General features: G+C 33.1%; 5 protein-coding genes and 1 long non-coding RNA gene across 11 annotated transcripts; 3 read left to right on the forward strand and 3 right to left on the reverse strand.

The window, feature by feature from the left end:
- Window positions 1-1,197: 1,197 nt before the first annotated feature.
- Window positions 1,198-46,058, reverse strand: LOC124364181 (cystathionine gamma-lyase-like). The gene is made up of 9 exons (XM_046819469.1): window positions 45,901-46,058; window positions 36,502-36,660; window positions 35,242-35,429; window positions 29,145-29,244; window positions 27,888-28,022; window positions 20,611-20,746; window positions 7,833-7,985; window positions 4,500-4,674; window positions 1,198-1,969 (listed from the first exon to the last, which is right to left on the reverse strand). Exons 2-9 carry the CDS (start codon window positions 36,658-36,660, stop codon window positions 1,813-1,815), a joined length of 1,203 nt encoding a protein of 400 aa, XP_046675425.1. The 5' UTR covers window positions 45,901-46,058; the 3' UTR covers window positions 1,198-1,812.
- Window positions 5,895-7,820, reverse strand: LOC124364197. The gene is made up of 2 exons (XR_006922586.1): window positions 7,648-7,820; window positions 5,895-6,402 (listed from the first exon to the last, which is right to left on the reverse strand). It is a non-coding gene; the product is annotated as an uncharacterized LOC124364197 (long non-coding RNA).
- Window positions 46,059-58,165: 12,107 nt separating the features above from the next.
- On the forward strand, window positions 58,166-110,153 carry LOC124364169 (neprilysin-2-like). 2 transcript variants are annotated; one of them, XM_046819449.1, is made up of 14 exons: window positions 58,166-58,376; window positions 66,373-66,426; window positions 73,468-73,574; window positions 73,710-73,848; window positions 76,432-76,637; window positions 78,374-78,550; window positions 79,745-79,959; window positions 91,604-91,759; window positions 94,563-94,706; window positions 95,851-95,947; window positions 99,789-99,957; window positions 107,793-107,911; window positions 108,902-109,033; window positions 109,736-110,153. In XM_046819449.1, exons 1-14 carry the CDS (start codon window positions 58,322-58,324, stop codon window positions 110,066-110,068), a joined length of 2,103 nt encoding a protein of 700 aa, XP_046675405.1. In that variant the 5' UTR covers window positions 58,166-58,321; the 3' UTR covers window positions 110,069-110,153. The 2 variants fall into 2 exon arrangements, with proteins under 2 accessions (XP_046675405.1, XP_046675412.1); XM_046819456.1 differs by lacking the exon at window positions 66,373-66,426.
- Window positions 110,154-113,091: 2,938 nt separating this feature from the next.
- On the reverse strand, window positions 113,092-199,129 carry LOC124364201 (nuclear pore complex protein Nup160). Of its 2 annotated transcripts, none has more exons than XM_046819512.1 (24): window positions 198,879-199,129; window positions 197,377-197,473; window positions 196,802-197,009; window positions 192,844-192,940; window positions 191,106-191,289; window positions 182,928-183,103; window positions 180,087-180,247; window positions 179,270-179,521; window positions 178,615-178,757; window positions 175,773-175,945; window positions 170,957-171,108; window positions 167,003-167,096; window positions 166,041-166,119; window positions 163,891-164,124; window positions 161,819-161,925; window positions 156,755-156,855; window positions 155,428-155,523; window positions 150,020-150,320; window positions 145,457-145,596; window positions 136,938-137,025; window positions 129,019-129,201; window positions 121,895-122,061; window positions 118,356-118,565; window positions 113,092-113,301 (listed from the first exon to the last, which is right to left on the reverse strand). In XM_046819512.1, exons 1-24 carry the CDS (start codon window positions 198,958-198,960, stop codon window positions 113,212-113,214), a joined length of 3,615 nt encoding a protein of 1,204 aa, XP_046675468.1. In that variant the 5' UTR covers window positions 198,961-199,129; the 3' UTR covers window positions 113,092-113,211. The 2 variants fall into 2 exon arrangements, with proteins under 2 accessions (XP_046675468.1, XP_046675458.1); XM_046819502.1 differs by having other exon boundaries at window positions 166,041-166,155.
- Window positions 199,130-199,322: 193 nt separating this feature from the next.
- LOC124364207 lies at window positions 199,323-203,257 on the forward strand. The gene is made up of 2 exons (XM_046819522.1): window positions 199,323-199,775; window positions 201,862-203,257. The coding sequence occupies exons 1-2, from the start codon at window positions 199,604-199,606 to the stop codon at window positions 202,677-202,679; spliced, it is 990 nt and encodes a 329-aa protein (XP_046675478.1). The 5' UTR covers window positions 199,323-199,603; the 3' UTR covers window positions 202,680-203,257.
- A 6,465-nt stretch (window positions 203,258-209,722) lies between these two features.
- LOC124364215 (guanine nucleotide-binding protein subunit beta-like protein 1) lies at window positions 209,723-225,265 on the forward strand. 4 transcript variants are annotated; one of them, XM_046819544.1, is made up of 4 exons: window positions 209,779-209,807; window positions 218,032-218,122; window positions 222,525-222,675; window positions 224,436-225,265. In XM_046819544.1, the coding sequence occupies exons 3-4, from the start codon at window positions 222,529-222,531 to the stop codon at window positions 225,231-225,233; spliced, it is 945 nt and encodes a 314-aa protein (XP_046675500.1). In that variant the 5' UTR covers window positions 209,779-209,807; window positions 218,032-218,122; window positions 222,525-222,528; the 3' UTR covers window positions 225,234-225,265. The 4 variants fall into 4 exon arrangements, with proteins under 4 accessions (XP_046675491.1, XP_046675500.1, XP_046675516.1 ...); XM_046819535.1 differs by lacking the exon at window positions 218,032-218,122 and having other exon boundaries at window positions 209,723-209,807; XM_046819560.1 differs by lacking the exons at window positions 209,779-209,807; window positions 218,032-218,122 and adding an exon at window positions 209,921-210,026.
- The last annotated feature ends 19,824 nt before the right edge of the window (window positions 225,266-245,089 follow it).

A 245,089-nucleotide genomic window follows, 5' to 3' on the forward strand; every position in this document is an offset into this window, starting at 1 on the left:
AAGAATGATGGTTAACTACAGATTGAATACACCATAGTATTACAGCTTTATTTACTACCTTCTTGATTATGAAAGCATTGACTAAAGTTGTTGGTTATGAAAGTCTATTACTATTGTGACAGGATTAAAGAGTCTCTAAAGTTTCTCCTGAGAAAGAGCTGGCTGTTACTGATTCCTGTGAAACTGGAGTAGCTCAACATTCACATTTGGACAAAATTGGGAGAGTAGTTGCTTTGTGTGTTTCTTAAAATTGTTATGTGCTTTTTCTCTTACTATGGCTCACCAAAGCAGTCCCTTCCATATTTAAAACCGTAAATATATTATTGCACACCATGAATTTAGCTGAATAAACATTGTTTTTCACTGGTTTTACCCAGTTAAATTCTGAAGTCCATAAAACTTGAAATTTTGATTATACTTTTACACCCATTATCCCTGAATTTTTTTTTCATTTTACCAACGATTTTGACTATTTTAATTAAATTTAAAAATTGTCAACCTAACAGTCTCTAAGTGTTCACAACAAAGATTTTAGTTCAACGTTTCCAACACAATTATTTATTTTTTAAACACACACGGCAATTATACTTCATTCCAGATAGTTCAATTTGTGTAAGCATCCATCTTGTTATCTTCACACCTTTATTAAGTACAGTAAGTCTTTCATTTCATTCATTACTTGTTCAATTCAGCTGAGCCATTTTTATAAAGATGAACAAAAAGAGAACAAATAAATATGTAACATAATAAACACTTACCTTGTTTATACAGTTCACTTTGCACAACAAAACAGCTCTACTCACAACACTAGTCCAATGCAAACTACTGACTGCCATACACAACTACAAAGGGCTAAACTGGCGGGTCGACGCGATGTCACGACACAACCTGTTGGTGATTGTCCTTGAAGTGTCAACTCACCTCTCAATCATCTACCCTCTCTTTCATGTAGACAGCGCTGTCCAATATCCTTGAATCCTTATCACAAAAATCAGTTTAGACGTACTTTGTTTATTTTAAAATTTTACACATTTTGCCCAAATTTCATGTACATATCTCACATTTTTCCACAGAATCTACATAGTTACGTCCCACTGAAGGCCAACTACCTGCACTGCTTTAGATAAGAGAGGAAATTGGGTTATTTTCCTTTTAGAACTCCCCTCTTTTAAAGGAGAGAATAAATGTAATTCATAATTAACAATAACATTTCATTTATTTGGTAAGATAAATTATAATTAAGAGTAAAATAGACTTTATGAGAAAACAATCCAGATCAAACAAAAACTTAATTAACGAGACCACTAGAGTATTTTAATTCTACATCCAAAGGATTAAAACCATAAATAATTATTTTCAACATATATATACCTCAGTTTAAAAGCAACAAAGACTAAACATAAATCCAATTTTATAAAATGTTTCTACTTAGTACATTCAAATTTCAATTCCAAGATTCAATGTATTATCACTAAATACTTGACTAGTTACCAAGTTATGCTAAATTTATTTGCATCTCAGATCACAAAAGAATACTGTAGTATACTGTCTCTGTGTTGAATTTGTAAAAAGGAGTAATAAAGTGTGTTTTCCTGCATCACATTTTTAGCAGATCTTATAAAATGGTATATTGTAATTTTATACTAAATCTAACTAATCAGCTCAATTTCTAACTCTGCTTCTGCTAACTCTTCTCTTAGAAAATATCACAGAAACACATGAAAGATGAACACAATGAATCTGCCTGTGCCCAGATTGGTCGTAGTGTTTTGTAACAGGAATGTGTATTATGTTGTACCAGTTTAGTGTTGATTATTTCTCATTGCTCCTCATAGACTTCAATGCCTGATCAAGATCACTTATCAGATCTTCCACAGACTCCAGTCCTACTGAGAGACGAACAAGGTTACTTGTGATTCCGAGTTTCTTCCGTACGTCTTCAGGGACTGAGGCGTGAGTCATCAGTTCCCTATAATTACACAGAAATCTTAATCGTAAACTGAAGTAAAATCAGTCTCAATTATTGGTTTAAACAATACTTTTAGAGATGTTGGGTAGCAGCACCAATATTGACAGTTATAGGATGTTTTAAATAAATAGTAGAACTCTATAGATTTTCAAAAGATCATATTCCATTGTGTATCTAGCAACAATCAAAAGCAGGTGTATTCCTAAGTACTAAAATCTTTTAAGATCTATTTAGATGTATTATTTGTATAAAGTGCTATATGGTATTCTAATTACTATTTACAATAAGTATGTAACAAAAAGGGAAAGCTTTAATTTAAATTTATATTTAATTGTGGTTCACAGAGCCTTTATAATTGTAAGAATTTTATGGTAATGCCAAGAAGAAGTTTCCTGTTATTAACATTAATAATCATGAAAAACAGTACAAGACTGTCTGAGGTGATTATCCCTTTGAGTGCCACAGCGTCGCTAATTTTGACGTTTCGTATTTCGATATTTTATATAGTACAAGATTATTTTGGCCAAATAATCAGATGGCTGTATTCAATAGGTTCCAAACTATCAATAAATACGAGTTTTGTGTTGTTTCTCTACTATTTTATCTGTGAAACTTATGTTGTTTGGGTACTTATCAAGAAGCCACTATTTTTGGACGAGTTTTCCTTATCGGGGACAAAATAAATTACACTATTAAAAACAACTGACTTTATTTAACCTATTTTGAAATTTACAAGTTATTACGACAATCAATTCAATCAAAAACTATAAGAACCACGTTTCATTATTCGAAAATGTCAAGTCATTCGTATGTCTATTTGGAGATGATTTGGAAATAGGAAGTATGACTCATCGAGTATTTTTCGATTCAGTATGGAAGAAGGATCGTATAATGAAGTTTATTTTGATCTCTGATAAGGAAAACTCGTCCAAAAATAGTGGGCTGTGATAATACCAAAGTACCTGTGCGATGATTCTGTCTTCCAGTCACGCGACGTAGCGGACGAGTACCGTGTTTTGCGTAACGGCCTTTCTTGTTGTTTATGTGCCGATAACCAAACATTTGAGTAAATACAAAATAAAATAGTAACTTATACAGTATTTTACTGTATTTCTTTACATAAGTAATGTATTATTTGAGTTGTGTTCAAGCGAAAAACGTGAATTTTCAGTGTAAATATTATTAGGGTTATTATTTAGTAAATGTAAACTTTTATGTAAATATGTTAGCAAGTATTTGTTTCTAAATGTACTAATCATATTTATTTGTGTTGTATTAATGTTTTATTAGATTTATTGGAAAAACTACATCATTACTAGTAATTTCTAAACTCTGACAAATGAAGTACAGTTTATAAAATGTCGGTACCGGGCAGCATTTTGTTAATACATATAATGCCATGTTTTTAAAATTCTAGAATAAGATATTACACATGGGTTTTATTTAGAATCATATGGCCTTTATCATGGTATAAAGAAAAAAAATCTTTAAAATACCGTATACACACAAATTAGGTCGAAACTTAACTTTTTATACAAAAGTAAAAAACTTTTTTTATAAATACTGAAATTTTTATATTTTTATAAATCAAATTTTATTTATAACAATATGTATCATATTCTGCATTTAATAAGAAAAAAACAATAACAAAATGATGGAAATCTGTTTGGTAGTTATTTTACAACAGCTTTTTTCCCAAAAGCTTACAAATATGCGAAAAACAGCGTGGCACTTTATGCATATGCCTTCGGAAAATACCCGTGGCACTCAAAGGGTTAAAGAAGAAAATTTGATAAATAAATTACAATAGGATGTGTGAGGGCTTTCCTTACACCTCTGGACCGTATAAACGTGTTTATATCATTTAAACAGTTTAATTTAATTGACTAATTTACTTGTACAAAGAAAAAGATACAAACATAAAACAAGAAGTACTAAAAAAGACAAATTATTTTGATTATGCTTCCAAGACATTTCCTTCTGTTCGCAGCAAAGGAAAAGAGATAACCACATTTTTAAACAATGAAAGAAGAATGACAAAAATTCATTCTTAATTGTGAAAACAATGTTAAAACATATTTAAAACAATATTCAAATTTTAAATTCATAACCTATATTTTTGAAATTGGTTAAGAAAGTATAAAACATATATATTTTATATTTTATGTAGTTTTTATGTAGTATGAATTGGTTAGAATGCACTGATTAACTTGATCATTAATGAAAATATTTGCTGTCATAAAAGAAAAAAATGTTTTCAGTTACCATATTCTTTTTAGCATTATCTAGTTTTATACATTCAACTTGAATTTTTTGTAAATTAAAATTATGATCTTATACAATATTTTAGTTTAATAGATAACAGATAATTCAAGTTTATGAGTAAAGGTATAAGCAAAGCATGGGTATACTTATTCCCATAGATGTTCAACATGACTATCTTAGCTGGCATTGGAGTGTGAAGAAATTTCTGAATTTAGATTCAAAGATATAAACAAAGATAGCATTTAACAAGTGAAAGTATACTCACGGATGATCGACAAGACTCTCGTAACCACCTAAACTCTCTGCGAGTGTGATGACCTTGAGAGCCTTGAGGAACGCTGTGGTCTCAGCCAAGCCTCCCTTAATATAGAAGGACAGCATCCCACTGCAGCCGGACCAGATACGTTTAGCTACCTCGTGTTGGGGATGAGATCGCAGACCTGCAAGAATACAGGTACATATATCAATACAACTTGTAGTACAACTTATAGTATGGTATTAGAATAAACTATAGAGAAGTAAAGATATCATTGGTCTTGATTATTATAATAGAAAAAACACTGTTCAATATTTATGAAGTTTTAAATCTACCAAAAATTGTAAGTGCCTTGGTTTTACTGATTATTATTGGCCCTATCCATTGCTTAGCCAACCTTCCATCACAAGACCAGGTTGTTTGTGAGAGATGGAAGGAACCTGGGTCGCTAAAATCACACAACTGCAGACCTGGGCTAGCGATGGTATCATAAAATTCTGTCCTTGACCTCAGTACTGTTTATGGGTACATTCTACTTGTTTGTGAGAGATGGAAGGAACCTGGGTCGCTAAAATCACACAACTGCAGACCTGGGCTAGCGATGGTATCATAAAATCCTGTCCTTGACCTCAGTACTGTTTATAGGTACATTCTACTTGTTTGTGAGAGATGAAAGGAACCTGGGTCGCTAAAATCACACAACTGCAGACCTGGGCTAGCGATGGTATCATAAAATCCTGTCCTTGACCTCAGTACTGTTTATAGGTACATTCTACTTGTTTGTGAGAGATGGAAGGAACCTGGGTCGCTAAAATCACACAACTGCAGACCTGGGCTAGCGATGGTATCATAAAATCCTGTCCTTGACCTCAGTACTGTTTATAGGTACATTCTACTTGTTTGTGAGAGATGGAAGGAACCTGGGTCGCTAAAATCACACAACTGCAGACCTGGGCTAGCGATGGTATCATAAAATCCTGTCCTTGACCTCAGTACTGTTTATAGGTACATTCTACTTGTTTGTGAGAGATGGAAGGAACCTGGGTCGCTAAAATCACACAACTGCAGACCTGGGCTAGCGATGGTATCATAAAATCCTGTCCTTGACCTCAGTACTGTTTATGGGTACATTCTACTTGTTTGTGAGAGATGGAAGGAACCTGGGTCGCTAAAATCACACAACTGCAGACCTGGGCTAGCGATGGTATCATAAAATCCTGTCCTTGACCCCAGTACTGTTTATGGGTACATTCTACTTGTTTGTGAGAGATGGAAGGAACCTGGGTCGCTAAAATCACACAACTGCAGACCTGGGCTAGCGATGGTATCATAAAATCCTGTCCTTGACCTCAGTACTGTTTATAGGTACATTCTACTTGTTTGTATAAATTATTCTTCTCTAGATCAGACTCATGCATGTGCATTACGCCAGACTAGTGACAGGCTGGAAAGAATATTATGCTCTCATTTTTCATAACAACCTACAATAGTTTCAAACAGCCTGGCATGTTACTTTGAACAAGCCCACATGATTTCCTCAAGAACAGGAAGTAAGGAGAGTTGCTGAAAGATAAAATTCCTCCTATACTGTATTTTCTTTCTATTTTGAATTGATTGTGACAGAATCTTGCGAAGATATTTTTCTACCAATTTAAACTGTTTCATTACAACGTGACAAAATACTGTTTTTACACCTGTATGAGCTATCTTAGAGTAATACAAACCAACCAAAGTCATAAAAGAATAATTATATGACATTATCAAACAAGAATAATTAAATAATATACCTTTATTCCGTTGGGCAATAATTTGATGCATACAAGATTTGTAAAAACAACAACATTGGCTTGTATATAAATGACCTATTGTATATTGATCTGATCTAAATAAATACAAGTTATTACATTAATACCTTTGTTGATTTCAAGAAAGCCTATGATTCCATTCATAGAATATCACTATTAAAAATACTGAGACATTTTGGACTTCACCCCAAATTAATTAAATTAATAGAACTAACATTAACTAATACAAAGTCTAAAATAAAGTTTAGAGGAGAACTTTCAGAACCATTTCAGATAAAGACTGGCTTAAGACAAGGTGATGGATTATCACCGCTTCTTTTTAACTGTGCATTAGAGTACGTCATGAGGGAATGGGAAAGAAATAACCAAAAAAAACATAAAGATTGGATATCAAAGGGACAACATTAATCTGAACTGTCTGGGGTTTGCTGATGACTTAGCTCTTTTGGCCAATGACATTCAGGAAACAAAACAGCAAATTAAATCTTTACAAGATATAGCTCAGAAAATTGGTTTAAAGATATCGTTTGAAAAAACAGAAGTTTTATTAACGCAGCCTCCACTTGCAAATAAAATAAGGTTGGACAACCACAATATAAAAATTGTGCAGAAATTTAAATACTTAGGAGAAGTAATCACTTATAACCTGAATGAAAAACCATCTTGGCAAAGTAAAATAGACAAACTAACTAAGATTAAACATGCTACTAAGAATACGTATAATAAAAAATGTCTTTCAATAAATACAAAATTAAGACACTACAAAACAGTTGCTCTGCCACAAATTACATACGCAAGTGAAACAATATTTAAAACAACCAATACTATTGCAATAGATAAGGTTCTTAAGATGGAGAGAAGAATAGTCACAACTTGCTTAAACAAAAACTATCAAGTAGACGGAGTTTGGAGACTAGCTTCCAATGAAACAGTCTACAAAAATATAGAACCCATTACAAGTATAATTAAAAAGAAACGAATATCATTCCTGGGGCATTTGTTAAGAACACCTGAAAATAGAATTAGCAGGAAAATAGTAGAAAAACTGTGGTATAGTAAAAGTGACATTAAATGGATCACAGAATTAAAAGAAGATATGAGAGAGTTACAAATTACAGTAGAGGATTTAAAACACAAGACAAACACATTGAAGATATTGAATGACAAATACTCTACACTACAGCTGAAAAGAAACAAACAACGAATAGGAAGAGTGGTTCCGGAGGAGGAAAGGAAATTACGCTCGGAAAGGATGAAGAAATATTGGGTGGATAAAAGAAGAAAGACTAGAAAATATAAAGTGACTAAAGTGGTCCAATGTAGGCCATAAAATTATAAATAAAAATAAATACCTTTGTAAACTTACTGTTGCTATATACTCTCATGAATGATTGGCAGGTTATAACGTAAAGTTTACAGTGCTTATTTACAGACTCTAAAAGTTCCTTTGTACAAATACAGGAAGTAAGTAAATCAATCATTATTCGGTCACCTACAACTTAACAGTAATTATTTATTTGAATAACAGCCTTCGTACCTGGATGCAAGACTACCTCAACTAAAGGATGAGACTCCAAGAATTCTGCAACAGCCAAGGAACTCTTCATGTGTTGGTCCATCCTGATCTTGAGGGTCTTGAGACTTCGTAAGACCAGATAACAATCAAATGGGGATGGCACGATACCGGTGGCTACAACAGCATAATAATAATAAAGTAGTGGAAAACATAGCAGTTAAAGTCATCTCTTTTTAATGCAATGAATTAAAGGTCATAAGGCAACTCAAACTATTACTGTATCACTTAAGATGCTTTATGAATAATTATAATCCTTACAAGGTTTTCATGTATTTTGTTGAATTTACATAGCATAGGCATTAACACGTTCACTGCAGGTCTACACTGAGGGATGATAACTATTCTCATGAGACAGTGAGCACCCAAGTGTGTCAGTTGCAGTATATGTGTTAAATCACGTACTATAACTGTCTAGCTATGATAAATGTTGTTAACACCTTCACTGCGATCTATACAGTGATGATAACTATACTCATGAGACAGTGAGTACCCAAGTGTGTCAGTTGCAGTATATGTGTTAAATCACGTACTATAACTGTCTAGCTATGATAAATGTTGTTAACACCTTCACTGCTGATCTATACAGTGATGATAACTATACTCATGAGACAGTGAGCACCTAAGTGTGTCAGTTGCAGTATATGTGTTAAATCACGTACTATAACTGTCTAGCTATGATAAATGTTGTTAACACCTTCACTGCTGATCTATACAGTGATGATAACTATATTCATAAGAAATTTAGCGCTCAAGGAGGTCTGCCGCAGTTAACGTGTTAAGTTAACCCTTTTACTGCCGACGTCCGACATATCAGACGTCGGCATTTTTGCCGAGAACGCCAACGTCCGATATGTCGGACGTCTGTTTTTTTTATCGTTACTGGCTACTGTTATGTTCAAATGCCGAAATATTCGGTATTTTGGTTGTTTAGGAGCAAAGGATAATGAAAGAAGCCATTTGAAGAACTTTGGATTTCTATTTTCGTCGTCTTTGACTAGAATTGACGAACTACCTAGACAGCTGTCAAAACCAGTTGATCGGGTTATGTTACTGAAATCTTCGTTCATTGTTGTTGTTTACAATGTTAACGAAAGTTTTTTGAAGTGTTACTTTTGTTGATTAAGGATAAAATGAGTAAAAGAGTTACATCTAACTCTCCTGTGAGTGAGGGAACAATAATTAAGTGCAAGACGAACTGAGTGACGATTTCCTTCAGAATTTGTCAGATTCAGATGCCGAGAACGAATCTGATATTATTGTTAGGGCTATTGATGACAATCAAAGTGATGTGGATGACACTGATGACGATCCTGACTGTATCTTACCATCAGATAATGAGGAGTTATTAGATAGTGAGGGGGATGTGGCACAGATAAGTTTACCTTCAATTTCCACTGGTAGTTGATATATATATATATATATATATATATATATATCAACTTATTCCTTACCATTTAGCATATATATCTTTTAATATCTGAAAAATATGATGGACAAGGACAAATACCGATGCATCATTTAGTAAGTTTACTACAGTCGGAGGGTTCAATCATTTTACTAAGGTTGCGTAAGAGGGCATAAAAACAGGTTATAAATCCTGGCTGAGAAATAAAAACAATGTTTTTGTGCTATTGCTTATGAATAGCTTTCAAACAAATGCCCTTTATTTTCTTACTCTAAATAGTTTAATATTTTGCTGTGTAATTTGGTATGTTAATACAATAAAATTGCAATAAAAAAATAATTTTTCTTTTTACTTCTGATGAGATTTAAAATTTTTTACAACAATTCCTTGGAGTATAACACAAACTGACAAAGCTTAAGCTTCGGTTGCCTTTTTTCTATTCTTAAATGTATATAGCCATATAATTTCTGTTTACTGAGAAAATTACTGTTTATGTAGATCTGTACTTTTGAACATAATTTACATTAAATTGTATTAGCAAAGAATATGTGTCAGTAAACCATAGACAGGGTGTCCAGCAAAGTGGCTTGAAGAATAATTTTTTCTAATATTCTATTACCGGTAAAATCAACAGTTTGTTTAAAGTTAGTTCTATTTATAAATAAGACATAAGACATAAGATATTTTATTGCCGTTGATCATATATACAATGAAATAGGCATTGTCAATACACTTTTAGTATAAAACATACTAATATAGAAACAAACTAATCATTGAAAACCACAAAACAGATTTAAGAGACTCAAAAACATTTACCTTACAGTTGTAAAATAAATATATAGTTTAAAATTAAAACCCAATGATTTAAAACTGAATATTTGACATCCATATTTAAAAACTCGTCAATTGAATAAAATGGATTATCTAAAAGCCACAAATAAAATTTTCTTTTTAAATTACTTATGGGAGTAACATGAGCAATTTCTGGAAGCTTGTTAAAAAATCTTACACAATTTACCATATGGGATGTTCCAAATTTGGCCAGTCGATGTTGAGGATGTCAAGCTTATTTTTATTTCTGGTGTTGTGTGTATGAAATTGATTTCTAATGAAAAAGTTTCTGAGGTTAGCTTTAGTGTATAATATAATATGTAAATGTAGAGATTAATAATGGTAGGTATTTGTAATTGTATAAAATAGGCAATTTGCAATGAATCTAATGGTGCAGCATGACAAATGGTTCTAATAACCTTTTTTTTTGGATTATTAACAGATCTGACACTGCTACAGAATGGCCCCATAATATCAAGCCATAAGCAATATGTGATTGGAATAATCCAAAATACGCTGTCCTAAGGTACTCATTAGATATTATAGATCTTAATTTCCAAAACAGAAAAGCAACTCTCGAAAGTTTTTTGCTTAATCCGTTAACATCATCATTCCAACTCAATTTCGTGTCAATGCAAATTCCCAGTAAATTAACAGATTGGTGTTCGTTTTGAGAAAGGCTAAGCAATATGTTTTGCGTTTTACTTTCATTGCAGAGAAGTTTTATTTGTTGTGAACCATTTCTGAGCATTACTTTGAGCTGCAGTCATTGTAGCCTTTAAACTTTCCAGATTATTATGACAGGAGAACAGAGTTGAATCGTCAGCATAGATGACAGAATTCACACCAACATTTTTTGATAAATCGTTAATTATCACAAGGAAAAAGAAGGGTCCAAGGACAGAACCTTGAGGAACGCCTAAGGAAACATCTATTAGTGATGATTGTGTCCCCCTTAAACTTACATACTGTCTACGATTTATTAGATACGACTCAATAATTTTCATAGACTTTGAAGATATTCCATAAAAGTCTAATTTAAGTTAAAATACTATTTAATGGAACACAATCAAATGCTTTACTTAAATCTAATAGAGAAAGAGAAACTGACTGCTTATTTCAAATGCCTGCAATGCCCTCACGAACTACTTTTGGTTACTGCAGCAACTGTTTGAACGGCCTGTCCTGAATCCAAATTGAGATTCAGAAAGGAGGTTATTTTTTTCAAATAATTACTAAGTTGATTATACATTATGGATTCAAATGACTTTGGAAAAAGTAGGGACAACTGAGACTGGGCGATAATTTTGAGGAAGACTTTTATCCCCTTTTTTGAAAATTGGTGTGATCTTAGATATCTTTAACATATTTGAAAAGTAACCCCATTCTAAACATTTGTTTATTATGAAAGAAAGCGGCTCCTTAATTAAACCAATTGTTTTTTTTTCAATAAATGATTAGAAATCCAATAAACATCAGAACTTTTAGAATTTGAGAATTTAGAAACTATTTTTTGTACATCTTCTGAATTAATATTTGTCCAATTAAAAGAATTTGGATTGATCAGTCTACTTCCTAGTAAATCATAAATGTTAGTGTGTTAGTGTCTGGAATTTGACTTGCCAATTCATCAACAGAATGTTTAAAAATGATAATTTAATTGTTCAGGGTCAAGTGTGATGTCTCTAGTAGAATTTGGAGAGTGTTCTTGAGATATAACCTCCCAAGCTGCCTTGCACTTATTTTGTGCTTGGTCTATGTACTTTTCACAGGCTATTTTTTTGGCAGAGGTTAGATGTGCCCTATAGCTTTTTTACAAAAGAGATATGCATTGTGAGCTAACTCAGTATGCTCTGATCCATTCCTCAACATGTTTTTATAAATATTATATAAACTTAACATATAATCTCTTTCCTGAGCAAGTTCACAATTGTACCATTTTATTTTTATTTTTTCTACAGTGTAGTTTACTATACCTCGTTTTTTACTAATTAATGGTGAGCAAAAATGCCATAGATTAATATAGTGGCTAAAAAAACTGTCCAAAACATTGTTTGAAACATTTATCTTTCCTAATTTAAAATCAGTGATCATATTCCACTTTTCTTTCTTCAATTCCTCCAATAAAAAATTCAATATTGTCTACACTTTGAGAACGAAAGAATGTTTTTAGAAATTTTTGTTTTTTGATGTACAATTTAAGCCTAGGTCAACATATTTTTAAACTGATTACAAGTGGAATATGATCTGCAAAGTGGCCATCTACAGAGTTTACAGTATACAAATCCTTAGGAGAAAATTTACCAATATATTATCTATGCAAGAGTTAGCTCTTGTTGGTGCCAAATAAGTACAGTAAATGTTGAGTGATCTTAATAAGTTTAGAAATCGAATCGAATTTTGGTTACTAGTTTGCAACATCTCCATATTAAAATCTCCACAGATAATAACTTTTGTGTCTTTAGATATAATTTTCTTTATGGCCAATTCAAATTTTTCAAAAAAACGTATTAATGTTACCTTGAGGTGACCTGTAAAGAGAAATAACAAACAAATTCTGCAAAATTAATTTTACACAACTTAAACTCAATATCCATTTCCAAACAATACTCATTCATTTCAATCACTCCAACTTCAGTACCCAGCTTTACTAAAATTCCTGACCCTCCATTTTTGAAAAATTTTCTACAAAAAAAACTAACTGGAACATAACCTTGAGGTGTATATATATCCACCTGTTCTGAAGTGAGCCAGTGTTCGGACAGACTGATCACCTCAATGTCATGCTCCTTACAGAAGCTTTCTAATTCTAGTAATTTGTTTCTCACACACTGTAATATTTACCTGAAGAATTTTTAATTTAATTTGACGTTTTAATGTTACTAGCATAACATTTGTCATTCCCTACATTCCTAAAAAAACCTATTGAACTAGCTAAACTTACGGTACTATTCACATTTGAATTATTTACAAAGGAAAACACAATGTTCTGGATCGTTCCCTACACCAACAGTGTGTACTCTCAGTTCATCACTCATGCAACAAAGATTTGTAATAGAAGTTCACCGAGCAAGACTCCTGCAGACTGATGAGAAGACTCAGAAGCAGTGAAAATGGCAGAAGGACGGTGGACTGTGGATGTTGCAGAAGGGGTATAAGTGACATCAGTAGCTTTTGATTGGTCCATCTGCTGAGCTTCCTCTACTGGCCTTGGTGTTGAAAACAGTTTTCTCAGGGTCTCTACAAACTCACTATGGTGAGCCCATTCCACAGTTCTCTTTGTGCTGTCTGGTCATAAGAAATTACGTATATTGTGGCTCCCCGTTGAGCGTTGAAACTGCAGAATATTTTGTGCAAAGTGTTGCGGTCGGTTAAAAATAAAGTAAGTGTCAAAATAGAGTCAGAAATACTGATAAAAATACAATAATAACTTTAAAAAGTAAGTAAGAAACAAATATTTACAAAGTTACAAAATTAGTTAAAAAATAATGATAGGTCTGTATGATGTGCAATATATTGGGGTGTTCGGAATTTAAAACCCAAACCCAGAAAGTATTACGATTACATGACAGGGTGTCTACTACTGACGACTTTTAATGACTTTGTGACATTTTAAGGAAAAAATTTGTGACCTTTTTTGACAATCATTACAAAAGTAATGTACAAAAAGCAACATCTCTAAAAAGCAATATTTTAGGGGATATTTAGCTAATTAAACTGAAATATATTTGGATAGATTGAAGAAACCCTTTTTACATCAATAATCTTTTCTTATTGTGTGAGAATAGTATTCAGCTGCCCAAGTAATTTTGACTAGCAAAATCAAGACATATACGAACTGAAAGGAGCATATTAATGACAAAAAATTCTAATTTGTTAATTATATAATCCATGTATGCTTTTTTCATATACAAAATGTTTTAGTGATTGATATACTGCCAATCAGCTGGAGTCCGTGAATAGCTGGATACACAGCAGACTCGCGTTGATGTGTATATACGAGAGGTATGCAAAAAGTAAGTTTCCATTAATTATGAAAAAGTTAAAAAGACTCAAAAAATAACTGAAACACATTTATTCAACTTTTTACATCATACCTTATTTTTCTACATAGTTACCATCCCTTTCTAAGCACTCTTGGTATCTAGGAAGTAGTTTTTTTATTCCAGCATCACAAAATTCACCCGCCTAATTTTTAAGCCAAGTATCCACCTCATTTTGAAGGTCATCGCTGTTGGCAAATCGCCGACTGCCAAGGTATCTTTTCAGCTCCGGAAACAGATGAAAATCGCTAGGCGCAAGATCTGGTGAGTATGGAGGATGACCAAAAACATCCCACTTAAATTTCCTCAAAAGTTCCATTGTTGCACGAGCAGCGTGTGGTCGGGCGTTATCTTGAATAAGCAGAACCGTGCGCGACAAAAGTCCGCGCCGTTTATTCTGTATTGCCCGCCGAAGTCTGGTGAGAACTTCACAATACCTTTCTGCATTTATGGTTTCGCCACGAGGAAGATAGTCAATCAATAACACTCCACGGCAGTCCCAAAAAACTGTAGCCATTACCTTTCCTGCCGACTCAAAAACTTTGGCTTTTTGAGGAGCTGCCTCTCCTTTTTTTTGCCACACCATACTCTGGCGTTTGGTCTCTGGAGTTGAGTGGTGAATCCATGTTTCATCACCAGTGACTATTCTACTGAAAAGGTTTTCATCTTCATCGTCAAACAATCGCAAGAAAGACTGGGCAGCAGCCATTCGTTGTTGTTTATGGGCATTGCTCAATAAGCGAGGCACCCATCTTGCACACACTTTTGCAAGCTGAAGATCTTCTGTCATGATATTGTGCACAGATGACCGGCTAACTTCAACACTTGACGGCAGTTTATCCATAATTTCATCGAGAGTCACTCGCTTATCATTGTCAATAACTGCTCGTACAGCATTAATGACGTCAGGTTGCCGAGAATTGGCCGGTCGGCCACTAAGCTCATCGTCATGAACATTTTCTCTTCCTTCCAAAAACATTGCACGCCAACGACGGACCATCTGAACGGACATAACATGTTCACCATACACTTGACACAACTGACGATGAATTTCAACGGCAATTTCGTTTTTGGCGGTCAAGAAACGAATAACACTACGGACTTCGCAACTGGCGGCAGAACGCAGTGGAGTCTCCATGATGTTTGGGCAGCAACTGACTGAGAAGCGTGACAATGGGCCAGTGACCGGCGCACCTGTTTCCAACCGAACCGCGCTACATATCCCCGCCCACAGCTGCACGCTGTGTTACGTACGCGTCTTTTTACAGAACAGGGAAACTTACTTTTTGGATACCCCTCGTATATATACAGATCTTCAAGCACAATATTGTTTAATTGACTAGGATAATTCGTTAATTAGGTTATTTATCTATGTTTTTTTTTATAAACAAAGAACAACAATATCAAGTTTTGCGATCAGTTATTTGCATAATGCTGATCGACTGTCGTCCAGGAATAAATGAAGCAAACTCGCACGATCTGCGAATGTAAATCTAAACTATACTAACCGCAAGCAAAATACTATTTTAAAAACACAGACAATTCATTACAATAAAAAGATTATCTATTTACGATTTTTCATACAAGAAATACATCAAAAATGTGTTTGCGATGGGTAATTTGTATGCTAATGTTCAGCTGATAATTAATGACACGAAGAGTCTTCACAGATTCTATGTTCAATCCTGTCAATCGATTTTTCGAACCTTAATCTTTGTTGAAGGTACTGTAGATTAGAGATTTTGTTTTGACATATCATTACTTATTATCACAATGCCATCAAACTGATATTTTAAACAGAAAATTTCAGTGACAAAGTTTCAGCATGCGTGAAATTTTAGGGAATTTCCGTGAATCCTCATTAAAATCCGTAACTTTTCCAGGACTCCTATGATTGATAGACACCCTACAAGAATAACTGGACAATTGTCCTGGTCAATCGTGAAAATCACTGACTATCCATGACTTTCTCCATACTGTTAACAAAGTGTACAAATACTGTAGTGTTATGAATGCATGATATTTTTCAGTAATTTTGTTCAGGTCTAAACTTAACCCTTTCGGAACTCATTAACCCTAGAACTGACAATCTTATATGAACCTTATATGCGGTTTATTTGTTCTTCCAGAATTGGCATCACCGCATATGCGGTCCATTTGCACATTTTTGTTTTTGCGGTTTGTAAACGCGTAATTATTCACAATCACGTTTTATCTCGTGTAATTGTTAAGAAGAAGAACCAATCTACATATTAATATTGGTTATGTTGGTCTTTGTTGGGGTCTCTATCTACGTTCATCACAAAGCTGACGACAACAGCTGTAGCACTTGTTACACAACATTATTGTTTTCATTGTTGTCGATCAGTTGTTGCCAGGTATTTTGTACTGGTTATGTTTGTTTTGTTTTCATACTATAGTGTGTTATACAAAATTTTTTGTTCAATTGAACAATATGTGTAAATACAAGTATTAACAATATATATAGACTATCTATATCTATTGTAAATACTAATAAATACTTGTGAGTCCAAAAAAAAATGTTTTATATTATAATATTTAGCTGTTCTGTTTGATTCTGAATGGAGTTATGCATGATATATTAATTTAGGGTCTTACATGCAGGTGTTGGGAATTATTAGTTTGTACTCCCTAATAAAAGGAAAATAATCGGGTACGGGTTTTTATAAGTATAATAAGTACTATAAGTATAATTTTATGTAAATAAAAGTGCAACAAACTATATATTTCTGAAATCAGCATAACAAGCAAAATGTATATCTGAAATTTCTAGCTTGATAAACAGGAAATTTGCTAGCCTACAGAATATTTTAGTAAAAATATTTTTGACTTTTTTTTTAAGTAAACTAGTTTTTATTGTTTTTTTAAAACTTATCTTAACTTTTTTAAGGTATATCTATATTCTGTCATCTTTCCTGAAAATAGTTATGTATAATATGTTACATTTGGAGTATGATATTTGGTACAAATACAGTACTTGTTTTAAAAAAAACCATTACACAACAGTCTAAAATACTGTGGCATTTGAGAAACAGGCATTGCCAGTTCTAGGGTTAAAATGTAAAAATTTTTCTCTCTGGTTGTATTTAAATGTTTAGTTTAAGTACAGCGTTGTTATTATGCACACTTTTTATTATGAATAAATAAGTTGATGCATGATTTTTACATGAAAACAATGTTTTTTTACACTATAATATTTTTACTTAATAATTAAATACATTAAAAACAACAAGTAAAATCCCAAGTTTAATGTATATTTTTAAGTTAAAATAATAAGGTGCATCAAATCATATTTGTTTTATTAAATATGTGTATCTTAACTTATATCTTTGTTTTGTAATGTTATTTCAATTCCAATAAGCTGTAAAAAATCAAATTTATACAAATTGCTATTGTTAGATATCTAGGTCTAGATCAGATGGATGAGGCAAATCGATCTCTTCGTTACTGGATGTTAAATCATCATCTAGTACATCACTAATGTCATTAATTTGTAATTCACTTTTATTTGCAGCCATCAAAAATGTAAATAATACTACATGAATAATTCATGGTTTTTTTAACACTATAAGCCAGCAACTGAATCCAAAGTAACAAAATGTACGCATTTTCATGTGAAAATAAGGGCAAAAACTGATTATATTATTTAATTATGTATTTACAATAGATTAAGAACTACAACAAACTTGTATTACGACGAAAACAACAATAAACGTACAAAGAATCTGATTCTCCACTACTCAACTAGTTTGTTTATATCAGCAGACAATTCACTCAGTTGGAACTTTTGTTGCTCGTCAACAATCCAGTAAATATACTGCAAAAAAGTCTACAATATTGTTTCAAATAGTTCAAACTATTCCTGAGAGGTAGCAGCACAATGCAGAGCCAGAAGAACCTGCCGACCTAATCTCATACGTCAACAAAATATGACGTATTTGCCAGCCATGCAGTGTCTATGATTATGTCCACTATAAATAAACCGCTCGCAAAGAAACCTGCGCAGAAGCAAATTTCTGAACAGTACCGCGCAGGAGGAGCCTCCTCCGGTTTTTTTAACACTGCAGCTACTTTACCTGCTCTATAACTATATTATATTTTTGTGTGAAGACCTATACAAGTGTTGCAGTGTTTAAGCGTAAAATATTAATTATATTAACCCTAGAACTGGCAATGGTGTCACTCTGTACTGGCGGCTCTATTTTATCAGCCTCGCACACGTTTCTTATAATGTGTCACATTTCATAACTGTTAGTCCAAATATAAACTATTATAATATAATATAATAACATATTATGTCAATGTATTCACAACTATATGGGGAGCATTATAATAACAATATATTATTGTTTCCATGGAAACATATTTTTGTTTTTTTTTTTTACAAAATGTAAGAAAAATATTTTTTGGACATTATTGTTGTAAATATTCCGTTGTGTAACTGCTTAGCAATAAGCTTTACATGAAAACTACATGTATAACTTATTCAAAATTTTGTCCTGATTCCAAAAATATATAATTATTGTAACATTTACCTCAAAACATACGTGTTACAGGGCTTTGTATGAAAAAGCACACGTATTTACTTATTTTCAAAAATGCGTAGATTTCTAAATAAATATTATTGTTCGTGGGTAAACATAATCTCATGAGTGCATTTATACTTGTATAAGTGTGACAGATAAAACAAAAATAAAATAAATACATTTTAATCTTACCTTATTTACATATGTACAATATATATGTAAATAAGCTCTCTAAGATCATTTGATCGGTCTCTAAAGTTTTCACCTATACTGAACAACTAAAACTATAACCTAAGAAAGCTAAAAAATCAATAATAACAACACTAAAACACTATAAAATACAATTTCCACAAATACTTTTGGTTTCGTAACCTCAAACACAAAACCCGGCACTTGTTTACAGTTTCACAACAATGTGGTTGACCCGTACTATGTTCACGTCAGTTGTCCATAGAGAACGATGTTTTACGCTAAACAAAGAAGACAATAATCGAAGTAAGAACAGTAAATCAGTACTATAGTTAATGCTCTTCCAGGATATATCAAATAAAAATCATTTATATAACCTTAATTGCCTAAAATTTCAATAACTGTACATGTCTACTTTGGCGACGAATATTCGTCCTTGCCAAATCGGACGGGCCTTTGGCGACGAAAATTCGTTTCATACCAGCTGGAGGGTAATATCAATTCAAACGGGTCAGTCAAGTGAACGAGTAATCCGGATCAGAGTGTTTCAAAAGACCCGCTCACCTCGAATGTTTTGTTCACTTTTTTCTGCCCACTAAATAAATTTGATATTTTTTTCAAATCAGATATATTATTTTTAATGACCATTAAAATTTAAAATATTATTATTAAGTTTATTTAAAACCCTTATCCATGAAAAATAGCTTAACATCTTATGGAACTAACTAAAACTATAGAGTTTATGTGTTAGGTTACACTAGGTTCCCAAAATTGTTCAGTCTTGACTTTTGTTCGCTGCTGACCGATTAAGAATAAACCATAATCATATAACTCAACGAGGGGAGTAGGAAGTCTGGGTATTATTATGAAAAGTGGTGGGAAGCTAACTGATTGGATATAAAATATCTTGTTATTTATAAAAGTAAATTATTTTCAAACAAGCAATGTGTCTGTTTAATTTTTAATAATTTATTAAAAACATTTGTAAGGAAATACCCCTACTTATGATAAATCAAAGGCATATCAATCAACCAAGTCCATTGATTATAAGTATTAACATTTAAAATATTTAGTAACGTATCTGGTAACATACAGTTACATTTTTTTAATCAGTTTTAATAGATATATTTACACATATTATAATCCTGAAACAATACATTTATTGTTATATATCTATACATTTACTATACAATATGCTGTTTCTTCCTCTATTCTAACACTTTTTTAGAAGCAGATCCTTTCGTTCACTCGGTTATTACATTCAATCGTCCATTTTGTTCAGTTAACATGATGACCGGTATAATACGCTCTAGCGCGAAGGCTCAGTAACTCTGTACTGACCGGTTCAATTAAACGAATCGCAGCAGTGAACGAGACCGACTGAGCCGGATCAATCAGATGATCCAATAGAGTGAATGCCGAGCAGTGGTGGGGATACAGGGAGAGGGCAGCATCACAGCGTCAGAGGGGAATTTACCCCAACCTGCGTGAAGTCAAATCACCCAGGGTCTCTTTGTAAGCAGTTTACCTATAGTAGAACTACAGCATTATGGGCAGTGCCCATGTTTCGTTCTCATTCGGAACGGGTTAATACACTTGTTTTAAAAGATCTAAAAACTATGACATTTATAAAAAAGTGACATTAATTGGATTCATAACAACTTAAAGACTATAAGGATTTCTTGATTCTTGAAAAAATTTTCTTGATTTATGATGCCACTTACCATTCTGATTAAATTTGAGACGATTGTAGAGATCATCGTTATTGAGCGTGATGGCCCCCATGACTACATCCGAGTGACCATTGATGTACTTGGTAACTGAATACAAGACGATATCAGCCCCCAGTGCCAGCGGTTTCTGGTAAATAACATTATCTTTTAAGATAGTTTCCAGATCACTTAGAATAGCAAGAGAAATCAATTTTTAAATTATCCTTATGTTGTCATGTAAAGCCATTGATAATTGAGACGAAAGATGTTGTGTACGCAGAGATTTAGTACATACATAACCCTGAATTTCTATCACCATAATTAAACAGAAAATATAGTAGTAAATCTAGATGTGGTCAAAGGGACATTTATTTTAAACATTAATTTGAAATATCCTATTACTAACTCAAGTGCCTAAAAAAAAAAAAACAAGATTTCATTCAACTTACATTTTTCTTAAGATTGTGATATGTGGCTCATAACATTGAAAATGGTTTTCATTTTTAACATCTTCTTTCAAAAGTCATCCCATCACTAATTGATTCTAGGACCAGAATAAATAAACAACCAAGCCAACAAGAAAAATGAACAGTCTAGATTGTTGATCTTAGTTCTTAAATTTCCATTACCGTTTCAGCTCCCAAATCTCTTTTCTTAGAAAAAAATTGAAGTGACAAAGAAGAGATACAAAACTTTCCATAGTTGTTATTAACTCAACTGAACTCCAATTTTCATCCATGATTATGTACCAAAACAGAAACTCATCAGGAATACAATGGAAGTACCAAAACAGCCTTAGAGTCAACAAACACTAGGTTTATTCTCTTCTGAGAGCAAATGCAGCACCATCTATCTTGCCAATTCTTTTCACAACCAATTGTTAATGCAAAATTGAACACGCTGTACAGTACCTAATGTACCCAAGTCTGTAGCCTCAACTATTTCACACACTTTGATTTTTCAGTCACTTAAAACTATATCATGGATTTTGTCAATCATTTCAACAGTTCACTTTCACTGGAATGTTGCTCATCTTTTGTAGATGGACGACAACATTTGGACTCATTTACCAGTTCTAGTAGTAAATGCAGAGGCAGATGTATTGTGAACTTCATCAAACTCAACTATGGAAACCATAGAAAAACAGAAATGTTTAATCTCTCCTCAAAATTCACGTTTTTCAATTTTTTCAATAAACAAAAGATTGTTGAAACCACAAGACAGATATAACTGAACCTCTGAACAAGTCTAGTAAAAGATAATGGTAACTAATGACACATGTTTCTTTGCTACTAGCAGTGTTGGTTTCTATAAAGACTTATTAAAGAACCCTCATACAAGGTCTAGCTTTACAAAATAATATACTGTCAATACACCTTATTAATTCCAGGACTTATCAAATAAAATAAGGGAGAGAATCAGTACAGTACAAAGTCAACAGTACTGCCAAAAAGTGCTAGTCACAGACTAGTAACTAAACCAAGTTTGAACCTGCACTACTCCTAACTTATTTCTGTCTGTCTGTCCACATGATATCTCGAGAACGAACTGATTTATACAGACATGAAGTTTTGCATGAAGGTTCATTTTTATATAAGTAGCGAGTTGAATTTGACTGAGTGTTAACATTATGGGTAACCATGATGGCAATGAGGAAAACACAGAAAATAAATATGCAAACAAACTGAACACAATCATATGACATTTAAACATGTGAAATAGTAACACAGTCTAACATTCGTTTCTCAAGAATTAAAAATACTTCAAATTTTCAATGTAATCTCAGCAAAGCCCATTACACAAAACGTGGTGTGGGTAGTCATACCATGTTAATATTAGTCTGTATTTAATTGTAGAACCCTTGTTAAAACCGTTAAAAAATTATGAAATTGTATTGAGGTGAGAGGTAAGCTTAACCCTTTGATGCCGGCGGTATTTGATGTGCGCTGTGCCTGAGTGGCGGTGCATGCGAGACCTGCCTGCCCTCGCTGGGCGGCGAGATTTCACTCAAATCTCACGTCCCATGCATCATTCTAGTTATTTGTCTCTAACTTTCTTATTTTTTATTCAATTGGTTCAAAGTAAAGATTTAATTTTGTAAAACTAAATTACCTTGTTTTTGAGTTAATCTTACGAATTTTCCGACAATTAATATATGTGTTTTACATTAATTTAGTTTGAAAAACTTGTGTTTCATTACATTTTAAACGTGTTTTGTGGTAAAAAAAAAACCCAGAATGAAGCTGTTTTCAAATAATTATCATTGAAATTAGTTTTATAATCAGTATACAGCTTATGTTAGATTTTAATTAGAAAATAAACATTTTCTTTGGGATAAGAATACACCAAAAATCATGTAATGGATTGTGTTTTGGGATCGTGTTTGGTTACCAATACGTTTTTATAGTTACAAATAGTATTGAGTAGAGTTCAGTAAATTAAAGTCTTTTACACAGATTGAAATAGTTTCGAGTATGATTTTCAAGTCTTTTTAATAATGTAGGATCGTGTGATACCTTTGAAAGCAAGGATCCAAACACAATCCTACGTCACAACCACTGCAGTAGATAGTGGATCTCTTTCTCTTCCGGCTTTACGGAACACTACACAGCGTCGTCGAGTGTTGGATTGTTTTGGCCAGTGATTACTATTTGTAGCATAAAGCCTAGTATGGTAGGACTCTGAACAATTCGCTCAGTGGGACTAAAATGGAGAATAAGTCCTTGGACAAGCTTTAGTCGAAAGTCACTAAGAGGCTTCTTTTTCCATTTTCAGGTTTGTAGAGAATATAGCTGTTCAATACAGTGGTATCAAAAAAAATTAAAGAATAGTTTCTTTGCAAGTAAACGTTTCAAAACAAAGTCAACAATTTTGATTTGTTTTTTGTGAAAAATACCTTTTAAGAAACAAACAAAAAACATTTGGCATGAAAAGGTTAGTTCGTTTAGGAGATACAAAATAAAGAACAAAGCACCACAGCGCGGGACAGCAGGTGTCCCGCTCGCTACTCAGCCACCCAAGTATGCCGGATCAGACGCTGTCCTGTGCGCTACTCGGCCACTCATCACGAGTGGGACAGACGCTGTCCCGGCCGACTTCAAAGTGTTAAAATACACTTACTCTTACTATCATGTAAGAGTAATCTAAGTACTTACACAGACTTTACAGACTGTGTTTCCAACGAAAAACTTATAACGACATATAATGATAAAATTAACCCTTTCAGTGCCAACGTCCGACTACACGGACGTACATAAAATGTGCAAGAAGAGCCAGCGTCCGACTACAAGGACACATGTAAATTGTGCAAGAAGAGCCAGCGTCCGACTACACGGACGTGTTTTAAAATATTCGTAAAAAATACAAAAAATATCTAAACAATCCAAATGTTGTTATAATTGTATTTATAAAGATATAAACTAATAAAAAACATTCAGTTGAATGTATTTCCATTACATTAGTGTTATAAATAAAACAAAATACAAGTGGCTGTGAACGTCGCTAGTCTGAGTCAGCTGTTGTTTACTAACCAACTACGCAGTTTCGCCGATTTCGCCGAGCTAACTTGTTGTTGTTTCGTTTATTGTTGTAAAATGTTTACAAAATGAAGCGTATTGCATCACCTCTTAGTGAAAACACTGTACGGAGAGTGTTAGAAGACGATAGTAATGTTGTTGTGAGTGATAGTGAAACGGAGAGTGTTTAGCAAGATGGGTACTTTGGGATTATACCGACCACACCCAGACATGAATCGTTATTTGACATTTTGCTTCTACTGATTACTAGATTAGCTTAGAACAATATTTCGTCAATATAAAACAGGAATTGTCTTATCACAAACCCCTCCCCATCCTCAGACAGGGTCAAAGTCGAGCGGTCTAGTAGATAACGTAATTGCAGAGTCTCGACGCCCGATCAGCTGGTGCGTCGCTTTGTTGTACTTCCGTGTTTTACCCCTACATTTCTCCAAACACAAAAATTCTACAAAAACAAACATTACCAAACAAAAACTAAACTCTTTATTGAAAAAAATACACACAAATTTGTTTTTATTCTTCATCACACTCCGCCACCCAAAATGCGAGTGCGTCCGGCCGAAGGTGCTGCCGAAGCCCGCACTGATGTCAACAAAAGAAAAACATCCCTCGAGATAGTACCTATCAGTAAAATATCAAATTCTAGAGGGGCTGATCAGAAATATAAATTGAATTGTAATGGAAAGGCAATTATGTACCGTGCAAAAAGCTTAAATAATCATGTGATATGCCGCTCGGCCTGCCGTAATCGGGATTCTCGAGAAAGATAAGATAACAGCGACAACAATACCGATCACAATACCTGGAAATGCTTGTTGATAAATGGAATGTTAGTTCTGTTACTCAATTACATCGTTTTATAACGTTCTAAGTTCATTGAAAAATGTTTAAGCGTTGGGGGCAAATAACGGAATCTGACCCCATTAACAATTGATAATCGTTGTAAGTTTGTAATTTTGTAATTAAAGAGTTGTTTTTTCGTTCTATAATGTTTATTTCTATAAATTTATATTTTTGTGTTCTTCATACTGGTGTGGACGGTATAATCCCGAAGTACCGCAAGATGTGCAAAAAATCCAAATACGCGTTATTTTTTTAAAACAATGGTAAAACCTTTATTTTTGAAGATAGATGTAAAAATGTTTTGTGTATGTGTTCAAAAGTATGTGGAGGTTCAAATACATACTCAATTTATGGAACAAGGACTTTTTTACTGGCCTTATATTTACACCAAACTGAAAAATTCATCATAAAATTTTATGTCAGTAAAAGTTTTTCTGGTTTTATACTTGTAATGTATGTTGTAGTAAATTTATTTTTCAGTATTAATTTAAAGCACATTGTTTAGAGCAAAACAAAACAAAAAGTAACAATTTTCATCAATAAATAACAAAACTGTGACAGTTTTTGCAAACTGCTGAAAAATTGGCAATTATAGCCTGGCTCTTCTTGCATGAGCATATGGCACTATGCCTGGCATTTCTTCCACGCGCACTAGGGAGAATGTCTGGCACTGAAAGGGTTAAATTAGTTTGATTTTTGTATAAGCTTTTTATTATAAACATTTTCCATAGCAACAATAACTTTATTACAAACCACCTTATTTTATTACTGTGTGTCAGAATTTTCCTGTACAAATATTTAATAAACGTTAGAACAGCAGTTTTTATATTTAGAAGATATATATAAAATGAAAATTATTAATTTCACAGATGTATTACTTTACAAAATTGTGCGCCACTCTTATGCCAGGGAGAAAACTACATTAGTCACCTTGTCAGAATTATGACTAAAATAAAAATGAAACTGTTCGTGTGTAACAGCATCACTCACAAACGGCTGGACGGATTCGCCTAATTTTTTTTTTAATTTGTTCGTCTTGATCTGTAGAAGGTTATAGGATACTTTTTATCCCTTTCCCGATTCAGGATTCCGCCCCACTGGTTACAGAAATACCCGTAAGAAATGCATTGCAGCAAACATATGTTATTAAGTGAAAGAGTCTTTTCAAATTTTTAATCAGCTGTTCTTTGTAAACATATATAATGCAACAAAAAATTGTTGTTATTTTTGACAGTAACTAAGTAAACATAAATATTTTTGACGTTTCTATGTAAACAAACATTTTTTGACATTTACAACGTGTCACAAATGTCAAATTTTTGATAAACGTGATTTGATATCTTTTTTACAATTTCTAGCTGTTACCTGCAGCCAATTGCGCATAATTGCTTTTACTAAGTAATATAAGGACTTCGGTTCTAAAGATTGCGTGCGAAGTCGCGGGTAACAGCTAGTTATGACTAAAACAGAAGTTAAATGAAATAGTTTTCTTCAGTACCCTATGAAGAGGCTTTAAAAACATTCTGAAGAACTAATAGCTCTGTGAAAATTAATAATAATTTATCCAAGATTATATGATTTTTGTTTATTTTCAACTTAATAACGAGGTTTTAAAGGTACAATTTATTCATACTGTATTCAGTTTTGTGTTAAACATCTGAATTATTAAGTATTTTTTAAATTGATTTGTTATGACATGATTTATTTTACGTAATATACATTTGTACTTTTACTATCCAAATTTGAATTTATTCCATTACTTGTGGTTTTTGTGATTTTTATATTAGTGTATTATAATTACAATACATGAAAACTAGATATAACAAGCTTCCGCCAAACAGAACAGAGGCCGAGGGTTCAGTGTCAGTTGCCTTGCCAGTTTCCTGGATTTTTAATCGTTTACAAATGGTGCAAAATAACTTCATATAAAAAAAGTTTTAAATAAAAAATTATTCATGTTTAAATATAAACCTTTACCTCACCAAAAAAAATCAAAGTTCCTCACTTATTACATTATTTATGTTTGTAATGGTGTTCAAAACATATCAGTTTTTATTCACCTAAATAAATTAGAAGAAATATTTTAATGTTGAAAAACTATAGTCATAACCACCAATTTTTTCAGTTCAAGACTATAAAAATTAGAAATTTTTTGATCAGTAATAAATGCATCAGTGCAGGTTGATTGAATATGTTTGTGTAAAGGCTCATTCAACCTGCCCACCCGAGTAGTCCACCAATTCTTGTGATGGAAACTGACTTTTTAAACAACACAGCAACTCAATCCAGAAATTGACACGTGACGCTGCCTCGTCACACGTGACATTAACAGGTGCAAAACTACTGAGGAGCCCTTCTGTATCCTGTTCTGAAAACACAATATACTACCTTTAGCTTTCGTCTCCTGTATGTACTTCTGATACTTGCCACACCTATGGGGCGGGTTGGTTGACAACAGAATCTTTTCTGGATGGCGTGCCCCCTTAATACAACCAAAACAAAGTACGAAATCTCACATTTATTCACCAATACTGTTTTCACTTACCAATTTCTTTTTATTGAAATAAGTTATTTTGATAACATTTAATATTTAAAATGGATTTTGGAATAGTATGTGTAAAGAATAACCTTACAACCAAATAAGACAGCGAGACTAAAACACCAGTACTACTCTCCAGTTTGCTCATTGATAATAAATCAGACTAGTTAGCAAGATTTCCAGTGTCTTTGAGTATTCAAATCCAGTATTAGTTTGGCGTTTCACAACCCAAAACTATTTACTAATACTATTTATCATAAATAATAAAATTCTTTTTCGATTTACACCTTAAAATTAATATTGATATAATGGTGAATGATGTAATATTCAATTTGCACCTATCATAAAGAAAAGTTTAGTGAAAGAAGTACCTGATAGTAAGATGTGAGGAAAGTGTTGTCAACCAAAAATATAATGTCTTTGTTTTGGGCTTTGACAAGGCTAACCAGCCGGGGAATGTCAAAGATCTTCATCAACGGGTTAGTTGGACTTTCCATCCAGATCATCTATAATCCAAAGTCACTATCAATAAATGTGATAGGAACACAAGACAAACAATTATGCCAATTGGTAACAAAAATTACGCTTAGATACTTAAATCTTCAATTATCAGTCAAGAGCCAGAGATTTGTATTATAATACAGTCTTAATGTTTTTACATTTATATTTTTACTTCTCTATTCAAAATTGCTATAAAAAACAAATACTTCCTGTATGTTATTCTGCATAGCACAGTAATATCCATAGGCAAAACTATTACTTTATTTCACATTATAGAAAATAGTCAATAATATATTTGCCAAATGATTTCAAATATTTTGATCCTCTTCAAAATATTATTAGATATAAACCCAATTTTTATTAAGTACTTTTTTGAACTATCCAAATAAATTGAACAGATTAAATAGTATAAATTAATTAATCTAATATTTTGTATAAAAAAACAAGAGGAATCAACTTTTGAACAGCACTAACAATAAATATTATAAAACAATACTACCCAAAATAGTAAAACAGTGTTAAGATTATTTCAACCGTATTGTGTTATTGGACTAACAATATATCTTTCTAACACAAAGAATGTATTATCAAAATAATTAATGATATATAACACATTATCAATTAGCTTGTGACCTATACACGAGATGATAAACAATAAAAGAAAACAAATGATCATAATGAACTAAAGGTTTACTAAGACAAATGATGACATAAAATAGGAGAGTTAATCAGCAATTCTCATTACTCACAATGTACATAATATATATTGCCAGTTTACAAATACATATTGTAGGGTATGTAAAGAGCATTTATTAATCTTTAATTATTTTATTTCATATGGGACATTACATAAAAATTATCTATTGTTAAAATAATACTCACATAAAAAGTATTAAATTATGACAGAATTTGATATATTATATTTAAACAAACTTACTATATATATATATATATATATATATATATATATATATATATATATATATATATATATATATAGTAAGTTTCAAACTTACTATTCAAGTACTATTGAAAGGAAGAGTTCTATGGAATCCTTTACCTAGAAAATAGTTATAATTGAGGCCAAAAATTAATAATAAAAACAAATATAAAATCTCCAAACAAACCTTAGTATTGGGCTGGATTTGAGAACAGAACTTTTCTGGATCCAAAGCACACACAAATGAAGTTGCGATGTTGAATCTTGCAGCAATATGTCGGAAATACCTGAAAATAAACAAAATGTTTGGTATAATTATAACCTTGAAATTATTTTCTGGACTGGATTCACAATTTCCTTCAATTTCTCTGTAAAATTATAAAAAATCTAAAATTACAACAATCTTCGTGTTTTTAATTTTCTTCTTCTGGACTAGAATGGTAATTACAGTTTGTTTAATGTTCAAATAGTAAAAATATATTTCTATCACAGCTCAACATATTTTGTGACTTATAAGTACAATTTGTTTAAATTAGAATGTTAGCATTTAATTAATTTGTAATTAGATGTATAATCCGATTAGGTAAACTCTTGGTGGAAAAGAGACTTCATTTATGCAACAAAGGAATCTTGGCCTTAACTAATTTTCTATGAGAATATGTCATCAGTGCTAAAGCTTGTTCTGTAAGACCAGGTTCTTCTATTATGAATATAACAGAAACAGTAATTATATCTCATGCAATATAATAGTATTCTATACTGAGTAAACTTTGAAAATAACAACAAAATAATATATATTATATTTAATTTCAAATCATAATAATGAGGATATACTTAAAGGTTCAAAAAGGATTTTTAGGTTGAAGCCAACTTTCGCTAAAAGACTATCTACACACAATATTTCTGTCACACAATGTTTATATGTGTACAACGTCTATTCTGATCTTAAAGTTCGATTTAGGTTTAAGTTCTGTTTTGTTTTTTCACAGGACTCCTATCAACATTTTGCCTCAGTTGCACAATGACACATAATGTCCTTAATAATTCTACAATATTGTAACATTATCCATGGTCTACCAATGAGCTTTAACATATGTTTAGTGGACAGGATTGAACATTTTTAGATTGGCTTGTAAACAATCTATGTCTAATAATATAACACACATTATGTAAAATATAATGACCAATTCATGCTATTCACCAATTTATTTAGTTGAGGCCATTCACCAATTTATTTAGCTGTTTGTATTTTGTGTATACAATAAAAAATATTAGCAGGTTATGTCTGATGATGAGAAATCCTGATAATACAAAACACCCCAACCAAATAAACTTTTATTATTAAGTAATGATAATTTTGTAAAAGTTTCATAAAGTTTTAAATAAACAGTGTTTATTATAAAATATCCTACTTTGTTTGAATTGTAGACAATAATATATATATTGTTTCTAATGCTTCTGCCATATTTACAACACTCAATTAATACAAATTAGAGTATAAACATGTTACACCAACAGTATATTTAGTTTGAAAATGTAGTTAACGTTCAAAATTTGGTGAATTAGTTTGGATGCAATAAAATGAGTTATTTTGAAATAAATTATATTGCTTTATTTCTGGATGACCTGCCTTTTTCAAGAAAGAGAAGTGATAAGAAAGAAATTGTACAAACAAAATAGTGATAAGGCAGGCTGAATAAATCTGCAAATCATGTTTGTAATAATTCAAAGTATTGCTCTTTCATAGAGAGGTTGTGTGTGAACATGGGCTATCAAGGAATTGCTCCATTAGGAGGTTATCTCAACTGGTTAGGGTACTTATCAGAATCATTTAGAACAGACAACATGACAGATTATAATTGTTATCAGCAACATTAAATAACAAGAGCTAGCATTTTATCCTTTTATCTCCAACATAAAATCACACTTACTAGTGCAATTAAAAGTACTGGAAAATTTTTAACTATGTCCCCTAAACTAACATATTGTCCTGTTTATCATAAACCCACTCAGAAATATGACCTAGAGAATAAATCCTACAATATCCTGTTCTAATTTAAAATGGTATAGTCTTTTACTCTCCTTAGATAATTTGTGTTTTAACATTTTAATACACAATATACATATTATTCCTTATTAATTTAATATCTTCTGTAAATAATCTTTAACACCATGTAAAATTTTCATCTAGCTCTAATTTTTAAAAGTGGTGTTTAATAATTTAATTTAACTTCTACTGGGGATAAAGTAAAGGAATGCCTAAAATAAGGATTTTCAAGGTGCTAAATGGAGATGCTAAATAAAATATTATGGAGTTATAACATTGTTATTGGAGTTTATGGTGGATCATGTTCCAAAAGTGTTTCAGATAAAACTGGAGGGCTTCAGTGTCAAGGAGAATGTGTAAATTAGTTCCATTTAAAATGTGCAGGTAAATCAAAATATAATTTTATTTTTGCATTTGGTGAAAAAGCAAATTTTGTCTGTGAGAAATGTGCACTTAGTGATGAAAAGTTTAAACACATTAGGAAGGAAGCCTCTGGAGGTTAATGACCATGAAGCGCAATCTGTACAAACCAATGATGTGTGTACAAGTTATATGGTAAATTTAAGTATTTTGACTGATCATATTTTTAGTTAACCTAAAATCAATCTGAATTAGCCTATAGAGTCAATTTAACTGAACTCCAGTTAGAAAAGGATAATTTGTCAGCTACGTTAAACAACCATGGGGAGTTTTTTTATCTAGTGTTACTTTTTTTTAAACAACTTAACATATACATAACTTTGATACATAGTTATGACTCGGTTAAAAATATCTTTATTCAACATTTGTTATCGGTGATGCCTACAGAAAGTGCACGGATAAAATGCCAAACAGATTATTAAGTGGCATTTGATAAAGTCAGTTATAGAATAATGTTGTACTAAATCAAATTCTAAGAAACCTGTGCTTCTGGAACTCCAGGCTTCACTGCAATCAAGCAACCGAAACCCAAGAGTCTAGAGCGGGTTTTGTGACAATCAAAGTATTAATGTTTTAAATGAGTTATATATTTGAGATGAATACAATTAATTTATTGGATATATCCAGTGAAATATGAGGGTAGTTATTTTGAGTGAGAAAATAAGAAAGGCCTTATTGATTTACACTGTAAAAAATAATGTACATGAATAGGGATATGTAAACATGAACATTATTTGAGGTGCCTAAAATCAAAACCCGCCAAGTCCATCTCAACAAATCTTCGGAAAAGTGGAGAAAACTGTCACAAACAGACTAATCATAAGAACTAACCAATTTTTGTTACCAAAAATTACATAATTTTTACTTTAATATAGTGACAATGTATGATCAAAATCTCTACAATAGTTTCATAAAAATTTAGAAAATATTAAATCAATATTTTGATCTGGCGGATTTTGATTCGAAGATTGGGACTTGGTGGGATTTGATACCAAAATAAACTAAGGCTGCAAAGGGGTTAAGCTGTAAAAACTTTACTAATGGTAAAGTTTACTTTGTTTACACTTTAATTAGGTATAGGCTTAATAAAACAAATCTTAAGTAAAAATATTGGTTGTAATTATTACAAAAAATTGCAAATTCTCGTAAAAAATGTAATGTTTTTTGTTTCAAAAGTAAACACAGTCTTTATCATTTTACTATCACACTATTTCTATATCAATTTCCTCATCAACAATGATGTTTTCATCTTCTTCATTGCTGTGACCTTCAGCTTCTAGGTTTACCAAATCACAATAAAATTTTAGCATCTCGTGGCTTCTCCAGTCTTCTCCAAAGTGCTTTGCGAGCAGTCTGGCAACATCCTTTACCTTTGCAGATTTAAGGCCAACCCCCTTGTTGATGCATTTGGGTTTATGTGAAACATATCAAAATTTGGTTTTGTGACAGATTTTGCTGCACAGCCTTCAGTTCTATAAAAGACTTCACCCTGGACCAGATTGTTATTTTTATTATTGTTCCGTATACATGATCCTTTTTGAGGGGTTAAACTTGAAATGCCACAAGTTCTGTTTTTTTTGCACTTTTTCAGATTCAGACTTCCAGTCTTTAACCAGGATAGTGACTCCAACGTGATGAACGGTTCCATGTTTCCTCAGAACTTCTTCACTCTGGCTGAAGAATAGTGTCCTTCTTTTTCAAATCCTTCTCAATTAATCCAAACACCCTATCAGGTGGAAGAAATGAGTGTCCAACTACGGGAAATGTAATTTCAATACAAGTGACATGATCAGGAGCATCAAATGTGAACCATTTTCCAAGCATAGCAATGAGGATTGTATTTTTGCTTTGCCCCCCGCATCCATCTGCAAAACACTTGACTTGTTTTTCCCTGGAAATCTGCATTCATCAGATGATTGTAAACACAAGAAGAAATTATATTGGCATTTGATTATTTCCGTTTCCATTCCTTTTTGTCAGGGGTTTTCTTCCTAGCTAGTTTACCAGGGCAGATTGCTAAGTTAGTGCCCACAGCATCCTGCATTTCGAAAGTATGAGAGCGATAATATGGTGTGATAGTTAGTATTTATTAACTACCTATCTCAAAATATTATTTAATACACTAATTATTATAAAAACAAAACTGTAATCACAAAAATCCACGTGTTTTCACAAGAGAAGGAAACTCACAATGAGAAAAATAAAACAAGAATAGTAAACAACTTGCAGAGGATCATGGGTAGTCGCTGGGTAGTCACATGACAAAACCAGGCGCTCCTATTGGCCGTTGTGGACTTGGCGGATTTTGAAACTAAAAATGGTGAAACTGCGTTTGGACTTGGCGGTTATTGCAACTAAGCCTCAACTTTGACTTCAAAATACACTAGGATGTGGCAGGATTTGATATAAAATAACAGTTTAATTCAATCTAGCGAGGAAAAATCTATAAGAAACAATATCAAACTCAATTTCGAAAAAATATGGACTTGACGAGTTTTGATTCTAGGCACCTCATTTAATCTTCCCATATAGTTATTATTAATATAAGCAAAATGATACTGAGTGAGAGTAGTTCTTGTATGTGGTTTTAAATGGTGTATTATGCTCTGATAGAGTTTAAACACCGCGTTACTGGATTTGCGGTGCTACCGGTGTGCCGGGCTAGTTACTTGTTAAGACCCCTCAGCGCTGAGTATTTTCCCCATTTTTTGACATAACATGTTAAACACATTATTTAAAGTTTAATAATAGAGTAAACAATTACCAATGTTTACAAGCTTTACAAATAAAGTCAATTTGGGAAATAATTACAACATATTACCACTATCACACAACTATCAATGAGTAAACATTGGAAAACATCTCCTAGAATATCAACGTAACCATTCCCGAACTCGTGTACGCTACAAAGCACATGGTGACAAAGTAGTTTAAGTAATGTCCACAAGATTGCACCACCAACTGGACAGCTAATATCTTCTAGACATTTCTAACATAATAGAACACGAAAAACACAATGTAACAGCCGACACAACAAAAATAAAATAACCGATAATATGAAAATGAGTATACTCAGGCAAGGCGGTTGTTCACAAAGCTACAGTTGCACACGTATCTCGTGTGTGGTGGTTGTTCGGCAAAACTAGAGTTACACGATATATTTTGGGCATGGCGATTAAAGGGTTAAAAATACCTTTAAGTTTTTCATCTTTTGTGTAAAAACTCCAAAACCTAATAATCTCACAATTGACGGTATTATTAAAATGTACCACATAACTAAGTAACCTACACAGAAGTACTAGAAGATTATTAGAAAACTGGTCGTGTGGCTGATCTTGAATAGTGTTAACTTCGGCAATTAGTTCTTACTTTATAATCAACCCTTGTTTAATACCTGTACGAGTATTAGCACACACAGATGTACTAGAAGAGTATTAGGGAGCTGGTCAAGAGTGACTGATCTTGAATAGGTCTTAACTAGTGTTCTGTATGAAAATTATGTAGAATTAGTTCTTTCTTAATAATCAACCCTTGTTTAATACCTGTATGAGTATTAGCACATACAGTTATTTCAACGTAACTCTTACACTTCAACTGTAATGACCCAATGCAGTCATAACCGATATGCACTGCCATTTATTGTCATTGTGCTTGATATAAATAAGCTAGTTTCCAATTGAAATAGTCCTATTCTTATTGTATAATAATAAGATAACATGAAATGAATAAATTATTACAATTTGATTGGCTGTATGAATTACAATGTTGTTAAGAACAAAAGAAGCTTCTAACTGATTGTAAATGTTGAGCCACGTACCTGCCAGTGCCACCGTAGATGTCGTCAACGCTGAGAATGTGGTCACCAGCCTGCAGCAAACTGACGAGGGCAGTAGTAGCCCCAAGACCAGAGGAGAAGCACAGCCCATGCTTGGCATCATCCAGAGCCGCTAAGCAACGCTGCAGGCAAGTACGGTTAGGGTTCCCACTGCGAGAGTACTCGTATTGCTGTAATAATAATAAAGCAGTTTTAAAAAATTCAAAAGACAGAAAAAATTTGGATTATGCTGTTTTCTGAACTAAAAATTTTTAATTATAATTTTGATGTATTATACAAACTCTTTGAATTCTTTGTTTAAAGTTTGTTATTGATGATGGAAGGTTTGAAAGGATAGAAGGATTTTGGACATTTGCCATCGTTATATGTTACAAAAGGTATAACACAACGTTTCGAAGGTTAGAATCTATCCTCTTTATCAGATGGGGGGGAAGTATTAGTACATACTAAAGTAAGAAAAAATGAAGGGAAAGAATATTGAATTCAAGGGTTTGAACCCTTATCTTGAAGTTGAACCCTCTGAAGTTCTTGCTATACTTATTACTGCCTTTATTAGCATTTGAATTTATACGAAAAGATTTTTAGAAATGTCTGAGAGAAAGAGCCAGTTTGCACTGTATATGTTTACATTTATATTTTTATTTTTCATATCGAAAGGAAATTTCCATTAATACAGAAAAAGATTATCAGCTGCACTAGTCTTAAGTTTAAATTATCAAATCATACTTTTTTCAGAAAAACAATTTAAGGCAAACTGTCAGACACATAAATAAAAATTAAATCTGCATCAGCCAATTGCTGTTGGATAAGCACTAACAAGTATACTAGGCTAAGTATAATGTATGATGATGGCAGATAACTCTGTATATCATTAAGTGATGTTGACAATATAACTATTACTTAGGGGTCTGATGATTTATAATAAAGTGTAAAAGGGTAAAAAACTAGGGGTCTGATGATTGATAATCAAGTATAAAAGGGTAAAAAACTATAATGTAAAAAAATTAGAATTTTACATTTTTTGGTCTTTTCTCTTCCAAACGAGTGTTGCTGACAATCAATTTCTAAGAGAAAATTTCTCAATAAATTTCATGAAAACTAGGTCATATGCTTACAATATAAAATGACTCTCAGCTCCTGGACTAAAATACACCCCAGGTGAGATGATGTCGCAACAGACAGCACTAGGAAGATCTAATTGTACAGGCTTAACACCAATCAGATAACAGTGGAGGTGTTTACCTTGAATTGAGCTGGACCTTCCTGTTTAAAAGTGGTAGACAGGGAGATAGGTGGAACTACAGACATAGAATTCCATTGTTCTGGTTCAGAACCGACGTGAATGGCTTTTGTGGAATAATGTATGTCTTTCTGGTGCAAATAGCCATTGTCAACTGACATCTGAAACACAAAATTCAGTAAAGTACATCTCTTATGAATAATTTAAATCTTAAATAGACCTAAACCAAATAAATATTTATTGAAAATCAACTGAATCCAAAAATAAAGGCCATGTGAGGGTTCTTTTTTATTTTCAAATAAAAATCTAGTAAAATTTGAAAAAAAATCTACACCCTTTAACTAGAAGAAGCCAGAACAGAGCTAGCCTCATTTTCTTCTAAAGTCACATGAAACAGTGCCCACTATCATTCTTCATGGTGGATGTAACATGAGATCTCAACTGGAGAAGGCATCTACCCTTAACCTTACCTGTACTGAATATCCTGTCACTCTGGAAGCCAGGGCAAATATCATTTAGGGCTTAGTGCAATGAGGAGTTTCCTGAGCTTCTTCTCATAAATCAAGAAAGAGTTATATTCCTAGTAAAAACAACTTTTATGGATATATACTGTAGTCTATAGTTGCTATCTCATAATAATAGCTACCTAAGCCATACATTGCATGTAAGTTTTCAACTTTATAATTTAGCCTAAAATGTAATAGACTAATGTTTGATAAAATTTACCATGGAATAAGCTCGCTATACTGGTGAAAAACTGGCATTGCACTTATTGGCACAGCAATGATAAAAACACTATATTACATTAATTTTTCAAATTATAACCTCTAACTGTACTTATGCCTAATATACCACAATTCCTATGGAAATCTATCTTAATGATCAATTACCAACCTTTAGAAGTCTCAACAATGTAAGTACCCAAAACAGCCAAGTATGCTACACTTGACCAAAATAGTCAGAAATGCAAACTGAGCATAAAAAGGAAAATCAAATCACCTATTGCTCACTTATATGCTATTTTGAATTTCTTCAAGAATTTATCAAATTACTACAACAATATCAAAATTAGTTAGTGATGGTACGTCAGATATTATAAAATATGGTTTAAAAGATACCAATACTATCCACATTTAAAAAATCACTCTGTATATATGAACACATAATGAACGAAAGTGAATACATAATGGCATGATGAAAATTACTATTAATTCATTGAAAAAAGTGGAATAATAACATTATACAGGGTGCTAAGAAAAGGCTGTCACTGACTTCTGTGGCTGATAGTACCTTACGATTACAAGCAAAAAGTGTCCTATACACATAGGTCGAGAAATGTGTTACTTAACCGCAAGCCACCAACTTGTATTTCTGATAAAAAAATTATTATATCTCTAGAACTTGTAAAGCTACAGAACCAAACTTTGAACATTTGATGACAAACAAGAGCAACATTAAAAAATATAATTGTATAGTTTGTTTTAATATCAACAAAATGGTAGCTGTTGAAAAGTTTTAAAATAAAAAAAGGAAAAAATAGTATAATTATAAAAAACGTATAAGATACCAACAATTTAGCAATTTTCATTATAATTCAAATGGTACTTTGGCAGTAAGTAGATGCTTTATGACCGAATTAGGCTCCTCAGACCTTTGCATGTACACATAAATTTCCTAGAATTGTGCTCACAAGGCAAACTCAACTATGGCACCAAATATGCCTTAGAACGGAATAAATTACAATAGTCATAAGTATACACTTTTTAACTGAAGTAGGTTACTCAAAACTTTGTATGTATATATTTCCTTGGTCGGATTAACAAAGCATACTCAACATGATACCTCAACCATCGGATATATAATTTCATTTGAACTAGGAGTACTTATTCGTGCGCAAATTCTAAAATAAAACTATTGGCAATTTTGCCAAACATTTGAAGCTCTTAACTATGAACATTGAAATAATAAGTACCTAAAATATACCTACCTCTATTAAACAATTATTTATTACATCATAAGTGTATTAACTGTCATGATAAAGACTTTGACTTTAGGATTCTCCCTCACTAACCTAAAATAGTTAAACAGTTTCCCTCTCAGACTTCAGGGCTCCAAAAACTGATCTTCAATCTGAAAATGAAGGTACCCATGGTGTTCCTGTTTTTCGGCAGGAAATTGCATGTAAAGTCACGGGTAAGTGCTGTATATACAGGCTACATGTGTTCTGCTTTAAATTATTAATATTAAATTCTTTCCAAAAAAATTCAGAGTTGCTGATCACTGAACTATTCAGAGAAGTTTTTATGCAGAATTTGATTATGTACCAATAAAGTAATTTTTGAGTAAGCACTGCTTACTGTGATCTAAGCTGATATCAGCCAAGTTTTATTAGCCTTCACATACATCCTTTCTTAAATCCTTCAAAAAATCCTTTTTTATGTTTATTTCTGGAGACTGCAAAACCAAAGGAAATACATATTGTACATAATGTTTTAAATATTTTAACAAACTCCAGGCTGATCTACTATGAACATGCTAATAGCTTTATCTCAAAAACTAAAAATTGTGATACTGTCAGTTGGATTGTGTAGTTACAGAGGCTTGTCTGGTAGACATCAAGTTTTTATGTAAAGCTAATTGTAAATGTAGTACTTCACCATGTTTGGATCAGAAAAAGATATTCTATAAATGTATGTTTGGAACAGAGAAAAAATATTCTATAAATTTAACAGTTAAGGTCAAACAGGTGAGGAAATTTGTCTTCAAGATAGTCTATAAATTTTTAGAACTAAAAAAATGGTGGTATATGTGAGCCAGGAGAGAAGCCTGTAGGCTATATTTTTTCAGTTTGTCAAACTGTTACATACTGTTCTTCCTTTGGCATAATGCAATGACATCAGAAAAAACTGGTCAAAAGGTATTTGTAATAGATCATATGTTAATTTGTAATTATATGTTTATTCTCTAAATGAACAGTTTTGTACATTTGAATATTTTTATGAAATTGTTCTAATTCTGATTATGTTTGTTTTATATTAGGGCCTAGCTCAATTGTGTTTACTGAAACCTAATTTCAGGTAAACTTTTTGTGTTATATCTATATCAAATTAATTAAACACTATAAAATGGAACAACTCTTGAAGCCTGAAAAACTAAATTTAGATTCAAATAGGCCCGCTGCTTCCCAAGATTGGAACCATTGGTATAAAACTTTTAAGAACTTTTTGTAAGTGTTAAAAGTTGGTGGAGGTAATGATCAACAAATCTTGTTACACCTAGAGTCTATGTCCACGTAAGTGAATGTTTTACTCTCAATGATACTGTGACTAATCTACAAAAACTTTACTGTAAACTGGTTAATGAAGTATTTGCTCGCCATGAACTATTAACTCAGAAAAAGCAGCCTGGGGAAATAAGTTTGATGTATTTGTGTTGATAAGTTTTTAGATGAACTAGAATACTAAATTAAGAGTATAATTTGAAATCTGCACCTGTTGAAACAAATAGAGATGACTGTATACGAGACGGGTTTTGTAAATTGACTCATGTCGCCTCAAATAAGACACAGATTCTAGAAAACTTTAACTTACCTCTAAAGGACACTTATGAACAAGCGTGTTGCTTGGAAATAGCACAGCTCATTGCTAATATGTACCAGACACCAGCCAGTTTATACAAGATATCTAATGGAACCAAGAAAAGTGAAGAAACTAATGAACCTCTCAGCAGCAACACATACAAGGTGTTTGAAAAGTATGGGTACGGCTTAATATTTTACAAACCATAGCAGATAACATCTATAAACTTTGCACACTGTCATATGGCTATGTAAACTATTTTTCTTTGCTATTACCATGACATGCCAACCATGGGGGGACGGCCCACAGAGGAAAACATGGAAATCTTAAATTAAAGCATGGGTTGAGTGATACCTCATTTGAAAGAGCTCACTTAGTAGAGTTGAATGCCGCAAACCGCATCTCAAAAGGTTTATCCAATCAGAAATGGCGGGTTGTTTTAGGTACACATTGTGAAGTACATTATGTGCTGCCATTTCTGACTGGATCGTCGTATTCTGATGCGGTAGGCGGCGTTTCACTCTACTAACCGATGTGTTTTCACTGACTTTTTTTAATTAGCAAATTATGTCATAAATTTATAACACAATAAATAAAACTAAAAAACATCGGCATTTATTTATTTATTAACCTTTTGAGATGCGGTTTGCGGCATTCAAGTCTACTAAGTGAGCTCTTTCAAATGAGGTATCACTCGACCCATGCTGTAATTTAAGATTTCCATGTTTTCCTCTGTGGGCCATCCCCCCATGGTTGGCTTGTCATGGTAATAGCAAGGAAAAATAGTTTACATAGCCATATGACAGTGTGCAAAGTTTATAGATGTTATCTGCTATGGTTTGTAAAATATTAAGCCGTACCCATACTTCTCAAACACCTTGTATATTGCTGCTGCTCTCAAGTGTATATTTTGCGGCTATGACAGACACCAGAGAAACATTTATCCAGTCAGGAATGCCATTTGCAAGGGTTGTGCTAAGAAAGGCCATTTCATTAACATATGTCAAATGACTCCAAAAGTGGGATCCCTTTGTAAGTCTGATGCTGCGTCTTATGCTCTCAGTAATCAAACACAAGAAGAATATCTAGCTGCTATTCATCCTGTGTTGACCAAAGCGACTGTTCCAGAGTAGTAAATCACTTATGTGCTTCCCCTTTGATTGACACTGGGAGTTCGTCTAGCGTTATAAGTGATTCATTAATAAAAAAAACTGAAATAAAATCTTACCTTTCTACTATTGGAGAAGTTACAATACCTGAACTACTAGGTTAGTTACTAGGTGCCTGATCTATAAGAAATATACTAGGTAATGTTTATAATGATATACCTCTCTCTATTTTTCCATGTTTATGTACAGATGTAATAATTGGGCATGACTTGCTTGCTTGGCACTCAAAACTAGTAATATACACAGGTGATAATTTTCCTTTTCAAGAGGTCTCAATTCATCAAATCAATAACTTCATTTCAACGACTCAATGTTGACTTCAAAGGGCCCTACACACAGAGAGATCTCTTATGTACTTCCACAAACTGCACCCCTCTTGAAAGAATGTTTGGACAACATAGACGATCTTTTTGCAGAGTGTCAACACCAACTCAGCTTATCAAATCCGGCCCATTTTTATGAAGCACCATATTCTTAACTCTAAATATGACCCTTTAGTGGAAGACATAACATCGATAGATGGAAATGCTGATAATGCTTACATTCGTCTTCCTGATGGTTGAGAAACCACAATATCAACAAGACACTTAGCTCTTGCAGGTGACTATGATTTATCAAAGAGCTCACAAGACATGCCTACTCCAGGGCATGGTGAAGAATATATTACAGCGAAAGAAGATACTAGAGATCAACCAGGTCCACCATCAGAAGTCATAGACTTCTATATATATACACATATAGTTTTAATTTGGTGAATAAATCAAGTAAATTCAAGAAATAATCGGTTAAGTAATACGCTCAGGCCAGTAATAAAGCTAAATGGACACCACACAGTCGATACAGAGGTGATTGATAAATTTTAATTCTATTCATCCACCAATCATGACTATTAGTTGTTATCTATCTAGAAATTACTATGCAAACTGAATAAAGATTGTGAGTTTTACCCAAGGTTAGTAGGATAAGTAATTATGCTGTAACTCTACAGTCAACCTTGGTATAACTAATGTTTTAGTCAATATTAGATTACATACATTCATTTGTAAGACAACCAATTTTGTTAATGTTTTGGAAATATCAAAAACTAAAATGAATAAGAGTGTAGTTAATTAAGTTAATTCCAGCCTATAATGTTAAAATCATATAATTAACCCTGATAATTTTGTCAAAGTTATTACTGCATAAACATTTTTACCTATTCTTTAATAATATTATTTTTCAAGTAGTAAGTATTGATTGGTTATAAAATGTCTATATTTTTGTTTAACTGAATCAGGATATTTCATAGAACTGCTAATTTTCTTCCACAAATGTGGTTTGAATAAGCCATAAGGGAAATCCACAATAAATCATGTGATGATCCAATTTCCCTCACTTCTATTTGTTGTCAACTTTGCTTCCTTGTTTTCTGATGTAATATTTAATAAAATATCTACATAAATTATATTTCCAATTTGTATTAATAGACATTTATACATCAGTATTAGACCATACCTAATAAGCATAAACCACATCAACCACAGATAGTTATAAAATATGTTGTATAGTCATATATATATATATATATACTAGCTGACCCGGCAAACTGTGTTTTGCCATATAAATTCTTATTAGCATGTGCGAATGTGGTGTATGAGTGGAAGAAGCATGGAGCACTACTACGACAGAATATAAAAATTACAAAACATTAAACATTCATATTTTCTCATTTAATATAATTTATTCTGTATAGATAATGATCATATATTATACATATGATAATATTACTAATTACAACATCAATCCCTTAATGCAATGGATTCTACAATATTGTTTGCTAGCCAATCTTTAGCTACCACAAACTGAATGGTTTGCCCACTCGAGAGCATGCCACATATAATTGTCCGCATGAAAAGCAATACTTCTACACAGATGCTTTTTTACAACCTACGGTGCAAACCTGTATGAATCCTTCTGGTTCGTGTGAGTTATATTTCCGACGCTAATGTTGAGTTTCCCTTCTTTCCAAGATCAAGAAAAAACTTTTAAAACTGGTTTATTTATAATTATTAAAATTACTTGGGTATTAGTGTTTTTTACATTGCTGATTTTGCCTCTTTCCTGATCAAAAAAATGTATATACATACACAGCTCTGATAACCCAACTTTTGTAAAAAGACAAATAATTTAGGTTTAATAACAATATTTAAATGTAAAGTAAATGTCAGACTACATTGTCTCTTATATCTGCACTTCTAACAGTTACCCGCGCCTTGGCACACAATTTAGTAGGCGTTGTACGTATATGACCACTACTGGTTTGAGTGAATTTTATTTCCGACGCCAATTTTGACTTTTCCTTGTTGCCACAACTAAGAAAAATACATTAAAAGTTTATATTTATGGCTATTCTAACTTACTTTGCAAGATAGTAACATTATCTTTTAGATTTAATACTTAATATTTGATTAAAATGCACAGCTAAAAGTATGTTAATAGTGACAATACGCGTTTGTTTCCTTTTTAACTGGAAAACATATTTTAGAACATTTAGAGCTGAAATTAGTACATTAGTTCAAAAGCACAGTCCAGCAAATTTTCATCTAGCATAGTTCTTGCCGACTGCTTCAAAAAGAGTCTTTGATGTCAAATTCTGACCATCTAATGCTTTTAGATATTTTGTAAAATAGATAAGTACTTACCTAATCACTGAAATCTAAAACAACGTTAAATATATTTTTACTAACTATAAATGTAAACAAATTAAAAATAATAAACAATGTTTACACAGAACAGTTGATAACATTAGAAATTCTCTTTTATTTAATATTTCAGAATTTAGAGGGATTATGTTGCTACATACTTTAAAGACCAGTAGCCCAAGAGGGATTTTAGAAATAAGAATATGCTTTTGGTTGCATATTAGTATTTAATGCCTGGCATTAAAAGGGTTAAATAAATAAGCTGAGTATAAAGAATTTTTTTAATGCCACCTGTTTTTAGCCACATTGGGTTCACTGAAATGAGTTATGCAACAATTAATGTTGGAAATTGCCCTTCTAACTATACTCTAAAGATACATATAACAACAAAACATTTTATATATAAAATTAAAATGTTTTAATTAATTAGGCCTATTATAATAGGCCTATTAATGATGAGTATTAATTAACTAATGAATAATTTAGAATCTTCAATGAAAACATAATCACACTTAAAGTATGATCTGAATCAAATTATATTAACAGGTAATCTTGCAGCCATACACACAAATATTGGTGTTGATATTCAATTTAACACAACACAATTTTATATATTACATTTTTTAATTGACTAATCAAAAAAGCCCTTCTGTGCATTGCTTTCTGAAGATGATCGGTTATTTTTTGGTTTCATGACTATACATTATAAATATTCATTAATGCAGTGTATATCTCAGTCATTGTTCTTTAAAGGTGAAACATCATAGATGACATCACTGATTGTAAAATCATCTAGGATCATGTTAGTTCTCAAAATAAGTAACTTACTCAAAACAAATCAATTAAGTATAATCTTATTTTTATTCTATCTGAGAAACTGAAATAGATTTATCTGAGATAAAACCAGTAAGAAATTGTTTTGATTCTTCTATTTGAAGTCCATTTTAACTACAAACCAACTCACTTAAATCACTTACTCTAGTACATTAAAAATCATTATTTCAACACTTTTGAAGATACTCATCTTTTTTCTGGATACTTATCCTTTTAATTCAATAAATTAAAACGACTAACCTGACAATATAATATTGTCATAAAATATTAGAAATAGAACATTCATTCATTTCTCCAATTCTAGGATTTTCAAATAAAAACAACTGAAAATGTGATGGCTTTTAATCAGCTTACAGAGATTAAACATAAAAACTTGTTTTTAACCTAGCATTACCAATATTAATACGGGTTTATAAAATCTTCCATACGTTATATATTAAATATAAAAAATAAGCTTTGCGCTAAAATGTATTAACATTTTTTTAAAACCTTAATGAGCATATATTTAGTAATTGTAAATATTTAATTTGTCGTAATTAATGTACTTTAAAAATGTAAATAACAGATAAGAAATATAAACTTTTAAATGGGTTTAGTTTTTTGAAACTAAGGTATATTATTCCTGCTAGGCTAAATTACAATTTGAAACTTGATAGCAAATAATATATAGGAGGCTTACTATTAGAATAAAGCCGTTATTTTAATCTTGTAACAATTTAAGGCAAGTATGATGAGCGAGATAAGAAATTTGTGATAGTATATACAATAAAACATGCTAATAATTCATGATCAATCATGTTGTTTCATGAAGAAACTAGATAAATACTACTCAAATTAACATAATTTTAAATTGTTATAATACCAATATGGATTTGTACATAAATTAATAGTCTGTTATAAATATTAGTGTTAGAAGGCGAGAAACAATATTTTGAGTTGACGTTGCCTCACGCAAAAAATTTTGTTTAAACCATATTGGTTACATTACCGGTATCAACATTACATCATTTTTAGTGAGACTGTTTATATTGTTTATTTGTAACGTTCATTAACTGATACAGAGATTATGATCAATAAACTTATCAATTACATAAATATGTCATTCAAATTGTTTAAAGTTGTAAAAATTTAATAAGTACCTTGATTATAACCTAAACACACGAAACCAGCAAGCGACAAGGGAAAGTGTACACAAGGCTCCTCTGACGTCTGTGTAGCTTGTGTCTAACACGGCGGTGCTATTTTATTTGTCGGCGAAGCTGGCGTGCGTTAGGATATGAATGGCAGTGGCGATGGTGGGGGCTATTGTGACAGAGACAGAGGCTAAATTAAAATACGTAATAGAACTGAAGCGCAATCCATTTGTGGGAATCGACCATCGTAGAAAACCAGGTGACTGTACGTAACTGACGATGACATCAGTTACCGATGTTAAAAAGCGCGTACTTTCCACATATAAATACGAATTATTATAATTGTATAATATTATAAGTATCGTTACTTATTTGAAATGTGTTAATGTATCTGTCACTGTCAACTGGGGTAGCAGCAATAGTCTCCGATATTTATTTCAAAATTATTTATGTTTATGAAACTGTATTCCAGTTGTATACTAAATCTGTATAAATGATCATTATACAGTACACAATAATTATAATAAAAATGTAATATGTTAAATTAAACCTTTCTCTATATTCATGAATAGTAGTTGTAACTTTTAAATTTTAATTACATGTTAAATTAGTTTATTATATATATGTTTATTAAATTTACTATCTCGACAAACAATTTACCTCCTCTCAAGAACAGAGAATCCTCGCAGGTATACGTCAATGAGTGTCCTACAAGGCCTAAGGTCTGCTATTTAATGCTGTGCGTCAAGTAAAGATAGACATACATTACACTTTCCTGTGGGTGGAGAACTTATATTTATGAGGACAAATTAAAGGCATCGCTGTCATAATCAACTGTGAGGTTGACCTTGAAAAGTTATTCTGACAATCCTCAACCTAAAATACACTGTTGATTTTTTTATGTTGATTGTCGAGATGCATTTGACAAAATTAATTTTTTATCAACACGGTCTAATTGTCACACCATTTAAATGCATGTAAAAACTTGTTCTACAATTATTATATGACGAATGCATGTTTTATTGGGATTCTAATTCAAAATAACTTTATTCATATAATTTGTACAATTACATTTAAAATCGTACAAATATAGAATGGCATCAGTCACATTTTATTTCAAATATTTTTACATTTCCATGAATTCTTCAAATGAATATAAAACTTTATTAGACAAAAATATTTTAAGATGTTTTTGAACAATAAACTATTTTCTATACTGAGTAAGTCTTTTGGAATTTTATTTTAAACTTAATGCTTGCCGAGCTTTGTTTCTTATAATGAAATCCCAAAGAGTGTTTATGTACTGCCAATTTGTTTCTATTTTGAGTAAAGTAGTGACTTGACCCAAATCGAGGTAATTTGTTAATATTTGATCTGACTGTTATTACTGTTTGAAATATATACATTCCATAAACAGTTAAAATTCTCAATTTAGAAAAACAATCTATCACAGAATCCCAGTCCTTTAAATTTAGTAGTATTCTAATTGCCTTTTTTGGAGTTGCAGAATGATTTGCAGATCTTTATTAATAGTCACCCCACAATGCAACACCAAAGGCTATATGAGAATATATGTGGGCATGTAAATGTCTTTTGAATTTCTATTGAGCAATATTTGGACATGGATTTAAGAGCAAATAATCTGGAAGAGATCTTTTTTGCAAAGCCAAGATGTGCTTATTCCAAGTTAGGTTTCCATCCAAAAGTAATCCTAGAAATTTGGCTTTTTAACCGAGAAATGTTTACATTGTCTATTGTTATATTTGGCACGTGTTTATTGCTATTTTGTTTTGTGCAGAAAGAATTTAAATTAGTTTTGTTAAAGTTTGGTAATAAACTTTGACTACTAAAATAATTATTGGTATGCATGAGCTCCGTTTTAGCTACAATTTCTGTTTCATTCAAGTTGTTACCAGTAACTATTAAATTAGAGTCATCTGCATATAAACAAAACTTGCTTTGATCACTTGTCAAAACATTTGGTAAACCCAACAAATAAACCAAGAAAAGAATAGGTTTAAGATGGAACCCTTATGGCACACCATGGCGTGTTAGTTGTAAAGAAGATTTTGTATTTGTGGTTAGATTTGTTACAGTCACAAACGGCAAGGCAAGTCAACGTATTGTGGTATTTTTGAAATATAAGACACCAACCAATTTAATGCAACACTTTTAATACCAATATTCTTTAAATTTTCTTTTAATGCTTCGTGTGATACACTACTAAATGTTTTAGTAAGATCCATAAAAATACTAATCATATCATTCCCTTTATCGATGTTGTCTACTATGGTCTCAATGAAATGTGTCCCAGCAGTTGTAACAGATTTTCCAGCTCCTAAAGCCATACTGTTCTCTGTCAAATATAATATATATTATTATTCACCTCTAGAAAATAAACTAATAAATACTTATCACGTTTAAAAATTTTAGAAAAGATTGGTAAAATTGATAAAGGTCGGTAATTATTAGGGTTAGCTTCACTTCATTTTTTTGTAAACAGTTATAATTTTTTAGATTTTTAATTTTTCGGAAATGATTCCAGATACAAAAGAAGAATTTATTATATGTACTAAGGGCTTGATTAGGTATATTTCTTGACAACTGGCTTTGGAATTTCATCATAACCTGCTGAATACTTGTTAGGAAAATGACATTATAATTTGGTTCAATTCTTCCTTACTCAATGGTTTAGTGAAGAACATTTTACTATTAAAACTGGCATTACAATTATTAGAACAACTAGCATTAACTGTGATGCTTGTTGACAGGTTTGGTATTACTAACTTATCAACTTTATGTTAATAAAATAAATATTAAAAATGTAACATACATCCTCTGGTTCGGGTATTCATGGCCTTCAGAAATCAATTTAATTTTTTATAATTATTCTGATAATTTGTTGTATCATTACTATTTCATTTAGATTTATAAATGTTTTTAGAATTTTTAATTTTATTTTGAATATATTCTTTATTTGTTGAGTTTAATTTTGTACTATAATTTTTTCATTTCTTTTGATAGTTTATTTTGTGTTGTATCTTTCGTTAATCTGATGGTTTGACTTAAGTTTGTAATTTGCTCTTTTTCTTTTTTAAGATTAGGCCTATAATTTTGCCATTTACCTTTATTTAACTTTACTCTAATTTTGACTAACTCTATCTTGGAAAACTTACAACAAAGTAAGTCATATATTTGGCCATTAAATACATATTTGTACAATAGGCAACGTCATACAGATACATACAAATAAAAGCAATTAACACATACAACTACCTACAAACTAACTTTGAAAGACTAGACTAGATATATTACTTTTAAAGAACTCATCAATTTCATAAAAAGGGTTGTTCAACAGCCAATTGTAAAAAATATTCCTAAAACTATTGAAGCTACTATAATGAATAGAAATGTGCAGTCTATTAAATAGCCTTATGCCAACATGAATTTGGTGAGAATTTCTAGTAGCATAAGAATGAACATGCTCATTGAGGACATAATTATTAACATTATTTTTTGCAAAAAGTAGACAAGATAAAATGTATAGATTTACAGCAGTTAGTATTTTACTACAAATAAAGAAGGGTCTACAGTGCTCAAGGCAATGGGCGTTGTTGAGAATTCGGACTGCTCTCTTTTGAATAATCAATACTTCATTTATACTGCTACAGTTACCCCATAATAATAGACCATATGTAATTACACCTTGAAACAGGGCAAAGTAAACCATTCTAAGATAGTGCTTGTCTACACAGTGCCTCAAATGGTACAAGAGATATATGATCCTGCTCAATCTTTTACATACATTATTTATACGAGAATGCCAGGTCAACTTTTAATCTAGAGTGATACCTAATAAATTAACCGTGTATCATTACAATCAGCTTGAAGTCTTAAGGAGAAAACCATATTTTGAGTTCTTTTCTAAATTCAACAACAGAACATTTGATTTATACCATTCATCTGCTTCATCAATCATACATCTTAGTTTAAGCTCTCTTTCATTCTGATTATTTACTGTTGTAAAAAAAGTGACATCATCAGCAAACATTACCGATTTATAACTCACATTGTACTCAAGATCGTTAACCATAATTATAAATAAAGTAGAGCCCAGAACCGATCCCTGTGGCACGCTAAACTTTAACTCAGAATATTTGGAAAGATTGCCATTAGTAAACATTTTTTGTTGCCGATAACTGAGGTAGGATTTAAACAACAAATTTTGAATGCCTGTTACACCATAGAATTCAAGTTTTCTCAACAGGATGTCGTGATCCACACAGTCGAAGGTCTTGGATGGAGAGGTCGCATAGAACTGCCCAGGTGTCAAAGCGCAGGTATCAAAGTACAGTGTCGCCAAAAAGTTTAGGGACAGGTACAAAAAAGACACTTTTTCACAAAAACATGGTTTATTCATTCAAAATTAGAGTTAACATTAAACTTTGTGATTTAGGTTACATAATACCTTTTAATAATCTATAGGACCCCCTTTAGCCCTAACACATTCCAACATTCGTTTAGGCATAGAGTCAATCAATTTAATGCACTCCTCTTTGGTGATATTGTGCCATATGTGGGACAGGAACAACTTCAAATCATTCTTGTTTGAAGGTTTCTTCTTGGCAAGTCTAATAGCCATCATATTCCAAACGTTCTAAATCGGATTAAGATCCGGACTCCTAGATGGCCATTGCAAAATTTCAATGTCCTGTTCATGGTAAAGCGTGATTTGTGACAAGGTGCGTTATCTTGCTGAAACAAAAAGTTGTCACCCAGCTTGGCTCGGACAGATGGCAGCATAACCTCCTCCATAGTATTACAATATTTTTCACTGTTCATAGAACCCTCAACAAAGTGCAATTCACCAGGACCCTCTGAAGTTATACAGCCCCAGATAATAAGAGCCTCGCCGCCCTGTTGAACTGCCGGGGCAACACAGGCAGGCAAAAATCTTTTAGTTTTTGTACGCCTCACACGAATTTTGCGCATAGGAAACAGCTTAAATCTACACTCAACAGAGAATACTACTCTCCTCCAAGCTTCTTTGAGCAAATGCCTACGGTTTTTACACCAAATACGGCGTCTGTTCTTAGCCAAGTCATTCAGAAGGGTTTGCGAACGGCAAAATAAGAATTCATCCCTGCCTCTCTTAGCCGAGAAGAGACTGTTGACACAAAAACATTAATATTGGGATCTACTTGTTTCAATTTAGCCAATAGATTAGGTGCACTGTCATTACGATTCTTCTTACTTAAGTTTACTAACTTTCGGTCAAACCGGGGCTTGGTCTTTCTAGGCCTACCAGAGCGTGGAGCTTCAATCACGGTGCCGCTTTCCTTAAAACGCTTGACTGTGTTCTCTACACACGTTTTTGATACACTTAAAGCAGTTCCAATTGATCTATATGACTTAACAGTCTTAAACATTCCAACTATTTGCCATTTCATTTCCACTGACACAGAATGTTTTCCCATTGTTTCACAACAACACAAGTTATTATGAAACACAAACACAGGTTATGTTATGAATGATGATAGCAGAAAGAAACAAGGGAAGAAGAAATGCGCGCGCAGCTCTTTCCGCATCAGCGACATCTGTTGAACACAACTGTGCATTCCGCTTCCGTCTAGCGGCAGTACTAGGCGAGAAATGTCGCCTCAAACTTGAAGTTTTGTAGCCAAATTTTTGGCAAAATCTAAAGAAACTTTAGCGAATTTATATTTTGGGTACGAATTTTTTCGCCATCTCACAAGTATTATTCTAATGTTCCATGGTTAATGATAAATTTATAAAAAAATCAGCTTAATATCTGTCTGGTCACAGAAAAAACATTTTTGTGTTGGAAAACATGGTTTTTTTCAAGTTTTTTTAAACGGAAAAAAATATTGTGAAAAAACTATAAGAAACAAATGCTGGAAATTGTACTCAAAAGTTTCGTATTGTCCATAGTATAATGCAAAAATATGTGAAAAGATCACAAACAGTTTGTTTAAGGACAATGTTAGATCTTTATGTTTATAGGGGTGTCCCTAAACTTTTTGGTGACACCTGTACATAAAGATGTTATAAAAACATTGTTTTTAGTGTCTACTGTTGCATTGTACATTTCCAACCATGATTCATTGCTCAACCTATTTTTAAAGAATTCAACAGTTTTACTAGAAAACTTTCTGTATATCTGAGTTAAAGTTTTGCATGATGCCTTTTTTACTACATATTTCAACTGTTAAAAGTTGTGCATCATGATCAGAGAGCTCAGTTATTATACCTTCATTTATCAATGGTCAAAATCAAAATCTTTTTATTGCAGCGACATTGTATATACATTGTATGGCAAACGTCAATACGGGGTTTCTAAAATTCCAAGCATTCATACACACAATACACAATTCATACTTACAATTTTACAATCACGCCTCTTTCATTCTTCGCCAATGCAGCCCACTTGGCACAGCAGAGTCAGTTTTTCTAATTGGGCGGTTCTCCCCAGTCAAATGCCAAAAACTCACCCGCATTATAGAATGCCTGAGACACCAAGAAGCGTTTGAGGCGAGTCTTTAACGCCTTAGGCGTTGGGGCATGTTTTAATTGAATTGGGCAGTCTGTTGAGGAACTGCACACCCGCTTGCGAGGGTAGGCGTTCATAAACTACCGTTCTGTGTCTCCCAGTCCGGTAGTTTTGCTCTGCCACGCGTCTCATACATGTGTATGTCTTGGCCTCTGGTTAAGGCACATTTACTCACACAAAACAAAGTTGTTTCCAAAATGTAGAGGCACGGCAGAGTCAACAGCTGCAATTTCCTGAAAGCTTCCCTGCACGACTCTCTAAATTTGATTTTGGCGATTACTCTAATTGCTTTTTTTTGGAGTCTGAATGCTCTTTGAAACTGAGTGTTTGCGCAAGCTCCCCAAAGGACCACTCCGTAGGCAAGATGGGGATAAATCAAGCCGTAATACGCCGTAATCAGTACCTGACTCGGACAGTATTTGGCTAAAGATCTCAAAACAAAAATGCCTGAGCAGATTTTTGCGCAAACATGGTCAATGTGCTCATTCCAAGTCAGCCCTCGATCGAGGTGCATTCCTAGGAATTTTGAAGAGCAGACTTCTTCCAGTGTGGAATCATCTAACAAAATGGCCGGCTCACACTGGTTGCCTGCAGTGCGCAAGGCAAATTTTTAAAACGTTGGTTTTTTGAAGAGTTTTTTGTTGTTAGATTGAGGCTGTGGAAGTATTGGACACAGTTGTTGAATGTCAACAAAAGCCTGTTGTTCCAAAACTTCGCTTGACATTGCATTGAACAAAAGAGTCGTATCATCGGCAAACTGCACCAATTTTCCATGCAGAAGCGATGATTTTATATCGTTCACGGTAAAGCAGGAAAAGCACAGGACTGAGTATAGACCCTTGAGGGACTCCATATCTCAGGTCTATTGGTTTGGATGATTTTATTTGATATTTGGACAACTTGGGATCTCTGACTTAGGAACGAGCTAAGCCATTTAAGAGGCACGCCTCGAATGCCGTGGGACTCAAGTTTGTCGAGCAGTGTACCGTGATCTACGCAGTCGAATGCTTTGGACAGGTCTAAAAACACACTCATTGTGTGGTTTTCGACATTCAATTCCCTCTACAATCATATCGACAAGACTCACAACTGCGTCTGTTGTCGATTTGCCCTTTCTGAAACCAAATTGTTCACTTGAGAGCTGATTGTATTTGTCCAAAAAATGAAGCATTCTTATAAGAAATAGCTTTTCAAAAATTTTGCTTATCACTGGCAAAATTGAGACAGGCCGATAGTTAGTAATTGAAGTTGGGTCGTCTTTCTTAAAAATAGGAATAACTTTAGCAATTTTCAGGACAGCAAATGTTAATGTGGAAATTTAGAGTGTCGTTAAACAATCTAAACTGCTGCTCTACAGGTTGGAATGAATTTAGAAAATCCCATCTTTCTTTTAGAAAGAGAAGTGTTGAGGTGAGCCGATGTTTTCTGGCCTTATGTCTCTTACTGTTTGTTTAATTTTTGGGCTCCCTTTTGAGTTGTACCCCACTAACGACGGCTTCTTGGCCATAGTGGTCTGAGACAGCTGTATTCACTACAGACACCGCGACACTTGAGTGGTTGGTGATGATATTGTCGATAGCAGATTGTGTTGTAGCCGTCACTCTCGTCGGAGTTCTGACTAGTAACTCCAGGTCAAATGACCTAAGTAAATCGACTAATCGAATTGTGGAATGTTGAGTGTTTGTCCAACGCGTCAATGTTGAAATCCCCCATCACGACAAATTCCTGACGTTGGTTAGTCAGGCATGTCAATAATTTTTCGAATTTAGAAAAAAAAGTGTCTACATTCCCACTAGGAGATCTATAAATTCCGATCACGACTAATTTTGATTGATGCGTTTGAAGTTTGATCCCGACTGCTTCAAAATCTTTTTCGATTAATTCTTGGATCGGAAAGGGTAAACAAGAAATTTTGTTTAAGAAAAATACTAACGCCTCCTCCTTTGGAGTGAGTTCGACAAAACGCGGAAGCCAATTTGTAATTTGGAATTTTGCAGAGTGCGACGTTCTCCATGTTGAAACCACTTTCGGTTAATACAAGGAGATCGGTTTTTCAGATCCTCGCACATAAGTTGGATTTGATCCAGTTTGGTTGGTTGCAAATTGAGAATTTTGATGAAGCAGTCCTTACTTCAGTTTGTTTTTTTAGTGTTTGTTAGTTTTAATTGGGTTTTGTCTGTCAATTTTGTCCGCTGTTTCCAAGTGGGGTCCCTAAAAAAACAGAGTTTGATTTTTCATCCAACAACAACTGTAGAGCGTTTCGTATGAGGGTGAAGATCTCACTGCCTCCGCGTAGCTGTTGTGGGGTGATGTATTATGGTAGATTAGTAATAATATTGGGTGATTCAAAAAGAATGCCGGTTTTGAAAAGACCGGAAAATTTTATTTTTTGTCGGTTGGCAACAACGTTTGACCTTGATTCTATTTCTGACTACATTCCGATTGTTGACGCAGCTGATATTTCTCTCATTAGTGCATTATGTGTCTAACCATGGAGAAGTTCACTTGTGCGCAACGAGTGTTAATAGTGAAAACGTTTTATCAGAGTGGAGAGAGTTATACAGCTACTGTTAGGCGACTTCGCGGTACTCTAGGACGTAATGAAGCACCGAATGAATCAACGTTCGCAGACCATTAAAAAGTTTCAAGAAACGGGTTCAACAGTCAAAAGTTCTGGACGTCGTCGTTGTGCCCGAACTGAACAGAACATTGAGGTGGTTCGTGACAGTGTGGCTGTTAGCCCAGCGAAATCAATACGTCGCCGTTCTCAACAATTGGCTGTAAGATGTGTACGGAGAATTCTTCGGTACGATCTCAAATATCACTCCTATAAAATTCAGCTGACGCAATAATTGAAAGTGGCAGATCACCAGAAGAGACGACAGTTTGTTGATTGGGTATTGAGAAATTCGCAGGAGGAAGAAAACTTCTCAATGAATATCATCTTCAGTGATGAAGCGCACTTCCAATTGAATTGATTTGTTAATAAAACAGAACTGCCGTATCTGGGGTTCAGGAAACCCTCGCATGATTAACGAAAGGGAAATGTATCCACAACGAGTGACAGTTTGGTGCGGCTTTTGGTCGGGCGGCGTCATCGGCCCTTATGTTTTTGAAGATCAGGAAGGGTAAGCTGTGACAGGGAATGGAGACCGATACCGTACGATGATTAGGGAGATTTTGTGGCCTCATTTGGATAACATAGACATTGACCAGTTGTGGTTTCAGCAGGATGGTGCCACCTGCCACGCTGCCTGTGAAACAATTAATTGTGTTGCTCCACGGAGCAACGACCTTTTCGACCTAAACGACCGCTTTCAGGATCGCGCCATTTCTCGTAATTCCGACCATCAATGGCCACCAAGGTCGTGTGACTTAACACCTTGTGACTTTCATCTTTGGGGTTATCTAAAGTCATTAGTTTATGCCAATAAACCCCGAACCATCAATGAGTTGAAGGAGGGAATTCGACGGGTTGTCGGCCAAATTGAAGTGGAAACTTGTCGTGCAGTCATGGCTAATTTCATGGACAGAGTTGTTGCGTGCCAGCGTAGCAGAGGAGGACACATGCATGACATTATTTTTCATACATGAAATCGGAAGGTTATATGAACATTTATGTATTTGATTTCAGATTTTCATTAAAATAATAATCTCTTAATTTGATATATCAAAACCGGCGCTCTTTTTGAATCACCCTTTACTATCAATTGCACTGTCACAATTCTGAGTAACTATAGTCTGAAAAATAATGAGATATTGCATGTTGTGTTACCTTAAAATATTACATAATCTATTGTGACTTTTAGAACATTGAAATACATTTATGTTAACATTACCTGCCAAAATAACATGGTAATAAGTTTCAGTTAAAATCGTTTAAAAAGTATCAAGTTTATCTTAGAAAGGACCATCATAAAATAATCCTGGTGTTCTATACAACCAAACCAGTACAAAATAAAAGTTAAAAGCTCGGCAGGAAACAATACAGTATTCCAGTATTATACAGTAGATAAGAAACTCCAAGTATAGACATTTTGTAAGGGCACAAAATAATGTAGTATGGGAGGAGTATAGATAATTAAGAGATTACTGAGAGATGCTAGGAATCGATACTTCACTGTATTCTTAGATGAACAAAATTCTGGTAAAAACATATAGAGAGTTTTGAATAGCCAAGGCGCTGGTAAAGAACAGAAGAATGTGTCAGATCCCACTATAGATATAAATGAGTTGAACAATTATTTTTGTGGTATTAATCATGGCATAGATGATAACTTGATTGAATATTATAGGAATAAGAAAGGACTAGGGGAGTTTCTGGATTCTTTTGTTTTTTACAAATGATAATGTAGATATCATACTGTAAGGAAATCAATGATATCTCCTCCAATGCAATGGGAAATGATGGAATTTCTTTAAAATTTATAAAATTAGTTCATAGAGGAATAAAGCATGTTCCATGTTTTATTTTTAATTTTTCACTCAGCAGTGGTACATATCCGAGTCTGTCGAAGAGAGCATTGATTTTACTTTTGCCAAAGATTCATAATCCATTGGAATGTAAACACTATAGGTCCATACATATTTTGTATGTTTTGGCAAAAGTATTTATTTGATAAGATAGTTTATAAACATGTTAGTGCAAAAAATATTTTATTTAAATTCCAATCAGGATACAAACCCAATTTCAGTACTCAAGACTGCCTTGTTAAGAGTAACAGATGATATTAGACATGCCATAGATAAGGGAAAATTAATTATATTGAAGGTCTTCGAATTATTATCGGCACTCGAATCTTATAACTTTGGAGATGTTGTAATTAGTTGGTTTAATTCTTATTTAGCCATTAGACTTCAACAAGTAAAAACTTGCAGTGGAAGGTTCTCTGAATGGCAACAAAACCTTGTTTGAATGTTGAGTTTAGCTCCAGTTCACCTTCCTCTTACATGCAGCATCTGAAATCTGATGCTGTTGTAGACTTGACTCCTGAATTCTGAAGTCGTGTTCGTCTGAAGGGATCCAAAAATAGTCGGTGACGAAGAACGAAGAAGCTCAAAACGAAACCCTCACACATCTCTGTGAACCCTCTTTCTTTACGCCAAACAACAGCAGCATACTCAAAATGGCTTTTGACCAAGGATCAGTAAAGCACCATGTAAGAATCTTTGTTGTTAAAAATTGTGCAATATACATAACAATACCTATTTCTTCTAAATTTTGAATAAACACAACCCATGCGTTCAGAGATATCAACCCAACTTAGAATATCTGGGAACTCTAATATTCTGAATGTGCTTCTTCTGAATCCTGCTGCCTCTAATTTCATAACAAAGCATGAAAAATGTTTGTATGACTAACTACCACTGATTAATTTTATGAAGTTCGGGGGCAGGTGACGTCAGTCGTCTACCATACAGAAGAATCAATGGCTGATTGTGAAATGAAATGGTCTGTCACTCCTACGTTCGGTAGATAGTAGTATTGTCAATAATCACATAAAGAGGTTTCTAAAGGTTGGCACAATAAAGGTTTTGTTTTAAGATTCATAAATCTGCCAATGACTGTTAAATTGAAGAATAATTTATGAGTTTAAACAATAGGCCAATTAGAAAGATGATTCCCTAAAAACCGTGACTATCTTTTGTGAAACAATAAGTCATTGGTCATGGTTAATGCAAACATTTCTACAAGAGACATCGTGATCAAGTCAGATGTCTTCCTTCCACCAGTAACACTTGCTTTGTGAAAAGGGAGAAACTTATACTATTGTTAACGGCAAATTAATAAAGAATAATTTTAATCAAAAGAAAAATTATTGCATCACATTTAAATTTATTTATGAAATAGTTACAATGATACGTGCAGGATTTTTCTTCATTATATTATCTGGATTGTCCTTTTGTGAAGGTAAGTCAAATAGTTTTTTATATTACATTTAGAGCAATAATTTTGTTTTAAAGTTACAATAAATGTTTAAATATTTATTTCTTTAAAATGTGTGTAATATAACAAATACAATTCCTACACATAGATAAATCTTAATTTTAAAAAATCACATCAACTAGGCTATGTTTCAGAGTTTCTTCAGGCTCCATGTCTAAAATTGGCTGAGAGAGAATGTATTATCCTAAAACACTAAAACAAATCGTAGTTTTCCCACAATATCAATATTAGAGAATATATTTGAAATTTTTTCATTATCACAATTTATTAATACAATAATAAGGGATAGGGGAATTGTTTCTGTAGTGTATCAAACATGAGCATTTGTAAAGTAACTCGTAATTTTTAAGATCTTAAAATCTCGTTAATTTTTGAAGATCCTTAATGATTCTATGTAGAAAATAAATGATTAGTTATAATAAATAAATAAATTTAGCATTTTATGAACGGCAGACCTTACTGAAACAGAGAACTTCTATTCATGAAGCAGATGTATTAAAATAAATTAGGGTAATAAGCTATAAAAATTGTTTGGATTGAAAAGATAGTCCATTCAATAACGGTAAAATAAGTGTAAAGTGTGCATTTATCCCATACAGCACCGATTTTCGTAAAAATTTTGATTTCGGTTCTGATTGTTCTCTATTTTAGTCTACCTTGTGCCGAGGGGTTGCTTTTTCCTGGGGGTGGATGCCATACCTTCTCGGTTTTGAGCAATTTTTAATTGAAAATAATTGCGGAAATCGATAAATTGACTAATTATAAGCAACTTTTCTATGAAGTCAATACTTTCCGACTTATTCGCGAGTAAAATTGTCGGTTTTGAATCAAAACACAATGTTTTCAGACGGGTTTTCACGAATAACTGGACAAATATTCATTTTAAAAACGGTAGAAAGCAAAATTATAGCTTATAGGAAAATAAAATAAAAACCTGTATTTATGACTTTATGAGATATGAAGACTCAATACAAACGGAATTATAGGTCGTTGAAAGTTGATTGGTATTTTCAAACGCCAAAATTGGAAGTTTCTACGTACAATAACCAAAAACCAATGCATTTTTGGGGGAAAACTCATGGAACCTGTTTTAAAGCCCTTTAAAAACCCTTTATTTTTATTTGTTATAACATTTCCTAGTATCAAAACTACGTGAGTTATGAAGAGAATAATGTCGATTCCTATTTTTTCGTTGGAAAAAAGTAGTTAAAATCTCGTTGAAAATAAAATCGTTGCCCCTTTACAATTCACTTTATTTATGTTCTTATAATACGTTCTGAGTGTTTGAACAGTTTAAAGTACAGTTCAATTAAAATTGTCCAAACCAAGGGAAAAAGCAACCCCTGGCACAGGGTAGACTTTGAAATAGAGGATGAGTAGAACCTAAATCCAAATTTGTATGGAAATTTGTGCTGTATGGGCTAAATAGTACACGGGAAAACGACTATTGACTGTACTAAGAAACGAAATTATGTACATAGTAAGATATGTAAAAGACTTAATTTTTTTATTTAGGCTTGGTGCTCAAGAAGGCCTTTTTGAGAAAAAATACCAAGTTTCCTATCAAAATAACCTAGAGTTTATTGCGGAAAGTAAATAGGAAATGAACAATTTTAATTTCAGATCATCGGTCATCATAGTGTGATACCTAAAAGCCCATGTGAATAGTTTTTCAGCAGCCATTTTAACATTAAGAAGGGTAATTAAGTTTCACTTTCACAATTGTGTTTGGCTTACAGCCGTAGGCGTATATAGGATGATCTAATGGGAGAGGGTTTACCATTACACATTTTTCGTACCTTCCAGACAAGCTGGGGTATGGTATGGGAGCACCCACCTCACCCTCTCGGAGTAGGTTAAATGCTAATAATATTAAATATTATAAGTTTGATAGCCGTCTGAGAGCATTATTATAATTATTGTGTTATATGTTCTACAAAAACGCCCATAACATAGTGAAAATTTAACCTTATGGAGACCACCCGAAACACAACATGATTTCAAGGAAACGATGCTGTATTAAAAATAGTAACGTGGACGCGGCAGGCGCTCGGCGATGAACAAACATAGGCGTAGAAAATATGAACTTTGTGAAATATTATTTACCAAGCACGATATTTCGTTACTTTGTTGTCTGATTTTGAGTTTTCATATACAAAGTGCAACAGAAACAAGTTATAGTGATCGGTAAATAACTATCGTATTAATTCATGAACGTACACTCGTACATTGACGAAAAACAAATATATTTGGGTTGTTGGAGATTTTAATGTTATCCTACTAGTCATAACAAAGACTCTAATGTTATATTAGATATTCTTTTTAGTTGGAGTTTTAGACAAACTATTACAAGCATTAACGTGAGATCTGACAAGAAGGCACGGTATAGAAATTTTTGTTAATTTTTCATATAACAAATTAGCCTTTTATTAGTAGTTTCTTAGAGGCACGTTCACTGAACATGCAAAATAAAACATAATTTTAGTAAGAAAACTATCGTACAACATTGCAATATTAAGAAAGAGATGTTGAAAAACATCTGGTTATTTTTTTATAAACACTATTAGAGACTGTTTAAACAAGAAATTCCCTCTAATTCACTAAACAATATCAGTTTATAAGAAGCCAAAGTTGTTTAATCTAAAGATTAGAATTTAACAGACAAGATCTTCAAGATGCTTATATTTACACATCGATGGTCCACTAGAAATAATAGTTATAAATTACATAAAATAATAAACAAATAACAAAACTTATTGCTAGAGTAAAATTCGGCCATGCCAGGTGCTTGATTGTTGCCCGTGACAACTCTTTGAGGGCAACCTGGAATATTATCTTCAATCTTAATTAATAATCTTTGTTATTTCAACGTGAGATGGGTGAAATGGTACTCCACGGCATTAACACAAACGATCTCTAAGAAATTTCTATCATTTTAAATCTTATCCTTATCAACAAGTCCGCTACATTACAATATAAATCCTTTTATTCCAGTAAACAGGCCAGTCTTACTACTGTTATATCTAATATCTAAATCTTTAAACTTACCTGTTATTAATACCTACATTTAATTAAATTTTACTCAAACAAAATATAGTTATTTGAATCTCTGGATGCATTCGGCTCTCTTAGAAAGAGTATTACAACTGATTAAACAAATCTTATCCACTAGTTAAACAACGTTTTTGGGTTACCCCTTACTTAACAGTTTTGTTAAAATCCTCAAATACTCAGTGTGTTTTCTCAACTGATTTTAAAATTAATAAAGTTAACCTAATCCTACGGAATTGAAAATTTAACCTTGATAAATTGAAACCAATATTTTTGGAAAATATTTGAGCAAATGGCACATTTCTGTATAACGTCAAATCTACTGCGGATTATTGTACTGGTTTCTTAAAACCAACAATGTAATATATTCATCTTAGTCTGGGTTCCAACATAATATCTACACAATTTCCACCGTTTCTTTATTTTCTGAAACTTTTTTCAGAATTTTAATATACATTGTTTTCCAAGTGAGCTTGCTGTTCGTCTGGGATCTCGGACCACGAGACAGTTTCAGAGAACATTTTCCGTCAAATAGCATCTAATAAACAACATTTTTAAAATTTCAGAACATAGCTCCACCAATAATAACTAAAATTAGTTAAAAATATATGTAAAACATCAAAGTTACGTATTTATTAAGTTTAAATTCTTTAGTTTGGTCCTAAATCATTCAACTCCTCAAAACTTGGACGTTATTTGGTCGGAAAGGCATTTTACTGGTTGCATGAAGTTCATTATTTTATTTTTATAATGAATACCGAAGACGTGTAACAGTAACTGCGAGTAAAATGTACTTTTAGGAAATAAAATATTTATAAATAATACAACAATCTCTAGAACTATTAAAACTAACGAAACTAGATTTGGCACATAGATTTCAATAAATAAGATAATTAAAAAATAATCGTATTATTTTCTTTAATACTAACAAAATGGTGTCTGTTGAAAATGTTTATTCAAATACTTTTAAAAAACACCAGTATAGTTATAAAACTTACTAGACACCAAGTATTTGAACAATTCCAACGGTACTCGTTTCAACGAAACCTGCCAACGAACGCTTAAGCGAGCACGACCACTTTAAAGTCAGGCTTGCACAAGACGGGAGCAGCAATCATTTTGTCCTTTGATAGGTGTTTTACATGGGTTATAATAAGCAACAAACAACTGATAACTCTTAACTGCTACATGTTTTGTGCGTCTGGCTTGTGCAAGCGTATCTTTAAAGTTGTGCTCGTTTATGCATTTACGGATTTCGTTAGAAAATGTACCGCTGGAATTGTTATACAAAATTCAAAATAGTTAGTGTCTTGTAACTAATTGTAACCTATTTAAAACAGCTGATGCCTACCAAAAAACGTTTGCTGCTCCGGCTTGTGCAAGCCTACCTTAGTGGTAAAGTGGGGTCGTGCTCGCTTATGGGATTACGGATTTCGTTGAAACAAGTGCCCTTGGAATTGTAATTAAATTGTCCAAATATTAAAAAAAATACAATTTTTTAAAATTTTATCCAATTTATTCAAATCTATGAGCCAAATTTTGTTTCTTTATCTCAACTAGTTTTAGAAATAATAACTTTTTTATAAAAATATAAAATGGCGGGTAGCAACGATACATTTCTCTACCTATATTCATGACGTTCTTGGCTTTAAATGATGAATACTATCTATCCCCCACAGAAGTTTGTGACACCCTTTTGTGAATTATAATTCACATATATTTTGTAAATTATATACACTTTCCAAGCATTGTTTCTTAAAACAGTTCAATAATATCCACATCAGTGTAGGTGGCCAGTCATAAAGTTTCAGATAAAATTCACCAATACTGCTGCAGGTATATAGGCTTTGTCTTTCTTAAGGTTATTGATTATGTTGATAAAGAAAATAATTTTGCGGATAGGCACTGATTGTTGGAAGCTCTGGTAAAACAGTTCCCTCTTTTTTAAAGTCAAAATGTGTTTCTTTGAGCTCACTAATAAAATGTTTTGCTTTAACTTGGCGAGTAATAACAGTTGAAAGGTTAAATTTTCTTTTCTTTTGGTATGTTTCTAGCTTGTGTCTCAGTACATACCATGTTTTTTTGTTATCATGATTGATAATCCTTAATTTTTCGTTTCCTACAATTTCTACCAGGAACTTGTCATGAATAGCATTATAATGCCACATAAACTCAGCATACTGCTTTACTGTGTAAATCCTGCCAGTTTAAAAAATTTTCTTTTAATTACACTGAAGTTTTGGGTCGCACAAGTGATATGAATGACCTCGTATCGGAAAATAGTGATGAATACTGTCAACTCAGCCAGTTTATATTAGGGCATGAAACAACAGTACAACCACATTATTTTGGTGTTTGCATTATTTACAGCTGTTTAGGCTAGAATAGAGTAAGAATAAAGAATGCTGTAACCTGCTACATACTATGTCATTTGAGAAACACCACATTTCCTGGAAATTTCTCCATTTCTCAAAGGAATGGATATTTGAATATCTGGCAATACTGTGGTTACTAAGTGAAATGAGCTGTTGTTTTTCAAATGCATGTTGGATTTCTCTAGCCTTCACCAACAGTTTAATATGCCTAACTCAATTTTGGCCAAAAATGGACATGAGGTGTTTCTCAAATGACCGATTAATTTATAAAACTCCACCTTATTTGTGATTTGTTAGTTTCAATATACCCACTGTGGTGTTTGCACAAGAAAATAATGGGAAATCACAAACTCACTGATGAGAAAATGAATAATCATACCAAAAGAGTGGTTCTTCTCTTTTATTTCAAGTACAAGTATATTTTACTGCTCCAAATGTAAATGATATTCATGATTATACATAATCACGATATAATGCATGATCAAATTTTCAAATTTCAACAGTAATGATAAAATTTATTTTTACTTTTTTTCAAACGAAGCAAGAGTCAGATTATTTCATAATTGACCTAAATAGATAAAAAATATATAAAATTACCATAACTTATTTTAAACAAAACTTCAAGTTTTTATAGTTTCAAAAATGTTGAACAGCACCAAGAAATGTATGAATCATATCTCTCACAGTTTGTTGATGAACAAACGAAACAGATTTTCAACAGGGAGACGTCACCACATTTAGCATTGTTGTTTGAGTTTTGAGTTAACATTCTCTCATCCACAATTATTTGTCCTGAAGACCATCCTGGAGGATGTTACCTTCTTCTTTCAAAGTAATTAACACAGCTTGCTTACAATATTAAAGATTCAAAACATACAACATGTTTGTGCACTGAATTTGAGAAACATATTCACTATTATTCTTTTTGGTTAACCTGCTCATTCTTGGTTGAATGTAGCAGGAAACTAAGTATTGTTTACATACTTATATAGTGATTAAGAGTGATTCTTACTAATTAATTATTACTAAAAGGTATTTAAATTGTATTATAATGTTATAATGGAACTGAAGTCTAATATTAATCACCAGTACAATAAAATCAGAAAAATTATCCTTTTGTGTTAACTCTATTTCAAAGGGCTTTATAGTGTGTACTTAAAAAGTATATAAATAAGATTTGTGTGTGTGTGTGTGTGTGTGTGTGTGTGTGTGTGTGTGTGTGTGTGTGTGTGTGTGTGTGTGTGTGTGTGTGTGTGTGTGTGTGTGTGTGTGTGTGTGTGAGAGAGAGAGAGAGAGATTTACCCTGCCTTGGTTAGGACCGATGGTCCACTCCTCCACCAAGACAGGCTTCAAACTTTCACAAATACAGAATTTTACAATTGAGTTGTGACTTTATAGTTAACTTAGTAAGAATAACTATTACATCTCGTTTTACTACATTTAAACTACAAATTTTCACACTTACACTCGCTATCTTCTAAATTTATACACTTCAACTTTATCTCATACAAATATTTTAATTTTATTAATTAAATCATACAAATGTTATTAATTCAACTAATATCTATAAATACCTTCTTAACAATTCCTCTCTGAGTTTTTTACGAAATATATCATAACTAACACTATTCTTAATATCATTACATAACATATTCACAAGCCTAATGGACATTACATGGAAAGATCTCCCATACGATACAGTTCTATGAATAGGAAACTGAAGCGTACTATTACCAAAACTTGTTTCTCTCAAATGAACATCAAACAATCTTGAATATTTTTCGTACAATTAGTCAGGTTTCTTTGTCTGAAAAAGTTTATACATCATACATAAAATATTACATTCCCTTCTTTCCTTTATTTTAAGCCATCCCAACCTAGAATAGTATCTAGTTACATGATCATCCAACCTCAAATTAAAAATGTACCTAATACACGCATTTTGGACCCTTTTGTAACTTACTAGTTAAGGTATCATTCAAATCACAAAATGCTAAATTAGCGTAATCAAAGTATGATATAACCAAAGTCAAAACTAACATTTTCTTAATAAACACTGGAGGATTAAAACACAATCTTTTAAATTGATATATGAACTGAAAAACTTTGTTATGAATATATTTTACTTGTTCGACCCACAATAGAGTTTGGTTCATTCTTAATCCTAAATTCACAACGGATTGCTCATATTTTAAAATCTGATTATTTATCACAACTGGAAACACATTATAAATATAAATATTTGAAATTAACCTAGGATTACCGATAATTATTAAGATTTATATCAATCACAATTTGTGGATTCCATCTTGTTCTGCTGCTCCATGAAATATATTCTACATGTACTCTACTCTAACTAAGGTGCCATATCAAAAAATTAAGAAATGAGGGAGAGAGAGAGGAGAGAGCGAGAGAGAGAGAGAGAGAGAGAGAGAGAGAGAGAGAGAGAGAGAGAGAGAGAGAGAGAGAGAGAGAGAGAGATTAGATAAAAATAATTTGTATAGCTTATGGTTTTATACAAATTTTGTTTTTAGGAAAACGGACTACAGCTAAAACAATTTGTAAAACAGATGCTTGTAAACAAGCAGGTAAGTGAAATGCCACCTCCTCCAAGCTAAAATAGGATAAAGAAATTGTTATTTATGAATCGTATCTAGGTGAAACTCTTCTAATTTTATTTTAATGTTTTTGCATTACATAACAAATTCTTCCACAAGGATACCATGCTTTTAGACCAGAGCATCATCCCAGTGGCCCTGTATAGTTCAGTTTAATAAAATTAAATATACAATGTCATGCAGGCGGTAATTTCTACAGAGCGAATAAAAAGGCAGGATCCCCTCTAATTTCTTTATTAAGTTTATATAAATAGACATCCTTTGGGTAGTGGTCCAATGTGGAAAGGAAGTTTCATTTGATGATTTTTAATATTTTAGTGTCCCACAAAAATGTGGGATTTTGGGGGCAAATCAAAAATTTTAAATGTAAACCCCTCTCAAAAGACTTTTCATTTTGAAGAGCATAAACAGCTTTAAAGAATGGTGTAAACCAGAGATCGCTATCTCTTTCCCATCCAAAATAATAGCCAGTGTTACCAGGACAATATTATTTAATAACTCACCATGTTGCCAAGTCAAATCAAATGTTCAAACTGAAGTCCTCCTACTATTTGACAATGAGATAAGTATATGGTGAGCATGTTGTGAAAAGTCTGGACGGGTATTTGGTTGCAGGCCTCAACAATCATGTTTCTTAAATCTTCCGGTACTGTACTCAAGCTACTTGGGGGTTAGATTTTAAGGAATTCGTTGAGGCTACGATGGCAATGGCAATGGCAGAGATGAGATGGTGAGCTCTCGCCTCTCGGATGCTATTTTAACATATGGAGAGAGAAAGTGAGTGGAATGAATAATAATAATAATGAATTTTAATCTTTGGAGCACTATAATATGCACTCACAACGCATTTGAGCACTGCTAAATACTAGAGTTGTAAATGTAATGCATTAGCGAGAATCGTAATTACACCATTATTAAAGCAATAACAATGTATATGTTTAGCATACCAAATTAAATAAAAATAGTCGTTTTCACACACACACACATGCTTAAAAACTTTTATTCCTAAAATTTATTCATCTTGAAAATCCTACAAAATCATGCAACATACAGCTACAATAAGAAAAATCCATGTATAAATAGTTTATTTTTTTAATTTGAAGCAATTACTTAACTGTTGTATATACTTTTACTTAGTATTAAATTGGATATATTTTATGTATAGTAAAATATGTTTAATTCTTTGACATATTTTCATGAACTAAAAAAGAAAGTGAAAAAAACTCATTTTGCTTTCTTATAGTTCTTCAACAATACATGTAAAGGAAATTATAATACATGTTAATAGTATTTTTTTAGTATTATTTACTTCTTCCTTAAAAAAGATACATAAGGACTTCTTATTTTAATAAATAAATTTTATAGTTTCACAAATTAAAACAAGAGTTTGCTGTGGCTATATAACTGGTTAGTATTTTAGGAAACATAGCCAGTAGTTAGAGGGTTAAATCAAATTAAAAAAAAGGAAGTATAAGCAACTTTTAACAGCTAATCTATATATATATAAAAATTAATGTTTGTGTGTTTGTCCTTTATGGAATCGTAAACTATGTGACCGATCATTATGAAAATTTGTATGTATATGTAGTTTTCCATGGAGAAGGTTTATATACAATACAATACAATACAATACAAATTCACTTTATTCATAATTTGTACATAACATGTAACAAACATAAAATGGCGTCAGTTTATAATATACCATACATTACAATAACCATGGTATCATAAGATAATACAAGGTTGCATAATGCCTACTCAATCTACAAAATTTTTATTCTAGGCCCATGAAAAATCGTCATTATAACAGTTATCATTATGTACAAGATTACTTTGTGTATTTTACATTTCAGTCCTTAAGGCTACTAACTAAAGACAAAAAACTCATCAAATGAATAAAGTGGTCTACTGATCAAATACTGCTTTAGCTTATTTTTAAAGTTTTGAAAATTGTCAATTGCTAAAATATCTTTAGGTAAATTATTGTAAAATCTAATGCCTGCAACTATTGGTTTTTTTCCTTGTGAACTGCAAATTAATCTGTGGAGCTGCCAATTGATTACGGTGTCTAGTTAAAATAGTTATGGAAGGTGCCTAATCTAGGTAAGCTGTAATTAGCTTTCCTTACTTCTAATATCGTGTCCATAATGTAAAGCCCATAAATAGTTAAAATACCTAAATCCGAAAATATTTGTTTTCACTGACACCTGTCTCTGTAAATTTAACATAACCCTCATAGCCTTTTTTTTGTAACAGCAAAATACTTTGCAAATTAGCATTACTGGTTGCTCCGTACAAAGCAACACCAAAAGAAATATGCGAGTGAATATGTGAGTAATAAACCATTTTTAAAAGTTTCCAGATTACAATATTTTGAAATTGATTTTAATGCGTAAAGACCAGAAGATATTTTCCTTTGAATTACCTGTATGTGACCATCCCAAGTTAAGCATTCATCCAATGTCAAACCTAGAAATTTAATTTTATCTACTCTTTCTATTTGTGTGTTCTGAACCTCAATTTTTGGCTGTGGACTGAGTTTATTTTTGTGTGTACAAAATGAAAATATATTTAGTTTTATCTGCATTAAGTGACAAATTTTTTTTCACAAAAAATAATTATATATGATGTTCCATATTTTGGTTTGCTATATTTTCTATTTCGTTTAGAGATTTATGAGATATAACTAGGTTACAGTCATCTGCATACAAACACATCTTACTATTTAAAATTTAATACAGTATTCGGTAAACCTTTAATATAGCACAGAAATAATAAGGGGCCAAGTATAGAGCCTTGAGGGACTCCATATTTAATTATTTTCATTTTTGAATTTAACAGAGGTTAGTTTTGCCCATTCTGAATATGAGGAAGTTCAACGTATTGTTTTCTCTCTTTAAGATAGGAAAATAAACCAGTTCAACGGCACACCCACAATTCCTAAATGTTCTAATGTTCTAATAAGAGTATTAATGGCAGACTCTGTCAAATGCTTTGCTGAGGTCCATAAATATACCGAAAGCACGATTACCCGAGTCCACAGAATCCAGAACTGACTCCACAAACTCAATTCCAGCAGTGTGATGACAGATCTACCCGACCTAAACCCATGCTGCTCCTCCTCAAATAACCCATTAGTTTTCTAAGAATTCCACTAACCTAATATGCATTACACGCTCAAAATATTTTGGAGAAGGTTGGCAGTATTGACAATGGACGATAATTAGTAGGATCAGTTGTACTACCTTTCTTAAAAACTGTTTTTATTTTAGAAATTTTCAGTTTTTTTGGAAATATTCCACTCACAAAAGAAGAGTTAATAACATGCATCAATGGTTTAATCAATAGATATTTTGCATTTTTTATAATAGGCATATAATATATAATATGCTATGCCCATTGATGTAACTCGCGGCCACCAGGCGGCACTTTAAAAGAAAAGTTTTCGAAGCGCCTGCACATTATAAACTGCAATTACGAGATAGATAAGTAAACAGTGAAACACTATTTGAAGGCGCTAAGTTATGATGTATAATTGTCTTTAAACTAAATTTTTGGTTGAACTTAAAGCTTGAGTGGTAGACCACGTTGTAATAAAGTACATATGCATGTACAATACATTTTTGACAGATTTTCTTGATCGTGACATCAAGGTAAAATCTACATCGGCATTGGAAATATAATTTACTTCAACCAGAAGTGCTCATAGGCGGGCAAAACTTACAAAAAGCGTGCGAAGCCGCGGGAAACAGCTAGTTTTATATATAAAACATATATTCATTAAATGTCAGTGATCACAGATGGCAGATTTGAATGAAGCATTTTTACATCACAACCCTCTCAATGACATGGACACCTTTACAGGGCTACATACCATCTAAGGGTTAGTGGGAACTTAAAGTGACAGAAAACTTGATTTCAATCAATCCTAGCCTTAAATACCCTCAAAATCTAACCCCCAATTAGTTGAAATACAGAACCGGACTTTCAAATCCAGTCAATGTCAATTGCTGCTTGTACTACTGTTATGCAATAAACACACAATAGAATAAAAATATAACATGAAACTATAACATTTTTCTTTTTTCTGTACATTTGCTTATTAAAATGGACTTAAATAAATAATTTACACTTTTCTCAATTAAAACTTGAGAAAATCATAACACAAATTCCAACTAAAGCTTTGTATCAAATCTAATGATTCATGATCACAAAGTAAATAGTCACAATAAGTAAACAAAAATTACAATGTTTTACTAAAGTAATAATATTAACAATTTTGTTATTAAAACAAAAATTAAAACTAAGGTTAATTATCTCATAATAAATTACCTCACAGAAAATAAATTACTTCAATTATGCAATATTACGATACCATTATACCGAGTTTTCCAAATTTGATACACATTAAAGGGATTTTGGAAACTACAAGATACAGCAAATATTAAATGAACAAAACTGTGCATAGTAACAAGACAACACAATAATGTGGTTAAATTAATTATTGAATGTGCTGTTTACTCGCTGCACTCAAAAAACTGTTTTTCGTCAAACTGTCACAGCTCTTATTAGTACCTATAATGGAACGTTTTTTACATGAAATCTGTATGAATTTTTTTCTAAATATTGTAATGAAAAAGTTTTTAAGATCAGCAAGCATAAGTGTAATGTTTCTAGTTAATTTTTTCCAAGGTAACAACCCATTTTTTCTTAATTGAAAGAAAGTAAATTATTTATTGATGTAAAATATACCATATATTCTTTATTTAAAGTTTGTTATTGACGATGGAAGGTTTGAAAGGATAACAGAATTTCAGACATTTGCCATCGTTATATGTTACAAGAGGTGTAACACAACGTTTCAAGGACTTGAATCTATTCCCTTCGTCAAGTGGGTGAGGTATTATCACTTACAAAAATAAAGAATAGAAAGAAGAAAAGAAGGAAAGAAAGGGATGAAACATAACCAAAAGCTGTTTGGAGTGCAGTCCAGGCGTTATCACTACACAGAATGCAAGTCTCGAGCACAAGTCACGAGTATGAGAATCACAATCACACATCTATTTCCAATCATTTACAATCCTCGAAACGTTGTGTTATACCTTTTGTAATACAAGGGCAATTTTATAAGTCAGTGAGTTTTTTAATAAAACAAATTTTTTCGTCAAATAAACATTTTATTTTTCAATATAGTCTCCTTTTAGCTCAATACTTTTAGTACAGCGTTTATCTAATTTTTTTATTCCCTCTAAATAATAGGTTTTCTCAAGGCTCTCAAAATAGGGGTTTGTTTCAGTAATAATTTCTTCATGTTACCCAATCTCCTACCGCCCAGCCATTTCTTTAGGTTTGGAAACAGAAAATAGTCGCAGGTGGCTAGCTAGATCTGCAGAATATGCTGGATGAGGTAGCAGTTTGTATCCCAGTTCATGGATTTTTGCCATCGTGACTAGACAAGTGTGCACATGTGCATTGTCTTTATGGAACAGCACTTTCTTCTATGCCAAATGCAGCCGTTTTTGCTTCAAGTCAACATCGAATCTTTCCAAAAGCTCAAAATAATATTTGCCAGGGATCGTTTTATCCTTCTCAAGGTAATCAATGTGAATGACACCTTTTGCATTCCAAAAAACCGTGGCTATGACCTTGTTGGCTGACTCACCTTGTCACCTTGCCCTTCTTTGGTCTACAGTCATCCCGAGCAATCCACTGTTTTAAATGTTTCTTGGTCCCTAGCGTGTTGTCATGGATCCATGTTTCGTCCGCAGTTACAAAACGGCGCCAAAACTCGTCCAGGATACAGCTGAACATCGCTAAACACTCCTTGAAGTTTTCACACGGTTGTACTTATGATTGACTGTAGGTTATCGCTGCACTCAACTCGCATAGATGTTTAATATTCAAATATTCATTTAAAATGTGATGTACCCGTTCAGTTGAGATACCTACAGCATAAGCCAACTCACACAGTTTCATTCTCCGATCGTCCAATAGCACTCCATGGATTTTATCTACAATTTCCGGCGTGATCACTTCTTTTGGGGACCTAAACGTTCAACACCACTGGTGCTGGTACGATCACAATGGAACTCTGTAAACTTGAAGGTGCCGAGTCCCTGTAGTATTTATAAAGTCTTTCCTAAGTCTCAGTGACGGATTTTTTATGTAAAAAGTAATGCTTAATCAGCACACAAAATTCACTTTAATCCATTTTTGTGAAAATTCATGAGGTTGTCTGCTTTGAACGGCTATCAAACACCAACTGCATGACACAGCTTACTGAAAATTAGAAAGTTGTCCACTGATGATTACAGCTGACTGCAACATTGTATTTAATGTTACTGCACGGGAAATTAAAAAAGTCACTCACTTATCAAACAGCCCTCGTATATAGCGATGGCAAATATCCGAAATCCGAATCCTGTTATCCTTTCATATCATATATGTTATATTTTCCTTGTGAGTTTTATCAAATAGGTCATAAAACCTGTTTTAGTATGGTTGTTTGAAAGAAATTTTTATTCTAATATTCGGAAGGCTGGTAACCTGACTGATATTTCACTGCACGTAGTGTTGGAATCAACTATTTAGTGAAACATAGAAGCATTTTTGGCGAAGCACTTATAATGTAATTGATGAATTCTTATGGTTTTTCAAACAAAAGTAGGTATATATCTAGTATATATTATTTCTGTGTTAATGTTAAGAGGAACAGAGGTTAGTAAAATTTCTACCGGCTATTATATCAGGTTTTGTGAGTAAAAGAGTATTTGTTAGCCTTTTGTAATTAGCTGAATTGGTCCAGCCATTCTTATGATTAGCACTTAGCAAGCCATTTAATAATTAATTTTTATTTTATAAATGACATATTTTGTTGTAATGTTTATTTGCTAAAATAAAAAAAAACATTTCTCATAAGCTCAAATGTAACAAAAATCATAAAAACAAATAAATCAATCAATGTAATATTTTTGGTTATACCCAATAAAGAGTGTGTTTTGTTTTTCACAGCTAATCAAATTCTCAGCTACTTAGACTCTACAGTAAATCCGTGCGATGATTTCTACAAATTTGCTTGTGGTGGATTTATCGATTCTGCAGAAATTGACAATGATAAGGTAAAATTTAATATATGTACATAAAAATGTAATGGGTGGAAAAGATTTTATAAGAACACCAATTTGTAATATTTGGATTTTTTTTTAGGTAACCCACAACTTTAGTTCTTACCTTATGGTATCAATTTTTTTCAGGCAGAAAACTCTTCTTTTTCTCAGGTGGATTCAAAGGTTGATGAGCAACTGAAGGTTATAGTTTCTGAGCCACCTACAAAAGATGAACCACCTCCATTTAGGTCTCTGAAGCACTTATTCTCACTTTGCATGGACGAAAGTTAGTATTATATTACTGTGGGAACTACCTTATTGAAATCAGCGCACTTCAGCTTTATATTTTAAAGACTAAATAAAAAAATGGTTTTGCTTTATTTGTGTGGTTAGGGTAAGAACTGATACTATTTTATGGGATGAACCTATTTATGCAAATTTTTTGCAACACAATCTTGTGGCTTAACCATTCCAAACCGAACATCTGTATATATGGACATGCACAAATTAATTGTTTAAAAATATAAAACATAACGAAGCTTACACCCACACTATACCAAAATGATAACAAAAAATGTATCTTTATTATCAAGTTATTAAATAAACTTCATACAATATTTTACAAATGTTATAGAATATATAATCCTCTGTGTTATCTAAATTTAAATATCTAAATCAGCTGTAAATGACTACTGACTTTTCAGTTTTTTATTGAGTGAGCATTACATTGTTGCTCTAATTAATTATTTGTTTACTTTTTAGTATTGTACTTATATTTATTTTATTTAGTTTCTTTAATTTTATTTGTATTAATCATTTCAATGTTTTATCTAACTTTATCCCTAATTAATTTGACTTTTATTAGTAATAATACATTTTAAAAGTGTACAATGAAAACACTTTTTTAATATTAACTAAAGTTTGAATTCTTTAAAAACAAACATATTTAAAAATTTTTTTATTTGATCTATTTACTGAGATAAAGAATTAAATTTGGCATAGTTGTTCATTTTTAACAAAATAATACTATTTATAAAAAGTTGTTTAGCATGTTATTTATTTGTAACAAAATACATTTCAATATTTATCACAGTCATTATCGTATAATTTTATATATTTAATGTTGCAAGCAAATAAATGTTTGAATCTTAAAAATTGGTTGAGAAATAATTTTTTAAATAACTGTTTTATATAACTCTGCAAAACAGGCAAAATACTACTGAGATTTTTTATAGATACATTGGAGTCGATCACCAGAAGTTTTAGGGAGATATTTTGCGAAAACTTGGTAAGATTGAAAGGGTTAATATATATATAATTAAATAATATTAATGAAATGAATATAGAATTTAAATGAAGATTGATTTACATAAAGAACTTACTCCGCCAAGGCTCTAACCCCGATCTCACTGCATGCTATCAATACACAACAGAATCCTCATTTTTGGTGATTCATTATTTTGTATTTTGTTGTTTTTCACACACACACACACACACGCACGCACCGCACGCACACACGCGCGCACACACACACACGCACACACACGCACGCACGCACCGCACGCGCACACACACACACACACTTTTAAACATGAAGTATTGTGTGATTGAATTATTTATTTTCAAATACCAAAATATATTGAACTAGAAATTTCTTTCTCTGAGTTTAAAAGTTAACTTAAACAATATTTAATAGATAAAACCCTTCACTCATCTTTTAATACATATAATACATTAATATGTATTAAAATATATAATCATACAATATTCTATATAATAGTATGTATTAAGATTGTGTTATAGTTCTGTAATGCAAGCTTATTTAGTTATTTTAAGACTAGACACCACTCAATGTATTTTTGTAATAAATACTGAAAACTGTTAACTGATGAATGCAAAATGTTATTTTTGACTGGTTGATTGCTCAAAATACAATACTTTTATGTGGGAATGTTTATATTAGGGATTATATCAAAGAGATAATTGTAATACTTTTATCTGGGCTCTCTGACACTTAAAGAACAAATGGGAAACAGTTCTTAATTTATTTCGGTGGTGATTTAGTCATACATGGATGTAGGAAAGTAAAGGTCCAGGAGCCAAGAGCCAGTCTGAATTGTATAAGCACACAACCTGGTTTTCTTGAAAGTGATATAAACATTTCCCATTAGATAGAAACTGAGTGTTAGCCACGCTAGTTTTGGTGGTGATTTAGTCATACATGGATGTAGGAAAGTAATGGTCCAGGAGCCAAGAGCCAGTCTGAATTGTATAAGCACACAACCTGGTTTTCTTGAAAGTGATAGAAACATTTCCCATTAGATAGAAACTGAGTGTTAGCCACGCTAGTTTTGGTGGTGATTTAGTCATACATGGATGTAGGAAAGTAATGGTCCAGGAGCCAAGAGCCAGTCTGAATTGTATAAGCACACAACCTGGTTTTCTTGAAAGTGATAGAAACATTTCCCATTAGATAGAAACTGAGTGTTAGCCACGCTAGTTTTGGTGGTGATTTAGTCATACATGGATGTAGGAAAGTAATGGTCCAGGAGCCAAGAGCCAGTCTGAATTGTATAAGCACACAACCTGGTTTTCTTGAAAGTGATAGAAACATTTCTCATTAGATAGAAACTGAGTGTTAGCCACGCTAGTTTTGGTGGAGATCGACACGGGAGAGTATAAATTTTTGTCTTTGTATCTAGAAATTTTTCATATAAATTAAAGAAACAAGTTTTAATTGTCTAGAACAATCACAGAATTAATCATGATTAGGAATCCAATTATCAGCTAGAACTTGCTTTAGTGCTACAAAATACTTTAATGGTCTGTGATTCCAAGACAGTTTAATTATTTTCTTTGTTATATACAGAGAAGCTAGATGCACGTGGAGTGGGTCCTGCCTTGAATATAATCAAGGGTGCTGGTGGATGGCCAGTTTTAGGAAACTGGAAAAGAAAAAACTGGAATATTTTGGACACTTATATCCGACTAAGAAAGTTTATGGTTGGAGAAGATAGTCTTTTTCAGATATATGTGGAGGTGGATATGAAAAATAACTCAAGACGCATCATACAGGTATTTAAAAATCTCTGGTTAACCTGAATGTGTAACCTTAAAATATTATAGAACAATATCAGACGTTTTTTTAAAAAGAAATAAGTAAACAAAAATCTATCAAATAATTTGTTTAATCTTTCACTTATAGTTATAACTTGGCAGTCTGAGAGTAGTCACGGTCAGGATAATGTATCTAAATAGCATGCTATGCAAGAGGTTAATCTCTTGTATACTGGAGAAGAGTTTTAATAGTGGTAATGAAAGGTTACTACCATAAACAGTTGAACAGGTGCAGGCAAGATTACTCATGGGCTTACCCACTGATCACAGAGACCCAGATAACATTAACATACCATATGCTAACGTAAACATATCACATAGTGCAGCATCAGAAAATTGTGAGCTTGTGTCAATAATGTATGGTAAGATTTAGTGCTCACTGTTCAAGAAATTCTTTGACCATGACAGTCTTAAAAATTGTTATAATCTAATCAATTTAGTAATACAATTTTAATATACGAGTGAGTTTTATGTCCTTGCACACCTGGATATAATTTAAACGGTCCGAGATATCTATGTGAAACCTTGACCCCACCTATTATAACATATTTTTTCAATTTTTCAAGTTGTTGAAAATATTGCCCCCCTTTTCTAAAGGAGGGTAAAGGGGGGCAACTAAATATTTTCAAATACAAACCCCTATCATGTGACCCCTCATTTTAAAGGGAATAAAAAAAGAAATTCAATAATGCAAACTAGAGGTCTCTACGTTTATTTTAACAGATTTTATGACAAATTTACAATTGAGTAAAGGGTGGCAACTAAACATTTTCAAATACAAACCCCTATCATCTCTCAAGTTTTTACACACACGTCTAGCACACTGTCAAACATCCGAAGGTGAACAGTTTGAACACTTGCTACATTAAAACTGGTAACTGTTTTTAGAATTTGCGTTAGTGTTGACTCATTTTACGATAAACAGGACAAGACAGTTACTGATTTTATTATTGTAAATTTGTCATAAAATCTGTTAAAATAAACGTAGAAACCTCTAGTTTGGATTATTGGATTTAGTTTTTTATTCCCTTTAAAATGAGGGGTCACATGATAGGGGTTTGTATTTGAAAATATTTTTTGCCCCCTTTTACTCCCCTTTAGAAAAGGGGGGGGAAAATTTTCAACAACTTGAAAAATTAAAAAAAAAAGTTATAATAGGTGGGGTAAAGGTTTCACATAGATATCTCGGACCGTTTAAATTATATCCTGGTGTGCCAGGACATAAAACTCACTCTGTATATCTTCACAGAGTACAACGTTGGCTTCATCCCACTTCTTGTAAATCAAGAAATCTTATTGTTACTAAACCCAAATTCTGCAATGGACAAAGTTTGATTATAATTGTTCAATATATATAAAAATATGAATGAACATTTTATATTAGAATAATCCTATACATAAAAAAGTCAACAATGTAATAGAACCAAATATGTGATGATTTTCAGAACAGCAATGGGTAATGTTGAGCAATTTTAGGCAATAATTGACATAAGTTCATTGCCATACATTGTTTTGTGCTTGCTTAGTCCTATATATTGTATTTTTACACATGAAAAAAGGGTATATTCCAGACCCCAAAATGTAAAATGTACTATCCTTGTAACACAACAATGGGAAATGTGTGAAATTCTGCCTTCCTTTAAATTAACCATTGTCAATATACATTTTAAACAATAAACATGTGATGGATAAAGGTGGATCAGGCATCATTGGGTCTTCCCCAAGAGCTCTTTGTTGAGGGTCCGAGTAACGCTATGGTGAAGGAGTACTTTAGTCTGATGGTTGACGTTGCAGTCATGCTTGGAGCAGACAGAAAAACAGCAATGAAACAACTGCGCTCCAGCTTATATTTTGAGATTGAACTGGCAAAGGTATGAGTAGACATTTAAATTAATTACAGAATGTATTATCTATAGTGTGTATATATATTTTTAAACAATGGATTGGGATAACATTGTTCTTATTACATTATTACTTGGAGTCACAACCAGCAGTATAATTATGTGCCTGGCAAACTTGTACTATTGCCTAGTTTAATCTTACCAGAGGTGGTTTCCCTAATTTCCCTAATGTAGTAAAATGATAACCATACACTTACTAAGACTTCAGTAGTTGAGTTGAATACCTATTTGAAAGGTTATTAGAATTGTGGATGCCCTGGTGAATTTTCATTCATATTCTATCGAAGTTTTAATATTTTCGACATAATGGATTAGGTAAAAAGTAAATAAATATTATTGAAATTAAAAACCAGCTCAATACACGTTGAAGCAACAGTGAATGTAATTTAGGGCTGAATGTGTAAAATTTTAACCATCAGTTTAGTCTTACATTTCCCTCTTTGTCAGACCGTTAGGCCTCATGGATGAATGCATTTACCAGATGAAACACAATGTGGTAGAGATGTGCCACCAAACTGCTGAACAGGTTTCCTATAACTGTTCTGTTGCAACGGGACACTTCAATTTGCGACTTAGTGTTTTAAGATGGTTCCGTCACTATACTGTAACTTTGACTGAGGAGGAATAGTCTTGTTATGGTTATTTAATATTGTCACCATTCCATTTACAATAGGAAACTCTGCAGTAACACAAGTTGTTTGCTTTCTTGCAACAACTTCTAACAAATGGAGCTGACTTTTTTAACTGATTTTGAAACTGCTGTAACTGTAGACCTATGACAGTGTTATAGTTATAACAAATCTAATTTACCTCCCACAATGATAGTGAATCAGCTTTGGTCATTTTAAATTGTATAATTCACATTGTATTACAGTGAGAGATCTAATATTTTCTATTGATTCTTGCACTGGAATTGGGAAGAAATGGATGAGGATCAGTGAATATATCACTGAATGTTTGACTGCAACTTGTGTGTTATGAGTACATATTATTTTAGATTTCACTCAGATGTTTGTCAAGCAATATACATTTTTTAATGCAAATAATCTACTTGATTTAATTTGATCATACAATGTAATAAATTAAAAGTGTATAAGACTACTTAACTATGGCAATAGAGTGATAAAAAAATTGAAAAATTTCCTACAATGTTTTCTTATGCAGATTATGACTGTGAAGGAGAAGAGAAGAGACTTCAATCGTATGTATAATCTCTACAAACTGTCAGACATGACAGCAGAGCTAGGCTGGAACTGGGGCTCTCTTTTCCAGAGAATCTTGCCAGAGTCCATGTCCCTCAAACGAGATGAACTAATCAATGTTGTGGAAGTAGAGTACCTGAAGAAACTTAAGCGATTGATGCAGTCACATCCAAAAGAGTAAGTTTCTAATATTGCTCACATAATAGAAAATAATCTTTTCAGTTCAATACAGTCCGACAGTCTATTAAAGAAAACATCTAAGTAAATGTTATAAAAATTTTATCTTTTATTTACTTCAAGAATTATCATGATATAAAAACCGATAATAAGATATGCAGTATTCAGAAAATTAAGATAAGATTTGTAAAAATTTGTAATTATTTAAAATATATATCTAATATTGGTTAATCGTAAAAACGATTAACGTTTTAGTCTCTATTATATTTAGGGTCTTTCAAGATACATTGTGGTTACCTTGGGATACGTGTATTAATTTTGTTATCATAGAAATCTGCCGTGTAACATAGCTAAGAGTTTACAAACTCTTTCCCCTTTTTTCGTTAACAGGGAACTGTTTTATCGATCATGACCAACATGGCTGACTGCCAATAGTTCTATAGTGAAGTGGCTTTAGGAAAATGTGCATTTAATGTGGTAATTAACAACAAATATTGCTATACTTGTGTACAAATCTTCCTGGATTGACTATAAGTCCATTCACTTATAAAAAAGATACATTTACTCAACTCAACTTTAAATATTGGAACAAAAGAAAAAAAAGTTATGGTGACTAAGCAAGTCCTACTTTACTGTAAAAATTTGGACAAATTAAGACAGTAAATTTGGACACCTACAAGCTATAAGAAATAATTCCATTGAGAAGAAAAATGCATGATAGTACTCAAAATACACACTCATAAAAGCTTAAATTGTAAGAAAATTATTTTAAACTTATTGTGATGTCACATAAACCTGCCAGCTCATTAGGCTAAGCATATGTCATCTAATCCAAACAGACATCCATCTACATTCTACATCACTCAGTGTTGGCACGGAGCTGCTTGGATAGCACCGACCTAGACACCTATTCAGCACTGTCGGCGCTGACCTTCAGCAATACAGCTGCTGTTGTACTGTATTTTAACCGGCAAGGCACTTGGCTGCCATTTTAACCAAGCTTATTTATTTTTCCCCTTCAACTGACTAATAACCAAATTTAATTCTTAAAACTGATCTTTTTACCATAAAAGTATAAACAAATCAAGAAATAAATAAAACAACCTAACCCAAAAATGCCCTCAAGATACCCATGTGGGTCTTTGCACAATTGGTGTCAAATTTTCAGGAGTAATATGCACCGGCCCCTGTGATATGTGGTATCATGCTGGTTGTCAGAATATTCCTGAAAAGACCCTGAAAAAATGGACAGACAGTGAAATAACAATATGGAAATGTAGTACATGTTAAAGAGAGCTTGCCTCAGCTTCAACTACTCCTGACTCCTCCAAGATTCCAGACCGTCTGTGCACATCAATAGATGAACTGGAAAGCAGTCTGAGTGAAAATAATATTCTACATAACTTAGAAGATGATGATGAGAAACTAGAAATGGCTGCAAAAATAGGGGCAGCACTTCTTGAGGAAAATTATCTTTTGAAAGAAAAAAATATTAGATTAGAATCTAAAGTAGACATTTTGGAAGAACTGGTTGGGAGAATGGAAATCGAAGAGAATAAATATCTGAGTAAAATTGAATACAGAATATCTCTGAAATACAGGCTCAACTGGAAAGAGAAAAAAAACATATAGATACGTAAAATATCTTTGAAGAGCACGATTACAAACAAGGACAACTTGTCGATAACTATACAAAAACGATAAATCACCTAGAGAATACAATAAAAAATCTTGAAAAGAAATTAAGCTCACAAGAAAGAAACCAATCAGAATTTCTGAATCGTACAACAAACAATGAATCTCAAACTGAACCGTTCCCTCATTACATCTCTTAGACAACAAGTTACTCCTTAAACTCGCTGATGGAACTTGCTAAATTGAAAGTAAGGCAAGATAGTTTAGAGAGTATGGTTATGGATTTGGCAGCACAAATCATAAATGAACATATTGAGCCTCCATCTAACTCAGACATACAAAATATGTCTAAAACTCAAAATCATAAAATAATTAAAAACAGTATGCCAACCAAACAAAATAATACACCATCTAATAGAGGGAAGAAGGAACTATTTCAGTGTTTCATTACAGGTGGTTAAACTTAAATAATCCCAGAAATAACATCCTATGGATACACAAAGACAGACACTTTTGACAACTAATGAACAGATTAAGACTGTGAAAGACTGCCAAACCCGTACAGATAAACTGTTAACTACTGGATTGACAGGGAAATCCAGCCACTTGACAACTTCACAGGCAACTGCATCTACTGGGGAAATCAGCCAAACCCCGACAGAAAAAACTGTCAACTACTGGATTGACAGGGAAATCCAGCCACTTGACAACTTCACAGGCAATTGCATCAACTGAGGAAATGAGCCAAACTCCGACAGAAAAACTGTTAACTACTGGACTAACAGGGAAATCCAGCCACTTGACAACTTCACGGATAACTGCATCAACGGGGGGAATCAGCCAAACCCCGACAGAAAAAACTGTTAACTACTGGATTGACAGGGAAATCCAGCCACCCGACAATCTCACAGGCATCTGCAAGTGATGATGAAGATTTTAACATCATAGAAGTGGAAGATGTTCACTCCCCTGATTCTGCAGTTACACAGACACCATTTTGTCCTCCCAAAACATCACCCCCTGCTGGTTGTAATAATAATAAACCTCCTGTAACAGCCACAAAACTTAATCCATCTGAATCAATTCAAGACTTTTTTTACCAAACTATTTATAATCTCAGGAATACCCAAGCAGAATCCTTTATAAACCAATATAAATCACCTGACAACACTCAAAAAAAGCATCCCTTTTTAGACTTGAACCTAAAACCAGAAGATAGGGGGAAAACTCACTACAAAACAAGGATTTTTATAAACAAAAAATATGTCAAGTCAAAAATAATAAAAACAATAAAAACTAGTACACTTAAATGTAGATGGACAACAGAGTAAAATTGACACATTTACTTGACAAGACGGAGAAACAAACTGATAACAAACTCAAAAAAAAAAATGTTGTAGTTCTATATCAAAACATGGATAGACTTAGCAACAAACTGGATCGCCTCAACCACTTTCTAAACTCTGTTAGTCCGGACATAGTTATCCTTTCAGAATATGGACTAAATAATAACACGATTTTACAGGCTCGACTAACAATTAATTCTAGCCTGGTAAGTGCTTTCAGCAGAGAGGCCCACATTAAAGGAGGGGTGGCCATTTTTAAACACATCAACTTTGGAGCTGAGGTGAAAAGCCTTAATGTTGAAGATCTGAACGAAGAACTTGTCTGCAAAGTATCAGGAATCAAGGTGCACACATTGAATAAAAAACAATTAATTATCACTGGTGCATATCGTCCACCTGGTGCAGCTGTGAACGATGCTTTTGACATCCTGACCTCTCTCCTTGACAAGATCCCTCAACGAAATGGTGGAATTTGTCTAGTTGGTGATTTAAACATTGACAACCTTCTCACTTCTTATGACATAACTAGGCTTGATCTTCCGCCGACAAGATTTTCCACGTCTGTCACTTCAATTGATGTGGTCTGCACCAATCTAGTGTCAATGTTGATGTACTTCATACAGGTCTCTCTGATCATACAGACCAACTTACATCCCTGAATATTCTCGTCCCACAGAAAATCTAACCAACTACAACTAGGAGACATCTAAATGTAAGAAATTTCACAAGCCTGCAGGACCTACTTGCTCTTCAGAGTTGAGAAAGGGTTTACCAGGAACCAAACGCTGAAAAAGCTTATGCAGAATTCATAGGCATTTTACATCAGCTCTAAACATAACGTGCGTCTTAAAAACATCAAGAACTAAACCTAAAAGTCTAAATAAGCGTAACATATACTCCCAGGATGCTGAAGAAAGCAGAAAACTATTTATGGATGCACAAGAAAAGTACTTACGAACCAATAAACAAGAGAACAAATTTGACTTTGTTCAAAAAAAGAAAGCATACGACTTAAAGCTAAGAGAATTGAGAAGAACTGAATGAGAATGAGAATGAGAATGAGAATGAGAATATCTTTATTTACAATCTTTGAGAGATTATAAACAGTGTCATTAAATACATTAACATCAGGAAAAGGTTTTTTTGAAGATACTGCTTCCAGTGTGTAGAATGGCCGGTCTAGAAGCCATTGATGTAGTGCTATCTTGAGTTCCTTTCCTCTTTTGGACAGCAGGTGAGGTGGTAGGAGATTGTGGAGCTTCATTCCCATATATGATGGTTTTCGCTCATAAAGCCTCAGACGATGTACAGGAAGGCTGTAGAGGTGTACATTTCTGGTGTTGTAGTGGTGTGTACATCATTGGTCCTTGGAAGATTCTCCCCATCAGCGTACATTATTACTTCTTGAATGTAAAGCGAAATGACAGTGAGAATCCTCAGAGACTTGAATGCCTCTCTACAGCTCTCCAGAGGTTGCAGTCCCGCCAGTGTTCTAATACATTTCTTTTGTATGATAATTATCCGTTGGAGATTTGAAGCAGTAGTTCCACCCCAGGCAGCAAGACCATAGCGCAGGTGAGACTCAAAAAGGGAAAAGTAAGTTATTTTTGCTGTTTCAAGGCTACTGAGAGAAAGAATTTGCTTGATGACAAAGTGACCAGTGTTGAGTTTTTTACTAAGATTGTCAACGTGATTAATCCAATTTAGTTCGGGTATCCACTGTTACTCCAAGGAATTTTAAATGATCTTCAATACTGACATCTGGAATGGTTGGGACTTCTGATGCTCTCCTTCCAAAAGCGATCTGGTTTAGTCTTTGATGGATTTACTACAAGGTCATTTCCATAGCAATATTGGATGGCCATGTTGAGAGCTGTATAAGATGAGACCGCAAGGCCATCTGCTGAACGTTGGGTCAGAAATAAGGTAGTGTCGTCCGCATACATTAGAGGTGTGCAGTAGTTTCCTAGGTGTTGGGGTAGATCATTGGTAAAGAGAATGAAAATCACTGGTCCTAATACGGAACCTTGTGGCACACCTCTCAGCACTGGAAGGACTTTTGATCTGACTGCCTTTGTGATACCATTTGATGAGTGGTTAGAGCTCTACTAGTTGGGTACGACCCTTTAAGTAGCTCTCAAACCAATTATTTGCTGTCCCTTTGATTCCAAGCAATTCCAATTTCTTCAGAATGATGTTGTGGCTGAGGCAATCAAACGCCTTACTTAAATCAAGAAACAAAGCTGTGGTCAATTTTTCCCTCTTCAATGCTGTCTGTCACTGATTCAATTAGTTTGATCAATGCCGTTGTAGTTGACTTCCCTTTTGTAAATCCATGTTGGTTTTCATTTAAGAGATTGTGCTGAGCGCAATGGTCCAGGAGTCTTTGAAGAACAATTCTTTCACATAATTTTGAAAATGTTGAAATCAGTGAAAATTGGTCTGTAGTTGTTTGCATCATGTTTGCACCCACTTTTAAATTTAGGGAATACTTTCGAAATTTTTAATTTTGAGGGGAATTGGGACCCTCTTTAAAAGATTTGTTGAATATGGCAACCAATGGGGGGGGCTAGTTCGTCAGCACAAAATTTTAATACTTTGGAAGAAATTTCATCAATACCGGCTGAATTTTTGAATTTGAGGTTTTTAATTGTATCTTTTAACCTCTTTGATGCTCGTTTTGGTCATTGTTTCCATTAATGCTGTTTCATGTGGTTCCACAGATTCCAATTCCTTCTTCTCATCCGCTGGGATTTTTTGTAGTGTTGTTTCTGCATATTAACAAAAAATAAATTCAGATGATTGGCGACTTCTTGAGGGTTGTGTGAAAGTTGTCCATTTATTTTCAGTTTTATGTCATCTGTAGAGCTCCTGGTTTGGTTACGGGCATTATTAACTATTTTCCACATGGCTTTTGGGCTTGTTGTCAGCTCTTTCTATGAAGTTGGCGGAGGCCTCTTGTCTCAGTAGTTTTAAGCGTTGGTCATAGGATTTCTTCGCATTTGCTGCGTCTTGTTTGATGTCGAGAGTTCCCTGTTGTTTCAAACTGATGTTGTAGTCTTAGAAAGTTTTTCTTAAGCCTGCTGGCTTCTTCATCTGCAAAGAATTTAGGTTTTAATTTCTTTCTAGGTTTCTTTAATTTTCTGGGGCAGGCAGCATCCAGGGCCATTGTCACTGTCCTTATGAAGCTGTTGTAGGCTTCTTCAACGGTGTCAAATTGTTCAATGTCATGCCAGTTTTCATGTTGAAGTAGACATTTTAGTTCAAGGAGGTTTTTCTGTCTTGAAGGTTCGATATGGTACTACTGAAATTCTCAATTACGTACTCTGTTTTAATAGTACAGACTTGAGCAGTGTGGTCTGATAGACCAGGATCGTACACGGTTGCAGTTAGTTCTTCACTTCTTAAGTTAGTACATATCCAGTCAATTGATGAAATGGTGTTGGAGGTTACTCTGGTAGGTGGTAGCTCCAGCCTCTGAATGCTGTGAGAAGCCAACCATCCTCCTGTAATTTACCTGATCTTCTGTCAGGTTTTAAAATGTCTACATTTATATCTCCCATGATTAGAAGGTTTTGAACTTTCCAGTTTACTAATTTCAATAGTTTTTGAGAGAAATATTAAGTGATTCGTCTAAGTTGGATGATGGTGATCTGTAGGTACCCATTATGTATAAGCAGGTGGTATTGAGCATAACCTTTACCAAAGCCATTTCACATACAAGTTCTTCGCAGTACTGAACTGATTGGTACATTAAAGGTACTCCTTTCTAAGGTATCTTCTACATATATTTGCAACCCCACCCATTATATGCTTTTCCCTACAGAAATGTGCTCTGAGGATATATCCAGGTATTGGAGCAACATTTTCAATTTCCTGAGATTTGAGACTGTGTTCACTTAGTATTATTATATTAGGTGTTGGTTTCAGGTTTTCTATAAAGTGTATCAGGTCTATTTGATCTGTTGGATAAGTCCTGTATATTCTGATGGAGAACTGTTAAGTTAAATATTTTGTTTCTTGAAGATTTGTTTTGCTCTAAGGAAGATGCATTACTTTTTATATTGGAGGTCTGACATTGCTGCCTGGTTCTAAAAAAGGTGGGATGTTCATTTTTATAGGAGCAAGTTGATTTCTATGATAATTGGCTTTGACATGTTCTATATTCTTTTCATAAAAACTCAAGGAAGGTTTCTGAGGGCTCAAGTCTTGTAGCAGTTATGGGTGGCCTTTCTCATCGATGAAGGGGGTGCAAGGGCAGGGGCTTCAAGAGCGGATGCTGTATTTATTTCAGTTGAGTGTGGTAGGTTGTTACTTTCTAAACTAAGTCTAAGTTCCTCATTGGTGTAAGTTTTTGTCAAATCCACTGCATTAGACTTTTGATTGCATAAACTATTATCCTTTTTTATTCTCTGCTTGGGGTTGTTCCTTTGGAAGAGGGTAGTTTTTATTCTGGAAAGCCTTAAACTTTGCAGACTGAAGAGAGACACTGATTTGGTCTCTATGTTTACCCCAATTGGTCTTCACATCTTTAGGTCTTCGTATGTTGACATGTGTGTTTGTGGTAGACAGGTAACATCTTGTGGTGTTTTGTAGGGGGATATTTTCAGTCTGGGTGCTTTGCTCATATACAACTAGCTTTTGCTGACTTGATGAAACAGTGGAACTGAGGCTTAACACCACTCAAGTCTTTAAGGGTAGTCTCCATGCTGTTCTGCCTGGATTTAATTTGGGATATTTCTAGCAAGATAGCCGTTAAGTTTTGTGGCTTGTCTTGCGTAAAAAGTTCACATTTTTCAGTTTGAGTTACAGTGTCAGTTTTGCTTGAGGTTTTCAGCTGTTGTTTGGCTACTTCTGCGTTCAAAACTAAAAGTTGTTTCTCGAGATCCCTGTTTTTTGTAACATATTTTTTTCAATTATCTGTTCCTGTTTCCTGTCATGGTCTTCAGATAAGTTTTGAATTTCCATTACATTTTTCTTTTCTTTTTCAATCTGAGCTTCAGCTTCAGCTAACTTTTTGGGATAAGGTTTCAATTTTCCAAGAAATTTTTCCTCTCTTCAGCCATTTCTTCAATCTTTGCCTCATTACTGGCTAATTTACATTGTAAACATGCTAACTTATTTTCTACAATAGTCAGTTGTTCTTTTAAAAACTTGTTTTCCTCCAGCAGTGCCGATCCTTATTGTAGCAGCCATAGCAAGCTTATCATCTTCATTTTCTAAAATACTGCTCTCTAGAGTTTTTATGGAGTTGTTTAGAATGTCTTTTTGGTTATGAGTATTTGATGTTAAGTCAGAGGAGGAAGGGTTGTCTATAGTATTTATAACTAGGTCTTTGTCATAATCTGAGCCTCCTGCCTTACATGTGAAACATGTCCATGTTTTTATATCTTGAGAACTTAGTTTTTTTCAAAGTTTTTTCTTTTACATTTTGGCAGCCTGCATGATACCACATTTTGCAAGGACCAGTGCACTTTAGACCTGAGTATTTCACTCCTATTTCACATGAGCCACAGGGATACTTAGTAGGCATTTTTTACCTTAGTTGGTTTTTAATATATATACTTTAGAGTAACAATAGTTGTCAATATAAAAAGTGTGATGCAGTTTTTGATTTAAAGTTTGGAAATGTAGGCTTTGGCTGGTTGCTTCTGTTAAAAATGGCAAAAAAGTAAAAATTTTTTTAGGTGAGCTTTGGCTGATTGCTCCTGTTAAATATGGTAAAAAAAAATAATAAAACAGTTTTTAGGTGAGCTTTGGCTGATTGCTCCTGTTAAATATGGTAAAAAAAAAATAAAACAGTTTTTTAAGGTAAGCTTTGGCTGATTGCTCCTGTTATTGTTTCTTAAGTTCTAGAGGTCAAGTTTAATAGTCAACCAATGTTGAAATAAATGTGCTTGGTTAAATGGTAGCCAAGTGCCGTGTCAACTGAGATATGCAGTACAGCAGCATCTGTATTGCTGTAGGTCAGCGCTGACAGTGCTGACTAGGTGTCCGGGTCAGTGCTCCAGTATCAGGTGGCCAAGTGCCGTGTGCCAGCACTGAGTGATGTGGAGGTTGAATGTCTGTTTGAAACAGGTGACGTGTATTAAGCCAGTTGTGTTGGCAGTTCTTATGACGTCACAGTAAGTAATTTTATTTTCTTGAAAGAGAGTTAAGCTTGAATGAATCTAACTTAAGTTATTAGTTTCATGCATACGAATTTTCTTCTTAATGAGATTTTTCTTAAAGCTCGTAGTTAATTATTGTCTTTAAAAAGTCTTGGTGTTAAAATAGAGCTTGCTTGGTCATTTTCAGTTTTTGTCAAATAATTAAAAAAATGGTTTGATTAGATATTGTATTTTGTAAGTGAATGGACTTACTGTTAATCCAGGAAGGTTTGTACACAAGTATAGTAAAATTTGTTGGTTATTTACCACCTTTAATGCACTTTTTCCTGGAGCCACTTCACTATAGAACTATAGGCAGTCGGCCATGTTTGTGTGAAACTGCGAAAGAAGGCCATATTGCTAGGACAGGGAATAAATCAAAAGCCATTTGGGATGTAATAAATAGTGAGCGAGCCCCCAAAAAACAATGAATGGATGTCTCATGGCAGCTTAACATTGAGGGTATTACTGTAAACAACATTGACCAAGTAGCAAGAAAATTTAATGAATTTTTCACAACAACTGCTGAAGAAACATTAAAACTAAATAGCAACCCTCCCATTAGAGCTGCTAATTTGATTATTCCTGACCTAACTGGTTGCCTACTGACTACTTTTCAGATGACAGATCCAGAAGTCATACAGTCTTTGAAACTTTCGTCTTCAGCAGGAGTAGATTAGGTTACCTCAAGCATGGTTAAGACATACAGCCTTCAGCTGTACCACCCACTTAGAGATTTGATAAATAAATCACTGACTCAAGTGATCTTTCCTTCAAAGCTGAAGATGTCAAAAATCTATCCCCCTCCATAAAAAAGTAATACAAGCGACCTTCAAAATTTCAGACCCATATCAGTGTCAACGTTCTCTAAAATTATTGAAAAAATTGTTCTCATCAGGCTCCTAAATCACTTATTGACAAACAATCTTTTAAGTGATAGACAACATGGCTTTCTGGCTTGGAGATCTACCATCACTGCCCTTGCTGATTTGGTCGAGCACATAATTGACAACACAGAGGAAAAAAAATACCGTCACTAGTACATTTCTCGATCTAAGCAAAGCATTTGATTGTTTAGATCACCAATTAGTCATGGTAAAAATAAGTTCACTGGGCATCAAGGAGACAGCATTACTATGGTTCAAGAGCTATCTGGGTGAACGGAAGCAGATGGTAACAATACAGCAGACAATCAGTGGAGACGTGGAGTGACAAACACAACAACATCCCCACCACTGGCTATCATCCAAGGTGTGCCCCAAGGCTCTGTTCTGGGAAACGTTCTGTTTATATTGTTTACACGTGACCTCCCAGATTACATCAACTCATACTGCTATCCAGTTATGTATGCTGACGTCACTGTTTTGACCACTTCAGATAAATCAACTGAAATCCTCAAAATTAATACATTCATCTCAATTAACATGGCCCATCAATACTGTATAGAGAATGATCTGTATAGTATTCAACAAATCAAAAACACAGCACGTTATCTTTGAAAGAAACAAGGATCAAGTAACAATCCCAGCTGACACACAAATCTCTCACTCAACAAAACACCTTGGCCTTATACTGGATGATTGTCTCTCCTAGAATATCCATATAGACAATTTGTGTAGTTAGCTCTGTACTGCACAAATACTTATACGTGCACTGTTTGCCCTGAGAAGAATCAAACTCATCAGTACCCCAGAAGCCACAAAAGTTGCCAACCATGCACTCTTTGAAAGCAGAATTAGGTATGGGATCATACTTTGGGGAGCTGCCTCTAGCAACAACCTTCAACGTATTATGGTCCTTCAGAAGCAGGCGATAAGAGTAATGGCTGGCATTGCACCACAGGACAGCTGTAGAGAAGCCTACAAAGACCTAAAGATACTCACTGTGCCAGCTCTATACATTCTTGGGGTTATCCTACACGCTCATAACTGTTCAACGCTCTCCCAACCCAGCTCAAGCAATTTGAGGAAAGCAAGTTGAAAAGAGAACTGCGCTGCTATCTTTTGGAGGAGTCGATTTACACCATTGGCGAGTTTCTGGAGAGAGCAATTGAACACTAAACCATAATTTATTACTTTTTTATTTTATGTTGTGTGACACCTGTTCTAAACTTAATGTTTGTGAATAAAGTTTTCTGTATTCTGTATTTTATTGTGTATTTATTATTATTATTATTCTGTGTTTTATTATTACAACTCGACAGGGCCTTCTTAAAACTGTGTTATTCCCCATTATCTGTGTGATATTTCTTAGTAGAAAGATAGAACTCCATCTGTCTGTCTGTCTGCCTGTGTCTGACTCCTGATAGAAAAGTCTAGGGACTTGGAATTTAATGCATAGGTTCTTCTAGACCCAAGGAAGAACTCTATAGATTTTGGAGTCAAAAGGTAAAAGGACAGTCCATTTGTGTGATAACTCTTTTGTTACATTCTGTTGTATTCTTCGATAAACTGTTGTATCGCTTTATTTATTCTCTCGGCAAGCATCATACAGACATTGAGTATCTATGTGCAGAGTCATCGCAAATTACATGATGTGGCATGCAGTGAGGAACATGATGACTCTTCTGACCACCGAGATGAGGAACAGACACCAGAATTTCTTAAATTTACTAATGGGCACCAACAAGAGACAACCTCGCTGGAAAGAGTGTTTGGATAGAGTAAGACGGTAAGCTCATCGATTCTTTAAAAACATTCAGTTTAACAGCTTTATCAGGATACCAGGTACTAAGGGCCACCACAAAATAAAGCTGAAAATTCTTATAAAAATTCAGTTTTGTTAGTGGAACATTTCTAATTGCAAGTCCATTTACATATCAATGACTTGAATTTTGTCTTTCTAATTTATCCCTGTAGTTTCTATGAACTAATTGATTTTTTCCTGGGACTGAAGGTTTTCCACATAGACTTTGTAGATATTGTCTATAGCAATTAAACCTACAAATATTACCGTTTGAAACACAGAATTATTGAATTAGTTTTTGTAAGAAATATATAATAAATACAATAAACGAGAAATCAAATTTAACAGAAAAGAAATAACAATAAAATATTCTTTTTGATTTTTAACCACTGGAAAGTGACAAAGAGAATTTTAAATTAGCCGTTCAATCGCTGTCATTAAGGTTTAGTGTTTTTTTCTATTTGAATGTATTGTCTTGCTAGATAAAGTTCAACTACAGTTTATAACTCTTGGACTAAAACACTCTTCTGTATTTTATCTTATATAAACCTATGAATCATTTTGAATCATTCTTTCATTTCTTAAAACAAATTTTTTAAATATGTTTTTTAACTTCAATTTATCAATAATTATGCAATTCTATTAGAAACATTAATTTCCCGTAAAGGTTTTATAAAATATCAATTCTATGAAATGGAATTATCCTTCATTTGTATTCATATTTATAAAATGTTGTTTTTTATATGTGTATAATATGTTCATATTTTACTTCAGTCAATAAAGGAAAACGCATTGCCTGTATATACTACAAACAAAATCATTTAAGTATTAAACCTCATGCTTATAAGATTTATAAGGCATAAGAAGATGAATTAGTGTAAAAATCCTACAGCCACTACAAGCTAGTTATATTAGTATAAATTATACAGAATTTATAATAGTTTAGTTTATCATCAGCTCTTGACGTTCCAAAGTCCAATATCTCATCTTGTTTACTGTTTCAGTGACAATGTCTCAAATCAGTTTTATTAACATATCACTGCTTTGAGATTAGCAGAGACTTTCTGCAGATAATTCAGAACACTCAGTACCTGTGCTTTTGTCTTAATAATAATGCTAAAATTAATTAATTTTGAATTAAATTTAATGGATTCTCCATTTTGATAACAAACTTTAAATAAAGATTTTGTTAGAGAAGAATTAAATATAAATCTCATTTGTAAATGTAAATATATAAAATCCAGTGGAATCCGTGAAACTCTATGGAATATAATATAATATGATGTTAGCCTTAGTTTTGTAATTTGCCTAAAAATACCAAAAAGTTCTCTTGTGGCTTGTTTAGATAGAATTTAAAGGTTTAAATGTAATACCTTTTACATAATCAATTACTATATCTTGAAAATAGTGAATAAAGTAGTAAATTTAGATGGTGATATGAAATAAAGTATATGTTCATTACTAGTATATGTGGAATTTACATATATATTAAATCTGTCATTGACAGGTATGTGTAACATTATGTACGGTGTAGCCTTAGTGTATCCAATGCATCATTTATTGTGTTGCTAAATCATCGTTTGTTCTCATTTTTAATATTAAAGTATATATTTAGATTGCAATTGTAAGATTATGTTTATTCAGCTATAACTATTAGCTAAAAAACTATAGATTACTGTGGTTAGACATTGTAAAACAATTAGTACCTTGAATATGATTCTTAGCGGAATGGTTAGCACCCTAGGAACCTGGGGTCACATTTTCACAGAAACAGAAAAAATAATCTGATGTAATCTGAACTAATGTCATAAATCATTCAGATTAGAGCCAGATCTTCATTAAAAAGAGATACCGGTATACCTTACATTTAGATCTCCTTGTCTCTGATATTTTATGATTCCTCCAAATAAAACTTGTACACAAGCTTTGATGTATGTTACATTAAGTTTGTTATACAAATAGCTGGAAAACAGGTCAGAAAAACAATTTGGTTTGGCACACAAATCAGGCAAAGGAGTCTACCTAATACTTTAATCTTACATTAATGTTACAATAGTGATACAATATATTAATAGGTACAGTATATAGTATAACTAAATAATAGTATCTATCTTTGAACACTACTCATAAACATTTATATTATGAAAAACATTCATTTATATGTACGTTAGAATATTTAGCAGATACTATGAATGTTGAACTGGAAAGATTTACAGCATTCACAAAGTCTCTAATGTTTCAGTTTAGGCAGTAAGTAAGGTACTGAAAATACCTACTAAACAATATTTGCGTATTATGACTACAGATAGTACTGGCATCGAATTCAAAATATTGTGGTATTTTGCAAGAAAGTGGTCACTTAGGATCAGATTTACTATCTGTTTTAAAGGTTATGTTCCCTATCGCTTGTAAATAACTGAAATCTCAGAAAAATTATATATATATATATATATATATATATATATATATATATATATATATATATATATGTAAACTTTGTATATACAAACAAAAACTTTATTACCATCTAATCATTTAGAAATGGATGTGAATCCCCCCCCCAGTTGTGCTTTAAAATTAAAGGCAGTCAGATTTCAGAAAATTCTGAAACAATTGCAATTTATATTTGCACAGACATTCATGGTAGATCCACAAAGAAAGACATATTCTTTAACTTCAGAACTTTACATCACTGCCTCAATCATTTCATTGGCAGCTATTAAACTATCAGTTAGGGTTTTAACGAGAATAATATCAAATGTACTGATTCCTTTTACCATTTATGCAGTCTCTCTACTGTTCTCTCTTCACTCTATGTGAGGAAGTTCTTTGATAAAACCTCCAAGAGACTTGCATCAGGAATAGTAGAGAAAATCCGTCAGGAGACTTCCATGCTCATTAAAGAAGTAGACTGGATGGATCAACAAACGAGGTACGTTGTGATAGAAATTAAATTTTACTGTGTATTTCATACTTTTTTGTCATAAAACCAAGAAATACTCTTTTAAAGGAATAATTAACCAGGAACAAACAAGTGTGAGTTAGAATAAAAGTGACTTCCTTAACACTATATATACTTTTCCCTTTATATGGATTGATAAGTTTAATTTTTAAATTAATAAATGATTAAAATCCAATATGCAAGAAGCTTCTACAATGATAAGTTTGTCTTTACTTTACCTACCTTTTTATTCAGAATGAATGTATAATAATTTTTTTATAGCTTTTCTAGTATTTTCCAGAAGCTTACACTATTCTTGCCTTCTTTTCCTCTCTTATTTTGAACTCTCTAAAATAGTCTAGCCCAACTACACATGCAATCCTTTTGGATTTTTCCTTTTTTTCCAAAAATCCCTACATTTAGCCGCAAACTACAGTCAGCTGTAAAAAAGTATATCCAGATTATAATTCAGCAAAAAATACATAAAGAAGGTTAAAAATTAGAAAATAAAGAAATGTTTTCTATTTTTTTTAATTATACTAATGTAAGCTTCAACTAGATACCACTACTATTGCAATCAGTTAAACTTATGGCAGACTAAAGAGTGTTTAGAAAGAACATTCCAATTTTTTGACTATTTGGGAAGCCACATAATTTTAGCCGATTCCTGATTTCCTTAGCCAATTTTTAATACTATATATTCTACGAATTATATGCATATGTCGAGCGTGGCTGCTGCTTGGATGGTTGACTGCTGAGCGATTCTGTTTTTGTAAGCAGCCTGCCTGCCCGGCCATTGGTTTTAGTTCAGAAGTCACCTTTAGGCTGTTTGGGATCAAGGTTGTATTAGAGGGCTTCTTAGGCCTAACTTCGCCTGGTGAAATAGGACATCTTTACTTTACTTTACTTAAAGACCATAATGTTAGCCTAGATTCTCGCTCAGACTTGAGACCTACGAGAAGAGAAAAAGTGAAATATATATATATATATATTGTAAAAAATCTATTACAAATTAATAATATCAACAAGGAACCAGTTCTTGTGTTACTCTTTACGTGACTGCTACAATTAATGGTTACGGCACTAGCACGAATGTTTTTTTGGCTTAAGGTGAAAATATGTGATTATATTACAGGAAGCAAGCAGAGTATAAGGTGTCAAAGATAGCCCAATATATTGGCTACCCTGATGAACTGCTTGACAACAGGAAGATAGAAGAACTGTATGATGGGGTAGGTATATTATAACTCTATTTATTGGGCTTTATCAAATTTCTTTTAATTATGAAGACAAATTAAATTCTTTAAACAAGTGTAAATTATAATTTGAGTCATGTACAAACCCAGATTAAACTGTTCATTCTGATTTTGATATAAATTCTAGAGAATGATTAGAGAATCCAGGATTTTATATATTGTTATCCCCCTTGTTTGTGTACTAAACACATTGCATACTAGTCTCTAGATAGTATTGGAACTAATATCAGAATTACTCATGATGACCCGTTATGTCCCACTTTACTCAGCAGATCCGAAATTTACGGAAACCTAAATTTATTTTAGAAAGGTTAGATTTTCACAGCAGTCTGACAGCCTAGTAATAAAAGAAAGGTGTATGTAATCCAAATTGAATTTAATTTACTTGCGATTACTCGTTATAATCTGATTATGTCAACAGATCAGAAATTTAGGGAAACCTAAATTAATTTTAGACAGTACCACTTTTCACACCAGACCAAGGGTCTAATAATAAAATAAATGATTATTTAATCAGAAAAGGTGTTAATTTACTCGCAATAACATTATTTAATCAAAAATTATTTAATTTACTCACAATTACATGTTGTGACCCACTTGACCAGATTGTAAATTTAGGAAAACTTAAGTTAATTTGGTTAAAAGAAAGAAACTGAAAATACTCATGTTTACTCGAAAAACATTCTTTCTCTACTTCTATCTAAAATTAACACTTTTTTACATTTAGGTTAAAATTAGAAGAATGCATATATCTTCATGGGACAATGATATACTTAATACCTAACGTAAATAAAATAAAACTCTCATCTAGTGTTATTAAATAAAATCGTATCACACATCTACAGCTTGTATTAACAAAACAAAGCCCTAACTTGCGTCTCAATGATCCCAAAATTAACAAAATATCTTTATTCATATACTGTAGGTTTTTTTATTTAATATATCTCACATTTATTCTTTTAAATATCCCATCTTTGTTACTTATCATTATCATCTTTGGGTTTTTCTTTTCCTTTTTATCGTTGTCACGGATGCATTCATGGCACAAATTACTTTTTTCTTCATCTGCTTACTTTACTGGTGAATTCCAGGTATTGTTTGATGTTGATCTTTCAATTATACCATCAGCCAACTTGGAACCAACTTCAATGTTCATATTTTTTTGCATTGCAGGATAATGTGGATAAAATCTTTGTTTAGTCGGATCTTTATTCTTTTGTTTTATCACATTTTCTTAACAGTCTTTTAGTTCTTTTTCTTTTTCACCGTGTAACACAACAGTTGTATAAATGGCTGTTCTCTTATAATTCTTTTAAAACTTATAATTCTTTTAAAAATTTTAGTATTTTCTTTAGAAAAATTCTTTGTTTTAAATTCAACTAGATTCAAATGATTCATTACGTCCACGCCTAAAATAATCGAGGAAATAAGACCTGAAATGTTAATCAGCTTGAAGGTATGCTGTAAGATTTTATAATTCTGTTAAATTCAATCTCTCTTTTTACTGAAGTTTTTCACCAATCGGCCTTGAAGTCTTTCCGTTGTGATACATACTCCTTTTTGAATTAGCATTTCATATGTAGCGTCGTTCACAGAGGAGATCATCACCCAGTGTCTATCAAGACACATATTGTCACCCTATTGAAAGATACAGGTACTAAGCTCTCATGTCTATATGACGTACTTTGGCTGGACAGATTATTACGAGTTCAACTATATATTTGACCCATTGTTGACATTCAGTGGAGGTTGTTAAATTTGTTCTCAGAGCTCCAGGTGACCCCCACTCACCTGAACCCTCATTCTGATTCTGAAGTTGCATTTCGGAATCAGTAGTTTTACAGCTTACAAAAAATAACATCTTAGTCTTCAGCAATCAAAAATTTCTAAAAATGTAACCAGCTTTCTCACAATTTAAACACACTAAACTTGGTATGTTCTTCGGGGTAGTCATGTTGCCTTGGATGGTTATATCTTCTCTTCCTACAATCTTTTTTTCTTCCTTAATATCACTCTCCTATCTGTCAGACAATTTATTCAACCCCTCAAAACCTTTAAAATCTTATCTTCAATGTTCATTTGGTTATTGGGAGTACCTACTGATCACATTTGGAGTGATCAACATGTTATCTGAGTATACCCAATGCCACTTAATTGTTGACATTAGAAACAAACGTTTTAAAATTCTTATTTTTGGGACTATAGGCCGTTTCAGGCACCGTAGACTAAGTTGAAGTTTTTGTAGTAAAAGTGAATTTTTCATATATACAATATCTCATAGTGTTCCAAAGGAGAAATAAGTTCACTGAACGTTTAAAAATCTTGCCGCTTTAAATTCATGGGGCGCATATAATCTCTCAAGCTTCTTTACTGGCATCATAACACTCCTTCCATGCATCAACGTGTTCAAGGCCACTACATACACACTGATGGGTTTACTGTCAACTTATGTTCTTCATTTAATTTCATCATCCATGTTTCGGTTAAATTTGAAACAAAAATTTCCAGATCAAATCAAATCAAAATAATCTTTATTCATTCATTTAAACATTTTGTCGCAGGAGTTGGGAGTTAAAATGTGTCACTATAGACATGTCTTGTTGCGCTATTGCAAAGTGCATAACTCAAATAATCGGGTCCAGCATTACAGCTGTACTTGGTCTACTCTGTGCGTCTTTAGTGAAACCAAAAGCTTACTTACTTCGTCTCTAGTATTGGGTGGAATTTCATTTAGATTTATATCTTGTATTCCTTTATTTCCACCGCTCCAGTGATATTCAGTCCAACATTGTCTTTTCTAAGCAATATATTTTTGCCTGATATGTTTTGTCTGCTTAGCTGTGACTGAAGGAAATTGATGAAGATTTTCTTTAATAGTCTGCCTTTAACTGTCTGCCATTTACTTACTAACCCGTTTGTGTCAGTAGCTCAGAAATTTAGTGAGGCCCTTCACACACCATAGACAGATATATTAGAATGGATAGACTTTGACCAAAATGCCAAATACAGTTATATCCGATATTACAGATTATATCTCTTGGAGAGTTTTTTCAGTTCACAAAAGGCCTTCAAAATGCCCGGTGAATGCTCTGTGCTTATTGCGCTTGCCAAGGAAGTATTAATAAACAACCTTCACTCAGCGGCAGGGAGAGGTTGTCTAAGTCCGACCATCTATCTGCTCATCAGTACTTCGTCTCCTACAGAGCCACAACCAAACATATCCATAGTGTGTATTACTGCTTTCTCGGTTGTTATAAGTGCGCGTTTACTGCGTATCTCGTTATTATTCTACATGTGTGGTAGTGTTGTGAATAGTTTGAAATATTTATCTTGTTTTTTAGTGAATGAGATGTATTTAATTTAATTTAGATTTATTTTAAATAGACATTTTTGTAAATAGTTCTTTTTTTATTTCTATCAATAGATACGCTAATTTTAAGTAAAACGCCATGTTTTGTAATTTTTTTCTCCTACCTTTCATAATTTAATTATTACAAAATTAGCTTTGAACTTAAAGAAAAAAATGTTTACCTGTCTTGGCGTTATGGTATGTATTAATGGTGTGCAAAGGGCTAAATTTATTTAAGACAGGACCGGGGTTTTTATGTTGTCCATTAAAGGTTCAACTGGAAGATATATTTTGACTATGGTTGTCTTTAGATTTTGAGGGTCATAATTGGAGAAAATGCAAATAATCTCTAAATTCCGTCATTAGGATGATTGGAATTGACAGATTTCTATGAATCTTTAATTTGGAAAAGGTTTATACTAGTGTACCCAAAAGTTAATAGGCTTTAACAGATGTGCTTCCTTACAGCTGGTTCTCAACAAAAACTGCTTCTTTGAGGCATCCTTCGACATGGCAAGATGGTATGATCAGTATAACTTCCGTAAGCTAAGGGAGGCAGTGAATCAGTCAGACTGGAAGACTCACAGTCAGGTCGCCACTGCCAACGCTTGGTACAGTCCCATAGAAAACTCTATCAGTAAGTGTTTCAGCTGTGTGTAGTGTACATCCTGACAATTACTTTAATATGTCAAATAAGTACAAGTTGTATATCAGTATCTTTAAAATGAGACATCTTCTATAATTCTACTACAAAACATAAAGGCATTACAAGTGTTAGGGTTAACTTAGTTTTTTTTTTGGAATCAAGATCGTTTCACTAAAGCCGGCTCTTAAGCATGTATGACAATTAACAATTATGCTAAAAATTTTTAAACAACATTTATTTACTTCATTGTCATTGTACTTCAAGTGTTTGGCAAACAAATTACTTGCTGTTTTATTCACTTACAATTAATCACTAGAAAATACCAAAGCAGGAGCAATACTTCATTTTATATTCACCACCTCATCTAAAACATACATCCGAAAATTATAAAATATTTCTTTGTTTAAATTTGTTATTGATGATGGAGGTTTTGAAAAGGATAATAGAATTTTGGAAACTTAAACCATCATTAAATGTTACAAAATGTATAAAACTACGTTTCGAGGATTGAAATCTTCCCTCTTCTTCAGGTGTAAAAACACTTAATACATAACATGTACTTAACCTTGTACTATACATTTTGTAACATATAATGATGAAAAATGTACAAAATCCTTTTATCCATTACAAAACCAGTAGAAACCAGCGGGCTTTTCACTTACTAATGAATGCTTAAGTCTCCATTTACTTGGTTGATGCACGATTGTGAATGTGTGGTGGTATTCTGTATGTGCTTCACCAGCTCTGAACCAGCCTCTCTAGTCAAAGCAGGCAGGGGTGGCACACCCTTGTTGAGGTAAGCAGGAACCTCTGATAGATAGAGAACGAACCCCATCAAACTCCAACAGTCATCTCCCACAATAGACTAGACCTATCGAATTGCTCTTGCACCCCAGAATCTCGACATTTGCTGTTATTGATGTTCCGCTCATTGAAATCTGTAGGAATGCCCAGATTTAAATGACACATCGGTTTTTGCTGTGCCTAGTAGTAGGTTCAACTGGAAGGTATAAACCAGCCAGAAGTGATCCCTGCTGGGTAATAATAAGTTGTATTGGAAAGCAAATAATTTTTAATGTAAAATAATATAGCCATTTTTGATGAAAATACCAGTCTTTAGTGTATTAATACAATATTATTAATATCACAATATTACATTTCTATACATTTTTAAATTTCGTATTAATCTGTCACTTGTTTAGTTGTAAAACCCGTCACAAACTTCATCAAACATAAATTCATGAGTAGGTATCTTTTAATGACTTTTAAATACTTTTTCCTTACAATTTTTCTATTAACCAGTACGACTTGCGTGTATTTATCACCGTGTATGTTGAATTGTTAATTGTTGTGCATACTTAACCTTAGGTAGTAGATTTAAAGAAATAGCAGATCAGTATAAGTTAATGCAGGGTTCTATGTTTTTCTAATGCATAATAATGACAAATGTTCAAAATCCTATATCCATAATTAATAAGTAGAGTATGTTAGGATATAAGCTAAGTGTGTCATAGCAGTCAATTTGGAGGTGGCTGTAATGAAACAATCTTGAGTTTTAACCTATTAGAACAAAGTTAAAGTTCAAACACTTTAAATCATTATTTTTTGACCTAGAATAAAGTTATGAGATGTATCTTATTTTTAAGATAGGCTATGACTAAAATCCATCCAAACACCTGTCAGTTCTTCGTCTATAGCGTATTATTTATGAATACTTAAATATTGAAGTACTAAGAAAGTTGAGAACTTTTCTGAATAACCAATAAAAATATATTTACAAAAATAAAATGCGTTTGGATCATACTAATCATAACTTTAAAATAAGATGTCTCTGATAACTTTAAAATAAGATGTCTCTGATAACTTTACAACTATAGGTCATAAATGTAAAGTTTGACATTTTGTTAAGGGGTAAAATCAAGTTGGTCACCAGTACAGCCAGCTCTAAATGGAAATGTTTATGGTAGGAGAATAACATTGGGTTATTAAACTAGACTCTAACAACACAGTATTGAAGTTAACAGCTATTTACAATATTACTTTAGGATGAGTTTCATCAGTTTGTGATCCCACATCTTAAAACTGATGTAATAACTGCCACGTGGAGTTGTTCTTGATATTTTCTCAAGGTTTCTAAAAAGAAAGAGGAAATCCTAATAGAGGAAACAAACTAAAAGTTCTAAAACATGCTAAGAGACTAGTATGGCAAGTGAACTCTACTATCAAAGGGTAATTTTCACTCTCTGGAGCTCATTTATAACAACTAGCAGTTATCCGCAGTTTCGCACACAATTTTTAGGCATTGCACGACTCGTGTATCAGTGCTGCTAGTTCGGGTGAATTATATTTCTAACGCCAACGTTGAGTTCGCCTTCTTGCGCGTGTGTGTGGCCAATGTAATTTACTACGGCTTTCGTATTTTTTGTTCCATAGTTCATTTTGCCTTTTCCCGATCAAGAAAATATATACAGGGTGGCCACTCAAAACCTCTTTTCAAATTCCTGGTTGAAAATTTCCGATTATTTAGTATATTTTCAAACCAAATAAACAACTATAATATTGTATTTAACCCTTACGTCAAATGCAATGATGACGTGTTACTGTCAGTAGCAGTATTTGCAAGAAATTCCACAAAGCTGCGGTGCTCTATATTTCGTCACTAGCGATATGCGAGAAATTCTGTGAGATTTATCGCTCTTTTATACCTAATAACTTACCTTTCAGTGATGTTTAGAAAAAAACATGAATCCAATTCGAAAGTACAAAAATAAATAAATAAATACATACACAGCGCTACCGTGGGGCAGACTGCAGCTCAGTATTGCGGGTCAGTGGTGGAAGAGTTTCCGGTACAAGACAATGATTTCGACGGTACACAAGGTCGGTGCAGTACAATCAACAAATAAACCAAATACTTTCATCTGAACTCTACTTAATTAATTTGTCTTTTGTGGGGGAGGGGAAGCCTAAGAATACCACGTTACTTCAAAGGACTTAGCAGAGATTCAGGGAAATGAATGTATTTAAAATTCTAAGTTATTTCTCCTTTTAAGTTATAGAAACGGTAGTTTACAAAATGAGCTTTCAGAATATATTAAATTTACGTAAAAATGTATGGATGTATATTTATAGACAACTAGCTGTTCCCCGCGGCTTCGCACGCTTTTTGTAAGCTTTGCTCATGTAAGAGCACTTCTGGTTCAAGTGAATTATATTGTCAACGCCGATGTAGAGTTTACCTTGTTGACACTATCAAGAAAATCTGCCAAAAGTGTATGTTTATAGCCATTGTACATGTACATGTACTTAATAATAAAGTGGTCTAACATTCAAGCTATAAGGCCAAACAGAAATTCATTTTAAAGACAAATATCCATAAAAACTTAGCGCCTTCACATAGTGTGTGGTTATTATACACAACTATCTCTTAATTGTAGTTTACAATGTACAGGCGCTTTGATAACTTATATATTTTGCAGCGCCTCCTGGTGGTGAGTTACATCAATGGGCATAGCATTTAATCCTTCTACGTGGAAAAATACATATACATACAAATTTCTGAGTCTATAAAGGACAAACACACAAACATTAATTCACACACACATATATATATATATATATATATATAATATATATATATATATATAATATATATATATATATATATATATATATATAGAGAGAGAGAGAGAGAGAGAGATAGATGTTTATTTACAACTACACGAAGTACGATGTATGGATAAAATACAAATTAGCGATCGTCTGTTTACTAACGGGGAGCTAAAGTCCGTGCATAGAAGCAACAGACACGCTAGCGTTCACAAATATAGACACAGAAAAACGAACTTCAATTAAAATATTATTTAGAAATCACGTTATTCTGTTGCTATATATTTTTCTAAATAGTTTTATACATAAAAAAAACTACTAAAACATGTTTCACCAATCAGTAATTTGCGTACTGCCAATCGTTTTTGTCCACGAATAGACAATGCAGACTCTCTATGATGCACCAAAATAAAAATAAAAAAACTAATTATAACTAAAATATTATTTCTTAACTTACAAATAAAGTAAAGTAATTTGTTAGTTTGGTTATCTATCTACAATTTTTCATACAAAAAGTACAAATATGTTTTAGCAAGACTTATTTTTGGATTCGAGATTTAGCCTCTCCATATCAGTAGTGTTGTGAAATCGTGATCGTTCAAGCATAGTTAAGCACTTCCGTTGGTATCGAAATCGAGTGTAATGAAACACATTATCGAGTATCGGAAACGATCCATCCCTGGTAAAATGTCCAAGGACAGTGTAAAAATTCACGCATGTTTCCCGGAGTCCGAAATTCATGCATAATGCACGCTTATCCAGATTCTCATCGTTGGTGGTAGTCCTGGTTAGAGTCTCGCAAATTTATCGTGGCTCTGAATATATCCCACTAATAATGGCCAATACATGAAGAATGCATCAGTATCGTTAGATTATAGTCAAGGACTACGAAACAGCATGACATAAAGATCCTCATGTACGTTAGACTATTTGGTTTGAACAGTTCGAATCGTCGTCCGAACGACCGTCACGAGTGCGTAGAAGTCATTCCGGTAAATAGTTGACCGGAGAACTGACGGGATTTCCAGCAGTCGTCCCATCAATGCCGCTCTTAACGAAAACTGATGAGCGTGGTTGATACGATCGGCTGGCCGACTGGCAACAACATTAAGTTACGTTTACACTGGCAAGTAAAGTTGTGAGAGAATTTGCACAACTACTGTAGCATAATGTGAACAAGATAAACAATTTTACTCACAAGAACTGTCGCAAGTACAGTTCGAGGACTTTAGCTGCGCGCGTAACCTTGAGTGTGTGGTGATAGGTGGGAGGGTTGGCGGGTTAGCATTATGCGCTGCGTCCCGAAAACATTTCCTGTGACTCATGAGTAAACCCCTCTTTTCAGGAGTCGTATTGGCCCAAATAACTCATCACACTCGCTAAAATCAGTCTGTTTTGTGTCAATGCTGATTGTGGTGGAATTAAATAATAAGAGAATACCAAATTACAGCAATAATAGGACTTATCCTTGTTTTTCAGTGGTTATAGTGTTGTTTAACGTGTTTTTAAAAATAACGTATTTGTCAATACTATTCTGCAAATCGAAATCGTGAGTTTAAAGTCGTTAAAGAGATTGTTGCTTCTTCATCTCAACGGCTAGCACGTAAACGCAACCCGCCACACAGATAGCGTTTATTTGTTGAAAGGGTAGTTTTTGGGCCCTACGAGCACAGCTAAATTCCTCCAACTGTACTTGCTGCATTTGTATCGCTGGTCATTCCGGGAGTCAAGACGAAGTAACCACACATGGCAGTGATGTCTCGGCAATGTTTACAAATTGTAATTTTAACAGCCGACCCGGTTCTCCAGTTCTTGTAACCAACTGTCCGACACTGGTTGGGCGAGAGCTCTTGCGATCGTTTAGACTAGCGAGTTTTACAGTCGGGCACAAAACTTGCGCCATTTTTTGCCGGTGTAAACGCGGTTCAGTCGAGATTTGGATGTGACCATGATATTCAAACATAACATCACTTTCTTTGTCTTAACCTATGTAATTTGATGACAATCGGAACGTGTGTGAGGAGCAATCGTTCATAGACCAATAGAGGCCTCGGCCACGATACGAGCGGTAAGCTGTGAGCGCTGGATCGAGCGGCGTCTTACAGTTTAATGTTTGTGTTGTACATACATGTATAGGGAACACTCGACACTAGCCATGGCAGACGTGAGCGGCAGGGCAGTACCACACTATGGCATATATCTGCTGCCAATTCTAGACATTAAATGTTTCTCCTGCCGCTCATCCCTGAGCTCATTCTGTCATTGCTGTGCAACAGAACGTAACCCCCCTCTCTACGTTGCTTGCTGTAACTAACCCACTACTTTCATCTCCAAAAGGTATCTTATTAATCTTTGTAACAATGCAACTGACATTCTGGTGTACTACAAAACCGGACTGCACCTCTCATCAAACTGCCAAACAATATATTATTCAACGAACCGAACTCTTAAGCCTGTTTATAACACTGTAAATTTTAGGCCTGTGCTATCTATTTAACACACGTCTTTTCAAAATACTATTTTCACTCAAGAATAAGAGTTGGAAAACTTCGTCCGGAGACCCCAAGCGTACCACCCCTTACGAGCCGAATTCCGAAACGATCGGTCGGCCGATTTTAATAACTATCCAATGCATTGTTATGTTTTTTTTGTGGGAGGGGGCGGAAGCTTGCCGCGGCACAGGAGTAGAGCTAACCAAGACAAAATCACTACACTAGTAGAGGCAACATCAGATTAATCGGCGTCAGATGGAGCTCACGAACATATGTCGATCTTCATTCACAATGTCACGAACCACGTCGCGTAAAATACGATGTTTCGAGATTAATCAGTTCTTGACTCAAGAAGCTGCCAAATTATGTCTTCATTTGATAAGATCTTGGAGACGGAGAAATTTTTTTAGACATTTTCTCGGTTCTCATGAAAATTCCCGGTTTCTCGGTCTAGTGGCCACCCTGACATACTCAGCTCTGAGAAGCCTACTTCTGTTACATTACAACTAAGATAGATTTCATTACTGTCTTTAAGTGTATTAAAAGATAGATTACTTTTTCTTTTACATCTTAGAAGTTACCTGCCGCTTTGCATGCAGTTTAGTAGGCATTGCACGTGTATGATCACTGCTGGTTCGAATGAATTCTATTTTGTGAGTTTGCCTTGATACCACGGTCAAGAAAATACCTCAAAAATTGTATATTTATGAACATACTAATTTACTTCGTGTTTAGTATTTTTTCCATAGTTGATTTTGTCTTGATTCCTGATCAAGAAAATATATATCACAGATCATAGAAGCTTACTTCTGTTAAAAAACCAGTAAGATGGGTTTTATAACAGCCTCAATACTAAAAGTTAGATAGAAACTTTGTCTTTTATATCTAATACTAAATATTTGTTACAAATGTTCAGTTAAAAGTATATTAACAATGTCACTATTTACGTGTTTGTTTCTATATAAAATTAATGTATTTTTAATATTTTAGAACATTTAGAGCTGGAATTGGTTTATTGGTTCAAAAGAACAGCCCAGTGAACTTTCAACTATAGTAGCTCTTTCTGACTGGTTCAAAGGGAGTATTCAAAGTCACATTCTGATCATTTTATGATTTGAGACATTTTCTAAGGTAGATGAGTACTTACCTAATCCCCGAAATCTAAAAACAGTATGGAAACTAATGGTTACTCCTAAGAGAATTTACACATTATAAATGTCAACAAATTGAAAATAGTGGTTAAATTATTCAAACATATGGTTATATTGTCATAAAATATGTTTACACAGAACAGTCGATTACATTTACAGGCTTTTCAATTGATATTTCACAACTTCAGAGGTGGGATTTTCTTAATAAGAATAGGCCTACATTAATCCTAGGGACACTAAGAATATCCATGTAAAATTTGAGTACAATAGATTAAATAGTTTATACGTGAAAGCAAAACAAACAAACAAAGGCACTTTCACATTTATAATATTATTAGGATATCAGCTTTCATAGAAAGAAGACATAGAAAGAAGTAATGAAGTCCACAAATTTAATAATAATAATAAAAATATTATGATATAATTAGTGATAGTATGAATTTTATTGTTATTAACTTATTTTTCACTTAGTGGTGCAGACTCACAACACTGTTCATTTTGAGTTAATTCAGAGACCAACACACCATAGCATTTGAAATTAAACCACTTCATACAAGCTATTATTTGTTTCCAGTGTTTCCTGCAGGAATACTCCAATCTCCTTTTTTTAATGCCAAAGTTCCCATGTACGTCAACTTTGCAAAAATTGGAGCAGTGGTTGGACATGAGATTATTCATGGATTTGACGATAAGGTAAGATTTCATTATGTTCTTACTAAATTAGGCCATTCCAGAACAAAGAGAAATGCGTATATTGGTCATAAATTATGTTCCCTATTATTTAGAATAATTTATTATTTAACATTTTTTTATAAATGTTGGTTTGTAAAATTTAATATTATATTTAAAAATATAACATATATTTTATAAAAAAAGAGAAAACAATATCATTTAATCCCAAGTTAGTTAAAATTAGTACTAAATTTGAAAATTGATTTGCTAACATTCAAGGTAATCAATAAGTCTGACCTCTGATAATTTTTAAACAGTTACAAAAAGCAAAATGAGACTTGGAGATTGTTAATAAGTCAATGTTGCTTATTTTATGATATATTAAAATGTTTTGGATATTAGCCCTAAAGGGGGATGCCCCAACTCAAAACTTTCAAATCAAAACCCCTCTTTTGAGACAAAATTTTAGAAAGGGAAAATAAACAGGATTTTCAGCACAAATTGGGCGTTTTCTGTCTTTGAAATTTTTAGGTCATAGTTTAAATTAGACCATTTGCAAAAATTAATAACTCCTGTACAATTTGGAAGACATATGCTAAATATTTATTTTTTACCCCAATTTTAACCAAAACCACAGATCCTCAAGAGGGAGTTTTTCTGTCAATAAATTAAAAAGTGAAGCACAGTGTTAATTCCTTTTGAACAGATTAATATTTCAAACATGCCAAGAATATATATTCAACCATCATAACATTTATCTAACAAATTCTTGAATTTGATTTTGAATACTGGAAGAACATTGTACAAAAATTGTAACAGAACAAACATCTCTACAAAACCAATACAAAATGTTACACTAGCATATTAATGAATATTATTAAATCTATTTATTTATGTATATTATATTACACATATTAACTTTCTAAACAAATGATGATTGTAACACTTAGGTATGTGACAAAATACTTTGCTAATCAGATTAATAGTTTTTCTGTTAAAATAACTGTTTAGGGAAGCCAATTTGACTTCAGAGGTAATTTACGGAACTGGTGGAACAGAGAAAGCAGAGATAAATTCAACAAAAAGAAACAATGTATGATAAACCAGTATAATGCTTTCAAGGAAACACAAACTCAACTGTATGTAAGTATTTAAATTCAAAATATTTCATTTTCCGTACCGTGTAAAGTTTGGTAATACTTGCAAACTCATTATAAAACTCCACGATAGATGAATTTCAATCTTTAGGCCATTAAAATCTGTAACTGTAACCATGCAAGTGCTACAAAACAAGAATTCTGTTTTGTCATAATTCTGTTTTAATTCATAATTAAAACAGACTTGAATATTATATACTAGGTATAAAAAAGAACTGTGCCAGGTTTGAACAATGTCTATGTAAATAAAGATCTTTTAAATCGTTAGTAAATGCAATATATAATAAACTGATGGTTGAAAAATTAGTACATTATCTGTCAATAAAGAATATTATGTCACGAACCAAAACAAACTGAACTAACCATCAAAGAAGAAAACTGTCGTCAAAAAACTTTTATAGATTACAAATGTTCACAAGAAATTTTCTTTTATACTATTGAAAAATAAATTATTCAATCAAATCTCCAGTTTAGAGCCTTTTTGTTACTGTCAAAATTATACCATGTTAAAAATTATTTATCATGTACCCACCACTTAGAAAAAATCTTAAAAGCTAATGACTTTAAAACAGTATAATAATAATTATTGTTTATTATTCACTTAACTATGTCACTTTTTACAATAGACTATATCTTGAGTTTTAAGTAAATATTTACATTGTTTTCATTCGAATCTGACTTATCACAGCTAAATGGTGTAAACACTCAAGGGGAGAACATAGCAGATAGTGCAGGGTTAAAGTTAGCATATCGTGCATACAAGAGGCTGAAGAGGATGGAAGCAGGATTGCCAAACCTAGAGCAGTACAACAACGATCAGCTCTTCATGCTCAGCGCTGCCACACTGTGGTGTTCTCGCACACGTCTTGAAATGCTCAAACTTAGTATCATGCTGGACACCCACTCACCTAAAGAGTTCCGAGTAAAAGGATCCTTCGCAAATATGCCGGCGTTTGGAAAAATATTTCAATGCGAATTGGGAACCCCGATGAACCCACACAAAAAATGTTCTGTTTGGTGAAACAATATTGGAATTGTACATAATAACAAAATTATGGGTAACAAGTAACATGTATATATATAAAATACACATTTATTGCATGGCAGAGTATAATCAATGATTAATTAATCCTTTGTGTCTCCATTGTTGTAGTTTACTTTTACTTGCCATATTTCAAAGTGCAATCAACACAAATTATGACAGTAAATGCTCACCATTACAAATAATGTAACTAGTACTATTACCAATCAAAAATGTTACAATGACTGAAGTCATGTTGTGTCAGGAGTCTTTATGATACATTTAACATATTACGCACTATTCTACATTTCAATTTTTTGTAATTAAAACCCCCTTTTCATGATGATTGAGAGTGATGTGTCAATAAGATGTGAAATGATTACTAGGAAAGTATTCCAACAGTCCTGAAATCAATTGTTGAAAGATCCTTCAGGAACATTATCTCATTTTCCATTACTTTATCTGAGTCAGCCTAGCATTGCCCTTCCTATTTCATTTTTAACTTACTAAAAAGATAAAAGTCTACTGGAACCAGGTCGGGACAAAAGGCTAGGTGTTCCAGAGCTATCACATTGCACTTGGTAAGGTACTGTCTCAAAACAAAGGCACAATGTGATGGAAAGTAGTCAGGCAATAAAATTCAATTAATTGTTTGAGAATCTCCACATATAGTTCTTTATTAACAGTTTGTCCTGCAATATACTTAGTAGTGATCCAGACTCTCATAATCAACAAGTACCTTCACTCAACTTTTATCCAACCCAAATGGTTTCCTTCCATGGTTCAGTTTTTTCTTCCACTCAGATAGCTGAAATTTTGTCTGAGAATTATAAAGAAGACACCATGTCATCTTAGTTAGTCATTTCAAAGCTCTGAACATGTTCACTTCTTTCTGTTCATGTGATAACATTTATATTCAAATTGTCATGAAGAATGCTGTGATAAATTCCATATGAATTACGTTAATAGGCAATAGCTTAAATTGTTTTGACTGTTAGTGTGCATATTTTTTAAAACACAATCATTTCTCATTTGTGCTAGAAGTGAAGGGGTGTCCATTCTACAAGTCACATTTGTTGCTTGTGTGATCATCACAAAAATGCTTATGCCACTTGCACAATTGCCGTTATTTTTATTGAATTTCTCTATATGCTTTCTCCTGCAACTCAAGGGTATAGGATAGATTTTTCAAGCAATACAAAAAATTTGATATTTGCACTTTTTTTTTTTAAAAAAAAAAAAGGAGAAGCCGATCTCCTTTTTGCCTTATTCTACCCGTCCTCATGGGCCACTGGCCTGTGCGAGGATCTTATCAAACAGAATAAGGGGGAGAGTCGATACAGTACAAGGTCGATGGTACTGATAAAAAGTGCAACGGTCACAGACAGGATTTGAACCTGCGCTATCTCTAACTCAGACTCAAAGTCCAGCGTCTTAGACCACTCGGCCATCGGCACTCCCACTATCTAACATTGCTATCTATACAAGAAATTTTAAAATCTGATGATTTCAATCGTAGAATATAAAAAATGCTCAAATTGACGCGTTATCATCAGCAATGCTGCCAGCTATAGGAGAAATTTCTCTTAGCAACTCCCTGCTTAAATAGAGAAAATCAATCGAGGAAATGTTGCTTGTACATAAAATACGTTTCCCTGTGTAAGAAACAATTCAGTTAACAAAATGTATATGTTTAGCATTGGAATGTTATTTTTCTGAATTGAAAATCTTATACATAGACAAGAACAAACTACAAGTTTTATATATCTCATTTTTACAATTAAATATTGATAGGCTTACAATATATATACAATATTGCTACAGCATTTAATGGAACTTTTTTTAGTTCAAGTTTGTGTAAGTTCAAATCAATTTGAAAGATCTGGACTGTTTTTAAGTTGGACTCTTGTGATTAAAACCTATTATTGTTACATTGACAACCCTCTGGAGTGATTACAGGATATCAGTAAATAATATTTGGAGGAAGTTAGGTCAAAGCAGCTTTACAAACGATGGAATGAACCATATCCCACGAGAGTACCTTTGATCTTGTGTTCTCCAAACTTAGCACATGACATGTGGTTTGATGAAATGAATAAGAAATAATTAATTGCTTCTAAATTTTATAGGAGTAGTGAATAAATATATTGTCAACTTACATCTCCAGGAATCACAAAAAAGTAAAAATCAAAATAAACAAAAAAGTAAAAGAACTGGATATTTTTTAAATGCAGATGGGAATGTTTAACCCTTTGACAGGTGGTTTTTCACTATGTTAGTGCTTCAAAAAATTAGTTAAAACTTTGTTATCTCTATGATTTGCTATAACAGGTAATATAGAAAGCAAAACTGATGTAAACAGCAAAAATTACACTTTATATTTTTTATTTTTACAAAAATAATAATATAATACTTAAATACAGTATAAGATAAACTACGTTTCACTTACAGAAAATTAAAGTTAAATTGATTACATTTACTATTTTAGAATTCTGATCAATCAGCTGATTTTTTTCACTATTCTGAAACAGACAAGCCACAGTGAATCAATAAGAAATTACAATGGTACAGAAATTAAAAAAGCCACTGCTGAGAACAATAGGGTATTTCTACAATTCTCTGCTAGATTGTATATGCATTCAGGCAAACGATTGTAATTCAAGAAGGAATAAAAGGTATATTTTTTAGACTAAGAAATCTTCCAGAGCAATCAGCGTTATTGCTGGTTGCACAACAATTAGCTGGTTCCATGTGCTAGTATTTAGAACTAACTGGGCCTGTTACAAATTTTAACATTTTAGTATATTATCATTTTTTCAGGACATGGAAAGGCTTTATTATTTCCTTTGAGTTCATAGCATTCTTCCATTTTGTCTTACTCACGTTTTAGCATCACTTTGGATAATGGTTTCTTCTTATCTTTATAAAATATAGATAATTTTTGTTTTATTTAGTTTAAATGTATAATTTTGCAACAAATTGTTTGTGAGAAATATCTTGGGAGCTTGGAGGTAATGATTAAATGAATTTTATAAAAATTATATTTAAAGAATACACAACAAATGGTTGGTACAGATAATAAGACCTAATACAATATTACAATACAAATGTTTAGGCAGTGAGGAAATCATATTTCAACACTGCTATAATGTAAGAGAGCTGATCTTATCATTGGAGACTCTGGTGCAAGTTTCAATGTACTTGTCAACAACGAGTCGAAGCTCTGCATCCATCTGGCAACAGACAATACTTTGGTTTAACAAAAGAAATAAACTGGATAATTTTAGACACCAGAGATTGGTAGGATCTGCAAACTTAGCTGTTACTGTAAATATACATTAGATTGTAAAGAATTAGGAAGTCAAAGCTTTTGAAAAGTATTAGTACAGGGTCTAAGAGGGATTAAGCATGCAGAAAAGCATACTGCAGTTTGATTTTTGATTATTGTTCTATGCACATAAGTGATAAAGAAAACAGAAGTTATCAACCTGGGAAGAGATCTACAACATGAAGGAGGGAGGTTAAACATCGTGGGGGAGCTTATATCTTGTCAACCAAATTAGGTCGACCCTAGATTCAAATGTAATTTTGTGTTAAGAATTACTGGCTACAAAACACATTACGAATGAAACTCTTGTTATGTCTGACAGAAATGCTATTTAATCCATATTTTATCAAAGACAACATATTTTTGTTTTATTTTGTACAATTATATTTTTAAATACCATTATCAATTCTGGAGTGTTAGTTATTTAAAATCCAATTTGAGATATAAAAGTCAAACCGTGTTACGCTTCTCTGAATACTTAACACTCCTTACACCCCATAATATATCGATATATGTACCATTGGAACCTCACAGCTGGCGGATAGTGATTATTGACACTATTTAGTTTAGATTAAAGGAAATTAATCATATACTAAAGGTGTAATTGGTGCAGATCAACAAGCATGCAGACAAACCATCAATAATATTCATATCAAAATATACCTTTCTGAAAACTTCCTCACCTATATGCTATTTCAATCAATCAACTGATTTATTGTTACTTAACAGAGAATACTAACAATGAATATGCCATTCAACATATATAATGTTAATCATATATTAAAGGGTAATTTCTCTCAACAATTACTATAAATAACAAGTGTATTGAGGTTAATTGTACAACATTTTAAATTACCTGAGATTATTTCTTAACAAAAAATAATTCTTTAGCTACAAGCAATGAAACCAATTATCAAAATGTACATTTTAGAAGTTAAAGGTTAACTTTCTTTTGTAAGACGGTAATTTCCTTATAATATAACATAGACCTTATAATAAGACGGTAACTCTGTTAGTGTTAGCCCAAAATACTAAACCATATCAAAAACTGACAGAGTGGGAAATATATGCAACCCCAATATAATATATTGAAGCAAAAGTGTAGAAGTTTCATAAATATTCCTGAGATTTTAACACTTATGCTGTATATTATCCAAATAACGCTGAATGTTATTATCTTAGATTGTTATTGGTGAATGTTCGTGGTCCGACATCGTTTCAACAATTGAGAACAGTTGATGGACATCTGTGTGCTACTTACCGTGAGGCGTGTCAACTATTACAGTAACTCGAGGATGATTTACATTGGGATAATACGCTCAAGGAACTCCAGCATATCTTCACCACATCAAATTCGAACATTGTTTGTGATTATAATATCCACATGTTTCCCTTCGAATCCGGAAGATTTGTGGATGAAATATAGGGATGACATGTATGAGGATGTGCTACATCGTGTGCGATGTAAAACTTCGAATCCTACACTACTAATTAATGCGGAAATTTACAATTAGACATTGATCATGATAGAATATATGTGTGTATTGATGGCAAATAAAGCACTGTCGTGTTTGGGCCTGACAGCACCCAATATTTTATGTCGAAGATTTTTGTTACACATGGTAAAGTATATCTTTATATGTTTACGCACCGCAAAAAAGACAAAAAATATAGTTTACCAGAAAGCTTTAAATTGATTACGTGTATTGATTGCCTTTTGTCCGATATGATAATGATGATAATTTGACAATAAATGTGTTATATTTAATGTATGCAAAAATGTCATTGTTTATCATTTCTGACTGAAACCAACAAAAAAGTCAGCTCTATGAATTTTTATTCATACAGATTCGTGATGCTATTAATGCCGTTGCAAATGCAGAAAATTTGGAAAAAATTACAATTTTGACGGCCACTTACATTGGAAGCCCGCGCCCAATGCACGAATACGCGCAAGATGCGATGTCGTATGTTAGAAAATATGGCCGTCCAGACCTATTTATTACATTCACCTGTAACCCACAATGGATGGAAATTAAGAAAAAATTGCTACACGGCCAAACACCAATTGATAGGCATGACATCACTGCCAGAGTGTTTAAGCAAAAATTAAAATCTTTAATGAATTTCATTATAAAGCATCGTGTGTATGGCCAAGTACGTTGTTGGATGTACTCTGTTGAGTGGCAAAAGCGTGGTCTGCCACATGCGCACATATTAGTTTGGTTAGTTGATAAATTAAGGCCAGAAGACATTGATTCCATAATTTCAGCCGAGATTCCCGATGAAACACTTGACCCAAAATTGCATGCAGTAGTAAGTAAACATATGATACATGGACCTTGCGGAGTTTTCAACAACTCCCCCTGTATGGTCGACAAGTGTTCTAAGCGATACCCTAGAGCATTGATTGCTGAAACCATCTCGGGAAATGATGGTTACCCGTTGTATCGTCGGCAATCAGTTGAGGACGGTGGGCGATCTGTAATTGTGAAGATAAAAGGACAAAATTTTGATGTAGATAATCGTTGGATTGTGCCGTACTCGCCAATATTGTCCAAAACTTTTGAAACTCACATCAATGTGGAATTTGTAACTCTGTCAAATTGATAAAGTACATATGTAAATATGTTAACAAAGGTAGCGACATGGCCAAGAGGTAAGTGAAACGAAGTTCACCGGGTCAGCTAGTATATGATAATCCCATGTCAGCTAGTTATTTGAAAATGTTCAGAAATTTACCACTTAGAATAAGACAATACAAATGATTCATTTTCAACATGTCTGACACCTTAATGAATCATTTGAATCCTAAATCAAAAGAAACCCGTTTAAAACAGACAAATAAAAAATGTCTGAAGGTCTATTCTGAGCTAACCACTTGTCATCATCCAAATTTATACTAAAATTGAAATTGGAAGTGTCATCTGCATAGAAAAAAAGCAGACAATAAAGCAATAATTTCCCCTTTTCTAATAAAAAATAGACACTAAAATGCCCAAGTACAGAGCCTTGAGGTACTCCATTTTAAACAAAAGGAATTAAATTGGCACAATGCCATATCCAACCATAGCTGACAAAGATCAGACTTGGCCATGACTATTGATGGTCTTACAATAGTATCATGCCATTTGAATTTGCACAAGTAGAACTTGTCAAAAGTCACCCTGCCAGTTACTAATCATTAGTCCTCCTTGTATTGAAGAATAAGATAAAGAGTATTGTACCTCAATGAGTAATTGGACTCATACAATTACACTAGAGATGTGATTATACAGAATGCAGTTATCCAAAGTACATTTTAAAAAGTAGGCAGTGCTGTGTATATCATTATCTTAATAGTTCGTTTTCCCTTAACAACTGATTACATTCTAAGGCCATAATCAGTGAATGTCGCCCTTTCTTTAGGCATGTATATGTGTGTGTGGTGCCACTGCTCAGTTGTTAGATATTAATACTAACCAGAAGCAAGTTTTTAATGGCAGTCCACCTTATTCGAAATTTTCACTATCCAAAATATCAACTATGAATAACTGCATCCCTAGTGAAGTTACAACAAAAGTTTGTCTGAATCAGTTTTGGTCACTCAAAGAGAGATAAAATGTATCAGAAAACATATCAGGTTTTGGAATATTTGATGATTAGAAATGGTGATTACTTGCTGGAAAAAATGTCCTACCATGAATATGATCAATACCTTATGTTATTAACTCCACATTATAGGATTATCTTTATATTAGAAAACTGAATCGTGAACTAAAACCCTTTTTGAAAATTATTTTATTTCAGACTCGTGTTTCAGTATTAAACCATCATCAGTGTGAACATTAACCTCTAACTAAATAATAAGCAAACAACTAAATATACACATGTGGATCATTTAAACAGTTGTTAAATTTATATGACACAGTTGTAATTTTGATTAGTATTCTGGGTTTAATTTTTGTTCAATACCAAATACCAATATAGGCAAATGCCAATTTGCATTATATAAGAACACAGCATAATTTTCCATTAAATCAATAAAGGAATTTCCACAGAGAAAAGAACCAATAATCAGCTGAAATAGTAGAGGTAGAAATGGGGGAACAACGACAGGACCAAAAATACCAAGTAATACATATTTTACAGTTCATATTTGATTAGCTTGGTGTATTTAAAAGCAACCTTCAGACATAAAAAAAGTATTTATGTAACAAAATTCTTATAAATTCATAAAAAAGGGTTCCTAGCTCAGGGATTAAATAATTTAACCCATTAACCACTTATCATGGTATTGTCTCATGGCGGATGACGCGGTACCAAAACGCTGATCACGAGACAGTACCGTGATTACAACATATGTTATTGAATATTTGTTTAAACATTATTATGGGCTCAAATAATAAAGTTTATACATTAAAATTAAACAAAATAACATGTACTATACATGTAAATATGTATTAACCCCAGCAAAACAATGCGAATCAAGGTATAATACTGTACCCTTGTGCTTTTTCCGTGTTTGCTAGTATTTGTGTAAGGAGAACACAAATGTTGCATTTTACAAAAATCAACGTAAAATTGAAAAAATTAAAATAAAACAATGAAATGAAATTTTCTATTTAAAGAATTAAATTTCCTATAAAACTACACCAAATATTGTAGATTTTAACTGTGTTTTGTACTAAAAATAATTTCTTGCTTTCAAAATTTAAAAAACAAAAAAGTTTCTTAAAATTAGTCTCAAAATGTTAAAAAATCTTATATACTTCAGTGTTTATAAATTACAGTATATTATAACCTTTTTCATTAGCTAAAAACAACAGCTTAATCAACCAAATAGCAATAAAATTGAATGTTTTGTGAGAGTTTTGCTAAATCCTTGCATATTTTGCATATTTAATTGGATTTGTACAAGGAGGTTAGGCGCAAGAATATTGAGTGGCTAATGGGTTAACGTACTAACAGAAAGGTTACCTTATAGTGTGTGAGTTCGGCCAATAAGCGGTCAATAGTGTTGAGGGGCAACCAAAGTGGAGGAGCAGTGGCGACCAGGCTATGGCTCAGACCAAAGTGTTCCCGTCCTTGTCCCAATGCCGCCGCCAGTATCTCACAGGCCAACTGGCTCGCCTGTCCCAGGTCTCCGTGACTTAAGTACAACCGCAGCAGCTCTGCACTATTACGTTTCTACAAAACGAATGTTTACTGATGTATTGCATCTTGATGTATGAATTAACTATTAACCGACATGCACTCCTAGAAATTAATATTTGTTATTAGATAGATAAGAGTTTTTGGATTTTTGTCACTTTTAAACACATAAAATATTAATATTCTTAATTTAAAACTATACAAAATCCAACGTAATAACAATAACGTTAACAACAACATACAAATTTGGCGAATGTTTTGTCAACGTTTGGGAAATGTGATTTTAATGTTTTAGTTAGCATGTTTAGTTTCTACACTGTTACAATTAATAAAACAACCAACAACCCAACAATTTTTTTGTATTTTTTAATAGATTCCTTTCACTTTTTTCAATTTATGTAGAATTTCTTTGTTTAGATGATTAGACAAAAACGTTATTTATATATGCCACTGTTAATACTTGGTATTTATTATTTGATGTTAACTATATCAGATTTTAATTCATAAAAGTGTGATATACCAGCTACTGCTTCTATATTTTGCACTTTATGTAAACCTTTTACTACAAAGTTTAAAAAAATCAAAAATAATTTGAAAACCCTTAGCTAATTTTCAAAGCTACACACATCAATTTTGCAAATACACTGAAATCATGTTACAGTAGAGTCCCGTTAATCCGACCTAATTGGGACCGAGCCCTATTCGGATTATGTAATTGTTCGGATTAGCCAGAATTACAGAAAAATACGGTTTTAAACTTGAGATAGGTCTATTTTGTTATAGAATTATCAACATTGTTTATTAAAACATGTTTTCTGACTGTTGCATTGTATTTCTTAGCAAATAAACGTGTTTGCAAATACTAAGCACATTTACCGTATTTAGTGTGAGAGTTCTATTGTTAAGCAATGTGAGCGTACTGGATATTGTACGGGTCCACGCGTTCAATAGTTGTACGAAACTACGCGTCATCCAATAGACTCTCTTCAATGCGACAGAAGACAATAACTGAATTTATGTCTTTTAACAATTAATATTGTACTCAATAATAATATCAGTACTGTAAGTCCAATTTTTGTTTGATTTCACTTCTTAATACAGTAATTTAACTCATACTTAACCTATAAGTTTCAATTTGGTACTGTATTTAACTTCATTATTTATGTACTGTACCGTACATAATTTGTCTTAATAAAATACTGTATGTCTATTTAATTAAAGTTTTCTTTGCTTATGTACGAAATGATGGACCCATTTTCCTTTTTTATGTAATTAGTTCCTATAACTGTTCATTATCGTTATAAATAATTCCTCCTGGACCTGTTCGGATTAACCGACGTTCGGATTACACGTGTTCGGATTAGCGGGACTCCACTGTATAATGTTTCCCCAGCAATAAAAACCACACTAGTAGATATACATTTAAGGTTCCTGTGACACTTTAGGGGCCAGTAACAATTGAATGAATGTGTATACATATTTCAGAAAATTGTAACAATGTCTCAAATTTGAGGAAAAACAATCTAAATTGTATGAAAAAACAACTTAATTTTGACAAATTATTCCTGCGACAAAAAGGGGGACCATATCAATTTATATAAATTTCAGATAAAAAGTATTTAAAAAATTTAATTTTAACAGTTTGTAACATAGTAGCTGTACAAGCAATTTTTCTAAATATAAACAAAAACTAAATTAATTTTTATAGAAAACATCATTGTATCTCTGTAATCAATTAATTTAGTATAATGTGTTAAAATACAGTCGAAAACAGCATTGTACTAGACTGTGTTCAAGTAATTTTCCACGGAATTAATGTTGGCAATACTCAAACAATTTAACAGGGAATTCTTCTACTATGTGTTGGCAAGATTGCTGAAGAAGTTACGGAGTGACCACGTCTTACTTCTTTCCAAGTCAAGCCTCTGAAGCAACTAGTGTTTAGTGTTTGAAGAGGTGTTTTAGAAGACTTTTTACACAATTATTTGAAACAGGGTGTCAATTAGGCAATAGGAAAATAATGTCTCAGTTTATTTGAGTTCTTGAATTATAGCATGCATGATGGTACCTGTTCTAATCAAACCTGTAAAAAATTAGTTTATCAAATAAACTTTTTTTCTTACTAAATGATGGGAGTTCATGACAGAGTTAAACGATATTGGTGAATTAAAGTTTAAATAATATAAGAAGTTAAATGAATTAGAAGAAAATAATAAAAATAAAATTGTTAATTTGGAGAAAATGAAAGATAAATATACAATCATATATACAATCATTTCAGGATTGGAAGATTTTAAAGTATATGAGTTGAAGCTGAATCCCTAATCCACTAAATCTTCAAATAAAGATTAGGATTCGAGAATTGACTAGTGAGATTCTACAATTGAATCGTAAAAATTCGTCATTAAACAAATTATCGCCTGATTGGCATTACACAATTACCGATAGATAAAACATGTTTTGCCATACTTTTTGCCTGATAAATAACCGAATTAATAAATTAATGTACTTTTTAAATAAGATTTCTCTTTCAAATCAATTCAATTTTATATATTTATACTCGTACATCTTCGTGAGTCTGCAGTGTCCAATCGTGGCCAACAGCTGATCAGCAATACGCAAACTACCAATTGCTTGAACATGTTTTTGTTGTACTGTGCATAATATAGTGTAGATAGATAACCAAATTAACAAATAAACAATAACAATTAATCGGCTGTAACCAGACATCCATTAATTTTTTACTTCGCAAATTTGTGTACTTGCATAAATCTTTCCTCCATAAAACATATGAATATTTACATCTTAAATTAGTATAGATTAATAAATCTTATAGAAGTGGAAATAGGGTTCTGTGTGGCCGGCTGTGTCAGTGGTTTTTGTGCCAAAATTGACAATAACAGCAGATTTGGTGGGGAAACAATTATAAACGATCACAATCTAAATGCATTAAAAACAGACTGAATACGTGGAAAACATTAAATGCATGATTTTTTGCACCAAGAGGCCTATTTAAAAAAAATGTAAAACATATAAGCAGGAAAACATTATATGCAAGACATAATATATATATATATATATATATATATATATATATTTAATTTTCTGTAAACTATACTTACAATATTCATTGAAACATACCTTAAAAGATTTAAAACAGTGTATCCAAATCTATTGGTTTTTTTTTTGTTTATTTGATTGGTACAAATACCAGTTTGTGGGAAGTATACTGACTAACTTTGTTAATTCTTTCAAATAAATAGTGAAAATTTGCAAAATAAAACTGTTCTGGATGTTGACCCTGAGACTGAACAAAAAAGTTTATAAATAAACAATTACACGTTTTATTAAAGAATGAAATGTACCTTATAAGATGCTTCCAGCCAATGGGGCAAAAACACGCATAAAGACATGAGTTTTGCCGCAACGACTTTGTGCAGTGTGCTGTGACCATCGACCTCATACTTGTTAAGCAGGAACTCTAGCAGACGCCAGGCAATTGTACTTGCATTGGCATCTCCTGCCACTACGTCTGCAACCACAAACATTACAACTAAAGAAACCAACTATTAACAAAGTATTGAACAAAAAATTTAATTTTTTACAGTTTTGTCAAGTTTTTTAGATTATAAACTGGTTTTGAACATGAAGGAATGGATTTAAGCAACTCTCAGTTTTATATTGACTGTTTTATTACCACATTGTTTCCTGACACTAATTAATAGGATTGCTCCACTTGCACAGATCTTAACACATCAGGGTGATTTGTGGTTGTTGAAATATCAATTGATATAAACATGAGCATTCAATTGTGGGAGGGAGAGGCGATGGATAGTCTGCAGATATCGGTGGAGCATATTGCATGTAAGCGAAAATAACCACACTATACTTCTTAAATTTTAATTTAATTTGGTTGTATTGCTAGCTATAATAATTAATCCTAAGATAACTGCTGGGAGCAGAAGGATTCTCATTTTTTTTTTTAGAATAGAAAAATTATTTATTTCCAAAAACATATACACCAAGATATTAGATTGATTTACAGTTGATAAATTGTAAATTACCCTTTTACTATACTTACTAAGCAGAGATAAAATAAAACAGTTTAATTTTAAGTACAGTAGTTGGATAAATAATATTTATATAATTTAGGTATGAGTTATTAAAACTATATATTACAGATAAACATATAGACTACAATGGAAATTAGCCTACATGGGCAAACAGCCTGTGCGTAGGCTAGAGTCGTACTAAAAAGTTTAATGTTATCTAGATGTCGAAAAAAGTGTTACTTATTTATTACATTATTTTATATAAATATATATATATATATATATATATATATATTTGTATGAAAAAAATAAATGTGCAGAGGCTTCTTATAAGAATAAAAGAAAAGGACTTCGCACAACCCTTTAATATTTCAACATAATGTTCTTCTCAAAAAGGATATTACAGGGTGAGTTTTAAGTCCCTTCCCCCCCTATTTTTTTTTAAACCTCCTAACTTATACGGTTTAAAAAAAAATAGGGGGGGAAGGGACTTAAAACTCACCCTGTATAAAAATAGTGTAAAGAAACAAAGAATAGAAGTAAACATACAATTAATTTTTAGTATCAGCTGATATATACAAAGTATAGTAGAGTATTTAGATCTGTTCCAAAACCATTTCATCAGATAAATAACAGTTTTCAAACAAGTTTTCCAATGCATGAATGTAATTATCTACCAGCTGTCAATCACCAATGTAAATAGCAATTACCAGGCTACAGCCTTGAATGTCTCTGTATGCTCATATATTTTATCTGATTGACTCCAATAATTAATTGATGACTATTACTTACTCCTATCTGCTCCAAATAATACAATAATATTAATTTAATTTTTACTGAATAAAACAAAATGTCTAAATTTCCTTGTGGAATATGTGAGACTGGAGTCAAATATCAAGGAATAAAATGTGCTAGCTCCTGCAAAAAGTGGTATCACGCAAAATGCCTAACATGGAGTTATAAAAAGTTTAAAAATCTCACAGACAAAGACATAAAAACGTGGTCGTGTGACACCTGCAAATCCAATACAATAAATATTGAAAACCTAACAAGTACACCTACACCCCAAAACCATGCACACACTGACACGTCTCTCTTGTACACTGCAATAGAAGGCATCCAAGCGAAAATTGCAGACAATGAAAATCCAGACCTAAATACATCACTTACCTTAGCAGCTGAATTCGGCAACATTCTCTTGGAAGAAAACACTAAGCTAAAACAGGACCTTCTAGACTTAACACTATGAAACTCTGAGCTGGCACAGAGAATAAAAAGCCAAAGCAGTGTAAGCAAAGCTAAAGACCAAGCCGTAATCGAAGAACTTGAAGATGACAAAGATGCCCTATCAAACAGAATAACTTCACTGCTTGAAACCATAAAGCAGCTTGAGAACCAGCTAGACAAAGAGAAAACACTGAGGAACGAGTTGACTAGTACTTTTGAAGGTCATGACATGCAACAGCTAAATGTAATAAGTGCACATGAAAAACAGAATATTGTACAAAATAATGCTATTTTATTGTTAAAGAAAAAGCTCGACAGCTTCCAGGAAAGGGACCTAAACAGGAATCCACTAATGAACGCCTCGCTGTCGGAGTGTGGAACACAGACTGAACCAGAGAATGGCATGACATCTTTAAACCCACTGGCACCTTTGCCCTCAAACGCACTACTAATAACTGATGAGTTATCTCAAATAAAACTGATGCAAGAAAAACTGGAGAACTCGATTCAGTCCTCAAATTCCAAAATTTTGTCAAACTTAGCTGATATAAAATCAAGACAAGACCACATAGAAAACCTACTGGAGAACGCCATGGCGCCTGCAACATCCGCAGCCCAAACAACTGTGGCAGAGATGCCTGCGACACCTGCGGCTGAGTCGATCGTCCTCCAAACAACCAGTATCACCGTGGCTAAGACACCTGTGACCGCCATGGCTGAAAAGATAACCAGTACCACCTTGGCTAGGACACCTATGACTGCCACTGCTGCAGAGACCGTGACTACCGCGGCTGAGAAGAGCAACTCTTCTGTCCACACTTCGGCATTTCGATCGCACCTACAATCGACTACACTTGATACAGAAAAAAACAAGTACCATGAAAGAAAGCAAACCACCACTGAACCATCAATTAAATATAAAACTAAAAATTACAGAAGAAATTCACAGAACCACCGAAGTGTATCCTTACAGGTAAAAAAATCAAAAGAAGCGTCAAGTAGTGCAGAATATCGCACTGTAAACAAAGTTGAACCTGTGCTGAACACAGCGAGCAGAAAAAATCCACCAAAAACAGCTATTATCAGAGATCCAAAAGAATCTGTAGAGGCTTTCTTTAATAATAATATTCATCACTTCACAGAGCTGAGAAAAAACTACCAAATGAAGGAGGCCCTTTTTTTAGGCCTGGTTTCTCAGAAAAGAACTCGCTACAAAACCCCAATAATTCCTTCAGAACACGCAACCATGGACTAACAAAAAAAAGAAAATCAACCCCAAAATTCGAACTACTTTTACTCCACCAAAACACACAATATGTTTCGAACAAAATCGACCGCCTGCAGCACTTAATAGAAAAAGAACATCCTCATATTGTCATTCTTACTGAACACGGTCTCAGAAAGGAAGAGATTGAAAATACAAAAATACTCTCTGGCTACAATCTTAAGGCTCATTTTTCCAGATCAGAACACAAAAGCGGAGGAGTTGCTGTGTACATAGAAAACTTCCTTGAAGACGTCACTGAGGAAGTGAATGTGTCAAATTATTGCAGAGAACAAGTACTAGAAGCCGCACTTATCCAAGTAAAAAATTGTAAGGACAAGCTCAATATTCTGGGAACTTACCGGTCTCCACAGAGTAACCTGGAAGAATCTACCACCATTTTGTCACAGATAATTAATGAAAAAAATCTGGAAAACTCCCCACTAATTATCATGGGAGACATCAATATAGATCTGAGAAGGACTGACAAAAGAAACAGAGACTTAGGAGAAATCCTGACCTCCCATAATATCGAGAGGTTTGAACTACCAGCCACGAGAATAACAAAGAGCACACAAACCTCTATTGACTGGATATGCTCAAACCTACCTCATGAGAAAATCACCACCAAGGTGATCCATGCAGGTATCTCTGATCACTCAGCACAAACCTGCCACCTTGTTAATGAGAAACCCACCGAGCCAAGCACATACAAGAGATCGTTTAGTCAAACTAATCTAGAGGAACTAAAAAGTGCTCTTCAACAAGAAGATTGGAGCAATGTACTTCTGGCAACTTCTGTAGATGAAGCCTTCAAACACTTCCAAACAACCCTGACATTAGCCCTTGACTCGTCATGCCCACGAAAAAAAGCCAGAACTAAGAGAAGAAAAACTAAGACAATTGAAGACCAAGAAGCCAACACACTAAAGGAAGAATATCTTAAAGCACTGAGAACCTATGAGCTTTCAGGGAATAAGGCCGACAAGGCAATAACTGCAGAAAGAAAAAGACTTTACGACCTAAGGCTTAAAACTTTGAGGAAAAAAGCTTCCACAAACCATATCAATACAGCTGATAACAAATCAAAAGCTACATGGGACGTAATTAAGAATACATGGTCAACAACTAAAGCAGCAGACTGTAAAAAAATAGAATTAAAAATCAATGAAGAGCTGGCCAAAGATTCTAAAAAGCTAGCGGAACACTTTAATAGCTTCTACATAAATGTGGCTGAAAACACGCTTAAAAAAGCTAATATGAACCAACAAATCTCAAACTTACCACCACTCAACCCATATCCTACAAACAATGTTTCTTCAATGACTACACTAGCTCCCACAACAGAGAAAGAAGTTAAATTCACAATTCAGGAATTAAAAACAAAAAACTCCGCTGGTTTTGATGAATTCTCATCTAAAATGCTGAAGTTCTGCTCAAATGAATTAATTAAACCTCTGGTAAATATAACTAACAGATCATTCAAAGCCGGAGAGTTCCCAACAAACCTAAAGCTGTCCATAGTATACCCGAAATTTAAAGGTGGATCAAAACAGGAAGTTAGTAATTACCGACCGATATCACTTATTTCCACATTCTCCAAGGTTATAGAAAAAATTGTCCTAAAAAGACTCCTACTGTACTGTACACAGCACAACTTAATCACAACTTCACAGCATGGATTCCTAAGGGGGAAATCAACAACTACTGCAATGATCGACATGGTTGAAACCATAATTGACAATCTCGAAGAAGGTAAACTAACAACAAGCATATTCCTCGACTTCAGTAAGGCCTTTGATTGCCTGGGGCACGAGCTCATACTGCAAAAACTAGAATTTCTTGGAATAACAGGAACAGCTAAAAAGTGGTTCGGAAGTTATATCATGGGTCGAAGTCAGCTAGTTGAACTCAAACAAACAACAAATGGGGTAACAGGAAAAACCAAGTCAGGTCCCTTACCAGTCAACCGAGGAGTGCCACAAGGATCAGTTCTCGGCCCAGTCTTGTTCATCCTTTTCACAAATGATATGCCTCAGTACATAGGAAATCAATGTCACACTCTTATGTACGCGGATGACACCACCCTGGTCCTAAAAAAACTCCAAGTCAGAAAATCTAACATCATCTTGTCTCACTTCAGTAAAAAAAGCTTATGAATACTGTAGTAAAAATGATCTGGCAGTAAACACTACAAAGACACTACAAGTTGCTTTTGGAAGGCGAGCAGAGATAGTTGAACACATCCCAAATGTGGAAATGAAGAATCATACTACGTTTCTGGGTGTTACCCTAGACAAAAATCTGACATGGGTGCCTCACTTGGACAGCCTATGCAAAAAGCTTAACACTGGCTACTTTGCAGTAAAACGCATTGCAAGTTCTTGTGATACAAACACTGCCAGGACTGGGTACTTTGCAGTTTTTGAGTCCCATCTCCGCTATGGTCTGGTTGTGTGGGGTGGAACCTCAAAGACTAACTTAGAGAGAGTCCTTAAAATTCAGAAGAAAGCCATCAGAGCCCTAGCAGAATTACACTACAATGACAGCTGCAGAACAGCATTTAAAACTTTTAAAATCTTGACTGTTGTGAATCTCTATATTGAAGCAGTGATCTCCAGCACCTGTAATGAAAACCCTCAAAAAAACAGTGATGTCCATCAGTACAACACAAGGGGTGCTGAACTATATCACCTACCGACCCACCACATGTCACTGTACGAGAGAAAACCAACCTACATTGGAAGAAAACTGCACAACCACCTACCTCCGGAGATAAGGAAACTTCAAGGCAAGAACTTCCAGCACATGCTAAGAAAATGGCTTGAAGATCACCCATTCTACTCATTGGAGGAATTCCTTGAACTCAACTAAAACTTGTATATATATATTATGCACTGTAAAAGATATTTTGACGCCCTTACAATTCTCCAAGGAATTTGTAAATAAAGATTGTATTGTATTGTAATTGGATTTAGATTTGAGAATTAATCAAAGGATTCGATAATAAAATCTGTGGTGATCCGCAGTGTCATTAGTCATCTGCTGATTGTCAGTGCACAACTCACTGACCACTAAAACGTGATTTTGCTGTCTTTTGCATTTAAAATAACATAAACAGATAATCTACTTGACAAATTATTGTACTTTTGTAATTATATGTTGCTTCGGTTAGCATGTTCTATATTTACATTTGCCATCACCATGAGTCTGCTGCTTTTATTCGGAATGATCAATGATCAGAATTACACCAATTCCTGATTGCTAAAACGTGTTTTTGTTGTACTTTGTGAATGAAATACCAGAGATAGATACCTAATTAAAAATTGTTCATCCTTGTAAATATTTTACTTGCAGTTAGCACTTTCTATGTTTATATTTGTGCAATGCTACGTATCTGCTGTGTCTATGTAGGGATGTCAGCTACTCAACAGGAAGCAAACAGTTAATCACTGATTTTTGTTAATTTCTTAGTTTTTAGTTGTATAAATCATATATTTTAATATTTTTTCATGACCAGGGGTAGTTTTCAATAATTAATCATTTAAAATATAAAATACGTTTTATAAATAATATAAATTTATGGTCATATTTTGCTGATTATAGACTTATATTCTGGAAGCCAATATTATAATCTATCAAATTAAAATAAAAGATAGGAGATATGACTTATAATTCTTGATATTTAGCTACTTTTCTGAACTTCCGCAAAACCTTTTAAAATAAAGTGGAATTTATGGATTTTTTTTATTTTATCAGAGAGCTCCAATAATTTAATAATGGCAGAAATTGGATTGGCGATGATTTGATTTAAATCACAGTTATGCTAAAAAAGCTATTAGGATTCAAAATTCAAAAATTGATTTATCAAGTGCATTCGAAATTCCAAAATTCTGGACCTATTCATCACTAGCCCACCCAGGAAGATGGAAATGAAAATAAGTACCAGAAATCTCGTTGAGGAAGAGCCACTCCCATGCCTTATCATTGTCTTGAATCTCCACACAGGCGACAGTCAGGGCCTCTAGCGGCTGGTGGTAGCGGAGACCCCAGAGGTGACACAACCGGAGCGCAGTTTTGTAGTGTCCATTGGCCACACACTGCGCTACCACCTCGTTCGCTGAAGTGTCTACAATCAAGCACAGTTGTCAGTTAATATGCTCAAAATTTTGAAAGGAATGATTCTTGGTGATACAATATGTTGAGTGCGGCAGACGCCTTATGGCGCAAAAACACATTGCCACTAGTCGATCTTACACAGTATAAACCAGCAGTGAAGGTATTAATACTTTCTTTGATGCCCTGTAGAAGTTCACTGGTATCATTCCACTTAATCCTTTATTACCATACTTCATTGTACAAGTTATAATTTAATTACTTTAGAATTTGTCAAGTAATTTTATTAAAGAATTTACATAAACCTAGGATTTAACAACATCGATACCGCTTAAAAAAAATTGAAATAAATAAAAATGAAACTAACATTAACATTCAATACTTTCAAACAAACACCATTGTAAATTCTCTTTTTATATTTCAAATATTCAATCAAGAAAAATAATAATACTGGAGGAATGAATTAATATTTTACTTTTAAATTAATATAATTCAATTGCCAAGTTTAAAAAATAATATATTGTTTTGGAACACAACAATCCTGAGAAAAATAATTTTTTGTCAAATAAATCAATTGGGTTGTTTTAAAATTTACAAGAAATAAAAAAATTTTAATAAATTACATTGATTTTTAAGTATCTTTCTTTAATAAAAATATAACTAAGGATGTCCTTGACAAAACCTCAGTTTCATAGATGAATAAAACACAACTAAATTAATACAAGCTAAAATAAAGCCAACATTTAGGACCACATTAATTATATTTACTGTCCAGTTCAGTGGCTGCCTAAGCTAGTACGCCAATGGGTTAAAATGCAACAATAGTAAACATGTAGTTAGCTGCATCTCCAATTGAACTTTTAAATCAATACTGTAGCCCTTTGATAAATAGCTGACAATTCTTCAGGCTTGTTCCATATTGAATTTAAAATCATACTTTAAAATTCAACAGGGCCAGTACAAGAATTTGTGGTCAATTAAGTTATACATAAATTAAAATTGAGAGTAACAAATTAGTTTGAGATTCAAGCTTTTCACTCAAACTTTACTTGGTTTTGGTTCAAGATTTAAAATCTTCAATTGATTTAATTTATACCAGGATTGATTCTTGTATCAGGGTTTGGACAAGTTTGAAAATTTCTTGAGGGAATTAATTATTATTCCAATGCCACATCTGAGTTTGCCTTGTTGCACTAATCAAGAAAATCCAAATGCAAATGCAAGGTCTTGGAAACCTACTTTGATCAAAAGGTGTTTTCTTCCAGCCCTTATTATTTACTTCCAGTCTAAGATATTTCAAGTGCCATAGTTGAGTTTGTCTTGTAGTCCTGATAAAGAAAGTATATATACAAGTACACAAACAGGACTGAGAAGCTTACTTCGGTCAATAGGTGTTTACTTCCGGATATTTAAATTCACATGCAATGCCACAGTTGAGATTGCCTTGTTCTGACAAATAATTCTGTTTGTATATATATATATACACTCACAAATGTAGCTCTCAGAAACGTCTAAGATATTTTCAGTGCCATAGTTGACTTTGTCTTGTCCCAATAAAGAAAATATACATTACATACGTAGGCTGAGAAATCTATTACTGTCGAAAGCCATACTTCCGATATGAGGGAGAAATCCTTAGTAAGTTCTTACAACATTTGAAAATAACCGTTAGAAGGTTTTGTGTGATAGAAGCCTTGTTGGTTTTCTGACAACTTGTTTTTTTTTTTTTTTTTTTTTTTTTTTTTTTTTTTTTCTCGTTGAGATGTTTTTCCTTAAGGGGACCAGGTAGTGGCATCCCGCCCATGTAAAATTTACCTTTTTTAGGTACACTTTTCTCAAAAAACTAAAAGAGATATTGCAATGAAACTTTCACACTATTTTGTTTGTTGCTCTGTTAACAATAATAAGGATTTTCAAACATATATTTTTTAAAACTTTTTTTTTATTGATTTTTGAATTTTAAAACATTTTTTCAAACATTTTTTTTTGCATAAAAGTGTTATAATTTTTTTATTTTTTATTTTCATGTAATAATACATCTTATTATTGTTTATTGTGATAATACAAAGAATGTGTGCAAGTTTGGTCAAATTTGGTTCAATAGTTTGCAAAATAATGGTACCAAATGACAAAAAAAACAAACTTTCGGAAAACCAACATTTAATTTTACTCTGCCCTAAAACTAACAAATGTGTATAGGCCTACCTACTTGAACATAATTAGTGTGCACCATAGCCATAGGCTGGGTCATCTGGGTCTTCCTCATTCTCAAATATTCTACGTTTCACTGTTTTTCTGACTTCTTTTGCTTTTTTTTCTATATCTTTCATGGCTTTTTCAGCTTCAAATATGCGGAGTTTATCTTGTCGCTTGAGTCCTACAACACAATTAGTTCCTGCTTGGCCACATAACTTATCAAGAACTTTTATCTTCCCAAGAGCTCCATCATTGTAACACAATATTGCATCTTGCACTCCAATTGTCAAAGTGGAAAGTCCAACAAAATTGTTTTTGGAAATCCTTGTCCAAATCATATTATTGAAGGACTCGTTTTGGTTTTGTGTCTTTCCGTGAACACATTTTTTTAATAAATTTGGGTCTGCTAAGTCTTTATATATTGGTTTTATGTGTTCCATCACAGCAATTGGTAAATTGTTAGTGGGTGTAGGGGAAAACTTTAGGGGAAACAAATGGGAAATCCTACTGATATGTGTATCAGCTCAGTGCGTTCCCGCACAAAAAAATTAAAATTAATATGAATTAGTGCTTAGATTTGCATATATTTGGTATCAAATTGTTCAGAAAAAGATTGGCAACAATAATAAATAATAAAAAAAAATTTTAAAAAATTAAAATATTTCACTACCTGGTTCCCTTAAGCCACTGTAAAAATTCATATCACAATGTCAGAACTAAACCAATTTCGAGTACCTTATGTGAAAACATTCACGCCTTTGTTTGCAATCTGATCAAAGGGCGCAATCTGGAGTAAAATTAACTAATATTAACTTTGTTTTTGCTGTCTTCATTACACTACTGATAAAACACTATTCTAAATGTTTAGTGTAAACAGATGTTTTAACCTCTTTGACCAGCTCAAAGTGTTAACAGTTTGATGTCACTTAAATTTGGATTATGAAACATAAATAATCCCATTTTTGCAGGATTCTTAAATATTCCAGGTAAAATTTCAGATCTTTCTCTTCAAGTAAACCTTACTTGGATTTCAATGAATATTTTACAAAAAAAACTTAGCCAAATTGATCTAGCCATTCTTAAGATTAGTGCTTGGCGACACATTTTGCAATTGATTTTTATTTAGAAGAATGGGTCATTATAACAATAGTTTTAATAATTAAGTTGCATACCAAGGCCTTTTAAAAGGCTTAATAATTTCACAGATAGCCACAATATAATTATTACTGCATATATGTGGTGTTGAATTTTTAAGATGCCATGATTACATGTTGTCCTTAAATTTTAGTTTGTAGAGAAAATATTAAATGACCTATTTTATTGTGACAGTAACACCAATGTGTAATTAAACTGACCTAGGATTTAAATTTAAATTAAGTCTAGTATAATATTTAAATTTGTCAGTCACCCTCACAATATTTTGTCCACACTCAATTCCATAACATGAAAAGTTTTATATTTTGTAATAATTTTATACATATTTTTGTAATATTTTTGACATTTCATATATTTAAATGATCACTGGCTTCTAAATAATAAGTTAATAAATATTTATAGGCATACATTTTCATTATTCGTTTGTATTTATTTCTACTATTTGGTCAATATAATTTTCACTACAATCTTGTATTTCCGAAATAATTACTTCATTTTCATTGTCATTATATTCTAAAACCAGTATTTTACTATTTATTTTTGTCTCTTTGAAATGATTGTTTGGCGTTGGAAGTTTTTAGTGGGTTAAAGTCAACAAACTACTAATAGCAGAGTATGAATTGATTTTATGAATTTTCACACCTTTTAAATTGGATGACTTATATTTTAAATTTTAACTTTGTAAACTAACCTGAACAATTCCATAACCAAGGAAAGTCTAAGTTTGCAAAAGCAGGGATGCCATATTTCAGACAACATTTACAGTATAATATGAGTAAATTGATCAAGCAGTTAGAAAACAATTCATTGTAAAACACTATTAGATTAGAGAAGCATGTAGTTATTTTCTTTATCATATATAATGTTGTATATTATTGTGGTTTATATTTCCCTTTAAATCTTTCCCAATAGATTTTTCATTAACATCAACTTTTGTTCGTTCAGATTAGATGTTTATATTATTGTTAGTTCACATTTTGGTAAAATTGTCATTCTACTTTGAAAGCATGAGGAAAACAAACATGCGTAATACAAAACAAAAGTTTGTTCCCTGTGCAAACCATACATCCATAGTCTGCCAAAAGAAGTAGTCACTTCAACAAGGAGTGACGGTAACCTCTCACTAGCATGCCTGGATGGATAGCCACTGAACGGAAAAACGCCCTCGCCTTGACTTAAAAATGGCTGTGATAGTCCTTCCCCTAGCGGTTTCAGAGCGAACAAACATGACGTTCCATTACACAAAACCAATTTTTTTTTCTGTGCAAAACATACATTTCAAGAACAGTAAAAAGGTGTCTATTTGAAAATTTTCAGCTTATAAATAATTATTTCATATTTTTTGTAATTAAAATTGACCAGTATATTAGAATAAATCATAAAACAATTAGCACTCTTTTGTTCATTTTTTTACCCTTTAACCCTGGAACTGGCCATCATTTTTCCCAAAATGGCAGGCACATTTTGGTGATTTTGTAAGGGTTTTGTGTTTTAATCACTGCTCATCTATTTTTTAAGATAGAAACATTTTAAAAGCATCAATGTCTTTAGAAATAAATGTAGTTTCCCAAAAAATATTAAATATTGAATCATTTCATTTTATTATTAGTTTTTTACTGATTAACATAAAAATATTAGTAAAGAATAAATGTTTCTCAAATGTATAGCACCCTCTCAGGTAATATGAAATTTTTTAGAATAATTTTAAAATATACAAAAGTTTGCTTATATATCAGAATTACAAATTACAAAAAAATATTTAAGTAAAAGAAGTTTATTAGTACTTTTGAATAATATATCTATAAAAACTAAAAAATCTGAAAAAAGTTTGTATAGCACTATTGTGTATACCATTGTGACATTTTGGAATCTATTGGATGAACAAATATTTTTTTCTAAGAGATATATATATGTAGAAGAGAAAAATATGATATTTATAGAAGTTTACATTGTATAAGATATTTTTATATGGCAACAAACGTTTTTTTTAATTTTTACAAAAGTCAAAATTGTGAAATAAATGCCTAAAATTTTTAGGTAACAATTTTCTTTTCTTCCAAAAATTATTTATATAGATAGTACAATTATTGAAGTTTACAAAAATGTACAACAATGTATTTTTATCTCTATTATTTTTTTGTTAAAAAAAAAATAAAACAAGCGATGGTCATAGAAATAAAACGCTAATACCTTCAGGAAAAGTAAAAAAGAATTACTGTCTAAAATACATGAATATGCTTTTATAATAAATATATGTAGAAGAGAAAAATATGATATTTATAGAAGTTTACATTGTATAAGATACTTTTATATGGCAACAAATTTTTTTTAATTTTTACAAAAATAAAAATTGTGAAATAAATGCCTAACATTTTTAGGTAACAATTTTCTTTTCTTCCAAAAATTATTTATATAGATAGTACATTTATTGAAGTTTACAAAAATGTACAACAATGTATTTTTATCTCTATTATTTATTTGTTAAAAAAATAAAACAAGCGATGGTCATAGAAATAAAACGCCAATACCTTCAGAAAAAGTAAAAAGAAAATTACTGTCTAAAATACATGAATATGGTTTTATAATAAATACATTATGTTTAAATTAACACTCATTATGAAATAACTATAAATTGTCTACAAAATAATAAAACACTGAACCTGAAGCGTATAACATGCTTACTTTCAGTTTCACAAAAATCTAATCTATTCACTAAAACTTAACCTAACCTCTACATTTTTCACTTCACTAATTAAAAAAAAAACACTAAACAAACTTTTATTTATACACACTAAATAACGGAAAGTCTAAAATATCCAAATAAATAGCAAGCAATACACTAATACCGGCAATGGCGTAATAACAACAGAGAAATCAACATGGCAACCAAGCGATGCGTTGTTCTTATCTACTGGCTGAGTCGGTGATTGTGCAACAGAACAAAAATAAAATACTAGTTCATAGTCTTCGTTGACGATACTGTTTCTTAGAGCAATTCGTCTTCTTTGTTTTGATTTGATTTTCACTATTTCCAGACAACGATAAAGTAACAAAAATAATAAAACTTAATGAAGCTATTGTCGACGCATTAGGCATTTTGGAATTTTACAAAACACGAGCTTTTCAAACGCTTATTTTATAAACATTTATTTTCCTACTGGCTATTGAAAAGATGTTTCTGAAAGCCAAGAATACACTGGTTTCAATGACGACACTTACGATCGTGTAGAACGTAAACTCACGATAGGGAATTTTGACAAACATGCGGTAATTTTAGCGTGTTCGGAAATTACGCAAACAGATGGCAATCGGAAATGTCAACATCCAAGTTTAGAATTTTATAATAAAAGATTTAACGTAACTTTAGAACGTTTTATGATGTAATATGAAACCTTGGATCTTTATCTTTAGATTTACATATGTTTTACTTTAAACAAAGTAAAAGTAGGCTTGCTGTGAGAGATCATATTACGACATAGTTAATGCGTCGAAAATAGCTTAGTGCCATTTCGAAACTGTAGTTAATGCGTCGATAATCGCTTAAAGCCAGTTGCAGGGTTAACCACCATGCCCAAGATATATCGTGCAGCTCTAGTTTTGTAAACAACCGCCACACCCGAGTATACTCTTTTTCATATTATCAGCTGTTTTATTTTTGTCAGCTGTTATAGTTTATTACTTGGTGTTCTATTATGTTAGAAATGTCTAAAAGATAGCTGTCTAGTTGGTGGTGCAATCTTGTGGACATTACTCAAACTACTTGGACGCCTTGTGGTGCTTTGTATCGTTCAAAAGTTCAGAAATGGTTACGTTGATATTTTAGGAGATGTTTTCTAATGTTTACTCGTAGATAGTCATGTGATAGTGGTAATATGTTGTAATTATTTCTCTAATTGACTTTATTTGAGAAGTTTGTAAACATTGTTAATTGTTTACTCTATTTATTAAACCTTAAATAATGTGTTTAACGTGTTATGTCAAAAATTCCTTTAAATGGGAAAAAAGTACTCGGTGCTAAGGGGTCTTAGTATGTAAAGCGATCGCCACGAATCCATGAACGTGTGGCGGCTAAAGAGTTAATAAGCCATTAAGGGGTTCATGTCATCATTTAACAATAATTCTTAAATATATGTGTATTTATAAAACATGCCAACTACCAAAATGGAATCAAGAGAGTTAATAATTTGGATAAATGACAAGCTGCTTGTAAACTGATAAAAAGGTAATGGTTAATATAAATTATTGACAAATGTCTTTATTTTAGTCGGGCGTATGTGATTTCATTACATAATAACAAATCAAGATCAAGAACTTTAGTGATTATATTGGAATACAAACATTTTAAGAAGTAACTTAGTTTATTATCTAATAACCCTTGACAATTTCACATTTCAGTACCTGTCGCACTGTTTGGCAGTTTGCTGCGGGCTAAGGCCAAGTGGTATTCCCTACGAATGTCCTTCAGCTCCAACACTTCCACTGTTTCCTGTAAATAACGACATCTTCTTTAAAACACTTTTATGGAACTTTTTATATTTTATTTTAGTTATTCAACATAAAAAATTATTAAATAAACTATTTCTGTTCACATCACTAATTCAAAGAAATTTTTTATTTAATAAATAAGGATTCCTATGGCACTTGTGTTACTACATTTTGGCCCAAAAATGAGTTAGTAAACAAAAAGTTTGACAGAGCACAGAAGAATATTCTATGGACAATCCTACTGCATTGTACTTAATTCACCAAGACTTGTTTGTTTGTGTCGGCACAAGTACTGTCAGCTGTATCGGCTCTATGTGGCTAGAGGAAATATCCTCGTCTCTCAACGCTTGCTCAGAATTGTTATCAAACATGCTGTGTTACTTTTAACATCTAAAAAAACAATTGTGCATATTACATTAACCAATCACATTACATTAATAGGTCCTTCACTACTGAAGCTTGTCGTCCCCTCAATGATATTAGATGTATTTACAACCGTGCACGCTTCGGGGCGAGGGTTAGGGGCCTGTGGGGGTGACGAGTGGTGCTGCTTGTTGCAGTCATTTGGTCAGAGGATTTGTTAGAATGATTGAATATCTTCTTGTTCTTCATTTTAAATTTTTCTTGTATTAATTACAATATATATATATTGTATTTTAAGTTTTGACTTCATTTAATATGTAGAAGTTTACTTTAAGCTCATTTAATGTTGTGTAGGTTAAGAAATATTATTTCGTATTTAAATTATAATTTAATAGTTTACCAAAACTGTATCAAACTATTGTAAATTTACTGTACATAATATGAGGTTGAGTGGTAGAGAGAGCTTGATAGCCCTAACTCCGCCTCTTTAATAAAGGCATTTGTCATTTAATTTAACTTCAATCATTTTGTTTGGTGTATAAACATAGTTATTACGTAACTAGAAATATTGGTCATACAATTTAATTCTTAAAATATTTTGGTCTTGCTGTGTAGTGCCATTTTCAGTGAATACATGTTAAACCAAACATATTGACTCTCCAGAGAGTTGAAAATATTTTAAGAATATATTCACTGAGTGATAATCCGAGTGAATGGGGAAACTTAGATGTTACTGAAGTATAAACAAAATATAAAATGAAATTACACATCTTGTAATTTTATGTTTGTTTTTAACATACGAGGGTTATTTAAAGAGTAAGGACCGATTCAACAAAACTATTTGAAATTGGCACTAAGAATAAAACACGAAAAATTTTACAAATGATCTACCCAGGTATCTGGAAGAATTTGCAACCACTATTATGTACGCAGATGACACCGTGCTTTTATTAAGTAATAAATAATCAGAATCATTTGAGGTTTCATCATACGTTGCACTGAATGTAGCTACTCAATACTGCCACCAGAACCTGGTACTAAATGAAAATAAAACAAAACATTTAGTTATGGGGAGACGAAAGCTTGAAGTTATAATTCTACCTAGCATAGAAAGAGAATATGTAGCAAAGTATCTAGGTGTTATAACTGACAAAGATCTTAACTGAACTTCTCATGTTGACAGTCTCTGTAAGAAGCTATACGGCTATACGTCATCCGAAGAATTAAGACAATAAGTGATGTTCAAACTGCTAAAACTGCCTACTACGCACTTTTTTAGGCACATCTTTGATATGGTATTCTAGTTTGGGGTATATCTAGTTCATTAAATGTACAAAGAACCCAATCTAATCTTACAACAGAAATGCGTAAGAATAATAGCTGGGTTACAGCCTAGAGACAGTTGTAAGCTGCTTTTGTTGAACACTCAATATTCTAACTGTAGTGTCACTCTATAACCTCAATGTAATAACCTACGCACATGAGAAAAATCTGACCCAAGGCAGTGATGTACACCAACATAATACTTGTTATGCTGCAGATTTAACTCTTCTTCAACACCATTCTGCTCAGTTTGAAGAAAAGCCATCTTATATGGGAGCAATGCTGTTCAACTGCCTGCCCGCTGATATTAAGCCTCAAGAAAATATTAAGAAAACACTGAAGAACTGGCTTTTAAAACACCCATTTTATGTAATAAATGAATTTTTATCTTGGAGAACTGTTGACATAAACCTAATGTGATAACTAACACAACTAAATTGTCTTTCCAATGATTTAATATTGTATCTTTGACACTAATGTTAATCTCTATGAATTGTGCAAATAAAGTCTATTGTCTATGGTTTTTGTCTGCAAGAAACATTTCAGAGACGGAAATTCATCAGCAGATTACTGAAGTTTATGGTCCTAACATAATGAGTGACAGTAAAGTGCACAAGTGGGAGCGAGCTTTTAATGAAGGATGGGAAAATGTACATGATGAACCATGCTCTGGCTGACTACCAGTAATTTCAGATGATTTGGTCAATGTGGTTGACAAAAAAATTTATGAAGATCGACGATTCACCATTTCAGATTTAGAAATGGATTTTCTAAATGTGAGTAGAACAACTTTGTACAGAATTGTGTCTGAACATTTGAATTTTTGAAAATTGAGCACCCGTTGGGTTCTCAGGCTGCTTACTGAGTCCCAACAAAAGAAAAGGATGGCTTCTGCTCTTGCTTTTTTTTGGAACGTAATCATATGGAAGGTGGCAGTCTTTTGGACATACTGTCACAAGGGATGAGACTTGGATTTCTCAAACAACCTCGAGTCTAAACGTCAGTCAATGGAATGACGTCACAAGTCATCGCCAGTCAAGATCAAGGCAAAGCAGACAATCTCAACACGCAAGGTTATGGCGACCGTGTTTTGGGATTGACATGGAGTACTGTTATGGAAAGAGGGACACTGATAAATAAAGCCGCCTACTGTGCTACCCTGTCTAAACTTTGGCATGCATTCCAGAATAAGCAACGTGGTATTTTGTTGTGGAGTGTTGTTGTTGCATGACAATGCCAGTGGAAGAAAGAAATGCCACCTCATACTGTGAAAGAAACCTAAACTCTAATCAAAACATTTGGATGGGAACAGATGGATCTTCCACTGTACAGTCCGGACTAGCGCCAAGTGATTTCCACTTGTTCCACTACCTAAAGGAGTTTCTTGGTCATAAGCGCTTCAACAGAATGATTAAGTGAAAAAAGCAGTTAAAGACTGGTTATCTTTGCAGGTGGTCGATTTCTACAACTTAGGCATTCAAAAGCTTGTTGAATGATGTGGCAAATGTTTAAGTATGGAAATTATGTAAAAAAATAGAGAAAGATGTAAGGAATGTATTTTAAATTTTTGTTTCTTAACCAGACCTTACTTTTGAAATAACCCTCGTACAAAGCATTATCAAACAATAATTATATTTTTTTATTCACAATCTTATCCTTTTATTAAAAACTTAAATTGAACATTAAGAAAAAGTACTTTTAAGTCAGTGGGACATATAAGATTGCAGAATTTATCTTTAGCGTGCAAAAGGTTAACAAATTCACTGCAGAAAACTAAGATTGAAACTGATAGACAACCAGGACAGTAGCTAACAGAAGTCAACATGTAAAGTTATACAAAATCCAAATATTTTTCAATACTCAAAGTTGCGATTGTTTTTAATATAATTCAATGTGAGCCTTTCTCAAATGACATTAATGACTTTTTTAACCTGTTGATTAGTGAGTTTTTTTTTTGTGCGCATGGCTCAAAAAGTGAGTTTTTTGAGTATTTTTTGGGTTTTTGAGTATTTTGTTTTGTAGGTAGGCCTACATTTGTGTCTAGGCTAACACATGAGGAAAAACACACTGTTAGGAAATAAATCACTATCCAATTCTTCGTCTTCACTACTCGCGTATTTCATCATCATTTAGATGACTACGGCCAGCCATTGGCAACAAAACTAATTAGGTTTGTAATAAATCAGACTAATCACATGGGAAAAACAAAAACATAACCTCTAACACGGGTTTCAATGTCACGGCAAGAGGTAAACTACTGGTTCCCGCGAAGCCACTTGTAGGGCTTTGTTACAGAACGAAACAAAACTGAACGCTCCTATGATCTAGCGGATACTCTGAGAACTACTTGGGCCAGTGATGTTCCGTAGTACTCACCACAGCTGCTAGATGCCTAGAAATCAATATCCTTATGAGTCGCAAGTATTGCTCATTTTATCCACAACAACAAACCAGACTTACTAATACTTACTGAGCATGGCTTAAACAACGAAAAACTGGAGAGCACTAGAATCCTTGGCTACAGACTTATAGGCAGCTTTAATAGACAACAACACAGAAAAGTTGGAGTGGCTGTCTTTGCAAACTTAAACCTTAAAAATAAAATTACAGTAATATCCTTATCAGGAACCACATCAGAACTTATATGTGCAACCATCCTTCTGAAAATTGAGATGAAACAAGGATTATTGCACCTTTTAGGTTTATACAGGCCACCTAGTAGCAACTTGTGGAAGAAGCATTAGATATTTTATCATCTGAATTGGACAAAATAACATCTTTTAAAAACCCGGTACTCGTAATAGGGGATGTCAATGTAGACAACCTGGTGGCAAGCAACGACAGAAGAAACTTGGACGATATGATTCACGGCTATGGACTGAGCAGACTTCACCTACCCCCTACAAGAATAACCAGTCACAGCAAGACTTCTATAGATTTCATATGCACAAACATTAACGAAACTGAAATATCAACCAGAGTGCTAAAAACAGGCCTCTCAGATCACACTGCCCAGTTATGCTTTATCTCTACAAACATGACAAGCTCCACGCAGACACAGTCATACAGAAGACAATTTAACACAAGAACCGTAGAAGAACTGAGGTATAATCTACAAGCACAGGACTGGTCACAAGTTACGCTCACAGACAATGTGGATGCTGCTTATAAAGCGTTTCAGAAATCTCACCAAGAATATATGGGATGATGAAAGCCAGGCGCTAAAAAACGCATACTTAGAGGCACTAAATCGAGAACACATTACGGGCCATCCTGACGATAAAAAAAAAACAGCCCAAAGGAAAAAATCCTACGACTTAAAACTAAAAACACTAAGAAAACAGCTTAACTCCTCCTACATTGAAAGATCTGACAACAAATCAAAAGCCATGTGGAAAGTGATTAATAATGAAAGAAAAGAGAGATTAGAAAAAACTCAACTTGAACGCTTAAACATACAGGACTACGCATCAGACTCTCCAATAGACATTGCCAATTACTTAAATAGCTTCTTTGCTACAATTGCTGATAGAACACTTGATACCAAAGTAAATGAACAACGAACAACACACACAATAGAACCAAATTACATACCCCAAATACCAAGACTAATTTTCCAGGAGACAAATGAAATAGAAATCGGAAACATCATAGACACCTTAAAATCAAAAACATCAACAGGAGACGATGAAATATCTTCTAAATTAGTCAAACAATGCAAACATGAAATTATCACTCCACTAACAACTATTATAAACAAACCACTTTTACAAGGGACTGTTCCCAGCGGGTTGAAACTCGCAAAAATTTATCCAAAATATAAGACTGGAGCAACTGATGAAGCCACCAGTTATCGGCCAATCTCACTTATCTCCACTTTTTCCAAAATCCTGGAGCGAGTAGTGCTAACTAGACTACTGGACCATCTCAAACAGCACCACCGTCTTACTCCGAGACAACATGGTTTTGTAAAAGACAGATCTACAGCAACAACACTGGTCCAACTAATTGAAACCATCATTGATAAATTGGAAGCAGGATATATAGCCACAAGTATACTTCTGGACTTTACCAAGGCCTTCGATTGTCTAGACCACAAGCTCATTACAAAAAAACTGCAAATTCTGGGAATCATTGACAAAGAAATAGACTGGTTCAAGAGCTACCTCAGCAATAGGACACAGATTGTGGAAATTATTTACTTACACTACACACAACATGGTCAAAAAAGTAAAATCTGAACCACTACCAGTAAGCAGAGGAGTGCCGCAAGGCTCTGTTCTTGGACCCGTCTTGTATATCCTTCTGACTAGCGACTTTCCAGAATACCTTCAAAACTATTGTGAAATGGTAATGTACGCCGATGATACAGCCCTTATTGTAGCAAACAAAAACAAAAATCAACTAGACATTGACTTCTTTGTAGCTTTCAATATGGCTAAACAATATTGCAACCTAAATGATTTGGTTTTAAATTAATCAAAAACCCAACAACTAATTTTTACAGCTACTCAAAATAACTATCATGGTCTCCCAGAAGTAACTACAATAGAATTCGGAAAATATTTAGGACTCACCTTGGACCGAAATTTATCTTGGGAACCACACATCAACCAGCTCTGTCAAAAACTAAATAGCAGTCTTTACGCAATAAGGAGAATTGCACAAATCAGCAACACTGATGTAGCTATGACAGCATACTACTCGTTGTTTGAATCTCACTTGAGATACGGCCTGATAGCCTGGGGAGGCACGACAATCTCAAATCTCCAAAGGGTGCTGGTTCTACAAAAAAGGACAATTAGAGCTCTAAAAGGACTAGGACCACTTGACACATGCCGAACAGCCTTCAAAGAACTGAGAATTCTGACTGTAGTAGGACTCTACATCCAAGAGACAATCCTCTATACAATCAAATCAGGGCAAGCAAGGACTAGAGACGGACACTCCTATAACACCAGACACAGGAGCAACTTTCTCCTAAATCAACATCATCTCAGCTTATTTGAGAGGAAACCTTCTTATCGAGGAGCAATGTTCTTCAACATTCTACCTGAATCCCTAAGAAGACTGCCAGAAAAGAACTTCAAAGCCTCCTTGAGAAACTGGCTACTGGAGCGACCAATTTACACCATCCAAGAATTTGTTCAATGTAGAACACACAATTTTTGACAAACACTAACTCATACACCAATTGTAACATAAACATGACTTTTGCCCTGTTCTCCAAGAATATGTGCAATAAAGAATATTCTATTCTATTCTATTGCGGTGAAACTAACTAGTAAAACTATTCAAACCGCAACAGTTGCGTCGTTACTAACCTTGGTGCACTGCACCGCAGATGCTGCGGCGCTACTAATCAACAGGTTAAGGAACACCCACCTCTTAAAATTTCTACAAAAAAAGGGTGTTTTAAGTCTGGTACACATATATGAGAAAATCACTGATCCCTTCAATTTCCACCCAAACCACCCACCATTAATTTAAGGTGGGCCCTCCCACCGGCTTTACCAGTTACTCTCCTAAGTGTACACCAAACCGCAAAAATCCCTGAAGTCAGGCACAGGAATCGAACCAGCGACCAAGGCTAACTCCCATGTACGAAAGTAGCACCTTAGACCACACAGTCATACTGACTTGATGTCTTTAATGTGTAGATAGCTCACTTAAGTGTTTTTGTGATACGGATAATTTTACCGAACGTTTACATTACAACGCATTGGCACGCTAACGGCATTCTAGCGTGTTAATGAGGACGAGATGCAGGCGCACCCATGGGACTCAAATGGTTAATAAGCTGAAACTTACAAAGACATCAGTTAATAATAAATTACAAAAACATTTAAAATTTATTGTGCATGTTATACTCAAACTCTGGTCCAATTTAGGTACTTGTAGTGTCAAAATAAATTTATTGGTAAACACCATGCACTTTTGCCACTTAACCTTTTTTTAATATTTACCTAGGGGTAAAGTAGTAATGTGGAAAGTGTTATAGATTATAATTACCTAGTTTCTTGTGCAAAAATTATGTATGATACATGTATACAAATATCACATTAAGTATTAAAAAGAATTAATTTTTAAGTCTATTTACAAGATGACAAACCAAATTTCAAAACAAATTAATGATAGCTTATTGACAATATGTTGATTTTTTTATCATTTCTAACTTCACATACATATCAGTGATATACATATGTTGTATTTTAGACGAAATATAGAGAAGTTTTATGTTTAATTTTTCTGTTTTCATTGAAGATGTATCTGTAGCGCACTAACCAGGCAAGTGAGAGATCCGGATTCGAGTCCCGATGGAGCAAGTACTTTTTGTGATTCAATGTTTATTGAAATTTAATTAGGCTATTGCCATTTATATAAATGTAATGTGTTTGTGTGTGTGTGCATGCACCTGCATATAAAACAAAGTAGTGGTTCTAATATATATATATATACATTTTCTTCACAAAGCCCATCTTTTTCCCAAATTCTTAAGCTATTTTCTGAGCTGTCATAACTAATACGTACTCAATTTAAATTTGATAACACTATACTTCATTTAAATTTTAAAGTATTTATTCATATTTAAACTCAAAACAATAAAACAAATAGATTATTTTAGAATAGTCAACAACATTCAGTAACATGGTAGTTAATTCTCTAAAATCACTAATTCTAGTTAGATTTCTTAGGTTTCTGTAGCTTGTAAGAAGCAATAGAAAGTTAACTCTGTCAACTTTTACCTCTTGTTGGCCAGTTGGTTTTACTATCCAAGCGTAGTTGGGGTCTACCAGCATCAGTGTGTTGAGACAAACTGCATAACATTGCTGTTGGACATCTGCACTCTCGGCTCTCATACCCTGCTCTAACATCACCGAGGCACCTGACACAACAGTCACATTATACCATCTACCCACACATTTCTTTAAAAGTTATAAATCAATTTTTTAAATGTTATAAAGTCTTAACAGGTGAAGTGAAGCCCATATTGACACAACCTGTGAACTAGTGGCTTAAAATGGCATCTGAACAACAACCATAAGCAAAATGTTTATGTCTGTAAACTGTTGTTTCTATCACACCCATTTAATTTTGATATAAGACTGGATACTTTACTTTTTTTTATTATGAACAGAATATTTATTTCATTTCTGAAATGCTAATGAATTTATCTTTATTTCTTATGTGACTAAGGTATTGACTAAGAACTATTGATGTTTAGAAAATCAAATGTTTAAGAAACTTTTAGCATAGTAGAATGTGAATAACTCAAGGGACCAATGAAACATTTTAATTGTCCACAAATTTGTATTACACAAGTGTATTAAGCCATTGGGGAAGACACACACATACAGGGTCTGTATAATAAGTAACCGGACTGACTTCAGGAAATTTTTTATTGGCAAAATATGTACAATTTTTCTTTAGAAATCTTCAAAGTAGTCCCCATTGGAGTCGATAACACGCTGATACCGTATTTTCCAATCCCTGAACGCTCCCTGGAAGTCGGCAACCTCGATGTTGTCTAGAGCCCTCGTCGTAGCACGTTGAACGTTTTCCAGAGTCCCGAACCGCATCCCCTTAAGGTGTCTCTTGATCTTGGGGAACAGAAAGAAGTCCGGTGGTACCATATCCGGGCTGTAAGGAGGCTGTGGCAACGTTGCCCTCGACTGTTTTGCCAACTGTTCGGTGACGAGCAGGCAGGGGTGCGACGGTGCATTGTCGTGATGGAGAATCCACGAATCGGCAATCTCCGGACGGACTCGGTGAACCCGGGCGGTTAGTCGACGGAGCACCTCTCTGTAGTACTGGCCGTTTACAGTTTGACCGGGTGGCACAAACTCTTTGTGAACAATGCCTTCACGTCAAAGAAAGCAATGAGCATCGACTTCACCTTCGATTTGCTCATGCGCGCATTTTTCGGTCGTGGTGACGCCGGTGTGTGCCACTCCGAACTCTGCCGCTTCGTCTCAGGATCGTATTGAAAAACCCACGTCTCGTCTCGTGTAATAACGTGGTTGAAAAACTCTGGTTCGGTTTGCAGTCGATCAAGGATTTCCGAAGCGACAGCAACACGACGCTTCTTTTGCTCATCAGTCAGGTGTTTGGGTACCAGCTTCGCGCAGATCTTCCTCATGCCCAGATCGTTCTTAATAATGTTTTGAACGGTCATCTTATCAATTCCGACCTCATCTGCGATAGCCCGAATGCTCAGACGACGATCACTGTTCAACACATCACGCACTTTTTGCACATTTGTGTCCGTGTGACTCGTTGATGGAGGACCGACGCGCTGTTTGTCATGGACGTCATCGCGGCCCTCCCGGAAATTTTTGTGCCACTGAAACACCTGAGTTCTGGACAGAGCATCCTCACCGTAAGCCTCTTGAATCATTTGAAGAGTTTCCGTGGCCGTTTTCTTGAGTTTGACACAAAATTTAATGCTAAAACGTTGCTCGATCGTACTCTCCATTTTCACTCCGACGGGGTAACTGAACATGCACTCCGCTCTCGCTCGATACTAACTCTCCAAGCTCTTGGAGGCAACTGCTGCAGCCCAGTTCCCTTTCACTAGACCCCCCACCACCACTACAGCACCAGATACCGGTTAGCAGACGCTTTGACAGAGCGGGGCAGGCTCAGTCCAGTTACTTATTATACAGACCCTGTACATGCTGGTTACATGTTGATTGGTCCCAGACTTAATGTTGAGTCAAGCACCTATTAAGTAGCCTATGTTTAACCACTCTGTAAAATACCTGACAGATATCGTTGCGATGGTCTTGTTCTGATTCCTTTACTAAGAAGATAATACATTCTATTTCAGGCAGAACTGAATTGACCTCCTATTTGTTGGAACATATTCTCATTGCTTTTGTTCGTCAGCTGCTATATGCGAGGTTAGGTGTGCTGGTTGTTTTTGTTTAGTAGTGAGATTGATTGTAATGAGTGTAAAAACTGTGGGATTCTGTTGCTGCCCTGTTATTAGACAGTGATTAAAAGAGTACAAATCTGATATCGGTTAATGATAGAAGTTTGGAAGACATAATTATTTTCCATGCTCAAAAACAGTTTGCCGATTGATGGTTTGTGCAAGGATGAAGAACTTGAATGTCAAGATGAAGGTTATTTGGATTGTCTTCCACTTGTAGAATATTTTTAGTTAATTGTAGAGTAATGTTGTGTACGGTGAATTTTTAAAAATCCTTGGAAAAAAGTTTCAGTTAATGTCCAGCAAAATCATAAAAACCATTACTTGTAATATTTTCCTCGCCTTTACTTTTATTATTTTGCTGATTTTATTTTTAAGCTAATTATTTGAGATAGATGCAAGAAAAACTTTTATTTGTCTAAAAAAACTTGTCATATCTTAGGTAAAGTATGTTAAAGTTCGTTTGAAACTAACTACAAGTAATAAAAAAATCTGTTTTCAAAAAAAGAAAAAATATAAATATAAATAAATGTAAAAAATTAACAGTTTCTTGAAATTAATATTATTTGCACAAATATGGCATTTAATATATTTAATGATAATTTTACTGTAAAGACAGTGGAAAAATAAAATTCCATCCTCACAATTTCTCATTTTGATTACACTCACCAAATCTTCAGTGATCACACGTGGTCAAACTGAACGCTCTTTGTCATGAACTGTTTTCTTGGCCATCCTTCAACTCTCCATCCCATTCTGGCATTTTATCTTAACTCATTGTATTATCACCAACATTTCATAAAGCTAACATGTTTCTTGCATTAAAATACTGTATTACTAATTATATCTCACACAAGCAAGGTAATTTAATAGAGATGGGAAAATCCAGAATTTTTTAATCTCGATATTGATTCTGAATCTTAAAAAATTGATTTCCGATTCCTAATAGCTTCATTTTAAGCTAAGTACAGTTTAAACAAAATCACCACCAAACCAATTTCTTTCATTTTTAAACCTTCTAAAGAATTAGAATTAGTTATATTACAAAAAGTAATCCATGAAAACAATTCAGTTCTAATGGGATTTGCATACATTCAGAGTATATTATATGTATTGTAAAAACAAAATCATATCCCCAAATTCTACTTTAATTTGATAGATTATAATATGGCCTTCAGAATATATACTTTTAATCTGTAAAAAATATAGACCTAAACTTGAATAACTTTTTAAACTTGAATTAGACAAATTTTAAACCACTCCTAGCCATGATAAAAAAAAATATAAACAATATATTTTATGGAGGAAATACCTGCGCATACATGAAGCAAACCCATGGCACTGCACAAACATATACATAGAAAATAGAAACTGCAAGCAAAACATTGTTTTAAAAAGAAGGATATTTTGTTAATGATCACCTTTTTTGATAAATAAAATACAACAAAAACATGTTTTAGCGATAGGTAATTAAGACGAAGCGTGGTCTTCTGCAAAAACATGTAGCAGACTTGTGGCTATCCCAAGAATAATTATAGAAAATACTAACTGCAAGCAACATATTGTTTAAACAATTATGATTTCTTCATTAGGACTTAAATATTTTCAAGCAGAAAGTACGATAAAAACAAGTTTTCATGATCAGTAATTTGCTTAATGCTGATCAGCTGTGATCTGATTATAAACCCAGCAGACTAACAACGCTGTTTGAACATAAATATTAAAAATACAAAACATTTTCTATTATGTATTTATGGTTTTAAAGATTCAAAGTACGGCAAAACACGTTTTAGCAATTTGTATTTTGTATAACCAATATTCAACGAAGCGGCGATTCTTCGCAGATTCAAGTGTCGAGTCATATCAATAGATTCTCAAATCCAAATTTTTGTAGATAATTCAGTGGATTCGAAATTCAGCTTCGACCCATCACTATGATTCAATAATCTTAATCTTAAACTTTTTAAAGACATACAATTAATCATAAATCCTAGCTGCAAAACTGCAAATAGCACATATTTTCAAGAGATGCTGGGATGCAACATCCATGCTCGTTATGGTGCTTGTCTGAACTATAATAGTACATGAGTTAATGACCATTACATTAAGTACATTTAGTTCTTTGTACTTAATACATTCCAAGTAACTTCGAATGTACTGCCAATATTTTATAACTAACTCTTACAAGTTGATTTTTCCTCTCTACACATAAATATTTATTAACATAAATTTATATTAAATAATTTTAAAATGAATAAAACCCGAGTAACTTGTTTATGTTAACAACCTGTAACTCCTGAGAAAAATAAACTTTAGTGAAAAAACTTATGTTTTAATTAGTAGATCTAAACTGTTGCCTTCTCAATGAACTCACCCTTGCGGAAGTTCATATTCTTGACATGAAGAGAGAAAAGGACGTTGTAATAGATAGCAGCTGTAGCAGAGTCACGTGTACGCGCCTTGTTTTCCAACAAGGCCTCTAGCTGGGCGAGCATGCCACTATACGGCAGATCTAACAGTAGCCGCAGCTGCCTTGCCTCTACCAGTGCCACGACCAGGTCTCGCAGGCAGTTCTCCCGCCTCCCCTCATCCGGGTTGGCTTCCAGTGCTGAGTAGGCTGCCTCAAAGTGACCTAGCTCCAGGTGGTGCTTGAATGTTACCGAACGCAGCATGGGCTGCACAGTACAAATTTGTTCGTTTTTAGATCTGGTAGAGAAATTACTGGATAAAAGACAAGGGGAGCCCATTTTAAATTGCTCATTGTGTTTATTTTTCAAACACATTTTAACAGACTGAAATGAATTTTATATTTCCTAATATAAGACACCAACATGAGATTTTGAAAACAAAATTTTAAATAACTCTTTACACAATACAAAACTAAACTACTAAAAACAGCAGTTGTATCTGTGTCTTTTTCACCTATCATAAATAGATTTTAACAAACTGATAATTTAATACATTTGAAATATAAATATTAATCACTAAACAATTTTCAAATCTGCTTGAAAATAACAGGGAAACATTTACCAATTTCATGGTCCAATAAACTGTTGGCATCTTTCTGACTTAGTCATATAAGTGCTGTCCAGAAAGTAATTTATGTTTTAAAATTTAATAAACACCAACATTAAATGGCCACTGTATTGTGGCTCTTGTTTTACAGTAATAGTAGAGTTTATTAATTTATGGTTAGGTGTAAGAGAGGACTTAATAGTCCTAACCTCGCCAATTGAATATGTTTTACGTTGTATTCAATAAAGACATTTTTCATTTCATTTAATTAAATACACTTGAAAACCAAATTTTCAAGCTACATTCTATGAAATCTCCAGATGCACTGACAGCATTGGATCAACTGTTTCAATGCAACTGTAGTAGAACTATGCCTCCTGTGATTTAAAACAACTTGTTATAGCGAGGGTTTTGTCACAATGTCATGCATTTAAATACAACAAATTTGTGAAAAGGCAAAAAAAGTACTGCAATTGAGAATAAACTCACAAACTGTTTAATTTGATTATACCACCATTCCATCAGTTGTATTGCCTGGTCAACTACTTTGGTATACAACATAAATGTCAGTGTGCCCATTTAAAAATGTAATGAACCAATGTCTCAACCCTTCTTCAATAATTTTCTTCCCCATAAACTCCACAAAAATACCCGTGGTTGTAACTCGGTTTACATTTTTTTGCAAACAAATTTAATAAAGACCATACCTCACAACTGTAAAACTTGAGATGCCATTCATTCATTACTGTAAATCAGTTCTGTAATTGAATAATATGTATTAAATTATTAATAAATGAATTTTTAATTACCCCATATAACCAACTAAACTACAGCAAGCAGAAGCAAGAGAAACCATGTGCTCCCATGACTGGATGCATGCTGGGTCTCAGATGGTAGTAAAACCCATTCTGTTCTACTGCTACAATAAAATATAAACTACAGCAAGCAGAAGCAAGAGAAACAATGTGCTCCCATGACGGGATGCATGCTGGGTCTCAGATGGTAGTAAAACCCATTCTGTTCTACTGCTACAATAAAAATAAATATAAACTACAGCAAGAAGAAGCAAGAGAAACCATGTGCTCCCATGACTGGATGCATGCTAGGTCTCAGATGGTAGTAAAATCCATTCTGTTCTACTGCTACAATAAAATATAAACTACAGCAAGCAGAAGCAAGAGAAACCATGTGCTCCCATGACTGGATGCATGCTGGGTCTCAGATGGTAGTAAAACCCATTCTGTTCTACTGCTACAATAAAATATAAACTACAGCAAGCAGAAGCAAGAGAAACCATGTGCTCCCATGACTGGATGCATGCTGGGTCTCAGATGGTAGTAAAATCCATTCTGTTCTACTGCTACAATAAAATATAAACTACAGCAAGCAGAAGCAAGAGAAACCATGTGCTCCCATGACTGGATGCATGCTGGGTCTCAGATGGTAGTAAAACCCATTCTGTTCTACTGCTACAATAAAATTTAAACTACAGCAAGAAGAAGCAAGAGAAACCATGTGCTCCATGACTGGATGCAAGCTGGGTCTCAGATGGTAGTAAAACCCATTCTGTTCTACTGCTACAATAAAATATAAACTACAGCAAGCAGAAGCAAGAGAAACCATGTGCTTCCATGACTGGATGCATGCTGGGTCTCAGATGGTAGTAAAACCCATTCTGTTCTACTGCTACAATAAAATATAAACTACAGCAAGCAGAAGCAAGAGAAACAATGTGCTCCCATGACTGGATGCATGCTGGGTCTCAGATGGTAGTAAAACCCATTCTGTTCTACTGCTACAATAAAATTTAAACTACAGCAAGAAGAAGCAAGAGAAACCATGTGCTCCCATGACTGGATGCATGCTGGGTCTCAGATGGTAGTAAAATCCATTCTGTTCTACTGCTACAATAAAATATAAACTACAGCAAGCAGAAGCAAGAGAAACCATGTGCTCCCATGACTGGATGCATGCTGGGTCTCAGATGGTAGTAAAACCCATTCTGTTCTACTGCTATAATAAAATATAAACTACAGCAAGCAGAAGCAAGAGAAACCATGTGCTCCCATGACTGGATGCATGCTGGGTCTCAGATGGTAGTAAAACCCATTCTGTTCTACTGCTACAATAAAATATATATACTAAATCAAGCAGAAGCAAGAGAAACTACTTTTTGGATGGATTTCATACGGAGTTTTATTTAATGGCTGTAGTAATACAATCTTGAATTTTTATTCCATGAAAACAATGTTACTCAGGCACTTTTACACTTTTTTTTCATAATCGCATTATGGGAGATATCTCATTTTGAGGATGTTATTAAAATGCGTTTAAATCTATTTGAGTTTCTCTCGTAAAGTTTATACTTTGTAAGACTTATATGATGAAAACAATAATATTTGGTGTTTTTCTGAATAACTAGTAAAAATATTGAAAACTGTTTATATGCATAATAAAATGAAACATCACCCCTGATTCAACAACTCAAAATATGATTTTAAATGTGCATGAAGTTTAACATTGTTGTAATCGGGCTAAAATCAAGATGGCCACCACTACATCCATTTCTTAATGTACAGAATCAATATTTGTTTACTTATAATCTACAAACATTAGACATAGCTTAACCCTTTTAATGCTGGAGCATGATAAAGAAAGTTTGTTCATAAAATGCCAGAAATCTCTCAAGGTACTACTGAAAAATTTCAGCAATTTTGTCAATTTTACTAAAACATCTATAGAATCAAAACGGGTTTAGATAGGCTATTAATTTTACAAATAAATTGTTTAAATGAAATACATAAACTACGTATATACTGCTAATTTATTGTATTTAAAAAAAACACACACAGATGGTTCTTAAAAATATTTCGAGCATTTTTCCAGTTTCATATGCAAAATAGCATTTGGAAAAAATATTTCTCAAAACAACTAGTACTACTATGTACAACAACTAAACTTGTACACACAAATCAAAAATTATTTTGTTATTTACACTACTTTTTTGTGTAAACCTATGTTTTCACTTTTTCTCATAGACCTAACTAATCTCATGAGATTCAAACACAGTTTATAAAATACACAGGCTATCACTGAGTTCTGAATTAATTTAAACCAGATTTAGAAACAGTTACCAGAAAAAACAATTTTCCTTCATAAAAACTGTAAAACAAATCTTATATTTAAATGTAAAATGTAGTATTAAAAGTTAAAAACATAAAAATATTTATTTACGGTATATATTTTTTAGTTTCACATATGAAATAACCCTTTGAAAAATTATTCCCCTATAAAACATAGAGAAAATTGAACTAACTAAAAACATAAAAAGTGTCGATTAATATTTTAAAAACTGTAAAAATTATGTTGTTTTTTAGAAAGCAATATTTTTACTTTTTTATTTTTTTACACTCCATTAAACTAAACATATAAATAATTTTATAATATTGCTATAAATGCGTTGGCACAAAAATGGTTAATAAATACATTTATTACTTCAGAATTGTCCAGTTACAATAGTAGATGTGTGTACTCAGCCTCAGCATATGTGTTAAAAGTACTATAAAAAAAATTTTTTAAGAAATTAATTATGTACAGCTTTATTGCATGTGTGTGAGTTAACATCGTTTAGATATTTAGGTTGATTTCCGTGTTTTCTCAAATTTTCAGTAGTAACTATGGAAATGTCTTCTTGATCACTTTACAAGTATGTATACTGAATAACTTATTTTCTTAACACTTTGTACCCTGAGCCCGAGTATAGGTCGGGCCGCATCGGCAGCACCTGCTACCGGCGCCCGAGTATAGCTCGGGTTGTGTTATTTAATTGCATTATTTAGCTCAGTCATCTTATTTTTGGATTCAAACATTTTGATTATGTTCATTGGTTGTCTAAGTTCGTATTTGTTGGTTTTGAGATCCCTGGGTCACGTTTTAGTAATGAAATACGTATATTTATCGTCGTACTACAAGCGAGTCTAGACAGCTGATCGTAGGCGCCGCGGCTGATCGTCGGTACTGTCAGTTTGCTTTTTAGTGTTTTACGTAGTGAGTCTTAGTGATGTCTTACTAAGTTTTCTACAAATCTTGCCGACAAATACTGAAGCAAATGTTATTATAATGTATTATAAATGTGAATTTCACTGTTTGTAAATAATCAGAACTTTAGTTTCTTACTGAATGAAGTAAAGGAAATGTGACGTTATGCGTATGTTTTGTTTTGTATTTACACTCGCTTTGTTCTTTCTTCTCGACTTTCCGTTGATTTTCTTTTATATTCTTTACTTATTATTTTCGAGTTTAAATAATATGGGTGATGAAATCAAAAGTGATGCAATTCGCGATCTTTTGTTTGACTCCGAGTCGGAAAGTGACGATGATTTTGATACACACCTGGGACCAAATATTGATTTTATGAACGATCTAAACGAAAATGTGCGAGATCCTGTATTTGATTCAGACCATTGTGCTTTAAAAATTACCACACTAAGGCGAACTAACAAGTTATGTAGCAAAAACTTTTGTTGTATTTTTTACATAACATTCAATAGTATATAATAATTTTATTTTGAAAATAAACTTTATATTTGTATACATTTAAAAAAAAGTATGTATCTCTATCTTGAAAAAGATATATAGTGTAAGTCTACAGTACATAATTACTGTAATAACACAGAATTTTTAAAAGCATCATAAAACCCCCAGGGAGCCACGCCGAAACATGTATTAAGGGTCCGGGGTACAAAGTGTTAATAGTACAAAACTAACCAGATTAGGATCATCAGGTTCCGCCTCGGTGACCGCCAGCTGAGCCAACTCCAACACCAGGTCAGGGCAGTTGTGTTCCTTGAACAGCTGGATCATCTACAACATTTAAAATATTGTAATCAAACAGTTCAATGTATATAAACATTAAAGTTAACAAGAAAAATTGTGGACGTAGTAGAATTTACAAACAAAATTACTTTATTTTATCACAACTTTGTGTTATGTATGGAACAATGAAGTTAGTTGGAATTAATTAAAAAGTCAAGAGTTCCTACCTGCAGTTGCTGTTACATCATGTTCACCATTCACTGGTGTTAAGACATACATACTACTTTACAACATTCTAACTTCTGATAGAAACTAGTACTGAGTATTAGAAAAAAAGATTCTGATAACGGTAAAATAAGAAAATACTCTACACAATTCTTCACCTGTATTGGACCACTGAAAGTTGTTAAGTTAGACCAGACTTGTGTATACTCTAAAATGTTTATTATATGTTGTATAACATTTAACTTTAGAAGTGTAAATTGTACCATGATAACCCTAATTTTAAAAATATGTACACACTTTAAAGTTTTAACTGAAAAATGGCATCACAGCAATATAGCATCCATCTAATTTACAATGATCTTCTTATTGTACACATTCTTAAAAATTCAGAAACACTATAATACTTACTACTTTTCATCAAAAAATGAAATTAATAACATACTGTTTCAAATTTCTCAATAGACTAAAACATTTAGTGGATTTTAAAATTCAGTCGCTCTGTATTGACATCAGACAGAATTATTGAGGAGTAATGTTTGGAAGTATAGTCCAAAAAGTGTTTTTAAATTTCGAGTCCTCTCACAACAGAAGACTGATAGCATTATGATGTTAAGGAGTAATAGATTATAAACACAGTACATGACATAATTTCAAATTGTCTAATATATGGCTTATTAAAATTAAAGAAATTCAAAACTCAAAAAATATGTACACATAAAAAAGTATACACCTCTAGAATGTTTAGGTTAATGTGACATCATCATCCATATAATAATCAGCACAAACAATATGCAGCTAATTAAAAATATAGTAAAAACGAATATGACTATAGAGGTAAGTAACAATGTAGTAATAAGATCTATTTTGATGGTCAATGTTGTACATCATAGAATTCAGCAAAATAAAAATGTTGTAACTTAAATCAGAGTTGATTTAAATGAATATATTATATGTATAAAGTTAAAAAAAACAACATCACAGTCATTCCTATAACCAGAGTAAGTGATTTATATAACGGCAATCAGGAGACTATGTATAGAGCACATTCATATACCTGTAAGTAATGTGGAACATCAGCTCCTCTAATGGAAACCAAGTCAAATGCCTTGTATGCTTCTCCAGTTTCTAGAAGTGAATGCACCAACAGTATGTGCCCTAAAACAAAAATCATGTATAAATCATTAATTTTTAAAACAATTTCACATTATTTATTATATTGGCCATAATCATATAATTAACAATAATAAATTTTTCCACCTTCTTTCTATATTTGATTTTACTATAATAATGACTCAAATTCATTGTATATGCTGTGCATATATATGAGAAAGATCTGAATTCGAGTCCCGGTGGAGCAAGTACTTTTTGTGATTCAATGTTTTTGAAATTATATATAAATGTTTCTGACCAAGCTAGTTTTTGACAATAAAACTGTGGTCTAAGCAGTATACCTGAAAATACAAATTATTCATAACAAAACGTGTAATCTATCAAGTTTTGACAAATAAATATTTTTAAACAAACCATTGACTTATTTATGACAGAACCTTTTGAGAGTCACCTACTTAAGGACTGTAAACAGTGAAAAAGATAAACATTTTTTAAACATAAGAGGTTAAAGTGAAACCTTGCTTCCTGATCTTTGAACACAACCAGCATGATTATTAATAATACAATATATTTACATAGCTCTAATATTATTATATACTCTAATATAATGTATATACTTACTATAGGACAAAAATTATAAAAGATTATTTTGTCACTGAATGCCTTTTAAAATGAGAAAAGAAGGTGAACTTGTTGGTATCACATGACGAATATAATACAATGTAATGACTTATTTCATAAACCCATCTCACATTCATTTCAATACTTAATTTAATTTAGAAATTTATTAGTAATAATAATTAAATAATTATTTATAAATTGTCTCAAATTTTAATACAAACAATAATAAATACAAAATTAAATATATCAAAATTAATCAAAATTCACCTTATTACATAGAAAACTCAAAATTTATAAAGTAAACTAAAGTCAGTGATACAGTGTGCAGGGATGATTGTTGAAGAGTGAAGAGAGCAGAGGTTTAAAAGTTTAGAGGAGAGAGGGATATAGAAGAAGTGACGCAAGATTATTATTTTAAATAAAGAAACTGGTTACATTTTATTCAGCAGTATTTGGTTCAAAAGAAAGGTTAATTTATTAAATTCATATTATCACTGAAGTACAAAGAAGCAGAAGACAGAGACATTGGGTGAGAAAATTCCTTTTAAATTTAACAGTGATCCGTTGGAAGAACATAAAACCCAGGAACATTCGATTTGGCTAACAAGTAAAAATTAATATAATTAAAATTTAACAAAATTATTTTTCAAGTTACAATATCTTTTATTAAAAACAATACCTAATATTTCTATTTCATTAAGCCAGCACGACCACCCTGCCCTAAAATTTAAGAACTGTATTTAAAAATTTACCATTATTGTATCCTCTATCTTGTTTCAAAATTCAAACCTGTATATTAATTTATCATCATTAAAGTTCACATTTGTATCATACTGAGTTATTTATTATTTCTAGCTATAATCATCAGAATACAAATTAAGTTTAACCATTCATTTATTTAAAGTGTATAGTAGTAGTTTATTACAACAAATGAAACCCAGATCAATTACTAAAGAAAGAAAAATAGTTACAACATAAAAAACCAAAGAAAAGGATAAACATGTCAGAACAAATGAGAGTAAGAATGAATAAACTCTAATTTAGCAGGTGAAATTAGGACTACATAGTTCTTTGTTAAAACTTAATCCAAAAGAAAGAAGAAGAATAAAGGAATTGATAAGAAGCTGAGCAGAGAAATGAATATCTTGTATATGGTTAAGTTATCTTCTAGCGTCTTTGAAACGGTTGAGATCTTGAAATATAGCAGTGTGTGAATTATTAGTTGATTTAAAGTTTCTAGCTTTACGACATAGGTGGTTCTGTCATTTTTTACAATTAAGTGCAGTAATATTTATTTTGCCATAAATTTAATTTATTTGTTTGCATTTTTAGTTTATTTTTACAATTCAAAAAACTGACTCATCCTCATCAAAACTAGGGTTCCTTTTGATGTTTAACGTATTCTCGTTTTTCTCGAGATTTGGTTATGCAAGATTATACAATCTCGTGAGTAGCGTGATTAAGCAAGATATCACGTGGTTTTGAAGAAAGAATCAGTTCTGCTAGAAAACCTCTTGTTTTCCTTTTGGAGGGAAATAACTGAACTAAAGTTAGGTTACTAAACAAATTAGACTCTGGTAAGGTTAGGACTGGTGTTATTTTATATACTTTTAAAATATAATGACTAAGAAGAGTCCAAGTTCCTTTGTAAAGCTTAAAGCTAGAAGACCAATATCGGGTGTTATCAAGAAATATTATGTCAAGAGACATTCTTTAAAACCCTTACAGACCCCATCACCTGCGTTACCTGAAAATAGAGTCAGAGATGCAAAATTTTTTGAGGTAGTCGAATAGATTTGGCTAGTCCTTTAATACTAAGAGATAATAAAGGCCTGGACAGTAGTCGTCATTTTCTAGAATGAAATCCCCTGAGATTTGGTTTGAGACCAAACTCTGGCAATTTCTAGAGATATCGAAGAATAAATGTAATGTAAATTTGACGGAAAGCACTTAAATCATGATAGTAAAGTTTCACATAATTTCAAAAATAGCAATACCATATAAGTGGTACTTAAAAAATAGCAACATGAAGATTAATGTATATATTAATTTGACGACACAGTGAATAATGTTTGTAAGTTAGAAATAAAAAGGCAAAGCAATTCGTACAAGATAGCTAATTATTTAGGTAAAGAAAATTATTCCTCCTCTAGTGCTTTAATTTATAAATGTGTTTCCTCAAGTGAAGTTATTTTTTAACTGATAATTCCTTAATTATACCAGTAGCTCCCTTCTTATAGATTATTTGCAAAAATACACAAACTAGCGGCGATGTATGTAGGCCTACATAAATGTGAAACTGAAAGTAAAATATTATTTGCAAAATTAACAAAATTTGTTAATTAAGTTATAACTTTACAGTTATTCAAACACAAAGTATGACAAAAACACATCTTAAGAATCGATAATTAACACAATGCCAATAAGTTATTTTCCAAAAATAAATGCAGACTCGTGGCGATCCGGGAACGTAAATATAGAAAATACTAACTACAAACAATTTACAAAAGCATGATAGTTCATGAATTAAGTTATCTATTTATTGTTTCAACAACACAAAGTACACAAAAAACATGTTTTAGCGATAAGTGCCGATCAGCCACTAATTACGCTGTTAATCTTAGCATATTCAATTCTAGTATCCCATCAATCGAATCTCGAATCCAAACTTTTCTTTACGGCTCAATGGATTCTAAATTCGACTTCGACACAACCCCATCTTTAACCACAATCCTTCCATCTGTAACAACAAAATTTAAGGGGTGTCAGGTGACTAAAAATTAAAAAAAATCATTTTCCAGATTATTTTTTTTTTTAATATTCCCGAATTATTACTGTGTATTTTACTGAAAACTTCATTCATTTATGACCATTACTTTTTTAGTTATAAAGTTTTGAAGTTGTGCTTGCTCAACAAGTTTTGCATTTTCACTCAACTCCCAGCAGTATCACTTGTTATAAGTACAGTTGTATTCTTAGTTGCTATAGTTACTTGATTTATCATTTGGTTGCTTTTGCCTGTAATATTCCAAGCTGTTTTTATTTCACATTTGTTCACTGAAGTGTGTCTGTTGCATTTCATATTGTGATTTCCTTACCAACAAATATTGAATTATTTTTACAGTTCTTTTAGTTCAAAAATGCCTAGAGCAGTCTAAAGTATTCAAGAAGCGTAAAAGGGTGTTTATTGGTACACCAAAATGTTGTGTAGTTAGACTAGAAGAAGTGGAGGACAGTATAAACAACTCTACTTGTGAAGTTAGTCGTAGGCCCAGCATACCTAATTGTGAACCTAGTATTTACTAGCCCTACGAGTTTTTTGCGTTTTCCGGAAGTTAACATTTTTAAGCTTTAATGTACCTTTTCTCAGGTATGAGATATCTGAATGATTTTTTTATCTCATTGTCCTCTTTAACCTACACTTCGTTATTTAGAATATTTGTTGGGTTTTGTTTGTTATGGAGAATATTTTTTGCAACTATTTTATTTTATTTTTTAGAAAATTAAAAAACTAATTTACATAAGATTAAAAAGTCAATTAAAACAAAATCATAAAAATACCAATATTAACTTAAACAGTAAACCATCCATGTAAATTATAGAGAAAGGAGTAGGCTTTCATTTAAAACAAAATTTAGAATTATGGTATTTGTACTTATTTTCAAAAAGGTACATCAAAGACAGTCAATTTAACATTGTAAGGATAAGGACACCTGACTCCCCTTAAGAAATTAAGAAATTCTAGAAGTATTTTTACAATTCCTTTTAAAAATTCCTTAGGATTTCCTGGTTTTCCCTGAGTCTAGCAAGCCTGGGACTGAATGGCAGCCCAGAAGATATGCTCTTGCGATGAGACCTGTGAAGGGGAAGTCCTTTGTAGAATTAGGTTGAAAAGTGTAAAATCACTGACACTGCAAATTCTGGTACATTAGTTATCACGATAAAGAATGATTTCTTCAATATAAAATAGTAAAAATTATAATATTTGAATTGTTTTGTGTTGAGCAGCAGAATAAATTGGGAAAGGCAATGGTTGTAGCAGTAATGTTAGTTTAAAAAAAGAGGATACATTTTGTCCCATGTCATGTTGTTTGTTTGTTGAAGTCACAATGTAAAGTATCTAATAGCAACACAGATTCATCAATGTGTCTGATGTCTTTGTATGAGAAAGTTTGATAATATACAAGACAAAATGTGTTCCTTAGCACCCTTTCTGTTTCTCTATCATGTTCTTAATCTAACAATTTCTCTAGTATTCCCTTTACATTATCGTGTTTTACTAAAAGCTAGATATGAACAGAAAGAAAAAAATTAAACTTCTAGTATTTAAAAGTGTTTGGAAAGCAGTTTATGTTAATTATTATGGAATAACACCAAAGAAACTCACAAGTTTTGGATGGAGCCAGTCTTGCCAACTCCTGCACCAGCAGATGTTCCTTTGTATCTAGAAGGAATTGAGCAAGCCTACCACACTCATCAGGACTTCCAGGCCATCTATAACTCAGTTAAGGTTCGACAGAACACACAAATTTCAATTTTAAAACTACTCATCAACATAAAATATATATATATATATATATATATATATATATATATATATATATATTAATGTAATGAAAGTAACTAAAACCCTTTAAAATAAAACTTTTTATTACATACACGTGTTTCGGTTTTTAACCATCATCAGTGTACATTAACCTCTAAATAAATAAATTAATTAATAATAAACAATTAGATATACACATGTGGACCTTTTCAACATATGTTAAATTTTAATGACACAGTCGTAATTTTCTTATTAGTAATCTGTATTTAATATTTTATTTTTTTCAAAAATTGGATTTGTCTTATTTTTCAGATTACTATTTAAGATGTTATGAGGATCTTTATTATAATTTAGATAAATATGTAATTCTTCTTTTGTGTTTAATTTCTCTCCTTACATATAATATATAATGTAAGGTTAAATATAATGAATGGTTAAAAACCGAAACACGTGTATGTAATAAAAAGTTTTATTTTAAAGGGTTTTAGTTACTTTCATTACATTAATATATATAGATAACCCTATAAGTGGAGTTAATAACAATATATATATATATATATATATATATATATATATATATATATATGTAAAACTCATTTACAATGACATTAAAAACTATCCATAATATATTTTCAGACAAGTAAACTTACAAAAATATGCATTACTTCAAAGTTAAAAAACATTTGATAAATATTATTTTGTTACATATACAAAATCTTTTCAAAACTAACATTACATAAATCTTCTGAATTTATGTATGTAGATTAGCAAGATTGTATCAACTAACAAAAAAGCTTTGTTTAATTTTTTAAATTTTGTTTTATAATTTTAATTAGATGTTCCGAAATAGTGAGGAGAAAGTGGAAGAGTTATTGACATGATTTTTATTATTAAAACTGCTTCGAACAATTAACATATTTTTTAACAGATCAACAATTAACTGTACCACAAAAAACATACAGTACAAAAGACATTTTGAGGTCAAAGATTTCAAAAACTAACCCTGTTAACTATAAATATTTGCTATGATATTTGATTTTTAATATTTTTAAACTTTTTTAGCAATACTGTCAAGACATAAAAATTAAACTAAAAAACGAATATCAAGGATGGGATTATAAATACCCTTTTCACAACATTCCCTTGTAAGTTTTGATTGGTTTTCAGCATCTGTACAAACAATGCATGTAACAACACATTGAATTGCATATTTTATCCTAACCAACTATATGAGTTGGGTTTAGATCTTTTTATTTAGTACACATTAAATAGTCGATCATTTACCAGAGAATAAATAAATTTTTAAGTAAAATGTTTGGTTCCAAATGCTACAGTAGTACCTAGAATATTATTAGTATTGTTCACACTAAATAAAAAATTTGAATTACTGAATTTCAGTGATTTAGATGAAAATGTGAATTCCAGGTCATGGCCGATGGTATTAACGAAGTAGGGTTTTCCAGAGAATCATAAGCTTATAATGAAATTATAAATAAGCTGAGCAACCATATCAGACTTGAACTTGATTTTTTAAATGTAACAACTCTTTCTTTAGAATATTTTTATGTTAAATTTATGGAATCACAAAAACAATAATGAAACATTGTTGATGATCTTTAATTACTGGATATACTTCTTCACTACTTTAAAATCGAAAAATCCCATAATATTGTTCATTTTATTTTTGTGGTGCTCCTTATTTAGTAATGTGGGGCTTGAAAGTAAAAGACCTCACAAAAATAAAATCTACAATATTATTAGATTATTTGATTATAAATTAATAAAGAAATACTAAAACATTCATTAAAAAGCATTACAATTTCAACTCGTAAGAGTGAAAACAGTTGTTTACAAAATCAGACTACTGATATAAAATGATTGGATCATGCTACAGGCAGAATGGAGAAGGATACGTGTAGTGAGCAAGAGTGCTGGCTGACTTGAGAATGGAATGTTGTGTGATGCCCTCTTGGAAGACAAACTGTGTCAATGCAAGATGGCCATGGATGTGTGACAAAGCCTGACACAGCCAACGCTGCGCCCACAGTTGCCGCGCCACTCTCTGTGCACTCATCCACAGCTGAGTCTCGCTGGTATCCCATTTACATAGCCGCAGCAGCACCAGTATCCATCGGCATATGCTCAACCTACAGCAGAACATATATTCTAGACGAACTGTATCAATGTAAGATGGCCATGGGTGTGTCACAGAGCCTGACACAACCGACACTGCAGCCACAGGTGCCGTGCCACTCTCTGGGCACTCATCCACAGCTGAATCTCGCTGGTATCCCATTTACATAGCCGCAGCAGCACCAGTATCCATCGGCATATGCTCAACCTACAGCAGAACATATATTCTAGAAGAACTGTATCAATGTAAGATGGCCACGGGTGTGTCACAGAGCCTGACACAACCGACACTGCACTCACAGGTGCCGTGCCACTCTCTGTGCACTCATCCACAGCTGAATCTCGCTGGTATCCCATTTACATAGCCGCAGCAGCACCAGTCATTTATCAGCAGATGCTCAACCTACAACAGAACAAACATTCTAGATGTATCTGTTTACAAATCTATTTTTGCACTTTTGTAACAGACAACTACAACTCTTCATTCTGTTTATGTTTGTATGATAATGATTTCAAACACATAAAAAGTGAAAGGTTAAACTCCCTATTAAGCTCACTACAAGACTGCAACCTATTCTGCAGTTGAAGGTGCCGGGAATACCAGCTTTGTTCAATTTTGAGTCAGGTGAAGAGAAAACCAACAACATATTTATAAAAAATCCAATATCATGCCACGAGACAATGGAAGAATTTGGTAGGAAATTGTGTTTTCTACTTAAAAAGTGTAGATATGATATCCAGTTCCACTTGAAACCACATTCTTAATAAACAATATATAGTTTAAACAACTCCATAACCTTTGTCTTACTTAATGCCTAGTTTTATTCAGATTCGTATTTAATCTGCAAAAATATGAACATATATTTATGTTCCCTATAACATTTTTTTATATTATAAAATCTTTTCAAAACTTTAAAATGTTTGAAATATTTAAAACCACCACTGTCATGATAAAAAACATCAAAATATAAACATAATATATGTATGTTATAGAAAAAAACATTCATAAAACTAAAAGAAAATTTTAAATAGTAAAAAATAAGCAATTATCAGTTTGCTTCTTTTTGAGTAGCTATCACCTGTGCATAAACACAGCAAACATGTGGTATTATACAAACATAAACATAAAATATATAAACTTTATGTAAAATATAATTTATAAAACCACAATAACTTTGTAATTAGGTGATCTGTCTACAGATTTTCATTACCGAAGTACATCAAAAAACTTTTTAATGATCGGTAATTTGCGTATTGCTGATCAGCGACCATCTCTGAATTGGTGCAGTACGCTCACGGCGATGTACGAATATAAACGTAGAAAATACTAATGCCAAATAAAATATTGTTTATAAAAGTGGAATAATTTACTAATTAGTTTATCTATTTACGTTTCTTATTATACAACAAAGTATAACGAAAATACGTTTTAGCGATCGATAATTTGCGTACTGACAGTCAGCTGCCATCCCAGAATATACGCATCAGACTCGTGACGATGCATGTACATACAGAACTGCACACAAAACAATATTTACAAAACTACAATAATTTGTTAATTAGGTTACCTATCTATGGGTTTTTGTGTACAAAGTACAACGAAAATGTGTTCTCGCAAACAGTAATTTGCATAATGCTGCCCAGCTGTCATCCCCGAAAAAACGCAGCAGGCCTGAACATAAATACAGGAAATATTTGTAATAAATGCAAATTATTAAACTACAATTATTTATAAAATTATGATAATTTTTTAACAAGTTTTAGCGATCGATAATTTGTGTAGTGCCAATAAGTTAATTATGGCTTGGTGGATTTCTGCAAATTCGATTGTTTAACCCATTGATTGGTTCTTGAATCCGTATCTTTGTTGAAGATGTATAACTTCCTATTTCCATAAATTCTAACTCTTGGTACTGTATCCAACACTCACCTGACATTGACGATCTGGTCGAGACTAGATACGATGGTGCTGAGACCAAGGTCACTACGTAGACAGTGTGACAGACTGTCTGTAACATGACCAACTTCTGAATCCAGCATCTCACCTTTTACAGAAGCAACAACATTAATATACAGATCAATAATGATAAATATAATAAAAAATAGACATATGTACTAGAAATTTGATAGAATTTCAAAATAATCATTTAATTACTTGACCAAAAATCACCTTGATGTGGCAGGTTAAGCATTTTCAACCATAAGTAATTAAATACACAAATTCTAAAAAAATTACTTTCACAAACTGGAAAAAAACCAAATAAATAAAATACTATGAATATATGTTATGTAATGGAAAATTTATTACATATTTTCTTAAAGAGAGTTGAATTTAAATATTTTGATAAAAATCTAAAATTTACCTAACCATAGACTATAAAAATAAAGAGAAGCAAATTTAAAAAAATTTAATTTCCAATTATTTATGAAATATTTCAATTTTTTAAAGTTTGTGACTGATTAAAAAACTTTATATTATTATTCATGTATATAAACAATGCAACTAATGCATATGACTACATTACTTAACAAATTTACAACACTTTTCTAGAAAAATATTGGCAATCCTAGAAAATGTCACTATCAAGCAAATTTTATTTACACTACTCCTTATCTAGTAAGAGGGGAAACAATACTCAATTCTCTTTTACTGGCTAAAGCTAATACAATTGAGAATGGGTTTTTATGAATTTTTATTTTTGAAATGTATAACTTAAAAAAACCTTTTAAAGGACCCATTAAAACTGTATATTCTGCAATTATAATGAACCTGCTAAAACAATTAATCTTCTGGGTAGCAGTAACCACAGGGCAATTTCCCCTGTGACAACCTCAAAAAACAACCTACATGGTTAAGACCATGATATTGACCGTTTTTATATTAAAATATACCTTCTCTAATGCTGGTCTCAGGATCGTTTAAGATTCTCAGAACAGAGGCTATTGCTGGTAGTAACTGCTTTTTCGATTGGGTTTGTATAATGCTCTGAAAGAAAAAAAAAACAAATAAGAACATCAATTTTACTTTATTTAGTGCTATGAAATGAAATATTTGTATACAGTTTAGCAACAAACGGCTGGGGGGAAAAGATGGAAATAAACTAATTATAGAAAGGGTGCAGGTACATTCAGATAAACTTTTCCAAAATACAATACATTATGTTCAACAGGATTATTGTGTTAAAGGCACCTTAATTTAACAAGTATAATATTATTGTGAATTATTAACCTATTTTCATATGTCAATTAATTTAAACATAAAATAAGCAAATCACAACAAATACATGAATTCTTTGTTTAAAATTTGTTTTTGATATTTTGAAAACATTAGTATTAAGAATCATTGACATCTCAATAACTAAGTATGGAAGTATACAGGTATCGAGTATCAGAATCGACCCATCTATTACAGTATATTAACTGCAAATAAACAAGTGGTTCGTAGCATCTTTGCTGCTTTTTGCACACTCTTCCTAAATAACGAACTCATGGTCTATACATTTCAATTAAACAGAAAACTAAAATCAATAAACAATAATATATGAGTACTATCCAATAAATACTCAAACTGGGACCATTAAACCTTTATATTGCAAAATTGAGTCTACATTAAAGTATTATCCATTCATTACTATGCACTTATTCCATCTTCTTTTCCACAGTTTAAAGCACCCTTGGAAGTCCTCGGTAGTTAGGCATTTTAGTTTTCTTGTCGTTTCTTGCTTTATTGTGTCTAAATCATCCCAGTGATGTTCCCTAATCACATTTTTCTATGTTGGAAATAGGAAAATGCCACAGGGGGCAAGATCTGCTGAATAAATTGGATGATCAAGGATGGAGATTGAACTTTTTGCTAGAAAATGGTGAACAATCAATCAATGCTGAATGTGCAGGTGCATTGTCATGGTGAAGGATCCATCCATTGCTTTGTCCTTGAGTCAAATTTGGTCACACCCAAGTACGCTGTCTCCCAAACGCTTGAGAACTGTGAGGTAGAACTCAGAATTTACTATTTATCCTTCAAGAAGAAATTCAGGATGAACAGCACCTTCAGCATAAAAAAACCAAGAGCATGAGTTTGATTTTTTATCTATTATTCTTGATTTTTTTGGTTCTAGGTTCTTTTTCTGCTTCCACTCCTTGCTTTGCGATTTTAGTTAAATTTTAAACTCGTAAAACCACGATTTGTCACTATTTATTACCCTATTAAGAAATCCAGTCATCATTTTCAAGTGAATTTCTCCAGTCAGTTGTACCGTAGTCGTAATTATTTATGCTGAATCGCGGTAGGAAGTAGGCTCTTTGTTAACTAGACGCGGTGCGTGGACATTGTTTGTTGGTTCGAGACCGGTCAATCAGCTGATTGTGTTATCTACGGTGATACGTTCCGAACCTGTTGGGTGGAGAGAGGGAGCGCAGTCTTGGAGGTTCCACGAGAAGGTGCACACGTCCTGTTCAGAAGCGGCAGCTCTTCCTCTAACCCTATAGTTTGGGATTTAGAGTAATTCTTTTATCGCGTGTAAATTTAATTCAAGTATTTAATTTTTCTTCAGTGCGTATTAAATCCCTATTAGCCTCCGTAATCTTCAAAGTAGTAAGTCCCGTACCAGCGTTTAGTTAATATCTTTTATTTTATACTGTTGTGATTAAAATTTCTAAAGTTTCCCATCTTACAGAGTCTGAGAATTAATTCAATTTTTTGAAGTATTGTGAATTAAATTTTGGTCGTAAAGTTAGTATCAAGTTTTGTGTTATATTGATTTTTTGAATATTTTGAGAAGAGAACTTTTTATTTTATTTTGTTGATTTAAACCATTTTTGGAGAAGTATACATTTTTAGTTTCATTTAAATTTTAATTCATTTTTGATCAGACTCTTAATTAGATTTGTTCGATTGTGTGAAGTTTTGAAGAAAATCGAATCTAAAGTTTGTAAACTTGTCAAATTTTGAGTGAACTTTAATCTCGGAATAAATCAAGTATTTCTGAAAAGTTGTTTTGATTTATGAAGTATTAGCTCCATATAAATTTACTATAGTAACGGTACACAGTAACACATTTAACTTTATTCAACTTCAGATCTGGCGTCACCAGCTTGGGTACAATTTTTGCACAAAATAAAAAAAACCTGAATGTTTGGTTAAAATATTGCACTGTTCGTTTTCCTGGATTTAGTTCATTAGCTATTATTCAGACAGTTTTTCGACCATCTGTCAGGACAAGAGACTACACAAGATCAATGTTGTCATCAACATAGGAGGTTGATTGCAAGGTCATTCCAACCTTGCATCATTTGTGGTTTCTTGTCTGCCATTAAAAAAACACTTGATTCACTTGAAAATGGATGTTTTCTTCAGAGCATTGTCACTGTAAACAGCTGTCAACATTACAATAATTTCTTGATAACTTTTACCGCACTTCATCAAAACCTTATATTGATTCTTTGTTCTGTAATTTCACCCCAGTATTGTTTGTCATATCTGGTATTTTTCCAACTTGGTGTTTTCTTGTCTTTCTACTTGTGTGTTATGGAGTACATATAAATTTATATTTGTCCCATCAAAATTTAATTTATTAGATGCCCGTACCAGACTTGATACAGTTTTATTCATATTTGAAAGGTAAAATATGAATTTATCATAAAAGTTATAGTTTGACACTTACGGTAAGTATGAATGGCTGCACCATCCACATTGTTGAACAAGACCATTTGTTTAACACCTTTACTGTGGGTCTATACTGAGAGAGACCGGCTACTCTTAACCCTGGAATTGGCAAACGCCCGATATCGGGCGTTTTAGTTGCATCGTAGATGGCAGTGCCCGATATCGGGAGTTTTAATATGTCTTTTATTTCTCAATATTACGTACTTAAAACACGATGAAAGAGTATCGGTATTGATACTAATCGAAAGAGGAAGGTTTAATTTATGTAAATAATACACTAATAAATAATTTTATCGTTTTGTTACACGTCCATACGTTTTATAATCTCTGTACTATTTGTTTACATTCTCCCGCGTACCACACTAGTTGCGCGCACAGCGATGAGTCAATTGGTTTATTCGGCTATTGTTATTTCGTCAGCTGCATGGTATTCTGTCTGGTTTATTGTTTGTTTGAGTTCGTTGTAATGATGGTTGTGTATATGACACAATAGTAGTAAGTTTTTTGTGCATGTTTACGTAATGGATTGTAATTTCCGCGATCGTTCAAGTGACATTCGAGAACTAGTTCTACATGAAATAAGCAACGATGAGGATTCCGATTAAGACATTAAATCAGAGCATAATTAAAAAAATATATAATAAAAAATAGAAAATTAATATGAATTAATAGTTACAAGATTGTACAAATCCAAGTGAGCTTTGAAGTTCTTACTTTTGTTGGCAAGTAGCACTTTCGAATGTCAGTGTATGATTTTTGTATCGTTTACCACATGTAAAAATAATTACCTTATAAACTATGTGTTGTTTTATTTTTACTAAGGATTAAATGCTCTTTCTATTTTATATTTTTAATTTTGCATATCACTAACAACAACAATTTTACAAATCAAAAACTTGTAAAACAATTTTCTTTTTTTTAAATCTTTTTTTCATGAAGAGGTAGAGTAAGGATATTTTTTGTTTTAATTATATTATGTGAAAAATGTTCCTTGAACAATGCTGAAAAAAAAATATAATATGACATAGGTATTTTATAGTAAACATGTAATAATAAAATAGATATAAGGCAATGTATGAAGTACTAAACACAATCCGCCACCGAGAGAAATATGACTGCCAGTTCCAGGGTTAATCTGGCTCTGGGCTTTGGTTAGCATATGAAGGATCATGATATGTTACCTCCAGGTTATTTAAATCCATCTCGCTGACAAGCTCTGAGATCGGTGCATCGAGAACTGTGTGCAAGTGGAGGGCCTGATCAACCTTGCTGAATGCTTCTTCTCCAGGATCTATAGAGAGTAGCACCCGCATCAGGTACGACTCTCCATCATCTGAGGAACATGTTTCAATTTCAGGCATCAGATCAGTTATGACATAATTTAACAATTGCTTTTTTATCCCAATGCTATTTGAAATTGCAATGTTCCTAAAGCTTTGTCTGTGGGACTACTTTTAGTTTAAATAATGTAAAAGATTGATAATATACAGTACCAATTTCAAACGAGTCTGCGGCAAATTGGAGGGCGGAAACATTCCAATTAATTCTTGTGATATGGTCTCATCGCAAATTATGACATCAAATCACATGTGAACGTTAAAATAATAATAGAAAAAGGATTATTTTAATTTATACAGGAATAAATTCAGATAGTTAAATTGTAACAGTTACAAAAGAAATTTAATTTTAATAAACAGTATTAACAGAGATACCCAACTTTAAACGTATCAGTTTGGATCCAAGAATTGAAGTGAAAAGGGATCTACTTTTGTTATTCCTGCTCTCACCCTGCATTGTCCTCTTTCTTAATTGGTTTTGTAAGTGAAAAGACCTCATATTATAGTGCAAGCATGTATAGATGATCAAACTTGTTTCATATTTAACGTTTCTTGGTGAAATGAAAAGTGAATTGGTGTACATTTCAATAACATAGTATAAGAGGCAAATTTCCATATGAGGAGTTGGTAAGAATTGGTAATCATGTAGAACCATGTGTTGAACAAATAGAACTAATTTTAATAAAGTGTTTATCTTACAAGTGATTGAGTTTTAATACACCTAAAACATATGATGAAAGGTGAGTAAACTAAGATAAATAATTAAACTGTAATGCAACACATTATGCAAGATTGATATTTTTAATTTTACATCACTTAAGTAGATTCAGTATAAAATCGATACCAACAACATTGGGAACATTCTGATATCTTACAGGTCTGTTCAATAAGTATCAGGAGTGGTTCCAAAAATCTAAATGTATTGCAGGTATCATTACAATTACTTAATAATCTTAAAAATACATTCCTCCTGCATCAATACACTTAATTCGGCTCATCTACCAAAAGTCCGCTTGAAGTCGGTTTCCGAAATACTGTTGAGAACCTCTGTCGTCATCTCTTGAAACACCTCAATGGAGTCGACTCTATGTTCTTTGTAGGCAAAATTGCATAATTGAACGGGGCATTATTGTGGTGAAGTTTCCAATTTTTCGTAATGGCTGGTCACACGTGCATTAAGCAATTACTACAGGTTTGTCTGAATTTGTATGTAAAATGCAACATTTATGGTCATTCCAGTAGGCACAAACCCGTTGTGAACAATGCAACATCGGTCAAAAAAAAAAGGATAAGCATGATTTTGACATCCAAGCTTTTTTTTGGAACTTTAACATTTTGTTTCCAGGTCATATAGGATCACCTAATATTCTTCACCAGTAAAAAAAATCAGCACATCACTGTATGTATTACGGCGAGTGAAAAGTGTAGGTGACTTAGTTACAGCAAGTTACTTAGTTACTATGCGCTGCATGAGACACACCTCCGATATGGAATCATCGTACGGGGAGGCACTACAGCAGGAAACATACAATACAGGGAAATATGCAAGGATTCCTTCAAACAACTTACGAGGGCTGTTTTTAAGTAAGGGCCGTTTTTTTTTTTAAATAAACAACAATTATTTTTTTCAAAATACATTTATTTTCAGAATCTACATACTTTTTTCTATTTTTCTACATGAATGCCTTGTTTGTTAAGGCATTTATCATATCTTAAAACAAGTTTTGAAATCCCTCTTCAAAGAAATTTGCCGCCTGCTCTGACAACCAGGAGTTCACGGCCGTCTTGACTTCTTTGTCGTCATTGTAGCGCTTCCCACCAAGATGATTTTTCAAGTACCGAAAAAGGTGGAAATCGCTCGGAGCAAGGTCGGGGCTGTACGGCGGACGATTCAAAACTTCCCCCAGCCAAAAGAGTCGATCATTTCCTGTGTCCGAGCAGCGGTGTGAGGAATTGCATTGTCGTGGAGGAGCAGAATTCCCTTTGTCAGCATGCCGCGTCTTTTGTTCTGAATGGCGCGTCGGAGACTGGCCAGGGTTGCGCAGTAGGCTTCTGAGTTAATCGTCATTCCTCGCGGCATAAAGTCCACTAGCAAAACACTGCGCCTGTCCCAGAACACAGTTGCCATAACTTTGCGCCGCGACAGCGTTTGCTTGGCTTTGACTTTGACTGGAGATGTTGTGTGCCGCCATTCCATGGACTGTTGCTTTGATTCAGGAGTGATATGGGATACCCATGTTTCATCTCCTGTGACAATTCGACTCAACATGTTGTCTCCTTCCTCGTCGTAGCGGGTCAAGAAAGTCAAAGAACTGCTTAATCTCTTTTTTTTTGTGATCCTCAGTGAGGAGTTTGGGTACCCATCTTGAGCACAATTTTTTAAAGTTTAGGTTTTCTGACACAATTTTGTACAGTACTGACCTGGACACTTGAGGAAATTCCACAGAGAGAGTGGTTATTGTGAACCGTCAGTCCTCATGAATTTTTGCGTCAACTGCAGTAACCAAATCTCCCGTGATCACAGATGGCCAGCCTGAACAATCTTCATCGTGGACATTTTCGTGGTCATCTTTAAATTCTCGGACCCATTTCTGCACTTTACCTTCACTCATTGCCTTGGCACCATACACCTCACAAAGCTGACGGTGAATGTCAGCAGCCGACATGTTTCTTGCAGTCAAAAATCATATCACTGACCGAATCTCACACGCGGCGGGTGATTCGATAATCTTAAACATTTTAAAGATCCACATTAATGCACACAGGTTAGCTACAGAGCTGCAACTGACATGAAGTTGTTCGCTAGGAATGCCGGGAGGCGGGGCGCACGCTCGTTACGGCAGGAACGCGAACTACTACCGTGTACGGGAGAACGGCCCTTACTTAAAAAACAGCCCTCGTAGAATACTAACTGTTGTAAATTTATACATCCTAGAAGCTGTGATGCATGTTCACATCAAAGCACCAGAGGCAGCAAGGACCTATGTACAAATGCATCAATATAACACAAGACATGCATCTGATTACTGCCTGCGTCGCCATATGCTCACAGCAACTGAAAAGAGTCCAAGCTATGCTGGCGCCAAGATGTGGAACGCACTTCCTGAAGACTTGAAAATGACAAACCGGAAACACTTCAGACAAACCCTCAAGGCTACTGGATAGACCATTCTACTTGCTAAACAAATTCTAAGGAAGGAGGACCTAAGACCACAAGACAACTAGACCTAAATCTTTATTTGTTGACACAATTATTACTGAACTTAAAGTTTATGAAAATAAAGACGATTTGACTTCAACTTTGTTGTTGGGCGTCTGATGAGGTGATCGTCTTCAATGAGCTCCCGGACCTTCCTAAAACATTTTGTACCACTCAAAAACTCTTATGCAGTTAAGACATCATCCACTCTAACATGAACTCATTTTAGACCTTGGCTATGACATAGTAGGGATCAGCAACCGTTCAACAGTATGGTTTTTTAGATAATTAGCATAAAAGGCACAAAATTTGTGGCTTGTATCATATACCAGAGTTCTTACTATTAATCATTAAAACGACTAAGGGGTTATTTATAGAGGTATACATATTTACCTGAACCTATTTTAAAATTATTTTTGAACTTACAGGTTGTTAAAACATCATTTCTGGCCCGTAAACTCAAACCTGTAACGATATGAGATGTTGCAGCTTTCCTTAAATATTGATTGGTTAAATAAACAATGAAGAGGGGTGATGTCATGCATAATGAGGTGGTCATATCAGACATGACCTATGAGGAGTTATTTATAGCCTATAGACCATGCCGAATGACTATGGGATATACCGTATCTCTGATTGGGGCAAATCAATCTGTTCTTTTCCCTTTCATCTCTATTTCACGAGGATCAAATTGGAATGACTCCAAAAGAAAATCAAAGTGACTACATCTCATCATAGCCTTTAATTATCACTGCAATAATCTGTGTCAAATAAAACCATTGTAGGCATATGTTTGTCTTTCCAGTATGCAGTACAAACACCCATAAATACTTTAAATTCTTCCTTAGTCAGTTGTGATATAATTTTAGATCTTTTTTTCTAATTTTCTTGTGTTTTCAATACAGAGAAGTTTGTACATTCCTTAGTAGTATTTCTTGTGTAAAACATAACTGATACTTTGTCTTGCCCTTGGCGAGGTTTGTAGGCCTTGCCGGATGTGAACATTTCGTGCCACTGCACTAGTTTGTGTGTTATGGGTGCAAGTTTGTTGCACCATAAATGTCACCATCCGTATCGTCACTGCCAAGCTCCAAATAATGGGGAATATCATGTACATCCCTTTTTTAATAAGCATCAGAAAGACTCTCGTTTAGTAGGCACGAAATATATTGTTATTCTTCGTCTCCAACCATTATTTTTCTGAAATAACTCCACTTGTACCATGATTCTTCAAATATCTATTTATATCAATGAAAAATATATTTAGATACGTTAATGTTTATATACATACACCAACTCTATAACAATCCCAATGTTTCATACAACAGACAACGTAATTCACAGAATATTTATAAACGTCACTTCCAACTTTACATTTGTAGATGATGGAGACGCTAAATAAACAAAACAAGATCAACACATTATGCAAGTTTTATTCAGATATAATGATGTATAGCGAACCTGAAGTGAGCCTGCCGTCAAGTACAGTAGACTCCAGGTAGTCGAGTGGCCTGAGCAACGAGAGTCCGTGTTTCTTGAGTACCAACATGCAGTTGGGCAGCGATAACAGACTGAGAGCTGGGGTACCTGTCTGGTGGTACTGTACACAGCACGAGTACAGTCTGGACCAGCACCTATAAACGAATCAATATTTTTAAGGATTAAGAAGATGGTTTCATAGTATCATCAAAGTCTATCAGTTTATAAAACAGTACCTAAAAAATTAAATTCTTGATATTTTTTTGGCCTTATTGTGTAGAGCCAATAATCTTCATTCAAGATTTTAAACCAAATTTCAGGGTCCTTAACAATAAAAACAGTTACTGGTTGCATCTATACTATACCTCAAGCTATTCATCAGCCAGTTGTTCTGAAAGATTAGTTTCTTCATGTATAATGTAGTTATAGGTACCGACAGATAGATGTAATTTGCCCACTGTTTGTTATGGGTGTGGTCTTTCTCAACCTTTGGTATTTTGATTTCCAGACATGAGTAATAAAAATACAATTATTGATCTTGAAGGACATGAAAACATCTCAATAGATATTTTTGTCTGCAGGCATGTCATAATCCATAGAAAACACTTCTGCAACACCAGGCTACAAAGGAACCTCACATTGAGCATAGTAAACAGTTTTTAATTTCAAATAGGTACCCGCGGCTTTAAGTTAACAGTACCAATTCTTCTACACAAAGATCACAGTGCTGAGTCTTAAACACAGATAATCAGTATTAATGTTGAAGGTGGGGAACTGTTTTATAATTAAGCCTAGGTATTTGTAAATGGTGACTTTTGAAGATCTGTAAATTCTGTTGAACAATCAACAAGCATTAGCAGCCTCCAGCATCTTTAAGGTTATTTATGTCTAAATAAATATATACCATGTATATTTTCTTTTATGTTTATAAAGCTATTAACCCTTTCAGTGCAGAGACTATAGTGCGTATGACACATGGAGCTAATACAATTATGCATACATTGCTGGAAACTGTTTCTTAAAAACAACAAGCATACAGAAAATCTGTAGAATTTAAATTTAGGAGTAGTACTTTTTATACATTATTGTAGAATAGCATGAACTTATAACAACTAATTATTTTCTACACACACCATTTACACACACCATTTTTTATTAAAAATTCTTTTGAAACTAACAAAATTAAATGCTGCAATTTAGATCTCCTTCACATTTTTCAGGAATTTGTCATAAAATAAAATATAACAAAATAATGAATAAACATTTTATTCTAAAAAACATCCAATTGAATAAAAATTGTTGAAAATTCCCACAAAGTTGAAATTTTTGCAAAGCTATAATTAAATAACTATAACAGTAAAAATAAATTCTATGTCCTTGACATAGTTATTATTATAATAATCAATTATAAAAATACAAATATACAGATACACAATATAGACTTTCTGGTAATTCCTGACAATCAGACCAATACAACACCAGTGTTAACATTTGGTACACTATAAATAGTCTTTCAAAATACACAGCAATATTTTACTGTACATTCACAAAATATTGTTGATTAGCACTCTATGAGTTAAAATAGAACAAAATATAGGAAAAAAATCAAAGATAGTATAAATGAACAGAGTACATACTTTGATATGTACTAAATTTTAATAGTGAATTATAGTATATTTATGAAAAAAATTTATTGCACCAAATAAGGATGCTGCTATATTGAAGAAATTTAAGTTGATCAGTTTTACTGAAAAGTATTAAATTCATTTTTATAAAGATTCTCAGAAGAAATTTTATTTTTCAATATGATAGTTTTAGAGATGTTTGATTGACATCACTCATTTGGAGGGTTAAGCTTGATTATAACACATTTTCCAATTACTACTAATAGCAATAGAGCAGTGATTAAGGTGATTTTATAAGGTTGTTTCTTGTACGTCAATAACATTTTAATTTCACTATCTAAACACTTTTAAAGAAAAGTCGTCCAAAACCATTTGAAAATATTTGGTAGGTAGGTTTATTAATAGACTTAAGTAATGCAATGCTTCACTTTAAAATGCAATAGCATAAATAACATCATGATAGTATAATATTGTTATGATAACCTGAATTGTAAAATAAAACTGCAGAAGATTTTAATTAAAAAATGCATGTGCTAGCTATCCAACGAATACTGATTGTAAAATAAGAAAATAATACATGTGGAGTACTATGATCTAGTGGATTCTAATATCTAACTAACTGAAATGTTACATTGATCATATTCAAAATTGTAGCTTAGTAATTACCTATTTATTAGGGTGAAAGTAGCATTCATCTATATTTTCCAATTACATCATGTCATAATGTTGCCAACACAATTATCTTGAGACAATTCTGCCTCACTGTGGAGAGCCACATTCAGACAATTAATTATAGATTATCTTAAACCAAAACTGGCAAAGCTAGTAATGATTGTCTGCTTATAAATGTGAGTGCAGGGGCGAAGCTATATTGTGATTGACTGAAGCTCACCAATCAGCAATCAAATCAGATTATCAAAACTAGCAAATTGTAATGAAGAAGCCATATTGATCACTATTTGGTAATATTGAAAGCTAATTGCTTGAGATTCAACCAATCATGACACAGTTCTCCACTCAGTTTTCTAAACACAGTAACGGTTAACTTAACACATGTTGACTAAAGACTAAGAGTCCAAAATATATCTTAAGATTTTAATTGTGTTAGCAATGTTTAGTCAGTGTGAACAGTAAAACTGAATTGATAGTCATAACAGAAGTCTTGTAACCCTCACAATTAAAAAGTAAAAATAGCCTACCTCTGAGCCACCTCAATGTACTCCTCATCTGTCGGGTCATATTGGGAGACCTCAGCAATTATCTCCTGTCCCACCATCAGACATACCTGGTGTCTCAGGTTCAGTTCTGACTGGTCAAGCTCGCTCAGCCCTCGCCGGTTTATCTGTGCACACCACAAAAGCAATCATAGTATTACCTGTTTTGATTATTGCAAATTTATATTGTGCTTTTTTATTTCTAATATTTTTGTCCAGGGTTTCCATTGGTATGCCTGTTACCAGTAAAAATAAATCAATTATGTTCTGCCTTGACTCAAGAGAAAACGATACACCAGTTTTCAAGTCTTAACAACCTTTCTATCAAGAGTTATTGCAGAGAGAGGCATACAAACAGAGAGACCAACTGACTGCCCTAGCATGTTTTTACCCCAAATTCAATAGTGGACGAAGAAGAACTTATATACCAATTTTCAAGTCTCTATAAAACGAGACAGTTTTGAATGGTGAGAAAATTACCCAATTTATCACATTACCAACAACAGACCCAAGACAAAGATTACTGAAATGTCATATTATGTAGTCCACATTTCATATGTAAATGAAATAAATCTCTTAGAGCCTTCACGATAGAAGGAACAATGTGTTCTATACATCAAAAACTGAGACTGGCATGTACCGTGAGCGCCTTGGTGATGTCGCTAACACTGAAGAGGCCTGGACGGAAGATGGCATCAAGGTACAGCTGACGGGGGTCAAGAGTAGGGTCAGGAGACAGGGTGAGAGGCGGTGGAGGCTCCAAGGTCACCCACGACCAGGAGCCAGAGTTCACGTGAGTATGAGAAACCGCAGTATCTCCAGTCCCTGTTACCCATACACACCATACCTCCTGCCCACCGTCTGCCAGCAGCATCTCCACCAGGTCATGGTTCTGCGTGGACAGACATACAGTTCTATTTTATATTCAGTTAATGAAAACTAACAACAAATTAACAAACAATAAACAACTTAAACATACAGCCGATCAATTAAACTTCTGAAGTTGGGATTTTAATGAATTATCTTAATTTTAGAACATGTACAAATTTTTCTTAAAACAGAACACATTTTTAATGATTTATAGATATTTTGTAAAATTATTATTTATTACTGAATATCTAACCAATAGAATCAATAAAACATAACATTATTACCCAATACAAAAAATGTGTTTATATTACGAACAATTCATCTAATGTTCGGGTCTGTACAGATGTAGGAATAAAGGAATTATATAAATAAACTATATTGAAAATATTGTTAAATCTCTTTGAAAATGTTTAATAAGGTGTTTAAAAAATTAACTAATTGAACATTGATATACTTGGGACATTATATATCTGTGTGTGTATTTGTTGTATATTAAAATAAAAGTTTTGTATAACAGCAAAATTATACTGAATAAAGAAAAAATTCTAGCTTATTTATAAACTGAACTTACATATGGTGGTATATACCTCAAGAGTAAAGATGGAGTTGTGAGTGGTGTAGGTGCAGATGCCAGAGTCCAGCCTAGGCTCCACCACGACAATGTGACTTCGCTCAGAGAAACAGAAGTAGATGCCCAGTACCAAATCTCCACGGCTGTTCGTTGTCTTACGGATTACATGTTTCTGGGCTGAGTCAGTAAATGTCTCAATAATTTTTCAAAACAACTTCACCACATAATTAACCCATTAGCCACACAAAATTTTTCTAGGCCCAACCTCCCTGTATAAATCCAATTAAATGTACAAAATATACAAGAATTTAGTAAAACTCTCACAAAACATAACTTTTATTGCTATTTGGTTGACTGAGCCATTGTTTTTTAGCTAATGAAACAGGCTACAATATCCTGTAATTTATAAGCACTAAAGTATATAAGATTTTTTTTAATTTCGAGAAATAATTTAAAAAAATGTTTTTTTTTAATTTTGAAAGCATGACATTTTTTCTAGTATAAAACACAGTTTTACTCTACGATGTTTGCTATAATTTTATAGGAAATTTAATTTTTTTAGTAGAAAATTTTATTTCATTGATATTATTTTAATTTTTTCAAGTTTTACGTAGATTTTTGTAAAATGCGACATTTGTGTTCTTACACAAATCCTAGCAAACACGAAAAAAGTGCAAGGGTATAGTATTGCATATTCACATTCTTTTTCTGGGGTTAATACATATTTATTTTTATAGTATATGATCTTTTGTTTAATTTTAATACATAAACTTTATTATTTGAGCCTATACTAATATTTAAACAAATATTTAATAACCCATTGCCTACCAATGACATATATGGCTTGTAATCAGTTAGCATTGGTGTTATTACCAAAGAGAGGCACTGTCCGTCACACTGTTTATTATTTTGTAGTCGAAAATATTCCTGATATTGATTATTTTTGTATTTATCTGTATAGTATTATACCATTTGTTAAAACAACACATATTATAACATGTTTGTTTTTGATTAGTCACCATCTGAAATGGCGTTGCAGCAAGATTGCATTGTGTTTTCAAAAAATTAAGTGAGTGGTGGTAACTTTAATGACAATATTTTGTGTGTAATTAGCACTGAAGAAATACAGGAGAATCAGAGAAATATGACAAGGCCTTACGTTTTTTGATTTGATTTGATTTGATTGACGTTTGAACTTGGGAGTGGATAAGGCAAGCAAATGATCCACATAATTTTATTTTTAGTGATACATCTGCTAGGTAACTAAATACAGAAATCACAATGTGGTAAATTTCTAGACACTAGGTTTTGGACAAATGTTACCAATGATATTTATGAGTATAGATTCAACTGGTGTAAGTTATGTCTTTATAACTTAAACGGTTTTCATGTAATAATAGCGGAATGTTGACTGGCATGGTCTTTATCAGTTCACAAGCAGTATTGATGAACGTCTGTGCCATCGGTCATTAGCTGGAGGGTTAAAAGTTGGTGACAATATTTGACTTCAGTTTTACAAGCTAACAAATAATCATCTGAGTTTAGCCTAAAGTAATGTGACAATAAATCAGATCCAAACTAGAGCTTCAGGTTCTGTGACAAAAACAAGAAAAGCAAAAAATTATAGAATCTTGTACCTTATTATTTTGGTTATTTCTTGTGAATCTGAAATTTATAGGAATAAAATATTTACTATTCATACAGAGAAAACGCAGCATAAATGTTCATTTGCAATCACAAAAACTGTTTATTTTCTTATTAAAAATGTATTTTACATTCAATAAAACATTTTTGCTAAATTTCTATAGCAGTCTAAAGTATCTTGACTAGAAAATAGTGTTAGAACCAAGCAGGGCTTATATTTCTGATTAAACCAAAGCTTAGTAAGTGCTGAAAATATAAAGACCATTTTGACATATACCAGATCTAGGATTGAAACACTGTTATTAAACAATCAACCAACTTGGTACTTTAATTGTTCCCAATTGCTAGTTAGATGTGTAAAATATGTCATAAATTAATGGACATATAACTATATACAAGATTTACCCGGAAAATATCCTGTGTAGCTTTGTGCTGTAGCCCAATAAGTGAATCTCCAAAAACAATGAGCTGGGCCCCTTCTAACAAGTACTCCCCTTCATAAGCCAACTCAGCACTATTGACTTCTTCCACCATTTCCTTCCCCCTTCTACAAAATTTCCTTAAAATTCTTTTAGGGATATCTAGTTCTTGACTCTTTAACATAAATCATTTTTACCAATTGTTTTCTGTGTTCTATGTTCTCAAATTGTATTCCTGTCAGAGCAGTATTTATTTTGGGAAGAGCTAAAAATCCGTAATGAGTTATGTCAGAGCTAGAAAAATTGATAAACTTTTTACGCCATGTTTTACTAGGGAATAGCAAAAACTCAGACAAAAGATAGTACACTGTCACAATGCAATAATTTTTAATCATAATATAACTACATTTTTATGTATAGATGAAATATCATTAGCACTTTTTCAGACCCCAAGATTTTCTACTTACTTCCAATCAATCAACGACAGATTTTATTGATGATCATTCACATACAAAATTGGTTTAGGGGATTTCCTCCAGAACCAATTCTATAATAAGGCCATTTTCAAATTGCCTACATCATGAATTTATTTTACTCTTTTCCTGTATCCTTGTTAAAAACCCTTTTTATGCATACTAACAGATGGAAAATTACCAAATTTATGGGAAAAATGTAATGGAAATTCTTTGATCCATAAGTCCTGTTATAGAGGAATGTGGAATTTGGAGATTGGATGTATTTCAGACAAATCTCACAAACAAGGCATCCTAGCACAAATTTAAGAACTACTTTACCTCCAAGCACACGAGGTTCATGCCTGTCGGAGACGTCTGTAAAGGAAAGACACTGCACTCGACTACAAGACCAAGCTCGCAACTGGCCGTTCTGACACACGGAAAAGAGATACATCTCATTATGAATATTGTGGAGCACCAAACTCACTGGTACTGTGTCTTCACTGTTACGGCCTCTGTAAACATATACATAATTAATTATAGTACTGTGTCCATGAGTACTTGCCACCTGTGAAAGAATTTGCTGCGTGCGCCCTGTCAACCACATGCTGACATGTAACCTCTATTTTTAAGTAAATTTTAAAACAAAGTAAATTAATGTTAATTTTTTCACATGTTCTTCATATGTAAGTTTAATTCTATAGAAAAAGGGATACTTTTCCTAAAACTGACTTCAAAGATTTTATACGAGTTGTAAACTTGAATTGTACTACTTGTAGTAACACACATAAGAAAATATTAACATTTTCATTCCTCTGACAAATGTTTCAGTTAAGAAATAGAGCTGTCTGCTTCGTTTCTACAATAATACACTTGAGGTGGTTCCTATTTCACTTCAAAATCTTCCATTTACTGAATGAGAAAGTGACCAACTCAAACATTCTTAAAACCTTTCCTTCTGATTTTTCATTTAAGTGCATCCTTCTCATAATTAGGAAACTCAATTTAATAAGGAAACTCACCCACTTTATTTACAATCCAAATAATGTAATTGGGGATCAAGATTACAAAAATGAAAGGAAGAACACTTGTACCCACAATTAACCAAGGAATACCAGAACTGATATTCCTCACATATCCTGAACAACAAATGCAGTTCCGGTGGTCAATTTGTTCCACCTTCTGTTGTGTATATGGTAGTCTCGGCGGAGGACCCTACCAACAGTTCTGCACTCCGTGATGAGAGTTACTATGTGATATGATCACTCAGAACAGAGAATAGAATGTTACCAGTCAAGTCATGGCTAATTTGCACCTGGACTCCACAACACAGGCATTTCAATTATATCACTTGACTTCCAATAACAAAAAGATCAATTTACTTTATCAAACAATTGCTTCTATGCCCACCATGCTATTCAGTCCCACCAACAATGGCTGGCACTTATTGTGTAGTGCAATTTTGATATGTCGAGGACCATTATTTGGGAAAAGTTGAAATGATAAAGGTTGTTAACGGTTGATGAGAAAACATGTGTCTATGAGACCATCTACAATTCATTGTGAATGTTAACACTAACAGAGAAGTCTGGTATTTCCAAACTGAGTAGATGTTAAGTCGACCTTGGATAACATGATAACTGACTGTCAGCTCTACCAATAGGCACTACAGTCAGTCCAATACTGAAGTGGTCCAGAATCCAGGCAAAATTCTAGGACCATTAGCTTCCCTGGACACCGGAGAATTGATCAATGGCACTCTCTAAAGATAATTCGACTTAAACATGAGTACACACAGCACTGTCCGTTATTTTACATATTCACCTTTAACTCGCCCATGACATAATATCTGTTGTTTTTAATAAAGAAACAAATAAATAGCAACAGTAATATTCTAAATAGTGTTATTACATTGCTGATGAGTTACGTGGCAACAAAACATGGCATCTAGTCACTCTTATTTACAGTATGGTATTACTCTTTAAGGGAATAGTGCAAGTTCAAACCATTGTTATTTGGCAGAAGAGGACTTTGAGAGTTATAAGAAAATGTGTCTAACCATGAATCTTGCTAACCAATACTTAAACAATTTTAAAGTATGTCATTGCCTTGTTTATATATTTATTGGTTAATACTCCAAGTCATAGAAAATTTCGACAGCTTTAAAAAGTAGACAAATATACTCTTATACTATACGAGAAAGAACTATTTGCTAAATCTACTATAAATTAAATTAGATAAAACTAAAAACAGTCATGTGTTTTACAGAAAAAGCATGGGATGTTATATTAGGCAAACTATAATGAAAATCAAATCTTTTTAGTCCATAAATGACTACATGGCCTGTAGTCTTTGATGTGATATTAGTACTTAAAGTTTTTAATCTTGTTTCAATTCAGTTTTTAGATTATTGTATGTTTTAATGTACACATTTTATTGTTTTGTAAGATTTTCCTATTAGTGTTTACTTGGATATCATCATTCTTCTTCAACTGAACAGTGGCTTATATTATATTATAAAAATAATATGCTATAAAATTTGTTGGTTGTCTATTGCATGATTTGTAATTGTAGTGAACGATAATAAAAATATCTTGTATTTTGTATCAAAAATGGCAAGATGGCTGCCGGCGGGAGGAAGGACGATGTATGTGGAGTGTGTGTAAATAAAGTGACTAAAAGAACTGGGGGTGTTAAATGTAATGGCTTTTGCAATAAATGGTACCATATTAAGTGTACTACATTGTCAAGCGAAGATTTTAAGAAATTTCTTGATCTAAGCGGCAAAGTAATGTGGTACTGCGAACCATGCAAGGTGAAGGTTAATGAGCTCGTGTTGAGTGGTGATTCGTCAACGGAAAATGTACAGGCAGAAAGTGAGAATGGCTGTTTAAATCCGCATTTAAAACTTATTTTAGACCAGTTGGACATTGTGAGTGAGAATTATTCAAAACTTGAGGAAAGAATGACTCTTGTTGAAAAGGTTAGCAATCGAAATGTTAACCTCTCAACACAAGGTTCAATTTGTGATGAAGCTGGTGAATGTACCGATATGTCGGGGTCGGAAGGCATATCCAATGCTGTTGCTTTGGACAATAATGTTGGTGTGGACATTGAATCAAACGATAATAGCGATAATTCACTCTCTGACAAAGCTGATGTGACTTCGGAAGCAGCTGGATCCCGTAGGCCTAGTGGTGGGGCTATCAGAGTTGTGAACGGACAACGAGTTATTAATAATTCTGAATGGAAGGTGGTTAATCACAAAAAGAAACCAGTGACAGCTAGGTATATGCCTAGTTACAACCAGTATGAAATGCGTAAACCTAGACCTAATGGAGGTTATGTTGAACAAGGTAAGCCTAGGCTTAGGAACAACTCAACTAATGTGCCTCTGACTAAAGGCAGACCTATGCATGAAAATAGTGTTAGTATTGCGGCACCATACAGCTTTAGGGATGCTTTAAAGAGGAATGTGAAAAATAAAGTAATTTTTGGAACTAAAGTGTCAAGTGAAGGCAATATGTTAAAAACTGCACCGAGGCTGTATTGGATTTTTCTATCAGGGCTTGACGCAACTGAAAGCTCTGACAATATTAAAAGTTACCTTAAGGATCTGAAGGACTCAGATTCATATGTGTGTGAAAAGCTGACTACAAGGTTTAATGGTTATAGCTCATTTAAGATTGGCGTGCCATTTAATTTAAGTGAAGAACTGATGCATCCAAACTTGTGGCCTGAGGGATGTATAATTGGAAAGTATAAGCCCCACAGGAATAAAACCGAGGCTATGGGAACACCTGGTGATTTTTTAGCACAAAACACGTATGTAACCAAAGGGTCCTAGGTGCAGATATGAGTAGGCCATCAAAGCCTATAGACTTGGACTATAAATCTAAGGACAGTGTAAATATTGTACATTGGAATGTGCAGGGTTTTCTTGGAAAGAGAGATGAAGCTAATTTGTTGGCAATGAAATTTAATACAGACATGTTGTGTGTTTGTGAACATTGGTTGAGCAGCGATGAACTGATGGAGGTGAGTCTACCAGATTTTAAATTGATCAGCGCATTTTGTAGATCTTCGGGCCAAAGAGGGGGCACTGCAATATTTTTAAGATCCAGATGGCTGGGCGAGGAGATGACTTTTTTAACAGAACTGTCTAGTCAATATATCTGTGAAGTAGCTGCTGTATTTATAAAGGAGATTAACCTAGTTTGTATCGAAATATATAGAGTACCTGACGGTCAGAACTTTGACAATTTTATTGAGCACATGTATGAATTGTTGAGTAATTTTATGAATAGTAATAAGAATAAGGCATCAATTATGCTGTGTGGCGATTTTAATATTGATATTTTAGTCAATGACTCTAGGAAAGCTAAGTTTTTAGATTTACTTTTAGGTTTTAACCTTTGGACAACCATTTCTGATGTAACTAGACCTAGTACGAATTTTGTGGATGGCGGATCATGTATTGACAACATTGCCACTACTGTACATTTTGACAGAATTGAGAATGCTGCAGTGGAGCCTATGGTTATGTCAGACCATCATGCGATTGTTCTAAAATGCAAATTGTTACCAAGGAAAGATAACGTTACCAGTCATGTAAATAGTAGGCTAACCAATGTAAATAGTTCTAAGCAAAAAGATTTTAAAATTGTCAGAACAATTGATTATATCAATTCATTGTATTTTGTCACTCTAATTAGTAAAATTAACTGGTTGCTTCTGTATGAGTTAAATAGCATAGATGATAAATTTGACTATTTTTTAAATAAATTTATGAACATTGTGAATATTGCTTTTCCTATTAAGTATGTACCAGCTGTTAGGGATTATTGTAAACTTCCCTCTTGGTATAATACAGACCTCAAAGAACTTAAGGAAAGTTGTTTATATATGTATGCTCAGTATAAGTCTACAGGCATAACCTACTTTAAAGAATGTTATATGAAATTAAAGAAGAAATATAAAAGTGATGTTAGAAGTTGTAAGCTACATTTTAATTGTGAGAGGGTGTCATCTGCTAAAAATAAACCTAAAATTATGTGGTCTATTATTAATGAAAATATAAGTAATAGTGATAGGTCTAAAAGTACAGAAGTTGGAAGTAGTCTAACAGCTTGTGATTTCAATAACTTTTTTGTGAATAGTGTAAATGATCTCATTGCTAATGTGCCTTTTTCTAGTCAGTCTATGTCATACTATTTAAGTAAGTTAAGTTGTAATGTGTCTAACTGTGAATTTAGTATTACTGAAGTAAAGGTTGAACAGATGTATGATGCTATTAATTTGTTAAGTAATAGTTCATGTCTGGATGTGTATGGTTTTAATTCTGAGCTGTTGAAACTTGCTGCACCTTTTATTGCCGAAGCTCTAGCCTATCTCTTGAATCTTTGTATTAATAATGGTACATTTCCAAGGTGCCTTAAGCTGGCAAAGGTTATACCACTGTATAAAAAAGGTTCACGGAAAGAACATAAGAGTTTTAGACCTGTCTCGATAATTCCAATTGTTTCAAAAGTGTTTGAGGTAATAATAAATAGGCAAGTAATTCAGTATTTTGAAAGTAACCTATTGTTATCAGATAGTCAGTTTGGTTTTAGGCCTAAGAGAGGAACACTAAATGCTATTGTAAAATTTATGAAGAACTGTATTTATGGTGTAGATGATAAAAAAGTGGTCATAGGCAAGTTCTTCGACATGTCTAAAGCCTTCGACACGGTAAATCATGAAATTTTGTTAGATAAACTTAAGTATTATGGTTTTGATGATCTGTCTTTACAATTTTTTAAATCATATCTCAAAGAGAGATATCAAATGGTTGCTTTTAATGGAAGCTCTTCTCAATACAATGCAGTTACAGCAGGGGTTCCACAAGGATCCATTTTGGGACCTGTATTATTTATAATTTATGTAAATGACCTGCCAGCCTCCATAAATAACAATGTGACAAGATCATACATGTTTGCAGACGACCTAGCAATCTTACTGAATGGTAAAAATTTTAATGTAGTAAATGATTCTCTATTAGTCGCTAACTCAATTGTGAATGATTGGTGTGCGGCGAACGTCCTCTGTGTAAACCGTGAGAAAACTCAGGAGATTAATTTTAGTTTGCAACATAAACCTAACCATGATAATGTAAAGTTTCTGGGTGTTCACCTCCAAGAGAGTCTGAAATGGAACAGACATATAGAAGTTTTATGTAAAAAATTAGCAAAAGGCATTTTTATGTTGTTAAGATTGAGATTAATTGTAAATATTGAAACATTAACTGCAGTATACTATGCACACATCCAGAGTCATTTGTCCTATGGAGTTATTGTATGGGGCAATGATCCTAACACCAAAAGACTTTTGATATTGCAGAAGAGAGCTATTAGGATAATGTGTAATGTAAACAATAGAACCCATTGCAAACCTTTGTTTAGACAATTAGAGGTGTTGACTGTGCCTTCTATATTTGTTCTGGATGTATTACTGTATGTTAAAAATAACTTGCAGACAATAACAGTAAATAGCTCTATACATAATTACTTTACTAGAAATTGTTCTAATCTTAGAGTAAACTACTGTACCTACCAGTGTACCAAAAATAGTTTTGTAGAGATAGGTATTAAAATGTATAACATGTTACCAAATCATATTAAATGTCTAGATTTTATTAGGTTTAAGAAATGCTTAAAAATATCTTAGTAAATCTAGCAGCATACAGTTTAGATGAAGTTATAGATCATATTGAAGCTAACATAGTCTAGTTATGAATATTTTACTTTTATAATACAATTTGTTTTGTATGAGATGACGATGCCATGCATACCACATTTGTAACGGCAATAAAAATTCTGATTCTGATTCTGATTCTGATTATATCTTGCAACTACCATGTTGTTGAGGGGGATAAAAAACACCTGGACTCTTTCAAAATTTAAAAACATTTGTCAAACTGAGATGTGCTCTATTTCTTTATTTCTCTCTCAAGTACATTAAATCTGTAATTGTTTTTCCACCATCATCATGAGAAGAACTTTCAAACCTTTCTAACACTACACTTGTCCACCTAAAGTAACAACTGGGGAAAATAACCTGCTAAACCAGGAATGGAAAAAGAGAAAGAAAAGATACCTTGTGCACTGTTAACCCTAGAAGAGGCAGGTGCCGGATATACAGTGAATCGGCCGTCGTCTAAGTGGCAGTGCCGGAATTCCGGCTCAGTTACATTGCGTCGCATTTTGTTATTTTTGAAGGAGTAAATATAATCTGATTGTGATAAAAATCATATATTTGGAAAGATGAAGAATTGTACTTTACAATGATAGCGTATTTTATTAGGTTTTATACTATTTATAGATATCCGCTATGGATATATATAAACAGCTGTGCAGCAGACATCTGGCCTGCCCGCACAACATTTGTTTACTTTCTATTATTGTTCCAAGTCCATAGTTTGGAGTTTATTTCAGCTAGTTATTACTTATGAGCTAAATAATACTATATTACAAATATTTTTGTAAATAATTTGTGATAAAATGAGTGAAATCTTTAGAGATAGATCAAGTGACTTGAGAGAATTGGTATTCAAACTGCTTGAGGAGCTGAATTCTACACTGGTATATATTGTAAATATAGGTATGTAACATCAATGCATTTTATATTAATTTTTTAATTGATTTATAACCAAAATGATTCATAAAAATGGTTTTAGGTATTGAATACATTATATGTCTACATGTATATATCGGCTTTATGTCTTACCCCTGTGCATAAAAAATAAGTGCTTTGGTCAATTTCCGTAAAAAAACACAAAAAGTGTAAATATGGATTTTCAAAGTCATATAAAATATATATTTCTGATATCACCACTAAATTCTAGATAACATGTATATATTAGAATTGATTTTTTATACACTTGAAGTCAAGTACAAAATGGAATCCGAGGATAAAATTTAATTTTTTTACTTTTTTAAATCTTTTTGCCGCATGAAAAATTTATGACAAGAAAAATATTTGTTTTTTGTAGAGCATGTTGTTATGTGTTCTTTTATAAAAAAATGGTGTATAATATGTTAAGTTTGGAGCAGTAGTAATATATATTAGAAAAATACACGAACAGTTGGCCTAAAACACCGTGCCACTACAGAGAATTTCCAATGCCACCTCTAGGGTTAAGGAGGTTAGTTCACTGTATAATTAGTTCATCTGTCACCATTTCAATACCGATGGTATTTGAAAATAAAGAATATTTATATTTATATTTAGTTGTTAGCACATTAATAATCTGTATATTTACAAATTGAGCTAACCTACCGTCCTACCATTCAAAAATTGATACAAATTAGGGTATATTTTATTTTTATAATATGGAAAAACAATGTATAGAAGTTAAGTAAATTGTATTTGTATAAGTAACACATTTATCAAGTATTTCAGGTCTTTAAAATTATAGCAATGATAACAAAGGTTTCATTTCTATATCTGGAATTACATCAATAAGTAGACAGAACTTACAGGAAGGCCTCTGTGATTCCGGACAGGAACCTGGGCATGAGTGACTCATGTCGTAGCTCCAGTGTGGATGTACTGCCAGTGGGGGTGTCCAAGGTTACCAACAGGATGGAACCTGTTGCTAGAGCTAGGGCGAACACTGCATCGCACTTGGCTGTCAGGCAGGAAGCACTCGTGTGCGGCAGGCCTATGGTTTAACATTCTTTCAGATTAACAATACCACTCCATAAAACCAGGGATTAAACATATAAATATAAAATCACATATTGCTTTCCTTGTGTTGTAGGCTTATTTGGAAACAACTTCACTTATAGTAGTTGGGTGGTCTTGTTATCGGTGTCACTAGCTAGTGTCGTATCTAAGTGGCAGATGATATTTTACAGTTAAGTTTGTTATTTATCATTTTAGTTAGACCCAGCAACATACCTCAGTACCTGTAAGATTATATGGTGACAGTACAATTTTGATGTTAACTTATATTCATTGATTTTTAATAATTAATAAATTACCAATTGATTTGGTCACGAGGTAGCAGGTAGAATCCAACACAATAAAACATTTATTTCTGTGTTTTCACTTATACACTTAAAGATGAAGGGCACATCTGAACATAAATATAATTAATTTTAAAGCAGGTTGAGAATATGTGAATTGATTACTATATGAAAAAGCAACTTCAATGTCTAATAGTCCTTAACATTCTGACTAATGAATTTGTGTTTTTTGACAATTTGAGAAAAAAGGTTTCATGAGTTTATGGCCAAAGAATTTTGAGGAAAGACACAACCTTGTTTTGAGACACATTTAAATAACAGTTGGTGTATAAATTCACTTAGATATATGTCCAATACAGTACATTTCTTTAACAAAAACCAACTTTATTTCACAACTAGCACTGGTTGTAAGGTTATTGAAGAAACGAAGAAACTTGTATCTCATAGTGCTGGCATTTCGTTATCAATTATATAACAAAAAATCATCAAATTGTAAAAGGAACTCTTGAAACCATTCTTGCACAGCTATGAGTTACTTTGTTTTAGTACACATATTATAAAACAGATATATTCAGTATATTACAGGTATTCAATACAAAAATTAATACAGCGGTTGGTGGTATACCACATGCTATATTAGAATACATGATTGATTTATTTTAAATTTCTAATGACAACGATTCTAACATTGATCTTTGTAACTGCTTTGTAGCATCTTGATATATTTATCAGAAATGTTTGTAGATTGGTTACCAGACACATGGGCGTAACCAGAATCAAAACTACGGGGGTTGGAGGGGCAAGACATTGGACACTCAGTTTTGATGTTTTTTTAATAGAAAAGTTGAATGAAACCAAATAATTATTAAGACAAATGTGTATTCATAATCAGCCCAATATTTTCAGATTTGTCTTAGTATTAGAGTTCGTGATTGTTTAGTATAAGTTTTGGTACATTGCCTAAGCGATTGGTATGTCTTGTGGTACCTATAAGCACGGTTGTAGTTTTGCTTTCATTTAAGTTCAGCCCTTGCCATTTTGCTCAAGAAACTATTAATTCAATATTTAAATTCAATAGTGGAATGCAAGTCATTTAGAAATAACAGCTTAGAGTTGTAATTTGTCACAGTCTTGGCATTTCATACAAAATGTATTCTCTGCACATTAATTCTTTTATTCAACAAAAAATATTTCTTCAAGCTTTATTAATAAGAACAATTGTGCACATATGTGATATGTATACTCACAGGGAGTGGAGTTGATCACATGGTAGGTGGAGGGATCTCTGGCCTCAAGAGCGGTTACATCTCGGAATATGGAAGGTACTCTCAGCTCACTATTCTCCTATAAAATTCTCAGTTTTAATAATCTCTTTGTTGAGTAAAGTATTGATATGCAGGACTAATAAACAAACACAAAATTCTACCTACTAATTATACAGTACAATGAATTATTTATTTTACACTTATACAGGGTGAGTCAGAAATATGGTAAAATATTTTAAGACGTGATTGTAGAGCTAAAAATAAGAAAAAAATGTTATATAAAGGTAGGTCTGGAAACGCTCCATTAGTGAGTAATGGCTGGCGAAAGATTTTGCTTTGTTTTCAGTTCACCTGGTGAAATTAAGTGATTCTGAAATGTTTTGTTCTTACTTTTTAAACTCAAATAAGGTGGATTTATAAGGAAAATCACCTGAAAAATCAAATAAAACCACTCTAGAGGTTGTAGTGTGAACAGTTTTTGAGAAAAATTATGAAATTTGCCAAAAATCTAATAGCAAAAATACCATCTTAAATGTTTGATGTCCAATACATTGTTAAATGACCAAGAAACAAATTGTTTTTCCTGATATAGATTGAAGAGAATTTAATTTTGAAAACAACCATAATAAGGAAAGTTAATTAAATGTGTAAAAAAGTTATGAAATTGACTTCTCACGTATTACACTACATAGCAATCTTTTGCTGTTTTATAATAAGGAATGAGTATCAGATTGGTAACAGCTGGTAATAATTAATCATTTAAACAACAGCTGTTTAAACATTTTTAAATAGTAAATAATCAGCTGGGCATTTATGATTAGATGCATTTATGATATGACACCTCATTTTTGAACAAAACAACAAACATTAAAGATATTGTTTGTTTGTGTTAAGTATTTTAACCAGTTATTTTCATCCATTTTATTAGTGATTTCGTGTTGTGTGTTTCATTTATAAAAAATTGAAGGTTATATTCATGTGTATTCAAACTCTGAATTAGCAGACATGTGCAATTTAATGTATGGTTTGGGACGCTGCATTAGTACTGCAGCAAGACATCTGTATCAAGAGAACTTTCCTAACCGAAGGTGTACAAGCGGAAGATTTTTTGCCACTATTCATCAACGCCTATCTGAAACAGGTTCTTTGAAGTCTTCAGAGCATAGTAATGCAGGCATCGTCCGATCATGTAGGACTGTTGGATTAGAAGAGTTGGTTCTTAATGAAATTTCTGATTATCCTGAAAAGAGCACTACAGAATTGTCACTACAGTTCAATGTCAGCCAAACTAGTATTTGGAGAATACTACACGAGTACCAGTTACACCCACACCACTTCTAGCATGTCCCAAACTCTTTTGCCACAAGGCTACGCTCCCCGTGTTGTTGTTTGTCGATGGCTTCTGGGAAAATGTGCTGATCCAAACTTTTTAAATACAATTTTGTTTACCGATGAGGCTCACTTTACAAGAACAGCTATCATTAACTTCCATAACAACCACACTTGGGCAGACAGAAATCCTCATGCTATCAAACCTAATCACCCACAACATCAGTTTTCAGTGTATGTTTGGGCTGGAATCTTAGCAGATCATTTAGTCGTATTCGTGCTTCCTCCCAGGGTTAAATGACGTGGTGTACTTGAACTTTTTAACAGACAAGCTACCTAACCTGCTTGATGATGTACCTATGCATTTGCGCCAAAACATGTGGTTTATGCATGACAGGGCACCTGCGCACTACTGTCTGAGTGTTCGTGGACACCTAAATGAGAGTTTCACAAATCAATTGATAGGCCGAGGTAGACCATTTTCATGGCCAGCAAGATCATCGGACTTAAATCCTTTGGATTTACCTTTGGGGACATTTAAAAACCGTAGTTTACTCTTTCCCAACAGATACCATTGAAGAACTCCGATTAAACATTTTTAATGGAGTAGAAACCATTAAGCAGACACCTGGAGTTTAGAACGGGTCCGAAACTCGATGAGAAGACGCCTGAACGCGAGCATTTTGAACAACGGAGGTCATTTTGAGCATCATCTTTAATCTTCCTGAGTGATTGTAGTTATTTTTAGTGTAATTAAAATTTTGAACTAAAAATATGTTTGTTTTTCACCAGCTGTCACCGATCAGATACTAATTCCTTATTATAAAACAGCAAAAGTTTGCTGTGAAGTGTAATACGTGAGAAGTCACGTATTATTTATAAATTAATTTTTTATATATGAAACACACAACACGAAATCACTAATAAAATGGATGAAAATAACTGGTTAAAATACTTAACACAAACAAACAATATCTTTAATGTTTGTTGTTTTGTTCAAAAATGAGGTGTCATATCATAAATGCATCTAATCATAAATGCCCAGCTGATTATTTACTATTTAAAAATGTTTAAACAGCTGTTGTTTAAATGATTAATTATTACCAGCTGTTACCAATCTGATACTCATTCCTTATTATAAAACAGCAAAAGATTGCTATGTAGTGTAATACGTGAGAAGTCAATTTCATAACTTTTTTACACATTTAATTAACTTTCCTTATTATGGTTGTTTTCAAAATTAAATTCTCTTCAATCTATATCAGGAAAAACAATTTGTTTCTTGGTCATTTAACAATGTATTGGACATCAAACATTTAAGATGGTATTTTTGCTATTAGATTTTTGGCAAATTTCATAATTTTTCTCAAAAACTGTTCACACTACAACCTCTAGAGTGGTTTTATTTGATTTTTCAGGTGATTTTCCTTATAAATCCACCTTATTTGAGTTTAAAAAGTAAGAACAAAACATTTCAGAATCACTTAATTTCACCAGGTGAACTGAAAACAAAGCAAAATCTTTCGCCAGCCATTACTCACTAATGGAGCGTTTCCAGACCTACCTTTATATAACATTTTTTTCTTATTTTTAGCTCTACAATCACGTCTTAAAATATTTTACCATATTTCTGACTCACCCTGTATATTATTGTTCAATTTTAACAATAGTAATCTATGTTCTGATTTTTTTCAATTTAAAACCTCTCTATTACTAATGAGACAGATTCTCTTTATTATTACTTCAAGATTTTCAGTCAGTAGTCAGGTTATAATATGCAAATTCTTGTAATGTTGGGAGAACCATTACCATCGCTATTGGTATTTTGAAAATAACAAGTGAAGGGTACACCTACCTCTTTCCAAACATTGAATGATTTCTAGCATAGACTTACACTGTTAAGGACAATCAAACAATTAGTTCATAATTGGAAATATGAAATTTGGATTGTACCAGATTAGGATTGGATAGACCTAATTGGGAGAACTTTGTGGAGGTGGACATCACTTAACGTTACCTTCTAGAACGTTCATTTTACAAAGATCTACAGGACTCAATAACAAAGCAAATCTCTGTGAAAACCTTTGAAGATTGTACGGAGAAGTACTTCAGAGACAGGAAATTGAACTAATCCTGTAATAATCCTGAACTAATCTTTAATAATCTGAACATCTGAAGAGAACAAAGTATACATGCCATGATACATGAAGGCAAGAGGATAGAAATTGCTGTGCTAATGAAGAGCAATGAATAATTCATGAAAGTAGATGGTTTTCTAAAGGATACATGACCTCAGAAAGAAAGAACATCTACACTGATAATGCACTTTGATTAACTTACCAATTTATTTTCAGGATATAAATATCCTAAAATAACAACAATATTTAAATTTGACAAATATTAAATTTACAATAGCTTAAAATTAAGTTCCGGGTGGTGTGTGTTCAATTAGTGTGCCAAGATGAATGACAATGGAAGAGAGAAAAGGCAAAACATACCGAAGACAGAATGGGTAATAATACTCTGGTAAAGTGAGATATTGATACAGTGTTTAACTAAATTATAAAATTATCATAAGTTTCTTTAACCACCTGAAGGTGTTGGCACATACCTGCACCACGATCTTATCCGGATGTCTGTAGGTAAGGCGGTGTACACTGGATACAGTGGCCACCAGCACCACCACACTGTTGATTGTTTCATGTACTGAGATGCCCTCCAGTATCGGCGTGTCCGTGAAACGATAACGCAGGTGGTTGCCGACTAAGTTCACATCCAAGCTCTCTTCCACCAACTCCAAAACGTCATGGTTTGTTCGCCTCAACAATTATTATCATTCTTTTAAAACTTTCACAACTTTTAACAAAAGGGAAGTTTTAATAGTTCCAGTTTCAACTAGGTTAAATGGGACTTTAAAACACAATATCTTGGTCTAACACTTAGATAAATTATGTATGTCTATACCAAACCAGATATTTTCAAGTAACAGCAACCAATTGTAGGGATAAGTACTACACAGATCTGAAGAAAATAATGTTTACTACATCTTAAAGGATACTTTTTAAACATCTTGAGCGCTAACGCCTCAAACAACTTGATACTATCTACATATTTCTCATAATATACATGAGACTCTGGCACTTTGGGTTATTATAAATGAAAACAAAAAAATGGGAAAAGACTCACCAATAGATAAAGCGGTTCTTAAGGTTAGGCCGCTTGTAGCAGAAACCACCAGCTCGCTGCTGTACTTTCACATCTTGTAAAGTGCTTGGTGTTCCACCTGCAAAGTACCAAGAGTACTCACTTTTAGCCAACAAAAAATACACTCAATCAGTAAAAATAAATAACTCCCATAACCTTAATTTTATAACTGATAGTAAAATAGATAATATTGTATTACTAGTAAGTAATACTGTATCACTTTATCACTATAATTAATATTGGGCTACAATAACTCATTTCAGCTTGTACGAGGTCTGAATGTTGGTTATAAAAGAATTAATCAAAAGATATTGCCAGAAAAACTGTTTACATTAGTTATAAAAATGATTTTAAAAAATAAAGTGTTACCTACATTACTGTTCAATAAACTATTACAATTTTTTGGAGATCGTTTGTTATCATCCAGTTAAGTTTAAATTCATCAATCTCACGTTTAGTTGACGAAGATTATAACTTATAATTGGTGATATTTTTCCAGGTTGCCCTCAAAACAATGCCACTAACTGCAATAAAGCTCATGTCATTGTAGATTTTTACTCTCGCAATAATTTTTATGTTCATAGGTACTTCTTTAATTTATAATAACTATTAAAGTGGGCCATTGATCTGAAAAATATAAACACCTTGAAGTTCTAGTCTGGCTTTCTTATAAACTGATATTGTTTAATGAATTAAAAGGAACGCTTTGTTTGCCCAGTCTCTAATAGGGTCTACAAAAATTCATGTTTAGTCTTTCAGCATCTCTTTCATTGAACACTCTATTCCAATACTCGTGTTGCAATAACATTGACATGTTTCTTTTTAAAAAATTACTAGTTTTATTTTCTCAGGCTCTACGTCCTTGCTTCTAAGAAACTGTCAAATAAAAAGGTAATTCTTATGTGACAAATGTTATCTATATTATGTCTCTCTTGAAAGATCTCAGGTTGACGCCTGTAATAATTTGTCTAAAACGTGTACATTCATTAATTACTATAGGTATTTACTGATCGTGATAACGTGTTATAGAACATTAGATGATTCAAAAATAAAACGTTTATACAATGTTACAATTTTTCAAATTTTATCTTTTTCTAAAATATTGTTTAAGTTTTTCAGATAATTTTTTTTTAGAAACAGGCAGGCCATGTTTTCTAAAAGTGCATGTTTTCCTCTTTAATTCGATATATAGGCCTAATATGTTAGGTTTAAAAAATGTCTTAATAATTTTCAAAATTTGTAACTATCACAAAAAACGGCCAGTATACTGAGTACATTCATTGTTATAGATAGGAATAGGGTTTAATTTGTTAACCAACTTCTAATAGGCAAGGTAAATATAAGCAGTTTGGCAGTGTGTTGTTAATCTTTTCTTCATAAATGAGAAAGAACTCTGAAGAATGATGATTACTCAACCATAATATTGCATTATCATTAAATTAATGTTTTGCTTATCGATGAAATACTTAAAATACTAAACATACCGGTATTTAAGGTTATTTCCTTCCAGTTTTCCGGCCGAGTTTGATCTGGTATTACTTCTCGAAACTGTAATGTACTACTCATTTTTAGTATTTAAAAACATGAAATTTTAAATCAAAATTAAAAGTTGTAGATCAACTCGGCGACCCAGCCTAATACAAAAATATAATTAAATTATAGGTTATATCTCTCGCATTTCAAACAACAAAAGAAACACACTAACAAACAGTACCAAACCATCTAAAAGATCTCAACGACCAAATCAACCTATGCCTCCACAATATTATAAATTGCCCATGCCCAGTTCCCAAACTCAGTGTGGTCCTACCATACTGGTGGTCTGTGGACTCCGACTGATTAAATGACATCTCTATTCTATGAGGTAAATAAAGCCAGTCCCGACTCAAATTTTTTTGAAGTGAAAACTTCTTTAGGCTGGTACTATACGGACGCTAAATGCGTCGCGTTAAATACGCTGCGCTATTTTTAATTTTGGATGGCAATGCAAGTCAATTTGAGCGACTATACGAGCGCAGTCTACGCGGCACGCTGCCCTCCAACTCGGCGTCGACGCATTTTTACGCGACCAGCCCTGGAAAAACGTTAGCAGCGCGACGTAGATAGCGCTGCGCAACGCTAGGGCCGGACTATACGGACGCTAGATGCGTGGCCCGCAGTCGCAGTCTTGAGTGAGTAGTTATTGTGCTTCTGTGTGAGAGTCATCAACATGTTTGATACTGAGAAGTTCATCTTAGAAGTAGAGAAGCGACCTCCACTTTATGACGTCCAGTCAAAAGAATATTCAAACAGAAATGTTAAAGCTCAGTGCTGGATGGAGGTAGGAGCAGCTGTGCACGACAACTGGGAGGAAATGACTCCCCAAATGAAGGACGAAGCAGGTAACTAAGTTTGATATATTTATAAACAAAGGTGTAATGATGTAAACATATTTTTTCTAAGCACCAAGTACAACTAACTATCTTTGTTGTTTTACAATAGTAACGAAGACAATAATTAATAATAGTACCGTACATAAATATGGGAAGTATATTAAGACAAAAATGAAATTACAACTTTGTTGTGATAATAACTTAACACCGTTTTGAAATCATCTCTTTCCTTAAATTACGGTTTGATTATATGGTTATTTGTTTAATTGTGTGGTTATTTGACGTAAAAGGTTTAAATATTGAAATGTATGTTAAACGTATGTTATTTGTAACGTATTGTAAAGAACATTAGTAATTTAATTGTGCCATTGCGTACATGATCACAGTTTTTGGCACTTAAAAATCTACTGCTGTAGATATCGAAGTTACGACGCATGGCTAGCCCAGACGGCACCGGCGCCGGCGTCGCCGTCGCGCCGGCGGTAGGTTAGTAGAAAGGGGAGGGGTGAAAAGTCTATTTCTGCGCTATGAGTCGTCCAAGGTCACTGTTCTTCCTTGCCAACCTTCACTAAACCTATTCACGAGTTGATCAATACTGTTTATAGAACTGACACTAGATTATGATACAAAGGTCTAATTTGAGAGGAGCTACAATAACATAACAGGATGTATTCAAAGTAGTCAATTACAAAACTTTTTATTTTAAATTTTATTACATAGGAAATAATATTGTTATACTTTTTCTAAGTTTACTTTTTCTTCTTTTTACTAAGTCCTACTTTTTCAAGTGATTGTGCTTAGGCATATTGATTTTGCCAGTTTAAGGCTCCTGGTCCATTGAAATACTCACAGAACAAGTCCCTTACTACAAGTCCGTTACTACGACCACTTCCTACTGCTGCTCCGACCAAGCAATCCATGTCACATGTAAGCGATTCTTCAAAAATGTAACCATCCCGCCTTTTTACATAATTATGCAATACACAGCAAGACTGAATGATTTTCGTTGCAAAGATCGGGTTCACCAGGATACAGGAATGCATTACTCGCCATTTGTTGCTCATAATTCCAAATGCGCATTCAACTGTACGTCTGGCTCTGCAGTGCCTATAGTTATATACACTTCTCTCTTTTGTGAGTTTCTTCTGTGGGTAAGGGCGCATCACACGTGTAGTTAAACCAAAAGCTTCATCGCCAAGAAATACGAAAGGTACTGTGGGGCCTTCTGGTGAAAGCGGTTTCTCTGTTGGGAAGTTCAGTTGGCCGGCATTCAGTCTTTTGTAAAAGTTTGAGTTTTTGAAGATTGTGGAATCGCCCTCCCGGCCATATGCACCAACATCTATTGCAGTGAAGTTGCACTGTGCGTCGCTGACTGCAAACAATACAAGTGAAAAATACTTCCTGAAGTTGTAGTATAGTGAACCTGAACTTGGTGGACATTGTATCCGCACGTGTTTGCCGTCAATGGCACCAACACAATTTGGGAAGTTGGTTAACTTCTCATATTCCGTTGCCTTCAAAAGCCATTCATCACTTGTAGGGATTGGCATTTCAGTTGACTGCAGTTTTCCCGAAATTGTTTCACAGGTCTCCTCAACAACGAGACGTATTGTTTTTCTTGATACTTGATATTCGAATTCAAGGTCACTGAAGTTCATTCCACAGCCCAAATACCTAAAATATATAACGTAAATATAAGCGAAACATAATATAACTATCTAATATAAGACATTGATACTGCCGTCTTTGTAGATGTGTAGATTTACACGCTTTTAAGTCTTACATTATAAAACAATTTACTTAATTCTTGTAAAATAACGTCAGAACAGAAGGGGATTTTAGTATAACCTTTTAGTATAGTATAATCTTTTCTTTAATTGTGTTGATCTCCTGAAGTGCGGTAGAAGTCGTGATAAAAATATTAAAATAAAATAAAACAGTCAAGAAACCCCACTCTGATGATTTTACAAGGAATGACCCTAATATGTCCCTAATACACTATAATCAAACAAGAAATGTTATATTATAATTACCTGCTTTAAACCTGTGACAAGTATACAGTTATATGATTCTAAAAGTGCTCCGTTTGTTTTAGGCAAAGATATGATGAAAAAATGGAAGACTTTGCGTGACAATTTCGTTCGGGAACTACGTATTTTAAAGAAAAATGAGACTGGAGCTCCAGCAACAAAAAAAAAGAAATACATTTTCTTTGACCAACTGTCTTTTTTGACACCTTACATGAAGCCCAATGACAAGAACGTATCAAATATTCCACCCCTTGAACACATTATATCTGAACAAGAAGCAGTAGAAACAGTAGAAACAACTAATGCAGATGACAATGACCGTGCTGACAGCGTTTCAAATTCGTCACTAGTTGAACGTCAGAAGAGACAAGAACGTGTGTCAAAAAGAACTAATATTGAGAGAACTTTGACATCAGCTTCAAAAAACATTACATCATTGATGCAAGAAAGCATCGCCATTCAAAGAGCGAACACTTCCTCAGCTAACAGCTCAGATAAATCTGGGAACAAGGCATTTTTAATATCCTTTCTTCCTGTTATGGACAGCCTACCACCACTTGCTGCCTTTGATGTTAGGATGCAACTAACTGAAGTGTTCCGAAATGCTATTATGAACCAAACACGAGTTCAGGAACCAGTGCCAGTGCGTACCCAAATGATGGACTACACATCTGCGTCACCATTAATGTTCTCGGGCCTAAATTCACCATACACAACTCCGACTCCGACCACACCATCAATAATCGGTGACTATGACGAAAACACCGAATGCTCTAATGCCACTTCCAGTGACAACACTCAAAACCAACCATTTAACATATCAGAATTTGTACATTTTTCCGTGAACCCGGGAATTGAACCATCTTCTAGTAAGAAGAAGTAGTAAGAAGTAGTATTCCGATTAACTGTGGAATAATGACAATTTTGTAATTAACTTCCCAGTGTGTTTGTGCAGAACTGAAACTTCTTGGTCATACAATTCTTTACTTACTTAATAGTAGTTCATATTTTGTAATATGTGGTTAGTTTACTATTGTTTGTAGGTTATCTGTTTACAAAAGACTAACCTAATATAACTATTGGAAAATGTTATAGGCTTACATTGTTCCTTCATTACAAATATATAGAAAAAGGTTGTATTTTATAACTCGGTCAAAATTGGTCTGCTAACTTTCAGAGCAATTTGAGGTAAATGAAATTTAATGTTGTTCCGTAATCAATACATAAAAATCAGTTACATTAAGTTTACCAAAATATGTTAACCTAGTGATTATAATGTATCACAAAATGATTACAACGTACCTATTGTGTTTGTAAGTGTCTGACTGCAATTTAAACTGAACGAGGCTCTTATTTGTATTTTTTATCAATATCCGATGTTACATATTGTACACCTGATAGAAATATTTATAATACTATGTTAAAAGAATCATTAAACTAAAACTAATACATATTCCAGAACTGTTTTTGCGTTTTTTATATAACCCTTACTTCAAACAAACATTATTCTAGAAGGAAAAAATAATAATATACACTAAATGTTTAAAACCACTTCAGGGTCAATCCATCCCAAGGTCCAGGAAAACAATATTGGTTGCTTGATAATCTCAGAAAAAATTTTATTTGGTAGGTCAGTTCCTTATATTTGGGGGGATGCTTGCAAAGGCGAAAACAGCTAGCGGGCAAAACAAATAGGGTCCCCATTTCAAAATGGATCTACCAAATATTAATGTTTCTGAAAATGTCAAGCAACCACTGCTGGAACACTTGACATGGATCTACCCTTCGATTTAACCCATAAACGGCTTACCTGATGGTTATAGCAAGTCTTTCAGCTGGCTCAATACTCCTTTTCATGTTGGTATCTTTCTTCATCAGACCGTCACTGACAAGATGTAAAAGTTCATCAAATGAGCTAACAGACATCCTGTAATATTGGTAAAATTTGTCTTCATATTGTCTGTGCTTCTCAAACATCAAATGAAACGCACCTGTTGTCAATCTGCTGCTTAGAACGGGATGGGTACCCCAACGTCTATCCTGCCTTTTGGTCTTTTCCAAATACATCTCTAGTAGACACTGAAACCCTACAGCACCGATCTGCACTGCATCCATATTGGCAACTTGGAATAAAGTGATCTGGGAAGCAACGTGGCGGTTTCTGCGCTTGTATAGTCTGGCCAGCGGGGCGTTGACGCAAAAACAGCGCGACGCATTTTGCGTCCGTATAGTCTGGACTAGTAGTCCAACTTAATGCGCCGAACTTTGGCGTTAACGCGACGCATTTAGCGTCCGTATAGTACCAGCCTTAGGCGCGTTGAGCGTTTTGGTAGAGGGTAAAATCCTCGGTTCGCGTCACCGACATGCTAATGATACTAACCTGCATGAAAAAGTCAGTCTCGCTGTGTTAAAACTGTCCCGGCGGAGTATGAAAACAGACTGCGAAAATCAGTGACCTTTACGGCTTCCTCTCGCGATTTAAAAGTGAAGCCAATGTCGTACAATTCTGTAAGATGCGTCAAATTAAAGCTCTTAATATTGGCAATCTATTGGTTACATTTTTAAATATTTAAAAAATTTCGAAATAATTTTGATTATTGTTTACATTTTACATAGCGTTTACAATGACAAGAAAAAAGTAGTAAGCGAGGATTTTTTTTTATTTTTTGGTCAGACAAAATTTGTCAGCGAGAAAGTTGTGTGAAAATAGATGAATATTTTTTTGTAATTTATCATTTTTTTATTGGAAGTTTAGTTTAGCCTGTAGTAGCGTATGAAGTGATGAGTGAACGTTTCTGCCGGAACTGTAGTTGGCGCATTGGCTCACTGATACCGTATTAACTCAATAAATTAGTTTATTGTGCAATAAAAATACCTTTACGAAAGAACCAAGTTAATTTAACTAATTTATTAGTTTTAAAAATATTGTGGGTTTAATTGTTATTGCAATTATATACTTTATCCGTAGCAATAACTGTATTATTTACAACGGTGTTCAACTCACTGTTGTTCACTCGGTGTTTACTCACTTATAAATGAATAATGAAAACAACGAATATATTTTTAAACATTTTTAATATTTGTACGAATATTTGTATTTAAAATTTAGCATTATTCATTTTAATTATGTTTTTAATATTTAACCTCTTCATCATGAAATGAGTATTATTACGGTATAAGATTTATCTTACTAGCGTGGTAAAATAGATAAATTTCTAGTTATTTGATAATATTTTTTCGTGGATTTTAAAATTGGAAAATTAAAAACGCGTCACATTTACAATTACAGATGTACTGCTACTATAACGTATTGTTAATTACTCTCAACTTAATAGTTCCGTTTTCACTTCTATCGGCAGTCCCACGACTGCTACTGTTTTTTGAGTTTTTATTTATCTGTGCTTGCTTGTTTACCGCTTTAGACAAGGCATAGATCCACTTTTTATTGGTATTGTTAGTAGTAAACACAATATATATTCTAGGAACTAAATGATTTATTCAGCCAATCTACAAATTGTAATAGGCTACGTCTAGTGAAAACAACATTCAACTACAAAACTTAGCCGCGCGCAATAATTAGAGTCCGTGCACCAATATTAAAAATATAAATAAAACTAAGCATTCATACAAGTATTAAAATTAAACACTAACCAACATTTAAAAAAATGACTACATGGAAGAAAATAAAGATTTGGCTAATAGTTACAAACAGTGTGTTCATGTCCCTGCACTAATTAATTAATTAATATATAACAGGCCCTGCACTAATACAAATATAAATATAACTCGGCATAAATGTGAATGTTAAAACTAAAACTAGGCATACATTTTCTTAAAAACTACATCTAAGAATACAAAACAGTCATAATATGACTAAGAACCAATATTTTAATCAGGACTTATTAATTCAAGTCTATACATCAATTGAAAGAGTATTGGGCCATGAACCGAAGTTAGATATGCATCCCCATTCCCACTAGGAGGAGTTACCAGAGAAAAATTACTCGAGTTACAAGATCCTTGGCAGAGTTAAGAAAATAAGCATTGAACACTTCTGCTGTGGCAAAATTGGTGTCAGGGGCAGACACTCGGTGCTTACTCCTATTAATATAGTCCCAGGCTTCCTTGCATGGATTTTGAGACTGTGCAATAGAGTTTCCCACAGCAGCCTGTTTGGCCTCAATAACCTCAGCGCGGTATTCCCTCCTCAAATGTTGCACCCAAGGTTTTAGATTGGGTCTATTCTTAGACATATCACACACTGTGCCAATGAGATTACGTAGGTCAGCTAAATCCGGCGTGTACCAGTTTGCAGATCGGGCAAAATGCCTTTTTCCATTTTTGTCTCCAGTAGGACTACGTTTTTCAGCTTCACAGGAAAACAAGTATCAAATGTCTTCTTAAAGCTAAGAAAAAACTAGTAAATGCAGCTTCTGCAGGAAAGCATAGAGCAAGTTCATGCCAGGAACTGACCTGGACTGCCACAGATTCCATAAACCACTGAAAATTTGTATCACTGAAAAATCTAATGGATACAGTCTTAATCACCGGACCGCTTGCTAAGTCGACCTGTGGCCTCCAATGCTTGAGGGTGAAAAAAATGTTTATGGTCAGCGATCTGAGATTCACTTATCAATACATCATAGTTCAACTTATCAATATTAGTTGCAAATGAGTCCAGGGAGGCAGCACCACGTGTAGGTTCGGAAACACTACTATAAAAATTAAAACTACGCAGTAGATTTAAAAAGTCTTGAGCATCATCCGAGTTAAGCATAAGTTAATGTGGTCACACCCAATAACTACCGAGAGACCCAGAGTGACCACAAATCCAAGACACAACTCAAGCATGTAAAGGAATCTTGCAACTTGTCCAAGGAGTGAACGATATATGGCTAAAACCACGAGAGAGACTTCATTTACAATAGTACCTGCACATTCGGCTTGCTGCACTTCACTGTAGCGTTCAAGGTCCAGTGGTGTACATTTAAAAGAGTTTCTAATATATACTGCTGCACCACCCCTAGGAGTTTGGCGTCAGAAGTAAGCAGAAAAGTCCAGATCAGAAAGACTGGAATAATATAACAGTTCATCCCTGGGCATTCAATGTTCAACTACACACAGGATATCAAGTTCATTGCTATCACAAAGCACTTCAAGCTCAGTTGTTTTACTCCTAAAACTTTGCACATTAACTGTACATAACCTAACAGTTTCCTTGCAGGACCTACCACTGGTGCCAGTATCGGGTTTATTTCTGGCGACTTTGACCAACTTGGTTTGTCCCTAAAGAAGTTTTAGACCTTACAAACTGTCCACCATTAGTACCCGACCCAGCCCTAGCTTGGCGTGGCTGTATGTTATATTCCTTAACAAAAGCACCCGTGGGCCAGAAATCAGAGTTTAGAACAGTACCAAGGTGATTTTCAGCAACACTCGCTTTAAAACTGGAGTAGTCCGTTCTGCTTCAGTTTCATTTGTAGTAGTATCCGAAGAACACCTAGATAAAAATACGTGTTTTGTCCTCACAGCAATTTTTAACCCACTCTTTTAACATGGGAACCAATCACTATTGCTTTAGGTTTGAAGTTAGGTCTATTCCCAATTGGCTTCCCTTTTTCCGACACGGTCCCAGCCGTCACTGTCAGGATCTTGACCTCTCAACACTTTTTCAGCATAAGTATCCTTCTCTTCAACCTGGACAACATTTTCGTCACAGTCTGTTTTCCGGACTCGATAATTGAAGGTTTGGCATTAACCTACGCCTACCCTTCGATTGAGATACAACGTGATTAGTTTTGGCGTTGTTTCTTGGTTTTCCACTTTCTGACCTATTTGAATTAAATAAAAATTCCTTTACTAGGTTGTTATCATCAACCAAATTTTGCACCAGACCAAAAAGTTTGTCAAAAACCTGGGCTAAATCGATAAAATTATCCAGGTTACAGGTTTCCCTCACTGATTTCATACGAGAGTTGCAAACATCACAAACCCATTTGGATTTCAAACCTAATTCTCGCATAAGCTCAAGATCTTCATCAGAAATATCCACATTCAATGTGATGCCAGGTGTGACACAAAGACTCACATAGCACACTTTTATTATCGTTTTCAACCCATTTATTACAACGTGAGCAGCATTCCATTTCACCTCCCGCCATCACAAACAAAATCTCCTGCCTACAGATGAGTAACCACAAACTCGCAAGACTTGCAGGTTACGATGTTGCAGTCAAGAAATTGAAGGCGCAACAATAAACCTCGCAGTGGCTAGGTGTCGTAACGCCGGTCCGGTCATACATGGTTAGTCACAAGCGGGACAATTCCTGCAGCGAGCGTCGGTTGGTAGCGGCGCACACTGCCTGCGCGTAAGATGACAACGCTGACAGGTGTAGCGTCTGATGTGACCAGCATGTTCAATTTGGTTAGTTACTGAGTTACATTTACAGTTCCTCACAAATGTCTGACACCACCGACAGACGAAGCTGACACACCGGATGTCAATAAAACCTCAACACACACCAATGAAATCAACCATCGCCAAAAAACGGCGATACAACATAAAAAAAGACGCAACAATTTATCCCTTGCCAATCTTCCGCAGACCAGGTCTGTCACTCTCCTCTCCAAGAACCAACGTGCATTGTATAAGCACACAACCTAGTTTTTTCTTGAAATAATTAGAAAACTTTCCCTACATAAGAATTCAATCATCAAATTGTGCTAATGTTTTACGTGTTCGAAATTGAAAAGTATCTTAAGAGTTAAACATTTTAAATATAATGTTATTATGATCATATTTTTTCTTAGCATAACACGCTTTAATCCAACCATCAGACACCTAATTAAATTTAGTGTTAAATCAGCGTCAGCTAACCATACACACATATGAGAATCTAGAATGACATATAAACGTGGCAGACGGTCGGCGATGAACAAATTTAGACGTACAAAATAAAAACTTCAAGATAAATATTATTTACAAAGCACGATGTTTTGTTAATTTGGTTGTCTAATTTTGGGTTTTCTAACACAAACTGTGACAGAAACACAGAACAATTTCAGAGTTCTCTGTTCTGACATAGCCTAGTTGGATCTAATAGTTGCAATATATATGATAGTCTAGGATCCATGAGCCAATTTGCACTTTATTAATTCATACATTTTAATATTTTAAAAATTGCACACTTAATTTACATACCATTTTTTGTTAATCGATATAAGTTTTCTATCGATTGTCAGCCGCCCTAAGTTTCGTAGAGGTTGAAGTGGTAAGCTATTGAAATGGTTAAAAATAATAAATAATAGTTTTTTCAGATTATATTTTCCAAGCTTGATATGATTAAAGCCGACAGCTAAAGAGTAGAAATACGAGTATCATCATCAGACAACTAGATAAACGGACTGAATGTTGCCTTTAAGGATATGTGTATGTATAGGCGTATCTTGGTGGGGGGGGGGGGGGGTGTTTGGAGGTTGCTGTCACAATATAAAACTGATATAAATATATTCCCCCATCGGTACACATATTTTACGTACATTTTAACTTTTGTTAAACTGAAAGTATACTTATATATATATATATATATATATATATATATATATATATATATATATATATATATATATATATATATAATATAACTACTAGATCAAGTATAGGTAGTTATATATTTAGACCAAGATGTATATATATGGTCGTACATATATATATACTTACTACGTCTAAATATAAATACCTAGATCAAGTAGCTACATATCTACATATATAAAGTTATTAATTTTCAAATGGTTGGTTAAATCTCAATACTTTTGTGCTATCTTATTTTTTTATTCTTCATTATTTTAAAATTATTGTATATATGGTTAGCTTTGCACGAAGAAATAAATGAATTGGGCGATTGGCGAAAGCCTTTGAACAAGGAATTGTGATCAGCTGACAATTAGTAACAACAACATTGTGCGTTCTGCGTTATTATTTATATGATTGTATACAATTAAATTATGCGATGTAAGAGTAGTTTAAATTGTTAGAATGTAATTTGATTATAAATGTTAGTTAATAGTTCGGCTAGATCTAGAAGGCTACATCATTTTTTCTTTCTTAGTTTTAGGTTAGGCTAAATTAACTTAAGAGCGTTTACCTTATTTTTTTGTTTTGTCATGTTTATCATAGGTCTAACTTGCAGGATTAAAAATAGCCTATTTATGATTTTATCAAAGATTTATAGTATGTAATTTTATTCAAGATTATATTAAGACGTATAAATACAGCGTTTGCTTATCATACTTTACCCTATTTGTAAGATTTAATTAATATAGTTTAGTAAATCTTGCAAAGAATAATATATATTGCTTATTATTTGAATCTCCCATTTTGGGGTAGGGTATGATAAGCTGACCCTGTTTTTTTTCATTGATTGGCAAACAATATTACTTAATCATAGCCATCGATATAATCAATTGATACTGATTAATTATTTTGAACAATTCAAATAATACATGTAGGGTAATATTTCAATTTTACATAGCCTGAGTAACATTTGGTTATTAAACATTTCAGTCAATTTTAGAAAACTACACAGCATTGCTTTGAAAGATGATAAGACATGTTTTTTGTGGCTTCAACATGTTGGACTTGTACTGAAAAACTCATTATGTGAAATTTGTGGGAAAGAAACAACTGTAACTGTGAGAGGATCATATATGGTCATATTCAGTTTTCCTAATTTTGGTCATAATAATTTGTTTGATCACTGTAAATATTAAATTCATATTTTAATTTAAAACATATGATTGTTATTGAGGACTATAGATACTTTTATATTGATTGATGGTCTAGGATTTGAGATGCGAATATTAGGTATCGATGACTACATTCTTCTATATAAAAAACTGGGTCTGCTTATCGTACCCTACCCCATTTTGAATTACCTGCTGATTTTTCAAATAGAAAGTGCTTGAGAAGTGCTTCGGTAGACTTTTATAAGTGGCCTACACTCGTTATTCGATTGCTATTATCGAATGGCTCGATTGTTTTTATCCAAAGGATAATTCAATATTACAATTTATTTAACTTAGCATATGATTTCTATTTATTAGTTATAGTAATTTTAATGTTATCAATAAATAACAAAACATTACTAATATTTTGAGACTTTGAAAATGGCAATGAATATGAGGAAAATAAGTAAGATATTTCTAACAAGTGACGAGATTTGTTTAAGTGGATGCAAATGGTAACATGTGGGTTTGGCTTCTGGTAACACATGGGGAGAATTCTTTCTTTCATTTCACTGAAGCGGTTACTTATAAATATTGTAAGGTTTCTTTGATATCTAAGTCTAAGCCATATCCTATTTGGTTTTGTAATGTTATTGTAAATTCATGTATTTAAAATTGTAATGAACGAGATTCTTGTTACGGTAATTTATTATACCTCTTATTGTGTATGATTTTTACATATATCGAAATTGGATAATATTTCGAATTGTTTGATAATAGTAATCGAATAACGAGTGTAGGCTGCTTATTAAATTCTCCCCAAAGTATTTTACTTATAGGCTGCTGTATGGTAAATGTCCACCACGACAATGAGTATTTCTGATTATCTAAATTACCGAATAATAACAAACCAAAATGACAAACTGATTTATGTTGTAGTTATATCAGGCTATAGTTTAATAAGCGGCCATCAACACAATCGTTTAATGATTGTTGATTTAAAATATTGATTCGACATTTGTATTCATGACTAAGCATTGCTAGCTTTCTTTATTTAGACTAGTGATGTTATTACCAGCTGTTGCTAGTGACGTCAATATGCATACATTGGCTCAAAACACTGAGCTGTATTTTGAATGGCTGCAAGAAACACTAATTCCATTAATTGTCAAATATGTTAAACATGGAAAAAAAATCGTTACTGATTTATGGAAAGCCTATTTTGGACTAAAAATAAAAGGTTATGATCATTTTATTGTTAACCACTGTACAAACTTCATAGATCCATTAACTTCTGCAAATACACAAACTATAGAATCAAATTGGAGAGCTACAAAGAAATCTTTAAAAAGCAGTCTTAGAAATGAGTGCATTGCCGATCGTCTTGCAGAATATATGTTTCAATGAAAAATTTAAATTATTGGAGGTGATCCATTTCAGTATTTCTTAAATGTTATCAAGCACGTCTATCCTGTAAAGTAATTTATAATTTATTCAATTGTGTTAGATAATAAATTCATTATTCAAATGTGTTTTAAAATAAAAATCATGTGTTTTATTATTGACAAATGGCGGCAAGAACAGTAACATAATAATAATAATAATATTCTTTATTGCGTGAAACAATTACAATATTGCATGGCATGCGTCAACGTAACTATATAAAGTAAATAAGTACATCAGATAAATGATGTTGGTCAAGGTAAATACATACAATGTAATATAATTCTTGTATGTATCATAACCGGGGATTTCGTGGTTGTTGTTAATTTCAAAAATTTTCATCCCAGCAGCCCATCATGAACTTATAAGTTGAGTAAAATGCCTTTGACATAAGAAAATGTTTTAGTCAAGTTTTGAATTGTTTTGTTTCATTGAGTTGTTTGATGCCCTCAGGGAGCCTATTGATTAGTCTGACTCCAACTTGAGATGGTAAGTGTTCGAAAGCTGCCGTTCTGTGCTGTTCGACTCGAAAGTTATTCCTGCCTCTAGTCCCATATTAGTGGACATCCCTGCCCCGTACCAACTTGCATTTAAGTCGGCAGTACAAGGCCACCTCGAGAATATAGAGACAGGGAAGGGTCAGCAATCCAAGCTCCCTAAAGGCATATTTGCACGACTCTCTGGGGTTTAATTTTGAAAGAATTCTTACGGCTTTCTTTTGAGATCTGAAAACTCTTTCAAATCTGTACTTGGAACAGCTTCCCCACAATCTCAAGCCATATGTCAAATGTGGATGTATCAGACCGAAATAGGCCATTTTTAATACATCCACCGAACAAAATTTTGCAAGATTGCGCAGGACATAAATTCCCGAAGCAATCTTAGAGCAAACGTTTTCAATGTGATCGTCCCATGTCAGCCCCCGATTAAGGTACATTCCAAGGAACTTAATGGAGTCTGTTTCTTCCAGAAGGAAATCGTCCACCATCACCGCGGGTCGGAGCTCTTGTCCTTGTTGCCGAAGGCAAAAATGTATGACGTTTGATTTTGAACTGTTTGTTTTCAGATTGATTCTGGAGAAATATTCGATGCATGAATTCAATTCAATGAATGACTCCATTTCAAGTTCGTTTTTTGATTTTGATCTGATGCAGAGAGTCGTATCGTCAGCATATTGAATCAATTTTCCATTCTGGATTGCAGAATTCAATCTGTTGACGTAAATTAGAAAAAGGGCTGGCCCTAATATTGATCCCTGTGGGACACCGTAGGGCATTTTGACTTTGCCTGACAAGACACTCGCAATCTGCACGCACTGCTCTCTATCTTTTAAATAAGAGATCCAATCGTACGGCAGTCCCCGAATACCACTTGACCACAACTGGTGCAACAGTGTTGCATGATGCACACAGTCAAAAGCTTTAGAGAGGTCGAGGAATATGCTTAGCACTTGCTCTCGCCTCTCTAGGCCCTCGACAACATTGTAAATTAGATTCGTTACAGCATCGATTGTCGACTTGTTTTTCTTGAACCCAAATTATTCGGGACATAGAATCTCGTAACAATCAAGAAATTGTTCAAATTGAGAAAAGCTTTTTTGAAAATTTTGCTGAAAACTGGGAGTATAGAAATTGGACGATAGTTGCTTGGAATGCAAGCATCGTCCTTTTTGAAAATTGGTATAACTTTAGCAATCTTCAATGCCGACGGGAATACGCCTTGAGCAAATGAAAGATTGATCAGTCGGGTGATTGGAGTCAAGAGGTATTTGAAGCACCCCCTGAGCAACCACACAGACATGCCATTGGTGTCACTGGATTTTTTCGGTCTCAAATCCCGCACGATACGGGCCACCTCCACCTCACTCACAGGAATAAGAACCATAGACGAGATCGGAGTTGAAAATTTTTTAGTTTTGTGCTGTTTTTTATAATGTTCCAAGCGCTTTTTGAAAAATTGTCTGATTGTCTCAGTTTGGTTTCGACATCTCGTGCCTTGGCCATCCTTATTTCTTTTCGATAATTTTGCTTAAAATTTTGAAAAAAAGTTTTGAATTGTTCGTTTTTGGTCCCTACATATATCGAATGATAAAACTTGAGCCTTTCTCTTGATTTGAGAATATCCTGAGTAATCCAGGTATCTCTTCTCCTTCGAAAATGTTCTTTGAAATTTTTGAATGGACAAGTAACATTTAAATGAAAAATTACTCGCTTTAAAAATGCATTGAAGGCTTCCTCCACTTGATCGAAAGAATCCAGGAATGACCACGACTGAAACAAATCAGGAAGGCCTGAGACAATTGTTGAAAAGATCAATGTTTGCAGAGTTTACATCTCGTTTTATTTTCACGGAGGGAGGTTCAAATTTTGGTTTGGAGTAAGTAATTACGGCTTCCTGGGCGAAGTGATCCGAGATGGCCGCGTTCAGAACAGAGACCGAAACGTCTGGGATGTTTGTGATGACGTTGTCGATGGCCGTACTCGACGCGGCAGAGACTCGTGTTGGTGAGTTCACGGACCATGTTAAACCGAAAGAAGATAAGATATCGCGAAGCCGCTGGGCCAGGGGGTTAGCGTAGTCCAGAACGTCGATGTTGAAGTAACCAATGATGATGAACTTCAATAATTTTGAATGAAAAAAATTTAGAAATGTTTCAAAGTTTTCAAAAAATGTGGTGTTGCACCCATTTGGAGATCTATATAAGCCAATTACTGTGATTTTTCCAATGGATTTTTGATCAAATTTTACCCCAGCCACTTCAAAGTTTAGATCACTACTATAATCCACCTTTAATGGCTGGTAATTTAGTCGGTATTTGACAAAGATTGCCACGCCACCCCCTTTGTAGTTAGTTCGGTTATAAATGCTAGCCAATTCGTAATTATTGATTCTGAACATTGCAACAGTATCAGCCGTGAAGCCATGCTCAGAAACAACAAATATGTCAGGATGCAGCTCTTCTGCCATGAGCATCAGCTCGTCGACTTTATTTGTGGCAGACTTTGCATTCTGGTGCACAACAGAAAATGCTTGAATTGAATTTTGAATTTTGTGAATTTGATTTGGGTTTTCTTGAGACTGTTTGGTTGCGTAATTCCCCGATTCTGATATTTTTATGTCAGATTCACACAATTGAAAGGCGGACAGTTTTTTTGCTGATTCATGGCATTAATAAAGGTTGAATCAGGCTTTCTTACCGATGATCCGCTTTTTAGTGCCTCTGCGAATGAGTCATAGGGAAGCACGTGGGGATAAGCAGCGACTGGCAGTTCCAAGGTAGTCGGCATTGGGGTAGTTGAAAACCTCTGTGGCCGTGTCGGTAGTGGCTCGGCAGCAGTGACAGGAATCCGGGACTAAGTTCGAGGATTGGAGCGATTCAACCTCCTCAGACAATCAATCAGCAGGTCCACCAGAAGATGCTTGCTGCTCTGCTTCAAGTGCATCCCATGAGACGTGAAAGCACTTCTGCTTATTTGGTTGAAATCCAACACCACCGCCCCACGGTATCTTGTGCATAGTTCCTCAATAAATGCGTTTAATAGTGCGACCTCTTGATTAATTTGATGACACAGTGGTAAGTCGTGTCTGTGAGGCAGGGTGGAGACAACAACGCCGGAGGTCAGTAGCCTAGTCACAATGCGCTGTTCAAGGTGTCGGTAGACATTGCATTGCTGACCGGAGGCGACATCATTGGTCCCGGCGACGATAACACAGCAGCTACCAGGTGGAGGCACATCGGACGTCGCATCCAGCTGCTCGGCTCCAGGTTTACACAAGCCATCCACCTTCGTCCTCCGGGCCACCTTCCGCCACACATGGCCAACCAAACCACGGACGTGGCTGTCCCCTTCAATAAAAATTGAAGAAAGAGGCAGATTGGTTTTATGGTTTTTCTTATTTTTCTTCTTCTCGTTCTTCCGGTCTTCTTTGGGGGTTCTGTGCATTGCAGGGGATTTCGATGGAGGCCGTAGGCTTGAAAGTACTTGATATTTATTATCAGTTTTAGTCGGAAGATGTCTTCTTTTGTCGCTCACCACCGACCACTCGGAAGGCTGCTCACGCGTACATCCGCTACTCCCCTTCTCCCTCAAGCTATTCAGCTCTGCCTCCAGAACCTCAATTGTAGTCTTGAGGCCAGCCACGAGGTCCCTAGTATCCGCACAACGCTGATCTCCGCAGTCAGTAGGCAGCTCACACTGCATAGCGCAGTCCGCCACGGAAGCGCGAAGTGGTGGGTCGCACTGCACGGCGCAGTCAGCCACGGAAGCGTGCACGGGCGACTCAACCAACGATGTGGCCGCCACGAACACCTGGTTGGTATACTGCATGAGACGAGTGTCCGACTCAATAGAGTGGTCAAGGACGTGCTTGTATTGTTCTTCAAGCTGCAGTAAACGATGTTTCAGTTGTTGATTTTCAGCAACCAGGTCAGCCGTCTCCATTGCCGACAAACACTGCGCAGTGCCAGGAGAGACAACCGGGGTCGCGGCATCCCGCTTCAACGAGGCAACAGTTGCCGAAACGCAGGCGGCAGGCGCGGAAGTCTCAGCACTGCTGGACGGCACAGATGTCACGGTAGACTGCACCAACGAGGAGACAGGCGTCGAGGCGCAAACGGGTGCCGCGGAAGACACCATAGACCGGTTGGGTGGAGGCGACAATGATAAGGTCCTCATGGTGACCGGGTGGGGCCCGTGATGTTTGCCACTGGACTAGTTGTGTAGCTTCGGCATTGGTCCTCACCGTCTCTCCACATTTTCCTCCCAGACATCGCCAGGCTCTTTACCCATTTTTTAAGCAATGGCTCCCTCTATATTTGTAATTGTTGTAGAGGATGAGGGGTTTTTCACTCTTGGACTGTTCGACCAACAGAACCATTTTTATAACTAAATAATAAAGTTAAAATATTGTCTTTGATTAAAATCCACAAGTTATGACAGTCAATAGAATAAATAAATAGTTAAAATTGATAATAAATAGTAAACAAGTTAAAAGTATTATAAAATATTTTAAAATCACATAAAATTGTTTAAAATAGTTAAATTAATTATTTCTACACAGCAAAAATATAGTGCTGAGAGCGGGATTCGATCCACTGTCCTGTGTAGTATCAGTCCGCACCGCCGTCACTGAGCAACGACTGATATCAGTGATGACTGCAGGTACTGGTACATGGCTCCCACGAAATTAGGATGAGTGAAAAGGCAGATGTGTCTTACTAACTCCAGATTATGTTTGTTGGTTAGTCAGAGTGAGGTTATAACGTAGTACATGTACCTTACTCACTTAATAATGTCCAATGCCGCAAAATTGAATTCCTTATAAAAGTCACAGTAAATAGTTTTATATTCCTGAGTATGAAACAATTTTAGCACTTATGTAAAATCACCTAATTTAAGTAATATATGACGATGCGATACAGTCCCACAGTTATACATTGGCGCATCCTAGTGCGCATCCTTTGCGGACATACAGGAATGCGTCTTCTTTGTTTAACAATCAGTCACGTTTATCCTAGAAAATACATTAGGAAAATGTTATTGTTTTGTTGTAAGTACATATTATATTTTAATTTGTAAATTATATTAATATTTATACATTAATTATATGTTATTTTGTCTGACATTTTGGTTTCTTTCCTTTGGATGGCTATGATAATCGATGATTTGGTATCATTCGATAATCATCATCTGATTGTATCACCACCACAATCGAATCATAATTAATTAATCGATTGATTATCGAATATTCAATATTTATGAGTGAATAAAATATTTAAAACAAAATGTCAAACCTATTGCAACAATTCCATGGAAAAGTGATCCTAGATGTAAAATTTAAACTAATTTTATATACTTTCAGTTTTAGTGTTATTAGTAAGAGAAAAATCTATAGTTGGCAGAAACAATAACTATTGTTATAATTATTATTGTTTTTACATATTTTTTTTAGTTAGCCTCCCAGATTATAAGTTATACATGATTTTGAAAAATATATAAGAAGAATAACACATTTATCACCTATTTGCTAACATTGGGAGGGAAACCCTTCTTAAATCTATTTTTCAGTGACACTAGTTTTGATCAAGTTCAAGATCAGAAACTTGGAAGTTTACCTTGTTGTAAAGGCTCCTTGGATGTCCTATCCATAACAGGAAAGGTAAAAATTTTTGTTAATTTGAGTAATATTAAATAAAACATTTAATTAAACAATGAATTTTCTGTTAACAATGTACTCTAAATCTAACTTCAAAATGTTAACTTACTTTTCTTTGCATTCATATTAAATTTTAAAATTTGTCCTGTCCGTAACTTTTTTTATTATTATAGTTTTGTAAAGCTTTTAAACTATTTATCTTTATAAGAAACAGCTTTACTGCAAGCAATCATTGTTTTCCTAGGCCTACTTCTAACAGAGAAAAATCTGTACAAATTGCGTTATATTTCTACATAAACCTAACAAATTTGTTTGTTTTCAAATATGATTTCAAGTACAGTCGACTCTCGATAACTCGAATTTCAAGGGAACGGCTGTTTTCTTCGAGTTACGTATAGTTCGACTGAAGAATAGTTTGAGTTATAGAGGTAATATTTCTCTAAATTCGACTTACAGAGGTAATTCGACTTACAGAGGTAAACAAAATAAAATTCGAGTTATAGAGGTACAAATAAACTATGTTTTTTATTCCCTACATCCTTTACAAAACTAATGTATGTACTGTAACTACATACAGCATTTGTACTTACTGTCACACTGCAATGTATGCCTACAATTCATACGTACATACAATTCAAATTTGAAAATAATCTGTAATCTTCTTCTGCCTAAGGCTTTTTTCAGAATTTAAGTCTATAACGTTCTCAATAACAACAACAGCAGAGAACACGTTGTCTGGTACGTCACTTGATTGTTCAAGTAGCTACGTAAAGTGTTCACTGCGGCCTTTTGTAGACAGTCGGACAATTCAGCTACATGTCCAGACCTGTTCGGCTAGGTCTATGACCTAACACAGGTTCGCTGTAAACACAGCACAGCTTCGTGTTACCGAGGGTTGATCTGAAAATTTCGAGTTGTAGAGGTAATGTATTTAAAGACTTCGACTTATCTACTGAACTTCGAGTTATAGAGGTAATTTTTCTGTTACTTCGAGTTATTGAGGTAAAATTCGGGTACAAAATTAATTCGAGTTACGCATGGTTTTTTTCGAATTAGGCAGGTTTTCTCAAGGGAACGGAAAAAAAAAATTCGAGTTATCAAAGAATTCAACTTATTGAGGTTCGAGTTATCGAGAGTCGACTGTATTGTAAAAGAAAAATTCAGACTGCGTTTGCAGAAAAAACAATGAGTAATTATTTAAAATCAGACACTCAGTCTTACATTGTTGCATTTACAGAAATATGTGGACTATTCAAGAGTCCTGAAATATAAGAATCAGAAAATCGAATATTTTATCATTTTGAAAAGTCAATAGAATTTTAAATTTTTAAATACTTCTTAAATAAAATATATAAGCTTACAGAGACTTCAATTAAGTTATAATACCCTAAAGTATAGTATACTAACTTTATTATACTTTTATCATGTGTTTTATTTATATTATCCTCGGTATTCCATCTGTAATGTCCCATCTGTAATGCGTAGTTTGTTTAACAATCTTTTTTCCTTATTATAAAAAGCTATAGTTTAAATTGACACTATTATGTTATCAATTAAGTACAATAGTTATCTAACACATTTTCTTTAAAATTTATCATCAATATATTTCACAGAAAATTTTATATAATGTTGAGGTTCTTTTTCCCATGTTTGTTTCGTCCCGTCCGTAACAGAGCTTTAATTGTTTACAGCTGGTTCAAATAATATTATGTGGCACACAAATAGCAATCAGAATTAGGCTGACCTAACTCGTAACAATGGAATGGCTGAATAGGTATTTCAAATAACAATATAAATCTGCTGGTTTTTAATCTTAAAATGAATATATTAATAATAGATAAAACACTATCTATGCTATCTGTATTTACAAACAAAACAATTAACATTTATTTAACTTTTTACTATTTTCAAGGATAAACGTGTCTGACTCCTTGTGACACACAGAACACTTCGTCATTGAACTTGCCACCATTAGTCAAATACCAAACACTTGATTTTACTTTGAATTAATTTGGAGCAATAATGTTGAACTCAATTACGTTTTATGCTTTTACAATTGTATTTTCATGAAGCTATAGTTTTATATGTAAAAGAATGTATTTGTGTCAGATTATATAAAATAACTAAACTTTATTTAAACTATGTTTAAGCAGCTTAGTACTTACAATTACTTCAGCCAATCTGAAACAGTATTTCTGCAGGTACTTTGTAGTCAAAACAACATTCATGAATTAGAAAGTCATAGTTTGTTTGATTCCAACTAAAACAGTATATGATTTTTAATATATCCAAAATACCAAATTTAGAATGTTCAAATAAAGTTTTCTCAAGGGCGTTTTATGAGATGTCGTGTTTGTTCTGACTTTTCTTGCAGCGGAACGGTATTTGATTTCCACCTTTAATTCTAGTTTTCATCTCCTCATTACAAACTGGACACTTCGGATTTAAAAAAGCGAGGTCACTATGATGTAACCATTTAAAACGTTGTACAGTGCTTAAAAATACATTTTGACGTAATATTGCATGTTCATCACCATTAGCCCACATCATTAGCCTACTCAGTACGTAACTGGAATAAAAATAGCTGGCAATGATTAATTATGAATATCTATAGGTCAAATGTTGTATTCGATAGTTTCGATATTTCTAATCAATAATCATGATTCGATTGTGGTGGTGGCAGCTTACTAAAACGCAGCCTTTTATATCCAAAAGTAATAATCCAATGATAAGTTAAGAACTATGTATGTTTATTTATTATGTACATCCCATATTTATATTTTACTATGTGATTTACAGTACTAGTGTAGTATGTGTCTATTCATGAAATAATTTAAATCTTGTGTTTAAAAAAAGTTTTTATCAAAATGTTCAAAGGTTTAGGTTAATTATGAGAGTTCCTAGAGCATTTTTAAGTGTGTTTATATCTTTTTGATTTTATGTAAATTTTACATAGCTAAATTCTATAAACGGTTTGAGATAAAAATAAAAATGTGATATTGTTCTTAGTCTCAGCGCTCACTATTAGAAAAATATAAAATTGTGAGGCAAATTGAATGGCCTATGTGAATTATTTCTAAACAATTCCAATCTAATCAAAATCCAGTTCAAAACAAAATTGAAAGAAATTTGTTACCAATATATACTGTTGTACTATGTAAAATATCACTTTGTAAACCTTGTCAATCCAGTTGTTCATTAATAAGTTCACTAACAACCTTGTTAGAAAAGATTTGAATTTGTCCAAATGTGATGTGACTAGATTCTACCCATAAAGTACTGCTATACATTTGCAGTGCTGGTTTCATTAAAATATACTACCGATGTACATTTGCGTTGTGTTTCTCATCATGTAATAATGTGTTTTAAAACACTATCCCACTTCAAACATCGGAACATTCCATCCTAGTTTACAGAAACATTTGCTGCACCTGTAAATTGCTCAGTCTGTGAGTCTGACAATAACTTTATACCATACTTGGTGAGAATGTTGTTAATTTTAGTCCTATACTTCTGTAGTAGCAATTATATTGTCAATTAAAAGGTGACATTGTTTATAACTATAAATTGAAACAGACCTCCCTTAAGGACAGACATGACCTGTCCTCCTTAAAATCATGTTCGTTCGTCCTGACAGAACACTAGAAACTTGAAATTTGGTGTGTAAGTTCCTCTTGGTCCTAGGAAGAACTCTATTGATTTTGTAGTCTAAAAGCAGCCAATCCATCCAGGCAATTGCTCTTTTTTATGTTCTGTAGGGTCCTTCAGTCTGTATCAGTCTATTACATTTGGCTTGAAAATTTAATAAAACGAGAAAACTTGGTGCTTCTAAATGTGTGTCATTTGATCCATAGCAATAAATGTATTATTTTTGATGATAGGTCAACATTTTCAGTTATGGATTAAGCATAAAAAATGTGTGGCACCTTAAATAAGCTAAAAACATGTACATGTGAGGTAAAGCATTTCAAAGCATTTTTTGTGTAACTGAATGAAATAATTTTTCTGATCCGTGGAGAACGCAACACCAATAATTCCCATCCTAAATGTAATATTGTGTGTTTATCCAATTGTCTGTGGCAGTGGACCATATTTATGTGGGACTTGGTAACAAACATGTTAAATAAATAACATTATATCTTTACAATAAATTAAATTGTAGCATTTTAATTGTATGAGCTATTATTGTAATGATATCCTTATGTCACAGACAAAGTTTATAATTTAGGCTAATTCTACAAGTTACAAATTGTATATGTTCTAGTTATACTGTTGTATACTATAAATGTCATGTCCAATAAGTGATTTCATATTTTAAGTATCCATGGAATAGTGTATATGCATTGAGGTTTTCAATTAATGATTTGGATTATCTACTAAGTTCTAAAGTTGGTTCTCTTTTTAGGAGCATGGAAAGGCAGCAAATTCCAGACCCACTTTACACCCTAAGGGGTGATATGGAAGCAATACATTGCCTATTCTACCAGCTGGGGACAGATTCAGAATACATTCTTGCCTCTACACAGAATGGAACCATATACAAATGGAATCTTCAGGTCAGGGTGACCATTTAACTCCTTATTTGCATATATTACAATGTTATTATTTTCAATATCCGTTCGTATGTATTATTCTTTATTCAGTGTTAGGTGATTGGGTTGATTTAAACACTTTTTAATAAAGTATACTGTTTATTTTGGGCAATTGGAAGAGGTTACTTTTTAGTAGAAAACAATTGTACAGTAGAAAACAATTGTACCCTAAGTGCTTATGGTTATACAACTGTGTTGCATAGCTTTAAAAAGTAAATAGTTCTACTTAAAATGAAACAACTCATCAATGTAAAAGATTAAAGAGATTTTTTAACTGGGACAATAGGAAGCTATATCACTACTTGCTCTTCTTTAGCAGGTTTCTAGTACAGCTGTGATACAGTAGTATAAAAAGCTATGCATAAATTATGGAACATGAAGAACCACCTTCATTGTATCCACCAAGGAAAGAAACCTAAGAATCTATGCCACAGCACAGAAGGAGTGGGGACAAATGCTGACGTCATTCATTGTCGATGACTCTTGTATGTAGGCCACTTAGCTCTCAATCCATACAGTCCGTTGACTTTAGAGTTTTGGAAAGTCATTAATAGAAAGCACTGAGATTATGGCTTATTGAGTCAGTGAGCAGGGCTAGAACCACAGTCTTGATGTAAAAAAAAACACATCTAGTTGATGTAGCATCTAGACAGCACTTTCCTTACTTTGCTTTTATGTTAAAATGTGTGCTAAAATATAAAATTCTACTTCATGCAAATGTTTAGAATACGTTAGGTGCGTTCTGTTATTAAGTTTTTGGTAGCAATAAACCACAAGCCAATTGTGATATTTATATGGAAAAGGAATAATGAGTAAGAGTCGAGTGAAGCATTGATTTAAAAATTGGTCATACCAATGTTCATATTAGGATCACAGTAGGAGGCCTGGCCTTGTGTTGATGAACTGGGAATAGAAAGTTAACGATAAAATTTGTCTAAATCTTTATGTCATGATTATGGAGCTTTTTCTTCAAATTCCATAGAAGGAATTTTGTGCCTGAAATTGTGGTGAAAAGGTTCTTACATCACAAATTGTGTGTTCATATATTATTGTTTATTCAGTGTTAGTGAGTTCGAAAAATCCCAACAGAACATAAAAAAAAGAAAAAAAAAACAGATATTGGCTGCAACACTTTGACAGTGGTATCAAAGTTATAATGATCTTTTAACTGGGATATTTATGTATAAAAATAGCTTAAGAACGTACCTTTCAAAAGTATTTAAAACATTTTTTGTATTTTAAATGTTTTATTCCAAAATGTCTGTTACTTTCTGTACAATAGGTCAGTCAGAGCTTACTCTTCATTTATGCTATATTCTACAATGCCAAATGGCATGGATCAGCTCTATGTCAAGTTTAAATAAACTATAATCAGTCTGGAACAAAATAAGCTGTGCGAAGTTGTAAGTTGTAATGAAGACAAGATAAATGACACTTGGCAGAACTATTATGATAATTGTTGTCACATACTAAACTTAGATATACCAACCCTGCAGAATGTACAGTATATGATGTAATATTTGAAACCTAACAAGTAGTTTAAATAAAACTTTAGATAAATAGTACATACTCATTTCTGGATGTTTAGTTTAGTTGGAGTTTTGTTTGTGATTTTTTTTAAAGCCAGCATAATGCTTTTGGAGGTATGATGTACTGTATAATAATTGTATTGTAAATAATGTTTTTCAGCATGAATGACTTTTAACAATATCTATTTCTTACAGACATGTAGAGAAGATTTCCGATTCCAAGTTGGCGATGATGCTTGTCTATCTATTAACTACATAGATAATTTGTTCATCTCTCAAACAAAAGGCGGTGAAATAAAATTTTGGGAAGAAACCAATGGTACTTGGGAATTGAAAGCAAAAGTGTTTTCTGAATATTGGGGTTTCTGCAAGATAGACACGTTCAGTGGTAAATTTCTAGTGTGTCCGGAATCTGGTTCAAATATAAGGATTGTTGATCTTAATGGGAAGATAGTGCGTAGACTGTGCAATGGAGGTAGAGAGAAATGTGGAGAGATAATGGCAATCAAGTGTTTTTCTCTGTTAGGGACTGAATATATTTTTGTTTTATGTGAGAACGGCATATTGACAATGTTTAAAGCTTGTGGAGGGAAAGTGTGTGATCTAAAAGTAATGTCAGACTGTCCGATGGCCCTTGACTTCGACGGTGAGTCCAAGGGTATTGTCGGTGGCAGTGGGGATGTGCTTGTTGGCTTTGAGCTGACTAGTGATCTCCAACTGGTGAAGGGGAGGCAGGCTGTGATCACAAACAAAGGGGTGAGCTGTGTAGCTATCAGACCTGATAAGAAACTGTTTGCTGCTGGCTGCTGGGATTGTAGACTAAGACTGTTCTCCATGAAAAGTTTTAAGTTGCTGGTAGTGCTCCAAAACCACAAGGAGGTGATACAAGACATTTGCTACTCTTCAGCCAAGGTTAATTCATTTAACTCGCAATGGCTCTTGGCTGCTGCCGGCAAAGATGGTAGGATAACTTTATGGGATCTTTATTCCTAATATTTGTAAATAAATTCTTTGTATATTTTCTACACTTTATGAAAAATGATTTATTCCCTTTTATTTTGCCTCTGTTTGCTTTGGACATAAGTTAATGATTATTTTTTGCTTCAAGTTTCTTGTTGACACTGGTTAGGTTAGGAGCATAACAGGATTTTGGACATTTGTATTTGTTATATGTTACAATAATAGAATACTAGGTTATGGTGATTGGAATCTATCTTCATTTTCAGGTGTCAAAAAGTCATACGGTTTAGCGAGCAAAAAACAAAACAAAAACCTATTGATATGTGGTACAAAATAAAGACCAAGTTATGTGCAAAAAGGGATACTTAAATTTTAGAATTCACATGTACAATTGCAACAAAAACTATTATTCCTAACAAGGAAATCCTAGATGGGAATGTCTTTTTTTAATAATACCTTTACAGCACAGGTGAGCCATTTAATAAATAAGAGACTAATACACAAGATTCTCAAACTAATGGCTACCTCTGCAGAGTTCAGCAAAAATCAACAAACTATGTTAGTTCTGTGCTGTATAAAACAAAACTATGACTTTATAGTTAATGTCTAACTTATTTCAACTATTAAATAAAATTTCCAAAATATTGAAACCTAAAAACGCAATTTATATTTCCCATAGGTTGTGGATGCCATTCAAATTTTCAAATTGGTGTTTGGATTAAACTAAAAGAACTTTATATTTCAAAAATTAAATTTTATTATCAAGTATTAAACTTAAAATTATAAATAATTTAGTACTTGGGGTAATCCTTTACCTGTTCATCATTCTTCACAATCAATAACTTAACTGCTAATAAAACAATAACTATTCATAATTATATTTGTTTATACTTTTGCTAATTATACTAATTTAACTTTTAACTTACATATATATAGTTACTTAGTCATGGGGTAGATTTTAAAATCCATATGAAATAAATTTCTATCAAAGGCTAAGAGCAGCTATTTTACAGAAACTAACAAAGATTTTAATTAAGTCACAATATACAATATTTTTCAAATGTGCATCTTATCTATATTTGTATGTGTACACCTCACGGCCTAAATATTCAATTTGGCAGAATGAGAGATTCCCCTTAAAGTGACAAATTAGCCCAAATTCTAAACAATGCTAGTATAAATGGAAAAAAGTATTTTATATCTTCAAAATAAAATCTCTCACAAAATCTCTTGGTAAAAGTTCAAATTAATTTTAAATTAGGTAAGTTAAAAGTTTTAACAAGTTCACTGTTAATTTTTAATACAAATTAATACCTACTATTTCCCCAAGCTTAACAATATAATAACAAATCTTTAAAATACTTTCTTGTTTTCCAGGATACACACCAGAAATATTCACAGCAACATACAAGAAACATGAAAGAGAACAATATTAACACAAACAATTAAATAAATATGAGGGCCCCTGATTGTATAATAACCTGTGAACATTTTACTTAAATAAAAAGGGTGTCTACTCATTATGTAAAACTGATAAATAGAAAAAATATAGATTTAATTTTTGTAAAAATATAAAAGATCCTAATTTCCTAATTATTACTAAGAAATACAAACTGCGTGGTAGCCTAAATTCAAATACTGAATTTGAATTTTGAACTTAATTTATTTCACAAAGGTTACACAATTTCGATTCTCCCTTATAGAAAATTGTGAAAAGTATAAAAAGATTTCCTGAGTATTATTATCCAAAATAAAATGTTATGCCCACTTCATACAATACTACACGTATGATCATAGCAACAGGTCACTTACAGAATGGAAGTTTTCTCTTTCGGTATTGTGCAGTAAAACAGTGATGCGTCGCTGTATTAGCCAGAGAATTTGCATTGTTTTGTTGTGATTTGAGGTAAATGTGAACAAACAATAGAGTCTATGGATGGCCTTATAAGGTTCATATTCTGATTCATTTCTACATGTTTGTCCCATATGCTTGTTTTATCGAATTAGTACAGTTGTATGTCAGCAAGTCAAGCATATATCTCCAATGTGGTTAGTATAAACACAAAATATGTCACTACATAAAACATGGCTTCAACAAAATTTACCTACCTGCTCCTCCTCTTCGGCCAATAATTAGTTCCCGGAATTCACCAAGCAAGGTTTTATCTAAAGTCCTTTTGTAGATTCCGGCACTACTTAAAGACAAAAACTCATTTATTTACAAAAAATTCTGTGGACTACTGTTTCAAAAAGTTATAAAGTTTGAAATTGGCTGAAACCATTAGCCTAGTTAGCTTTGATGTTTGATTTCCTAAAACACAAAATAATTGAATTTCAGTTTAAAAAAGATTAAACATAAAACTAGGTAATGGAACTTGCAACCCTTACCGTAATTTGTTTGTTCTTTTATTACAAGAAGCTGAGAAATTACACTTAGTCCTAAAAGAACCTTTGAGCTGCTTCTGGAGTTCAAGGATATTCTGGATGAGTAAGGTTGGCAGTAGCCTTATGTCTAGGCTAGCAATGGCCCTTAACACTTTGGGAGCCAGCCCTACCAACCAATAGTCATCTCCCGCAGTAGAATAAACCTATCGATCCACCCTTGCACCCCAATATTTCAACATTTCCAGTTAGTGGTGAACTGCTCCTGGACATCCATAAGTTACCCAGATTTAAATGACACATCGGTTTTTGCTGTGTCCAGTGTAGGTTCAACTGGAAGGTATAAACCAGCCAGAAGTTAACCCTCCTGGGGTGTCCTATAGTCATAGAATTGTTAGAACTGCGCACTCAACGTAACTATGTAACTATTTTTAACTAGAGGGTAAAATTTACTGTTAGGATGAAGAAATGGCAATAGTGTATCCTTTATCGGCAATGGGGTCTTCTCTACCATCAATGTTTTTATTTAAGAATTTTAGACTCCTAGGTATATGGAGGAAAATTCCTAGGTACTAGGAAGTGAAATAAATTTAAAACTTGTTTCAAAATGTTCAGTAAGCGAATAGAGATCTTTAAATGACGTATGGCTCAACCTATATTTATATTTGAAAATCATACAAAAATGTCCTTTCCCCCCCAGTGCCATTTTGAATGTTAAAACTTATTTTACTTGAATTCTTTAGGGTCTTATATAGAGTACATATGGGAGTTTTCCTTAAAATGAAGAAGGTACATTTATCGATTTAGCCGCTATACAACGCGGACGGGTGGTCTGTGTCATCCTGTATAAATACACACACACACACACACACACACACACACACAGAAACACAATATCTCATCTCTATCTCTGTTAATATTCATTCTTGTTCTCAACTTTAGTCAGTATTTAATTCACCGAATTACGTTATTATGAAATATAATTAATTTGAAATTCTGATCTAATTAACTTGTATAATTAAATAACAATGATAAATAACAAAAAGCAATAAATTACTTCTTTATATTCCCACCAACAATGCCATCCCTGGAAATCATCTGTGTTTGAATGTATGTTATATGTCAAACATAATATATCAACTTTCCCCTTGTAAATAACAGCTCTTTAATCCCTGTCTGCATTTTATTCCATAATTCTTCACTTGCTTCTCCTTTATGTTGTTTCAAATATCAATGCATATAATACCAAATACTTGTTGAAATATCTATTCAAATATTTGTTTATTGCTTTTGCATTTGATATATTCGCTTGTAGAATCTCATTTTTGTATTTTTAATGCAGGATAGATAATGACAAGTGTTAAAACAGTTTTATTTCATTTATGTAAACTAAATACAATTAAAATACCAAGTGTTATATGAATAGAACATAGTTTTTGTTACACTTCCAATTTTTGTTTGTTGATATATACAAAAATGTATCTAGTGATTTACACTTTTATTTCTAGAAAACTATGAAGTTAAACATTATTTTGAATCCCAACTATAAAACAATGAATATGAATAAAATTATATTTAAATAATCTAAATTGGCCTGTACATAATCACTACAACTACTGTAGAAAGTTGGGTTTGAAACAAAATAGTTCTACGTCTTTGCTGTTTTTTCTTCTGCGTGCAGTGATTGTAACACCAAGAAATACGAAGCGAGCAATTTCATGAACTGTAAATAAAAAGAGAAACAATGAGTTATGTCTATTATAAAATATGTTTTAAAATGAGTTTTCTTTATATACAAAATGTGACTACAATCAAGAATATAATTATTTTTTGGATTCTATTGTTGGAGTTTTATATCATGTATGGATGATCTGAAACTCTAGCTCAGAATCACTTATCACATTAATTACTATAACTTAAACTCAGATGATTATATTCTACCATGGGAAAATGACATGCTGGAATCGTGATTCAAAACTGGGGGGAGGGGAGGGTGATAAACTGAGATGCTAACAACTCATCTGCCAGGGACGACATGCAATTATTGGAGTAGAAATGTATTGGATACTTGAAAATAAACCAGCATGTGAAAGATCTCTTTACTTGGCTAATAAAAAAAATCAATATTTTTTAAAACAAATTTGTTCACCAATTAATTGATAACTTACTTACCATGAAGAAAATTCTATAATCTTTTTAAGAAGGAAACTATTTTTTAATTATCAATTAGTGGAAATGTTCTACACAAAACTGTGTGGAAATAAAATGTGCGACAATATTGTATGCTGCACTAGAATTTCGAATTGCCTTGTACACAGTATATATACATATGCAGGGTGTTCACAAAAGGGTATCACAAACTTCTTTGGATGATAGTACTCATGATTACAAACAAAAATGTTTCTATAAACATAGGTAGAGAAATGTGTAGTTTAGCCACTAGTCGCCATTTTTTATTTAAACAACCATTATCTCTAGAACTAGTAAAGAGCTACAGACACCGAATTTGGCACATAGGCGGGAATACATAAGAGGAAAATTTAAAAAAAAGAACTGTGTTATTTGATTTTATATAAACAAAATTATACCTGTTGAAAATTTTGAAAGTCATATAAAAAATAACCAGTATAGTTATAAAAACTCTACAAGATACCAACTATTTTGCAATGTTTATAAAAATTCCATTGGTATCTCTTCAAACGAAATCTGTCAACTTATAAGCGCGCACAGCCACTTTAAAGGTACGCTTGCACAAGTAGGGAACAACAAATATATCACAGTTGAGAAGCATTAGCTGTTTCTTGCTCTCTCCTTGTGCAAGCTTACACTTAAAGTGGTTGTGCTCTCTTATAAGATGATGGATTTTTTCTAAATAGGTACTGTGGGAATTGTTATAAAAATTGCAAAGTATTGGCCCTTTGTAAGGTTTTTTTGTAATTAAAAATTTCACAGTTGAGAGGCATTAGCTGTTTCTTGGTCCCTCCTTGAGCAAGCATACACTTAAAGTGGTTGTGCTCTCTTATAAGAAGATGGTAAAAATAGTTACCGTTGGAATTATAAGAATTGCAAAGTAGTTGCTCTCTTGTAGGTTTTTTATAACTATACTGGTTTGTTTGTTATATGACTTAAAAAAATGTCAACAGGTGCCACTTTGTTTATATAAAAAAACACAGTTTATTTTTTGTTTGAAATCATGTATACTATCAGCCACAGAAGTATGTGACACCTTTTTGTGAACTCTGTAGCCTATATATAATGAAAATTTCCTTTAAAATCTTTTTATTTACTGGAACTACAATACAAACACAAAAAAAAAAAATTATATTCCAAGCCTTTTCCTCACCAAGTATATTCAGGTTATATATATATATATACACACACACACACACACACATATATATATATATATAAACACTCACACTGGAAGTTAAAGTTTCGTAGGGAAACACATTGTTTTATAAATTTATTTCATCTTGAGTAACATATATATATAATGGGGATTCAATTGGACATTTTATAATCTACATGATATGAATTAAATATTCCATTGTATTTTACCTCAACAAAGGTGCTAAGACCGAGAACATACATCTTCCAGCCACTGAGCTGTGTGGGATGTCGAGCTTGTACTATGATCATGTAGACGGCAGTCTTGAACGTGTCAGAATTTTCTACCCAGGGTGCATTGTAAGCTGCCTCAGCCACCGTTGTTTGCTGCAGATCCAGTATTGTTTTATGATGAATAATGGATTTTTAAATACATTTAAAACATATATGAAAACTCTTAAAGTGTTGAGCCATAAATGTATTAAGTACTTTCAAAAACCTGAGATGATGTGACATATCTTTTGCAGTCTCCCATTTTAAATTTGTTGTGGCAAGTATGTAATGTTTATTATTTTCCATATTTATACAGCCCTGAACTGAACGTACTATTAACATTAACACATAACTTTGTCAAACAGTTGTCATAACACTACAGTAGTTTCAACTTCTAGTAAGTCATATACTGGCGTCAATAAGTATTAAAAGTGAGGGTTATCCATCTGGAATCATCATAGTTTAAAATTTACAAACAGTGTAAAACACAACTAATAAATAATGGACCACACAACATTTCATAGGCCTATCACACTTAAATATTGTACATGATACAACATCATGGCCAGCACCGATGAATTCAGCTGATGTGTTTTAGCATTGTCTTCTGCCAGGCACTGCCTTAGCATCGTGACAGCTGTTTAACAAACATATATGATAATGTTAATATGTTATGTTTTGTTGGTTTCTCACTAAATCATTACATTTAGTAGTTATTAATTCACTGTTTGAGACAGTACAAAGCACTCAAATTTGTTTTTAAACGTGCCATTTAATTATTATTATACAAGATGAACCAAAGGTCTGTTCCTCTTCTTTATTTTTGAACAATTTCTGATACAACACTGCAACTATGGAATATTTCTCTGTGAATGGGACATAGATTGAATAAATTCAAAAATCTTAATCTTTGGGGTTTGCTTTCCAAAAGGGTACTTTCCAATCCAAAGTTTTTCTAATAGCAACCTCCTTTCTTGAATATTAAAGATGAGCAGACAAATATTTGGTACTAATCAATATTAATATAAACCAAGACTAATTTCTAAGTACTTCTTAAACACTTGGGAAAGCATACATTTTTGGCGGAACATGTTCTGTGATGTAAGCATTAAGATTTTTTTTATTCCACATTATGTTTTTATGTACAACATCTATAAAGTTTTATTTTTGTTTTTAAATAATTTAGAATTAAATTAGTATCAGTCAACCATATATAAAATGTCTGTTTGGCTGAAAATTACGACTTTTAGTCTTTATCTAATTTGTTTACTGTGATATAATAGTTATTATAACATGTCTAACAATTGGTTTTAAGCATGTAAAAAAAATTGGTTTGATATTTTTAACCTTTTTGCAACACCCTCTGATTTTGATGCCCACCACAAATTAACACAGCCGGTGATCAATTTCTTAAACAAAATTCCTCGAGAATCAATTTCATTAAATACTAGTTTATGTTTTTATGCAATGCAAATTGGTTTTCAACTCATAGACGGAATTATTATTAACAGTAACACAAGATCTAACCTCCATCAAAATCACTATCTGTCACTTAAACTAAACTATTTTTTACTACAGTAAAAGATGGATACCATATATTTTCATCCATCTCTCTCTGTAGTATACATTTTTGTAGTAAGAGATATTGTAGACTCTATCCATAGACTGATCATTTATTAAGGACCCAATAGGTCTAATTTACAGGATTAAAATCGTGTCATTGTTAGTCTGTCCATGTATGTGATAACTCTTGATAGAAAGGTCCTAGACAATTGGTACAAAGGGTAATCTTGGTTCAAGGAAGGCCGTATTTATAGCTGAGTATATGGGGTCAAAAGGTCAGAGGGCAGCAATATTGCAATAATCCAGAAAATGGTTAGTTAGTTGATAAAAACTTTCGTTACATTTCGTGAGGTTCTCCGATACTATGTTGTAGTGGTTTATTAATATCTCCAACACATTTATGGGATTTTATGAATGTTATTCAGGTACTTGTGCGCCAACTTGGTGAACTAACTGCACAGCATATTGAGTTAGTAGGGGAACTATAACACCATTTTTGTCAACAAGGCAAGTCAACAGGATAATAAGTTATTCATTCTGCACACTACTGTATGTTTGAATATATAACCATACATTAAATGTAGAGTATAAAAAAGTATAAAAGAAATACACATTCATTTAAATTTTCAGAAACGTTAGCTTTCTTAGAACACAATTTATAAATTAAAGTTATGTTTTGGTTTGACATATAATCATGTCAAATCACATCTAATTCACGAGAATTCAAAACATCAGATTAAGGATCTTAAAAATTTGTTTACTCAGCAAATAAATTGATATGTGACAGACTAACCGGTTTCTAATGACACATAAAGGTGTTGATAGTACTTTTTAAATTATAAAATTGAAGGAGCTTTGTACTCCTTTCTGAGAGAATCCATTTCTGTACCTGCTGAATAAGAATCTCACAGAAGTAGTTGTTGAGGAACTGATGCAAGATGCAGACTCCAATGAAAAGCAACATCTGAATCCATTCATAAATACTGTTTGCAATCTGAAATCATTTACCAAATTGAAGGATATTGGTTAAAAAGTATGAAGTTATTATTTTAGTAAAAAAATTTAATGTACAAGTTTTGCGTTAATACATTTTACAATTTGAAGAGTACAATGGATAATTACTGTAATTGAAAATCATCTAACTTGTTTAATTAAATTTATAGACTTTACAAAGTACAGCAATGAATCCTGTAATCAGTTCATTCTATTTTTTATAAAGAAAGTATACTTTCTATAGCCAAATCTGCTGTATATAGAGAGGTCAATTTGACTCAGAATGGTGTTTTGATACCTCTCTGAAAAAACAAACACTTTAAGTTTGTGCAGAAAACATTTTCTGCATCTCAGAAATGCATAAGAACAATGTTTTGGAAACCAACATTTGTAGATTTTCAACATTTTCTGGGGATAGACCCCCAGATCCTACTTTCTTCTGGGAAGTATTCCATTTATTCCTGACCAAGAGAAGTTACAGTTCTACGTCACCTCTAGCTTTGGAAATTGTTCTATATATATATATATAATATAGACTTATCTATAAACATATTTCGCACTGAAGGCTAAGCACAATCAAAGCAGCTTGTAAATCATATAAAAGATTTTCAGTTACAAAGTAACATTTTTTCAATTATGAAATAATTTTTCACTTTCATTCTGTAAAAATATTTCAAAAAGAGCAAACGTTTGCATATAAACAAAATTATATTATGTACTGTAAAAGTTGTGTGAAGTAATTCTATGTTTTATTAACAGCTGTTTAACATATAAAATATATGATAATCTTCAAGGAAAACAAAAGAAATTAAATATAAAAGTTGTCTATATTTTGTCTAAATATTACAAGTAATTTTAAAGAGATATAAAGGTGTATACATAATAACAAACAAAGCAAAAGAAGCGCCATATGGTAATAAAACTAATTTTTAATTACAAAGAGTAAATTGATTTTGCATTATACGAGGAATATTAACATAAATATATAGCTAAAAAAATATATAGTAAAATAAATATATAGCTAATTATGTAATTTTATAAAATTAAAAATTTTAATAGTTTGTTTTATCTCTAAAATTATCTATAACTTAAATTTAGACCATCAGGATGTTTAGTTTGTAGAACGTTCTGATGAGCTACTTCTAAATGATCAATTTTAAGTTTATGCTGATTCCGAATTTGGTTAATACCTTTTAAAGGAAAGCATTCATCAAATTATTCTTTTAGCTCCATTGCATGGGCCGAAATAGGATTGGATTTAATATTGAGGTTTGTATAGCTGCGATTCATTCTAATGTGCAATGGAGTTATTGTTTGACGAATTTAATTTTTTGGACAGTTTTTACATGACAATTGGTAAATTACATTGCTGTATCACAAGTCATTTTACCAATTATCGAATAATTTCTTTTTGATGTGCTACTACAGAAATGTTTAAAATTTATTATTAAATTGCATGTTTGTAGCGAGGCTTACAGCAAGGTTCCCAGCCAAAAGCTTTTTAAAAATTACTCTAGTTGGATTACTAAATACATTTTTTGTTTCAGGTGAAGCTTGTAGAATATTATGTTCTGTTTTTATGATACCATAAATTATGTATAATCCTGAAAAGAATGTACTAATAAATTTTCCTTGGTTGTTTTAGTTTCTAGGGGTAAAATGTTTGGCTGTTTGCATGTTATGATTTACAACTTTTCGAAGATACCCTCTATTCCTAAAACATTTTCTAATTTTTGGATGTGACAATCATAATTAGATTTATTTGAACAGCATCTTTTTGTTTGAACAGTTAGACTTTTCGGAATAGATTTTTTAACGTAACCAGAATGAAAACTTTAATAGTGTAAATATCGCATTTAATTTGTATTTTAGACAGTAAATGTTAATACTGACAAGGAATTTAATTGTTGAATAAAATGTATTGAACTATCCATGCCATGTTTCTACCAACGAATTATAATAATGGAACGCGCTCTGGGCCGGAGAAACCGAGCCGAAATCCTGGGCTGCGTTCCGAGTCTGCAGGCGCTGGAAATGGGCAAGAACTAACTCCGCCCATATGGCAGGCATTATAGTAATGATCTAATATCACTTTAAAACGCCTTGTAGACTTAATACAATTGTTAGATACTACAATTTATTTATTATTACAAATGTTAGTAGCTGCTTTTTACCGTGGATTTTTATTTTCTGTTAAAAAAACTGATTTTTGTGCAATATCAAAATAACTGAGATTTTGACTTTTATTTTTCTTACAAAGTCGGAAACAAATATTACAGGCATTAAAATATTACCCAGATGAAAAAAAAACAACTTTTTATTGACAGTATTTTATTTCAAAATAAACTACAAAAAATTTACAAACATGACACACTTAATCTACGTGTTAGAAAATAAAATTATTTTGACCAATATTTTTGCCTTATTTCTAAGTTGGTTTCTTTTTTAATGTCAAAAGTTTTTGTTTTTTCGATGTGATGAGATATTATTAAAAAAAAATAGTTTAGTCACAGTTTTTAATTCAAAGTAACTCGTGGCTTCCTGTCAATTTAGAAGTGGTCGCATTTGTTTGAGATAACTAGAGTAAATAATAATATTTTACAATTTTCAATACCGTACATCATCACTTGATCTACTTAATTTACCCTTAGATTTAAAATCAATAAAAAGTTAATGTGTTCTAAGATCAGCATCATTGGCATGGAGTACAGAACTTGGTGAGTTCTTGCCCACTTTAAGCGCCTGCAAATCCATGGATACACCAGTAACGCACAGCTGTGTGCGACCGGAAAACACAACATGCTGCTTATGGGCAGTGCGCGTTCCAGTAGTATAGTTCGTTGGTTTCTACATGATAAAACTTTATATACATAAAATTATATGTTGAAATACCTACAATTGTTTGTAACATGGCAAAGCTGAGAGAAACGACTGCGTGTAGAAAGTCCACAACAATCATAGAACGAAGCATCAGATCCAGGTCTTGGATAATTCTGAAATAGATACATATTTTTCATATCCTTTTATATATAAGTATACCTCTTTGCTAACTTTCTTTTTTTCTTGTAGTCATTTATAATATAATAATGGTTTTATTCTATTTTCATTGGGAGAACTAAAACTGTTCTGCAGTTTTAATTTTAAAGCAATATTATCTAACCAATAATTAATTAATAATAGAAAGATCATAATTCATTAATGCTTTATTGAACTGAACAGATGAAATACATCAATAGGAACTATCAATCATAAGCAAAAGCATGAAATGAAGAGAAAAGAAACTTATAAAATTGGTTAAATAGAAGATAAAGATTACTGAACCCAAAAAAACTTCTGAGGGGTACTACAACTTTATTGGAAACTTCCTAGAGTTTTCTAGAACTAATTTTGCTTGTGACATGTAATTTAAGATGTGAAATAAAACCAAGCCATATTCATAAGCACTTTCAAATTGACCAAAATACAGCATAAACCTTTTTCTGATTACTTACTACAATTAATATTTCATTATTTCTATAACGTCAAAGTGCATTTAAAAGTGTATTCCAATTTAATACAAAGCTAGTTAATATGTATGGTTTTCTTTTAGAAATAACCAGAAAACTTGAAGGCTAGAGTATAATATAAAGTAATTAACATCCTTAGTGAGACACGAGACATGTACTGACTTGAGAATAGCCAGAATAGTAGTTGGTTGCATCCACCGCAGTGAACGTGTTAATGTATAAAGCAGTATAAAAGTGACAGCCTGTATTTAATATATTATCCCATCAGGCCCGTACTCAGACAATTTTACCAGGGCCCTGCCACACGTTTATTTGAAGGGACCGTATTGACAGACGGCGTGACATGATGGAGCCCGACTGAATATATTTTCCGGGGCCCGCCAAAGCTGAGTATGGCCCTGCTAATAGTCAGATGTTAAACAATATGTCTAAAGAAACAAGTACCATTCATATATATACATTTTCATATATTGATGGAATTGGTGTACTTGTTACATTTTTACTTACATTAGAATGTCATTGTGGAAGTCTATGCATTTGATAATTGCCTCATTCATTTTGCTTTCTATTTCTTTCTCTCTAGAATATCCATTCCATGTAACTGGAGGCAGAGTACCTAAAACAGTGTATAATACATATAATTTCCATTTAATATAAAAAACTGTCATGTCATTTTAATATTGCCAAAGTATTTTGAAGTGTAAATTGATGGAGAGCCCCACAGTTTCCGTGGATTGTTTTTGGAATTTTTTCATAAAAATCTGTTCTTTTCCTAAAATTTAATTTTTGAACTTAAAGTTCTTAGTACATTTTTTTGTCTTTTAGATCAAATGATAATTGTAAATAATAGCTTATATGATACTATTAGAACACTCTATCTAAAACACATACAAAGTAAGTTATTTGAGGAGCAAAAATCTTTAAAATTAATGTTACTAAAAAGTTATATAAATTGTTAATGACAAATATATAGAGCACTGTTAGTTCATCTGTGATGTAATTACTCGTATTTATTAGCAGCCTATAACAGAAACACTAAGTAGTGTGGTTACAGTTTAGCAAGTAGTGGTAGTGGTTCCATAGTAGTATGGAACAAAGTTTAGAGTATATTGAATGCAGTTCAACCGGTTTTTAAGGCCAAGCTGGCTAACATAACACTTACACTCTGTTAAAAGGTACCAAAAAACACCCAATTTCATGTTTTTGTAAATTATATTTTTATGTGATTCAATTATAACTTCACTTCTGCATTTATGCAACAAAACATTTTGTTAACTTACTGTAGACAAGTTTTAAAAACTATTAAAATCTTAACACATAATGTGGATGTCAGAGGATTAATACAACTCACTAAAAACTGTTTTTTTCATTAAAACAATATTTGGCCCCTGTTTATAGAATTATTTTATACATGGAATAGTAACAAATTTGTAAAGTATTTTTGTAATAAAATGCTGTTGGTTACTAAATATTTATAATGTAGGAATTATAATATTGTATCTTATTTGAGGAATTATTAATATTATATAAGATATTTAGTGTAAATTAAAACCATTAAACATTACAGTAGTATCAATACAATATTACCTTTTGCTTCTCTTTTTAGTACTAAATTTTTTGCAACTGTCTGCTTGTATTGGATATAGTCCTCCTCCAATAGTTCTAGAGACCTCTTGAGTATTTCCAGCTGACCAGAGATGAGATACATCATCATAAAGAGAAAAGCATCACTGATGACATATGCCATACCACAGACAGCAGCCATTGATGTCTCCCAAACAAACGCTATTTCAAAGGCTGGAGAGACTCCAGAGTCGTACGGGTACCAACAATTGACCGGAAGCCTACGTTTGATATTTGGTCTCGCCTGATTTATCTCCACCTCTTCCTCAACCACTTGCATTGACAAGTTGAGTGCCATCTGCTCTGCGATTGTTAAATTGCCAAAGTCGACTGAACCTGAGGATATCTTCTGAAGCTCTTGGTTAATCTTGATGTTATCAATGTTTCTAGAAGTGACCCATGCTATGATGATGACAATAGGTAGGAACAAGTAAATGTAGGTGTAAAGGCGGGAACGAGACAGCCATTTCTTAATGTCAAAGTTGACATGGTAAGGCAACTTGTGGGGCTGGAAATTAGCGTCGATTTTGTCCGCAATGAGCTTAAAATCATTCAGGTAGAATGTAAACAGTATCTGACGGTAGAGAGCGGCCAGGGTAAGTGATGCGACGTCTATCGCTGCACTGATGTTCTCTAAATCTGGTGAGATTGTCATCTGTAACAGTTGCTGAGTGGAGATGATGAAGAGGCAGACCATCATGAACTTGGAATAGAGCCAGTGAGCGATGGTGAGACTTCTACTGGAGGAACTCCGGTACGGCCATAATCCCCATGATTGCATGAAGCGCAGATATAGATACATATGGCTGTCAGGATTTATGTCAAAAGTCTCTTTTTCTGTCAAGACCCCCATTTTCTACCAGATTCACGTCAGGAGTGGTCAATATACATTGCAGGTTGCTATATTAACAAACTTTAAATATGGCCATTAAAAGTTTCTTTACTGCAATGGCTTAACTTTGGTCATCTGGCAAAAAGATTTAATTTATGATGAAGTTTGTCAACTATTGATCATTAGTAAGCTGGAATTACTTGATTTATTCAGTAACTACACTTTTTATTGCACTTTTGATACATTTAACAATGACTAACAATTACCTGTGCCTTTGCACGAAATTATATTTTGAATAACAGGTTCGTCCTAGGCATATACTTTTTAAATGGCATAAAAAACACTCCCAAAAATAAGTAATGATTATGAAAGGGATTCCAATCTTCTGATCCATTTCCTAATAGTTGGAATTGAGTGTAAAAAGCAATGTTTTGGGTCCTGATCTGGGAGAGTGACAAGTTTTTATGAGAACTAATGAAATACAAAATTTCTCTACAGTAATCTGTGATGTTTTAATGAATTGCTCCAACAATTTCAGTAGCACAAACTATTTTAAGCCAGAGTAGAGAAATTTTAAATCTATGATTAATCTTAGTGAGAGCACCTATCATGTAATGTGAAGTCATAATAATTGTGATGCCAAAGTAGACATAAGGTATATATTATTTCAATGTTCATTGTTAAGAGGTTCAAAATTAGCAATTATACAGATTGGCACTGGCTCTTACTTCAAGTGTAGTCAGTGAAGAAGCATTTCTGGTTAGAATCAATTATATTTCACACCTTGGAGATTTCTTTATTGCTACAATCAAAAATATTTATAGACTCAGTGTGAGAAGCCTTCTGTAGTTGAAAAATTGTCTACTTTCTGCCTTTGTCATCTTTTCCCTGTACAAATAGTGCCCAGTGTTTTAGTAGCATTTGCATTGTTGCTCTGCCCTAGGAAATATATTAGAAGTTGCAGTTGAAAGTAATATATATGTACATATATAAATATTGAATCACAAAAAGTATTTGCTCCGCTGGAACTCGAACCCGGGTCTCTCACTTGCTGGGCGATGATATTACTACTACACCGCAGACCCCTGACTTTTTATGATTCAATTATTTTGTATTTGACCGTTTCTGTAACATATGTGTTTAATTAAAAACAAACTAGCATATGATCGGAAGGCCAAATACCTGATATATAATATATATATATATATATATATATATATACTACTGTTACCCATAGCTCCGCACGCAAATTTTAAAATCAAAGGTAGCCTCCTTAGTCTAAGCACTTATGATGTAATATGTTGCCCCCCTGTGATATTTTTCAAACATAAGTAGGCCTACGATCAGGTACATTAATAATCTTCAGTGTTCATGGTTAGATGAACAGAAATTAAGAAACTAACTCTTATATCGAGATTTGTGCATATAGGAGCAATGTTTTGTTCAACTGAATTATATTTCTGATGCCTCAGCTGAGATTGCCCTGTTGGCCCAATCAAGAAAATAAATACATAAGTCTAAACACTTGCTTTGGTTAAAACAAACTGCTTATTTCCAGCTCTTGTGATCTACTTATAGTGTAATATATTTCTAGTCCAATAGTTGAGTTTGCCTTGTCTTAATTAAGAAAATATATTTACCTACTTAGGACTGAAAAGCTTTCTTTCTTTTTTTTTTGTCCTGAGGAAAAAGGACAGTTTGTCCCCGCGCTTAGTCCTAAAAGGACCTTTGCGCCTCCCTTACTTAAATTTGTGTCCGAGGCTTTTGCAGAAGCCAATCAGATTTGAGGGCTCCTGTTCTCTGATGTCCTTGGGGCTGAGAAGATATGCTCCCAGGAATCTTTTCCGAGTTTCTAAAATGACAAGACAAATATGCTCTGCTGATTCCTCCTCTTCTCCACAGAGTCTACATTCGTCAGTCTGGCTAAGGCCCACCCTCATAAGATGTTTCCTTAGGGGGCCATGTCCTGTCAACATCCCTGATATCAGTCTTATATCCTCCTCATTCTGAACCAAGAGAGCTGACCACCCTTTAACATAAGGAGAGATAAACATTTTGGATAGTCTTAATCCTTATCCTCTTTTCCCAATCTTTGACAAGAGCTTTGCTGTTGGAGAAAGCTATCCCGTGACTGAAAAGCTTACTTCATACAAAAAATGTCTACTTCAGGCCGTTTAAATAAAGTTTGAGTCTAATGTAATCACAGTGCAAATTTGAATTTGCTTTATTGTCCCGACCAAGAAAATATATACATAAACCTTCCACTGTTAAAAAGCGTTTACTTACGTCTCTTGCAATCTTCTTTCGGTTTAAGATATTTCCAGTGCAATATTTGAGCTTGCCTCGTTGTCATGGTGAAGAAAATAAACATACATACTTAGGACCAAGAAATGTAATAAGAAAAAAAAAACAAATTCTCCTGGTATAAGAGGAAATTCTTAGGACGTTTATGCAACATTTTAGTAATCATTTATGATAGGTTTTGAGTTTTAGAAGTCTTGTCTTTTGGACTGTAGTCTGAGAAAGATTGGCTTGTTGAAGCATGTTAGTTTAAAAATGCTACATACGTTGGATTGAAAAGTTTATTTTGGTCAAAAACCATCTTCTTCCAGTCATTGACTTCTGGTCTAAGGAAATTTTAGTACCATAGTATCGTTTGCATTGTTGCCATAAACATAAAAATATATAAACACAGGTTTGGAATGTATTTCTTAAGTAAAAAGCATCTAATTCTGTCTAATGCCATCGACTTCTGGTATAAGATATTTCTAGTGCCGTAGTAGCATTTGCCATGTCTTCCCTACCAAGAAAGTATACACATACATTGATCTGAAGTTCTACTTTGGTGCTATTACTTTCAGCCATTGTAATCTACTTTTGCAGTCCTGTAGTAACGCGTGTGAAACTTCACCTTTCTAGGACCGTGGGAAAGTGAAAATAATGTAGTTATTATGGGAGTTGCAACCCTATTTCAATCTATATGGGCTGGTGATCCTTTGGAAAATCTTTACATTGTCTGTAGAGAGCATAAGACATGTATGTGTCAAATTATTTGTTTAGGATATCTAAAAGTTGAAAAACAAAATATAGTTCTTCAAGGATTCGCAACCCTGTTTCAATCCCTATGAATGTTTGATCTTTATGAAAATTATGAGTTTTTCTATTTTACATCATGAGGCATATGCAATACAAATGCAAACGTTCTACTTTCTGAGATGTTGTGAAGTTGGAGAATTAGTGATAAGTGAGTGAGTAATGGTTTTGATTTTTATATAAAGAGATACTTTTAATGGGAAAATTTGCAGGATTTAATTTTCTCACTGTCTCTCACAGGTCCAAGGTATTTCCGGTGCTGTAGTAGCATTTTAGATTGTTGCACCAACTCAAAAAACATCTACTTCCGATCATTGTCATTAACTTCTAGTCTAAGGTAATTCCAATGCTATAGTAGTGTGTACATTGATGCCCTGATAAAAAAAATATACAAACGCATAAGTCTAGAAAGCATAGTACCGATTGTATTTTTGCACCCATCTTAAAATATGTTTTAAAATATCTTAAAACATACATAGATGAGAAGTCTTCTTATGTCGAAAAGCTACTACTTACAGTCATCATCATCTACTTTCGATCTAAGGTATGTCCGGTATCTGTAGTTATTCAATTGGTATATACATATATATTAAATTTACTTTTCTTAGGACAGCAGGAAAATAAAAAACAAAATAAAGTTCTTCTTGGGGTTGCAAACCTATTTCAGCCACTAACAGTAGTTGATCTTCATAACAAATATGTATAAAAATGTGTATTGAGAGCTTAAGCCATATGTATTGTAAATTCCATTATTCTAGACCATCAGGAAGATAAAAAAACAAAACGGGTTTTCTAGGGATTACAACTCTTTCTAACCCCTATGAGTGACTTATATTGATGATAATGCTAAGTCGTGCGGTATGTGTGTGTCAAATTTCATCTTTCAAGAACATCAGGTAGTTGGAAAACAAAACATAGTTCTTTTATTGGTTCCTTTTTCAACCCCTATGCTTGGTTGATCTTCAAAAAGTCTTGTTATTGTTTGTTGAGAGCATAATACATGTGTGTCAAATTTCATCTCTATAGAACATCAATAAGTTGAAAAACGAAATATAACTTTTTTAAGGGATCCAATTCCATTTAAACCTCTATGTTTGTTTGATCTTTATGAAAATGTTTTAGTTTTTCTATTTATACCATGAAGCATACAAGTGCCTAATTTTAAGTTTATGTGATATCAGGAAGTTGGAGAATTAATGATGAGTGAGTGAGGTCATACCTTTTACATATATAGGTACATGTGATTGATTGTGTTGATTTAATATATTACAAACTATATGGAATTTATTAAATTTTATGATTTTGTTAATATACCGATGACAAACTAGAGAATGGACAAAATTATCTTTTCAGTTACACTTTTTCAAACCACATAACAAGGTAAAAGTTTTCAAAATAAAAATAAGTCTGATTACGCATTTAATTTTGAACATGTGACAATAAATATCAGCAAACATGATGAGGTTAAAAATGCATCCATTATGTATTCTTATTTCTTCTAAGTGTTGTGGTATCTTCCATGCATGGCAATTGTCTATTGCTAACATTGTTTTGCATTATTTAACTAATTGTTTTAGAAAAAAAGGAGTACCAGAATTAAGGAATTAAAAAATTAAAAAAATCTTCTAATATAATTTAACTGATCAAGATTGAAACACATTTAAGAGAAGAATAAACTAAATTGATAACCTATGTATGTATATATTCACATTATCCTCACTGTTGACTTTGTACATTATTGATAATTTATGGATCTAACTTAATAACTTGATAATTTAAGGATTTGTGGTCTAGTTTTTTGTATAAAATAAATAAATTAGTTAAAGGAAAGATAATTTTACTGAGACTAGTAAAGACTAATATGTTTATTTTTATACTTCAAATATTGTTTTCAAAACATATGTGAAAACAAACAAAGCCACTTAAAGGGTTAAAGCATGAAACAGGTGATGGTAAAAATAATTAGTTGTGGTGGTAATTTTTATCTTTTTTAGATTACAGATTTATAAATCAGTAAATTTAATTCTATATATTATTTAATAATGCTCAATTTTAGATTGTATGATGACTAAAAGTATATTTTAACACGGCTTTAAGGACACTATTAAATGTACAAATTAGTTGTATAATGTCAATTAATAAATTTAGACTGAATTGAACTGAGATAAAAATGAAAGCACAAGCATCTTCCTTTTCAACCAGTTTCAAACATCTGATATGTTTTCCCACCCCATCTGCCCCTTTCTAAACGATGTATTCCATATCCATGGCTGGAAATGATAAAATAATAATCAAAC

This window comes from Homalodisca vitripennis, chromosome 1 (assembly GCF_021130785.1).
Source record: "Homalodisca vitripennis isolate AUS2020 chromosome 1, UT_GWSS_2.1, whole genome shotgun sequence".
Classification (NCBI taxonomy): Eukaryota; Metazoa; Arthropoda; class Insecta; order Hemiptera; family Cicadellidae; genus Homalodisca; species Homalodisca vitripennis.

Bases quoted from the DNA above. Each gene is read 5' to 3' on its own strand.
- LOC124364169 (XM_046819449.1), top strand. From the start codon at position 58,322: ATGATACGTGCAGGATTTTTCTTCATTATATTATCTGGATTGTCCTTT. The intron at 73,575-73,709 runs GTAAAATTTAAT...AATTTTTTTCAG, and splicing joins CAGAAATTGACAATGATAAG to GCAGAAAACTCTTCTTTTTC. The intron at 95,948-99,788 runs GTAGGTATATTA...GCTTCCTTACAG, and splicing joins TAGAAGAACTGTATGATGGG to CTGGTTCTCAACAAAAACTG.
- LOC124364181 (XM_046819469.1), bottom strand. From the start codon at position 36,660: ATGTCAGTTGACAATGGCTATTTGCACCAGAAAGACATACATTATTCC. The intron at 35,430-36,501 runs GTAAACACCTCC...TTATTATTACAG, and splicing joins AAGGTCCAGCTCAATTCAAG to CAATACGAGTACTCTCGCAG. The intron at 4,675-7,832 runs GTACGAAGGCTG...GTATTCTTGCAG, and splicing joins TGAGGTAGTCTTGCATCCAG to GTCTGCGATCTCATCCCCAA.
- LOC124364201 (XM_046819502.1), bottom strand. From the start codon at position 198,960: ATGAGTAGTACATTACAGTTTCGAGAAGTAATACCAGATCAAACTCGG. The intron at 171,109-175,772 runs GTTCGCTATACA...CATGTTCCTCAG, and splicing joins TGACGGCAGGCTCACTTCAG to ATGATGGAGAGTCGTACCTG. The intron at 129,202-136,937 runs GTACTGAAATGT...GCTTGATTGTAG, and splicing joins ACTGCCAAACAGTGCGACAG to ACACTTCAGCGAACGAGGTG.
- LOC124364215 (XM_046819535.1), top strand. The intron at 222,676-224,435 runs GTCAGGGTGACC...TATTTCTTACAG, and splicing joins TATACAAATGGAATCTTCAG to ACATGTAGAGAAGATTTCCG.
- LOC124364207 (XM_046819522.1), top strand. From the start codon at position 199,604: ATGTTTGATACTGAGAAGTTCATCTTAGAAGTAGAGAAGCGACCTCCA. The intron at 199,776-201,861 runs GTAACTAAGTTT...CGTTTGTTTTAG, and splicing joins CCAAATGAAGGACGAAGCAG to GCAAAGATATGATGAAAAAA.